Genomic DNA, 288,358 nt, shown 5'->3' with positions numbered 1-288,358 from the left:
AGCGCGTTGGTCGAGATGTTTGATTATGCAGCATTTGCTACCACGAGGAATCTGACTGATTTCCAACTTGGATGTATGAAAAATTGTGATTACATCAGGGTGCTGAGCAGTATGTTACCGACTGACAGCTGAAATGAGGAACTTTCAAAATAACACTTACCCGGAATATATGATGCATTCTGGGAACTCTATGCCACAATCAGTCAGGTGACTGCAAACGTCATAAATTCGTAGGATCGAACACTTTGGCGAAACTTCCTGCCCGTGATCAAGGCTGCAAGTGCCGAAACTAGTAGGGAAACAGGAACGTTGTGCTGAAATCCCGATTAAAGGCTTTCTAACTACGGAAGCGGGCCTCTTATGTGTGTCTCTTCACTGGGGTGGATTTGTCGGGCCTCTCCGTGCCCGTCTGATAGAGGCCGCCCTGCAGGGTCGGGGGCTCCCCATTCGGAGGTGTTTCTCGTTGATAGCTATATATATATATATATATTCGGAGATATGCTTCCATTCTCCAACATGTTTCAGCGAGTAGCCTTGTTCACGGACAGGAAGCTGAATCACAAAGTGCATCTGTGCCTCTATTCTGTTTTCATTGGCGTGATGAGTTGATGGGTTGCTCCGTGCCCATCTTAAGAGGCCGCCCTGAAGGGTTGGAGGCTCCTTACTCGGAGGTTTTTCCCTTGGATTTAATTAAAGGAGCATGACCCACTCGCTGCAGTTTGGACCTACAAAAGGTAACGCAATTCATGCAAATCACCTGACAGCGCTGGAAGGGTTTTGATGTAGGAAAACTCCTGCATTAATCGTTTTGGGGATGCGAGCCTTTGAAAGAGAATGAAACATTCCAGCATCATGGTTTTAAAAATGCAATCTCCGTGACTGTAACCTCATTTATTGACATTTCTGGCACAATGCAAAGACCAAAGTATTAACTGCCTTTATAACGCGAATTATCTCCGTGCATAACCAACATTCAGACATGTGTCCAAGATGCATTGTGGGAGCTGTATTTTTAAACAGTCACGTGATGTCAGACACCTTTAAAAATGCGCGCACAGATGCACTTTGTGATTCAGCTTCCTGTCCGTGAACAAGGCTACTCGCTGAAACATGTTGGAGAATGGAAGCTTACTTGTGCAGCATATCTCCGAATAAAGCTAATGTCCCCGGAAATGGGCCTCTATTCTGTTTTCATTGGCGTGATGAGTTGATGGGTTGCTCCGTGCCCATCTTAAGAGGCCGCCCTGAAGGGTTGGAGGCTCCTTACTCGGAGGTTTTTCCCTTGGATTTAATTAAAGGAGCATGACCCACTCGCTGCTGTTTGGACCTACAAAAGGTAACGCAATTCATGCAAATCACCTGACAGCGCTGGAAGGGTTTTGATGTAGGAAAACTCCTGCATTAATCGTTTTGGGGATGCGAGCCTTTGAAAGAGAATGAAACATTCCAGCATCATGCTTTTAAAAATGCAATCTCCGTGACTGTAACCCCATTTATTGACATTTCATGCACTGGCATAATGCAAAGAGCAAAGTATTAACTGCCTTTATAACGCGAATTATCTCCGTGCATAACCAACATTCAGACATGTGTCCAGGATGCATTGTGGGAGCTGTATTTTTAAACAGTCACGTGATGTCAGACACCTTTAAAAATGCGCGCACAGATGCACTTTGTGATTCAGCTTCCTGTCCGTGAACAAGGCTACTCGCTGAAACATGTTGGAGAATGGAAGCTTACTTGTGCAGCATATCTCCGAATAAAGCTAATGTCCCCGGAAATGGGCCTCTATTCTGTTTTCATTGGCGTGATGAGTTGATGGGTTACTCCATGCCCATCTTAAGAGGCCGCCCTGAAGGGTTGGAGGCTCCTTACTCGGAGGTTTTCCCTTGGATTTAATTAAAGGAGCATGACCCACTCGCTGCAGTTTGGACCTACAAAAGGTAACGCAATTCATGCAAATCACCTGACAGCGCTGGAAGGGTTTGGATGTAGGAAAACTCCTGCATTAATCGTTTTGGGGATGCGAGCCTTTGAAAGAGAATGAAACATTCCAGCATCATGCTTTTAAAAATGCAATCTCCGTGACTGTAACCCCATTTATTGACATTTCATGCACTGGCACAATGCAAAGAGCTCCTTACTCTGAGGAAATATGAATTTTGTGATCAGTTATGTCCCCTATCGTAGACCCCAACGGCTCCATGTGCATGCTATAAGTACATGTATGTTCCCTCCAGTTCCAGTTATGAAGACGCAAATACATGTGCGTCCACCGTCAACATGTCCTCTTTCAGATTCGCCATGAATGGGTCAGATATTCCATTCCTAAATATGAAAGGCCACCGACTTTATGTGGTTCACTTTCCACATTTTACAGATTCAGGCGAGTAGGCCCTGAATTCTGCCATCAAGCCTTTTCCTGCCTTCTGCCTCTGAAAGCTCCAGTCCGAGCCTGCATCTGTATCCATGAACTTTGTCCTACTCCCTGCGCGGCTAACGGTGCCTGATCCAGCCTGTTGCCTGCCAAAAACTGTATTTCACCTTCAAGATTATCTGCTCCGCTCCTCATCCGATGCATTCCTGTCTAGTAGTTTAGGTAAACATTCTTCCAGCTACCGTGCAAAGGGCCAGGCCTCACTGTCTTCATGCAAGTAATTCATAGCCCCTGTTACCATGGAAGATTCCTGCCCCCTCGCATCTCATGTAGACACTTAGACGCTTGTACACGCGCTAACAGTCAGTATAGAATAGATTCCATCATAGAGACCTTTCCTTTTGGATAATACAGTTCTTTAAACATAAGATATTAGATATGATTTGGGATTAGGTTGACATGACCCCTCAGACTTCTGTCTCCACATGTAGAGCTAAATGTCAAGTCCCCTTCACCCTCTAGTTGCACGTCAATCACACGTCATGCGGCTGCGCGCGCATCTCTGCCAAATATTTCTGCTGACATTGCAGGATTCTCTCATGGATCCACCCACTTGTGACATCATGTTTAATGACGTTTTTAGTTACGCCTATGTTTACGCCTTTTTTCATTACGTATGTGTATCATTATCTGTATTATCAGCTGTTACGCCTCTTGCATCTGTCTTAATGTAATACTTTTCATATAAATATCATTACTTGTCAATAATGTATTGCCTTCCCTTCCTGAACCTTCGTGGTGATGGAATTTGAAGCCTACAGTTCGAACTGTAATTCCTTTGTAGAGGAATAAAGCCTTTCAGAACCTCTAATACCACGGATTCTGCCTCTTATTTTTACTGAGTTATTCTTACTAGACTTTACCGCATAAAAAATAGTACCGGTAATGAAATATTTACCACAACTCGGAGGTTTTTCCCTTGGATATATATATATATATATACATATATATATTATCTACTGGCGGTCGCCAGTAGATAGTTATAGTTAGGATCGTGTTTCCATAGGAAATCCGCAACATTCTATTTGGAATAACTTTGGCGCCGATTGACGAATCCTCGCAAAATTTTTTAAATAAGTGGGGCTCTCTGCTCCGCTCCTTCCCTGAAAGTCTCGGGGATATTCGTCAAGCGGGGGCTGAGAAAAAGGGGGGGTCCCAAAACGCGAAATTTGGCAGAGAGGTAGTCCTCAGGTCAGGGATGTGCCTTTTGCAGGTCTGGTGTAAATCTGTTCAGTATTTCCTGAGAAAATAGCATTTAAATCAATATATATATCTGAGCCAGCTTACGGTACGCTTACCGTAAGCTTACCGTACGCGTACGGTGGCGTGCGCGAGCGCGATTCTGATTGGCTCTTAGATCTTAGTAAACATTCGAAACAGCCGAAACCAGGAAGCGGCGGCCGCCATTTTCTCTCTCGCACTAGGTTGTTAAATAAAACCAATAAACATGTAAAGGGGCTGTTTAGACAGCTCCCACACACATAGCCATGTTGAGGGAGTCCCCAAAGACCCCCCAAGGCCAAAAATGCAATTTTTATTTTTTCGCTAATTTCGCCGATTACGCTTACCGTACGCGTACGGTAAAAAATGTAAAAAAAAAAAACACTATCCACACTCTCCCCACCCCCTGTGCTTTTGGTTGCCGCAGGCCACCAAATGTGCAGGGCTTATTAAAAGTGTGAAAAACCACAATATTTTAAACAAAAATAATAAAAGAAAAAATTAACAACACTCTCTCCACCCCGTGTGCAAATGGTGCCCGAAGGGCACCATTTGTGCATGGCTTATAAAAATTACGAAAAATTAAAATATTACCTTTCAAAACGAAGTGCATCATATGTCCTCCATGTGCGCACGGTGCGCACCATCCACTGATAGCTTGATCACAACCGTGATCAAGCTATCAGTGGATGGTGAAACGCGTTGGTTTGTCTTAAGACTGGATATCTATTAAGACGAATAAAGAACTGGGATTGAAACTAAATAAACCGTGAGTGCGTGCTAATTGGTTTCCTACCAGGGAACCGTCGGAGGATGTTATGACGGCACAGCTCGGCCGCAGCATTGCACCGGATAGAGAAGCGCCAGGGGCCCCTTGAAACGGAGCGGAAGTGTGGAGAGATATATATATATATATATATATATTTATATATATATATATATATTCACTTAAAAAACCATAGGTTTCACACAGGTTATAGTTAGGTGGATATTTCACTCGTAAAAAAACAATGAAATTCCCCCCGTTATAGTTAGTTCAGATAACTATAACTCACGCGCCCACAATCCACTGCTCATGACGTCACATATTACATCACTCATGACATGGTCAGTGGCATCACTCATGACATCACTGATGACATCATCCTTGTGATAGAGTGGCGGTCGCGCGAGTTATAGTTATCTGAACTAACTATAACGGGGGAATTTCATTGGTTTTTTACGAGTGAAATATCCACCTAACTATAACCTGTGTGAAACCTATGGTTTTTTAAGTGAATTTGCAAGGATTTTTAAATGCTAATTCCTAACTATAACGTGTGTGAAACCTATGGTTTTTTAAGTGAATTTGTACGTTTTTTTAAATGCTAAGTTATGTATTTATGAATTTTTTTTTTTTCCAAGGTTTTTCACTGTGTGCGCACCGTGCGCACACAGTTCGCGCACCGTGCACGCGCTTTGGGCGCACGGTGCGCTGCCCGCACCGTGCGCGCACCCCGCGATTTGTTGCAAAAAAAATAAATAAAAAAAATTCCCCTTGGTGGTCCTTCTGTGACCCCCTGACAAAGGCTAGGGGGTCAGGAACTCTCTTCCCTGCCCCCTTTTCACGTTTTCCACCTTTTTCCCCCATTCCTTTTCAGTGCGAGAGACAAAATGGCGGCCGACACTTCCTGATTTTGACCGATTCGAATGTTTACAGACATCTAACAACCAATCAGAATTTCGCTCGCGCACTGCTCCGTGCGCGCACAGTGCGCGCACGGTGCGCGCGTATAGATATTTATATGCTTTTAAATGCTATTTTCTCAGGAAATACTGAACAGATTGACACCAGACCTGCAGAAGGCACTTCCCTGACCTGAGGACTCAAGTAATTCTGTTCAGCCGTTCGATGTAATATCTGACGTCATCAGCAGTGGATTGCGGTCGCATGAGTTATAGTTGCCTGAACTAACTATAACGGGGGAATTTCATTGGTTTTTTTCGAGTGAAATGTCCAGCTAACTATAACATGTGTGAAACCTATGGTTTTTTAAGTGAATTTGCAAGGTTTTTTAAATGCTAATTCCTAACTATAACGTGTGTGAAACCTATGCTTTTTTCAGTGAATTTGTATGGTTTTTTAAATGCTAAGTTATGTATTTATTATTTATTTATTTTTTATTTATTTTCACCGTGCGCACGCTGTGGGCGCACAGTGCGCTTCGCACACCGCGCGCCCACGTTACGCAGTTCGAATCGTGCACGCACGGTGCGCCCACTCCGCGATTTAAAAAAAAAATAATAATAAAATTTGGGGGCCCTTTGGGGTCCTCCTGTGACCCCCTGTCCAAGGCTAGGGGGTCAGGAACTGTCCACCCTTTTCGCGTTTGCCACCTTCCTTTTCCACTCTCGCACTGAAAACAAACAAAATGGCGGCCGACACTTCCTGATTTCGTCCGATTCGAACGTTGACTGACATGTAACAACCAATCAGAATTACGCTCGCGCACGTTAGCGTGCACGCACGGTGCGCGCCTATAGATATGTATATATTTTTAACTGCAATTTTCTCAGGAACTAATGAACAGATTGACTCCAGATATGCTAAAGGCACATCCCTGACCTAAGGACTACCTCTCTGCCAAATTTCAAGTAATTCTGTTCAGCCGTTTGGGCTGTACCTTGGACTAAAGGTCCCTATGGAAAATTGCATGGGAAAAACGCGTTTTGGGGCCCCCCCTTTTTTCTCAGCCCCCGCTTGACGAATCCCCCCGAGACTTTCAGGGTACAACCGGAGCGGAGCGCACCACCTATTTTGAAAATTTTGCGAGGATTTGTCAATCGGCGCCAAAGTTATTATAAATAGAATGTTGCGGATTTCCTATGGAAACACGGTCCTAACTATAACTATCTACTGGCGACCGCCAGTAGATAATATATATGTATATATATATATATATATATATATATATATATATGTGTTTTAAAGCGCGCACGTAAGCACTTTGCAAAGGACTTCCACCTGTGAGCAAGGCGTCTGAGCGCCGAAACGCGTAAGGGATAAGGAAGCAAGTCGTGCTGCTGTGTCCTTAATAAAGCCATGTCCCCGGAACTGGGCCTCTGAGTTGTGTTTATGGAGGTAAAGTGATGGGCTTCTCTGTGCCCATTGTTACAGAGGCCGACCTGCAGGGTTGGGGGCTCCTGTGTGCGGAGGATTGCTGTGTGGTACTATGAATCTGGAGCATGACCCACTTGCAGCAACATGCCTACAAAAGGAACGCTATTCAGCAAAACTGTTGGCCTGCGAGGAAGGGATTCAGCGCTGAGAAATCTCCGTGCTGATCGGTCCGGAGGGCAGGCTATGTCAAGGACAGTCACAAGATCTTACTTTGAGCACTCTGCCCGAAAGCGGACTCACCTGACTGTTTTCCATTGGGATTTCACAGCAACGATAGTGCTATGTGCAAGAAAAACAAGTAAGCACTATGCTAATTACAACGAGAACTTTTGCAACGTACTTTACATACTAAAGCACAATGCACTTTGGGAAATATAGTATTTTAACAGTCATGTGATTTATTTTGTGTTTTAAAGCGCGCACGTAAGCACTTTGCAAAGGACTTCCACCTGTGAGCAAGGCGTCTGAGCGCCGAAACGCGTAAGGGATAAGGAAACAAGTCGTGCTGCTGTGTCCTTAATAAAGCCTTGTCCCCGGAACTGGGCCTCTGAGTTGTGTTTATGGAGGTAAAGTGATGGGCTTCTCCGTGCCCATTGTTACAGAGGCCGCCCTGCAGGGTTGGGGGCTCCTGTGCGCGGAGGATCGCTGTGTGGTACTATGAATCTGGAGCATGACCCACTTGCAGCAACATGCCTACAAAAGGAACGCTATTCAGCAAAACTGTTGGCCTGCGAGGATGGGATTCAGCGCTGAGAAATCTCCGTGCTGATCGGTCCGGAGGGCAGGCTATGTCAAGGACAGTCACAAGATCTTACTTTGAGCACTCTGCGCGAAAGCGGACTCACCTGACTGTTTTCCATTGGGATTTCACAGCAACGATAGTGCTATGTGCAAGAAAAACAAGTAAGCACTATGCTAATTACAACGAGAACTTTCGCAACGTACTTTACATTCTAAAGCACAATGCACTTTGGGAAATGTAGTATTTTAACAGTCACGTGATTTATTTTGTGTTTTAAAGCGCGCACGTAAGCACTTTGCAAAGGACTTCCACCTGTGAGCAAGGCGTCTGAGCGCCGAAACGCGTAAGGGATAAGGAAACAAGCCATGCTGCTGTGTCCTTAATAAAGCCATGTCCCCGGAACTGGGCCTCTGAGTTGTGTTTATGGAGGTAAAGTGATGGGCTTCTCCGTGCCCATTGTTACAGAGGCCGCCCTGCAGGGTTGGGGGCTCCTGTGCGCGGAGGATCGCTGTGTGGTACTATGAATCTGGAGCATGACCCACTTGCAGCAACATGCCTACAAAAGGAACGCTATTCAGCAAAACTGTTGGCCTGCAAGGAAGGGATTCAGCGCTGAGAAATCTCCGTGCTGATCGGTCCGGAGGGCAGGCTATGTCAAGGACAGTCACAAGATCTTACTTTGAGCACTCTGCACGAAAGCGGACTCACCTGACTGTTTTCCATTGGGATTTCACAGCAACGATAGTGCTATGTGCAAGAAAAACAAGTAAGCACTATGCTAATTACAACGAGAACTTTCGCAACGTACTTTACATTCTAAAGCACAATGCACTTTGGGAAATGTAGTATTTTAACAGTCACGTGATTTATTTTGTGTTTTAAAGCGCGCACGTAAGCACTTTGCAAAGGACTTCCACCTGTGAGCAAGGCGTCTGAGCGCCGAAACGCGTAAGGGATAAGGAAACAAGTCGTGCTGCTGTGTCCTTAATAAAGCCTTGTCCCCGGAACTGGGCCTCTGAGTTGTGTTTATGGAGGTAAAGTGATGGGCTTCTCCGTGCCCATTGTTACAGAGGCCGCCCTGCAGGGTTGGGGGCTCCTGTGCGCGGAGGATCGCTGTGTGGTACTATGAATCTGGAGCATGACCCACTTGCAGCAACATGCCTACAAAAGGAACGCTATTCAGCAAAACTGTTGGCCTGCGAGGAAGGGATTCAGCGCTGAGAAATCTCCGTGCTGATCGGTCCGGAGGGCAGGCTATGTCAAGGACAGTCACAAGATCTTACTTTGAGCACTCTGCCCGAAAGCGGACTCACCTGACTGTTTTCCATTGGGATTTCACAGCAACGATAGTGCTATGTGCAAGAAAAACAAGTAAGCACTATGCTAATTACAACGAGAACTTTCGCAACGTACTTTACATACTAAAGCACAATGCACTTTGGGAAATGTAGTATTTTAACAGTCATGTGATTTATTTTGTGTTTTAAAGCGCGCACGTAAGCACTTTGCAAAGGACTTCCACCTGTGAGCAATGCGTCTGCTGTGTCCTTAATAAAGCCATGTCCCCGGAACTGGGCCTCTGAGTTGTGTTTATGGAGGTAAAGTGATGGGCTTTTCCGTGCCCATTGTTACAGAGGTCGCCCTGCAGGGTTGGGGGCTCCTGTGCGTGGAGGATCGCTGTGTGGTAATATATATATATATATGTTTCCCTTCTGGCATCCTCCTTGCGGATGTCAGTTACAGGAGCACACGGCTTCAAGTACCAACACAGCTTTCTAGGTGAGTCAAATTATTTTATTGCTCGTTGTACATATTCAAGGCATATTCTCTCACACAGTCCTCATTTCCCTTTTAGTAAGGACCGACGCGTTTGAGGCAGTTGCCTTCCACAGGAAGAGTTGCCCCTCGATGGGATGCACACGCAGGTAAGTTTGCACCACAGCGAGACACTAACAGGTCTGCTGTTGACTTACTGGGGCAGCTAAATGCGGAGCAGGAGGTGCTGGTAATGTGCAAGAGCACCTGCAGGAACATTGTGAACCTTTTTAAAGAAACTCTGTGAATGTGTTTGATGGCAGCGACCCACGTGGGTTTTACTGAACTATCATTCCCAGAATCCAGTGGCTCACCTGAGCATAATTATCATTGGGGATATACTGGCGGTTGCTGCGTGCCGTCATTTCACATGTGCTGCCACTGAGGAGGGCATTGGCCCAAAAAGAGTCTGGCAGGTGAAAATAAAGGATTTTGTTCATGACAGTTGCTTTTGTATTGGCAAGAGACCTTCCTGCATTTGTATCCCACCAAGGGGTAACTCACTCTTCCTGTTTTATAAACCAAAACAAAAGCAACTGTCATGAACAAAATACTTTATTTTCACCAGCCAGATGCGTTTCAAGCCAACACCTTCTTCAGATTGATTGGGGGCAAATCCCCTTATCCACCCCAGTGGGCAGAAACACTGTTGTGTCAAATTTTGGTTGGGTCTCCTCCACCACTTGATTTTTTTTATGCCGTTATTCCTCGTGTCTAGTGGTTGTTCTGCCATTGAGAATAAACAGCCCATTCACTGATTGGGGGGAAGAAAGACTAATAGTGTTAAGGGTGTGGTGGGAGCACAGACCCGTGCCTAAGGGACTGCACACTCTAAAAAAAATCCCTGGTGTATAGGTGAAGCACCAGGCGATCAGATCCCTCTGTAATCACCTAGTGCTCTAGAGGGAAAGGGAAGGATCGCTGGAAAGATACGTTTATCAGCTTTCCAAATATAACTACCTTAAGACGCAATTCCCTGAGAGTGTGGAGCATGGGATGCTTTCATCTCCCTCCATGCTTCCCGTCGAAACCAGGTAGCAGTTTCCTGGGTGCCAGTCCTGTCAATGACGCAACCGCGTCATTGACAGGACAGTCACATCCCCATGGGGTGTGTGACAAGGGGGCACTGGAGTAGCACAAAACAGATGCTGCTTCAGTGCCTGATGCTTGGATGTGCCCTGCAGATTCAGAGCGCCCAGTTGGGAGTGCTATGGGCCTGGAGATCAGATCAATACCACCCAACAGGTTAATGCTTGTACCTTACCAAAATTCTAGAGTTGCCATTATACAAAATTGCTAGGAATTAGATAGATTTCCATAATGAAGTACAATCATTATAGTTGCCAATTTTAAACATTTTAACTTGATTTTTCATTTCTTATTGGCTGATGGAATCATTTAATAATGTATATTATTATATAGTGGCTCTACTCTGTAAAGTTAGCTAAAATACATTGCTTGTCTTTGCCTAGACATAATTAATATATTGAGGGTGAACTGAATTACTCTTAAGCTCCAGAAGTATGAACCATGAATAAACACTGACATGTTAAATCATATCTGCAATGTAATACAATCCAACATTTGGAGATGCTCATCCGCCTCTTGCCAGAGGGAGTCTGAGAAATGTCATAACTCTCCGAGGATGTTTATAGCCCCACATTTAGGCAATATCGTAATAATGGTACAGAGACTGATTACATTAAGATGGAGACTATTCGATTTTTAAGCTGTATTTTTAACTTAGATATTACTGGACCATAACTCAAATATATAATTTTATCTGCATCAAGCGTAAAATTGTTCTAGCTAAAATCCACCTTCCTAGGACCGTGTATTTTATGCATCTGTTTGCCGAATTGTGAGTTTTCTTACTTTCCAGAGGGTATTCAGAGATAGAAGGAACCCTGTTTGCCTCATGTTGTAGTTCTCTAATTGCTGTTCCTGCCGCTGTGGTCATTATGACAATATAGTCTGCATGTGATGGAATTGTATTCACATGTCTATTGTGACATTCCGATTGTATCTTCTCATTATCTGTGAGTTATGCAGACGGCTACTGAAGGGTGTCTAGGATGTGCATTTCCACACAGCTTTGAGTGTTTATTCAGACGGATTTAGTAATACGAATTGTATTAATGTAGGGATTTTATTTATAAATCTTTTACATAGGCACATTGCATATTTACTATGCATTAAAAAGTCTAGCGATTAGATGTACCCCTTAGTGACTTATAAGGGAACTCATCAAAAGATTACCCACGGAGAGGGAGTTGCTTTTCCCCAATGGCAGCTAATGCCAAGAAGGCAAGAGTCATCTCAGGGGGAAAAGTTTGTGAGCATGCGTGTGAACCTAATGAAACTGCTTACAACAAAGTTAGGTACTGGAAAGGCAGACCCAAGATAAGGGTACATTTACGGTACACACTTGCATGTTATCAATGTCTTACATCATGCTCTTGCATGGACCGTGACAACGGTCGCAAGGCGGCCATGATATATCGCGAGACCAAAGTGAAACCACGGTCGGTGCCATTAGTACCGCCCACGTGACATTTCCACAGTGGAGTCGTAGGCGACAGCTTTATCGTCACAGCTACTTTCTTAATTTGTGTAAGACATTATTTATTGGATGATTTATGAACACATCAGTTTGCTAAAACACTGAGCATAAAAGGAGATTATCTTTTGATGACTGCATAAGTATACAGTTAGGCCCAGATTTACAAAGGTGTCACAAAATGAAGCGTTGCTGGACCTGCGTTGAGTGAGAGGGAGAGAGCATGAAAGTGCGTTATCTCACAGAAATGACATTATACCGTCCTCTCCCTATCACTGGTGCACAATCAGGCTGTCTCCAGACACATACATACCTTTGCACTCTAGTGCAAAGTTGTCTGAGTCATTTCTAATATAAGTTTTGTACTTGAAGAGTACCCTTCGAATACAAAATACTATACTTAGAGTTACTTTGAAACTTTTCCCAAATTGGATGTTTCCTTTTAAGGGCTGCACACACGCAAAGTTGAAAATGTAGGAGATATCAACTTTTCTCAATTTTAATGGCTACTTCAAAGTCGCGTTAGCTTTTGGGGCAAAACCCTTACTTCTGCTATTTGCAAATTTTGCATCAAAATCCGTGGGGGGTCACATGTAACACCCATGGAATACCCCTTGAGTAATAAAAAGTAGCGCTTTGTGCTGCTTTAAGTTACTTTGTGGCAACTTTCCAGAAATTAAATCCGCCCGAATAATGTATGCAGGTTTGCATCACTTTTGGGACACAAAACCATATGTAAACCCGGACCTTACAGACCATCCTGACAAGCCAGGATAGACAGGGGCAGATTTACAAGGATCGGACGCATCTGCATTGATGCGTCAGTTTCCTTGCGCCAGCGCCAAATGTCCTTGCGCCACCATGGATGCGCTGTATTTACAACACAGTGCTCCGTGGCCAAGGATTAACAGATGTGTCAGAAATACTGACGCACCTGTTGGCCCAAAAGTGATGAATTGCAGGAGTTACTCATGATAGTGAAGCTACTAATACTATATGTTGGAGTCGTAATGTTGAGTTATATGTAGTGCTTCTGGAACTTGGAAGCTGGAAGCAGTTCCGTAGTAGAGCAGAGGAAGGTGTATATGCTGCTCTCGGGAAAGACGGGATTGTAAGGAATTACGTGTGACAATTGAAGTTGCGCGTTCACATTGTCTGGGTTCGGAATCAGTGACATCGTCGTATGTTACTATTAGAATATATTCTGGTATATAAGGAGTGTGTATGATAGTGAAGGTTATCTATGAAACTCTGGTCTTAAGTCCCAGGGATCCGTAAGGATTGCCGTTAAAGCTTATCGCGGGAGGAATAATAGGTATTCTCTGAGCTTGTTTGAGGAACTGGGCAGAGGTAAGCTGCTTAGTTGTTGAGTTATAATTCTGTACAGAGACAGATTGTGCTGTTCTCGGGAAGCAGGATTCTGTGTGCATGTACTATATTTTTCTCGTGTGGATGTGCGTGAATGCATATACATTTATTGACTGTAAGACTCTTTGGATAAGTCCTAGAGGAAACAGTTATGCGATGTATGAAAGTTGTTGATTCTTGAGAAATAGACTCTCTTTTACTATTCTGTGGTTAGCGAAGCAGACAATGGAGATGTTTTTATGTTGTAACTAATAGATTTGTAGAAATTTTGACACACGAAGTCTACTGAGAGTTTTGTAAAGGAGGGGTAGACGAGTGACAGAGACAGGAGACAGAGACTGCAGCGACTGTTGACGTCAGAAGGTCCGCGCACTGATTGGATACTGAATCAGAATAGGGTTTGCGCTAGGATTGGTGCGTTAGTGTGAGTCGCGCAGGGATTGGAAGAGCTGATTAGTGACGTAGACGCTCCAGGATTGGTGCGTTAGTGTGATTCGCGCTGCTATTGGTTGAGAACCTCGTATTGTATATTTATAATACGGAAAGAGTAGAGAGTTTTAGTAAGCGCTAAAATGTATTACCAAGAAGAGAAAAAGAAAAAGACGTTTTTTGGAAAAGTTAAAAAGTGGTTTAGCAAGGATAAAGAAGTTAAAACGAGAGAGGGTGAGTTGTTACCTCCAGCAAAAACACCTGCATCCTTCATGGCTGCGAAATATGGATTACATACCTGTATATGGTTGCAGAATTGGGTTAGGTATACTAAAGAAGATGGTGTTCTAGCATTTCCAGAACATGGTTCATTTAATTTGGCCGTGTTGAGAAACTTACGGGAAAAGATGTTATGCTTAGACCCGAAGCCGAGACCTACGCAGTTCGAGGCTTTAGTGGAATGGGAAGAGGAAGTTCATGACCGAGAAAAGCAAAGATCTGGAGGGTATTACAGGTACATGTTTGGGAGGAGACATGATCGTGAAACACATCATGATCGAATGAAAAGATGGCGAGATGCTAGTATGACAGAGGGATTATATCCAATGAGAACAGTTGAAGCTTCTGCTCCTTCGACAGAAAGAGTTTCTGAGTCAGATATGAGAAAATATGGAGAGTATGAGGATGAGGTCTTAAATGACATGATTTACAAGAGACCACCTCCATATAGACCAGAACCAGATGAGAGTACACCAGTTGTTTCTCCGATAAGAGATACAGTTGAGAAAGAAAAAATGACACCTGAATCAAGAGGTAGTAGTTCTTTCAGGGAGAGAGAGAATCGAGGTAGTGAGGAAAATGCTAGAAAATTAGCAAAGACGACAACAGAACTGACTGAGAAAATTAGGGAGTTAACGAAGAATCTGGAAGCTGTTACGGTGCCTGTAACAATAGGTCCAGTTATGCCTGTGTTTGATAAACAGAGAGCAGGTAAAAAAGGACTGGTAATTCCATATATTGCAAATGAATCGACAAATTCAGTTGGTCCTTCAGGAGATTCAGATAAAAGAACAGGGAGAAGTGACCTGAGACAAACCAGACCTGATACATGTAGTGAACTATTGGATGTTAGTGAACCTAGTTGTTCAGGGATGCCAATTTTAGAACCGCAGAAAAAAGTGGTTCCAGTGAGAAAAACTGCTGAAATAACAGTTGATGATTTAAATGATTGGATGAAGGTTCTTCAGAAAAAGGACAAGGATTCACAAGTTATTGATGTGGTTAAGTTACGTATAGAATTAGAAGAACTTGTGACAGGAACAGTTCCAACAGAAATCCTGAAGAGTCATCATGATGGTGAATTAATGTTTATGTGCAAGAGCATAACATGGAGAGCAAGAAATACTCATGATAGACTAAGAGCAATAGCAAATGAGCAAGGAGTTGACATTGATAGAGTAAAATCTTTGCAGAAAACGTACAGGATGGACTTCACAGAAAAGGACATAGAAAATTTGAATACTTCTGGTAGAACAGGACAGATTAAAGAAATGGTGGCATTACTGCGAAGATGGGGTGATGTAGAAAAGTGGAAGGATAGGTGGTATAAGAAAAGAGAGGAATCTGAGGATAGAACAACTTATTCAGCATTTCCAGTGAGAGAAAAGGAGAAACCAGTGGAGAATTATCCCATGAGAGAAATACCTGGAGGAGGATATGTACATGTTCCATGGACCAGACAGGATATTTTATCATTTACGAATGATTTCCCTCGATTGAGAGAAAAGCCCGTCGAGTGGTATAGGCAGGTAGATAGGTTTGTGAAATTGTCAAAAGTGCTGTGGGTTGACCTGAATAGTCTGTTTGATATAATTGTTCCAGCAGACTTGTGGACTGAGTGTAAAATAGTTGTGAGTTGGCCTACTGAGGAATATCCAAGAGATTCAAGAACAGGGGCACCAGATCCAGAAGTGATGAGGAAGTATGATCAGGTGATGGTATACCTGAAGAGTAAAGTTCCTCCAAAAGAGACAGACTGGGTTAAAATAGATCGAACACAACATGAAGCAAAAGAATCAGTTCATGCTTTTTACGAAAGGCTGATACTGGCTTTTAAACAATTTAGTGGAGATGAACACCTGGGTGACAAAGATTTGAGTCACTTTGTATACAGATTTGTATATGGTCTTAGACCTGAAATTGGTGAGAGAATTCGTGAACACACAGTGGATTGGCAGAGTAAAAAAGTAGATGAGATCCTGAGACATGCAAAATACTTTAGTGATGAAATTGAAGCAAAACAAAGAAAGCTGAAAGAGAAAGCGATGTGGGCACAAGTGAAAGTTGCAGAAAGACAGGAAGCACAGTTGGTGGAACAGGCAAATAATCCAGGAAATAATGGAGGAAATAGACCGAGATTTGCAGGAAAAGGAAGGGGAAGTCTTGAGGAAGCCAAAAAGAAGTTCCCTTGTCACAACTGTGGCCAGCTGGGACATTGGAGATCTGAATGTCCTAATCCACCATTAAATGAGGGTAAATCCTTAAATCAACAGGTGCAGAATGATGGGAATAACCAGCAGCAACAACAGCAGAAAGTTGTGAAACAGCAGAGTCAAGAGCCAAAACCGCCCTTACCGCAGAATAGAGGGGTACAAAAGTACAATCAGGACTCAGGATTCTTCAATGATGAGCAGGTAAACAAACCGAGACGTACTAACAAAGTACAGCAGTACTTGTTAAAAAGTGAAGGGAGTGAGTCTGAGGGTGATTATTGACGGTGCCGAGGAGAGGAAGAAGAGTGCATACTTGGTGCAACTCTAGAAATAGACCAGGCAGGACCATTTGTGGATGGGAAAATAAATGAGGAGGGTGTTACTTTTTTGGTAGACACAGGTGCAACAAGATCAACTGTTAGGTCAACAGATGTTAGAAATCTTCCTCTCTCGGATGAAGCAATCCAAGTAGTTGGTGTAGCCAATACACAAATCAGAACACGTCTTACTGAACCAGTAAGAGTACAGATAGGGAAATTTTCAGATATGCACAGATTTATTGTCTGTGATACGAGTCCAGTGAACCTGTTAGGTAGGGACTTATTGTGTAAAATGAATTGCACAATTTTTTGTACACCAGATGGAATAGCTTTTGAGACACCAGATGATGATGTTTTGTACCGAATGACTCTAGAAAATAGAGAAAATGAATTAATTGGTGCATTTCCAGTATTCAATCCGGAGGATTTGCCTCAAGTGTTGAGAGACACAGTGAAAAGAGCAGTTTGGGATTTTACAGGAGAGGATGTGGGATTGATGAATAATGTAGATCCAGTGAAAATTGCAGTGAAAGAGGGAATTACATATCCTAACATTCCTCAGTACAAAATGACACCAGAAATAATTGAAGGGATAACCCCTATAATTGAGAAAATGATTCAGCAAGGAGTCCTAAGAGAACTACTGAGTAGTCCGTGTAATTCACCGATAATGGGACTGAAAAAGCCCAATGGCAAATTTAGGATCGTGCAGGACCTGAGAAAAGTTAATCAAATGGTGGTGGCATGTTGTCCCATTGTGCCAAATCCATCAGTGATTCTGTATCAAATTCCACATGATGCTGAGTGGTATACAGTGATTGATTTGTGTCATGCGTTCTTTTCAATTCCATTGCATCATGACAGCCAGCCGATTTTTGCATTTAGGTTTGGCCAGCGTATTTTAGCATGGTGTCGTATCCCACAGGGGTATACGGAGAGTCCTTCGATATTCAATCAGTTATTGAAGAAATCGTTGGAAAGTCTGATCATGCCTGAGAGCTCAGTGCTAGTACAATATATTGATGACCTACTTGTGGCATCAAAGACACGTGAAGCTTGTGAAGTGGATACCATAGCTTTACTGAATCATCTGGCAGATGGAGGGTTAAAGGTATCTCCAGCCAAATTGCAATTTTGCAAGAAAGAGGTTCATTATCTTGGACATAATATTGAAAAAGGTCTGAGAAAAGTGACTACTGACAGGATCAGAATAATCAGAGAAATGAAAGCTCCGAAAACCCAGAGAGAAGTGAGAATGTTCCTGGGTATGGTGGGATATTGTCGTCAGTGGATAATTAATTTTTCCCTGATAGCAAAGCCATTGATTAAATTGACGAAAAGTGAAATGACAGATCCGTTGGATCTGGATGCAGAACAATTGGCAGCATTTGAAGAGCTCAAAACTAAAATGTGTGAGGCCCCAGCTTTGGGTATGCCTGACTACGAAAAAGAATTTGAATTGTACTGCAGTGAGAGAAATGGATGTGCACTTTCAGTGTTAATCCAGAAACATGGGCAATTGAGAAGGCCTATTGCATACTTCTCATCGACACTTGACACTGTAGCCGTGGGGTTACCAGGTTGTCTGAAAGCTGTAGCTGCGACATGCAGAAGCCTGGAACAGAGTGAGGGGATCATAATGGGGTATCCTGTAAGGGTATTCGTACCTCACAATGTGGCAATTCTTTTAACAAGAAGCAGAACTCAGCATATGTCACATAGTCGGCTGACTAAGTACGAAAAAGTGATTCTGGGAGCATCAAATGTGACTCTTGAGAGATGTGTGAATGTGAATCCAGCGACACTCTTGCCGGATATTGAAAATGTGGGTATAAAGATGGAAGATGATCATGATTGTTTGGATGTGCTTGAGTACTGTACAAAACCGAGACCAGACATAAGGGATCTTCCCTTACCTGAGAATGACCATGTGTTGTTTGTGGATGGATCATGCCTGAGAAATGATAATGGTGTGTTATGTGCAGCATATGCAGTGTGCAAAGTTTCAGAGGTTATGGAAGCATCACCATTGAAAGGAGTGAAATCTGCGCAAGTTGCTGAATTAGTGGCATTGACAAAAGCTTGTGAGATTGGGAAAGATTTGAGAACAACTGTGTTGACTGATAGTCAATATGGATTTGGAGTGGTGCATGACTTTGGCCAACTGTGGCTACAAAGAGGTTTGTTGACATTGGGTGGAACTCCGATAAAGAATGCTGAGTTGATTGGAAAATTGCTTGAGGCGATACAGATGCCTAAAGAGTTAGCGGTTGTAAAATGTGCTGCACATGGTTCAGGGGATGATTTTATCACTGTTGGTAACAGGTATGCCAACGATGTGGCGCAGTATTGCGCCAAAACAAACCAATCGATTAACAGGGATAGGATGGAAGAAATGTCTTTCCTTTCTGTGATGTTTACTAATGTCCTAGAAACGTGGGATGAAGTAAAGCAGTTACAAGATGAGGCAGGAGAGGAAGAGAAACAAGATTGGGTTAAAGCAGGATGTGCTCCAAGGGAAACAGACCATGTTTGGGTCTACAGAGATGGCAGACCAGTAATGCCAAACTCAATTTTGTCGTCAATGGCAAGGATGTATCATGGCCAGGGACATCTGGGGAGGGACGCGATGGTAAGGTCCTTTAAACAAACCTGGTACAATGCAAAGTTTAGGACAATTGCGGAGAGTATCTGTCAAAGGTGTTTGATTTGTCAGCAATTTAACACAGGGAAAAAGACAGTGGTAAGTCTAGGGACAATTGGCAGAGAAGGAGGTCCTTTTACAAGAATGCAAATTGATTTCATTGAGATGCCCCAAGTGAACAGACTGAGGTATGTTCTAGTAGTAGTCTGTTTGTTTTCAAGGTGGGTGGAAGCTTACCCGACTAGAAGAAATGATGGATTAACAGTGGCAAAATTACTGTTGAGGGAATTGATTCCTAGGTACGGGTTTCCAGTTACAGTTGAGTCAGACAGAGGTAGACACTTTCAAAATGAACTCATTGGTTTGATTTGTGAAGCATTGAAAATACAGCAGAAGTTACATTGTGCATATCGACCAGAGGCTTCTGGTGTGGTTGAGCAGATCAATGGCACAATCAAGAATAGAATTGGAAAGATGTGTTTAGCCACTGGCATGAAATGGCCAGATGTGTTACCTCTTGTCCTGATGACAATGAGATCTACTCCAGATAGAACTACTGGTTTGAGCCCGCATGAAATAATCATGGGACGTGCTATGCGCCATGCATTCGTGCCTGTCAATAAGTTGGTGTCAATAACTGATGACATGATTTTGGATTACTGTAAAGGCCTGGCTGACGCAGTTCATTCTGTGTTTCACCAGATTGGAGAAGAAGCTACCACACTTGAGAAGAAGCAAGCCCATGATCTGAGTCCAGGTTACTGGGTGAGGATTAAGGTGCACAGAAGAAGAAATTGCTTGATTCCAAGGTGGGGAAGGCCGAGACAAGTTATTCTGACTACAACGACTGCAGTAAAGAGTGCTGGAGTAAAGCACTGGGTACATGCAAGTCATACTCTGAGAGTTCCAAGCCCGAGAGAGGGAACTGGTGAAGAGTATTATGAAGAGTCAGATTCCAGTGATGGTGAAGATCCTGAAGATACGGAATCAGTGAGAAAAGAGGCAGAGAAAGCTTCAAGAGATTCACTGCGAGTATCAGAGGGAAAATCAAATTCTGTTACGGAGCCTGAAGTTTCGAGTAGCAGTGGAGAAAAAAGAAAAGAAAAGAGAAATCACACAGAGACTACTCCTGAATCAGAAGAGGAGGAGATTGAAGAACCACTTGAGATTATTCTTGAAGAAACAGGGTCAGAAGAAGATAGAGAGGGACAGATTGCGGAAGATCCCCGAGGAGGTGTAGGGAACATTGATGAGGAGCTAGGTGAAGGGACAAGTAGACAGCAAGAAGATTGCGTGTCGGAGACCCGAGGAGGGACAGAAGTAGGGAAGTCTCAAACAGTGGTGAAAAAGTCTGTGGAGAAAAGAAAAGCTACTGGGAAACGGAAACAAGAGGCACTTGAAACAGATGATGAAGATGAACAAACAGAAGGCCGAGTTCTGAGAAAGAGAACTTTGATTGGAGAGAAGAGTGTTAAAGAATTGAGGCCGAAAAAGGTTGTGAAAGGAGATCGTTGGCCTAACAACCGAGTGAAAAGGGTGAGATACAGAGTAATAAGAGCAAATTCATCAAAAGCTGAACAAGTGAATGAAGTATCAAGCCAAACTTCGAGAGCTGAAGAAAAAGAATCAAAGAAATCAAAAGAACCAGTAGAAATAAGAAGAGTTAAAAGACCCAACCAAAAGTACAGATCACCGGAATGGTCTTATGTGACACTGTCTGAAGAAGGAAAAGAAGAAACAGTGACTCGAGATAATCCGGAAGTGGTCTTGAGAAAAGTGGTTGAGGAAGATACTGGTGAAATTCTGAAAGTACTTTTGACTGACATTGGAGAAGAGTCGAGTACTGAGGATTCCGACGTTGGAGATCTGATACAATTTGATGTTGAAGAAATTGAAGTGAAGAATGACAAGTATCCAAACTGAGTGAAAGAAGGATTCACTTGGATCAAGTGAACGAGGAGATCATTTGGATAAACTGAAAGCTGAAGAATTGTTGAAGAATTGAAGAAGTTCAAACAGTAGTGGAGTAGTAGAGGCTAAACTGAAATGGCTAACATAGAGGAAAATAGAAATAGATGTGCCTTTTTTAAGAGGTGGTGCAGAATGTGCTGCTGTTGTACTGGATTATTAATGCTTCTATGGGGTGTTTTAATTTTATTAGTAACTTTTAAGGTTGAATTTGGAATGGACACAGAAAACATGACTAATGTAGAGAAGAATTCACAAAAAGTAGTTCCAATTAGAAGTAGTAGTTACATACACAAAGATAGGTCAATTAACAATTTTTCTAGTAATGTTTTTTCTAAACTGTTATATGAATATGTGAAGACGATGGAAGTGAGGGATTGCTATGTCTGCATGCAGTTACCTGCATCCGTCTCAGAGGGTGTTACTTATCACCATTTGCCAGCTACATATGGTATTTCTTGTAGTATTTTAAGTAGTGTTTTTTATTTGTTAGGAAAAATAGATTATAAGATGTCTAACAGAGATAGTATTTTTGGGCACTTGCCAATGAACAAGGAGCTGAATCCAGCTAAAGAAGCTAACACTTTTGGTGAGATTTTTATTGAAGAAAAAGGACTAACATTAGATTACATTTTTAAGAATAATTTGACTTGCAGTCTGAAAGAAGAGGAGAGAGCTTTCCTGGATATGGTAGAGGAAAGGAGAGTGAACATGCATGAGAAAGGGGGAAAATATGAAGTGAGTGAGACAATTTGGGACATTGAGATGGGAAAAGAGTTGAGGAATGGGGCTAGTCCAACTTTGGCTCTAGATGCACCGCAAAAGGGTAAACTATGCATTACCAGAAGGAAATCCCAATATGATACATATTTTGTGGGAACTAGTGAGTGCCATGATACATACTTCATTGCGACAGGTTGGGGTTTCAGAGGTGGAGAAGATGCAATTTTTCCAGGAGTGTACTATGTTTGTGGGAACAAGGCTTATTACAAGTTGCCTGACCATTGGTATGGCACATGTTATGTGGGCCTGGTTTTTCCTAAAATTTTTCATACAGATAAAGTAAAAGATGTAGAAGATATTAATTTATTAACACGTTTTAAGAGAGAAACTTGGTCTGAAATTGTGGGTGATATTTTTGGGGTTTTGATTCCAGCAGTGGGAATTTCTTTGAATGCTTATGGAATTCGGAAACTGTCCACAGTGGTTGATCGCTTATCGACAAATACCGCAGGAGGGTTTCTTTTGGTGAATACGGAATTAAGTGCCGTACGTGCCATGTCAATGCAAAATCGACTTGCCCTTGATATTCTATTGGCCAAGGAGGGTGGAGTTTGTGGAATATTGAAAGTTCAACATTGTTGCACTTACATTCCTGACGAAAGTGAAGACCTGAAGGTCTATATCAAAAATATTACTGATTTACATGAAGAATTAGTACCACTTGAAACTGGGAGTTTATGGACTAAATTAGCTAATAAGATGATAGCTGTTAAGGATTTTATTGCAAAAATAGGTAGTACTATTATAGGTAGAATATTGTTTCCTTTGTCTTGTATAATTGTTGCTTTACTGATACTGAGATTGGTGTGTGTGTGTTGTAAAAACAGGAGAGGGAAAGAGAAATTGAAAAATGAAAAGAAAAACAAGAATTCGAAAATTTCAAAAAGAGAACCAGAAGAGATTGAACTAGAAGAATTGAGGGAGAGTGTTTATTTAGAGACAAAGAGAGATGATGAAAGAGTGACTGGTGTTTAATGTTGTCTAAAGGGAAGAGACATTTCTGATTTCCTAAAATGGGACTAAATTTTCACTAATTTTTTTTTGGGGTTTATTTGGTGATAAAATCACCAAAGGGGGGATTGCTGGAGCAGAGTTTTCTTTTAGAAAATTCTGGGGCTTTTGAAGCTCTGGCATGTCTATGCGTTTTATTAATTTATTAATAATTAACAATTAATTATTTGTCTTGTGCAAGTGTGTTTTACTAATCAACCCGTTTGTCCTAACACAAGAGAAAGTTACATGAGGGTTAGCTTATTTGTGCTGTTCTTGTATTTACAATAACGTGCAAGTTTTCATGTTTAAACGTTGCTGTGTGCTATTTATTTTGAGCACAAAACGCTGTCTGAATTAATGCTTTTTATGTCGCAAAGCTAGATAAATGCATACACATAAGGGTATTAGTGGGGTTTACACTGTTTAATCATTATGTTGTAGTAACGTTGTTTTTATTTCTTTTAATTGAGATGGTCTATTGTGGCCTATGGAGGCCTAATCCATGATGGCTAATTTTGAGAGCCTGGCCTCGAGTGAATATGTGAAAGACGTGACGAGAGAGACCCCTGCTGGAAAAAGGTCGAAGACAACTGACCATGGTCCTTCTATGAAATTTTCCATGAGGACGGCAGCAGCTTTGGGTGTACTCCAAGAAAAGTGAAAGTGTCCTTGGCAATCTCGAAAGACAAAGGAGCCTTAGAGGGAAACTCTGAACTGTGGCTCGATGGCCGAGGGGAAGCTGGATTAAATATGTTACATGTTTTATTTTCTTGGTTCCTGTTCCGTAGTTCACGTCTTGTGACTTTTCCTGAGCGGAGATTTCCAGATGTAGCAATGTTACATTTCTTCCTTCTCGTTCTGCTCAGTGATACAGTTTATTCAGCCAACTTTATGTGTGTTTCTATTGTATTTTTCACTATAAAAACTGTTAGTTTAGGGAGGGCTCTCCCCACTCTTTTGGCCATCTTCATGCGTTGCTGAGGTTCGATGCTGAGGACTCTGTCCTGAGAGACTTTACCGAGAGACTGGTCCTGACCCGTTCTGACACTTAGTTAGAATAGGTAACTATGAGAAATGATTTATTCTGATTGATTTTACTTTGACTAATTTAGATAAAGCAATATAACTTTTAAACATGGTGTTGAATATTCTTTCTTGTCAATTATTGAGTACATTTTGATTATTGTTGTATAGATTGTATAGAGTATGATTAAGGATAACCACTATAATTAGGTCCTATCGTCCTAGATATAGATGCAGGGTTTTCTTCCCACAGGTCTTATGCTGGTAGAGTATTTGAGCGTATGTTAGTGAAATGGGCCCTAGCGTATGATGAATGTATGTGCGTGTAACTGTGAAATTACTCTATCCGTGGTAGTGGGTTTATTTTAGGTACCCTGATCTCTATCAGAAGCAACTCCAGCAATGCACCGCAACAGATAGGTGAGTCTCATACAAAGAGCCCTGCGTCATTCCTTATGCCTGGTCTGAGCAGGCGTAGGGATTTTGAAGCAGTGAAGGCGTAGAGTGACACAGTGAAATGTTCTAAATTTCACTGCATCAGTTCTACATTGCTTTTTATGTGGGAACTCCCACCCTGAACACATCATACCTGACGCAGGTATAATATGACTCAGGGCTTTATAATGTGACACATCTCCTGAGATGCGTCACGTTGTAAATTGGCTGCATTGTTTGCACCGCCGTTGCATCAAAAAAAGTGATGTAATGGCGGTGCCTAGGAGGAGCAAGTGGCTTTTAAATCTGCCCCCCTGTTGGGACGAAGTGGGGTGGGTAACTTCTGTCAGAGCCAGAGTACTTTTTTTTTTTAAAATCGTGCGTCTCAAAATGGAGCATCTCAACGCATGTATGCAAGTCATCTATTGGACGTATGCACAGACAAGCACACCTTCAGCAAACAATATTAATCAAACACTGCAAAAGTGTTCCAACTAGCTAGTAAGAAGGATATCGAGGGGAGTGGGAACCAGGGCTGACCCAGGGCCGGACATTAGAATGTGTGAGCTGGGCCCTCGCCCAGGGCGCCGACCTTCAGAGGGGCGCTGGAGCTCCATGCAACAGTCTCCCTGTTTCAGAACATAGACAATTAAAGAGGACGAGTGGGTGGTGTGCGCCAAATCTTGTTTCGCCCTGGATAGTTCCAGAACACAGGCCCGCTCTGATAGAAATGGGGACTTAAAGCTGAAGTCACAACAGATCAGTGCTCTCGGAGCTCGTTCAATCTCAAGTACACAAATTGTTTGTTTTTAATATTTTCTTTGGAAATGGAACATGTCTTGTAGCATAAAACCCAGGATGCGGATTAATAAACTCATAAGCAGAATGCTATTATAGAGGAAAGCGGCTTTGCGTTTCTTCGTCGCGAGGAGCCAGCTCGAGGTAGCAGGTAGGTCTTTAATCACGGCCACAGTCCTGCGTGTTCTAGGCGGCGATTACGTAGTTGCGTAACCAACACCTGTATCTATCTTACTAACGAACGCACTCGGCTTCATGCGCTCGTAAAGCCGCGATTATACCGAGAATGAGAGGCCAGGCCTTGTATCTAGGGCTGTGGAGGACTCTGTCGACGGCGGAGGACAAAGTCATCTCGCCTCTGCTCGCGAGGTGCATTATCTTAAGTGTTGCGCTTATTCCTGGAAGAAATTAAGATGGAGATGAAAGATTTCGACGGTGTGGGTAGCAGAGCGGAAGCGCGGAGACCTCTTCATTATTCTTTTAGGATAATAAGATCCGACGTAGAAATCCCTCATGTGACAGCAGCTGTCACCTGAGCTCGCTGCCACCGCGGGTAAAATCCTGCCTGCCTTCACAGGGCCGTCAGGCAGGCTGCAATGTGGAAGTTTCCTACAAAAGGGCAAAAATACATCACACATTCCCGAGCCTTTCTTTGGTATACTGCAATGGGTAATATATCTGTGCACAATCTAGATTGTTCTAATTGGGCCGATTAGACACAGGCATCGAGGTTAGATGAGGGGCAACCATTATTTGCACCTGTTCTAGCACAATTTTCAATAAGGAGGCGATGCCATGTTGGGTTAGCTCCAGTTTTTGCCGAGGATCTAGCTACCGAATTTTATTTTATACATGGTGCTAACAGTCAGTGCAAAAAGCAAAAAGACTTTTAATGCATAGACAAAGACTGTTTTTTCTCTTTAAATTTACCGGTAACAGCCCTACTTACTAGTTGCCTAGTACTATTAGGGTGCAAGCTCCTCACACAAATCAATGTTACTGTGCAGTAACACCTTGCCGGTGAAACCTCCTCCAATGGGGAAATACCTCTGAAGACCTGGTTTGAATTACACTTAGGGGCATATTTATGAAAAAGGGTTGCAGTGCAGTGCTGCAAGTCACCTAGTTGCCCTGCATCACTGAGAAAGGGCAAGAATGCTTAGTATTTAAGGCATTATGGCCCATTCCTGACTTTCCCCCTGAGATGGTGCACAATGGTATGCCTAGCACCAAAACAGGCACCCTTGCACCATGGTGCCTATGTTTATGTGTTAGGCAGGCATTAATGCACACTTTACCACCTACACCAAGAAGGTGGTAAGTGTGAGCTGGGGGTATGTGCTGGGTGGGGTTGAAGGAATGGTGGTTGGGCTGGTTCAGGAGGGAAGGGGGTCATGGTGCCATGGGGGAGGCGAGGTCGATAAAAGATGCTTGGACAGGAACAGGTACAGAGGCATGGTTGCTATTGATGCCAAATTCTCATGTATTTTTAAAAATGTGGAATTTCTGGTTGGTAAAATTGGGTCGGTGTTCCCCACATGGGAAAACCAGAAGTGGGAACACCAGGCCAGTCGTGATCAGGTGGAACTGTATTCCACCTGGTGAAACCACTTTGTGTGACTCATAATAAGGGCCAACATGTTAATTCAGATCAGACACACTCCTGATGCCCAGTCTAAGTGTTATTTCCAATTTTGTGCACTTAAGTTTTTGTACGACTGCTAACACTTATGTGATTTTTAACCCCCTGTTAACACCTGTGTCTAAATGATCGTGTTAGGGTAGTTTGGTGCAGGAAGAAGGATGCATTGATGCAAAAAAGAGCAGTCAGTGATATAACAGGGCCAAAGACTGAAATGCAGGCCCTTCTGCAGATGATAAGTGGACCCTTAACAACATCCTTGAAAAAAGAGGGTTTGCAGGAAAGATGGGATAAGTGTAGTTTATACTAAGAGGAAGCTGTCGCAGCAATCAGCATCTCCCAGCATGCTCCCAACGGACTCCTTGAATGCCACACTCCGAAGCCCCTCCACAATTTCACAATGCAGGATGCTAGACTCCTCCCTTCCTACAAATACAGAAATACAACAATACAAATACTCTATAAAACATGATAAAATAAAATAAAAGAAAACATACCAACTTCACATAAAATCTTGAATGACTTAGCGTGGAGAAAACATATTCCCTCTGTACCTCAATGGACATGCCAAACAGTAAAAAAATGGAAAATTGCTGAAATATGCTTCAGTAAATTTTGTAGTCCTTCACTCAGTCAGATGCCCTCCGGAACCATCCTTGCCTGGCTTGCCAAAGAAACACATTGGTCTGCACATCATTTCCTGCACCCGCAGGCACATTGGTAATGCAATCAGCCAGCTAAACAACCTTTTTCATATTCCATACATTTCTGTCACTCAAGTGAAATGTGTGTGCATTCACCTTTTTCACTTGTAACAGGCCAGAGAATGTAGATATTCCCTACTTCCCTTTACGTCCACAAAGCACATGTACCCAATCACTAACCACCAAGCTTAGGGAATTTGAGCCATCCACGCCATCTAATCCAACAACACTCTCCTGCTTATTCCACCTCCACACTCCAGCTGATAAAAACATCCTCGCTTTTCTGCTCTTCATCAATTTTTAAGGTGATTTCCCAGTGGCGCTATTGGGTGCAGTATGATACACCCTTATCAACTTCCACACAGCTTCCTTCCATGAACCACCCTGACCCAAAGCCAGCTGCAATCCTTCCTTCAATGTTCTGTTCCACCAACATATTCCCTTGGGGATAATAGACCAATGAACGGACCAACTGAACACCCCATTTTCCCCGAAAATCTTTCATATTACAGGACACAAACTGCACACCATTATTGGTCACTATCACCTCCGGGACCGCTTTTCTGTCCACAGCTACTCCAGAAGCACAATCACCTCTTGCGTATTGACCTGATTGGTAAACTTCACTTCTGGCCACCTGGAATGGTAATCCACAGCCTTCAGAGCATAATCGGATCTAGCACCTAAAACTCCATAAGGTCCCGAAATGTCAAACCCAATTTTCTTCTTTGGAGCATCCATCTTATTCGTGACCACTGGTGGGTATGTCGCAGTCTCTTGTGACGTATCACTTCATGCACATGTCAAATAGTTCTGAATACTGTGTTCCACCTCACGGTCCATACAAGGCCATCAGTATTCAGGTCTCAACCTCCTATTTGTTGCACTCATTCCGGTATGTCGCTTGTGTGACAAACCCTCAACATGACTTCCAAGCTCCCCCAGCACCACCAACACCTAATTCTCCCACAGCATCCTATCAATCAATGATAGCTCATCACCCACTTACCGATATTCATTTGACTGAACAGAACCTTACCCTCTCTTCGGTCACCCATCTGTCACATATTTCAACATTTCCTGCAGCACAACATCCTTTACAAAGGCTTGCACCCACTCCTTGTGTGAAGGACAATCTCCTTCCATAGCACTCACTCCATCCACCATCCAATTTTTTTGACCAAATCTTGTTCATCCCAACAATTGACCAGCAACCTCAACAAATAGTCAGCTACCACATTTTTGTTGCCTTTCAGATATTCCACCTCATACGATTATTCCATCATCCTCATCATCCAATGTGTAATCCTGGTGGTAGCTCTGCTTGCCCATTTTTGTGGTAAAAGCATCCACTATGGGCGATGATTGGTACACAGTACAAACTCAGTTACCCACACAAACCTTTAAAAATGACAAATGTCCCCCAACACACCAGGGCCTCTCCTTCAATCATGGAATACGTCAATTCTGCCTCCCTCAATGGTCTGGATGCATAGGCTATTGTCATTTCTCTCTCTCCTTGGTACTGCATCAACACTGCCCACAACCTCACACCACTGGCATCAGTGAAAATTATACTGGTGTCACACATGTCAAAAGGTTTGAGTGAAGGGGCAGACGCTAGGTTCTCTTCTAACTGCACAAATTCTTGTTCACAAGCCTCACACCACACAAACCTGGAATCCTTTGTCATAAGCTTTCTCATATCCACTGTCCTGTCAACAAAATTTGGTATTAAACCTTAACTTAATTAGTCCTTGTCTTTAGGAGCCGAGGCAGCTTGTATGGCTTTTACTAACTTCAGTTTAGTTGACAAACCATTCGCATCCAACTAATGTCCCAGATAATCTACTTTGTCCTTCTCGATCTTACATTTGTCCAACTTAATCGTTAACCCACTATCACACAATTTTTACAATACACCATGCAAGCTTTAGTCCGTTATTTCCTTGTTTTCCCTGAATATCAGAATGTCATTCTGGAAAAATGTTATATTAGGTATTCGCTGAAACAGGTGGTACATTGCCCTTTGTAAAATCACAGACCCGGATGCAAATCCAAAGGGCATGCGCACAAAACTGTATGCCCCCTCTGGTGTGAATAAATGTATTTAGATGTCTTGACTCAGTATGCAATAGGATTTGATGTTACGTGGAAGTCTACAGTAGAAATCAACTTAGCTTGCTTGGCCAACATTATCATATCACCAATGTTGGACAAAGGATGCCTGTCCACTCATATCTCCACATTGAGATCCTGTAGATCCACACACATTCTCAGATCCCCATTGGCTTTCTTTGCCAGCACAACTGGAGCCAGCCCCTCTGACGCCTCTTTTTCCTCGATAATATTCTCCTCACACAATATGCGCAACTCCTTCCTCAAAGGATCTCTGATGACTAATGGCACAGGATGCACCTTAAGTACTTTGAATGTAGCATCATTCTTCAATCTTATTCTATACATGAACACTTTTAATAATCGCATTTGTCACTGAAAAGATCGGGAATTTTTTCTTTCCAACTGTGTGCGATACTCCATTGACACAGGGTCTCAAACTGGATTCTACCTTAATTACTTGATCCGTACGATTAGGATCCAATTTCATCAGCAACTCCCTCTGTTGCAGCCAACCCAATAAACATGATCCATCTTTTGAGATGTACACCTTCGACATGGAAGAGACACCCTGAAACACCAAAGTGCAGTTGAAGTACCCAACCACATCAATTGGTTTATTTCCGTATGCCATCAACCTGGTATCCAGTGGTTTCACATCTTTTCCAGAAAACTTGTTCATGTGTTGCTTTTCAATCAGCATGTAAAAAGCTCCTGGATCCACCATAATTTACACAGCCACGCCGTCCAAAGTCAAGGCACAAATCTGGTTATCTGACTGAACAACTGCTCCCACTTCACTCCCTAGCAACAGGATTTCTTCCGGCATTGTATTCGCATAATCTCCGCTCACGACTGCAATCATGTTTTTGGTTTGCGGTAAAAACTTCCAACTTTTCAATTGCATGTCCTGGCAAAATGTCTGCGTGACCTGCATTTCCGGCATGTGTGTCCCACAGCAGGATAATTAGGACTAGTTACAACATGTCCCTTCCAGATCCAACAACACTTGTAGCACACTACATATTTGTAAAAGGCTTCATCAGGTTTTGCTGGCATATCTGGTTTCTTAATACTCAAGTCTCTTCAGACCTCACAAGAAGCACTCATACTTGCCACCTTATTCACATCACCTGACGCCATTTCTTTCAGTCCTTCTTGCATGTTTTTAGCCCTCTTTGCAATTTCTATTGCTTTGCCTCACATCAGATCCTCAGTATTTAGCAAATTCTCTTGTGTTTTCTTGTCTCCAATTTTCTGAATCAACTGATCCTTCAACATATCATTCATTAAATTCCTGCAGTCACACGCTGAAGCTAGTTTGCACAAGTGGGCCATGACATTATCAAATGTCTTACCAGATCGCTGACCTCTCTTCAAGAACTTGTATCTCTGCACCACCTCATTTCTCTTTTTCCCTATATTGATGTCCAGTCTCTGCATAACACTTTCACATTCAATTAACTCATCATCCTCCTCTTCATCCAATTCAGGAGAATGGTTTAGCACTCAACGTCCTTCTGCCCCCCAAGAAAGGTTTAGGCCTAGCCCTTTTACGTGCTGCAGTAAATATGTCCCCTCCCACTGCCATCATGTAGGTTTTAAAGCCCTCTTTCCAGTCCTCCCATATGATTGTGGGCTCTCCTGGTGCATTTAGAAACGTTGTGGGGCCGATTAATCCCTCCACTGCAAAGACTCTTTACTACTTCTGATGTTTTATTATTTCTTAAATTGTTCTGCAGATTCAATGTTCGGCTGTAATGTTAGGTTTGTATTTTGATTAAGGCTTGTATTCTTTGCCAGATTACTGGATAGGCCAAACAAGATAAGTGCAGAACTACATAGATTTACATGACTGAGCAAGATCGGGTGTTGCCAGGCACAGATGTGTTGCAAGTGGCAGGTGCATTACATCCTACTGTGCTGGAGACTGCTAGAAGCTTGTAGTCAACAGATATTTTGCTAGGGGTGCTGTGACAGATTTGTGTGCATGACTTCTCCCCAGCATGAGTCCTTTTTTTGTATATAAAAAAACCTGTGACACCAGCAAAAGATAATAAAAAGAAAAACAATACCAACAATATCCAGCTAGTGACAATTCTTGGCTGCTGCTGGTCTTCTCATGCACTCAACCAGCATAGATGTGCCGCCACGATGCTGTCAATGCTTCCATCTTACGTGTAGTTTGGACCTCCATTTGTCGTCCCTACAACATCCTTGAAAGAAAGGAACAATGGTGTAAGTGTAGTTTATTTATACTAAGAGCAGTGGCGGCTCCTCCACTAAGATGGAGGAGTGTCGCCCCACTGCTACAAGGTAGTGAAAGAAAGAACAAATACAATGATCATAACTTGAGTTAATCATCATTGTATTTGTTCCTGCTGCGCAGCTTTGTGGGTTGGATGGGGCTGCTCTGCTCTCAGAGCAGGGAAGGAGTGGTTTGCCCACTCCAAATGCACAATGACTGTTTGGCTGGCCCTCTGGTACTGTTCAATGCAATGCCCCAGATAGGAGAGACTGAAACAAAGTGCGGGAGAGTGGGTGAGAAGGTATGTTTTTAAACTTTTTTTTACATCACACCCTGCCCCCATTCACCCGCCCTGCCTATCCCGATTCGTGCCAGCAGCTACTGACTAAGAGGAAGCTGTCGTAGCACTACGCTCCTCCCAGCCTGCTCCCAACAGACTCCTCGAATGCCACACTCCCAAGCCACTCCAACATTCCACGACGCACAATGCCACACCCTTCTAAAATTAGATTTGTGGTTTTCATGATTTTAATTTCGATCAAAAGCTGAATGCTTCTTTGACCCCAGAGAAAACAAAATGCTCTGTTGTGGTGATTTTTAATACGTTTCTAAACACATTATAATACCCAAAGAACATAAGATCCATCAGGCTACTAAAAAAAGATCTACCATTTTATCGCAAACATGAACAAATCATTTAAATATGACACAAAAAAATGGTTTCATGGCAGAACAAATATGCCCATGGTAATTGATGTTGAATGCATGAGCATTACATTAAGAGAGACTAGAATATGCATGTTACTTTGTGCAAAAGAATAAATGCATGCCTGATTTATTGTGCCTCACATGTGGGGTCTTTAAACTAGGTCAGGGGTCTTTAAACTAGGGGGCGGGCCCCCTGAGGGGGGCCTCAAGAGATGTCAGGGCGTGCGCCAGGCTCTGGACAGAAGAGGCATTATACTGATAGCAGTGCTATGTTTTCAGTGGAAATACATGAGCAGCAGTAAGCCACTCTGTAATGGGCCATCACTAAAAAAAATCTCACTTCTGTCCTGTCTGTGAGAAGGTGTTAAAAGGGAAGGGACTCCAAATATTCTTTAAGACCCCCACCCCCATTATAAATATTCACCCCGTGGATTATTTTACAGGGTAGCGAGGCCTGCCTGACCAGAATAGTATGTTTGGCAATAATGTTTTGATTGCATTTTGAAAATGGTAACAGAACTTTCCTTCAATTTTTAAACACAAATAGACATATTTAAACATTGCTGGTTTAATGGAATACTGGGAAAGATTTTGAGGGGTCCCAATGATTATTTTTTCCATTAGGGGTCGCAGCATTGAATAGTTTGAAGACCACTGCCTTAGGTAAAGAATATGGCTCCTTTGCTCCCCGTTGTTTTTTCTCTGTTGCGTTACCACTTACCCGTTTCGTTCTCTCTTCTTCCCAGGCTTTTATCCCCATTGTCAGTTTTCTAGGTCCTCATGCGACTTCTTCTTATATCAGCCTCTGAAACTCTCTTTCTCCTAACTCTTTCCCACCATTTTATTCCCCATAGTACTCTTCCTCTGCCAAGTCTCTTGCTCTCTCTCTCATCTTGCCCTGTTTTTACTCTTCTGAAATGTCTTACTCCTTCCCATGTCATTTTGTCCTCTCCTTTGTGTCTCCCCTGTCTCTTGCTGGCAGGACTTTCACATGGGAAGGTCATTCAGGGCTCTTTTGCCAGGCCTGTCCATTTTGTAACCCTGGGCCAGATTTACAGAGAGCTTGCATTTCTCTTGCATCAAGCAAGGTGGCATAACACAATGCAAGCCCTCAACTGGGTTTTCTAGGTCACACAAAGCCACCTTACATGACTCTATGTGGTTTAGTAAAACCATGGTAACGAAAGGTAATGCATTTCGCTACCTTGCATTACCTTGCAGCAAGAAGGCATTCCATGGGTGCAGTGTGGGTGTTCCCACACATCCAACCATGGAAATTGATGCATTCCCAAATTTACAAAGAGTTGTAAACCTGAGAATGGTATGTGTCTCAGACCCAGGCGTAACAAGGAGATATATCTTTATTTATCCTCGTTACTTCCTTTTCTATGTGTGATGTAGTTCACATCACACATAGAAACATTAAAATACCTTCAAGGATTATTTTTGTGCAGGAAGGTGTTCCTTTCTACACAAAACAATCCTGCTGGTAATGCAGGCAACCTTACACATTTGGGTAAGAGTGCCTGCATTGGCACTAGGTAGCACACAGTGCTCCAATGGCAGAAATGCAGCATATCTTGCCTTGCTGCGCTACATTGCATGAAATATTAGTAATCTGTCCCTAGATCTCTTGTTATATCATGTGTTTGTGCATTAAAAGAAATGGGCCCATCTGTTCCTACTTGATGCCTCTAAATGCAGCACCATCACTAAATGGCGCAGAATACTGTTCCCATAGTATCTATTTTTAATTCCGAGCTTCTCCTTCAATCAGACACCAACGAGGGTTGCAAACATTTTGCCCACCTGTCCCACAATCACTTCTGGCATGCCTGCTGACTTGTTATGCTCTGCCCTGTATTTTCCTATTATTTGATTGTCTGCCCATGCTCTGCCACACTTCTTTCCCATGTGCTGTCTTTTCTCTAGATGTCTTTCAACTCTCCTCTCTTCTCCATGACTGTTGTTCTTCCCTCAATTCTGTCTTTCTATTTTTGTTTTTCTTTTTTCCGTGTCTCTCTCTCGTCTTCACTTGCAGCACGGCCAGTTAAAGCTAAGGAGGGAATAGTCACCGGAAGATCATAGACAATGGCTCAGCATCTTGAGCAACCTTAAGCATCATCAGAATCCTGTGTCACTTGCATCAGGACCACTCCATTGATTCCTATGGTGGCTCACCCATAGACCCAGGAATTGCACTGGAGACTACATTCCTTATGAGGTAACTGCTCTGTTGGACTTTATTGGTCTCTGTGACTGGCTCTCTGCCAGAACTTGTCTCAACAAGAGTGCCCTTATAGCCGTTTTCAAGTTACATGTTGTGACTACCCCTAAACTGGGAGTCAAAGCAGATTGCAATGATTTACTGAGAGGAATAAAAAAACTTTATTTATTGGTATTAAAAAAAATCTATCTTAGGAACTCTCTGGTGGATGTTTGTCATTGTAGTATCTATTTGAAGATAAAAACACAACCTATTTTGATAAACTGGTTTTGGATCTTTATTGGTTTGTGTTTTGTTCTAATTCAACTGTTTTTGGTACTTCTTAATGCTTTGCACTTGTTTCTTTGACAAAGCCTGACTGCTCTGAGCCTCAGCTACCTAGGACTGAGCTAAGGATTTACAAATCATTCAAATTGGACCTGATGCAGAGTTTCAGCTTTATACATGGTGAAGTCACACACCAAATAATAAACCTCTTTCCTCACAACCAGAAAAAGCGGTCCTGACAGCATACTGTGTTTTGTGAATTTATAGTGTGACCAGACACTTTCTCTATGCATTTTATATACAGACTCATCTTTTGTAAAAGCCTGGTGATAAGTGAAGCCCAGAACCATGCTTCCTAAGTGTCCATCCTCTTCATCCAAATTGTCTCTTGGGTTTTGCATAGACCCAAGGAAAACAGAAGAACATGGGCAGCTCTCTGCCTTTGCCAGCCATCACCATCCTAGGCAGCCTCAGGTCTCGGCGGTGCTGTGCAGTTAGAGAATTCTAACCCATCCTCACATGGCTCAAAAAACGCCTGTCTGCATGGTGGTCCACTGAGAGCAGACAGCACAGCTTTTACTATGGATGGGAAGGGAATGCACAGAGGGAGGTAGAACAGATGGAGAAAGGACATATATATGTTTATTTGGGCAAGGGAGAGATCAACACATTTTGGAGAGTGAGGTTTGAGGGTAGAACACTAATTGAATTTCTTAACATTTTGGTGGAGTTATGTCTTAACCACGCATGGCTTGTCATGCATGTGTCTTTACCCCACAAGCCTTTACTACAAATGTCTTTACCATGCATGCATTTACCACAAGAATGGTATGTATAGGTAAGTAGCTTTAGAAACTTTAAAAAGATAAAATGATGCATTGTATATACATACACCCTGCCCCCCAAAAGCCTGGGGTCAATTTCTTTTTTTAAATTGCTGCCTCAAATGTTTGGTGGATCACTTTTTGACCCCACCGGGGGAGTAGCCCAAGGCCCAGGGTTGAAGCAATCTATTTATTTTGGGGAGGAAGCACGATCCCCCTCCCCAAGCCTCCATCGGCCCTGGAGACCCACCATCTGGGGCCATCTAGCCTACCTCTTACCACCAGTAAGCCCCACACAGTGGGACTGCTGAGAGGTCAACACAGGCCAAGCCCCCTTTCCCCACCACTCTGCAAACACACCCCCTGGCGCACTGCTGCTCTGGGGATAACGTCCACTTCAGTCCTGAGATCTTCAGGACACAAGGGGACCTCATCACCCCACCACCAGTGCACTAAGAGGCGCGTTTGCAGAGAGGTGTAAAAAGGGGTGTGGTCTCGGACCACCTCTCAGCAATCCCACTGTGTGGGGCTTACTGGAGGTTCCTGGTGGCCTAGTTGGCCCCTAAGGCCCCTTAGGATTGAAGAGAACTTAATCCCCCAATTCAGAATGCGCCAGGAGGAGTGTTTGCTATGTGGTGCAGGAGGGGGCAGGGCCTATGGCAAGATGCCATCTTTTCTTTTTAAAGATTAATTTTAGAAGGGGGGCTGTGTGGCCCCCATTCTTTTAGTATTTTTTGGGCCCTGGGGACCCCATCCCCCAGGGCCTGAACTTAATTTGTTTTTAAAAAAGTACACAGCTCCCTCTGCCCAAAAGCAATGCCGGCTCCTGCTGGAGGCGGGGAGCCGGCAGGGGCTGTGGGGCTCTTGAGACTCCCCCAGCTGTCCCCAATGACCTAGCCATGCCCCGGGGGATGGGGTCCCCAGGGCAATATAGGCCCAGGTAGGGGGGCCTTGCAGGCCCCCTACCTATTTATATTATTTTTTTTTTTTAAAGGATAAGGCCTATCCTCGGGGGATGGGGTCCCCCAGGCCGAAAACAGCCTCGTGAGTGGGGACGTGTGCCTCCCTCCCTTTTCATTTATTTTAAATACATAGATGCTAAGGGAATGAGGGCACACAGCCACGTTTCCGAAATGTAAAAAAAATTGCTCTGCAACTTGCAGGAGGCCCTGCCTCCTTTCTCCATTACTCTGCAAACGCACCTCTTGCGCACTCTTGTTGGGTGGTGAAGTCCCCTTCTGAAGGTCCTTGGGAGCCAATTAGCCCACCTGGTACATCCAGTAAGCCCCACAAAGTGAGATTGTTGAGAGGTGGTAAAAACCCACGCCCCTTTCCCCACCATTCTGCAAACATGTCTGTCTGCACACTACTTGTGGGGCGATGTGGTCCCTTTGCATCCTGAGGGTCTCAGGACTAAAGTGGACTTCATCCCCCAAGAAGCAATGCGCCAGGAGGCACATTTGCAGAGTGGTGGAGAAAGGAGGCATGGCCTCTGACCACCTCTCAGCAATCCACCTGTGTGGGGCTAGTTGGCCCCCAGGGACACTCAAAAGGCAAGGGGACTTCATCCCCCAACCAAGAGCATGGCAGGAGGCATGTTTGCAGAGTTGTGGAGAAAGGGGGCATGGCCTGCAACCACCTTTCAGCAATCCCACTGTGTGGGGCTTACTGGAGGTAACAGGTAGGATAGTTGGCCCCTAAGGACACCCAGCTGCAAAGGGGACTTAATCACCCACCAAGAGCAGACCAGAAAGCGTGTTTACAGAGTGGTGTACAAAGGGGGCATGGCCTGGTATTAGAACTCAGCACTCCTGCTGTGTGGGACATACTGGAGTTTATAGGAGGGGTAGTTGGACCCAAGGATGTCCTTGTAGGCCAACTACCCCTCCTGTTACCTCCAGTAAGTCCCACAAAGTGGGATTGCTAAGAAGTTTTCGGAAGCCATGCCCCTTTTGTCCACCAATCTGCAAATGCACTACTGGTTGAGGGATGAAGTCCACTTTACTCCAGAGGGACCTTGGGGGCCAAAAAGCCCTCCTGGTACCTTGTGTAAGTCCTACGTATTGGAATTCCTGAGAGCTGGTCAGATGCCCAGACCCCTTTATCCACCACTCTGTAAACATGACGGCTAGTTAAAAAAAAACTTAAAATTCATTGAAAAACACAGGTTTCAGGGACGTTATAGTTAGAAATTATTATTTAAAAAACCTTAGAAATTCACTGAAAAAATCAAAGGTTACAAGAAGGTTACAGTTAGGCTGACATTTCACTCCTACAAAACCAGAGAAATTCAGCCATTATAGTTAGCAGAGCTAACTATAATTCGCGCTCTCACAATGCACTGCTTATAAACTCACATATTACATCACTCATGACATTGTCAGTGACATCACTCCTGACATTACTGAATAGAAAACTGTTGGATTTTTTGCCAATAGCCTTTCACCCTTTTTTGTTTACTTTTTTGAGACTCGAGGATTCAGACTACGTCCCGATGACCCCAAGTTGCTGCACTGTGTTACATAACAGAAAGAGAGCAGGAAAGCACCATTTGTACAGAGATATGGCCCTATCCTGCTCTCTCCCTAGAGCTGGTGCACAATTTGGCTGCCTTACACTACACACCAAATGTTTGCATCATAGTGCAGGGTGTGTGTGTGTCTGTGAGAGAGAGAGAGAAAGTCTAGAACAGGGTTTGTACTGGAAGGGTACAGTTTCAGCACTAAATACTATGCCTAGATAAACTTTAAAACTTTTCCCACCTCGGGTGTGTGCTGTGTAGTGCATCACACATGCAAAGGGTAGGCGAAATAAAAGCATTTCTCCTTTTAACACCAGCTTCAAAGTGGCATTATTGATTGTTGTAAAATCCTGTTTGTTATTGTTAGTAGATAAGGTTTTGTGTCAAACACCATGGGTGGTTGCATGTTAGCCCCCATGTTTCTCCTATGTACTAACCCCTTGATGCAGAGTAACTGCAGTTACTTTTTGGCAACTTTCCACAGCAATACAAACTTTGCATTTGAAAGTAAATGTTAAAAATTAATTTCACACTAGTTTGCTTCACTTCTATGACACTTGGGATGGCACATGATGGCCCACCACACTCGACCCCTCACCCAACCCAACCCCACCAGTAGGGGTGGGCGACAATTTCCGTTCCGCTTGCGGAAATTGCGACATTTCGACATTTTCGCGTTCCGCACGGAACGCGAAAATGTCGAAACTTCCGCGATCCGCGGCCAGAACGGACATATGCAGGTGCAGGACAGGATTCATTCTGGCATGATGCTCCTGTCACAAAAATTAAACCTCAACAGGAAGCATTTACAGATATAAATAAAGCAGGGGACTTAGTTGGAGCTCAAATATAGTAACGCATTAATCAGCACAAAACATTCGGGAGCTAGGTCGAGGCTGGGCAGGTGTGCTTTTTTCCCCACATCTACCGTCAAAAATTAGCTGTGATCCTTGATGGAGCTCTGTGCATCCACGACTTTCTCGAGCGCAATCCCCGTGTAGCTCCTGATGCCAGGAGGTTCTGTCTCCTCATCTGCTGCTCTGATCGGTCTCTGGCCCTTTATAAACAAGAGGCATGTGAACTGCGATGGACAGCTGACTCGAGGGACCCCGGGGCCCGTCGGCGTGGTGGCAACGTTAGAGACACACATGGTCACCGTAGACAACTCTTCTGGCCCTTTACGCAGCTGTAGTGTGGGAAAAGCACTAAACATTTACCCAACGAGGTAGCACTTACTGATTAGCCAGTAGAAAGTACTCCAGTTGAGTAGAGATATTGCACAAAATGGTTGCATCTTCTTGGGTAAATATGCAGGGTAGGATTCATTCTGGCACGATGCTCCTGTCACAAAAATTAAACCTCAACCGGTCCTAGGAAGCTTGTCTCCGGTCCAGGGAAGGCATGGCTTGGCAGTTCGGGCTGGACTGTTCCCATGAGGCACAGGGTCAGACTGATTTGCATATGGCCATGTCTGAACTGGGGTGGCAGAGTAGGCTAAAGAACGGTGATGGATCAAACCCAGATCTGTTGACTGGGTGTGAGTGTTTGATTGGTTCTGATGCTCCGTCCATCACCACCCCCTTTTGTACCGCTTTGTTCGCCATAAGTTGGCAGGGTATGCTCAGACGTGAGTCCCTTGCTCACTTTGCCACTGGATTCAAGCAAGCCTGGCTGAAGACGGCTGTAATGCCAGAAACCGGTCCTAGGAAGCTTGTTTCCGGTCCAGGCAAGGCATGGCTTGGCAGTTCAGGCTGGACTGTTCCCATGAGGCACAGGGTCAGACTGATTTGCATTTGGCCATGTCTGAACTGGGGTGGCAGAGTGGGCTAAAGAACGGTGATGGATTAAACCCAGATCTGTTGACTGGGTGTGAGTGTTTGATTGGTTCTGATGCTCCGTCCATCACCACCCCCTTTTGTACCGCTTTGTTCGCCATAAGTTGGCAGGGTATGCTCCGACGTGAGTCCATTGCTCACTTTGCCACTGGATTCAAGCAAGCCTGGCTGAAGACGCCTGTAATGCCAGAAACCGGTCCTAGGAAGCTTGTTTCCAGTCCAGGGAAGGCATGGCTTGGCAGTTCGGGCTGGACTGTTCCCATGAGGCACAGGGTCAGACTGATTTGCATTTGGCCATGTCTGAACTGGGGTGGCAGAGTGGGCTAAAGAACGGTGATGGATTAAACCCAGATCTGTTGACTGGGTGTGAGTGTTTGATTGGTTCTGATGCTCCGTCCATCACCACCCCCTTTTGTACCGCTTTGTTCGCCATAAGTTGGCAGGGTATGCTCCGACGTGAGTCCATTGCTCACTTTGCCACTGGATTCAAGCAAGCCTGGCTGAAGACGGCTGAAATGCCAGAAACCGGTCCTAGGAAGCTTGTTTCCGGTCCAGGGAAGGCATGGCTTGGCAGTTCGGGCTGGACTGTTCCCATGAGGCACAGGGTCAGACTGATTTGCATATGGCCATGTCTGAACTGGGGTGGCAGAGTGGGCTAAAGAACGGTGATGGATCAAACCCAGATCTGTTGACTGGATGTGAGTGTTTGATTGGTTCTGATGCTCCGTCCATCACCACCCCCTTTTGTACCATTTTCTACATAGGGTCACGAAATGTTATATGTGCCCTGCCACTGCAAAGCGCCAAATGTGTCTGTGTCCAGCGCTTTGCACCAGGAACGATATTATCATAAAGTCACATACATGATTTGCTGATATGATGAAGTATTGCTGTTCTGACTGTTGCAGATTCCGAAGCACTGAAATTCATTATTGTTCATCAATTGTTTTTGTGAAACGCGAACAAAGTCAGAGGGTATCGCAGCGCTTTAAGTATGAATAATTTCTACATTTTATTAGTTTTATTCATATTACTACTTTAATTAGGATATTTTTTTATTAGTTTACCTTCAGTCCTGGTACTAAAATCTGCGGATCTTTAGTCAATATGTATGGACAATTTTCATGTTAATGTACCCTTTAGACCCATATTTTCCTTTCCAAACATTTTTCACATAGACTCTCCCAGTAGATGGTATGGCTCTATTGTTATGTTCATTTGCTTAGTGATATGTATGGCCACTACTAAAATATTTTTCAGGGCTGTGTTTTGTTAAGCACTGCAACCTTGTGGAAGATGAGAGCCCATATGTGAATAGTCTGCTCGGTTTAGGAGTACCGCCCGCTCAAGCAGTGGATCGAATGAAAGAACATAGATGAATCAGCGCATTAAACAACAACAAGGCCACTGAGTGCATAACAGTGAGAGCAAAAAATATAACCACTTAGCAAAGAATGAGGGTAAAAATACCAAATAATGAAGAGTTCCAGTACATGAACAATAAGGCTGTGGGACATGTTCTACGTGTTCTGAATTCAATGTTCTGTTCTTATGAGATTTCTACTGAAGGAGAAAATAAATTAATTTGATGCCTGTCCATAGCATTCGGATCAGCCGCAGCATAAAACTGGCAATGGCATCACTCACAGCTGGGACAATACCACTAATAGCCTTTATTTAATGTGACTGAACACAGAGTAGCCGCAAAGAGTGCACTCAGACTGCAGGACAGGACTATCCAAATCTAAAACCAAGAGCACTCCTGTAGATAAAGTACAGAACGAGGACACAATTAGTGGGAACGTCTTCTAACATCCTACCTTGAGCTAGAGCCAGATGGCTGCTTGTACATCTAAAGAACAGGGATGCTCTTGCCAGGCTGTGTGTCTGCACACCTCACTTGCTAGTGTTCTCTAAATGTCAAATCGATCTTCCAGTTTTATTTTAATATGCTCTGTTCATTTACTAATAATGCCCATGGTTGAGGGCCATATATATTAAATATAGCTTTGTATTATATTGTTTGACGAAACATTGCAACAGCTACATTGACCTATCCACTACATAGCTTGGTAAGCATAGGTGAGTAGATGTGGAGTTAACAACAGTAAATATATACTCATCATGATGATGCCTGGTAACAGATGCAGTGGATGTGAGAAGTTTGAAAATTGATATTATAAACCTTAATATAGTGTCATAAAACTATCCCAGCACCACTGTCTCAAAGCAATATAATATACAATATACATCTAGATGGTGTCAGTTTCAAAGCACAATACAGTACATGTGCACATACCAGATGTATGGAACTTTTTCACAATTAACGCATTTTGTTTCTGCACATGACGTATTGTACCTGACGTATTGTACCTGAACTCTGCATGGTCAAGGAGCCATTTCCATCGTGAGTCTGATGCAGAGTGGCTACATAGTCGAGAGGCCCGGAGCCACCTGAAGTCTGGGGGATGACGATAAATTAGTTATGTTCTTGAGTTTGGTAGGATGCAAATCCCATCAGCAGGTTATAGAGAATGACATGCAGAGATGTTGTGCTGTATGTAATAATAACAAGGTGATAGATGGAATGCTTGAATTAATCTCAGCCACTGATTAATCCATGCAAGACAGTTGAGATTTCAGAGGTTCTTTGTACCCAACTAGATGATGGAGAACTGGAGTGACAGAAAACACAGTTCTGGTGGCATACCATCATATTTTATAGTGGCAGCAGAGGAGGTTAAGGCCACCAAAAGTTGCATAGCAAAGTTGTCTGTAAGGGCATAATATTTCTGACAGATCTAAAACTTCAAATGTTCATCAATTATATAAAGGGCATTGATTAAAAGAACATTTGTGATCAACTATGGACTCATGCCTACGCCCATTTTCCTGGTAACGGTACTATCATTTTGCAAAGTTGAGCTATCTGCAGGCCAGGCTGATGCCAAAGACTGGTGGCCTCATCTTGAATTTAGTGGACGTCCTGTTAAACTATCAGGGGCTATGGTCGTCTCACCCCTAGCAGAGGACTCACTGACAGTTTAAGAGCACACTATCAGCCCAGGGGAGATCCCCAGGTTTTCTGTGGAGCCAATGCTGCAGCAACTCCATTGAGAGCAATGATTTCATGCTGAACAGGCGCCACATTTCTTATGGTATATGTTATGTTATGTCATGTTATGTGTACTTGTGTCGCACACAACCCCCCTGTGAGGCTATCATTGCACTTAAGCAGGAGCTGTATGGGGGGGTGAAGAGTCAGTTTCTTTTGTATTCAAGAACTGAGGCGGAGGCTGTGATGTGCAGGTGGTTCCAGGTTTAAGGAGTAAGGTAGGAAAAGGCGCATCCTCTGAATCTGAATAAGCATGTGTGTGTGGGCCAGTAGAAGCCTGGCTGAGTGGAGGTGTCTGGTAGGTTTGTGGAAGTTTATGTGGTTGTTGAGGTACATGGGATCAATATTGTGTAAGGCTTTGTATGTGTGCATGAGGAGATTGTAGAATGCTCATTAGTGGATTGTGAGCCAGTGGAGCTCTTTAAGATGTTGGGTGATGTGAGTGCTGGGTCGGAGACTGAGATTGAGCATGACTGCTGAGTGTTGTATGGTCTGGAGTCTTCTGGTCAATTGAGTTTAGATTCCAGCATAGAGTGTGATGCTGTAGTCTAGTTGGCTGGTGATGAGGGCTTGTGTGACATTTCTGCAACTTGATGGGGAGCCCTTTGTAGATCTTCTTGAGCATCTTGAGAGTGTGGAAACAGGAGATTCATTTGGCAAGTTGTGGTGATTTTATTGTCGATTACTATTGCGAGGTTCTTTGCAGGAGTGGTGTGGGCCCGAGTTTGGCAAAGAATTTTTCATAAAGTATTTTGATATGTAAGAACAAACTTCCAAACAAGGATTCACCTTCATCTCCAGGCTCTGACTGCATCCCAGTCAATAACTACCTAGGAGTGCCATCCCCCTAGAATAATATTGTGGATATGTATTCACTATATACACCTTATCATTCAGTATTTGATTTCAATATAGAGTCTGTGTTTGACAGTTTCCAGAGAATGTTTTTCAGTGTATACCATTTGTGGCTCAATAAACAATGTAATCTTCTAAGAGTACAATGTATTCATTTCACTACACAGCCCCTCCTTCTGGGATTCTAAGATGTGCAGAAATTACTGTACATGGTAATAACTACATACCCACAAATGTGCCTTGGACATATTTTGACAGGAAGAAATTAGGAAAATGTCTGGATAAAATGGTCCCAAAAATGTGAAACTTGAAGTAATCAGTAGTTAAAACACTGATTCTATGTTATGCCTAATACTGACCATTGTAATCAATCCTAATAATAATAAAATTAATAATACCCTATACTACACCGGCTGAATTATTTTAATTACCACACCAGGCAAATACTACAGCCACTTACCAAGCCCAAAGTGCGCAGCGTGCATTATGTGCTTACCAGACTCCTACAGGAAAGCACACTGTGTTTCATGAATACCATATTACATTTAATTGAAGTGTTTGGGATGAGATTTGAACAGATTTGTTCTCTGTGGTTATGGATTGCGCAGAAGACCAACTACTTCACATAAATTGTCGGCAAGCTGTCATTACACTGATGCCGAGGACCTACATTCTTGGAAACCCTGCAAACTAAAGGCCTCATATGTGCTGATAATAAAATCTGCCCTAAATCTTCAATCATTTAATGACTAGCTTCTGTTCTGCAGTACACAATGGCCTTCCAAGTATTTTCTGCAGATAACGTTCTCAGGAGATCTGTTCACTGTTTCAATTTATTTGACTCTAAAAGGGGATATCAGTTCCCTGGATCAGAGATGATCTGCCAAACAGCTGATTATGTTCACCTGACGTTTACGCACAAGCCACACCCACTGCTTTGTGCTAGCATAGGCTGAGAAAATCAGCATGTGTTTGAAAATTGTCTGATTCCAACATTAGGGGGGCATATTTACAAGTCCCTAGGGCCACCAGAGTGTCATTATTTTATGCTCTGATGACGCTGTGTGCTGGCCCATATTTATAAGACCAAGCATAGCCATTTTACGTGGCTTTACACGGCCTTGTAAAGAAAGCCCTCTTTCACCCACTATTCTGCATTAAGGGGGAGTGTCATGGGTGTTGCTTTAGGTGTCCTTACAAGTATTGGTAAATCTGAGGCAGCGCCAAAAACTAACACCTTTCAAAGGGAGACATTAAAGTGGTGCAACAAGAAGAAATACTTTTATTTCTCCACTTTTGTTTATCTTTCTATGTGTACTGCGTTCTGTAGCACACATAGAAGGAGCGAAACGCCATTAAGGATGGTTTTTGTGCAGGAAGGTGTCCCTTTCTGCTCAAACCCAATCATCCCTGCAACGCAGGCACTCTTGCATAATGGTGCAAGAGTTACTGCATTGGCGCACTGCTGCTGTTTTAGCGCTGGCACAGGTGAAAGCACAGAGGTGTGCCGTATTCCTGTGAATACGGTGCATCCCTGCATTTTTTAAATGACGCAGCTCGGCACAGCAAAGTTGCGTGCGGAACTGCCTGGCACCATTTTATTGTAAAGCTCCCACTGGAATGGCAAAAAAAATGCTAATAGTGCATTTTCCTCCAGTTTGGGGGTTGCATGATGATGCTGTTTTCTGCGCTGTACCAGTGCAGAAGGGATCGGTGTGCTTCTTTTAGGATTCTTGAGCATGCACATTAGCTCAAAATATCTCTGAGTTAATGCACATTTTTCCCACAGTTGAAACACAAAAAGGCAATTACAGAGTATTGCATTATTTACTCCCATCATTTGTGGCATGCTGAACGTGTCTCAAACTGCCTGTGACTTGCGCCCACAGTTTAACCCTGTTTTGGGCAGAAACAGGGTGTTGCATTTAAAATGGGGTTGTGTAATCTATAAGGATCAGGGCCTAAGGGTCTTTTGCTTTGGGCTTAAGTATACCTATCCATCGTCATTATGAAACTTCAAGTCACCTGCAGGACACTGACCACTTGGGAAATCCGGCCTTTCCTTTGCCAGAGATACACATTGTTGCAGATATACATTATTGTAGAACATGTTATCTAGTCAGCCAATGAGTCGCTCGTGAACGCATTTGTGAGTTGGGGCTATGTTTGTGACAAATAGCGCATTAAATGGACAGAGCGCTGAAACCTTTCAACCACTCACCCCCAGTCAAGAGATCTGTGTTTAATCTATTGTGCTTTTGCTTATTATGCCACCTCAGTTTGGACCAAGCCATATGCAAATCAGTCTGGATCCTGCTCCTCATGGGAACAGTCCAGCAAGAACATCATTTTTTGTGTGCAAATAATGCATTAAGGCAGCATGAAATTTCTGCATTGAGTGGTCTAAAAATACCAAGTTCAGTTATTTCTTATTTTTTCATCAAGAAATTATTAAGGTTTACAATTAACTAAATCAACTAAAGAAAACATATCTCAATACTTAACTGCAAAATTATTTAAAATCAGTTCGAAACGCAACAAGATACATGCAATACATATGCATGTCTGGGATTCTTGAAGATACGTACAAGGTTTTGGTCATCAGGGCTAGCGAAACGGACAGTAGCTGTGACTTCATGACTAGACTTTCCATGCCTTTACAATCAAACTTAATATGAACGAGTGATGCTACCATCTTTCCACAAAAAACACATACCCATTACTACTAATGTAATGTAAAAGATGACAAATGTCCAATCATACGCATCAAATGACCCATACAGTGCAAAGTGCATTATAGGTCATGGGATGGTTTGCTGGTTGTCTCTACAGAATAACTTGTGGGAACTGCCAAGAATATCCTCCCCAGAGATTCTACAAATCTGCATAACATAACATAACATAATATAGCATAGCATAACATAACATAACATAACCGTATTTAATCCAACCAAGTGGGATAGTAAGAGATTAATAGGATGTGTGGAACACTGGTATGCCATATTATCAGCACTCACAGATCAATTCAATAATGTCCCTACTAAAAATACCTATTTTGGATGTAATTTTTTCTCCGAATTACAGCCTTAGAAGAAACTTGGACAATGTCAGACATCTCGATTCTTAGCATCAAGACAATTTAGACCACAATTCTGAAAGTACAAGCGGCACTAAGTGAGTAATAGATAAAACTAAAGGTGGAGTTACTTTGCTCATCACCTGCTAGCATGGCAATCAATTATTTTCACCTTTAATTCTATTTATTAATAATTACTTCACCTGACGACGGCAACATGAAAAAAACTAAAGCAATCACACTTACAAGATCCTTAACAGTTATAGGAAAATCAAAAATATCTTTGCTACTTGAATTAAGCTTAATGCCAGCTGAGGACTCAAACATGAGCACAGTTCCATCTATGAGATAAAAGAGAACACCCATCCCCCTTTTTTTTTCTGAGGGAAAAACGGATAGGCATTGGAGATTTCCCAAAGAAGTTTGCTTCCAACCAGTCAATCCACTATACAAGGATGCTTGGTAACACTTAATCACTTATCAACACGCCCTTTATAACATAAGAAATATTGAGGGCCAGATTTTCAAAGTTTCTGTTGCATTACCTGGAGAAAGAACTGTGCTATATCCAGCCGTGGCCACTGCAGGTTAGAGCGGTGGGCGGAGGGGGGGGGGGAGATTTTTCATACGACGGTGAGGGAAAAAGTATTATTTATTTAATTTTCAATTGTAGTCGTATGTTGAAATCCATCCCCCACCGACCTAACGCTCTTACCTACACGGGCTGCAGCTGGCTGTATCGTCATAGAAAGGGCACAGCTCTGCTCATTGCATGTGCTGGCACACTTTGTGCTGCCCAAGGCCTATGCAGACTCCCTTGCACTACAGTGCAAGTGGTCTGTATTATGGTCAGGATAGGTATTGTGCAAAATATCCTGTGAGGCTATTTGCTCATTGTATGCATGTACAGTAGGATTTCTTACGCTAGCTAAACATAGCAAGCATTAGCATAGCCAATAGGTCTCGCCTTGGAACCTTATAAGTGTTAAGTTATCCAGCACAATATCCTTGGTGCAACAACATCAAGTATTGCATGGCTAAACACTTATAAGGTCCCAAAGGCGAGACCTATTGGCTATGCTAATGCTGGTCTCGGTTTGAAACTGGGGTTGCTGTAGGCTTATCTACTAAAGCTCATTGAAGGATCGATCATCTGTTAGTTGGATTTCAGGATTAGCTGATTGCCTACTAGGTACTGTAGTGAGGAGTTGGAGTGGTGGCCACAGAGTTTCTGTGCCTAGATTGCATGCAAACCTCTTTAGCTGTTATAGATATTTCAGAGAGACTATCACAGTCGTTAGCATGGTGTCAAGTAAAGGAGGTCCCACATTCTCGGTCTGAGGTGGACCCAAATGAATACATGTTTTTGTTTATAAATAACACAAACCATCTCGGTTTGCAGAACCTTATCTTAAATGTAGCTCCCATTCACCAATATTGAACATCTTCGTACATGGTGTCAAGTTTGATTCTCACATACACTACACACACTACATACACTATATACACTACACACAGACACACTACACACACACATTACTTACAGCTAGCAATAATGCTCCAGGTGTGGGATCTCCCACTCAGCAGCAGATTCCCTGTTTGCGGTGGGGTTGTAGGGGCCCTGTTGTCCCCACTATGGTGAAGACTGGTTTACATTTTAAGTGTCCCAACAGCTCACCCCCAGACGCAGGGAATAAACTACCAATCACAGCACATATGGAGCTAACATTCTAAAATGATTCCTACTGAAGTGACTTCATCAATCACAAGGTATCTTGGATTTAACTGGCAGGACTTACATTGTAGCACCTCAACACGGATCTTCGTATGTTTGAGGAAGCGGCACACGTCATCCAAGTGGGGTATGTTGTGCTCGCTGTACCCGCAGTGCCTCTCCAGCAGGGTCAGCACCTCCGTGTGCTCTCTGCAGTCGTGCGTCGGGTACAGGCTCTTCAGCATGCTGTAACCTTCTCTCCTGCGCCCACCAGAAAGACAAGTTCAAGGTCACATAGACATGCAGAGGCTCCATTGCTGCTCTCAGCTCAAGGGGGGCAGCTTTAAGTAAAGCCACCTAGCATTGGGCTGAGCAAGAAGTACTTCAGAGAAGTGCAGGGGTGCTGGGACTATGAGGGGATGAGGTGGGATGAGGTTAGTGAATATGTCACTGTGCTTCAGTGATATACATATTGTAGGCTTAGTATTAAGAACGAACATGGATAGTGCAGATCAGTGGTCCTTTTGAAGGGAGAACACTCCAGGATGTGGTAGCAAATATATCAGTCGATGATAGGACTGCCACGTCATGATCCCACTTTCAGCACTGCACAGACGAATAATGCCTTGGCTTCTTTCCAGAATTGCGCTATCAACAACGTATACATGAACACAGAAAATCTACGAGTTAATGTATGAACAGCCACCAGCGCAGGTCACAAACACAGAGGAATGGCGGCTCTGTGCTGGAGCTCTGTTGTCCGTACTCATGCTCTACTTAGAAACAAGCGCGCTCGCCTCGCGCAAGTAGGGGGTTGGGGGCAGTGTGGCCAAGAGCAGGCAGCGTTTCCCTTGCGGGAGCGAGCGCGATAATTGCTACCATATGGCGCCGCTCGCTCCCACAAGGGAATCGCCAGACGTGCACGCGTTGCCTTTGGAAGCAATGCAACGCGTGCACGTTTTTGCCTGCAAAGCTGTGCCGATGACTAAAGGTCTCTTTCCTATGCAGCTCATGCGCGCTGGGTAGGCGAGACCTAAAAACGACACCATCCTCTGTCCGAAGAAGCAGCCAGGCCACTAATTGAAGACACACTAGGCATCCGTTGTTGGGCCATCAGTAACCGGTTTTATTCAAGCCCTGATTCCCAGGACAGTTAGCAGCTACACAAACTTGAGAACGAAGCATCAACTACCCAACAAGCAAGAAGAGTCCACAACCGTGGCAATGTTGGGAAGGTAACCTGAGACTAGCACCTTCCAACTCCCCTGAAGCACCTTTTGCACTGTTTGGGCCAGCAATCAAGTCTGCACTGGCCCCCCATGCAAAATCACTGACTTTTAAAAGACAATGTTGGTCTTTTAATTGCTATTAAGTAACCACCAAATGCTTTTACACGGTCTTGTGCAAGTTATGTGCACGCACCTCTAGATTTTCTTAAGTGTTCCTACAATTTTAGATGATGCTTTTTGTATTGCAATGGTTTTTAGTAACTATGGAAATGAAATAATTGATTACATTATCAAATATATTATTATACTTATTATCTTTGTATTCGTGCTACAGTATGGAGCACACATGCTAAGTAAACACAAGGTGAAAAAAAATTGCTCCTCATTATTATTTAATCTTTAAGAAGGTGCAAATCCATGTCTACAAGTATTGGTAAATGTGAGTTTGCGTCAAAGTGATTTATAAAAACGTGCATGGTACATGGTTTAGGTAGCATGTACAGAGCACGTATTTTTCATGGTAGACTTTCTTTGTTTCCAGTGCACATCATGATTCCTGTGCCACCTTATTTTCCTCACAGCGGTTCAGACTCCAAAGCTCTGGCCCTATTGGTTGAAGTTTATGATGGCAGTTGTACTTAGGTGAGCCGGAGGTGGAATCCGAAGCCTTGTATATGAAGGATGCTTTGTACAAACTCCACCTGTGGTCTTTTGCATTCATACAACAAACATTGCAATCATTAACCTTGCAGTCAATATTAGGATACCATGGTCTCCATAACCAGGCAGAATGAGAGTTAAGGTCTCATTAAATTACAAACGTAATGTTTGCTCGTAAGGTCTGTCAAACGTTACTTTGGAATTGTTGATTGGTTTGTTATTGTCACACATCCAGCCTCAGAGATTTGATTTTGGAACATTGTTGTGATGGTCATTGTCATCGTACTGTGGTATGGGCTCTCAGGAAACACACTGAAGCAGCAGTAAGTGGGAGTTGTAGGCATGCATTTGGAGAGCGTTATCACCCAGGTTCAGCGTTTGAGTGAGAGTGCAAGGGACAGTATTACTTCACAAACCCTTTAGAATAATGCAATAAAACAGCACGGGGGGATTCTTGTGATGGTGTTTTGCAATTCATCTTGCTTACAATAGCATTACTGTGTACTACCGACCAGCAGTTACAGTGGATGGACATTTGGATGAGTGTAGATGTGGCACCAGAATCACTGATTTTACATGCATTTTTTATATGATCAAAGTGTGTTTCCTCCATTGAGAAGGTGATAGTCTTACTCCAGCATCTGGATTGTTCATGCAAATGCTAATTGTGCTGTTTGGCTAAATCTCTGTTCCTTTTTTACAGAAGTGGCAGCAACATTTAAAAGTAATGTGTTACAAGGAACTTGTGTTCATGCTATTCTTGTGTGATGTGAAATGTATTGCTGTATATTTCTCTTGACCTAATAAAGCTGGCTGAGACATCAGCGTTCTGTGCTTCATTTCTGTTTACCACTCTGAGATGCTGAATGGCTGAGTGTGAGCGAACAGGGGTGACAGGGGGTTGTGTTATTTGCGCCACAGAGTGAGTGTTACTCACAGTCACAGGAGCTGCTGGGCTCCAGCTCCAGTTTTAGGGCCTTTTTTATGGCCAAGTCGCGCAGTGCAGTGCAACAAGGAACCTTGCTGCGCTGCGTGACAGGGAAAGGGCGTATTTAGGTCAATACGGAGCATTCCTGTCCTTTCCCTAGTGCACTTTTGGCAGTCTATCGGCAATGTAGGCACTCTTCCACCATGGTGTTCAAAGAGGATTTTTATTTGTGTAGAAAGAGACACCTTCCTGTACAAAAAACAATCCTGGGAGGCATATTCCTCTTTCTATGTGTGCTGCGGAATTCAGCACACATAGAAAAAGGAAGAGACAAGGAGAAATAGAGATATTTCTCCTTGTTACGCCTCCCCTGAGAAGTTGTGAGATTTTGGTGAATGCTCTGGTTAACAAGTTGTTGTAAATCTGGGAATGCGTCAAAACCCATGGGAATTACAAGGAAACCCACACGCAATGCCCATGGAACGTCTTCCCAGGACAGAGTATTGCAATGCAGCAATTTGTATTGCGTTGCATTACTCCAGATTTTTGGAGCCACATAAAGTGGCTTTGTGTGGGTTCTAAGGTTTGTGTGGGTCTTAAGGTTTGTTTCGCTCTTGCACCATGTTGTGTGCTACTGGAGTGATAGAAACTGGGTTATAAATATGGGCGTTAGTTTTTCCTCCACTGTTTTGTCAGAAAGCCTTTTAATCATAGTGCGAATCATTTTTTGGTCTTCTGGGCAGGACATGCACATCTCATTTCATAGGTGTTTTTTCCATGTGGCTGCACCAGCATGCCCAAAGACAGGACCATCCATGTTCATTGGTGACCTTGCCGTGCCCAGTGGCAGATCCCATGTCTCTCAAAGCTTAGGTAACCTAAGCCTCACTCAATACTCTGCTCATAATCTCTTAAAGGTTTGACCTAAAGGTGGGTGCGCCTTAAACTCTCATAGCCTACTCTTCTTAGGCCCAGCCTTGTGGATACATTGCAGACACTCTTTCACTACAACAGGCTATAGCCCCTTACTTGAACTCTGAACTTTCGAAAAAATTACCTGCTTTGTTACTTAATAAATGCCTGCTCCCTGCGCAAACACAGCCTTAATAGCCATTATTTTATAACCTAACATAAAGCTGATGTGGACTTCCTCACAGAGACATGTTTTAAAGACCACTTGGTGACAGACATCAAGCAAGCCATTCAATATGACGTTAGTATATGATTCCAAAACAGACAAAATTGCCGAAGTGGCATGCTTCCTATTATCTATCACCCTCAGTACTCCTGCACCACCTTCAATTTAGAAGATGTCTCCAGCGCTGAGGCCTCATAGTTTAAAATAATGGTTATCCCACAATGTTCCTTTTTCAGGGCACTTATTTATTGACCCTTCGGTACCCAACTTCATTGTCCGAAACTCCTATTTTAAAATTGTCTAATTTTCAAAATTGTCTGATCATTCCAAAACAGACAAAATCGCCGAAGTGGCATGCTTGCTATCATCTATCACCCTGCACCACCTTCAATTTAGAAGACGTCTCTAGCGCTAAGGACCTATAGTTTAAAATATTGGTTAGCCCACAAAGTTTCTTCATTGTCCGAAGCTCCTATTTTAAAATTGTCTGATTTCTAGGGGCCATATTCACAGAACTAACTTAAGGCAAAATCCTAAACTTACTACCATTTGGTACTGCTTTTGGTATTCACAGAATGCACTTACTACTTTTGGTATTCGCAGAATGGATTTACGACTACTAACTTTACGTCCGCACTCGGGCCGGAAGTTCCGGCCCGGAGGCGGGGCTTCTTGCCCGGAGGCGGGGCTTCCGGGCCGGAGGCGGAGCTTCCAGCCCTGAGGTGGAGATTTTGGCCATGGCTAAATCTCCACCACTGGGCCGGAATTTCTGGCCCGAGTGCGGACGTAAAGTTAGTAGTCGTAAATCCATTCTGTGAATACCAAAAGTAGTAAGTGCATTCTGTGAATACCAAAAGTAGTAAGTGCATTCTGTGAATACCATAAGTAGTAAGTTTAGGATTTTGTCTTAAGTTAATTCTGTGAATCGGGCCCTAGGTGTTTCAACATACATGCTTATTTCCTAGCTGACACCTCCTATTCAGCACTTCGGTAGTGCTTGGAGGACCTCATCCTAACTCAGAAGGTATTCATTCCAACCCACAGAGCGGATTACGGTAGAGACTTAATGTTCACAAGTAGAGCAACCCTTATTACAGAAATGGCCACCCTTTTATATGATCAAATCACCTAGGTATTACATTTGTTTTCCTCACAACCCTGCCAGTCTTACTCTTACTCAAAAAAGACAGAATACCTGGATACAAATCAAAATAGACTAGCTGACCACAGCACTGAATGGTAATCTCTTCATCCTCCTCTTTTTTCTTATTTCTGCGTCTATTAGTGAGGAAGTAGTCAAATTCAATGCTTTAATTACTTCAGCTAATGACACTCTAGTTGACTACAGCTCTGAACATTAATCTCTTAATGCTCCTCTTATTTCCCTATTTCTGAGTTTATTATGGAGGAGGTAGCCAAATTCAATGCTTCAATTTCTTCAGATATTGACACTCTAGCTGACTGCTAACTGTGGTCAGCAAGAGTGTCAAGTCCCTTAATCCTCCCCTTATTTCCTTATTTCTAAATATATTACTAAGAAAGTAGCCAAATTCAGAGTCTAATATTAAGGAAGTAGCCAAATAAAATGCTTGATTTCCTTCAGGTGTTGACACTCTAACTCTGCTAAGGAAATTGAGCTCAGCACACAAATCCCTTTCATTGCCATGTTATACTCACACCCTCAGTGGAGAAAAATAGAAAAGCAAAATACTTGAAAGAAGCTGGAGAAAAAGATATTTTCTTGAGGCAAAACCGTATTATTTGGCAACTAAATCAAATACTCATTAAGCTCACACAAGCTCAAATCAGGGCTACACAATTCATATGCCTTCGAATTCGACCCCAACCTTTCTCTGCTCTTTCTCTGCTGAAAATCACCCATCATACATGCCCACATATGCTCAATTCCATCACATCTCTTGCAAAGAAGTCCTCAAGGCTCTGTCTGCCTGTCATTCAGAATCATTGGACAACCCTAGTCGCCCTTACATTTAAAAAAAGCTATTGATATCATGGCTCCCTATCACTGTCAAGCTTCACTTATCCTGCTTGACGTCTCTTTGGCCTTAGATATGGTCTCCCACCCAATGTTGATCCAATGTCTGCAATCACTGAGATGCTAAGACCTAGCCATAAGGTGGCTTGCTTCTTTTCTTTCAAAGAGATCCCAATCAATTCTGTTCTCTACTTTTCAATCTGCCTCCCATCCAACATATTGCAGAGTACAGCAGGGATCTGCTATTAGCCTCATGTTATTCAATCTATATATTTTGCCCTTCTGGTACACCTAGTAAGATGTTTTGACTTCTCCATATTAACAAGTGCTGACAACACTCTGTTAATTGTCAACATTGGAGACAACATTGCCACAACTCAATCTAAATTAAAACACTGTCTCTCGGTGGTTACTGCATGGATGCAGAATTGCTGCCTCAAGCTTAATTACAACAAGACCAAACTACTGATTTCTGGTAAAATCCGATAAGCTAATGATTCTCTCTAGTGGCTCTCAGAACTTTGCCATAAACCCAATCCCAGTCAGGTTATGAGTCAACATTGATCAGGGTCTGTCTTTTAAGTCCAAGATAGCCTTGGTCACAGGCTCCTATGTTGTATTGTTAAAATCCCTCTACAAATTGCTGGATTTCCTCCCTCTTTCCACACTGAAAACCATTGTTCATTCCCTCATTACAGCAGATCTAGATTACGGGACCTGCCAATGTTTGGGTCTTCCCAAATACCCTGCTTCATGTTTGTAAGCTGTTCTGAATGCAACTTCAAGAACATTTCTGAAATGATCTAGACCTGCACTAGTGTCCCTTTATCTTAAATCCTTACATTGCGTTTGAGCACGAAATCAAAGCAAATGCAACGTACTCTGTATAGGATTCAGAGCATTAGCTAAAACTGGCCATAAGTTCCTCCAAAACATGGTTCAACCCTATAAGCCTAGGAAAATGCTCAGATAAGAGACAGCACATCTTCTTAAACTTTCCAGGATCTACATCTCCAGACTGAGTGATAGAACATTTCTCTAGCTGGTTGTTAAGCTCTGGAACTCCCACCCGACTGAAACTTGTGGATCCTACTCTGATCAGCTCTTTTTCAAACAATTAAAAACTTGTCTGTTGACTCAGCATTAACTTTCTTCTCACCCTGTGGTTCGAAAGTGCTGGGACTCCCTGTACAGAGTAACTGACTGCACTTAACAAGTCGCTCACTCATTCATTCATTAGTTCATTTGTCTCTAGATTTAAGGATATGATTTCCTTTGCTTTTCTGAACTGAAGGCAAAAATGAGAAAGTGGGTAGTCCTGTGCCCACATTACTTACAAGGTGCACTGTTGCTGTTTTTGATGCAGTGCAATTTTGTGCATTGGGTGCAGACTGGGGAAGTGTGCCCTCTTACAGTAAATGTGCTGCCCCCAGCGCCCCATCAAACTCGAGCTTCCACTGGGTGCAAGAAATTAGTGAAAGTCGTACGAGTCATTTGAAGCCACAGGTTTGCCTTTCATTTTCCAGGTGACATCCCAGCCTGCATTTAAAACAGGGGCAGAGATCCCCCTATGGATTCGTGCAATGTTGCAGCACCCACCTGAAAGGGTGTGTCTCAGGAATCCCTGGCATCCCATTTACCTCATTTTTGCTCTGTGCCCACCATGTAATACGACACAGGCAGTGTGCTTCCTCACTGTGCATGCATCTGTGCCACCCAATGTAATATCAAAGTGCCCCGAATGCCCACAAGGCTGGCACACAAGCCCTGCAAGCCCCATGGCACTTCGTGTAATATATCCATTGGTTGGCTCTCTATGGCATTGGATATTTGTAAAAGACAACAACTGCCCATTTTACCATGAGACCCTTGGGTCAGTACCAACAAGAAAAACAATGGTTCTCATTGGACTCATTTAAAATTGGAAATTGCATTAGGTAGTTAACTAGTTCCTACAAAGAATGCTTACGCCATCCAATAGATCATATAAGCAGAAACATTCCACATTTGAACCTGTGCTTGGCAATTTTTGACTTCCACCTACCTACACTTATCAGGATGGGAGTATTAACTGACATAGCCTGAACATCCCAAAAACACAGGGTTGGAATGAGGTACAAGCAGACAAAACAGTTTTACAAGGACAGGGTGTGGACTCCCTCAATAAAATGTAATTGAGACAAGGTGTTGGAAACCACTGAAACTGTTTTGCCTGGGGGTTTTCAGATCCCACAAATAGAGGATATATTCTCTCCTACAATAGGAACCACTGGACAATCAGATGTCCCTAGAATGCCAGCCCAAAAATTAGTTGTGGGTCCCTCAATATTGATGCCTCTGGATTGGGTGTGAAAATGGTGGCAACTTCTGCTGCAGGAAGGATGGAAGGGATGTAGACAGCCGACGGTGGGATGTCTTCTAATAAGGCATCAACAGCGTTGTTGCTGCAATCTTTTAAAAAGGGGCATAACCTTTTATGGTGACTGTGGGCCTGATTTATGGTTTTGCAGATGGTGTAATCTCCGTTGGCATGGTGGAGAGCTTAATGTCTGCCAGTCTGAGACTACTCCACCTGTCAAATTTAGAAATAATGGCCAAGCTGGTGGTCATTTCTAAAGCACTGGCAGGAACAGCAATCACATCGATTTCTGTCATTGTTTTTTTAAGTTGGGTGCATGGCTCCGTCAGCAAGATGGAGCCTTACATCAAACTGTTTTCTTTTTTATTTTCCAAAAGAAAATCCAGAAGCAGGATTTCCTTTTTAAAAAGAAAATGCTCTCCATGCCATGGGAGTTATCATTTAGCAGATTTCACTGCCCATTATCACCAGAGTTTTACTGCTGGTGGCAGTCAGCGAAAAGCGATCTCTAATTCCACCCATCTAAATTAGGTTGTCGGAATAAGAGGTCTGCCTCTGACAGCCTTTACTCCGTATGGTCGTCTGAGGGGTTTAATAATGGGACAATTGGAGTCGTGTCTGCTCTGATTAAACCTATGGTCTGCCTTCCTCTAACTTGGGAAGAAAGGCCAAAGTCTTGGCAGTTTGGACACTCCATCGCCATTGAGAGGGAGTACCCATGTCACCAGGATTTAAATCAGGACCTCTATTCTACTTTTTCAATCAGTACTAATGAGTACTACTGAGAGGAAGAAAGGGTATTGGGTAGCAGACATATTTCAGTTCTTAACCCCTTCGCCGCGGGGGTAATTCCCCCACGGCACGGGGGGGGCACGGCGCCACGGTGCTCGTGACGAGCCCAGCTCGTCATGAGGCACAGTGGAGCTGTGCTCATGACGAGCTGGGCTTGTCATGACTCCGCCCACTGATTGATTCTCCCGCACAGGCGGGGAAACAATTGCGCGTGGGAGTGCAGTGGCCGTTTTGACAAGCCCAGCTCGTCATGAGCATAGCTCCACTGTGCCTCATGACGAGCTGGGCTCATCATAAGCATGGAAGGGGTTAAACCGTTAAGTCACAGGTATATTCTGTCATGGCTACTACATTTTGAAGCCATCTGCCTGCACTTATGCACCTTTGCAAACAGCTCTTGCCCTTCAGACAAGGCTAAAAACCAATCTTTATTCTTTTTAGACTAGGGCCTACTCGTACCTGTTCTCTCTGCGCCAGAGCACCTTTTAGGTGACAGAGAGCCCTAGAAAAGACATTTACATTGCATTACAATAGTTTCTCATGCATGAGTTGGTATAGATAAGGTACTCTGCAATTACATTTTTAAACAATGTTCACAAGCATTAGTCTGTACGAACAGCAATCCGAATATGTGACAGACCCTTTGATAATATGACAGATCCCTGTCACATATTACCATTTGAGAAGACATGCTGCTTAAAAGGAAGCATAATTGCACCGCAGCATTGGAAAGACCTCATCTCCCAATTAATGCACCACTGGTATTTTCAAATCCAAATCCCACCACAGTCCTTAAACAAATCTCACAATGCACAGAATTACCCGTCACTCTATGTTGTTTTTGCGCTGCTTTGAGCTGTTCAAAAAACAACACAGGGACGGAAGGAATCTGATGAGTTTATCATGCCACCAATGGCCAATTATAAGGAACACCACTCAAAAGGGGAGTAATAGAAAGGTTGAATATTTCTTGGCATTAGTTCTGAAGAAAATATGCTTTCTTTTCTTTCACATAACAGAAGAATGCACTCTATACAACTAAAGATACATGCCTATATTGCAAACTGCTTAACTATAGTGCAGTCATAACAGTGTAGCAGCCAGTGCTTAATTTGTAGAAGAATAAGTGCCGGGGCTCTCGTCGGAGGCCACTTTAGCGTGTACCACACATTGCCCCTGCTATGCTGCCAATGACAGTACAAACACAGCTACTAACCATCACACTCTTCAAGCGTGACAATTCATACTATTCCAGGCCCCTAAAGCTATAAGTATGGCTTGGGAAGCAGGTATTAAATGTAAATGTATTTGTAAATGTAAATGTAAACTAAACTAACAATGTAAATGTAAACTGAACTAATAAGTAGCTGTTGCAATCATACCCGAATTAGCCTGTCCGGTCATGTGACAGACTAACATAAACCCCGGTGATGGCAATTAGGTACCCGTACCGAGCACCGGAAACCACAGGTTCAAATTAAGCACGGAGTACAAGCCTTTTCAAGTTAAACTAAGGTCAGATACCCCTCACAGAGTCAGTTGCCACAGACGAGGATTTCCATTTGAAGACTCCTGTCCCTAATATCAAGCTTTCCAACATGCCCCAACCACCGTCCTACATGTGGGAAAGCGTCTGGTACATGCTGTTCACACAACCTTTGTCACACTGTCCAAATACACCTGCACATGGAAACAGACAAGGAAACACATCATGGCACAGTGATGTTGGAAAAACTCTGAGATACCTGAAAGAGGCTGATGGTTAATAAATGTCCTCTTATAAAACCGAGCAATAAACAACTAATGTTTATTTCTAAATCGAAGTTGCCATCTTGAAAATATCCAACCACCATTAATAAGCAGATGTCAAAACCCTATACTGAAAATCTTATAGTATTGTTTACAACTTATATGTCGGTTGACAAGTAAATCAGTGAAGACCTCCACAGGCCCACTCTGCTCCAACGCAGCATGACGGTCAGAGCTGCTAACTTTGGAGCTGGGGAGCCAGGTTCGATTCTGGGCGTTGGCTTAGCATGAGGTGATTCCGGACAAATAAATCCTTTAATCTCCCCGTGCCTACCAAAAACGAACAAACAAATAAAAATGAATGTGTCCTTGTGTAATGTAACTGGTGCTCATGTAAAGCTCTCCAACAGCTACGGGTCGAGTTCGCGCTATTTAGATCTGCAGAAAAAAAGACATCTTAGTAGCACCAAGAACCCAGGTCAAACAGGATTACTTTAGAAGCCATCCCAGAGTAATTGGATGATCATCCAACTACGATAGAAGTCATTTTCACATTTTCAGACATCATCAAGCTCTTGAAGTCATCAGCAGAGTTCGGAAACTTAAGCTTGATGATTCAAGGATGACTTGAACTTGAGTATCTGATGACTTTACAAGGTGTGACTATTACTGATGACTTCAGGAGGATTTAAAAATGAGTATCTGATGACTTCAAAAGGTGTGACTATTCCTGATAATTTAAGGAGGATTTCAAAATGAGTAGCAGATGACTTCACAAGGTGTGACTATTCCTGATGGGAGGCGGGGCGTCCGTGCGGCCTGAGCATCGGTTGTGATATCGGCGGCGCATGCTCACCGGGCCTGTTCCCTCTGGTGTTAGGATGGTGTCGTGCCGGTGAGCTGCGACCTATTGCGCCGCGAGGGAGGCCTTGGACCGCAACTTCTTCATCTGCGGCCCGCGGCTGTCAGCGGCCGTGCCGCAGGCACTCCAGGGCCCAGACGGGTGAACACTGTGCGGGCGCCCGAGCGGCCGGTAAGAGCGGCGCTGCGGACTTACAGCTGTGTCTGCATCTGCTAAAGGGGGAGGTGATGTGGTGTGAGTGCAGCAAGGAGTGAGCCACATCAGCCTCAGGATCTGTCCTCATTAAAGAGAGCGGTATTGTGGTGATACAGCGGCAAGAAGGGAGCCCAGCGCCGACTGAGAGGGAGGGGAGTACCCAGGCTAAATACTGCCTTGCGGGGAAGACGTCCTGTGGCTCCGTGCAGGAGGACAGCATGGGGCCAGGACTGCCACATGGCTGAGCTGTGAAGGCCCTTGAAACCCACGACCAAGGGCAACTGCAGTCTGTTTCTGCCTTGTGACCTGCGCCATATTTACTGAGGGGCTCTCTGGCTGGACCCACTGTTCTAAATCCCTGTAGATGCCTGTATGTACCACAGGAGAACGCTGACTCCTGCCAAGAAGCTCCTGGGGGTGGACCCCCTTTTCGTACCTCTGGAGAGACCTTGGCGCGCAATAAAATCTACCCTGGTGCTGGGGTGTTCGGGACGTATGCTACCAGTTACTTGCAATCCTGCTGTTTATGGGCTGTGTCGCGCAGCGGAACTGAGTCTGGTGCTTCCATGACTACTACCACATAAAATACTACCTACCCACCGTAGGTAGGTGGGACACGGTGGGACTTGCACACATTATGGCGGGGGGTCGTGGCTCGAAGGCAGCGCTCCAGACCAAATTGTCAACATATGCATGGGAGGGAGGCCCCGGAGTGAGCCCCAAAGGAACCCAACATACATCCGATAAACCTGAGCCTAGTGGGAAGCACAAGAAGCCAACTCTGCAGGATACTCTTGAAGCCATTACCAGTGTTCAAACGTCCTTGGAGTCGCACATTGGCACAGTATCCACTGAGGTGTCTCTAATCATAGAGGATATGCGCTCAATGAACACACGCTTAAAGGATGTTTAAATCAAGGTGACCTCCCTGGTGGAAGACACGTCAACGCTACAGAAGCGCAGTTGGATGACTATGAAGGGCGCTCCAGGTGCAACAACGTCCGCATAATTGGGGTGCCCGAACGTGCGGAGGGGCCATCAGTGGACCTCTTCGTGGAGGATTTGATCACTACCTACCTTAAGCCACGGGAACTTTCCAACTTCTTCTCCGTGGAACAAGCGCACCGGGTGCCCGGCGGCCGTCCAAGGCCTGGGGCCTTCTCGCCAGGATTTTCAATTTCCGCGACAGGGATGTTATCCTGCAATGTGCCCGCTCCGCCCATGGAATTCCAGAATAGCCGCATCACCTTTTTCCCGGACTTCACTCTCAAGGTGCAGCAACAACGACGAAGCTTCTTGGAAGTGAAAAAAGTGCTTCGCGACAAGGACTTGAAATATGCTATGATGTTCCTGGCCAAGTTGAGGGTGGAGTCGGAGGGGAAGACCTGGTTCTTCACCACCCCGGAGGAGACTTGGGACTGGCTTCAGGGCTGGCGTACAGCGGGCCGCCGCAACATTCACGCTCAGGGTGGGAGGATGGACAGAGACACCGAGCCTCTGGTGGTGGCTCGCCCATGCAGGACTTGACCGAAACGGCGGGGGGTGCCAAAATAACTGGACTGTATGTTTTTTTATTTTTTTATTTTCTCTTTTGCAGTTGGAATGGTTCACACATACGACGGGCTGTGGGGAAAGTGCTGTATTAGCCACCTGCATCAGACTTTGTTGTCTCAGGTTGGACTGTCATAGGGGGCGTGGTTGGGCTGCTGTCCCCGAATTTGGCCCATTTTTTCGTTAACTGAAAGGGTGTCTTTGGGTTTGTTTTAGGCCCTGGCTGATGCTCCTTGTATGCATATACTTTACTATTCATGTTGATGTTGGTACAGTAAAATGTCTTTACAAAAATGCTCGGGGTGGCTGCACGAACCCGTGAGTTTTTGAAGGGTGGGTGATAGGCACTCTGCTAGTTTGGGGGGCGGGAGGTGTTGCTTCTGCCGAGCAGGGTTGGGGGTTTGGGGGTTGAACGTGGGGTCTGTAGGGTGGGTGGGGGGATTGTAATTGTGTTTTGATTTCGGAATTGTTATTGTATAAGTTGGTCATTTTTGTGTTCCTTTTGTTTTGACATGTCACTTTCGATTGGTTTAGTGAGCAGGACTCGACTGACGAGATGCTTGTAGTGTTCTCATTGGCAACAGTACTCAAGAAGGCAGGGACGTCCTTCCCCTTCTCCCCCTTGATGTGCCCCTCAGCGGGGTACCTTGTATTTACGACATCGGGCGATGGGTACCACGCATAGACAGAAACTTAACCTGTTATCTCTAATTCTTGAAGCGACATTCACCTGATATCATCCTTTTGGAGACCCATTTGTTAGGTAATGGTTGTAAGGCCCTGTCTCGGTGGGGATTCCAGCTGGCTGCCCATTCTGCCTTTGGTTCTGGCTTTTGAGGGGTGGGCATCTTGGTTCGCAGGTCCTTCCCATTGATTGTTAACAACGTCCACACGGACCCCCTGGGCAGGTTCGTAGCAGTGTCCGGGGTGTGGGAGGGGGCTGCCCTTAATCTGGTATCTGTGTATATCCCGCCAGGCCTACACACACAGACCTTTATAGATCTTGGTGATCTTCTCCTGAATCTACCGGACGGGAGATTGTTGATTGGGGGAGATTTTAATTCCATTGTTTCCGATTCCCTTGATCGCTGGCCCCGAAAACACCTGCCGACATCCCGTAAACGCATACATGGCTTTTTGGGGGCCATGGGCCTGGTGGATGTCTGGAGATATAAACAAAGTAGGTCGCACACTGCTCGTCATACCAGCAAATAGCCCCATAGAACTCTGGATAATGTAGTAGCAACGGTGAGTACGCCTATGCCACGAGTATGTCACTATAATGCCATCCCTGGACACGTGTTTCAGGGTAATTGCCTCTTGTCAGCAGGGAGCAGGTAGGTATGTGGGGTGCCAAGTAGACTGCCAAAATATTAAAGGTAAAATACCTCTCACGGCGCGCAGGTGCGGAACCAAGGCTCGTCAGCCCAAATCGCGCGAGGGAGCTTAAATACATAAACAAAGTAGGTCGCACACTGCTCGTCATACCAGCAAATAGCCCCATAGAACTCTGGATAATGTAGTAGCAACGGTGAGTACGCCTATGCCACGAGTATGTCACTAAAATGCCATCCCTGGACACGTGTTTTGAGGTAATTGCCTCTCGTCAGCAGGGAGCAGGTAGATATGTGGGGTGCCAAGTAGACTGCCAAAATATTAAAGGTAAAATACCTCTCACGGCGCGCAGGTGCGGAACCAAGGCTCGTCAGCCCAAATCGCTCGAGGGAGCTTAAATACATAAACAAAGTAGGTCGCACACTGCTCGTCATACCAGCAAATAGCCCCATAGAACTCTGGATAATGTAGTAGCAACGGTGAGTACGCCTATGCCACGAGTATGTCACTATAATGCCATCCCTGGACACGTGTTTCGAGGTAATTGCCTCTCGTCAGCAGGGAGCAGGTAGGTATGTGGGGTGCCAAGTAGACTGCCAAAATATTAAAGGTAAAATACCTCTCCCGGCGCGCAGGTGCGGAACCAAGGCTCATCAGCCCAAATCACTCGAGGGAGCTTAAATACATAAACAAAGTAGGTCGTACACTGCTCGTCATACCAGCAAATAGCCCCATAGAACTCTGGATAATGTAGTAGCAATGGTGAGTACGCCTATGCCACGAGTATGTCACTATAATGCCATGCCTGGACACGTGTTTCGAGGTAATTGCCTCTCGTCAGCAGGGAGCAGGTAGGTATGTGGGGTGCCAAGTAGACTGCCAAAATATTAAAGGTAAAATACCTCTCACGGCGCGCAGGTGCGGAACCAAGGCTCGTCAGCCCAAATCGCTCGAGGGAGCTTAAATACATAAACAAAGTAGGTCGCACACTGCTCGTCATACCAGCAAATAGCCCCATAGAACTCTGGATAATGTAGTAGCAACGGTGAGTACGCCTATGCCACAAGTATGTCACTATAATGCCATCCCTGGACACGTGTTTCGAGGTAATTGCCTCTCGTCAGCAGGGAGCAGGTAGGTATGTGGGGTGCCAAGTAGACTGCCAAAATATTAAAGGTAAAATACCTCTCACGGCGCGCAGGTGCGGAACCAAGGCTCGTCAGCCCAAATCGCTCAAAGGAGCTTAAATACATAAACAAAGTAGGTCGCACACTGCTCGTCATACTAGCAAATAGCCCCATAGAACTCTGGATAATGTAGTAGCAACGGTGAGTACGCCTATGCCACGAGTATGTCACTATAATGCCATCCCTGGACACGTGTTTCGAGGTAATTGCCTCTCGTCAGCAGGGAGCAGGTAGGTATGTGGGGTGCCAAGTAGACTGCCAAAATATTAAAGGTAAAATACCTCTCACGGCGCGCAGGTGCGGAACCAAGGCTCGTCAGCCCAAATCGCTCGAGGGAGCTTAAATACATAAACAAAGTAGGTCGCACACTGCTCGTCATACCAGCAAATAGCCCCATAGAACTCTGGATAATGTAGTAGCAACGGTGAGTACGCCTATGCCACGAGTATGTCACTATAATGCCATCCCTGGACACGTGTTTCAAGGTAATTGCCTCTCGTCAGCAGGGAGCAGGTAGGTATGTGGGGTGCCAAGTAGACTGCCAAAATATTAAAGGTAAAATACCTCTCACTTGCGCGCAGGTGTAGAACCAAGGCTCGTCAGCCCAAATCGCTCGAGGGAGCTTAAATACATAAACAAGGTAGGTCACACACTGCTCGTCATACCAGCAAATAGCCCCATAGAACTCTGGATAATGTAGTAGCAACGGTGAGTACGCCTATGCCACGAGTATGTCACTATAATGCCATCCCTGGACACGTGTTTCGAGGTAATTGCCTCTCGTCAGCAGGGAGCAGGTAGGTATGTGGGGTGCCAAGAAGACTGCCAAGATATTAAAGGTAAAATACCTCTCACGGCGCGCAGGTGCGGAACCAAGGCTCGTCAGCCCAAATCGCTCGAGGGAGCTTAAATGCATAAACAAAGTAGGTCGCACACTGCTTGTCATACCAGCAAATAGCCCCATAGAACTCTGGATAATGTAGTAGCAACGGTGAGTACGCCTATGCCACGAGTATGTCACTATATTGCCATCCCTGGACACGTGTTTCGAGGTAATTGCCTCTCGTCAGCAGGGAGCAGGTGGGTATGTGGGGTGCCAAGTAGACTGCCAAAATATTAAAGGTAAAATACCTCTCACGGCGCGCAGGTGCGGAACCAAGGCTCGTCAGCCCAAATCGCTCGAGGGAGCTTAAATACATAAACAAAGTAGGTCGCACACTGCTCGTCATACCAGCAAATAGCCCCATAGAACTCTGGATAATGTAGTAGCAACGGTGAGTACGCCTATGCCACGAGAATGTCACTATAATGCCATCCCTGGACACGTGTTTCGAGGTAATTGCCTCTCGTCAGCAGGGAGCAGGTAGGTATGTGGGGTGCCAAGTAGACTGCCAAAATATTAAAGGTAAAATACCTCTCACGGCGCGCAGGTGCGGAACCAAGGCTCGTCAGCCCAAATCGCTCGAGGGAGCTTAAATACATAAACAAAGTAGGTCGCACACTGCTCGTCATACCAGCAAGTAGCCCCATAGAACTCTGGATAATGTAGTAGCAACGGTGAGTACGCCTATGCCACGAGTATGTCACTATAATGCCATCCCTGGACACGTGTTTCGAGGTAATTGCCTCTCGTCAGCAGGGAGCAGGTAGGTATGTGGGGTGCCAAGTAGACTGCCAAAATATTAAAGGTAAAATACCTCTCACGGCGCGCAGGTGCGGAACCAAGGCTCGTCAGCCCAAATCGCTCGAGGGAGCTTAAATACATAAACAAAGTAGGTCGCACACTGCTCGTCATACCAGCAAATAGCCCCATAGAACTCTGGATAATGTAGTAGCAACGGTGAGTACGCCTATGCCACGAGTATGTCACTATAATGCCATCCCTGGACACGTGTTTCGAGGTAATTGCCTCTCGTCAGCAGGGAGCAGGTGGGTATGTGGGGTGCCAAGTAGACTGCCAAAATATTAAAGGTAAAATACCTCTCACGGCGCGCAGGTGCGGAACCAAGGCTCGTCAGCCCAAATCGCTCGAGGGAGCTTAAATACATAAACAAAGTAGGTCGCACACTGCTCGTCATACCAGCAAATAGCCCCATAGAACTCTGGATAATGTAGTAGCAACGGTGAGTACGCCTATGCCACGAGTATGTCACTATAATGCCATCCCTGGACACGTGTTTCGAGGTAATTGCCTCTCGTCAGCAGGGAGCAGGTAGGTATGTGGGGTGCCAAGTAGACTGCCAAAATATTAAAGGTAAAATACCTCTCACGGCGCGCAGGTGCGGAACCAAGGCTCGTCAGCCCAAATCGCTCGAGGGAGCTTAAATACATAAACAAAGTAGGTCGCACACTGCTCGTCATACCAGCAAATAGCTCCATAGAACTCTGGATAATATAGTAGCAACGGTGAGTACGCCTATGCCACGAATATGTCACTATAGTGCGACCTACTCTGTTTTTGGATGTCTGGAGATACTTACATCCCAGTGAGCTCCAGTACACCCATCTCTCGGGGCCCCATCGCAGCATGTCACGAATAGATTATGTACTCACACTCATGAACCAGATCCTTAATGTCAAAGAGATTCAGCACTTGGCTAGGGGGATTTCGGATCATTCACCTGTGCTGTGCAGGGTGGAAGTGGAGGAACCCATGGCCGGCCGCGTGGCACCGCTTAACCCCTGGTATCTCACTATTCCCTCAGTTAAGGATAAAGTATTGGGCGAAACCAACATCTATTATCAGTTGAATCAGGATTCAGTCAGTTTGTCCGTTTCCCTTTGGGAAGCTTATAAAACTGTAATTCGGGGGCTAGTGTTGGGACAGATTGCTGGACAACGCAAGGAAAAAGCCGCAAGCATGGTGCGATTAGAGGGGGAGGTCTTGGAACGCGCAGTTCGTACACAGGACTCGGAGGAATTGCGTCCCAGGCTCCATACTAAGATGAAAGAATTTTCTGATGCGGCCACTGACCTGGCCAAGGCACAATACAGGGCGACTCTCAGCAGAATTTATGATGTTGGCGATAAGGCAGGCAAACTGCTGGCATGGTTGGATCGTAGAGAGGAGACGAGGCGAGTGGTGGTGGAAAGTGGCACCGACCAGCACTCCCGCATTACCGCACCGCAAGACATTGCGGATGCGTTTGGGCAACACTACCGCTCCCTATATACTTCTAGTACGATCTATTCAGATGAGGATGCTTTATCTCTACTCCGCGATATAGACATGCCAACACTTACTGCAGAGGACAGCTCCGATCTGGAGTGTGACCTAACTATGACCGAAGTGGAGAAGGCCATCCATGACTTACGGGGTGAAGAAAGCATTGGGTCCCAACAGGATCCCCTTAGAATTATTTAAGCTGACGGCAAATGTAAATGCCCCTTATCTTACTGTCATGTACCAGGAGAGTAAAGAGATTGGAATCCTTCCTGAAGGCCATAGACTGGCCACCATCATTGTCATCCAAAAAGTGGGCAAACCTGCAGATCAGTGTTCTTCGTATAGGCCTATTTCGTTGCTCAATTGCGATGCAAAAATCCTTGTGAAAGTCCACGCTACCCGTCTGTTGCAGGTTCTTCCCACGCTGATCCACCCGGATCAGTCCGGGTTTATGCCGGCAAGAAATACATCTCTTAATCTCCGCCGACTACATGGAGTACTATGCAGGGCGGACACTATTAGAGAGGATGCCGTGGTGGTGTTCCTAGATGCCGCATCGGCGTTCGATATCATAGAATGGCCCTACATGTTTGCGGTGCTCCGTAAATTAGGCTTTGGCTCGGAATTTATTAACTGGGTGAGCCTTTTGTATTGCCAACCGCCAGCGCAGGAGGTCATCAACAATCGCAAGTTCCCTGTTTTTCCCTTGGGAGGGGGCACTAGGCAGGGATGTCCCCTGTCACCGCTCCTCTTCGCTTTGGCCTTGGAGCCCCTGGCGGCATGGATTCGGTGGGACCCAGCCATAAGGGGCCTGAGATGGACTCATGGCTGGGAGGACCGCATATTTTTGTACGCGGACGATATCCTGCTTTACCTTGCCTCCCCGGAAAAATCGCTCAACGTGGTGATGGACATATTTCACATCTTTGGTAGATTCGCAAGTTACGGATCAACTGCTCCAAATCTGTGCTCTACGCCCTCAATAGGCAGAAGCCCCGACTTCCCCGGGGTGTCAATTGACGGAGGCCGTGGCAGGGTTCAAATATCTGGGAATCTGGGTATCAAAAGACTTGTCTCAATTTTATGAGACTAAACTCTGGCCTCCGTTATCGTGCCTCAAATCAGATGTCCAGCACTGGAAGTCACTTCCACTAACTCTCCTGGGGCGTGTGGCATTATTTAAAATGATGTCCCTCCCCCGACTTTTATATGCGCTACAGAACACGCCAATACCGGTAGCAACATTGTACTTCAAGGATATAGAGTCTTTGGTGTGGGAATTACTATGGGAGGCTAAGCTCCCCGCATTGCTACGCAGAAACTCATGTTGGGCGGTGTATAGTAAGTCAACATTATCTGCCTGGTCCGACAAAACATGCTGTGCTTTGTGGAAAGAAGCTACCAGGAGTCTGGGTTGGGAGGGCAAACTCACCAGGGCCACACCGCTATGGCACAGTGACCGGCTGGGTCGACTGTCACGGTCCCAGGGATTCAACAAATGGGAAAGCATTGGCATCTCCAGAATTGGGGACCTATGGAAATCGGGCGAGGTCATACCAAGGATATGAAATGGCTAATTCCAAACAGTTTTGGTATCTCTAAATCAGGCATGCATTATTTGCAGTTCTCCCAAAAGGGGCTGACATCCCTGAGTCCTCTCCGCTGGAGGACAGGATTTTGGATGGCGATTTACCAGAGAAGGCTATATCCCTTATATATAGAAAACTCATTAACAACATGCCGGATCCCCTGATACGCCTCAGAGGTAAATGGGACCAGGATGTGGCTGGGTTGGATGACAAGGAGTGGCGGGTTGCAGCGGCATCTCCGCGGGAAGTCGCCATCTCTTCCAGATTCCGTTTGGTCTGTTGGAAATGGCCCTTTTTGCAGGGTCATCCCTAAGCTTTTTGCCTTCCTCCTGGATTTTTCCCCACCTGTTTTTGTTGGCTTTATGACTCTGGGCACTTTACCACTGCTGATCAGTGCTAAAGTGCATATGCTCTCCCTTTGTAAATATGACTATGTGAATTGGTATATCCCTGATTGGCTTATTTGGTTTACCTGTTAGTCCTTAGTAGCGTGGCCTGACTGTGCCCAGGGCTGGTAATCCAAATGCTGCTGGTGGGCCTGCAGCGCTGGTTTGCGCCACCCACATAAGCAGCTTGTAAAGTGTGTCTCAGACCTGCCACTGCAGTGTCTGCGTGCAGTCCTGAACTGCCATCTTGGCTGTGAAGTGCACCCACTTCCCAGCCCCTGAACCTTCCCTTGGCATCCTTTAAGCCACCCTTATGATAGGGTGCATTGTATGTGTAAGGTAGGACATGCTCTGATGTGTGTAGCATGTCCTAGTAGTGAATTACACCCAATTTCGTTTTTCACTACTGTAAGGCTACCTGTTCTCCATATACCAGAATGGGAGGTCTGGGCTATTACATCCTATAGTCCTAACTGACCCACAGAACATGGTAGAAAAACGAATTTAGTATGCCTGAGCTCAGAATATTAAAATACATCTTTTAGTGAAGGTTATTTTTATATTCTGTGTTTGAAACTAACACTTTTAGAGTATAGGTATTTTCTTGTCTAAGCCTTCCAGTGTGCTCTGCTATTATGTGTATTGGCTGTCTGGTTTTGGATGGACAGGGCAGGCTGAGTCAGACCTGGGCTGAATAGAGAGATCTGCCTTGGAGTGAGGGGAGGGGTAGCTCCTGCACTTGAATAGGGCTGTGCCTGGCAAGATGAGTGCTGGCTCCACCTCCCACTGTGCGTCTGAAGGCAGACCCCCTCTTTCTGAAAGGAAGGATGCAGCCTGGTAAACAAAGGGCTCCAGGACTGGGCAGAACTGGTTCTGGCTGGGTTCAGACACTTGCGGCTCCTAAGAACAAAGACTTTGGGGGTATAAATATTTGTGCCCCAACCCCTACAATTTGTATTGCTCCTGGACAACAAGAAGAACCTCTGTCCGTGTAACTACAGGAATCTGCAGGAGAAGGACTGTCCTTGGGCTTGTGTGTTGTTTCTTGGACTGGCCTGCAGTGGTTACTACTGGACTTGGAAGAAGAGGAAAAGGACTTTGAAGGAACTTCTATTTTGTGGCTATAGCAATCACCCAAGGACTAGAAGAGAGCTAGCCTCCTGCAGGAGTCTCAGGAACATCAGACTCCACCACCAGCCTCCTGTTTCCTCCCAGCGAGGATTTCTATCTGCAGGTGAGGCTCCTGTGAGTTCCAGGGCCTCTAGTTCTACTGCTGAGAAAATAGTGCTGGAAATCGTTGCTAACCCCCGTTAGCGGGTCACTGCAGCTGGTGAGCATGAGAAAAATTGTCACTCTGCTGTCGCCGAGCGCTCGCTAACCCCGAAGATTATCGCATCACCCGTCAGCGGGCCTGAAAACGCCTGCTATCCTGAAGATTGTCGCATCACCTGTCTGCGGGCCTGAAAACGCCCGCTATCCCGAAGATTGTCGCATTGCTTGTTAGCGGGCCCCAAAGCGCTCGCTAACCCCAAATCATCGCATCAAGCTCATCGCAGCGCGGACGCCTAGCGTTCGCCATTTTCCCCGCATCGCATCAGGATCGTCACTCCCTCGCGGAATGCCATTTTCTTCCATCGCAGCACGATCGCACATGCAACAGGCTCGGTGCATCATCCTCCCTTAGCGGCAAGGATTTTATCACATCACCGGCTTAGCGTGGAGAAGTTGGTCGCTTTGTCCTGCCCGCAACCCAGCGCATCATCCTCCCTTGCGGTAAGGATTCAACGCATCGCTGGTTAGCGTGAGGAAATTTATCGCTACAACTCCTTAGCGACATTTTTGTTGCTTTGCTACAGAATCCAGATACCTTGTGAGTAAAAGGGTCGCAGAGACCACTGCATTGAACTGAACATCATTTTGTGCACCTTGAACTATTTTTGCAGCATTTTTAAAGTAACCCTATTTTTCTAGTATTGTGGATTTTTACTGTTATTGGTCTTGTGATTAAGGGGCCGATTCACAGAACTAACTTAAGACAAAATCCTAAACTTACTACTTTTGGTATTCACAGAAGTTAGGATTTTGTCTTATGTTAGTTCTATGAATCTGGCCCATAGTCTAAATAAATATACCTATTTTTTATAACTACTTGAGTGGTGTCCATTTGTAGTGTCGCTCATTGTATTACTGTGTATGGTCATAAATGCTTCACACACTGCCTCTGAGATAAGCCTAGCTGCTCGTGCTACGTTACCACAGGGTTGAGCAGGGGTTGTCAAAGGGTGTAGTCTGCCTACTCTAACTTAGGAAGAAGGGTCCCTACTTGGACAGTGGCCAGCCATTGCCAACTAGAGACCCCCATTTCTAACATGGTCCAACTCAAAATCCTTCACAGAACATATTTGTCTGGACCCTCACTGGTCCATATGGGCTATGCCCAAGACACTAATTGTGTCCGGCACTGTGGGCAAGAGGGCACCTTTATTCACACACTGTGGGAATGTGCTACAATACAGAAATACTGGGAAAGGGTGGTACGTATGATGGAGGAGGCGTTAGGACAGCGGATACCATGTAACATCAAATTGATTTTGTTGAACGTCTGGGACCCCACGGACCTCAGAGCTAAGGAGAGAATTTGGGTGGCTCTGGGCTTCATAGTGGCTAAGCGCAATTTTGCACGTCTATGGAGGGCCCTGAACCCACCCAAAATTGGCGACTGGGCTAAGGACATGGAGGGTGTATGGTGACGGAGGTGCCTATTTATGTTTCTAGGGGGTGCCCGACGAAATGGTCACAAATATGGGGGTCATGATACACTTTTCGCGGGGATATATGTGAGCCATCCGGGGGCGGGGAGGAGGATGCTACTGTAATGTTATAATATGTGATTTATGACATTTGGAATGTATTGTGCCATGAGCTATTGCTGTTGTATTAATGTGCCCTACAGACCCTTTGAGCATTACGGTGCCTTATTTGTTTACATGCCTTTTTTCAATAAAAAGATTTATAACGAAAAAAAAAAAAAACAATGATTTGCTGATTACCCCAAGAATATACCTACTATTTTGGTTTCATTTTTGGTCAGAAAGGTCCAACCTGCTGAGTGATTTCAGAATTATTTGCTGATTACTACTCAGTGAACACTATTTAGGTATTAAACGAGTGTTTGTTAAATGCAAATTAGCATACAGTGTGCTTCACAAGACTATGAAAAAAAAGTCACAGCTAAATATGTTGATTCTTTTTATTTTACATCAGTTTTATTTATAATAATCCGTATTAACAAGTATATTGTAATAAAATGGTCAAAACATGTTCATTTTGATTCCACTTGATCAATTGTAGGTAGGGCCAATGGAATTAAGCAGCAATGGAGTATGAAATAATAGGGCATTATTGTCTAAACCTGGGTAAAACAAAGTATGAATTCAAAAAATGCAAATTATTCAGCACGTTTTGTGAAATTGCGAAATTTAGCTACTTGACATTTTAAAAAGGGGTTACAGGCTCTGCGATACTTCAAAGTAATAAAAAAAGAGCAGCTTTGCAGAATTCTGCAGCAGTGAGAAACCATTCATACTATGGCGACTTTTGGTGGGTGGCTGTGGTCTCCAACAGAGACCCTACCTGAAACATGTTTGCTAATAAGATTCTGAGTCTAACATTAAGCACCATCTCCTTCTACTGAGCTAAGTCACATGGTCCTACACCCAGATAGACTTCACCTCAGTCTCCACCTTTTCACTGTCAACTGTCCTACCTTGGAAAACCAAAGGTTGGAACACCCTGAGGCTGGAAAAAATTCCAAGTTACAAATTTCAGGTTAAACGGCTAAAGTTTTGCCATGGTGAACCTGGGAAGCGTCAGCATCTTCACACAGGGTGAAGTTTCCTGCCTTTGTGGGTGGAAGGGTGAATATTCACCTGCCTCTATTTTCATCACATAGAGAGATGGATACAAAGTGCATCCCAGTGCATTAAATAACATTACACCTACTCACTCACCAATTACAAAGCCCTTTACTAATCAAAAGTCAGACCGATTGACTTTCTCACTGCTTGCAATTAATACTGCATTGTCTAAATCATATGTATGTACATGTATATAAGGGAGTGTAACATTTGCGTATTTTTTTTACGATTAATTACACAAAATTATGGCAAAATTGTGTCAATTACTTGAAATGCAACTCCATAATTTTGTACTATGTTGTGCTGTTTTTGGTGCAAGAATGCATTTACACAAATGCACCGTGAGCAACAGCTACTCACGTTCTGTTGTCCACATCCATTTGCAGTCAGTTTTTACCACAAATTGCACGTTCAAGGGTGCATAATGTCATGTAGCAGGAGTAAAATGCAACAAATTACGTAAATTATTGCAACCTAATTTTTACTTTGCCCAGGCTTAGTGTATATATTTGGTATTTGTATAACGCAAACCTGGGCAAAAGAATGAAAGGTAAAAATATTGTCAAAAGATTGCATGGGAGGGAAAGAGAGTTTCTGGCAGTACAAGGCTTTTGTAATTTGTAGAAGACAACATGCCATTATTTAGAGGAAAACAGCAGCCTTTACTGTGCACCTGACCCGTATGAAAATATTCTGACCGTGTTGGCCTGGTATCCTGTTCTAAGTCAGCTCAGTCAGCCCAATGCTTGTCGTAGGGAATTGCAAGTCACTAGTTAGAATTTCTGCACGGTGACTGATTCTTTCATCCTCGTCAGCAAAAACAGGACAAAAATCAGAACCTCGGTTTAATCAACAAGGACAGGTTGAAATAATGGGGAGAGACAATCCAGGTTGCTGTGTGTACTCTATGAGTTGGTCACTCATAATATTAATTGCTTCCGAATGATGTATTCAGTAAAACGTCTAACACCAACAGCAAATCTCATTCTGGAACCATGAACCTACATGGAAGGACAGGGCCCTCAAAACTCCTGTGAAAGCCACAGCGCACAAGGTTCAAAATCTTGAACCCCACTCTCCAGGGCTTCTAGGAACTGTTTGAGGCCACTGAACATGAAGAGTAGTAACCACCCAAATCCAAACAGAACCCAATCTTCATAAAGATGATGTTGATCTTATTTGAAGCACAGTACAGCCAAGCACGGTGGAGCACCTCCTATTGTAACCCCAACCTTTTGACACTTTGATCTCTTCGGTCAGCATTTATTATTATTCCATCTCTACTTGTACGAAAAAGTAGTAAATACTTTTACAAGCAAAAGAGAGAGGTGTACAAGGATATTCTGTTTTGACCAGCTGGATGACGACTAATTTTCAGAGATGTATATCTCACAACACCCAAATCCATAACTTTTTTCTACCCTCCACTTGTAGTACCCACAATTTTTTGTGTTTCCTTTATCTGCTCACTTGAAATTATTTGTTTACTTTATAGGTCAGGTATGTGGCACATGCTGAAAGGAGATGACTACAAATCCTTTACCGGCAGCAGTCTGCATTGATAAGGTGAAACATCCTACAAAATATCAACATCATCAAAAATATTCAATGGATCATTTGCAATACAAAGGGTGAGTTGCTTTATTTTTTCCTCCTTTGGTATATTATATCTGTTCCAATCTGAAAGTATTGTGGATATATTTTATACATATCTTTCTTTTTATGGATTTTAAAACACAATTTATGTCACTGTTAGGAGAGCTATGCCTAGATGTCAGATTACTGCCCACAGACTACCACTTTTTATTTTTACACTATGTCTAAAATAGAATCATGGCGTGTATGTTAATACTAAGTATGGCCATGAGCAGGAGATGGCCCACACCACTCAAAGCATTACCTTGCACTTGAGCAGCATTTGCAATCTGTAGATAAGCTGCCTTGTTTTACAACTTGGGTGTAGGATCCTTTTGGGGACCAGAAATTTGTTGGCAGAGCAGCCACTTAACTAATTGAACACATTCTCTTAAGACTTTATCCTGTCTAACAATTGGGTCAATGTGGGGCTCAGCTAGAAAGGTGTTCTATTCTTTTTTGATGAGCAGGAGATCAAAAAGTGAAATAGTACGCTTTGCAGATTGAGTATATTTGGCTACACCCTCTCAACTAGGAGATTGATCTTCTGAAAATGCTTCTTTCTCTATCACAGTTCAGAAATTGACATTTTCTTTCTCCACCTCCAACATGGCCAATAACTTAATATCACCGGGGCTCCCGTGACCACTCACCATAAGCACACTGTCGGAAGATTATGGTCTTGTTCTATTTTGAAGGCAGCACCCTCTTTGATAAAAGATCCTAATCTATTGTTTTGTTATCTTTCAGAGTTTATGAAATCTGTGTACAAGGCCAAAGGGTGGCCAACCATGAACATCAAAAAGATGCAGTGAGAACTTGCCATAAAGATCTGCCTTGTCAGAAGAGAACTGAAGAAACCAGCAAATCTAGAAGCAAACAACGAAGTGCCAGTTTTTGTTAACCATTTCTTGTCTACTTTTACTATTCTATTTATGGTAGCCTGAGCCCTTTTGGGATCAGATATGTGTTTAAGCTCAATAAAATTGCATTTAGAAGTCATTTTGGATCAATTTTATTTCAACCTGTGTTTTGTTTGAGCTTTTCCCACGGATCAAAATATTAGAAAAAAGTCACACAAATGAAGGCAATCTCTACTGAATATGAGGGAGTACCACAAATTAAAAGCCATATTTTGAATACAAAAGGGGGAGATTTGGAAAATCTCCACGCAGCGCATCACCCCCCCTTTCCAGGCTGCGCTGTGCGACAGGTAGGACGTAGGAGAGGGACATATTTTCAAAGATATGGCTCTCTCCACCCCTTGCGCTGGTGCTGATTTCAGCTGCAGTGCGCCATGCACACACCTTAGTGCTGTAGCGCTAGGGTGTATGCATGGGTATACCATAGGATTTGTACAGGAAGGGTACTCTTCCTGTACAAAATACTATGCTAGTCACAATGCAAAGCTTTTCCCACTTTGCATACGAGCTGCACAGTGCAGCACGCATGCAAAGTCGGAAAAGTATGGAGAAATTAAAGCATTTGTCCTTCCTTGCGCATAGTTTAAATGGGCGCAGTTTCATCACGCTAAACCCAATCTACTGCTTTTAGTAAATTGGGTTTAGCATGAGATGAGGAAATGCCCATGCACCACTCATGGTACACACCCATAGTGCAAAGCAATGCGAAGCATCGAAATGCACTGCTTTGCATTACTTTTCACTTCTTTCCAGTGCTAAACAAGTAGAGCTGGAAAGTTAATTAGGAAAAAAAGATTTTCCATCACTTTTATGACACAAGCACAGTGCAAAATCTTAGTAAATCTCCCCCAAAGTGTGTTGTTTTCTTGCTAATTCCTACTTCCGAGTGTTTAGATTTTAGCTTACTAGTTACTTAGAATTCAATGGACTGCATGAACAAGGTACATCTATTACATTCTAGTACAATTCCCTGTTTTACAGGATGGTACATAGGTCATGCATCTCAGAGTACTTGTTTAGCAACAGATTAATTGATCTAAAGTACTTGGTGGGCCCTGGATTTGAGAGGATGTGGCCATAGAATGTTCTCATGTCATAGAATCTTCAATGAGTATTAAAGCCCTCACTAAATATTAAATCATTCATTAGTTGCCAGCAGCCATCAAAATGTTTCCTTGAATTATCCAGGAGCAATTCACGCTCCCCCTGCAGTTTTCAAGAAGTCATCCTATAGTAAGCCAGACTCACTTGTTAATATCAAGGTACAAAGCATTGCAGAAGTCTAACCAGGAACTAATGAGTGCCAAAGACACTTGTTTACGTGCCCGAAAGGGGATATAAGGAAACACTTTCCTTAAGGACTTCATGATCCAGAAAGGTTGAAACCGTCCGGTTGACCTGCAGGTCTAGCAATAAGTTTTATCGACCAGTACTCCAAGTTTCCTAGCAGAGTCAGTTGAAGTGGGTAAAGCCCACAGCCCATCTGGCCACCACAAGTGGGTCCCAATTGATGGTTGACTACCAAAGATCAAGACCTCCGTCTTGTCTCCATTAATTCTTATGCAGTTCTTGTTCATCCATGTGGCAATAGCCTGCGTACAATTTTTGAAATTGGTAGTGATTGCCTCTGTGACCTCAGAGACAGACACAATTAGTTGTGTATCATCAGCATAGTACAATGCTCAGAGCCGAAAGACCTTATGAGTTTTGGCAGCGGGGAGACATACAAGTTCAATAATTTAGGCTCAGAAAAGAGCCCTGAGGAGCTCCACATGGCCATGCTATGGAGTCGAGCAAAACTGGGTCCACCTTATGAGACCTATCATGCAGAAAAGATGCCAAGAGCGTCAGCACTAGGTTTGTGACCCGCAGTTCTGCAGTCGCTCAACAGGCAGGGTCGGGTAGATGGTGTCAAAGGCTGAGGATGAGTCCATAAAAAGATCAAAGCCGCAGCCTGCCCTAATACAGATTTTACATAGGTGGTGCAAATCTTGATGCAAAATTGCAGTAGCGCAATCTTTGTAATCAACCCTTTAATTCTTCAAATGTGATGTTAAATCAGCAGGTTAGCTGAAGTCAGCACGGGATTAGCTTCTACTCCACCTTGGATGGCCATTTGACAAACTGCAGACTTTCGGCCAATGCTCGAATTTCTAATGCTGTGCGTCACAGTGCTGGAGCCATTCACATTCTGGGGCCTATTGGAGTGTGCAAAGTGTGCAAAGAGACCCACTTAATCATGCAGAGATCAATATCTTAATTCTGATCAAGGCCATCTCCACAAACGGAAGACAGAGAACATTATACAATGCTGACAGTTAAAGACATTAATTATTATTTGCCCTCTGCAAATCGAATTTATTCGGTTTACGCATTCTGAGGAGAGCCAAACTAAACAAGTTAACCTTTACCAGGAAAATTGATGAACATTTACAGCATCTCTAAATAGAGCCTCATTAACACTTCATAAGACACCTTCATTCATTAAACAATTAATGCACGGTTACTGTAAAATATTACTACTGTTGCTGCTATCGCTTTGTTTTAGTGGTAGTAATAATAATCCAACTCAATAATAAAGCCCTAAATCGTGTTGTTCCCTAGAAGATTTATTTGTGTGTACTTTTATCTTGTTCCCATGATTCACCAAATAATTAATCTAGGATTGGCAAAATCGTTGATGCCATTCATCAAATGCATGTTTTCTGAAGCAACAGTATAAGACTTGTTGTATTGCTTGATCAATGTCAATATTTGTCTGCAACAAGGAGTTTTGGATCTCGTATTGTGTATTCATGTCATTAGGTACACGTGTTTCCTTGTCAAAGTGTCCAGTAAGACAATTCCCCTTATTCCAAGTTGTGCTGAGTAGAGAGGAGTATTTACCACACCTGATAAATAACATTACCCTGGGCTGAGTTAATTACCATGGTTGGAAAACAGCTCCTATTCTGAGCTTTCAACCTCAATCAGTGGAATCGGTATTTAACACACCTAACTCTCCATGGGGTATATTATCAAGCCAGGAGATAAAATTATTGCCGCTTTAGCGGCAGAAAACTGCAGCTAAAACGGCGATAATGAGCTTGATAATATGCTCTATGGAATTCCAATTGAAGCCCATGTTAGACGTCCTTCACATCTAACATCGGCATCCATTGGAATTCCATAGAGCATATTATCAAGCCCATTATCGCCGTTTTAGTGGCAGTTTTCGGCCGCCAAAGCGGCGATAACCCCTAAGTTTTACCTTTTCTCAAGCCTTTCTTTCCTCCTTATAAATTTCACCAGGTTTGACCTGCGATGAGCTATCATCGGAAAACTTTGAGAGTGTGATAATTGTCATGTCATTTGTGATCTGTGGATTTGAATTTGGCCATGAACTTGTAATTTGGCTCTAAAGCTAACAAAAAAAGTAGCCTTTATGATCCAGGCCTAAGTTGCTATTCTGTATGTAAGGACTTAACCACGCTATTAAGCAAATATGCAATTACAACTAAACGTGTTATCCAGTTGCTGTGGAGATGGCAGGGGGAAAGAGCATTTTAGAATACTAAGGTGGGAACACATTCATTAATACAGACCAGCCGCCTAAAATTAATACAGAGGCAATTGATGGGGAAAAGTGGGCAAAACAGTAAATGTACTTCATCAGGACGGAGGCCCAACATCATAGTGTTGTCCATCGGTTTCCCTTCATGAGTTTTAAATTCTACATTAAAGGTATTCCTCAACATCAGGGTTGTAACGATTATATTAGATCAGTGCTACCCGGCACCCTCGCTTACAGACCCCCTGGGCCCCACGCTCCTTTCACCACCGCCATCGCCGACCTCCTCGCACACCACGCCATTGCCTCCATAGACTAAGCTCTTAGTGGAGAACTGAACTTCCACCTTGACAACTGCAGTGACCTCGACTCCACTGCCCTCTTGAACAACCTTGCCTACCTCAGACTGATGCAGCTCATCGCCACCCCACCCACAAGGCCGGACACATTCTCAACCCCATCTTCGCAGGAGGGACAAACCTCCAATTTAGCCACACCTCGCAGCCCCTCTGGACAGACAACCACTGCATACACCCTTTGATGTCTCGGACTGGCTGGAGGAATCAGGCTAACTGACAGGGCCTAGGCCGCTCACGGACAAGATGTGGCCTTGACAAGAGAAACCGCCACCGCAACAGGGAAATGGGCCTTGGTCACACACTGCCACCATCAGCGGCCACAGATCTTGAGCAAAGACTGATGTAAAAAACGAGAAGCGATACATATGTGGCTGCTGCAATCAGAGCTACATCAAAGAACTCTGACCACAAAATGAGGTCCGTCCATTAACTGAGCACAGTTGGGTCGACACCTGCCAGATCCGAAGACCTAGAATTCCTGCATTCACCAGATGTCAAACCGCAGACAGCAGATGACATAATCTGAACATTTAATAGTAGTCTGAGTAGTCCATGCAAAGGTTAAACTGTCTTGTCCTAACAAGTCGCCCTGGCGGGTACACATAAAGCATACGGGAGGGCCAGAGCACACATTACCAAACATAATGCCCACATAAGACGCAGCATACTCAATAACCAAGCTGGGCTCACCCCTACATTAGCAAACTGGAAGGGATCACCTGGTACCTTAACAGAAAATCGAGGGGAGGTCAAATCCACATAGGCTCATCCATCGCACTCCCATAATTAGGTGCAAATCAGCATAGGTGTTGCCAAGGTTGGGCACCCTAGTTTGGACGAACGTCGACCACAAGTTTGCCCTCATATTGTTATGAAGAATGCAGTTCAACCCCCTATTTTGATTAGAAGTTCGACGCTCCAAGGAGCTTTCAATGACCCTTCGACGCTCCGCAATGCACTTGCCTGTGCTAACACTAGAGAAATCACCACTTAGTTATGGCATAATCACATGGAATGTGAGGGGGATGCATAAGCCTACGTGCCGATACTCCATATTCTCCACCAGCATAGCCATTTTGAAGGAAACACACCTTACCCAAACAGTGGAGGGGGTAGGTATTTTGCACTAACTATTCCTAGCAAGCGCAAGGGGCATTATTATAGATAAAAGCCAAGGTCTCCTATGTGAAGGACCAGGCGATATTGGATCCAGAGGCTAGATACGTGTTTTGTGAAGGGTAGACTAAACAGCCTAACACTGCTCATAGGCTCTGTATACGCACCTAACATAGATCAAATTCCTTAGTAAACTGACTGGGGTGCTGGCCAGGTGGAGTGGAATACCATTGCTTATAGGGGGGAATTTTAACTTGGTGCTAAACGTGGACCTAGACAGGTCATTCACACCCCTACCGAGAACCACAGCAGCATCCAACGCACAGGCACTGAACGAGTGACTAGCCCACTTATCATTGACCTACATTTGGCGTGCCCTCAAACCCACCATGCGTATCTATATGTTCTACTCAGCCGTACACAGGTTATTTGTAAGATTGGATCGCAAGGTATGGTCGCACATCCTCTCCTCAATTCCCACATGGCGGCGACAAGCGGCGGCAGTAGAAGACCAAGCATTCTGTTCCGCTGTAGGCATTGCAATCCTGGAATAGTTTGAGGCAAACGAGGGCACCATAGGCTACACACTCCTGGAAAGAGGCGTTTTCAAAGTAACCACAAGGGAGCACTGCCTGGGGGCCACCTGCAACATGCGTAAGCAACTCACTGACACACTTAACAGAGTAGAGAGGCAGCTACTGCGACATAAGGCAAATGAGGCGACAGGCATAGGGGACACACAGCCCCTAGAAGAGCTACGTGCAGAACACTCTGATCAGCTAGACAGACTTTACTGTCATAACTACGTGGCGCACTCTGCGTGTACACACGCCACATCAGACAGAGCAGGTCAGATGCTGGTATGGCTCCTTCGCCAGGAGCAAATTCGTCAGCCTATAGGTGCATTAAGAACAGAGACAGAGCACATGCTATACACACAGCATGAAATACACGCAGCTATGACACACCATTACCCTACACTTTACCAATCCCTGGGGCAGAGTAATGAAAAAAATCTAATTACCTTTCTAGAGGCTGTACACTTGCCAGAGGCAATGCTGTAACATAGAGAGATACTTAATGAACCAATTTCGCCCGAGGAGATCCGGGACGCAACATCAGCAATAGCCATAGGGAAAACTCCCTGGCCAGATGGATTCCCGGTGGAATACTACAAGGCATGTTCCGCATCACTAACACCATGCCTACATACACTCGACAAAGATCCCTCAGACCTGGAATCCTACAGGCCACTAGCCCTACTTAATGTAGATTGCAAGATATTAGCAAATATTCCAGCTGACAGGCTTGCACAGCTGGTCTCAACTCTAGTCCATGCGGACCAAAACGGATTTGTGCCCTCTCTAAGCACCTCCTTAAATCTACGCCGCTTCTTCGGAGTCGCAACTGACTCGGCATCTCGATGGCCACACTCAGGTTGCCTTATACTGGACCTCGAAAAAGGATTTGTAGGTGCCCCTTCCTGCACAAAAACAATCTCCTCACGACACAGGCATCCTTGCACCATGGGGCAAGGGTCCCTGTGCCAGTGCATGGCAGCAGTGTGTGTGCCAGCGCAGGAGGAAGCACAGAGATTAAAAACATATTGTTGTAAATATGTTGCATCCCTGTGCTTCAAAACTAACGCAGCACGGTGCAGCAAAATGACTTACGGCACCTCGCTGCATTCGTTTCTTGTAAATCTGCCCCTACGTGTCTATCCTTACATTTTCTACCGCATAGCCATCATCAAATCTGTGATATACTTTGTATGTTTCTATGGTTGATGAAAAACTGGAAAATGTTTTAAAATAAATTTAAAAAAAAACAAAAATACTGAAAAAAACATACCGGTGTAGTCACAAATATTACATTATATCACCTAAGGGAGAGGTATATTGTTGTGTTTGTGGCTATTGGTCTAATCTTTCACTGGGCACGTTCTCATTTAGTGCACTATACTGCATAGCTTTGGGTAACATGCACTCAGTCTAATATGGTATCCTCCAAGAGTGCTGCCAATGTCTCTGCCATCGCTCCCCAGGAAAGTAGATAATCTGCTACCCTTTCATCCTGTCTCGTTGGTCACATATGTGCCTCCTTAATTCCCACCCACTCCAGTGAGTCATGTCTCCAAGCCCACATCTCATCTGCTTAGCTTCTTCTTTGCATTTTTCATGAGTAAACCTAGCAGAAACTGTTTGAGTTCTCAAGGGACTTCCTATCCCATAATGGATTTGATGTGGGCCAGTACCTCCACCTAGTAGACTATATAAACCAAACAATGCCACACGACATGAGAAAAGTCAGCTTCTGGACAACCACATCTAGCCCTCGTGGGAGTTCTGTCGGGGTAAATAGCGGCAGTCTCGTAGGAAAGAGGTCAACTATATAGACGTAGTTTTATTGTATTTTGAAACATGTGTATATAGAAATCACACACACAGCATCATGAATTTTACTTCACTCTTTAGGCTTAAAAAGCTCATCGCAAGCTTGTTGGCAGTTCTCTTTATATCGGGTGGCGCTAACTGCCTATCCGCTTGCAAAGACCGATACAAGTGTGTTATTTGCTTAACACACCCAGCTGGAGAAAGCATTGTAGCCATGGTCTGCATGGGCTCTGGGGCCTCGGGCAACAATGGCCACAACTGCTTAGCAGTGGCAGCTATTTTTGCATGCTTCAAAAGTTGTCCAAGTCCAAGTCCAAATGACTCAAAGGCATCCTGTATAGTTATAAAGTGGTCACCCGGGAATAGGTCGGACAGAATAATGCATCTACCCTATCTCCATCTATCTGTCAACATTGTCTGGGCTATTTGGATGAACGGACACACTATCCATAGATCTAGGTCTGGGACATACGGTATTTGCTGTAGTGCCCACTGCACTGTCCTCTCCCAGAGTCAACATAATAGCTGGCTCACATGGGATAGCATATCAGGGATGGTTCTGCCCCTCATCAGCATTGCGCCCAACAGGTGGCCATTGTGTGTGCCAGCAAGGCGTGAACTCTTCCAATTATTCTTGTCATCTAACCAGTGGATTGTATATTGGAGGTTGGCTGCAAAATAATAGAGCCCCAGGTCTCGTACATCCATACCTCCACTATCCCTTTTTCTTTGTAGAGTGGCCAACCCAATTCTACACCATTTACCTGCCCACAGAAGCTGCACCAGAAGACAATGCACATTTTTTAAAAACTAGGTGGGGGATCTCATACATGGCTCTCGACAGAGCATGCAAACATCTCGGCAGTACGGCCATTTTAATAAAGGCTATCTTACCCAATAGGGACAACTTCAGTGAGTTCCAGAACTCTATTGATGGGCAGAGATTATGGATTACCCGACCCAAAATCTAATCATAGATCACTTGCACCCCACTGGTGACATAAATACCAAGATATCTGATATTATCCGTCTTGCACAGTATATCTGTCAACAGCAGTTGATCCAAAGGTAATTCCCCCAGCAACCCTATCGGGAACAGGGCAGACTTGGTATTATTAATTTGAAGGTCTGAGTAGTCACCAAATTCTAGCACCATGTTTAGCAAGATTGGGGCTGATTTGTCAGTTTGACATATGTAAATCATTGCTTCATCTGTATAAAGCAGATTATGTGCTCCATGTGCCCACTCATTTGCCCAAGCCCCATAGTGTTTGCAGGAGATGGACTCCAGGGCTCCATTGTAAGGGCAAAAATCAGGGGCGACAATGGGGACCCCTACCATGTGCCTCATTGTAGGAAAATCTCACACATATTGGCCAGTCCACACTCTCGTGACTGGGTGCTTATACAATAGATTAACCCTCTTTATATAGTTGTGACCCAACCCTTCGGTATCTAATACCTGTCAGACATGGTCCCAGCTGACTGAGTCAAATGCTTGCTCTATATATAGAAAAGCAAGCACACAGAGGTCGTTGGCATGGAGGACACGTGTCAGATGATGAATATTGCACAAGGTGTTAAGTCGGGGATAAAACCCAATTGATCCATATGACTTAGATGTGGTAGCTGAGGCCCTAATCGCACAGCCAGTGTGTGACTAAGGATTCTATGGTGTATGTTCAGCATAGATAGCGTATGGTAAGAGCACGCCTTCATGATGTGTTTTCCAGGTTTTGAAATCAGGTGCCTCCCTCGTAGTGTCTGGGAGTATCCCTTTCTCCAGCGTCTCCATATATACTGGTGGAAGTTTATCTATCAGAGTTCCAGAGAAAGCCTCACAAAACTCTGCCGGTAGGCCATCCCCCACAGGTGTCTTGGCAGTTTTCAGTGATTCAACTACTCCCAATAATTTTAGTTTGATCAACGAAGCTCCAAGAGTCTCACAGTCTTACAATGTGAGTCATGTCAGCTGTATTCCAGTTGAATAGTCAGGAAGTGAGTGCAGGGCTGTACTGTGTGGTGTCCTGTACACATCCTTTCAATGGTCTGCGAATACCATATTTATTGCATGTTGTGTAGTGACAGTGCGGCTGTATGACCTTTCAGCACCAGTATAGGCCGGACTGAGGTCTCTGACTGTATTAGTCGAGTCAGTAAGCGCCCCACCCTATCCCCTTCTATGTATATTCTCTGGTGACTAGTAAGTCGCACATGCTTGTCCAATTGATCCCGCAGAGAGCATACACGTTGTTGCTGGCCATCCCACTCAGCCAGGGCCCCCGAAATTTCGGACAGTGCCCGCTCAGAGAAGCCTGCGCTCTCTCACCCTGTGTCAGTTCCCTCTCCACTGTTTGGCATATACCTACTGTCGTCACCATACACGCACCCGAGAGGACCACCTTAATTGCATCCCACTCTTTGGCCCTGATGCCCGCACTTTCCCAGTTAGTGTTAAAATATTGGTCTTTGGCATCCATTACGGTACTAGGGAAAACTGTGTCTCTCAGTGCCTTCACCCAAAGTCACCACACTGGTATTCTGGGCAGTATGCAGAGCAGCAATTATGTAAGCAACAGGGATCAGTGGTCAGGGATGTAGTGAGCCAAATATGTTGTATCTATTACACGCTGTAGTGCTGTAGCCAATGTTACATGAGGTTTAGTGACTCGGGGGGGTGGGGGGGTAATCTATCTCTCTCACCAATACCATGCTAAAGGATGAGCCATCATCCATATTAGTAAGCCAGGGCAGAGTTCGCGAACGGCAAAAAAACCTTTGCCGCGCTATGCTGAGCTTTTCAAGCGGCAGAGTGAATTAGATAAATGTCATTTTTGGTGATTTTCAGCGCCGGGTATTTGCCCGCACTGTGCAATCATCGCAAACGGCGCCATGCACAGCACAAGCGGGCAAGCGGCGCTGCTTCCTTTCTGCAGCTCAAGTTGATTTTTTCCTCGAGCTTTCTCATAGCAAACAGACAGTTTCTCAATGCGAGCAGTCGCGAGCATAGGCAACCACTCACAATGAGAAATCCAACCGCCCGCGTTGAGAAATCGCATGGTGTTGACGATCACAAATGAGGAAAAATCTTGCAGGGAGGTGGATTTGCCTTGCTCACGCTCGCCAACTTGATGTTGACAAGCAGGAGCGTGAAAAAAACTCAGTTCCACCAGTTTTTCGGAACTCCGTGAGCTCCGCGTAATGCAGAGTGTGGAAAACTCAGCGAGCTGAGAAGATTTTACCACCCAGGGTAACATATTAGGCCAATAAACATTTATTAAGCACTATTCGTGACTGTTTAATGTACGTGCCAGAATGATGAATCACTGATCTGTGTCTACCTGCATACGCAACTTTAGGAACGGTACCCCCGGGGCAACCTATATCGAAGTTGCTTGTGCGTATCCAGAGTAGGACGTGACATTTACCTGCCCCCGCCACCTTCTCTTCAAATATTTGATACAATCCTCCCAGGCATGTGTCTCTCGAAGAAAGGCCACAGCCCCCTACATCTCCTGAGGTATGCGTATGCCCTATTCCTTTTTGTTTGTTTATTTATTCCTCTCATATTACACATGAGGAATTTGTATTTGGTCCAGCATTAATCTGTGCTTGCAGCACTAACAAGTAGTGGAAGCTCCCCATCTAATCAAGGTTACTGATTGCAACATTCCCCACCGGACTCTCCCTTAGGCAGAACTTACAGAACCCCCTGGATCAACCCCTAGCCAATGGGGTCCTGAATCCCACTCCAATCTCCCACCCCTCGTATTCCCAACAAAGCTCCTATAACAACCTTAGGTGAAGGTAGCAAGACCTCTATGAATCACAAGATCTGGGGAGGTTCCCAGACATCCAGAGGATGTAGGGCTCTTGGCTTCTCTAAAATAATCTTTAAACAGTATTTTGTTCACATAGGCCCAGTGTTACCAGTAGTAATAGGAAAGAAGCCCTAGCAAGCAAAGGGTTTTGTGTCTCCACGCCCCCATGTGAGAAACAAAAACATGAAAAACAGCTGCATTCTGCAACACACATAGGAAGAGGTATATGCCTCACAGGATGCCCAAGGTGCCCTTTCCTGCACAAAAACAATCCTGCATGCAACACAGGCACCCTTCCAATATTCCGCCTCTGTGTAAATGATCATGAAGGGTACCTCATGTGGGACTGCTTGCCCTCCCTATGATGATTTATAGAGCGGTGCCTTACCTGCAAAAGTTGTTGGCTCTGCAAGGTCTGCAATGAAAGTAAAAAAAACAGCTGATAAGCTAGTTCAGAACCTTGAGACGCTGTTGCACTTTGTGAAGATGCAGGGCTGGAATGGAGAGGTCCCGGCATACTGTGTAGTCACTACGTGAAATAGGCTTCCCTATCCCAGAACTACTTTCACTACTTACATAACCATTGTATTTTTTACTCAGAGTTACTGCAAACAACATTTTGTCAGTAAGGAGGTTCGAAAGTGGAAACAAAGGGGCAGATTTACAAGCCCCTTGCGCCTCTTTGCGCCGCCATTGCGTCACTTTTTTTGACTCAGCGGCGGCGGAAACAATGCGCCCTATTACAACGTGACGCATCTAGGGAGATGCATCACGTTGTAAAGCCCTGCATCACATTATACCTGTGTCAGGTATAATGTATGCAGGGGGGGCGTTCCTACGCAGGAAAGCCTAGTAAAAGTGACGCAGTGAAATCTACAAGATTTCAATGGGTCACTTTTAGGACGCCACTGCGTCAAAACCTTACGCCTGCTTGAAGCAGGCGTAAGGAGTGACGCAGTGTAGTGGGAATAGGCCACAAAATGCATTGCTGGAGTTGCGTCGTGCTTGTGACACGACTCCAGCAATGCGTGACTTTTGCCCCAACAGATGCATCAGAATTTCTGACACATCTGTCAATCCTTCCGCCATGGTGCGCCGTATTGTAAATACGGCGCATCCATGAAATGCAAGCATTTTTTAGGGTGGCGCAAGGAAAGTGACGCATCCTTATAGATGCGTCACTTTCTTGTAAATCTGCCCCATAATGTATGCACACACGCAGGAATAACAGGTACAAATATTCATGCAACACACTTCACAGTCATAAAACACCCAGACAGCCCTGGGTTGCCTGTCGAATGGATGGCGGCCTCAATTTATTTTTAAAAGTATGGGTTCTTATTTTCTTTCACACACCTTCTCTCGAAGTGGAGGTCGTCTGCTTGGACAGTTTCCTTTTGTGTCAGGTTAAATTAGACGCTTAAAAGACAGTAAAAGAGAATGTCGGATTCTGCTTGAGACGCGTGCTTAGCATCAGAAGGGCGATGCTTTCTTTTTTTCAACAAAATTGAATTTCAGTTTTTCACATTGATTCACGATCTTGAGACGTTTGCATTGAAAGCCTGAGCTCTGTTCTGGGGCAGATAAAAATAATTCGAACATAAATTTACTATTGTTGCATCCTATTGTGTCTCTACAATATGATTTAGTTATGATGAATCATTATTTTATGCAGCTCCCGAAATGGCCTTCTTGAGAAATTCTTCATCTGAAAACAGTTCCAGTGAAAGAATGTTAAATGCCTATTTTCCTCTCTTTTTCTCTCTGTTCATCTCTCTCCAGACTGTCCAATTTCCATTTGCACTGCATCCTTACCTCTACTGGCAGTAAAATGTTCTGGAATCTGTTTTGACTCTCTGCTAGTTTCACTGATTTCTCTACTTTAACACTCTGTCCTCAGATTTTCCCCTGTATCTCTGCTTTTTAGATTGATTAGTCTCCAGGCTTACTCTTTGACTGCTACTAGCGTCGGGGCGCTTCAGCTGGAGCAGCTGCAGCGCTTTATAAAATGTCATTAATTCATTCATTGGCCCCACCTTTGCTTTTGCTGGTCCCCGATTCCCTTTTATCTATCTGTTCCGTACACCTGACAATTCACGTAGCTCACTGAGCACCTCTGCTCAGTGGCTCGTGTCTGTCCTCTTCCCATCCTATGTGCCCTGTACCCTGTCTCTCAAGCAGTTTCCCTGATCATCTTCCAGTTGACAATCTACATGTTTCTCTGCACACCTCAGTGAGTCTGTCTCCTCATGCTCCAGTTGGCACTCTAGCTGTCTCTCTGTGCAGCTCAGTAACTCTTAATCCCTTTTTCCAGATGTCACTAAACAGGAAACGGCCTTTACTACGAGGGCAGAGCCACACGTGCCGTTTCCCCGCAAGCTCAACCATGCATGCCTTAGCCATGCATATGCCTTAACCATGCATATGCGTGGTTAAGGCAGTGGGGGTCTAGATGCTGGAAACGGAAAGGATCAGGAAAGGACGCAGTGAAGTGAGTGGGACTGGGGCTGGGTTTTGGGGTATGGGGGTCGTTTTTAAGGGTTTGGTTGTTTTTATGTCTAGAGTAGTTTTTAGGGCACATGGGGGTCAGGTAGTTTTTAGGGCTCAGGTGGTTGAGGTCATTTTTAGGGCTCGGGAGGTCAGGCAGTGTTTAGGGCTGGGGGGGTCAAGGTAGCCATTAGGGCCCAGGGGGTTTGCGGTAGTGTTTAGGGCTCGGGGGTCTAGGTAGTGTTTAGGGCTCGGGGAGGTTGGGGTAGTGTTTAGGGCTCAAGGGTAGTCGGGGTAGTGTTTAGGGCTCAAGGAGATCGAGGTAGCGTTTCGGGCTCAGGGGCAGGGTACTTTTTAGGGCTCAGGGGATGAGATACTTTTCAGGGCTCTGGGGGGCAGGGTAGTTTTTAGGGCTCATGGCAGGGGGTTTTGGGGTGTGATCTTTACCACACATCCTTTTACCAGTCATGTCTTTACCACAAAATTGCATGGTAAAGGTGTATGTGGTAAAGGCTTGCGTGATAAAAGAATGCGGTGCTCAGACACATTCATTGTTGGGGCGCATAGTTGAAGCACACGTGCTTTAGCCATGCATGCCTGTGTCATACAACTGTCACTCTACATGTCTCTCTGTGCACCTCAGTAACTCTCCATTCTCATGTTTCAGTTGTCACTCTGAATGTCTCTTTACAAACCTGAGTTAGTCTCCCTGCTCATGATCCAGTTGTAGATGTACCTGTCTCTCTGTGTACCTCAGTAACTCTTCCTCCCCTTTTTCCAGATGTCACTCTACATGTCTCTCTGCACCTCAGTAGCTCATGTTCCAGTTGTCACGCTGCATGACTCTGTCACTTATCACTTTGGATCCCCTCCCACTCTCTCAACTCTCTCTACCTCATCCATCTATCTTTACCTCGGTGCCCCTTCTCCACCTAACCTTTCTGTATCTCTCCTCCATCTACTTCACTTCTCACCCAAACTCATCTCTATATTTACCTCATCTCTGCACCTCTCCATGTCTTTACTATGGCTATCCCTCTCTGCCTCAGGAGCCCCTCGCCTCTATATCTAATTTCCCTATCTACTTCACATCTTCCTCTCTAATACCCCACTCCATACTTCACAGCTGTCTCACCTACTGTCTAACCTCTCAATGTATCTCACCATTAGTTCCCTACCTCTCTACCACCTCTTTCTCCTATTCTGCCTCTACTCCTTTTCCTTCACCTCTCTAAATAACTTACTCCTCTCTAACTTCCTCTATATCTCAGTCTCTATCTCTTTTTCTCCATCATCAACTCCTCTGCCTCTCTTTTTCTTTTTTTAACACACAGAAACACATCTTTCACTCTGGACCTCCTTCTCCATTTCAACAGGAACCCCTCCACCTCAGCAATATTTCTTAGTTTCTTCCTGATAGATCTGCCTACTTTGCCATCTCTTCCTCTTTTTACTGCACAACTATTTACCTCTGTATAAACCTCACCTCTCTCTCTGTATTACAAGTGTGTCTCAACTTTCTCTTCTTGCTCTATGCCTCATTTTTCTTTATACCCGTCGCCCCATCCATACATTTTCTTTTCCACACTTCTTTCTTTACCAGACTCGTTTTTCTAAACCTCTTTTCATTTTACTCTCTTTTTATCTTGCATCTCTTTATTTTTACTTGTCCCTCTGTGTATGTGCCACCGTACCCATTGGAGTACACCTCTCTATTGTTCCTTCTCTCTATCTCTTTCTCTACCTCCCTAATACACTCTAAAACCATATCTATTTCTCTCTTTCTCTACCTATATCTTCTTTCTGCCTCTCCTTATCTTTCCTTCTGATTTCCTCATGTTTCCCTATTTATTTGACTTGTTTCCTTACCTACCTCACATAACTTTCTAAATCATCTCGATCTCTACCCCCTTCTCAATCTACTTCATGCTCCCACTATACTGTTCTCTTTATGGCATTGTCATCTCTTGCATACTGCCCGTCCCATTTCTCTTACTAAGGAACATCTCAATTATCTGTCTAACTAGAGAAGTAAACACATAAAGCCTGATTATGAGTTTGGCAGTGAAGGAGCGGAAAACCATGCCTGCTGGCTGCTCCCCCACTGCCAAGCCCGTGTTAGGGCTGCCTTCCAGATTATTAGTGTTTCTTGTGTCTGGTGAGCTTTTTTGGTGGTCCCACTGTGCTGCTTCTGAAAATGGACATCGCAATGGGAACGCCCCAAAAAGTTCCTGCATGGCATGGACTGTAAAGTCTCTGCTTTGCAGGCACTGGGGTGCGCGGACAACATGTGCCCCCTCTGCTTGCACCCAATAGCCCTAAGGCAACAGGGGACCATGTAGGCCCCCCCTTGTTTCCTCTCTGCCAGGAGGAAACACCATGAAAACCGTGGCAGAGAGGAAACTCGTAATATGCTGGGCGGGACTGCAGCGGTCCCGCTAAGCATATTGCTGCATCTACACTGGCGCACCACCACCATGCAATGGTGGTTCCCTGGCGGCTTCTACACTACAGTGGTGGTCCAACCGCCCTAGTTTTAAAAGGGCTGTCAGAGCGCTGGTGCGGCTATGGATGGACAGCCACCACAGCGCCTCGGCGAATCTGGGGGTCCTCGGACACCCAGACTCGTATTCTGGGCCTTAGTAAAGAAGAGAAGAGGGACCAAGCAGGGGAGGAGAAATTAGGAAAAAGTTATTAGAATTTACCCAATGTGACTGTGAGAATCCTCTGGGAAGCACTTTCATTGTTGCAGCAAGAACACTAGTGATTACAAATATTTGGGAACTAAAGCTACAATTAAAAGTGCTTTGCACATATGTCTTACTTTAATACTATGCACTAGTCCACTAAGCATATAGACAACCACCCCTAGCATGTTGCTACAATGGAGGTAACATGCTGATTAAAAACTGAATATCACATTAAAGTTGTGTTGTTGCAAGTAAAACAATTATTGGCAAAGCCAGTAGGTCCCATCTTTAAGAGAATGCCTAGCTGTTGGCTTTCCCAAATGTTGTGTATTATTGTTAAAAGAAGGAAATAAAATATAAAATTACTGAAGGAAAAGCCAACACATACCTTTGGTATTGTAAAACATTACATTGAGTTTAAGGTGTTCAATCTTTATGAACAGCATTGCTTATTTTTCAAATATTTGTCAATCAGGATACTCTGAATAGAAAATAAAAATAATAAAACATGTCAGAATGAAAAAGGAAACATTTGCCAGGACCTAATTACTTTCCACAGGACTCAGCAATGTTCTCCTCAGCAGTACTCCAGGGAGCAGAGTTATGGGCCTCCAGGAGCGGAGTCATGCTAAGTACAACTTCTGCCTCAGATGCCAGCTGTGTAATTGCATCAGATGGCCCTTTCCTCAGCACCATAAAAGCATTCGTGTGACAAAGATAGTGCTTTCAGGAAATATGTGGAATGCAGGAAACAAAATAAAACACCCTTAACGCCTTCTCTTCAACCATACCCCTGCAAACATATTTCTGTTTCTAGGCTTTTATAGACAAGTTGGGAGGTATGGGAAGCAAAACAGCACAGGGGTGGGGAGGTACGTGCTCAAGGGTGAAGCAGCACAGAGGGAGAAAGCTTCACATGTACTCTCATATAGTGTTAAATGAAAAAGAATAAAGTAGTTACCTAAACTGTTGGAAGTATACAAGTCAGACAATCAAAAGGAGCACAAAGAGGTTACGCCCCAGAGAATGGACAAACACAAGAAGAGGAATACAATCCATCGAATAAGAAGTAAGCAAATAAGAGTGACAGCAAAAATGTAACCAATGGTAAGCAACAGTTGGACTGCAAACTAGGAGTGGGTGGAAACTATGGAGAATACATAAAAACTCCAGAAGATTCCACCGAGTTCTAACAACTGGCTAAAAATATACACGTTGTTCGGCTCGCACTACAATTCAGTACCAGGAGTGTGAGCAGGGCTGAAAATGGCACCATGTGGTGCGCAAGAGTACGCAGCCATTTGAGTTGACTTTGGACATCACACCCGTGCATGTGCATTTCTTGCAAGAAATGTGCATTTGCGGGTGCGCACGCATGCACAGTTTTCACAAGGATTACCGATAGGGCGAGGAAGAGGAGGACTGCAGCCGGACGCCGCAGTACAGAGGTAAGTTTTTTTAAATGTATTTTTAATTAATGTTTACTTACTTGTTAATAGTGGGGGTGGGGGCGGGGGCTGGCCAACTCTGCTCCGGAGTGTGCGGTGATTTGCCTTCTCCGCGTTATCCACAGAACGCGGAGAAGGCAAATCTCCGCACACTCCACTGGTGGAGTGGAGGTCTCCGCCCAGGGTTAAAAAAAAGGGTTTTATCAATGCTTGTTCAAGCTTTTGTTTGATAATTTTGGCAGCTTTTTCGTGTTTCCATTTCTGAAGGTTTAGCATATGATTTAGTATTGTTTGGTATTGAAGAACTTGGATGAGCCGAAAAGGTGTAATAAATACCAAAATTTCCCCAAAAAGGTGGCCCTATAGCATATCTTGCCTAGTGCCCCACAATTCTGTACGATATCAGTGAACTAGTCCATACTTCATCACATGCCATTCACAATAAAGGCCATATACTGGGAGTAATTGGAGACCTCAATACTTTAACGTAATACTCCTAGTGTTCATATACATACACCTCATTCACTCCTTTATCCATGACAGCACAACTACCATTCCAACGCTTTAGACTGCATGCTGATTTATAACATCTAGAAAAATATGTATTAAACCTAAAACCTTTGACAAGCACAAGTTCAGCTGCATAACAATCGCCATATTTATTAAAAGTTCATGCAATACAGGGCAGCAAGGAAAATTGCTGGGCTGCTCTGCATTGCATGAACAGCAGAGAGCTGCACAGAAGCACAATAAGATGTGGCTGCCTAGCAGCGATGCATGCACTTTTATGCCATGCTGCAAGGGTTCCTGCATTGCATACAGGATTGGTTTTGTGCTCAAAGGGACACCTTCCTGCACAAAATAATCCTAGGAGGCAATTTCTCATCATGCATAGAAAAAGGAAGCAGCAAGAAGAATTTAGCATATTTCTTCTTGTTACGCCTCTCTGTGTAGGCACACCATCTTGAAATAATCCCAGGTTTACTATCATTAGTAAATCTGGGATTGTGTCAAAATCTATAGATGGAGGCATGGGAACACCTATGCTCCACCCATGGAAAGCCTACAACAATGAAATGCAATGCAATGCAGCACAAGCTGCTGTGTTGCATTACATTACTTTACAGAGGTACACAAAGCGGCACAAACAGCCCTTGAATGGCTTTGCAAACCTCATTTCGGGATAACACAATGAAGTCCATAATGAATCTGGACCCACATATTTTAGTAAGTGGGGCTCATGGACACTAACTGAAGCATGATACTCGATTCGATTTGTTAATCTTTATTTTGTCTAAACAGAAAAAACACATAAGATAACCTATTGAAATACTAGAATCAATGATCAATAAAAATAGACATCACATTAGAACAGAAACAATCACCAAAGCGTATACATTTAAGATCACATATCACTTTAAAAGTGTTCAGTAGGCAAAAAATTTACACATTAATAACAGCCTCAGTTTAAAAGCCCTAGATATAAATTGGCAACGCCAAAGCATGTATAACGATCCAGATGCATCTGTGAATAGATTAATGCAGGACTAACTTGTCTAAAGTTCAAATTCTTAAGTAATGAGCTAAAAAAACATTTCTGCAGTTTTTCCTCAAAAGTGAAAAATATAACACAGTGCGCAAGTGTCTTTAGGCGGAACCAGATCAAGTGACAGATGCCATAAGCAATGACATTTGAACGTAGCTATATAAGAAGAGAGTGAATCAGATTCAGGCTAAATATGGTTAGCAAGAATCGATGACTCTTTTGTGTCAGCAGAGTCAGTTAAGATAAGGTTCTCTAGAGGGCACATTTTATAAAAGAGTCAAAAGTCAAACTGACAATTTATGCAATTCCATTTCTCTCTAAGGACTGTTCTGCAGTTTAACAAGGTCTTGTTAGTCAATGACAAGTTGGATTTACCTATGGAGTCTGGTTTAAGAAACAAGTAGATAAGTCCATATGTCTGAAAGAAAGACCTAATACAGCTAAGGCAGGGAAATTTAGCTGCCAAATCCAGCCTAAAACTGTCCTTAATTATTGCCTGACTAACCCAGGTATCTCACTTATACCAGACTGAAAGCCAGAATAAGAAAGGTTGTTATTTAGTAAGGTTGGAGATACAAACCAACCCAACTCCTCGTGAACAACAAAGGAAAATAAACTCTGGAGTAAAGTAAGAGGCATCTGTGAAACCTACTTTCATCAGTTTTCAAAGAGTAATTGCTAACATCTCTCCAAATGGCATCTCTATAAGCAGCTATTTCTGCACATTTTGTGTGGTAAATCTTAATCAAACTTTCAATGAGTTAGTTGTCAAGTCTAGGTGCAAAATCCCCAAACAACTGAGATAGATCTCTTGAAGGGTTGCCTTTTATTGTAGAAAAGACTGAACCTGTTATTAGATGAGTCAAACATGATCCCAAGACAGAACATAGAGTGGACCTTACTAATAAGTCACTCCTTTACTCTAAAAGCATGCAATATTGTGGACCTAGTTCCCACAACCAAATCATGTGACTTACCAAAAGTAGTACTTAGATCAAGGCTGTCCATAAAGTCCACAAATGACAGTTGTTTCAGGCCATTGGCAGTCTTGGAGAGTAATACTGCATCATTGATATACAGCATGTCCAGATTTGGGCGTAGACCTATATTTAACATGTCTTGATCCTCTGAGATCAAAACATTTTCTAACTGATTTATATGTAAAGTAAAAAGAAAATGCCCAAGATGCACCCCTGGCAGACCCCCAATTTTAGCATGAAGGAACTGGTGCATTATCCCCCTGACCCAAATCTAATTCTGGCCTAAAAGTTCAGATGAAGGTCATGTAAATCGTTTTTGAGCTATTACCCTAATGAGAGCATAATGTCTCTAAGTTTTCAAAGACTTACTCACATGATACTCAACTGAGGCCCTAACTATGACTGGCCCTTAACAATGATAATGTTTGCATTCCATGGAATTACAGTTACCTGGAGTCCCTGTAATTTTAGGCTGAGCTAAACAAAGATGATTACCAGATATTAGGGGATAACATGCAGGGCTCAGACTTACTAGCATGCAGGAATCAGAATTCCTCTGCTGAATCCTGCATGTCTTTCCAAGTTTTGCTTGCCTGCAGCAGGTAACATCTATGGTGGAAGACACAGAGCTGCATTGTTTCCACAAAACGTTTGATTCCAATTGGACAAAAAAGTCTTTTTAGGTGCTCCACTGGAATTTTTGAGCCACTTGTAATGAGAGCTTCTGAGTATTGGAAGAGATCAATTGCTTGAATACAAGTCTAATGACACAAAAACACTGAAAATGGAATCAATGTCAAAGATGACACAAATGTCACCTATAGTCGTATTTACAAGTCCATGTTAACTATTTTATTGATCATTTTATTCATTAACCAGGATGAAAGATGGTATTAATAAAATAAATGTCATATTTGTTGAGTTCTATATGAGATTCATTTTCTTAAAGTGTATATGTGTCTGAAACCATGTTCTTATTTCTGGATTCAAAAATGGGCTTGAGGAGTTGACAGCATAGAGAGGATGGCTCTCTCTTTTTTGTTTCCTCCTGGTTCACCCAATACCCAAACAGACAGGTGGCACTTATTACAAAAGCCAACAAGTGCTAAGGGCTATTCACACGTGCAGTTTGAGGTGCATCCATGTCTGTGTTGCAGGATGGTAGTTAACGCTTACCATACTTTCGGATAACCCTAATATGTTGTTCAATTCCATACTCCTGTTGCAGTTTATCCAGTGGTGGGGGAATCTAAAATCAACAGCAGATGTCCATCAATCACTTAATGATATCACCGCTTAAGCCTAAAAAGTAGCTGACTAGAATTGGGGTAGAAATACCCAGAGACCATTATTGATCATTTTGGCCAGTTTCTTCACATCACGTTCTTGTTATTTTGAGTTTTCTTTCTGGAATGGAGAAAAACTTCTCAGATCCAGAAATTCTGGGCCTTTTATCATGCCTTTTTCCCTTTCAGAGTAGTTGGCCTTAAGGTGGTCTTGTTGCCTTCCCCCTCCATTTTTGCTGTTCTTGTTTATGCTGGCCCCAGGACTCTGTCTAATGATAACCAGTGCTAACATTTGTGTGCTTACTCTTTAAAACATGGCAACGTTTGCTTATCCCCAATTGGCATATTCAATTTACTTATAAGTTCCTAGTAAGATTGTACTGTATGTACCCAGGGCCTGTAAATTAAATGCCACTATTGGGCCTGCAGCGCTCATTTTGCCACCAATTTGAGAAGCCCTTTTAAACATGTCTCGAGCTGCTGTTTCAGCCTGTGTGCTTAGTTTTAAACAGCTATTTTGACCTGGCAAAATAAACCTTTTGCCAGGGCCAAACCTTCCATATTTATACATTTAACTCACCCCTAGGGTAGGCCCTGGACAGAACAGAGTTCAGGATGCAGTGTATTAAAATGTTTGACGTACTTTTAAGCTTTACATGTCGTGCATTTAATAAACTGTATCTTCCAAATGAGAAGAGGAAACCGGGTCTTGTTTGGTATCTTTGGAACTGTAATGAAAAATCCTCTCTTATGGTAAAGTCAGATTTGAAACTACAATTTTGAGAATTACACTTTTAGAAAGTTGGCATTTCCTATGAGTTAGCAATATGGTGCCTGTAGCCTTTCTCTGGGTCACATGACTGGATGCAGCTGACAGTTGGGCTTTGTATTCCTCCTAGACATCCACACACAATAGAGAGTTTAGGTGTGTCTGGATGGGCCAGCACCGGCAGAATGGGAGGGAACAGCTGTGCACAGCCCTACATACACCTGAATAGGATGTGTCCTGCATCCACACAAAGGGTATGCATAACCCTATGCAGTTATTCTTGAGCCAAGGCAGGGGAGGCAGGAAGCCAGAGTACTTCAAAGGGAATCCTCTAGAAGAGTCTCCCATTTCAAAGGAAGACTCAGGTATAAATATTGGATCTCGGAAACCAACTCTTCAGTACACTTCTGGACCTGTGTATACTCTGCCAGGAAAGAGGACTGTGGTGCTGCTGAAAGGACCACCACTTTATGGGACTGCTGCTCTTAAGGACTGCTGCTCTGCTGTGCTGACCTGCTGCCTCTTGTCTGGCTAAGGACTGGACCAGCATCTGTTGAACCAAGGACCCCAGAGTGACTCCAACGGCTACTTGGTTGGCCTCCTGACTAGATCCTTGGGTACAGAAGGTTCCAACAACCTAGAACCCCACACCTGGACTCTGCCAGTTGTGAACCCTACACTGCCAAGTGGTGCGTCCCCAGGCCTGGGCTCTTGGAAGTGGACCTGCGGGAGCTCTGCCAGCCCATCTGTGGACCCAGCAGAATTGATGCATCTCCTTTGGTGTATTTCGCAGTCTCAAGCAGAACTGATGCATCGTCTCTGCTGCGAGGGTTCTCCCAGTGCAAGGGCTCAGCATCAACCTTGCAGCCAGCATCAGAACCACCACTAGGCGAAGCTTCACCAACGCAGGCCTTCTCATCAACAGCAGCCTTGAAGACGACACAGGTTCCTGCAATGTAGCCTCACAGCTCCTCAGAATCAATGCATCACCTCAACTGCACAGCGCATCCTCGAGGCCGAACGTCTCATCACAAGCTCTCGTCCACGGGATTCTCAACAAAGATGCAGGACTTTGCATTTCAGTTTCTCAGCTCCTTGGAACCGGAGCATCGCCTTGGCTGTCATCATTGGTGCAGGACCTAGCAACACTCTGCAACCAACATTTAAGTACTCTTCTTCTGCAGGCCTAACTTGGTTCCTGTATCCAGCCCACGCTCCATTGTGGTCAGCCTAAACTTGTGACTTTGGTCCAGTCTGGCTTGGTCATATATCCACAGATGGTGCTCTTTGATGCTGTTTTCACTCAAATCTGTAAAATTGCATATCTCTGATTCTACTGATTGGATTTTTGCCATTTTGGTCTTTTTCTGTCATTTAAAGACTAATCTAGTATTAAATCTTGCATGGGATCCTTCTGTGGTGTGCTTTCACTGAGTTACAGTTAGAAGTGTTGCACAAATACTCTACATATTGCCTCTAAGTGAAGCCTGACTGCTCTGTGGCAAGCAGCCATGGGGTTGAGCATAGGTCAATGTGGGGGTTGCCTGTAGATTCACCCTGGAAAGGATTTTAGTTTCAGCTTAGTAGAGGTTTGCCCCCCTCAACCAGTAACCCAATTTCTTAAACTCCCATTCTGCTTGAGGGTTCGGGTATGAACCATGCTGTGCTGCTCCCTGCAGCCCACAACACCAGCAGCAAAAACATAAGGTCCTGCATCTCTAGGCCTGAAATCATTGGGTCTGGAGTTTGTTAACCCTATAAATGCTGGCCTATGACATTTGTAAAGGCAGGTGTTGTAATCATCACTCAGATTCAAATTGTATCTCTCGTAATGAGGGCGTAACTCCACAAAAGTGTGATTTTACCTTTGTGGATAAGGCCTAAAAGTCTAGCCTAATTCTTTCCCTTGTTTTTACAACTCCCAAATGTCCTTAATTTGGTAACAGTGACCACCTCTTTTACAATGACACAGACATTACTGACTTACTCCCTTTGAACAGTACAAATACTTATAAAGAATGTGGCTATGGCAATTGTCTGCAAGTAAGAGTCAGTATATTGGTTTAAGATGCGCAGAAACTAACAATCAGGAGAGAAAATTCGGGAGTCCAATTGTGGTGCTCACTTGCTTACAGCACACAGTCTCCCAGAGTGATTTTTTTCTGTACTTTATAAACAGTTGGAGACGATTTCCCAATAACACCTAAGCCCACATTTGAAATTCAATGGATTCCTTAATAAGAAGAATATCTAACTAGTCGTTTATCTGTTCAGAGTGGTGTATATACATCATGGTGTGGACAATTGGATTAAACAAGCAGCCGACACGTGTTTCATCCACAGGACTTCTTCAAGGCTGCAAGATCATATACAGTATTTTAGGAGAGCTGAACAAAATCTATATTATAGCAGTCCCAGTGATTGTAGTGACATGTGGAGGAGAGGAAGGAAAATGGCAATTGGAAGTTAACTGGAGCTGTAATGCTGGGGGGGTCGTGGGACCATGTGGTGTGTTCTACCCCAATCTGGAAAGTCAAAAACTAACCGTGGAGGGCAAAAGGACAATGGTACAGCAGATAAAATGTAAACTGTGCATTGCTGCTAGTCAAAAAAAGAAGTAAAAAAATTAAGTTTAAAAATGAAGAAAGGTGCGATGGAGTGGGTGTACTGAAGGAGATACAACCCATTAAGGTGGCATGCTGGAAAAAGGTAATAATTCTGATAACTCTACCTATAGTCTGTTTCTCTACACTAGCCAGATGTAGCTAGTAATAGACGAAGTCTCAAAACAATAGTACGGTAGGTGCAGCAGAACCATATCTGATGGAAGTAATTTAAAAAAACGAACCAAAAAGGGGATTCTCAGACCCAAGGCCCCAGGACGGGCCCCATAATGCTGTAAAAAAAACTCTAAGTGAGTTGCGTGACCACAAATGGGGCACCTGCATTATCATTCAGTATCACTGATGGCTGCTTGTGAGGTATAACCCGCATGAATTTATTAGAAGACAAAAAGCCAACATTTGTGCGGGTTCCAGATTTTACAGAATTGCTGCAACCAATAGTGTCCCAGTTTCCACTAACGCAAACAGTCATAGGAATATGTAGGCTTACCGCGTATAGAGATAGCATTCTTGTGATCCTATTGCCCCAATGAATTTGAAGGTACAGCCGGACCAAGATACATCAATGCTGAAAACCTAACAGGCTCTACCATGAAGAAAGTAACAATCAAATAAAGCAAAAGTAAAACCAAAATATTCATATTGGTAACAGGCTAGAAGTGGCTTACTGTTTCGACAAAGTCTCCTTACGCATGGTTCTCCAAGAACAAGTGTGAAACACCCGAACAGAATTACAAGTGCCGCAGTCATGTGACCATGGTCACATGCAAGTGAAAGTAGATCAAAAAGGGTCTGAAAAAGTGATATTACAGTGGGTGTCATATTGGAACATGAGCAAACAAGTGAGAAAAAAGAAGGAATGAGAAGTGTTATAAATGTATCTCTACAGCATGCATCTCGGGGAAACTAGGTAATGTTGCTGCATACATGTATCAGCGTGTGAAAAATATATCATACATTATTACATCATATTCCATGTTTGGAGAGTAGTCCTTACTTTTCACCTTATTTCTCCTTAATTCCACAGTTTGACTTAAATTCATCTTCTACCATCCTTCTTTCGTCTCATCCATCATTTTACTCTTTGCTACACATCCGTCAAAATACTATTCTTGACAAGTTTCTCTTTCCACACTGTCTCAGTTTTATTCCATTCAAATTTGCACATTCCATTACACAACCCTCCCCCATCATCTTTTTTAGATTCGTCTCCTTCCACAATTCCTAGTCTAGACGAGAGATCCCCAACCTTAATCTGAAACCCAGCTATACTCATCACCAAAGGAATTCTCCTGCTGAATTACTACCTGTTTCCTTATCCTGGCAGACATGGCATCCTTTCCCTTATTCATAAAAATCTCTCATTGTTTTGTGATCGGTTTGACTTTCTGAATTAAAATTTATTTGAATTACGTTTAATTAACTCAATACATCACATTTAATAAATATGAATAAATAATAAAAATAAATATATAGTTTTTAATTTTGGTCAGGATTTTTTAAATTTAAATTTTAAGAGAAATGCTAGTTTAAAATATTTAAATGATTAAAATATTTAATCTCAAATTAAGTTACTAGAGCTGTAGCATTTTTAATACATTTGTAAATAATATATAATTAATTTACATTAATATTTAACATAAACATATGTTTATTTTTTTCAAATTTAATTACCCTTTTCCATTTTCCCTTTATTTTACCATCAGAAGATCTCGGCCCTGATGGCAGAATGCTTTGTGTCTCTTTCTTAATGCAGTGTTTTGCAGCAGACAACAAATAGGTTCTGAGTAACACAACTTATCTGGCTTCTACATTAAGGCTCCATCCACGTGGTCCAGGTAGTGGAAAGGAATAAAGTATACTTGCTCACTAGAAGCAGATTTTTGTTGCCAGGCAGTTGTGCGTAATGGCATAAACAGATATCAAGAGTGAGCTAAGAAAGCACAGATGGGTATCTATAAGCAGTAATCCTGACACTGTACACTAACTAGCTCATTTACACATTGTAGTACATATCTCATTTTATTGCATTTGGGTACTAACTTCAGACCTCATTCTCAACCCTAAAACCTTAACAGTCTTTCTGCTCCTGTACAGATTAAAGCATCCCATGCCAATAACAAGCTTGAGGACATTTGATTCTTTGGGGGTTATTTTTACGTATGGGTCTGGAGAGTGTGGCTAACTCCCAATACCATCCTAGGTTCAATGATGAACGGTTGCTCTTTTTGGGCTTAGGTAGGTTGCAAGATGGAAAACCAACCAGACCCAGACAAGTTTGAAAAACAGACATCGGGGGAGCCCAGGGTGGTGTGCTTGGCATACATCCCAAACCATTTTCTTACCCACAATGCCCTGCAAACCTCAGAATTCTGACTACAAACATTTCTGTGAGGAAAATTCCTGTAGTCTGTGTGGAGACACAAATTTCCTACCACACAGCATTCCTCCAGGTCTACCAATAAAAATGGTACCTCACGTTTGTGGGAGGTCCAAGAGACCTTGATTCAAGAGTCCTTAAAGTGGCACATGGAGAGATCGGCAATAGGGGTAGCTGCGAGATTTGGGTACATGCTTGGCGGCCACCCGTGGAAACCCAGGCATTTTTTAAACCTAGACGACCAGGGCATTCCAGGGTGGTGTGCCTTGGATGAATACCACAGGTTTTCTTACAGACAATGCTCTACAAACCTGAAAGATTGCCTGACATCATGCATTGAAAAATGCCACACCTGTTGTTAAAAATGTGATTTTTTTATTCAGCTCTTCCTGTTCCTGAAAACTGGAAAGATGGTGACTTTAGCACAGCAAATCACTAATTCATGCCATGTGTAGGTGAAAAAACGGACACTTTTATCTGGAGCCCTTTTTTACTATTTTTTTTTTTAAAACAACCTCCAACTTTAGCTATATTTTGCCTATTTTCTCGGTCCCCTCCGGGAATCCACAAACCCTGGGTATATTTAAAATTTCCAGGATATTGGAAAAGAAGTATGCAAATTTGGCACGGATACCTTATATGGAAAAAAAGAAACTTACGCAATCCTAAGCACAATCTACTCCAAATAGCCAAAAAAGGGGTGAGGACAGGGAGGGAGGGTGGAGGAGGCCCAGCAATTAAGATGTTAAAGGAAGTGATCATTGGGCAATTGTGTCAAATTTAAGTTTTTGTGAAACACCCCCTCCAGAGAAAGTACTTTCACTTTTAGAAAGCTACCCCAGATGACTTACGACTCAGTTGGATCCATCTTCCTTCATACCAAGCATCCTACTCTATCGATATGGTCCCTAGGTTACATGAAGGTAAAATCCCCTGGTTACCTGCTCAGATGGAGAAGGTGTTAACCTGCACACAAATTAATGGAAATCAGCATCTATCAGGGGTGAAGTGAGAATCAAGGAAAATTCTAAAGTAATATGTAGAAGGTACAAAAATGGTACAAGCAAGGTTCACCCAGCTTTACTAAAGAAGCAGTCAATTGATTAAAAAACGATTACAAACAGCATTTTATTGTAAAGAACATTGATTTTTTTCTTACAATCATTGGGGTCAAATGAAACAGCATAATAAAGTGAAGACAATTTAGTTTTTTTTTTTTTTTAAATAAATGGGGTCAAGTGATTGAAGTAATACAGTTAGATGACCAAAACAAATTTTGGAAATTAGAAAACAATGTCACCAATTGCTGCCCAGGAGAATTACCTCGTATGATTCTAAGATACCTTGACAACCTAGCTCAGTAGCCTGTATGATCCACCTGACTTGCATGTTGTCCCTCTCCCACTTTGCTACACTGCTGATCATATCAATTGATTTTCATTGAAAACCATTTAAACTATGATTTCAGCTCTGAAGTTATTTAGAGCTGCAGGTCTAAATAATACCCCGGGTGTATTTATTCGGTTCAATAGCGCCTCTTAAGTATGAATCATTAGTGATCCATTTCAATACATAGCCAAAACAGGTTTACTGCCAGATTCGTAGAGGGTTCTATGGTAAAACCCATTCTAAAAAAGGTTATGGAATCCTATCAAAACATTATATATTAATTTATTTACTGGATACTTCTGTGAACGTTTTCTCAAAAAATGAATTGAACCATGTAGAAGCATGTGTTTTGGATAATAGTCTACTGCCAATTGCAAAATGCATGTTTCGGGAAGGCCATTCAACCAGCAAGCGTTGTTTTTCCCTGTGAGCAATTTGACAAACTTTTTGGAATTTAATTGGAGGCTGTTTTTTGTTTTATTTACTCCCGCACAGTCTTTGAAACTGTTGAAAGAGGGTACCTCTGGGAGGAATTGAGTGTCTGGAATACACTTGCCAGCCTTTTATCTTTATTATGGGCATTGCAAACACTCAATTGGGCCCAGATGGAATTTGATCATTTAGGATGCCACTCTAAGAAAACCAAAGTGTTGACTGGTCTGTGTTAAGACTTTGTCCTGGCACCATCCCTTTATAAGTTATAAGATCCACACAAAACATTAGCCGGAATACATACACTCAAAAGACGCAAAAAAAGGTATTGAATAGGTTCCTTGAAGAACAGTAAAAACCAAGACAGCATAAAAACAAATACTAAGTGTACGGTATAATTAATACAGATTTAAAAATACACTTTAAAAAGTTACAAATTCTGCAACAAAATGTTTCATTATGAGGTATGTAAAGTGACTGTAGTGCGTCTGAAGCAGAGAGTACAGATAACTGTAGACATATAGCTCACAGCCATTTTCGGCGCTATAATAAAAGTTCTGGGCAAACATAGAGAGCATGGTTCGGATCATGGAGACCATTTTGACATAGATTACACTCAGCCAGTATTCCATACCATTTAGCAGAAGTGTCTCAACCCATGCAGCAAATTCCAAGTAAATTAAGGTTGCGCTTTGTTTACTAAAAAGGAGTCTATTCTGAAATCCCCTTGTTTTGAGGCACGCCACACTGTCCAAACGAAAGCTAAAGGTCCATGTAGCTTGTTCTAAACTAGCTTTTATTTGCTGCGTTGTTAGGGCGCGAACCAATTTGGAATCTAGTTGAAGCATATCAACAGTATAAGCAAAGTTTCTACAAATGATTGACTTATCCTTGATGTCAACCCAAATTTCTTACTTTATACAGGACCTTAATGTATCATCATCACTTCTTGCTAGACAGGCAACCCAGCGTACCACCCCTGCCAGACCCAGAACAAAAGCACTTCTGAAACTCTTTTCCAATCTTAAGGCCACCACTGGGGTCGCTGAGTTAATAGAAGATACATTTCTGAGGACTGGTCCTTCCTTCATATTTAGAAAGCCCCATTTAGTTACTTAGATCTGCTCCAGCCATAGAGCAGAGAGGCCAGGATTTTGGCTCGATAGACCTCTAAAAGATGCAAGAAGTGTCTTCTCCCAGTTCCCCTATAAAGAGCACCCAAGCCTTTAGCTTGAGACTGGGCTTTACTCGTGTGTTTTTAAACATGGGCCTTTTCACTAAGGTTTCCACACATTATCTTTCCCGAAAAGGTATACGATTTCACAATTTCTAGCTTTGTGCACTCAGAAGCCATGTAAAATTTCTATATTTGGGTTTCTTCCTCCCATGAAAACCAAAGATTTTGCTTTTATAAATCTTAATCTTTAAGTAGAGGGCATCTGCAAACTGTTGCAATGCTTGCCGGTGACTGTTTAACTCTTTTGGGGTGAGATCCATAATTATTATGTTGTCAGTATATAATAGAAAAATATTGATCTTCTGCCGATTATCGGAGAGATTCCCTCGCCCTGATTCAGGGGGCCAGGAAGGTCATATATATATATGCAGGCCAATCCCTCAAGCTTAGGGATAGTCTCTCCTCAGTCTCTCTGGTTCCACTCCTCAGCAAAGGTTTCTTCTTGTTTCCCGAAGTGATCTAAAGTTCTGGGGTCTGGGTCCCCCATTTTATACACAGTTTCTCTTTGTTCTCTGAAGGCAGAGAGGCCTTTGCCTAGTCCAAACCTGTTCTGGTCAGTCCTGGAGCACTTTGTTGACATGACTCCTTCTTTCCTTTCAGAGAGCAGGGCAGAGACATCAGACGCACCACAGGAGGTGGTGCCAGCATTGTGGAGGGAAGGCACAGCCCTATTCAGGTCCAGGGCCGGACTGGGAACTGAAAGCAGCCCTGGCAAATTTTGCCAGACCAGCCCCCGCCAGGTGCGTAGCGACCGAGCCCGACCACTAGTAGGGGAGTTTGGGGGTTCTACCCCCAAGAAAATTTTGGAAAAAGACAGACCAAAATGGAGAATTTTACAGCGTATTTTTCATTACATATTCAATTGTATCAACTTTCAAAGCACAGTAAATAGTAGATGATGACCTTAAAGAGCACCAGGTTACCCACCCAGTCATATGTACCCATAGACATTAGTGAATCATAGAGAAAAAAGTAAAAGTGAGACCTGCCCCCACATGGTGTGTAGCGAGCAAGCATAGTGAGCAACCACTACTAGGGGGAGTTTGGGGGGTTGCCCCCCCTAGAAAAATTTGGAGACAGAAAGGCCAAAACAAAGCATTTTTCAGCACATTTTTCATTACATATTAGATTGTATTAATTTTTAAAGCATAGTAAATGATTACCTTATGCAATTTCAATCACTCCCTGCCAGGGTGTGAATGGTGACCCTGCACTGCACTCCACCATCACTAGCAGCAATCAGGCCTGAGGAGGGCCCGTTTTCTTGGCATTAGAGCCCATGGTTCTGCCCCTAAACCTCTGGAAGGAGTGCTGCAATGAACAATACCACGTGCACAAGCGTGGTGTCTTTCTCTGTCAGGTGCTTGAGAGCGAAAGCTGACTCTATGTCCTCCGGTGTTTGCCTCACTGTCACCGACGAGATGCGAGCCTCTGATGCTGTAAGAGCTACCAGGCTGCTGTTAGTGACAACAGGGCATCGTTCAAAATTATTTTAATAATGCTGGAGTTGAAGGGGCGCACGCTGTAAGTGTCCTGACCTGGAATAGCATTCGCCACTCTTTCATTCTCCCAGCAGGGGCTTCCAATTGCACCGCTTACCTAGGCCCAGATGCTGGTGCTATAGTTTACAGCGTAATTCACATTATTAACTAAATCACTGTCTTCCCATAATTGTCTTTTATGGTGGACATGTCAAATGTATCTAGAAATAATTGGCAATGAGGCAGAGAGGATTGTGGTCACTCTCCAGTCTCCCCTTGCTACATATGTCCCTAAGAAGTGTCCAAAGTCTCAGATCTAATAGATTATAGTCTGTGTGACTACAGTGAAACAGATTGTTATAGGATTTGGCCCCTGTCCTGTCAGATATGGACCTACCATTGACTTTTCTAAGCCCCAGCTCCAATGAGAGACCTTACGTTGTAAGGCAGTCTCTGTCCATTTGTTTATAGGTGGTAGTTCTAGAATTGGAATACCCCACATCTTGTCCTCCTCTCTGGCTAATTTGATATCCTCTGTGTCTAGGGGCTCAAAGGTTGTATTAAAGTCCCTGCTATTATCAGATAGGAATGATGGTCTTCAAGGCATATGAGGGTTTTAGTTGCTAAACCCCCGACCCCTCTAGCATAGACATCATACATAATAGTGGTATTCTCAAACTCTAGATAAATGGCCATGATATCGGGACTGTCGATGTGAAAATCATACAATTTGCAAACTGTGCCGGGCCTAATCCACATTGAAAAATCCCTCCTGAAGGTCAACCAGCATGGCCGCGTGATGCAGGAGTTGAAAAGTTTAAATAGCCATGTTTAAAAAGTGATTCCAGGTACCAAGTTTCCTGGAACAAACAAATATCATACACATCAATGAAACTGATCCAGTCCGGGAGTGCGACCTTTGATCCAAGCCCAGCCCCATTCCAAGAAATTATAGACATCATGGATTTAGTCTAAATGCTGCTGAAGGAAGAAGAGAGGCTTAAAGAGGCCCAACAGTCTGCAATGTCAGATAGACCCAAAAAGTCACCTGAAAACCGGTTGTCATGTGAGACGCTCAAAACATTTTAAGAAGGAGAGTCACCATGCTTCACACAAACAGGGGAATAAAAGAGCCAGTCGAGAGGAGAGACTGGTGGTTGTCAGTCTATATCCTCTATAGGATATCCATCTCATACATGAGACGGGGGCACATAAATCAACTTGATGTCTGTGTTCAGGGCGCCTATATTTAAAATGAATTTTTGTGTCACATAAGTGAGAGGTTCGAACATCAAAGGCCACTAGATTGCCAACTAAGTCCCTCTTCCCAAGGGTTAGCTCAATGCTATCATACATAGTACCACTTTATGACTGCCTTTTAGCCCCCAAAATATCCTCCTGTATAAGTGAGCGAAAACACCTCACTTTGCGGATCCAGTGAATGATTTTATTAATTAATGCATCCGCACCTTCTTTATACATGGGATGCACGAGTTTGGGGACATTTGTAAAAAATATAGAGAAACTGGCACTAGGGGCTGAAGGTCCTTCCTGGACTGGCAAATGCGATTTTGCGTTGGAGCTGGGGGGGTGCCTTACCAGTTTGGGCTCCCCATAAGGCTGCTTGTTGTGAATGCTGGAAGGCTGAGAGGAGCTAGAGAGTCGAACAAACCCACTCTCATTTATGTGTTCTAATCCTCCGTGTGTGGAAATGTGAGAAACTGCGCAGTTCCTAATCTCGTTGGGTTTAGTATACCGCGCAAGAGCTGGCTGTTCGAAGGTTGTTTAGTGCATGTGTTTTTATCAGTGAGAGAGACTCTCAAATAGTGGATTAAGTGTGATAGAAAGACGTGACACCACAAGTTCAGCTATCTGCCAGTTACTGTGGACAGCCCATCAATGGAATCTTCAGAGGTCGCTGTGACCTGCACATTAAAAAACGGTCTGAAGGCAACGCCCCAACTAATGAAAAGAAGGACAGGAAAGCTGGGGTGTGAGCTGGCTTCTCATGTTGGTTGAGAAATTCTGGTAAAGCTCCTCAGCAGCCAAACTCAGTCATCAACAACAAAGTAATATTGTCATAAGGCACTTCAAAATAATCCGATGTGGTGTTCCCACTCTCCAAGTTATAGGCCAGCACAGACAGTGACAGCACAAGTCAGGGGACGAGGTGCTGGAACAGTCATTGGGAGAAGAGGCCTGGAAGACAAACAATCTTGGTACAAGTTGTAAGTCTGTGAAGGCAACCATTCATCATAAATCCCCAACATTCTGCAGAAGCATGAAAATACACCACCTAGGTAAAACAACTTGTATATATTTCAACAAGTCACTTCAAGAGGCACCTCTTAGAATTGGCATGGACATGTCATGGGTTTTCTACTGGCACGCCGGGGACACTTGCTTAGCTTCGCATGTAAGATCGCCATCGTTTACATGCTGGTCTTCCACAGGCATGGTGCTACCACTGTAAACGGCGATAGAGCAGTCAGCCGAAGTTGGGCTTCCGGTCAGACTCCATGTATGACATGGTTACCTCTACCTGCTGGAAGACCCCATGAAGAGTCCGCCACCCCATTCATCTGCTTCCTGTCTCTGCGCTAACCGAGCACGGAAAAGAGAAGGGGGCAGATGAGAAGGCTTCTGCTGTAGGGCAGATTTGGAAACTCCTGCTGTTTTTGGCAGAAGTCGATTATTTATTTATTCCGTCAATAAAGAACATAAAACTACATAGGAAGCATATAAAGTACACATAAAGTAAGAGCATAAAATAGGAATGACATCAAATCAGATCAATCATGATGCAACATGCATAGCAGCAAATTTGAAGTATAACTCAAAGTGGTGATGTCTATATGCACTTGGGGGGGGCCACAAAAACCCAGGTAAAAGGGTCTACTATGTTAACAGGAATATTTGGGGCCACCTTGGCATCCATAAATGTATTTAAATCCTAGAGGTAATCCTCCAACCTGTGATCATAAAGATACAGAAGTCACATTACTATTAGGTTTTTTTGTCAATATTTTTCACTAAGCAACTGCACCCTGGTAGCAGAATTCCTGATTAATGAGTGTCATTTACTTTGCATTTTTCTTAAAATCCTGCTTAGAATTTTTCCCATAATTTTCACAGCAGCACTTGGCGTTCACATAACGTTCCCCATGTTACTTTACAAACTGCAAGGAAAACGAATGGATCGGATATTGCACATGACTTGTGCAGCCAAGGGGCATAGCAAGGGTACAGTATTCATGTGGATCTTCACCCAGGTCTATAGTGAATATAGGATTTTTATGTGTGAAAATCATGATTATTTTGTATGCTTGAGGTCACTTATTGAGTAATTGGTAGCAGAGACCCGGTATTTTATGACTGTAATACTGTGTCTAACCATTAAAAAGCTCTGAGACCTAATGCAAGGCATGCGTCGTCTAAAGTATGTATTATTTGACAAAACAAAGAAATACAATCACATATGTCTCCCATATATTTAATTTCCTTCTGGAACTTTGGGCCCCTGCACTTATTTTATTCCAAATTAAGCACTGGAAATATGCAATGAATATGTATTCTTTGTGCATCTTTTCTTGTGTATGCCTTTTTATCCTAATTCTATTTTATCATTCTGAGTCCGGGCATACTAAACTCGAATTTCTACCATGTTCCCTGAGTCAGTTAGGATTATAAGATGTAATAATCAAACTGCCCATTCTGGCCTATGGGGAAACGATAGCCTTGCAATTGTGAAAAACGAAATTGGCTGTAATTCACTATTAGGACATGCCACACACACCAGGGCATGTCCTACCTTATACTTACAATGCACCCTGCCCTTGGGCCTACCATAGGGGTGACTAATATGCAGAAAAGGGAAGGTTTAGGGACTGGCAAGTGGATGCACTTGCCCAGTCAGCATGGCCGTATCAGACTGCACACAGGCTCTGCAATGGCAAGCCTTAGACACACTTTAACAGGCTGCTTCTGTGGGTGGCACAACCAGTGCTGCAAGCCCACTAGCAGCATTTGGATTACCAGCCTTGGGCACTCCTGGTACACTGTACTAGGGTCTGACAGGTAAACCAAACCAGCCAATCATAGAATCACTAATCCATATATAAATTTACAACAGGGAGCACTTGCACTGTTGCACTGGATAGCAGTGGCACAGTGCCCAAAGCATCTAATACCAGCAAAAACATATGAGGTAACAGGAAAAAATGGAAGGGAGACCCACGCCAAGGTGCCAGGTCTAACAATCTTATGCTGAGAAAACTGGACCGTGTTCTTTTTCTAGTGACTACTGTTGCCCTTTGGTGATGTAAAGCCCGGTACCCTACCTCAAGTAGAATAGTATGTAGTATTATTAATGCAGGAAACTACCCTGCAACAATTGCATTTATGTTGGTGCACAAGAGAGCTTTTAGTAGTTGTGAATAGTTGTGAGGGTTGCATTTTATAGGCCTGTGTGTGGTTCATTGAATTCACCTGGGTGTATGCTATAATTTGGAAATCCTTTTTAAAGGGGGTCTATATTGCTGCGTCACATTTTGTTGGGTTATCAACTTCTATTTGTTGTGTTTCCACATTGTAAAATGGTATGTGCTTTTTCCATGACTGAAATCATTAGATCCAAAAGCGTTTTAGTTATTCCAGCCTTTTCAGCTGTTAGCCACACAGCATTTGAAGACATAAAATTCGGTTGTACCATTTTATCTTACCACATGCACTAACTTTACATGCAGAAAAAACACAGTAATAGTTATACCATTGGCGTGTGACTCAGAATGAGTGATTTTCTTGTGTAGTTTGTATATTAACTCTTTCTATGAAAGTCTGAGGAACCTTACTATTTAAAACTTTGTGTAGGACTTGCTGGTGGACTTCATGCCAAACACGTGAACGTGCCATTTTTCAAAGACACCGCTAAACAAGAGAGACATCAGCTTGAGCAGTGTTCTTTTAATAAACTGTCTCAGATTTTGTTTTAAAATTCATTTGCCATGTTAGAATTTTCAAGTTAATTCCTCCTCATGTAACTTTCCCGCTCTGAAATGAACAGGCCTGTTTGAGGGAATCTTAATTGTGCATAAGTTTATGTTGACAGATATTCTATTTGCAAACTGCTCAACTTCTTATAACAATGTGTTAAGCTTGGCATCTGCACACTTAACAATTGACACGTACACAATTCGCTGACTAAAAAGTAAAAAAGATATGTTAGCTCTCTCTGCTGAGAATGCATCCATTAGTTTTCCTTCAATAGTTAGTGGTTGAGACTTTTGAGATGGTGTATGCTTACCCGGCACGTACCAATTTGAAGTCTACTTCCTCTCTTGAGTAGTCTTGGTCAGAGAAGAATCAGACTGGTCTCCCCAGATGTGTTTCAAGCACATTCTCTCCGAAAATCCTTACCTAGGTCCTGGAAGGTGGAGCCTTTTTCATAGTCAATGGGGTTCAGTAGCTGAATCCAAAGTAAAAGTTAATTATCAACATATACATTTATTCTAGAAAACTTTGATGACATGAACCTGTTAGACCCAGCCGTTTCTGTCTGGCTAGGATGCATCAAAGCCAGTCGGAATCCCACATCCTAGATAGGATGAGTACGCTACATGTTTCCTGTAACCTGTGCTCACCCTTGGGTAGCTTGGCACAGAGCAGTCAGGCTTATACTCAGGGTCAATGTGTAAAGTATTGGCACAGCACCACCCTCGCACAACACTATGTACGCTACCAAAAACTCCACACCGTATGTATAAAACACTAGTCTTTGTATTACACTCACATATCAAAATCAACACAATATATACAATGAAATCAAAATGATCTGCATATTGAATATATACGTCACAGTTATATGCAATTGTCAAACTTTCTCATTAGCACAAGAACGGCATAATCATATATGCTCTATTCAGAGGAAATCAACAAACACGATTTTTCCAATATCGCATACCTCAACAGTTACAATGGTCAAGAAATGATGGGTCTTTGACTATGCTTCGTGATACAGCCCTTCTAGTCACTCAACTACCCTAACCAATGACACACATTGCCTCTGCTGACGACACGTTGATTAGAATGTCGGATCCACTCAAAGCGGAGAAAAACAGTTACTTAATTTCATCCATCCGCATTAGACCTCCAGGAGCCACCCATAGACAAATGTTGTGACCCAGGAACATGGTGTGCTTCCAAATCTGGAGAAATGCTCCCCGTCAGGTGGAGGTGAGAGCTGCCCTAGAACCTGACAGCCATCTGTAGGTTCCCACAAGGCACAATGAAACCCCTCGGGCCCCATCAAAATGTTCTCCACAATATAGTGCATTGTGGCGTGGGCCCAGGGAGCAAGCGACCTCGGACATTTGCAGCGATATCATGCACTATCTCCTCCTGATCTGGAGGTCGAAAACAGTCTCATCCCCCACCTCAGGTCCTCCAATACCCCTCAGACTTCACATGCACTGGAGTGCAAGATAGCACAGGTCCCTTGGTTGCAAGCATGGGTCTCTTGGACTCTTCAGGCTTCCCCCGCAGCTTTTCAAACTCCTCACTTCCTGGCACCTGAGATGGGCTGCTGATCTTTACAAGGACACTCCTCTGCCCAGTTTGATGAATGTGTATGTCAGGAATGTCTGTTTCCACTGCACCTCTACACAGTCCTTACAAGCTTTTGGCAATGGGGAGACCGTTTTTTTCCCTGGGATCTAGTAGACAGGAAGCCAGCCAACTGACCCTTGGAGAGTGCTTAGGGACCCAACCTATGATAGTTGGCACAAGCTGCAGGCCAGCAACATCCCGGAAAAATCCAACAAGTGATAGTCACCATACTGGAGCACTACAAGCTCCAGGACACCACAAGTATGCAGATAATCCAGTTGTAGTCCCTCCTGCCCTAATGATTCCACTTGTTGATGTCCTAGATTGAACCAGCGTAGTATGGTCCCAAATTCAAAAGAGTCTCTACCTTTTGAGGCCAAAGCCCCATTAGTTGTAACCATGTGGTACTGTAAATTTCGGAACCATGTTGGTAGGGTGGTCCTACCATGCCGATTTTGGTATCAGCGGACCGCAAATGACTAATGCGGTATGTATGAGTGTTTTTGTCACGTTTCCCCGATGTACTCACCATGTATGCAATACTAAATATTAAAACCTCGGGTTCCATTTTAAAACGGTAACCATTTTGTGGTTGCCCTCACATAGGCTGCGCACTGAGGCCATGCCTAGGCCTAAAGGACACGCAATCTTTCTGTGACTTCTTTGCGACCTGTGCAAACTGACTCCGCTGCTCGAGGTCAGTCCTGCCCGACCGGTTCCTTTTACTGCGGCCAAATGGGATTAGCATCAGGGCCCGACACATCATAAAGTCGTGCATCCCACACAAACCCTGACTAATCTCTTTCACACCTGACTCTGTTTCCTACTTTATGGCTTGTTTTACGAGGAGGAGGTGTCCGTTTTATTGGGGTCTGCTGATATCTGATGAGGGTTCTGAGCCTCGCGGGGTAAATAATTATAGGCTGACCGAGCTGAAATGTGGGATTATCATCATGACTTTGCTCTTTCTTTGAAGCGAAGATATGTGAACGACCACTTGTAAAATAGGGGCGGTGTTGCCCAGAGCGTAATATTCTGTATATAAGAAAAGACTGTTTTTTGGTTGGGAGCAGTCTCCTGAGAACATACACCGTGCTGTACTTCTCGGATACCTGTGATTGGTCTGCAGCCAATAAATACGATCTTTGACTTCATCTAGAAGACTCTGTGTTTCTGTAGTCTGAAACAGGAAGAACTCGAAGTCTTCGGGTGTGTCCCCTGGCACCACTGGGTTGGTTCTGAAAAACCCAGTACTTCAACCATGATGGCCTTTGAAGATGTAATAATTTCAAAAGGCCACTTTTGAAATGCACAGGACCTCTCTAAATTATGTCCTTTCTGCTATCCTAACCTGGGAGTTTAGATTACTATCTTTAGTGTGGCCAAGACCATGCCCCTTTGAATGCAGGTGCCAATTCCACCCCACTTAACCATCCCAGAGAGGCCCCTCAGAGTCAGAGATCTGCACTATCCTTTGAACCCCTAGTTTATGGCCTTCTATTGAGAATACACAGATGTAACTGTCCCACGAGCACCCAGAAGTGGAGTAGAGACATACTGACAGGCACACAGAACTCTGAGTATCGAAATGTCCACATTCCCAAAGTGGCATTTCCACACAGGTAATGTTGAATACACTCGCACTACTGAAGAGGATTTGCCATTATTAACTCATCGATACCAAACACTATAGTGTTACTTTTCTGCCCATAGGGAATGCAGCTCAATACATTCCCCCATGCTAATCCAATGCGAGAAGCTGGCCCCATCGTGCCAAACACACCAACCAGCGCCACTCACGACCCTTTAATGTAACGCACATGCACACATGCCCTACCTCTTCCCAACACTGCACCTTGCAGCCAGTGAGAACGTCGATATAGTAAGAGACATGCAGAACCCTGGTACATAGCTTTTAAAATGCCAAGCCAAGTAACAGTAACCCATGCAAACAGGCCCCACCAGGGCAAACCTGTGGCACAATCGATGAGCTACCTCAGCGGATGGCACAGCCAGTGCTGCAGGCCCTTTCGAGTTACATGACCTGGGTATATGTCATACCGCTAGATGAAGGACTTACAGCTAACTCAAATCAGCCAATCATGTATACACCACTTATTAGTATGTATATGACAAGCTCAGCTCTTTGGCACTGAATGACAGGGTTTCTCTTCCGCTGACCTGTGGTGGGGTCACCAGTGCCTGTGCACCCATCTACCTTGTGCTCACCGCCCTGCTGCTGACTCTCGTCCCCCGCCGCCGCCAGCTTCAACTGCAGCCGCCGAGTGGGGCCGAAAACTACAACTCCCAGCAACCTGTGAGGCTGAGAGCAGCTGATACCGTTATCGCGCCAGGAGGCGCTCAAAAGGACGGCTCCTTCTCGGCAAAGCGGGTTTCTCTTACGCTGACCTGTGGTGGGGTTATCAGTGCCTGTGCACCCATCTACCTTGTGCTCACCGCCCTGCTGCTGACTCTCGTCCCCCGCCGCCGCCAGCTTGAACTGCGGCCGCCGAGTGGGGCCAAAAACTATAACTCCCAGCTACCTGTGAGGCTGAGAGCAGCTGATACCGTTTATCGCGCCAGGAGGCGCTCAAAAGGACGGCACCTCCTCCGCGACGCGGGACGCGCGCGGGCGGCATCGGGCTAAGCCCGGGACAAGGGCGGGACCGTCTGTGGCCGTCCGAGGCCGGAAGAGGCCGGGCTGGGCCATCCCATTTGGCTCGCGTGTCAAGCTGGTCATCTGTCCTCAGCCACAAAAAGACTTCTGAGAATGTTAAGATAAGTCAGGGAGGGGCGTGTAGATTAAATACTGTCAGCCGTGTCAAATATCACATTTGGGGGCACAACAATTTGCTTTGTTTTGATATACCTCACTTTTGCTATCTCCTGTGTGTTACCAGCGTAGGGCATTTTCTCACTGTAGTGGGCAAGTTAATATATTGTGGACTTTTTCTTCCGGGTTAGTTTCAAGCGTCATTTTGAGAACAGGTAGCGCGAAGAACTATACGCACGGCAGTATACGTCCATTGCCCCAGTGGTGACATGGGGAAAACCAGAAAAACCCCAATTAGACCGGGGACGGGAGTTTGGGGCACATTAGATGCATTCATTACACGTGCCGAATCCCTGTTGACACATGAGATACAGTTAACGGAGCGTAGATTGTCCCTTGATTCCCTACTGGCACACAAACGCTCTTCGTTGGGGACAATAGCGGAATGTGTCACGCCTGGAGTGAGTAAACCGGCAGGTCAGGGACCTCACTCGCAGAGTAATACTCAGGGCTCTACATTAGTACAAGTTCACACAAATAGGCGAAGAGATGGGGATGATGAGCTACCGACACTGGTGGGGTCCGCGGTAGATAAAGTGGTTAGCGGACCTGGGGGTGTTCAGGAGGGTGCCCAAGAACTGGATGCTATCACTCCCGGGGGCGAGAGGGATCTTAACGCTTTATTGGAGAAGGAAAGGGTAGTAGTTACCCGATCAAAAAAAGTTTTACTAGTGCCAGACCCCTCTCCAGAAAGTGTCACCACTGAGAGTTTAAAGTCCACAACCAGGCCACAAAGTAAGGGGACAAGTAAAACTAAAAATGACACAAAAGCAAAAAAAGGTGGCTCCAGAAAAGACCCTATAATAGTTGAGGATGAAAGTAATAGGCCACCTTGTTTACAATGTAATTCCGGCTCCTCCGTAAACAGAACGGATTGGTCGCAGGAGCTATTGAAAACACTCAAATCCAAATTGGAAGCCCTTCTTCTTAAACACTTGGCCCCCTTGGTGGAAGACATAAAGAAAATTGAGGAAAAAGTCAGTAGGTTGTTTGAGATGGAAAAAGGTGTTCACCCAGTCCCCCAACAAATTACGAATTCCGATGGGCTAGAGATTGTACCTTGCCCGGGACGAGCAGGGACGAAGCAGAGGGTTGATCCCAATGCGAGTAATGATAGTGATACACCCCCTATTCTGGCGCCTGTGAGTCTCCAACAAGAGGCTAGTACAAAAGGCCAGATAGTAGCCACCGGTTTCCAGAATGCCCAGGTGCAGAGTTCCCCGGGTCTGCAGACGTTAGATTTGCCCCCTGCATGTTGTCCCTACACAATAGTTTTAGCAGGGGTCCCTGCCCAAAATGGGGAAAGAGAAGAATCTACAGGTTCCTTGATAAATAAGGTCAGCCACTGGCTGCACAATAACGCGAAGGAATCCAAGCATTGGAGAACGCACATTCTCATGGCAAGGAGGGTAGCTTGGATTGGTCCCTCAAAGAAGAAGTTTACTGGAGACTGTGTTATTGTCAATTTTAGACACCCAGAGCTGGTAAAAGAATTGTTGGGTTACAGTTATGTGGCTTTTGACAGTGGGACGACTATAAAAATGCTCCCCCTGAACTTTTTCTATAGGGACCAGGCAAAAGCGTTGCGCCAAGGGCCACGAAGTAGAGGGGAAGTTCCGTTAATAAGATCATACAGACTGGAGTCAGTCTCAAATAGGTTCACCCCATTGTCTGATGCGGCAGTGATGGATGAACTAGATTGACAGACTCCAGTTGAAAACTTGGAAAATTCATCCCCTTCAGCCAATATCATGCTTGGGGAGAATGTTGGTATCACAGGAAATATCCTTTCATCCGAAATCCCCCATAATGAGGTTGTAACTACCCACCTAGCCAATAGTCCAGTAGCAGATCAGAGTAGCTCAGCAGAAGTGGGATCTCAAATTCAGTATACCCCAATAAGGAATGTGACCACCCCGGGGGTCGGGGAACTTAGAGTGGTATCGTGGAACATTGCTGGAATCTCGTCCAAATTAAGAAACAAGGAATGGTTGGAGTACAGCAAAAAGTTTCACATTATTTGTTTACAAGAAACTTGGGAGTCAGATAGTAGTGCCCCGCATCTAGATGGGTACAAAATGTTTTTCGTGCCCGCCCAAAAATCCACGATGGGAAGAGCGAAAGGGGGACTAATAACGTATGCATCTCTGGCGCTACAAGGGACATGGGAAGGCATGGGCTGGAACTCGGAATACATTCAGGGTCTTAGTTACAGCAAAAAGGGGATAAAATTTGTATTGATAAATTTTTATAATGCGGGCCAATCAATGCAGAGGCTGGTTGATCTGAAGGACAGACTGGCTGACTGTATTCTAGGGGAAAGCACCCCCCAAATGTGATTTTGGTGGGCGATTTTAATTGTCACCCATGCCCATATTTGAAATGGGGCGGGGGAACATGGAACTCTTGCCCATCTACTAGTGATTGGCACCTTGAACACACACAGGAAGGTAGCGAATTAAGTAAGATTATGGGCACATACAATCTTGTCCCTACAATGGACTTGATCAAGCCCAGGATCTCGAATATCATTAATCCCTCTTTTAAAGGCAGGGGAAAAGAAACTATCATTGATTTTATTTTTATTTCTTATGGGTTTAAAAGTAGGATCATAGATTTTAATATAGAAATTAGTACTTTTAGTGATCACAACCCACTGGTGTTGTCATTGCTGGACGCGGATCCTTCTGTGCAGTTAAGGCCCCGGATGACAAGGGGAAATTTGGAAGCAATTGACCAGGGTAGGCGAATACGTTGGTCTAATACTGATGGGGAAGCATTCTATAAAAAACTTCTCGCATACCCAGAAAGCGGGATATGGTTGTGCCTAAATCAAGAAATTAGAGGCAAAGAACTGATAAGTGCATTTGAAAGCATGGCAAGGGATATTGACAGGTTATTGAGGATTAAATCACAAGCACTGCCCAACCTCACACCTAAATGGTTTGATAAAGCATGCTCCAGAGCCCAAAAAGAATTAAAACGGGCACTCAAAAAGGTACCGAAGGACAGGAGCATGATAGTGGAATGTAGGGCTCATTATAAAATGGCCATAAAAAAGAGGAAAAAAACTATCCACTATGAAGCTTGGGCGAATTTAAGGGAGGCAGCCGAAATGAGAGATATGTCACGGTTTTGGAGGGTGATTAATGATCCCAGTTTCCAGCCCCCGAATAGCGAGAAGGTCTCCTGCAATATCTTGCCAGAAGCTTGGGTCTCCCATTTCAAAAAGTTGTATAACCAGGGCAGTACCATGGCTCAATACATCTCTGATGTAGGCATGTTACCAAGTTCATGGGTCCAGTTTACAGTGGGCGAAATTAAAGACGGAATTCAAGCCCTGACAAGGAACAAGGCCCCCGGCCCAGACGGGATTCCCCCCGATTTATTTTTATCCCAGGTTGACCTGTGGGCTCCCATACTTACTAGAGTTTTTAATACAGCAGTGGAAAGGGGAATGCCCAGGTCCTGGTCAACTGCTACCATCGTCCCCCTCTTCAAAAAGGGTAATAAAAGTGATCCCCAATGTTACCGCCCGATTTCACTAATTGATGTGTCAGCAAAGGTCTTAGGGAAGGTAATTCTAAACCGTTTGATGGACTGGGCTGAGGAAAATAAGATTATTACAGATACTCAGTACGGTTTTAGAACGGGTCGCTCTACATCAGATCAATGTCTCAATCTATATAATCTGGTGGCTAAGTATACCCTTGCCGAGGATGGGACAGTTTATCTTGCTTTTATGGACCTAACTGCAGCTTTTGATCGGGTCAACCGGGAAAAATTATGGGAGATTTTAGAGCTGCTTGGGGTGGACCCCAGTTTGATTTTTATTTTAAAAACTCTACATAGGGATACAACAGCTCAGATTAGATACAGCAATGAGGGGAACCTAACTGTAGGGGTGGGCGGAATTCGCGTAATTGCATTACGCAAATCTCCGCGAAACGGCAAAAAATCTCCGCGAACACGCAGAAATTCCGCGAACACGCGGAATTGCTTGTTCGCGATGCTTTTTTCCTGTTCGCAATTGCTGTTTGCGTGCTCGAGGACAAATATCTCGCGAACATGCATTTTGAGAACGCGAACAAGCAAAAATTTCGCGAAATCGCGGAAAGCGGACTTTTGAGCAATTTCGCAATCTCCGCGGAACGCGAAATTACGCAAATTACGCAAATTCCGCCAGCGGAACGGAATTTGCCGCCCAGGCCTACCTAACTGATCATTTTGCTTGCACTGGGGGGGTGAGACAGGGTTGTATTTTGGCGCCCTTTTTATTCACGTTATACATAAATGGTTTGGACAAAGCCCTGGGAAAATTGGGGGTTGATTGCCCTAGAGTGGCCAATAGAAGTATACCTGTTCTGTTATATGCGGACGACGCAGTACTCCTCGCACGAACAGGGAGGGGTCTGCAGGCCCTCATTGACGGTTTTTGTGGGTTTATGGCACACTTAGACTTATCTCCCAACTTAACAAAATCCTATATTATGGAAGCTGGAAAAAGACCAACGAGGAATCATTTTTGATAAACACCTCAAATTCACGCCATTAGTCACAGAAAAGTGCAAACAGCACACAAATATAATGGGTTCAATCATGTCCCATGCCACGAGGTTAGGCCACTGGTCCCCGAACGAAGTATTGAATTTATACAATTCAATCTGTTGTTCCAAAATCATGTATGGGAGTGAGGTCTGGGGTACTAGAAACACCTCCATGATACAACTGGAGGAAAATAAGTTTCTTAGAAGGATCTTGCAAGTACCACAAAGCATCCCGGCCTAAATTATACATGAAGAGTTAGGGCACCCTTACATCTCTGACAGAATAAGCCTTAAACCAATAATGTGTTGGATTAAAATTTGGACTAATCCAGATGCTAGCTTTAGCAGAGAAATAATCACAGATTGTATTAGAAGGGATAAAAGTCACAAAATACCATGGCTCAAATTCGTGAAGGACAAGTTGAAGTGGCTGGGCTATGTTAGATGTTTTGATGAACCCACATCCATGACGTCCCAATCGAAAACACTCATAAAAGCAGAATACTTGAGGCGGGTAGCCTGCTCTAGAGAAGATTGTGAAATATTGAAAGGGTCAGTGCGAGCATACATACTCACGAAATCTGTTGCAGGCATAGAACCTTACTTGGCGCAGATTTATAATAAAAATGACAGATTTTTAATGACCAGATTTAGACTGGACCTTTTACACCACATTTTAGCTGTTCCCGAGGGATTCACAAAAGATATTGGTTCAAAGAGTCCCTGTGGCTGCGATCTGGGATCTCCACAGGATACCCTCCATTTTGTATTCTTTTGTCCCCTGTATGAATTCCCGCGGGCTGTTTTTTTAAAACCCATCCTAAAAGCGAATAAATTCACCCACAGCAGGGTAGCTCTTTTATACTTAAAACTTTCCGCGGAACCTCTTACACTGTTTTGCACTGTGAACTTTTTAAGACTTGCTGCAAAATTGAGGAAATCGAGACGCGAGACATAAGTTATCTCGTTGTCCGTGTATTGGAGGTGGGGTTTCGCTTCATGTTATTTGATACGTACGGGGCATATAATAGTAGTACTAGCCAAAGAAGTATGTAAATGACGAATTGGATGGTTTAGCGCATTGGGGATGTTATATGGTATTTTTAATGATAAAATTCTTTTATAATATGTGTTTTAAGCAGTCTATGATCGTATATTTTATTCTGAACGATGGTTTTTTGCACTTTATAGTTGCTTGCACCCTGCACTTTAATAAGTAACAATTGATGAACTTATAGCCTGCCAGTTGTTTTTGTGTAACTCAGTCACTGAGGCCCTGGACAGGCCATTCAGAATCGACCTATTTTGTCTTGTTCCCACTTTTGTTAATGAGTTTTAATATGTGAATTTGTTTGCAATATTATTTTGTAACATGTGTAATTGTTTTTGTTCTTTTCTTGGATGTTTTTATATCCGAATAAAGATATTTTGATGATGATGATGATGATGACAGTGTCAAACGAGCTCAAAGTCCTAAGGCTAGCACCTAGATCAATGAGAAACTGGGAAGGAGAAAAGAAAAAAGTAGAGGGAAAGCACCCTAGAAAGGGCCATTTCCAACAGGTCCCTATTGCTGTTTTCGTTTTATTTAATTAAGAGGTATTCTATTCTTGGGTTCAGTTCCCACCTGCAAATCGAGTGACTAAATTGTTCCACATATGCATTATAGCTCAACCACCGGAAGAATACATTCCATACAAAGACATTGAAGTCCCATTAACTTAACAGCAACTTAAAAACTGGTTTAAAGGCACATCCGTCATGAGACTTGGTCAACTCAAAATAGAAGGAGCAACCAGGCTGTGTTTAGCGACATACACTCCACATCCTGAGATAGATACTCTACTAGTGGATGAAGTACCTAAAATAAACAAAGACATAGTCAGGCTTTACAGATACATTGTGCAGATCGTCATGGGAACATTAACATTCCAACCTGCGAGAAATGCTCCAGCTGGTCCACATCAGACCACACCTACCAATAACCCCACAGACACTGAAATCAGTAATAGGGACAATTCCTTCTAAACTGGAGCAAATTCCATTCTGGATAGCACAAAAAATTGCACAGCTGGAAGCAGTATTTCCCCATACGGGTCCACAGGAAAAACATAGAATGCTATCAATTTGCTTGCCAATAGGGATGGGTCCCTTGATGGAGGATTGTACCACTTGGGGAACAATCTTTTCTACCCTCTACGTCAGAATACACAGTACTTCTTCCTTAGCAGACATTCCAGAAGTGTTGAAACAAAGACAGAATGAGTACGGGGCAGGACCTGCCCTACACTTGGGAATTAAATTCTTGTGTGATTTTGCCCAAGTCTCGGAAATAATGCTGAATAACATAAAAGGAGAGGCAGCAGCAGCCTAAGGGAAATAGCAACTAGAAATAGGGAGCGAGACTTACCAAAGATTATCGAAGAAACCATGGTAGAGATAATCTGGGAACTAAGTCAGGGTTGCCAAAAATGGCTGGCAATCCCAACAAGGACAACTCGAAGCAAGCACCCACTTCTTCTAAAAAGAAATGGGAATAAAAAAATTCTAAAAATAACAATTGAGAAAAGAATTCATGATCTAGGGGTGGGTCTCCCCAATGGGAGTCCTCTGAAAAGATGTACAACCGTAGGAATCGTAATAACATTAGGAAACCTGATAGGTATCAGGACACTGATACACGTTACTTTTGTTCCTTCCTGGGTTAATCGAAAAACTTGGAGAAGGACGCACTTCAGATTATATTATCAAACAGGAAGATCAACCTAAGACAAAACCTTAATTTAAAAAGAAGAAAGTAGCTGCCTTAGATAGCTTAGATATCTTGAATGGATTCTTCTGTCAGAATATAGCTCCAGAAAGCAGATATTTGAAAGCATTTTCTGCGCTCTGCGCTCAGCACTCAGCAAATTTGTTGCTGTTTGCCTCAAGGGTATAAGAACAACCCGGGGTTTTTCTCAGCAAGAGTGTCAGAATTACTACATGTGACAAGGAGGCTGTGTTCTATGTTGATGACATCTATCTGATGAACGATGACTTACTTGAACACTAGAGCAGGGTGACCAACATAATTGTGGGATTCGCAAATTTGGGCTACATATTCTATTTAAAAAAATCAAAAATTGCATATCTCAATGTCCTAGTTTTGGGATATGAACTGTCAAGGGAAGGCAAGAGCCAGGCAGGCAACTTTTTAGAAAAATGCGCTCTGCTCCAAACTCCTTAGATTCTGAAAGGTTTGCAATCCATTTTAGGATTTCTAAATTTTGGAAGAACATACATTCTAGATTACGCAGAGAGAGTAAACCCCTTCTATGACTTTATCAGACATGATTTCACACCACATCAGTTGACACAGCAACACACAGATAGCTCCAAGTGCATACAATTCACATTTATACGCAAATGCGGATATGCGATTTGCAGCAACTGAAAAAATATTGACCACAGTACAGGCTGCTGTAGTGGGGGAAAGAGCAGTAGCACAGGGGAAACGCATAATTGCCGTAACCCCGGTCCTAACTTTAGAAGCTGTTACCATAGCAAGCATTCCAAATGCAAAAGCAATGCATCCACGATGGATACAATGGGCTAATTCTCTCACTGTAACAGATGTAGGGTACACATATACGATTCTAAACTAAAAACACACGCGTTCCTGCAGTTCGAACAAGAATACCCTCTCTCGAAATAAATCTTGCCTCTAGAGAAATATGATTACATAATTTATACTGATGAATCTGCTCAGCATACCATAGGAAGTAAACAACAGTACAGCACTGCATGTGCTATAGTAAAGGGTCGGATGCGGGATGGTAAATTTCATCCCAGCAATACAACTACGCAATCTCTAGGAGATTGTACAACGCAGCTGAAAGCCCTGATATTGGCACCTCAGTGCACAGATCACGAATTCTGCACACTGATAGTGTGCGAGTCGTTTTACTGTGTGCAGTCTTACAATGAATATCTTCATTACTGGGGCCAGAATGGGTCTAGAGAATCCATGGGTTGCACAATTAAACGTAAATTGTTATGGGAACAAGTGGCAAAGCTGAAAGCATGCCTGGCACAGACTCAAGTTATTTACACAGTGAGTGATCAACGTGTTGGTGTACATATTGAAGGGAATTCACTGGCTGATGAAGTGTGACAGTGCCAACTGCTGCCATTGCTGCAATCACTTGTTCTAGCACGAGGATAGACAGAGACATACTGATTGCTGTCAATGCCTCAAAGAACTGCTCTGCTGTTCCGAAGGGCTTTCCACTCAAATATTCCTATTTATTTATATAGTGCAAACAAGATCCCAAAGGATATCAGAGCGCTTCACAATATGATGGGAGGAAGAACATAAATGCAATATCAACATCTGGTAGATAGAGAGAATAAAAAATAAAAAGACTGGATTGGTCACAGAGTGTGGGACAATTGCGCCCAGGAGGGTAATACAATAAGCAGGAGTACACGAGGGGGGGGTTACAGTTTGCATTAAAGAAGAGCCTACAAATGTGATGCGCAAAACACACCGAATGCTCAAATTCCAGGAGTGGTAGATAGAGTTACACCAAACACTGATCGCAGATTAGGTTTAATTCTAACAGCACACAAGGGTCTGGACTCTGCACACGCAGTAATCACTGCTACAGATTTGTTACTGAAGCGGCGATTCTGGTGGCCAAGTTTGTCTACACAAACAAAGGCTTATATCTTAAAGTGAGATATCTGTCAGTAGATGAAAGGTTCCACCATAGCACAGCCACCACAAACACCGTTACTTATTTCAGACAGACCTCTCGCATGTGTTTACTTGGATCACTGCGGCCCCTTAAATTCAGATTGGGCTTACAAGTACGTCTTGGTGGCAGTGGATTCTTGCTCTACATTTCTATGGGTTTGGCCTAAGCGATCGGCTGACACTCAAACTGTTATAAAGGATTTGCGAGTCTTCATCAGGACATACGCAATTGGCAATTTACATTCCGGCCTTGCGTTTAGCTCTTGGGCTTACAAGGAAGCCATAGAAAGTATGGGTGTGGCCTTGCGGTACTCCTCCCCCTACCATCCAGAGGGAAATTCGTGGTAGGGAGGAAAAACTGGGACCTAAAGCAGTCCTTAACAGCAAGGGTATTAGGGGTCCAAAGGGCACTGAATAAAATGCCAAGAAAATCCTTGGGAGGACGAACTCCCTATGAGATACTGTTTGGGACAAGAATGTGGTACCTGACCTCGATTATGCCAGCACAGTGGTGGATGTAAAACCTTTTGAATTGAATGAACATTTGGCTGTTTTACAGGAACTCAATTTGGAAATGAACTGTCTAGGTCTCAGAGGTTAGGGACCTGGTCAGAGAAACTTTTGGGGATAAGAAGACGTTTGGGCCATCCTACAGAACACCTGTACCTTTCCTGGCCGTTCAAGGAACAAAAACAGTACTTCTTCTGCCTCTTGCGGGCCGAACAGAAAGATTATTAGTCTCCATTGATCTGATCAAACCACACTATGTGGCTGATTCACAACAGCAGGCCACATGGAGTCCTGAGTCGCCGCAGATCTCTACTCGCTATTATACAGGAAGTTCAGATGGAAAGACTAATAATGTTTCAAGACTCCTCTCTGCAAGATGCAGAAGTAGCAAATGACGGAGTACAAATCATGTGTTGAAACAGAACAACATCCAAATGAAAATAAAACGCAAATTGCAATTCACCCCAATAATGTACTTTACATCAACGTGCCTTCACAAGAAGCACCTACCAGTTCTACAAACACTGATGAGCTCCCAAAGATAGATCAAACTGGTTCTGGCTACTTAGGTGACTTTTCCTCAGATCCAAGTGAACCTGAGCAAACGCCACCCATATCTAAAAAAGAACAATTTCAACAATTCTATCTCTGGCTGAAAAAGATTTACTTTGTGTCCCCTTAGTTGCATCTTTGGTTTGCATGAGGGATCCTGTTCCTGTTAATTTGGATTGCTGTAGTAAGGGCCTTTTTCCTTCTACTGAATGGACATTACCTCCCACAATATTCTGCAGTCCAGCCTGTGAACTTGGTCTTATAACCACATATGTCGTCACACCGTGAACAAAGAGACTTTTACCTAGTAAACATTTCAGCATTTCCAGTACCAGATGGTATAGTTTGGGATAGGATTTCCTATGATGTATTTGGTCCTACTGAAAATTTGGAAATTCCACATGTGCTCAAAATTTCAATGAATGATTGCATTACCCAGAGTACACTCTCTGATGATTGTGCCATTGAGACTGTAAATACTAGGCTTTCAGATTTAAAACAATCTGCTGAATTTTATTACTGGGAATAGTATGAAGATTCACCTGACTAGGACAGTTTATTTTGTTACCAGCATTATGGTAATCGCTTTTTGCATAGAACAAGTGAACCACACACAGTAAACACATACCATTAATGGGAACATTGCCCGACACCACCAAAAAGTAGTTCTGCCACATTTGCACTGAAATTTGCATACTTTTCAGGGTTCAATACATCAGACTCAATGTCATACTACTATAAGTTATTTCTTTTTAATTAATTTTTTTAATATTTTTATTTTTATTATTTTTCAAAACAAATAAGGCACAAAAACAATTCATATCAGCAATCATCAGACATGTGAGTACGCAATATACAGTACCTTTAGCTGAGGTGTGTATCCAGCACCTCATGTTTTCATTCGACTGCTCTTTGTATAACAAGGTAAAGGCACATATTTAGCAATGTAAGCATCAGTCCCCAAGTTAAGTACAGAAACACACCGGTTAATACTACAGTTATGTGGAAGCTCCAGTAGCATCACAAGTGAATAGTAAGCCGGGAAACCCATCATGGTGAACGCATTAGAACAATAAGGTACATAGCAAGTAATAAACTCGGCCTCAGTGTCCAACAGGTACCAGGATGCTACAGGCAGAAACAAACAAGAAGACTCCTACTGCGCCACTTCCTCTGGCATGGTGGACGGGGAGGCTGTTGAACGGGCAAGAAGGTAACCCTGTAGGGGAGTCCATATATTTCTTGGCTGCGAGGCCCTTGGCAGTGTCTCAGTAAACCAAGTTAATTGGTCCTGGCAAAAGATCAAATCATCAAGCCACTCCTTGAATTTTGATGCCCTTCCCTGCCCCCATCTGCAAGCCACTCTGCGCTTAGTTAACAACAATGCAAGGGCAAGAAACTTGCGACATGTCTTGGGAATAAGTTTAGTGTAACCTAACAGTGCTGTTAAGGGTGTGCGTTCCAAAGTAATAGAACCCATCTGGTCTGATGCATCAAAGACTTTGGTCCAATACTCACTCACTCGTGGGCAATCCCAGGCCAGTTGTAAAAAGTCAACCCCGGGGCTGCCACATCTCGCACAACTGTCTGTAGCACTCAAATTAAACCAGAACATCTTAGCAGGGGTATAAGATAGACGTTATAGGAATTTGTAGTGTGTAATATGTAGCCTAGCACATGCAGTTATCTGTTCCGTTTGGAGGCAGCAGTATGTCCATTGATCATCTGTTATATCAAACCCTAATTCCAAGTTTCACTTAGCTCTAGACGAGCAGGGAGGTTCCACCCTTTGCATGCGTATAGCATGATAAAGCATAGAAACCAAATGTCCCGGCAAGGTAGCGCAAAGCAGCATTTGTAAGAGAGCAAAGGTAGGAGGTTCTTGAGGAAACTCTGGGGTGATGGATTTCTTGTTAGGTCCAAAACAAACACGTAAGAAACGCTTCTTATATGCCATCTACAATGAACTGTGGAAAGTCTCCCAACAGGATGCTGCTGAGAGATTACGTGAAATTGACAGGATTAACCTAGAAAAGGCCCTGGCTGTGGTAGACAATGGTATGACCCCACTTTCTTCACGTATTTGTTCACCGATGCTCCAATCACTGCGTTAAGGCCACGTGCCATGGCTATATATTAAAAGCACAAACCTGTTCTCGACTTACAATATGACCGACAGACAGTTGACCATGACACACAGAGATGCAACATAGACCATGCTGCTCATTGAAAAATTAGAGAAGCTACCTTTCACTTTAGCAAAGTCACCATAAACAGAATGGTTAATTCATGGCTATATCACACTGCTAATCACAACATTTCAGTTCCAATACTGCCTTAGATACATCCAAACAGACAGGTATGAAGCGATAGGTGAAGGGTATATACAGGAAACCTGGGAGTTACCATATAGATATAGGTGCAGAAATAAGGACACCAAAGTTTTCTTAAGTGGTACTAACTGGGGGAAGGCTTTAAGTGGGTCTTTAGTGTGCAAAGAAGTGTTGCTTCATGGAACGTGTAATGAAGCAAAAGCAAACTTATCTTGCTACTTCAAAGGCTCTCCAACTGCCAGGATTCATCCGGTTTTTGAATTACTTTAGAATGGAAGTTATTAGCGCTGAACGATCAAGGCTATTGTGGAATGGTGCCAGGCATCGCATATCTAGTCACAGTACACTTCAGGGTTGTTTGCTGTAAGCAAATATTGTTTCTCCCGGCTCGCACAGTTAGGGGGGCACCTCTGTGGCCTTCATTGAATGTTTCCAGTATACGGTTTGATTTGCTGAGCAAACTGAAAGCCATGTTGTTTCAACAAAAATGAGGTCTTCAGCAGAGATACAGGCCCTGTTCTGTACGAACTTCCCAATCTATTTCAGAGAAATGGTTCATCGTATCTTTAACATGTCTGATACGAGTGGGATCGTATACTTGGATCAGGTCTCTTAAGCACCTTTCAGACCATCTTCGGAGTAATTCCAGTCTTCATGCACTCCATAGTTGAAAGCATTTTTGGAGGGCTTCCTTTGGTCCTGCTTTCGGTAGCTGGCATCCTGATTTGAATACTCCTGCTTTGCAATAGATGTCACAATCTCTCAAGAAATTAAGAGAACACTGCTGCAATGAGGTGTAGTGAGCTCAATGTGTTCTACCTGACTACACCTCGTCTGCGAGAGCTGAGTGAGCATTGGTTCCTGTCTTTCAGACCAGTCTGGCTAGACTGTGTCCTGCCTGTGTTCCGTTGCCTCTTCTGCAGATCTGGCTGTGAGTTGGACCTGTGTCTGACACTTCCCCATCGGTTGCGCTGCCGGACATAGAAGCGCTGTTGGTGCCTTTGCAGGCCCACACTTGCAGTAGTCCACAGTGTATTCCCATGTTGATGACGGCATTTCTAGAGCCTCCAAGGGATGCTTCGGCCCCTGTTGGAGGGGATATAGGCTCTTCTCCAGAAGCACAGTCATCGGTATCAGGCGTGCAAGCATCTAACTCTTCACCGGCGGCTGAAGTGGGAACCAGAGATGACCATCTTTGCTCATTGGATATGATACTGGAAATTCTTGAGGGTCTACCACCTGCGGATACGATGTTCAGGGATGTTGAGTCTTCAGTGCAGAATTCATAAAACAATTTGGCCTCTCCTGCGCTGGGAACTATATGGCATCTTTTTAAAAATTTACCAAAGTGAGGGTTGAGTGTGACTTTGTTTTATTTTTTCTCTCTTCTCAGCTCTAACTGAGCTTCATGTCTTTCAAGGTGCTCAGTGCAATATTGACAATACATACGAGTATAGAGGACCTTTTGAATGCTTCTTTAGGGAAAAATGACTTTGTGTTATGGACATTTTTTCAGGCTTTTAAAAATGCTTTTTAGTATGTTTTATTACAAGTTATTTTTATTGCCTTTTTAATAATGTTAGCTTTATCATTACCTAGCTGACCTTGTTGACCTTCTGATGAGGAGTGGGTGTCATGACTTTTAGGATAGTCCCATCGATGTATACCCCATTTTTATATACATTGTCCCATCCACATGACAATAATGATTCTAAACAGGTTACCTTTTACCTAGTAGCTTACCCCGTCTCCTCGACACCAGGATCTAAGTATTCGATCATAATCCCTAAACCTGATGTACATAAACATGTCCCCAGGCACCGCAGATTTATTCTGTATAAGAGTGACCACTTTATCATCCTTGGCCAACAGTCAGCTGTACATGATCACACTTGTTTAGAAAGGCATCGGTGATTGTTTTCAAAACCATCATGATTGTTTTAAAAACATACTGATTCTAGCAAAAACCCTGCAGTGACTACTTTAGGATAAAAGACCCTCACTACCCCCTACAAATTTGAAGAGAATTCCTTCCAGACTGAGATAGGGGTCCTGCATGCCGAATCGCCAACATGCAGCAGTCTGACATCAGTTGCGGGTTGTCATCCTCGATGCAGAGATGGGATCCTTTGTTCTACACCATCAGGTGAGGGGCCTGTTCTTCCCTGGGGAGTTCTTGGCTACAGATACACATATCTATATGCTTATGCACCTACATATCCAGGTTAGGCTAGGTACATTTAGGCAAATTACTTAGGGTGTGCATTTTAGGAATATGAAAGTACTACTGTTTTTATCAGAGCTGCTTATGTTCATCTTATTAGCCCTATGGTAGAAATGCATCTACTATTTACTATATTGGTACTAGCAATCTCTTTTGTATGCTTCTGTCTCCTGATTGTCGCACCACATATGTTTTACACCATATTGTCTCTGGACCAATAAATAATGATTGAAACATCCTAATCGCCAACATCTATATTTTCTGAGAGAAAGCAAGCAAGAGCGTCTGAGCGAAACGTACTGTACTGTTTTCCAAGATCCTTGAGGAATCAAGGTTGTCATGTTCAGTGGTTGCCAGAAACTACCTACACCACTGTAAGATACAGGGGGTGGCAGTGGCACTGTAGAGCTAGCTGGTCTAATGGCTGACATATCCAGTGGGGGTGTCCGGAAGCGATTGGGACACTAAACCCTCAGTTTAGGTCATCCAAAACACACAGGCCCTGGAGGACTCCTAGGAATTCCATGACAGTAGTACAGTTTGTACATAGCATGATGGCTCACCTTAGATGATCATGAACAATATTGTTCTGTAAATATGAAAGCTTAAGATGGAAGCCCTGTACAGTGAGAGTGCTTCCAGGGAGGAAGCCACCAACTCATGCATCAGCTCCTTGCATTAGGAATGTGAGACTTGGCATCTTTTGGTGTGTTTCCCCTGAGTTTTTGCTTTCTGGCCTCCCGGTTTTTGCTGGTGTAGAGTTTCTGCACACATTTCTCGCTGCTAATCAGTGGTAAAGTGCAAGTGCTCCTGTGGTAAATTGTGTTATGGAATGGTGTTTCCATGATTGGATATTTGATTTACTTGTTAGTCCCTAGTAAAGTGCACTGAGTGTGCCAGGGCCTGTGAATCAATTGCTACTAGAGGGCCTGCAGCACTGATTGTGCCACCCACGTGAGAAGCCCTGAAAAGGTAACTCAGACCCGCCATTGCGGAGTCTGCGCGCAGTTTGTAACTGCCATGTCGACTTGGCCAGTGCACACACTTGCCAGTCCCTCACCTTCCCTTTTCTTTCATGTCAGCCACCCCTAAGGTGGTCCCAAGGTACCCCTGTGGGCCGGGTGCAGTGTATGTGAAAGGTAGGACATGCCCTGGTGTGTGTGGCATGTCCTGATAGTGAATTACGGCCAATTTAGTTTTTCGCTATTGCAAGGCTACCTGTTCCCCATAGGAAAGAATGGGGAGTTTGTTTATAACATCTCATAAACATAACTGGCCCGGGGAATTAGGTAGGAAAATAAAGTTTAGTATGCCTGAACTCAGATGCATCTTTTAGTGAAGGTGATTTTCACATTCTGTGTTTGAAAATACCACTTTTAGAAAGTAGGTATTTTCTTGCTCAGTCATCCCATGTGCCTCTGCTGGAATGTGGATTGCCTGTTTGGGTTTTGGATGACAGAAGGCTGGGGAGCAGTAGTGGCTCCAGATAGTCTAGATAGGTCAGGGAAGGGCTGAATAGACCTAGGCTGCATTTGGGGAAGGGGGAGGAGATTTCCTTGCACCTCAAAGGGCCTGGTCTGCCTCTGACGATGCCGCCTCCTCCTCCTGCCAGGAAGTCACACCAGAGAAGACAGAACTGGTTCTAGCTGGGCACAGACACTCTCTGCCTAAGAGATCAAAGGATTTTGGGATATAAATATTGGAGCCCAGACCCTGAATGTCAGAACTCTTTGGGACCAAGAAGACTGCCAAGAAGAAGGAGGAGGAACTACCACTTTGCTGTGTTGGCCTGCAGTGGCTGCTTCTGCCTTGGGCAGTGAAAGGACTGGAGTGAACTTTCTGCAATCTACTTTGTGAGTTTATCCAAGGGCTTGACATAGAGCTTACACCCTGTTCAAGAAATCCCAGGAACAGCAAAGACTACAAGCTCTACTGCCCTCAGCAATGGGGACTGTGTGTTTTGTGCTGCAACAGAAGAAAAGCAACCCGACGACGTCTACGACACCGCTGCCGACTCCATGTCCTGAATGCACCGTAGAGGGCACTGCCACAACGCCGCACCGTGACCCTTGTCTCACCGACGACGCCTGCCACCGAGCCGCTGCTCACACCATGACCTGTGGGCAATGCAATCCGCACCGCCTCACTTCACGACGACGCCTTGATATCCCCGACGACACCGCTCCACACCAAAATCGACTCCGCTGCTTGCACCGTGGTCCGAGGGCACCGCTCGTAATGTTACATGAAGCAGCGCTCTCATCCCGCACCACAGCCTTGGCCTACTGATGCCGGCACTATCGACTACAGTTCGGCAGCCGACAACAGCGCTTCAGCCACGACAACGCCGCTGCTTGCACTGTGATGAGCACCGCCTTCACCTCGCACCACGACCCTGGTCTCACTGACAACACCATCTGATGCCGCCACCTAGCCGCTGCTCGAACCGCGAGCTGAGGGCATCACACACCGCACCTCTGCCCTTCGCACCGCAGCACTCACCGCCTGCTGACACCAGTACTCCTGACTCCAACAGAGAGGATATTGATCTGCAACGCGTGTGACTTCTAGGGCCCTGACGACTCCTGCACCGACCTCCGGAACTGACGCCTGTGGACGCCATGCTTTCGGAAGCTCAACGAGAGGTCGCCGAAGCCCTGCATTTCTAAAAGGTACTGTTTGCGGGTCTTCCCAACACCGTAGCTGGCCCGCAACACCGTGGACAACCAGAACTGTTTGGATCTGTTTGCTCACAATGCCGTGATAGCCCTGGACGGAGCTATCAACATCAACTGTTTTTCAAGAATATTTTGATAACCGAAGATTTTTAAGTACTGTATTGTGGATTTTTAATTGTTTCTGGTCTTGTCTTAAGTATATAAAAATATTGGATATGTTTTTTAAACTGGTATGGTGTCCTTTTGTAGTGCTTACACTGTATTACTGTGGGTTATGTGCAAATGCTTTACACACTGCCTCTACGATAAGCCTGACTGCTTGTGCCAAGCTACCAAGGGGGTGAGCAGGGGTTATTTTAGGATTGTAACTCCCTTATCCTGACTAGAGTGGTAGTTTCTGCCTGGCTTAGGCACATGCCATAGCCTACCAAAATCCCACTTCTAATTAGGAAAAACATGCTGAGCCAAGAAACATGGACACCTTGCCAGAAGCTTTAGAAACTGTTCCAATCTTATTAATTGGAATTTCAAACTTTTCTGATGCAGGTGAACTGATTGGCAGTGCACTGCTGTTCATCTATTAGGGATTGTAAATATTGTCTGAAACCTCCTATCAACATCAGATCTAACTAGGCCCAGTTGGCATGCTTTCTGAGTGGTGGAGCTGCAAGCTGTCTTGCTCCTGGGTGTTGACAGCAATACCAATGGCTCTGCGGCTAGAGATTGAAAAGTATTCCAAGAAGCCTGTTCTAGCTTACACCATGGCTCAGAGGAGAACTGCCTGATTTTTTTTTTTACTTTTGTAGTGATTAACCTTCTGGGCAAGCAATTTCCACTGCACCGAAAATATAGAAAAATCTCTGTAACTTTATGTGACCATCTTGCAAATCCTGGTGCACACTAGACTTATCCCAATGCGGTGAGTGTTTTGGACCCATCACTAGCCCTGTTATTTGGGGGTGGTAGAAGCACCTTTAAATCATATTTCGAGGTCCCTGGACCCTGTCTTGCTGTGAAAAGGATCAGTAGGCAGTGGTTTGTCTGCCAGTTGGATCCAGCACTCAAGAAAGGATCTGCAAGGACCAGGGGCTTTGAGTGCTGCATGTGTCTTTTTGACCTCATATCAATTTGCTTCTGAGGATCAGAGCCCTTTTACAATCTCTTTATTCGTGGAATAAATTCAACAGGGACTCAGAACCATACATTTAGTTTTACTAACACCTTAGGGGTAAGAAATATAAGACTTTTAAATAGCTAAATAAATAGATTTTCCATTTCCTCAGAGACAAGAGGACAGATCTAGACTGCCTTATCAAAATGCTGTGCTAAAACTTCAAACACAAAAATTGGGAAACCAGATATAAAACGTTTAGAACTTTATCAAGATTCTCTTTAATTACATCAAATGTCATTTAACTGTTGTGTTTTAGAAAGTGACTGTGAACGTCACAGGCGGCCAAAAGTGGTAGCAGGTAAATCAGTATTTTTATGCCCTCTTAAAGGACACCATTACATTATAAATTCTAATGGGATAGAATTGCTATCCATATATTTGTGAGCAATAGTTTACGTAGTGGTCCAGAACAGTCCAATATAAACCCTAACCCTAAAGTAAAGAAGAAGATTTCTCTGGGCACCAACTCAGACGTGAATACTGGGAACCGAAATTTCATTATTTTCTATGACATATAATTATGAGCCTAACATTAGTGAAATTTGGTTGTGACCAGTATTATGATCATGGAAAGCCCTCAATGTCCAAAGAAAAGGGCAATATCCACAAGATACAGTTAATTCCTGTCCTTTCTGCCAGATCCGGGCCCCAAATTGCAGCCGAGTGCCAAAGCAGGCACCCGTGCACCACGATGCAAGGGTGTCTGTGTTGTTGGCATGATTGGTTTTGTGCAGGAAGGAACCCCTTCCTGCACATAAACATGAAAGGAGGCATTTTCCTCATTCTATGTGTACTGCAGAATGGAGCACATGTGGAAAGAGGACAAAATGAAGAGAAATGTAAGCATTTTCTTTGTTACACCTGCGTTGGGAAGGCATTCGTTGTGGAGCTGACCCAGATTTACGCTATGTTGTAAATCTGGGGCAGTGACAAAAACCATGGGTGTTGTGGGGGAAGATCCACCAGCAACACCCATGGAAAACCCCTTCCACGCAGAGTAAGGCATTGTCTTACTCAATATTTACAAGGCCATGGAATGCCACTCAGGGAAGCTTTCCGTGGTGTTGAAAATATGGACCGGCACACTGTGCCTCTGGAGAGCCACAATAGATACGCTCTGGCAGAGTTAAAGTGCTGCAGGGGCATTTTAAATATGCCCACAGGTTTTATTATTTTTGGTTGAATGATCAGAAGTTAGATGCTCCTCCTACCAAATAACATTTATCAGTCATTTTCCTTAAATTTTGTGGACACCTGACTACGATCAGCACACAGTGATTTAGAGTCATTCAAGAAACACACAGATAATTTGGAGCCTATCATGAATGTTCAGTGCCTGTAAACCCTTATTTGTGTTTGTGTGATTTCTATTTTACTTCTAATATATATATAAGCAGCAACCCAGCCTGGATATTCTACCTTCATTGTGTCTCTGATGAGTAGGGGCCAGATGTACTAAGCTTTCATGCGGACGTCATTTATGACCACAAAGTAGCATTTTGTTATTTTGGTGACACGTTACCGCAGCTCAATTTGGATTTGTAACACAATACTGATTAAGTATGTGGAAGGGTGTGTTTAGGGTGTCCCTTCCAAATACTGAATCAGAATGGTATGTATTAATGTTTTGCAACCGAATTCCAGTAGCAAAACTTTAATATTTTACAAAGTACAAACATGTACCCCTTGCATCTAAGAAGGGGTCTTCTTGGGACTCCTTCTCCTTTGTAAATGTAAAAAAAATGTTTAAGAGGAGACAGTGGTCCAATGGACCACTGCATCTCCACAAAAAACACTAAAATAAGCAAATAAACGTTTCCTCTTAAATGCAGTTCCTTTTCCTTTAAGGGAAATTGGCTGTTTAAAAAAAAAAGATTGCTTTATTAAAAAGCAATTACAGACATGTTGGTCTACTGACCCCCGTAGGGCACCATTCCTGTGATGACTATGATTCATAGTGGCTCACAATTTGCGAATTACCTCATTAATATTCAAGTGGTAGGTGGAACTCTGAACCACTATCAATCAATCAATCAATCGGGGTTTGTATTGTGCAGCTACTCACCCATGAGGGTCTCAAGGTGCTGAGGGGGGGGGGCAAATGGGGGGCTGCTGATTCGTCTGGGCACCGGGGTTCAGTCGGAGAGTCAGGTCTTGAGATCCTTCCTCAATTGGGTTAGCAACGGGATTGCCTGAGGTGGAGAGGCAGGGTGTTCCAGGTTTTAGCGGTGAGGTATGAGAAGGATCTTCCTCCTTTTCTAGTCTTATGGATCAGTGGGACAGTATGTATTGGTAGTTTAGGAACCGACCTATGAGTACATAGGTCGGTTTGCAAATTAAAACCCTGGTCGCAAAAATACTGGTCGCAAATTTCAAACAGTATTTTCTGACCAGTTGTGCGTGCATCAGGCCCTATGTCATTAAGTTAACACTGATAACTAACTCCCTTGACATTGTACTTGCCTTGTCTGAAGGGCAATGGCGCTTTGAAGCCTAGATTTACATTGCAAATGAAGTATTTAGTCAAATTTAAGGATATCAAAGTGATTAGTACAGCCAGGAAGTTGTACAGGGGTGCTATTGGTAAGGCGAAGAAAGAGTGGGAGAATCAGTTCTGGTGTGATCTAAAACTGGCAAGTGCTGGAAGGGACTCGAAGGGTTTTTGGGATTTAATCAGAACCAGGGATAAACCCATGGATTCCCTTCTAACATGCAATATCCCTGAGGCGTCATGGTTTGACCATTTTTCCAACCTTTATACTGTGGCCACGGGAGTTGGGGTAGATCCAGCTGAAACTTTTTCGGTTGACTTTTTCGGGCTGAGCGAGGACCTCCTGTTTACAGGGAAGGAAGTGGAGGATGCGATTTCGTGTCTTATCCCAAATAAAGCTGCGGGGCCGGATGGGCTGCTGGGGGATTTGATCCGCATTAATACCTTGGAATGGGGAAAGCTTATTGCATCATTACTTAATGCAAGTTTTTATGATGCACCTCTCCCAGACTCCTGGATGGGCGCTGAGGTCGTCCCGATTTTCAAAAAAGGGAGTCGGGACGACCCAGCTAATTATCGCCCTATAAGCCTACTGGTTTCATCGCAAAAGGTGGCAGGAAAAGTGGTTTTAGGGAGGATGCTGCAGTGGGTAGAGGAGAATAGGATACTTTCTGATTTTCAGGCGGGCTTCAGGTCAGGCACTGGGACCATTGAGCAGTCATTTTGTCTGCTGTTGTTACACTGGAAGGTGGTCGTGCTGGGCAAAGGCAGTCTGTATCTCGCCTTCATAGATTTACGGACCGCCTTTGACCTAGTCCCCCGAAGCCGCCTATGGAGGGTGTTGTCAGATTTAGGTATGCCACCATACCTATTGTCTTTGATAATCAAGTTCCATGCAGAAAATTTTGCACAGGTTCGGTGGGGTAAACAGGGCCAAAAGACCGCCCGAATAACTGTAAATAGAGGTGTCCGTCAGGGCTGTGTCCTAGCCCCCACTCTGTTTTCATTGTACGTCAATGGAGTGGTGGAGCATCTCTTACAAAATCCTTCAGATGCTCCATCCCTGGCGGGCAGGAGAATACCCACTCTATTATTTGCTGACGACACCCTCTTGATTTCCAAGATCCCAGTTGGTTTGCAGAGCCTCCTTGATAGGTTTCAAACTTTTTGTAACTTGAGGGGTTTAGAAATTAATACGGGAAAGACCAAATATTTGGTCTTGAATCCCCCGAAGAAAATGGGTAGGCCACCTTTACTAAACTCAGTGTCCCTAGAAAGGGTCAAGGAGTTTGACTATTTAGGAATCCGCCTCTCTGACACCATGAGGTGGAATTGTCATCTCCATAAAATGTTGTTAAGTCATAAAAGGGTGGCGGGGGCACTGCTTAAAGAACAACGGTCCTCCACCCTCAAACCGATTGCCCCAGTACTTGACATCTACAAGGCAAGAGGGGTGAGTGCGGCGCTTTACGGAGCAGAGCTTTGGGGGGCGCAGAATGTGGATCAGCTGACCCGTTCAGAAAACAAGTTTTTGAAGGATTTAATGGGCCTCCCTCATAGTACCCCCACCCTTCCCTTAATCCTTGACATGGGCTGCCGTCCTATTAAAGACCAGGCAAGGTTGCGCCCGCTACTCCTCTGGGGCCGCATATGGAGAGTTCCGGAGCTTGTTAGTTATGCGGAGGGGCTAAATGAGGTTTTATCAATGCCTGGCTGGTACAAAATAGGATGGTTGAGGGATGTTAAGCAATTGCTGGGCGAGTTGGGTCTTGGAGAGGCCTGGCAGTCCAGGACCGCAACATCCAAGTTTGTCCTGAAAAAACTGTACTGGAAATGGGTAATGGATTCCAGAAACTCTAATCCCAATGTATGTAGATGTACTGCTGAATTCCTACTAGTAAAGGAGGTGGCACTACTTGAGCCTTACCTCGATATCATCTCAAAACCTAGAGCTAGGGCTTTATATTTTAAATTTAGGATAGGTGTGCTGCCCGTGTGTGAGTTGACCGCTGGATGGAAGGTACCAGCACAGACTACTCCTTTTTGCCCTTTCTGTGAGACTAGGATTGAGTCTGTTCCCCATCTTTTATTTGAATGCCCTGCATATAAAGCTCCTCGCCTCAGGTGGCTGAAAACCCTATGTAAAGGGCTAGGCACAAGACAATGTAGTGAGCCCCTCCGCATTTTAAAATTCGACACACGCCCTTTACTCGTCTGTGGTATGGCGAAGTTTTTAAACTGGGCATGGTCGATCAGATCAAAAAGGCTTTTCTATGTTGTTTAATTATGGTTTTAGAATTGGAATTTTTATGTAATTTATCTATGCCATTCGTATTTTAAATTTGTATAACTGTTTTCTTATGAATTGGTTTTTTAAAATGATGTATTGTATTGTATTGCTTTTAAAGATATGTTTTATATCGAAATAAAGCCAGCTTTGACTGACTGACTGACTGACTGTATTTAGTATTCAGGTCAGTAGGTAAAAAAATATAGTTTCACAATGGTAACATCAAGGTAGTACCACAAATCCATTGATTTATGAAAACGCATGATACATTATATATGTTTATGGAGGACCAGTTTTAATGAGTCACTGGAAGTGGTATATCCTTATGTGGTGAGTCTGAGGAAATCAAATGTTTTTTATTAAATTACACGTAATAGAGATTATTAGAGTATGGAAGTCATTTACTTTAACGTATGTCCCTTTTCCACATTACTCATTCAACTTCATCTACATGGCATCGGAAACTAAGGGGGATATGTACAATTAAGTTGCGGAGAGAGGCGTTAGCCTTCCTGGCTTAACACCTCTCTCTACTACTTCTGAAACGCAAGGCTGCACCATATTTACAAAAATGTGGTGCAGCCTTGCGTTTCCCCCCTGCGATGGTGCTAAGTTTAACATCTTAGCGCCAACGCAGGCACCCTTGCACCAGAGTGCAAGGGTGTCTGCGTGCAGGGGAGGATTGTTTATGTGTAAGAAGGTGTCCCTTCCTGCACATAAACAATCCCAAAATGCAATTCTGTCACTTTCATGTGTGCTGCTTTATGCAGCACACATGAAAGTAAAAACCAAAGGAAATGATGGACGGAGTGTTGAACATTGCAAGCACTCACCACCAGTCAACTGATCTGGGTTTAATCCATCACCGTTCTTTAGCCCACTCTGCCACCCCAGTTCAGACATGGCCATATGCAAATCAGTCTGACCCTGTGCCTCATGGGAACAGTCCAGCCCGAACTGCCAAGCCATGTCTTCCCTGGACCGGAAACAAGCTTCCTAGGACCGGTTTCTGGCATTTCAGCCGTCTTCAGCCAGGCTTGCTTGAATCCAGTGGCAAAGTGAGCAAGGGACTCACGTCTGAGCATACCCTGCCAAATTATGGCGAACAACGCAATAACCAAAGGAAATGATGGACGGAGTGTTGAACATTGCAAGCACTCACCCTCAGTCAACTGATCTGGGTTTAATCCATCACCGTTCTTTAGCCCACTCTGCCACCCCAGTTCAGACATGGCCATATGCAAATCAGTCTGACCCTGTGCCTCATGGGAACAGTCCAGCCCGAACTGCCAAGCCATGTCTTCCCTGGACCGGAAACAAGCTTCCTAGGACCGGTTTCTGGCATTTCAGCCGTCTTCAGCCAGGCTTGCTTGAATCCAGTGGCAAAGTGAGCAAGGGACTCACGTCTGAGCATACCCTGCCAACTTATGGCGAACAAAGCAAAAACCAAAGGAAATGATGGACGGAGTGTTGAACATTGCAAGCACTCACCCCCAGTCAACTGATATGGGTTTAATCCATCACCGTTCTTTAGCCCACTCTGCCACTCCAGTTCAGACATGGCCATATGCAAATCAGTCTGACCCTGTGCCTCATGGGAACAGTCCAGCCCGAACTGCCAAGCCATGTCTTCCCTGGACCGGAAACAAGCTTCCTTTGACCAGTTTCTGGCATTTCAGCCATCTTCAGCCAGGCTTGCTTGAATCCAGTGGCAAAGTGAGCAAGGGACTCACGTCTGAGCATACCCTGCCAACTTATGGCGAACAAAGCAAAAACCAAAGGAAATGATGGACGGAGTGTTGAACATTGCAATCACTCACCCCCAGTCAACTGATCTGGGTTTAATCCATCACCGTTCTTTAGCCCACTCTGCCACCCCAGTTCAGACATGGCCATATGCAAATCAGTCTGACCCTGTGCCTCATGGGAACAGTCCAGCCCGAACTGCCAAGCCATGCATTCCCTGGACCGGAAACAAGCTTCCTAGGACCAGTTTCTGGCATTTCAGCCGTCTTCAGCAAGGCTTGCTTGAATCCAGTGGCAAAGTGAGCAAGGGACTCACGTCTGAGCATACCCTGCCAACGCCAACTTATGGCGAACAAAGCAAAAACCAAAGGAAATGATGGACGGAGTGTTGAACATTGCAAGCACTCACCCTCAGTCAACTGATCTGGGTTTAATCCATCACCGTTCTTTAGCCCACTCTGCCACCCCAGTTCAGACATGGCCATATGCAAATCAGTCTGACCCTGGTTCAACACTCCGTCCATCATTTCCTTTGGTTTTTGCTTTGTTCGCCACAAGTTGGCAGGGTATGCTCAGACGTGAGTCCCTTGCTCACTTTGCCACTGGATTCAAGCAAGCCTGGCTGAAAACGGCTGAAATGCCAGAAACCGGTCCTAGGAAGCTTGTTTCCGGTCCAGGGAAGACATGGCTTGGCAGTTCGGGCTGGACTGTTCCCATGAGGCACAGGGTCAGACTGATTTGCATATGGCCATGTCTGAACTGGGGTGGCAGAGTGGGCTAAAGAACAGTGATGGATTAAACCCAGATCAGTTGACTGGGGGTGAGTGCTTGCAATGTTCAACACGCCGTCCATCTTTTCCTTTGGTTTTTGCTTTGTTCGCCACAAGTTGGCAGGGTATGCTCAGACGTGAGTCCCTTGTTCACTTTGCCACTGGATTCAAGCAAGCCTAGCTGAAAATGGCTGAAATGCCAGAAACCGGTCCTAGGAAGCTTGTTTCCGGTCCAGGGAAGACATGGCTTGGCAGTTCGGGCTGGACTGTTCCCATGAGGCACAGGGTCAGACTGATTTGCTTATGGCAATGTCTGAACTGGGGTGGCAGAGTGGGCTAAAGAACAGTGATGGATTAAACTCAGATCAGTTGACTGGGGGTGAGTGCTTGGAATGTTCAACACTCCGTCCATCATTTCCTTTGGTTTTTGCTTTGTTCGCCATAAGTTTGCAGGGTATGCTCAGACGTGAGTCCCTTGCTCATTTTCCCACTGGATTCAAGCAAGCCTGACTGAAAACGGCTGAAATGCCAGAAACCAGTCCTAGGAAGCTTGTTTCCAGTCCAGGGAAGACATGGCTTGGCAGTTCGGGCTGGACTGTTCCCATGAGGCACAGGGTCAGACTGATTTGCATATGGCCATGTCTGAACTGGGGTGGCAGAGTGGGCTAAAGAACAGTGATGGATTAAACCCAGATCAGTTGACTGGGGGTGAGTGCTTGCAATGTTCAACACTCCGTCCATCATTTCCTTTGGTTTTTACTTTGTTTGCCATAAGTTGGCAGGGTATGCTCAGACGTGAGTCCCTTGCTCACTTTGCCACTGGATTCAAGCAAGCCTGGCTGAAAACGGCTGAAATGCCAGAAACCGGTCCTAGGAAGCTTGTTTCTGGTCCAGGGAAGACATGGCTTGGCAGTTCGGGCTGGACTGTTCCCATGAGGCACAGGGTCAGACTGATTTGCATATGGCCATGTCTGAACTGGGGTGGCAGAGTGGGCTAAAGAACAGTGATGGATTAAACCCAGATAAGTTGACTGGGGGTGAGTGCTTGCAATGTTCAACACTCCGTCCATCATTTCCTTTGGTTTTTGCTTTGTTCGCCATAAGTTGGCAGGGTATGCTCAGACGTGAGTCCCTTGCTCACTTTGCCACTGGATTCAAGCAAGCCTGGCTGAAAACGGCTGAAATGCCAGAAACCGGTCCTAGGAAGCTTGTTTCCGGTCCAGGGAAGACATGGCTTGGCAGTTCGGGCTGGACTGTTCCCATGAGGCACAGGGTCAGACTGATTTGCATATGGCCATGTCTGAACTGGGGTGGCAGAGTGGGCTAAAGAACAGTGATGGATTAAACCCAGATCAGTTGACTGGGGGTGAGTGCTTGCAATGTTCAACACTCCGTCCATCATTTCCTTTGGTTTTTGCTTTGTTCGCCATAAGTTGGCAGGATATGCTCAGACGTGAGTCCCTTGCTCACTTTGCCACTGGATTCAAGCAAGCCTGGCTGAAAACGGCTGAAATGCCAGAAACCGGTCCTAGGAAGCTTGTTTCCGGTCCAGGGAAGACATGGCTTGGCAGTTCGGGCTGGACTGTTCCCATGAGGCACAGGGTCAGACTGATTTGCATATGGCCATGTCTGAACTGGGGTGGCAGAGTGGGCTAAAGAACAGTGATGGATTAAACCCAGGTCAGTTGACTGGGGGTGAGTGCTTGCAATGTTCAACACTCCGTCCATCATTTCCTTTGGTTTTTGCTTTGTTCGCCATAAGTTGGCAGGGTATGCTCAGACGTGAGTCCCTTGCTCACTTTGCCACTGGATTCAAGCAAGCCTTGCTGAAAACGGCTGAAATGCCAGAAACCGGTCCTAGGAAGCTTGTTTCCGGTCCAGGGAAGACATGGCTTGGCAGTTCGGGCTGGACTGTTCCCATGAGGCACAGGGTCAGACTGATTTGCATATGGCCATGTCTGAACTGGGGTGGCAGAGTGGGCTAAAGAACAGTGATGGATTAAACCCAGATCAGTTGACTGGGGGTGAGTGCTTGCAATGTTCAACACTCCGTCCATCATTTCCTTTGGTTTTTGCTTTGTTCGCCATAAGTTGGCAGGGTATGCTCAGACGTGAGTCCCTTGCTCACTTTGCCACTGGATTCAAGCAAGCCTGGCTGAAAACGGCTGAAATGCCAGAAACCGGTCCTAGGAAGCTTGTTTCCGGTCCAGGGAAGACATGGCTTGGCAGTTCGGGCTGGACTGTTCCCATGAGGCACAGGGTCAGACTGATTTGCATATGGCCATGTCTGAACTGGGGTGGCAGAGTGGGCTAAAGAACAGTGATGGATTAAACCCAGATCAGTTGACTGGGGGTGAGTGCTTGCAATGTTCAACACTCCGTCCATCATTTCCTTTGGTTTTTGCTTTGTTCGCCATAAGTTGGCAGGGTATGCTCAGACGTGAGTCCCTTGCTCACTTTGCCACTGGATTCAAGCAAGCCTGGCTGAAAACGGCTGAAATGCCAGAAACCGGTTCTAGGAAGCTTGTTTCCGGTCCAGGGAAGACATGGCTTGGCAGTTCGGGCTGGACTGTTCCCATGAGGCACAGGGTCAGACTGATTTGCATGTGGCCATGTCTGAATTGGGGTGGCAGAGTGGGCTAAAGAACAGTGATGGATTAAACCCAGATCAGTTGACTGGGGGTGAGTACTTGCAATGTTCAACACTTCGTCCATCATTTCCTTTGGTTTTTGCTTTGTTCGCCATAAGTTGGCAGGGTATGCTCAGACGTGAGTCCCTTGCTCACTTTGCCACTGGATTCAAGCAAGCCTGGCTGAAAACGGCTGAAATGCCAGAAACCGGTCCTAGGAAGCTTGTTTCCGGTCCAGAGAAGACATGGCTTGGCAGTTCGGGCTGGACTGTTCCCATGAGGCACAGGGTCAGACTGATTTGCATATGGCCATGTCTGAACTGGGGTGGCAGAGTGGGCTAAAGAACAGTGATGGATTAAACCCAGATCAGTTGACTGGGGGTGAGTGCTTGCAATGTTCAACACTCCGTCCATCATTTCCTTTGGTTTTTGCACATATGAAAGTGACATAATTGCATTTTTTTAAAGGTTTGTTTATGTACAGGAAGGGACACCTTCCTGTACATAAACAAACCATGGCATTTTGCTTTTTCCATGCGTGTTGCAGAAGGCAGCACACATGGAAAAAGCAAAAACGAGGTGAAATAATGCATTTCTCCTCGTTTTTGCCAACTTAAGGCCAGGGTTTTCCTGGTCTTAACTTTGGCGCTGCCTCCTATGTACGCCACCCTTGTATATAGGAGGCAGCACGACAAAAATGGGTGTTGCGGTGGAACGCCCACCACAACACCCACTGCACACCCCTTTCATGCTAACCATAGCGTGAAAGGGTGCCTTATGTACAAGGCAGTGTTATGCCACGTTAAATTGCTTAACACTGCCTTGTATCTAAGGCAAGGCCCCTATCAGCACGGGAACGTCACAAAAAGTGACGTTCCCGTGGTGATAAGGGCTTGTACATATGCCCCTAAATGCCTTCACTTTCTATATGGACTGAATACTAATGAGGTTTTAGATTTTGTTTCAGAAAGTGATTGTAGAAGTAATGGTAATAGCGATAATTCCACAAAAATAGAAGTATTTCTTTTATTTATGCTCATAAGGGTGGACTCACTAGTTCCTTTTTCTGGCAACCTGTTATTTTGTCAATGTGCCTTTTGGATATTATCTTTCAGCTGTTTACAGAAACTCAAACTGACACAGTGACTGACAGGGTGCGTCTCTTTTTATTTCTGTGCTAATATCAGCGGCAGCTCCTCCGCTATGGCGGAGTAGCTTCACACCCACCTGCCAGCTGCCAAAAAATAAGATGATAATAAACCTGTGTTTATTATTGTTTTATTTTCCCTGTAGTGTTGTCTAGGGGGCGTGGTCATGTGGATGTTATGTTATGTTAAAACCATTTATAAAGTGCGCAGCTGCCCCAACGAAGGGGCGTCCCAGCGCTGACAGCAGTATCCAGGCGAGAGACGGTTAAGTCATGGGAAAGAGAAAGGTTTAGATAGCCTTACGGAAGGATATCAGACACTCTAAGCTGCGGATCTTCAAAGGGAGGGAATTCCACAGCTTGGCGGCAAGGAGGCGGAAAGACTTACCTCCAGCTTTAGATCGCTTGACTCTGGGGACAGAAGCCAGGATCAATTCGGAAGAACGCAACGTGCGGCAAGGGATGTAAGGGGTGATCAGGCCCGACAGGATCTCAGGTGTAGAGAGCTTTAAAATTTTAAAGGTGAGGCAAAGGGTCTTGAATTCGACCCTTTTTGAAATAGGGAGCCAATGGAGGCGCCGAACAGCCCCAGCTCCACAGCATGATCTGGATAGTCCAAGTATGGCACGTGCCGCTGTATTCTGGACGCGCTGTAGACGGTTTAATTCCACCTTATTGGCACCCAGCAGCAAGGAGTTCGCATATTCAAGTCTGGAGAGGATAGTAGCCTGGACTATAAGTTGGCGCGAGGTCATGTCGAAGAACCGAAGAATGGGCCTTAAGACACGTAACAGACCGAAGCAAGTGCCAGCGATTTTTTTGGTGTGCTCTTGAAAACCCAGGGTAGAATCGAACAGAAGCCCGAGGTTCTTTACCACCAGCTTGGGGGAGGGGGCAGGACCCAGGGAGGGGGGCCACCACTGAGTGTTCCAAAGCCCCTTGTCCTTACCCACCAGTAGCACCTCAGATTTACTGGCATTGAGCTGGAGACAGTTCTCCGTTAACCAGCCCGCAACCGCCACGAGGCCCGTCCGGAATTGGGTGGCGTCGTTAGCATAGTCATCCGAGAGAGCCACCATCAACTGGGTGTCATCTGCGTACGAGACCATGGAGAGACCATAGTCGCGAGCGACTGCTGCCAGGGGCTGAACATAAAGGTTGAACAGAGCCGGACTTAAAGCCGAGCCTTGCGGAACCCCCTGCTCGATGGGCTGAATGGAGGAAGCGAAAGGGGGGGCATAAACCTGAAATGATCTGTCTGACAGGAAGGAGCGGAACCATTCAAGGGCAAGATTTGTTACTCCAACTTCTTCTAGCCGACGCAGTAGGATCTGATGAGAGACCGTGTCAAACGCGGCACTCAGGTCGGGCAATACGAGTGCAGCTGTTTGACCTTCACCTAGGATGGAACGCAGATGTTCACTCACCGCTAAGAGTGCTGTTTCGGTGCTGTGGCCAGCGCGGAATCCATTCTGAGACCGGTCTAAGATCATATTGTTATTTAAAAAGTCAGAGAGAACTTTATTGACGTGTGCCTCCGCCACTTTAGCAACCCATGGCAAGAGAGAAATCGGGCGGAAGTTTTCTGGCTTAGTGGGGTCCAAAAGTGGTTTCTTTAACAATGGAAGCACCTTGGCTTGCTTCCAAGGTATGGGAACCGATGCCTTGCTAAATGAGGAATTAATAGTCAAAAGTAAGGGTGTAAGAAGAACGGATAGACAGTTTCTGAATTGAGCCGGTCTCATGGGGTCAAGAGGGGATCCCGATTTGACTTTGGTGCTCAGAGCAAGGAACCCCTTCTGTGAGATGGAAGGAATGACCTCCAGAGTAGCATGAGTGATAGGTATCGAAGGGCACTCTGAAACCCTGGGACAGTTGGGAAAAGTTTTGTATATGGTTTCAACTTTTTTAACGAAGTAGGTGGCAAGATCCTCGCATTGTTTTCTGGAGGTGATGATAGAGGTGGGCGGATCTTTCCTCTTTTTCAGGTCGCTAAGAATCTTAAAAATACATTTCGTAGGGTTATTGCTAGATGCTATCTGATTAGTGATGAAGGCGGCTCGAGCTAATTGTATAGCTTTGCGGTAACTTTTGATGGCATCCTGATACTGTTTCTTCGCTGCGGGACAGTAATTCTTCCTCCAGGCTCGTTCGCGCTGTTTATAGACAGTCCGCATAGCGGCAAGGGAATCCATGTACCAGGAATTAGAGCCGGAATCACGGCCCTTAGACCATTTAGCAGGAATAAGAGAGTCTAATGCCGCATATATCCACTCACAGATAGCGTTATAGGCTTGTTCTGGGTCGGTATCAAGGGTAAGAGGACAGGAAGTCAAAAGGGCCAGCAAATCATCCAGCTTAAGTTTGTGCCAACTGCGTTTGAGAGTGGCCCTGGACGAGGCTCTGGGCGTGGCCCCCACCTGTGGGAGAAAAATGGTTATGAGGTAATTGTCTGACCAGCAAACCGGGCTGGGGGGTTTAACCTGGAGGGAGGGAATATTGGAAAAAACAGGATCAAGTAGGTGTCCAGCCATGTCAGTGGGACCCAGTACCAGTTGTCTTAATTGACAAGCTTCAAGATCAGCAATCAAGGAGCTGATATCCGAGTCAGATGAATGGTCAAAGTGAATATTTAAGTCGCCAATAAGGCTGAAGTTGGCTGTTCCTGTAGCCAATGCATGGACAGCTTCCAAAATTGCTACTTTGACATCTGCTGAGGGGCCAGGGGGGGCGATAGACCAAGAGGCCTGAGAAAGAGAAGTTAGCATTGAGTGAGATGGTAAAACGAGCGCACTCGCAGCCTGCTATGTCCACCCTAACGAAGGTGCAATGAGGGGGAGATTTAAAAATTACTGCCAGACCCCCGCCTCTGGTTTCTCTATTGATGGTTAGAATGTTGAATCCCAAGGGGAGTGCGAGGCCAGGTTCGATAACTGAGTCCGCATTAAGCCAAGTTTCGGTGATAAAAAAGACATCCGGGGATTCATTCTCAATGAGATCATATAACTCGTTATAGTGCTTGACTAAGGAGCGCGCATTCAGGTAGAGAATTTTGAAGGGAGTCTTGATAGGGTTCGAGGATGAGGGGAGCGGTAAGGAGTGAGAGTTGAACTTACACCTATTACAACAAAAGGGTCCCTCCATCAGTAAGCTAGGATGTGGGTAGCATGGGTGAATACCATGTCCAATGGATATCAGTGACTCCCTGGTATAACTGAGCAACCCGGGGGTAAAGCCGACAGCATGACTGGCGGCTGGCGGCGACCAGGCGCGGACGGGCGCAGACGGGCTTGCCTTAGGCGCGCCTTCGGCGCGGCGCGCCCGCTGCGCGCCCGAGTTAGCGTCTGTTTAAATGCTGGCATGGAAAAAAGGCTGGTGCGAGGCACAGAGTTCCCCCAAGATGGCGTCCCCCCGGCTTCCGCTAATGAAGCTGGGGTGCCGATCCGGTGTCGCAGCCTGGCCCAAGCACCCTGAATGAGTAACAGAGGTAAGCGAATGAAGCGTTTTCCACAGCGCGGCGATTTTAAAATAAACTAAAAACATTAGTACCAAACAGTGCAAACGGGCAAAGCGCACATAGCAATTTAAAATGACAACGTAAGTAGGAAGCGCAAACACTACCTCCTGGCTCAAGCCTCAGGAGACAACTGTGGAGCACCCGAGTTAGCGTCTGTTTAAATGCTGGCATGAAAAAAAGGCTGGTGCGAGGCACAGAGTTCCCCCAAGATGGCGTCCCCCCGGCTTCCGCTAATGAAGCTGGGGTGCCAATCCGGTGTCGCAGCCTGGCCCAAGCACCCTGAATGAGTAACAGAGGTAAGCGAATGAAGCGTTTTCCACAGCGCGGCGATTTTCAAATAAACTAAAAACATTAGTACCAAACAGTGCAAACAAGCAAAGCGCACATAGCAATTTAAAATGACAGCGTAAGTAGGAAGCGCAAACACTACCTCCCGGCTCAAGCCTCAGGAGACAACTGACAGGCAGGATGACAGGCAGAAGAGGAGTGATAGGTGCTCTGGTTGTCAGTGTGCATGATGGTTTAGTCAGCCTGAATCCCTTTCCAACCCCTGCTGCTTTGCTGGGTTGAAGAGAGCAGGCCCAAGCCCCCAGTCTACATTGGAGCTCAAATCCACGGTGCTCAGGACAATCCTGATGCTGCTTTCATACAGTGTCTGGATTGGCCCAGGGGATTCTGGGAGCCTGTGCCTGCAGTGCACGGTGGCTGAGCAAGAGAGGAGCACCAGAGTGTCGAACAGGTAAGGTATTTCTCTCTCTCCGCCCCGCCACTTTGCCCAGACATCAGCCGCTCCTGGCTAATATTCTTTTTTGTTTTTTTAAATCCAGATAATGCGGGTCTCCTATGCTGCAGATGATCCTCTGCCCTGTTTTTAACTTAGGCCATCATCATGAGTTGGCTGGTAGTATGGCAATATTTGCCACAGCTAATAAGTGATAATACATTTTCTATGTTATTTATTGGTGGTTATAAATAGCACTTATAATAGGTTTTTACCAATGAATTGGGTATAACATGAGGATCCGCCTGGTCTGGTAGTAACAAAGAATTTTATATGTGAAAATATCAGCAGGTTTCAATTGCATAAATGTATCTGGGTAGGCAGTATCCATCTCACCCAGTATGGTTGGGTGTGATAAAAATCGCAAAACTCCTTTTTCAAAAATTGCACAGGAACCGCACATATCAGTAAATATTGGCCAACTTGCATTGTCTACTCTAGACATTTTTTCTTTGGCAGGAAAGCACATAGTCACACAAGGTTTTATTATATAGAACAAACTAAGGGTCAGGTCTCCTCCTGTTGCTTTTCTTTGCCTGGAAGGCTAGAATTTAAGTTATGTGAGCGAAATAAAGTCGACTTTGTTTTAAAAAATATGGCTGGGCTGTCCTTATTGGTCTGCACGTAGAATGCCCTCTCAAGGAGAGAAATGATATTGTTGATTGATTTATTAATTAATTAATAAATCTAATATTTTATTGTCTCTTTTCTGATGCTACTTCTCTAATCGCAGCTGGTTAAAGAATCACTGGTTATGTGCCATAAAGGACTTCTGACTCAGCTCCAGAGGGGTTTTATCTTTGTCTTGTCTTGTCCTCATGGATTGTTTGCTAAATATTGCACTGGAGGGTAGGTCTGTCTCTGAAGTGGCTTTGTTAGTCTATACGCAAAGGTTTTTTGCCTTTCTGTACTACCACGGGACGGGGAGGACCCAAGTTGGAGCAACAGATTCCACTCAACAAACAGTGACTGCCTAACACGACCTCTAGATGGCTGTTTTCGTGTTTGCTGACAAGGACTGACCCATGTCACTACTTCTCAAGGAATGTCTTTCCATCTGTACTTGTTCTAAAACTGGGGTGCATTCAGTCCCGTCAAAAATTGTAATAGAGATGCTTTTCTAAATCCTTGTACAAAATAAATTGAAGACTTTTTGTATAAATACATCTCTGATGTTTTCCTGTGATACAGTGGACCTCTGTCCTATCGGTTCTAACTTATCAAGGTCACACGTTTATAACTTAAATTTCAGGAGTGCCGGGGTATATTTTGCTGTATAAGACCTCTATATGTAATTCCATCATTAAATCAAAGTGAGGCTGTTGTTTTCAGTAGTAGAAGACACAGGTTCAAGGTATTTTAGAGTCTTCCAGGAAACCCACTTTTACCTCTTTGATCTACAAGGTCAGTTGCTTTCTTTGCAAGTTTTCAAATTGATACCTTCAGAGAAAAGCCTTTGAACATGACCATAACATGAAGAGGAATATTTGAGCCAGGAAGACAAAGAAAAGAGCTCAATAAATTGCTACAAACCATAAAAGTATCCTGCTCCTGTAAGTGGCCTAGATGTATTCACAAGTGGCATTCACCTCGTCAATCTAATCAACACTGTATTATCAGTTAACCTATGTGGCTGCTCTCAACCCACCCCTTAATCTTAAAACTAACCATTGACTTCAAACTTTTTTTATATGGTTAAATTATGCTTCCCCTATCTCAAGTGACATCACTTCACTGTCTGACATTAACGCCAACCCAAATTGTGTTTGCGTGACTTTTCCTTCTTAGTGTGATTAGATTCTTTTTTTATTTGAAATGTAATTCTGTGGACATTGATTATTATTTCACTTCTCTGTGCTACTGATATATGGCACCTTGGGCCATATTATCAAGGAACGGCGATAACGTTATCGCCGCTTTAGCGGCAGGAAACTGCCGCTAAAGCGGCGATAATGCGCTTGATAATATGCCCTTGTGAATTCCCATAGAAGCCCAGGTTCACACCAGAACTAAAGCGGCGATAACGTTATCGCCATTGTTTGATAATATGGCCCCTTGTTTTTAGTCCTAAAAAATTGATGTTTTATCAGTCGGCTATAAATCATAGAGCAAGAGTGGTTTTGCTCAGTTTTGTTACAAGTGCTGTACATTTCAATTGCTGTTGTCTTTTATTAAACGGTATTTTGTCCCATTTCAATATAATTTTCGCACAAGGCCGCATGTATTTCATATTCAATAAGAATCTGAAACAGAATTGAGAGAAAGAGTGCCTTTTATGTGTCTTTGTTTCCACTTTGTACCAGACTAAGATTCTCATCATCAGGGTCCTGGAAACTTGACCTGATACTTCCCACCTTGGAGTTACGGAAACATGGGGTACTGTAACTCTGGGTAAAGTCCAGCCAACTACAAGTTGGATGCTGAGGGTAATACCAGGTTTAATTACCTATCAAGTCCTAATTTTTCCTGAATAACTTTTATAGCAAGAACTCAGCTGCTTTCAGCCGAAATTAAGGAGAGGTCTGAACTTCTGGGTTCTTGTGGACCTGCAAAACAGACTTGCAAGAGGGGTTTATTTTCAAATGTCTTCAACTACTATAAGTTTGGATAAGAAGGTCAGGTCTATCAGTGAACGATCATAAGCAATGGCACTCTATTGATGCTGTGACTTACTATCTTCATCTAAATTGATAAAAGTATTACTACAGTCCCACAATTTCTTATTTGACCCTGCACTAGCCATATTATCTCATTTGAAACAGTGATGGCTTACATAGGGCTGGGAGGGCTGGGACCCTGACATATTTCCAGGATATTTAATTAAAGCAGAATTACGTACATCTAATCTGAATTAAATGAAATACATAATCAGAAGTAAAGTAGGAAAAGCAGACGTGAACACGACTGTCCTGACCCTACATTGGACACAACTTGCTTCGTCTACACACAATATTCGACCATACCCTTCCCACTGAGTGGTATGCTTCCAGTGTGCAAATGCGCTTTGGCACCTTGTCAGGGGTATAATTAGGCCTGGGCGGGAAATTCCGTCCCGTTCGCGGAATTTGGGTAATTTCGCGTTCTGCGGAGAACGCGAAATTACCCAAAATTCCGCTTTCCGCGAGTTCGCGAAATTTTTGCTTGTTCGCGTTCTCAAAATGCGTGTTCGCGAGATATTTCTCCCCGAGCACGCAAACAGCGATTGTGAACAGGAAAAAAGCATCGCGAACAAGCAATTCCGCGTGTTTGCGGAATTTCTGGGTGTTCGCGGAGATTTTTACCGTTTCGCGGAGATTTGCGTACCGCGATTACGCAAATTCCGCCCACCCCTAGGTATAATGCGTTATATGGCTGCACCCAATACACAATACCATAGAATCGGCTGTCATTGCCCTGTGGCACAGTGATGTTATTTAAATATGTATCTTACAACAACCAGGGTCACCCAGCCTATGGGTGCAGAATAAATAGTGCTTCAGAGAAAAGGAATGCACAAGCCATCCTTAGCAAGGCCAGCAAGCACTGCAGCTAGGAGCATGCTGACATTGCAATGGATAAAAGCGAGGCAAAGCCCTCCTTTTGCCCCTCAAACATTCACTGAAGTGTCACCAGTCCTACGGTGCGGATGATTATTCCGCCAGAATGACAATGTATCCATTCTTTAGTCACATTGTGTTAGAAAGTATAGCTGGCAGCAAATACATGGCATGAGCTAATTAAAGAAACTGTGAATTCAAATAGTTCACTCAGCTGTGACCTAAACATAGCAGAGAAAGGCAAAGCACCCGACAGCACTGCTTGTGTCAGCAACAAAGCAGCCTTCAACCTCTCCACAGAGATGCCTTTTCGCCTCTCCGATAGATAAAAGCGGAGTCGGCTTCACAAATTGGTGCCTGGGCAGCGAGAGCATCTTTGTTGGTCCCCTCATACTGAAATTTCGAATTATACGTGGAAGAAAGGAAAGTGTGGCATGCTACCCGGTTATGAGAACTGGGACATCATGATGTCTTGCAGCACTCAAAGGACTGATTCATTCAGAATTTCCTGTGATGTATTCTTGGAGTATTCGTGGGTTACTACTGAGTTTGGTGAAGCAGTAAAGTAATGCAGAATTACAGTAACGCTCCCAGAAATTATTCAAAAATACCTCAATTATATCTTTTGAAAATTGCACAAAATGGCTTACCTTTAATGTTAATTCTGATTTGAGATACTGGGGTGTGAATCCAGAATATTGAATGCAGAATATCGTAGGTCACTAACATAGACAGGATACTGAAAGACAAATATTGACAATAAAATATATATATATTTTTTCTTTGGCTAACTCTACATTTATGTACCTTGACGATACATGTAGATGGATGAATGAATGGTGGATGGATAGATAGATAGATAGATAGATAGATAGATAGATAGATAGATAGATAGATAGATAGATAGATAGATAGATAGATAGATAGATAGATAGATAGATAGATAGATAGATAGATAGATAGACGCAAAGTCAATCTGCCGTTTTTTTGCATTAATTGCCTGGTGGATGGAAAAGGGTCACTAATATGGTGGCGGTGCCTAGAAGGCACCGTCCGCCATATTAGGATGTGTCCTGGAAGAGGCCTTTCCATGGCGGCGATGCCGACATGGAAAGGCTGGCGGAGATTGCGTTTAGGGGCCCGTTGTGGGATCCCCTTGTTTGGGGGGTGTTGCTGCACTGGGGGTACCAATGGTACCACCCTACATTTCCATGCACCAAGTGGCAGGCACTGCGTGGTGCCTGCCACGTGGTGCAGGGAAATGTGGTGTAAGCACCTTTAACATTGCAGACAGAGCTGCAGCCAGCAGCACCGCCCACAATGTTAAAGGCCCAGTATGGCGGGCGCATCCTAATCGCAGTGGTGGGACCGCCGCATGTCTGGCGGGGGTCCCAATCACCGCTACGGTAAACACCCCCATAGTTGTTAAAAATATCGATTTTTTAAATAGTATTCTGTATTTTAGTATGTAATTTAAATGTATGTGAATTATGTTTTTTAATATGTGTTCAATTTTTTGTAATTAACAATTCTATTTGAATTAAATTTTGTGTTTTTTAGTTCTGTAGCGGATGTGGGTTTATAGGGGAATAGGGTGGGAAGTAATTTAATTATACAATAATGATAGCCCATAACCTTTCTTATGTGGCATCATTTCTTCACCGTGTCCGACGGGGACTCTAACCCCTACATGACATTGCGGCAGGAGCCGCTTTCGCCTTTTGGAAGCACTAGGAGGTGCTTAAAAGCGGAACAGGGCCGCAGTGCGCAAAACCTTTATTCTGTGGCAGCATTTCTTCACTACGTCAGTGGGGGACTCTAACCCCCACACGCCATTGCAGCAGGAGCCGCTTATGCCTATTAGAAGCGCCAGGAGGTGCTTGAAAGCGGGACAGGGATCCCGCAGCACGGGAGTCCATAACCTTTCTTCTGTGACAGCATTTTTTCACTGCGTCAGCCGGGGACTCTAACCCCCACAAGCCATCGCAACAGGAGCAGCTTTCACCTATTGGAAGCGCCAGGAGGTGTTTAAAAGCAGGATAACCTTTCTTCTGTGGCAACATTTCTTCACCGCGTCATTCGGGGATGCTAGTCCCCACACACCATTGTGACAGGAGCCACTGTCACCTATTGGAAGCGCTAGGAGGCGCTTAAAAGCAGGACAGGGCTCCCACAGTGCGGGCCTCACACAGATGTGCCCGGGAAAAGCCCGGGCCAAGGGCAGGCCCGTCTGCGCCCGACATCGCATGGAGGAGGCTGGGCCATCCCCCTCACACCGTTCCCATACAGAGATGGTAAAACGGAAGGCAAAACCAAATGAATCAGGTGGCGAAATCATCAATACACTAGACTCTTCTTTTAAGAGCAGAGGATGTCCTCTCAAAAGAGACTGAGATTGCGAAGCAGCACCACTCGCTTGAAGAGGTAAGATCCTGCCCAGGCGTATCTGGAGCTGGACCTGGCCCTTTACTAACTGATCCAATCCCCGTAGTACCTGCTGGCACCAGATCTTCTTCTGATATTGTTCTAGAACCCCAATCTCAAACTCAAGACAGCCCACCGACTGAACCTCCGGGCAAAAAGAGGAGGGGGAGGGTGAAGAAGACCATTGAGCAAAAAACTGTGAGACCCTTTAAAACTAGTGACCGAGACCCAGAGTTCCTTCCTCCGTCCAGTTTGAGGGTTGCACAGTAATTGTCAGACGATCTATGTGGGAAGTTAGAATGATCTTTCTCTTTGCTTTAGCAACCCCTTTTAACAAGATTGAGAAAAATAGAGGAATCTGTGTCTTCGTTGTGTAATAGTCTTCCCATCGCTGTTGTGGGCAGGGGAAAGTGGGACAGGCTCAAACAACTAGTTCTGACCATTGTTATTCTTCACTGCCCAGTGCATTTAACTTGGCCATTTCCAATGATTTGTCTGCAGATCCTGTACCAATACTAGGTCATCAAAGCCATCCACTGAAAGTACACAACCTACTAAGAAATATGACGTTCTTCCAAGTTGGCTGGAACAGAGGTGCCTCAAAAACAATTCAGAATAGGAGAAATACATATAGACCAGAATCGGCTCTATATAAATATGCAATGTCCAGCCGGACACTTGAATTTAATAATCAAAGTAATGAATGATTAGACATACAGACAGATATTGAGTGGGACACAGTCCTGCGTCCTTCAACAAACAACACAATTATGGACAATCACACTTAGAAGACATTTTTCAGGCTAAAGAGAGAAGCTTATCGGCGATAAAGAATGAAAGGGCAAGCTTTCAAGACGGTAAACAATCATGCACAAGTTTTTAACACATGTGTTTAACATGCATGTTTGTACAACAAGTCGACGACGTTACGATCTATTCAAGCAATACATAGCTCATCATCAGGACTAATTAAATGACAAGCCTGAGAGTGCACTTCCTGAAAAAAATGAAAAGGGCAAGAGTTGAGGCAGAAAGGAGAATTAGAATCAGGACATAGAAACAAAGTATACTTAATAATGTCAGTTGTAATAATGCAAGTAGTATCAGAAGCGAATTCCCAAACAGGAATAGCTAATGCAGGCGAAAAAGGTCCAAAATCCACATGATATGACAAAAAATATTTTTTTTTTTTAAAAGAATTAGTAAATGCAAGACATTCAGAGTGAAACATGGCAAGGTGCATTTAGCCGAGTAATGAAAGTGAGAAGGGTAGACCGACAGCATAATGTGTAGTAACACATGGACGTGAGAACCCGGAGTAATTGATGTCTATTAGAAGGTGAAAATTCAGTGCGCGATAGGCGGCGTGAAGAAGAATTAGCTCAATCAATGCTAACCCAATGTTTAAGGGGGCTGTAAGCGTAACTCACCCTAGTGGGTAACTACTGGTTGCCAATGAAAAAAGGGTACGTGGAAATCAACGTGCAAATGGATTGACATAATACTGACCACGCGTATAGACGGGCATGTGCGTTGCTTCCAACCAGGGAACGGGAGGTAACCGGGTAGGGTTGCTTCAAGGGAGTCCAGCGACAATATGGGGGATCCAAGGATTATGCGTACGCTGGGGCTTAGGAGGGAGGAAACGGAGGGTTAAGGGATTGGCGAGTGAGCCGTGGCGGTTAAGCAAAGGTAATTGCCAGTGACTCACCTAGAATCCGTGAATGTTGCCACAATTCAGAGAATTGCGTGGCGGAAACTGGAGCCGTTAACAAGGTACTGGGTATCCGAGTTGAGGTAAGGCAACTTGTCGATCCAAGGTTATGCCTACGGGGGGAAGGTAGTAAGGGAATTGAACAACCAGGGAGGAATTAGGACGGAGGATGAAAAATAAGAGACGGGGCAGAGCCTTACCAGAGATCCAGTGTATAGCACGATGGCTTGGTGAAAGTGGGAAACAACGAGCAAGTAGTTGAAGCAACAGAATAGAGACACGAGATGGATTTTGAACGCTGCGTGTTACAAGGCGTGCAGTGTGTTAATACGTCAGCAAGCGTATGGGAATGCATGGCGGCCGTGTTAGGTCAGTGTGGGTGAACCAAAAGTAAAGGTAGGTGAAGGGTAAAAAAGGCAACAGTGAATACACAATTAAACAAGGAATAATACAATGGCAATGAAGAATTTAAACTTGAGGACTTAATTCAAACAAATAATTATTACTTGGCAGATATTGTAATGACAAGTAAATTGACACAGTTCTCAAATAAGGGCCATCCAATCCTCATTTCTGTTGAGACCATTGCGTATTGTGTCCAAACGAATAATGAGCTTCAACTCCTCTTTGTTGAGGATTTGTGCCAAGTCACCGCCTCTTGGTGGCAGCTTGATGGTTCTTAAAACTGTCCACTTGATCTTGCTGTCCTGGTGGCAGGCAAGGTTAAAGTGTTCAACCAATGGTGCATTTGTGACATTACAACGGATCCTACTGCGATGTTGTCCGATTCTTGTTTTGATTTTCTGAGTAGTCTGGCCAATGTAGTTCTTGTTGAATCTACATCTGGATTAATATGGAACAGAGGTGCCTTTCGCAGTTTTCCCATCTTTCAAACATGTGTCCTCTTCTGGCCCCCCCCCCCCCCCCCCATCCACCTAGCGCTGGGTAACTTTGATTTGCTGGGGACTGATGTTGTTAATTCTCAATCTCTGGCAAATAACGAATAACGCTTCTTCATGCGGGTCTGGCCCAGGTGTTCATCATAGGGGGTATACTATTAATCAACTGGTCATAAGAGTCAAATCAGGGGTAACTTTAGATCTTCTACCAGCAGCTTGTCCCTTTGTTATAGTACTAGCACATGCTCCAGAATTAAAACTGGATCAGCAAGAAACAACAGAAAGATAATACATAAAGCCCTGCATTGGCTTTTTAAACACAGAGGGGACTGATTTAATTTGCATCAACATCTTATTATGGCCAGGAGAGTAAACTGGATAGGAATGGGCCCAAAAACTATAGCAGGGGATTGCATTATTATTAACTTCAACAACCAGTACATGGTAGGTGACCTTTTAAATACTAACAACACCCCCTCCCTTTATTCTGAAATCTCTGCACTCCTGTTGGGTTTCTTTTACAAACCTTGTAGACCATTTCAACCTGCACACCATAAAGTAAACAACTGCCATCTTTCCTGCCATCCATCTAGTCTATACCTTCCCCAACCCACTCCACTCCTACCTCTTAGGAATAGATTCACTTTATTGGAGGATACGGTAGAATGCAATTGATTTGGTGATCGATGATTAACATCCCGTAACAATCTTTATATAGTAGCTCCTAATGGGTCAGCTGCGACTCCTATCCCCCATTTAAATCTTCAATCAAACCCAAACGCAGGACTAGATAGCTCAACTCTATCTCAGAGTCTAGTTTGTATGGATAACACTTCGGATTCAGCTGCAGTTATTTCCTGGAATATTTGCAGGTTACAATCAAAAAAAGTTTAACTCTGACTGGCTATCCTTGCTAATGGGCCATGATATCCTGTGCCTCCAAAAGACTTGGGAAATTGATCAGGTTTACTTAAACGGGTATCGCTCATGTCACACACCCGCTATGCCTTCAACTGCTGGTCGTCCAAAGGGAGGTTTATTAACAATACTCTCTAATACTCTTCCCTTAAAGTTTAAAACCTTTCTAAATACATCAACATATTATCATATTATCCTTCTTGAGCTTCATAAAGATAGATCTTGGTGTCTTATACATTTTTACAATAATAATTTTGGTGGCAATCAAGCAGTGATCTTTGATCCTCTGGAAAAATACATTGCTAAGTTGGAGAAAGCACATCATAAACCTTGTGACATAATCTGGTCAGGTGATTTTAAGGCTCACCCTTGCAATAAGGTTAACTTGCCAGCTTGCGGGCTAATAGACGAAGATGTGGATCCCCTTCCCCATTTTAGCCATAATGAATATGGCAACGCCCTTAGCAGTTTATTGTTAGTAAATAAGCTTGTAATGTTAAATACTGTTGATACCGCAGCTGGACAGGTAAACTTCACATTTTCTACTCGCTCCCACTTCTCAAACCCTTCCCAAACCTAAGGAAGCTTTTTGCTCAATTCATGATGAACTTTCAAACTTTCAGTGATCACACCGCAATCACGTTTCTTATTCCATCCTTAGAAAAAAAGGAACCCTGTGTTAATTTACCTGTCAAACCAGTGATTGCAAGGGAAAATGGGATTGTTTTGAAATGGGAAAAAGTCAATACTCTGAAGTTTGTTGTGAATTTAGGGGTCTATTAGGATGGCGGGCGGTGGCACCACTGAGGTGCCTGCAGTGGCGGAAAATGCCTTTTTTCGCACAACATACATGGCTAGAAATGTGAGTACAAGCACAACATGAACACACACACACATACAATGAACAAACATCCTACTGGATACAAAGCCTGCCAAGTCACACAGACATACCCCACACTGACACACCGCCACATACACAGACCACATGCCACCAACAATGGAGCACAACATATAGGAAAGCCAAAGTGAGGTGCACACAAATGGAAGGCCAAGGAGATAACCAACAAGCATGTGTACATCACATGCAAGACAAGGAACAGAGAACAACACCCTCACCCCCATCAAAGCACACATGGCTGGCACAGTAAGTGAAGTCAAACCACAGTCCCCTCAGTGCAACAACTCAGGGAGACAGCAAGGCAACCCATGTATAGGCACAGGGATGAGAGGAAGGCCCTGAAGTCAAACTGTGAACAGCCACACATATGTACACAACTACTTCACAGGAGTATGCCAGCAGCACAACACACAGGGCAAATGGACACACTCCAAGACTGTCAAACACAAGTAGGAATCTTCACACATACCCCCCTCACACCTGCAGCACAAAACCCCAGTGTCAGACACACAGAAGGGTGTCAATAATGTTCAGTCAATGCACAGACAAACAATCACACTCCCTGGGGGTATCCACAAACATCACACACACACAGGGATGCAAGAACCAATGTCTGCACAAAAACAACAGCCAAACACATGATTCAACAGAAACACACACAGAACCAAAACAAGACCACACATGACCTGTGCAGCAAAACTGTGGAAAGGCAATGGGAGCACAGACAGAACAGGAGTGCACAACCTCATTAGCCAGGAACAATGCACAGACAACATACCACAACACAGACAAGAAGTGCACCATCACAGAATCACATAGCAAACCCAGCAGGACATCAGGGGATGCACACCAGGCCAGGACAAGGCAACATACACCCACAGCACTGCATGCATGACAAGCAGTGTGTGCACACAAAACATAACAGTCCCACACAGCCATGAGTGACACACCATGAACACCCACAACAACAATCCAAACAGCACACTGACAACATCACACTCAGGAAGTCAAGCGGTACCCCAGCATACATACATACACCTAACACAACACCCACAGATGCACAAGTCTGGGACACAAAAGTGGAAACAACTTGACCAGAGGACTGGGCAGCACAAACAGTTGAACTGCACATGATCAACCATGACTGTTGAACAGTACAAGAACAACACAGATAACCAATTGGGGAAATGTCCTGAGTGGCACATTGCTCCTGGCCCAAGATCTGCACCACAAAGCACGGTGTCACAAATGAAGTGACGGGGAGGCACACACACAGGCAACCTAAGGGGACAGCTGACATCAAAGTGATGTGGTGGGCACTTCAGTAGTGGACATGGCAGGCATGTACCATACACAAATAGAGGGAGTGCAGACTCACAATGTCAAGGCATCTGAAGCACAGATAGGGGATGGTATGACACTGCACACCACATGCCACACTGGAGGAAATAAAGCACCATGTCACAGCAATGCATGAGAACATCACACCCACAATGTCAGTGTGGTTGAGCAGGTATGCACAGTGAGTACAAACAGTATCAAGACACAGCTGTTCAACAAAACACAACCCTGACTTGCGTGTCACACACTCTGCATACTCACAATTGGCAAAAGCAACAAGTAGGAGTCAACCAGAACTGCAAGGACACAACACACTGCACAGTGCACAACATACAACTCATACATGTGCACATAATCACAATCACAGGCCTGGACAATCACACAAACAGGCACTCTACTCCTGGGTGACACATGAGTGTAGTTGACATTGCATGGGCACACACAACTCAACACTCACAACAAACTCACCCCCTTCACACTGCTCACTTCTTGACCACCCAATGGCACACATTGAAAGTAACCCAAGTGACTAGGATGACTGCCCATCACAACATGACCATACACCTACACTGCTGGGCACGCAGAAAGTACGAACACACATACATGATGACACTGGCCAGCCTGCCTGCAATCCTGAGGAAAGAATCCCACACTGTGCTGACATTGCCCCCAAACCTGACATGCGTACAATATGGCCAACATGAACAAACAATGAAAATGATAACCGCGTACCATCTAAAAACAACATCATTGCACCCACAAGTATCACAGTCAGGAAGAACTGAATCCCTGTCACCCCAGTACAATATTTAACAAGTCAAACAAGCCATTGTCAACGTTGAAGTGGCACACAGGGCATGTGGCACAGTAAACCATATACACATAGGAAAAACTTTATTCAGTAAGGACACTGACAAAACAGACAACAGGACCAACTGTCTTTATTCACAATAGGCACCAACATTAGAGAAGAGCAAGGCACAAAATGTAGAGCTTGTCCATGAGAAGCTGCACAGGCAAAGGGGCAAACAGCAAGGCCAGTGGCCAGTCCGAGGTGTAGATGAGGTGCATGAGAAGCTGCACAGGGAATAGTTCCACACAGCAAGGAGCAACAAGGCCAGCGGCCAAAATGAAGTGCAGAGTGAGTACATGAGAAGCTGCACAGGCGGGGCACACAGCAGTGAACGACAAGGTCAGTGGGCAGGACAAAGTGCAGCCTGAGTCCATAAGAAGCTGCACAGGCAGGGGCCACACAGCAGTGAACGACAAGGCCAGTGGTCAAAACGAAGTGCAGAGTGAGTCCATGAGAAGCTGCACAGACAGGGGGCACACAGCAGTGAATGACAAGGCCCGTGGGCAGGACACAGTGCAGCCTGAGTCCATGAGAAGCTGCACAGGGAGGGGGCACACAGCAGTGAACGACAAGGCCAGTGGGCAGGAAAATGTGCAGAGTGAGTCCATGAGAAGCTGCACAGGGAATGTGTGCAACTGTACCCTGCCATGGTCAGAAACACAGTCTGGGGTGTCACGATGGGCAGTACAGGCCCCGCTGAGGGAGAGACAGGTGTGTGAGGGTGACTAACATTCAAACTTGGCTGTCAGTCGGACTGGAAGCTGGCTGTGTGCCGGGCACAGTTGGAGCACTTGACTGGGGAAAGAGAGGCCCAGCTGAGGTAGAGCTATCAGTGGCTTGGCAAGCCACAGGGCTGCTTTGACCAGGTGCTGTAGTGGCACGTGGAGGTGGAGTCATGCAGACATGAGACACAGTGTGTGTGGGAGATTGTGGAGAGGTGCCTTTCCACATCTTGGGGATTCTAAATGGCTTGCCTGACTTGGGATCAATGGGAAGTGGTGTGGACACAACAGGCACACTCAACACCAAGGCTGCATCAGGTGCAGACGCTGGCCCTCCCTCTGGGGATGTGCTGGATCCAGCGGTATGCTTCGCATGGCCTTGTCTTTGCCCCTCCATCCCCTGTCTACCAGGTGTTCCCCCTACAGTGCCCTCTTTTCCCTGCTTCACTGGGCTTGGAATGGGGGTCGAGGTAGTGGGTGAATCTGCGTTGGGGCCCTTCTTATGTGTACCCTTGGCAGGCACCACCTTCTCAGTGGGCATGGAAATTGTCTGCTTGTCTTTGCGAGATGGTTTTGGGACAGGAGAGTCCTTGGCTGGGGGTGCCTCTGAGGCATGTGACCCTGAGGTCTGCTTCTTAGCTTTTTGGCCCCTGGTGTCGCCTGACGGGCTTTTGTCTTTGCGCTCTGGGGTGGCTTTGGTTTTCTGTGGCGATGGTGTCTGCGCCCTGGACCGCTTGGGCTGCTGCTGCTGCTGTGTGCTACGTGTGCTGTATCGTGACCTTGAGGTCTGTGGAGCATGGTCCCTATCGTCAGACGTGTCCACTGGCATGGGGGTGGACAAAGGGACAGGAGCTGGACTACGAGATTGTTCCAGTTGAAGGGCTGCCGTCACTGCAGAGGACAAATGCTGGACATTCCAGTGCAGCCCACCCATGTCTGAATGTATGCCCTCCATGAAAGCAACCACCTAAGCCAATTTTTTGTCATGGTCTATGAATGCATTGAGGAGAGCTGTCTGGCCTACACACAGCTGGCGCAAAAGGTCCACAGACTCAGCACTGATGGCAGCAGGGGGGACAGGGGCAGGGGCAGTGGTGCCCGGGGTGACGGACACTCTTCCCCTCTTACTGGTGCGAACACGGGCAACACCAGAGGAAGTGGCTGGGAGGGTGGGCACTGTTCACTGTGTGGTGGAAGGTGATGCAGAGTCCCCGTTCCCTGTGCCCGCCAACATGTATGCATCACCGCTGGCATCAGATGATGTTGAACTTTGCGTCTCTGGCTGTGATTCCTCCAGCAGACTCCTTCCCCCCCCCCGAGTGGCTGATCACATCTGTGTCACTGGGCTCCTGTGCAGAGATGTAGGGTCAGTTCAGTGGCAGCAACAGAGCAAGCATATGCAAGTAAAGCAACATTGAAGAGGAAGAAATCTACATGTTGCACACCACCCTGTGCAATAACATTGTGCTAACACACTTTTGTTACTCAAACGGTGCGTGTAAACAAGAAAACCAGGCATAAGTGAGCCATGTAATGACCACACATCACAGTATCCTGCATGTGGCTCCGTTCAAACAGTAACACAAATAGCTTAGACCTGAAGCCCACGACCCAGAATGCTATTGAAATGCCCAGTAATCGAATTCCTTTAGGAAGTACAGGTAGGATAAATGCATGACAGCCACACCCAGCAGAGAGGCCACTTACAAGCCACTGTATCACACTAACAACATCACATAGCCCAGCGCTGGCACAGGCTGTGTACACATGCAGCCACACACAGCCACTAGTCACCCTTCCCAGAATACTCGCCCCTACTTTGCTGCTGATGCTCCTTCAATCGTGCATCCAGCTCAGGCTGTGTCACGGCCAAGATGCGGCACATTAGTGGTGTCATGCTGCGCCGTGCCAACCTGCCAGTGCAAGGGAGCAGCCCCAGTGTCATCTCCACAACGTTCTTTGCCAGCTGTGAGATATCGTCCCACCTCTTGTGGCAGTGGGTGCGCCGTCAGTTTGAGACACCCAGAGCCCGCACCTTGCTCGCAATGGCCCTCCACACCGCCTTACGCTGGTGTACTTTGAGCTGCAGGCATGGGAGACAAGAGGGGGAAAACATCAGTGACACAGCGTCATGTAACAAAATCACTTAGGACAGTAGCATGAAACACATTCATCCCAAATCCGCAGATATGTCTTGCAGAGACAGGAATGCATCTCACATGGTACATCTGCTTGTGAGAAGCACACGTCGTAAATGTATGCAGGTGTGAGGGAGAAAACAGTACCTGCACATCTCATATGCAAGCAGGATGCCAGCACAGAAAGCCATGCGTAGTCTGCCTACATCTACTGTCCATTTCTAGGTAGAGCAAGACATACATCACATATCAACATGTGTATGGGGGAGACTCACTGTGTCCAACACTTCGCAGGCCTCAACGACCTTGCCCTGTGAATAGCTCACTGTGTCATGGATGTCACATTGAGGGACATGATCTCACAAACCCAAACCCTTCACACAGGGCCTGTCGTGTGCAATCTACAGGGCTGACATGGCTTGTTGATGGAGAGTCCTGCAAAAAACACACATGAAACACTCTGTACATTCAGAGATGTGTCCTTGTCAGATTGGGTGGTGACTGTGCATACCAGGTGGGCTCACACTGAGATGGACAACAGGGATCCACACAGCCATTCATACAAGTAATCACTGTCCTGACTCCAGCATCACCAACTTGCTGCGTCACTGTGTGGCTGACAAGACAACACATGTCCCTCCAATCTTGATGTGCAGGCAGGGAAACGTGTGGAGTAGGGTACACCCCCTTCACACTAGGAAACAGCATGTTAGGCAGTGCATGACACAACCCCACACTCTCAGGCACATACTGCATCAGACTGACTACATGTGTACCCCCTTGCACTCTCACCCCCACTGTTGAAGAGTTACCACAACATTTGGGGCACCATATAGCGTTGGGTACTGTGTGAGCACCTCATCCACCAGGAACTCCAGTTTCTCGCTTGTTTAGGGACTGGCACGGATGTTCTCAGTCCTTGCCATCACTGTGGACATGAGACAGCAGCAGCGGCAGTGGGTGAGGGGTCTCAGGCAGCAGTCCCTGGAGGCAGCAGCAGGTGCGGGCTCTCAGGCAGCAGTCCCTGGAGGCAGCAGCAGGTGAGGGGTCTCAGGCAGCAGTCCCTGGAGGCAGCAGCAGTTGAGGGCCCGCCAGGCAGCAGTCCCTGGAGGCAGCAACAGGTGAGGGGTTTCAAGCAGCGGGCTCTGTGAGCAGTGGAAATGTGGGGCTCTCTCCCACACATATATAGTCCCCTGGTGTCGTTTCAGTGGTTCTAAGCTGCTGCAATTGGTTTTCCAGGTCAGCCTTTTTCAAATGCAATTAATGACCGGCTCCGTGGTGGCGGATCACACCTACCGCGATTGTCAAAATTGCATCATGCTACCGCAATTGTGGATCCCATTGGCTGTAAGGGCATGGTCCATGGTGGTGACACACCGCAGGGGCCTGGCGGGCGCTACCTCGGTGGTGCATCTTTCAATTGCATCCAATGACTGGCTCCACGGTGGCGGATCATGCCTACCATGATTTTCAAACTTGCATCATGCTACCACGATTGTGGATCCCATTGGCAGTAAGGGCATCATCCATGGTGATGACACACCGCAGGGGCCAGGCAGTAGCTACCGCAAGTTGATTGCCATACAGTGACATTGGTGACCGGGATTTGGGTGGCAGAGCATGCCAATCACCATTTCACCATGTGTAGATGCCTATCACTACCGCGATTGTGTCCCGGTCATTGGCAGTGACACACCACAGGGACCAGGCGGTAGCTACCACGAGTTGGGTACCATACAGTGACATGAGTGACTGGGATTTGGGTGGAGGAGCATGCCAACCGCCATTTCACCATGTATTGATGCCTATCACTACCGCGATTGTGGCCCAGGCATTGGCGGTGACACACCGCAGGGGCCAGGCAGTAGCTACCACGAGTTGGGTGCCATACAGTGACATGGGTGACCGGTATTTGGATGGTGGAGCATGCCAACCACCGTTTAACCATGTGTAGATGCCTAGCACTACTGCGATTGTGTCCCAGGCATTGGCGGTGACACACCGCAGGGGCCACGCAGTAGCGACTGTGAGTTGGGTGCCATACAGTGACATGGGTGACCAGGATTTGGTGGTGGAGCATGCCAACCGCCATTTCACCATGTGTAGATACCTATCACTACCGCAATTGTGTCCCAGGCATTGGCGGTGACACACCACAGGGACCAGGTGGTAGCTACCGTGAGTTGGATGCCATACAGTGACATGGGTGACTGGGATTTGGGTGGCGGATGACTGTGACAGCACCAATGGACACATCATGCTGTGTCAATGGCCATCTGGCAGTCATCCACAGTGCACAGTGGCCACATGGTTGATGGCACGTCATTGTGCACACATTGCCAATGTGCCATGTACCCCACTGCTGACTACACATGCCATGTTTGTGTATGTGATTTCTTATATTGGCAATTACTCCCTCACATGTCATTTGTGATATCGATGGGCCTGTACACAGGACAGTGTTGTTATGGACTCCCCAATGTGTACACTTGTCAATGTGTAAAATGGCAGGGAAAATCACTGCGATGTTTTTCAAGATGAAGATTGTCCATATGTGCCTGTTCGCTTATGTTTGACCATGCACACACTCATCATGTACGCTCAGCCTGTGATCATTGTGTTGTTGATGTGTGCCAGTTTCGACTAATGCCTAAAGGTATGTCAGGTGCAGCAGCTAGGTGTGAGACAGTGGTGTTGCATTTTTACACAAATACTGGATGATATACTCCCAGGCGTGCCCATGGTGAATGTGGCCATATCCCTATGTGCATTCTCATATAGCGAGGATGATTTGGAGGTACTTGCTGTGTGTTAGTTGAGAGGTGTACAATTAGTGCAGCTGAAGGAGTACCTACATGTCAGCTGGTCGGTTACACAATTTTGATGACAGTCATTGTTGGCGTTGTGTCCGCCAAAACGTGAGATGGTGTGGCCATCTCATGATATATTGCATTGACATGTCCACTTTCATCTCAACTAGCAGGAGACCAAATCTGCATCATCAGACATGGAGAATGAGGAGATCATCTGGAAATTCTCTCTGGATAGAGCCACCCTACAGACCCTGTGTGCTCAGTTGGAGCCCCACCTGCAGCCTCGCCGAACATATCCAAAAGCTTTCACCCCCACGTCTAAGATGATGGCGGCCCTGCATTTGTTTGCCACTGGATCATTCCAGCACACGGTGTCCAGTGCAGGTGGGATGTCACAACCTATGTTCAGCATGGTGCTGCGTGATGTTCTGTCCGCTATGATGATCTACAAGGACACACATATCCATTCCCCCAGGGGTCAGGAATTGGCTGCTGTGAAGGGAGACTTTTATGCCCTTGGTCACATCCCCCATGTTGTTGGTGCCATTGATTGCACCCATGTTGGGCTTGTACCACCACAGGCACGTGAGCACATCTACAGGGATCGGAAACATTTCCACTCCATCAATGTGCAGGTGGTGTGCCAGGCAGATATGATCATCTCGCACATGTGTGCCAAATTTCCAGGCACGGCCCATGACTCATACATCCTGCAGAACAGCATTGTACCCCAGCTGCTGGCTAATCTGCTTCCCGAGCGTGCATTTATTGTGGGTGAGTATGCCTTGTCAAATAGCGTTCTGTGTGTGTGACATGCTGTCCTCTGACCCAGCAACATTGCAATGTGTATCTGTGTGTGTCACACATAGGTGACTCTACATATCCCAACCGTCCTTGGTTGCTGAGCCCACAGCAGAATCCCAGGACACCAGCTGATGTCCGCTACAACGATGCCCATAGGAGGACACGTCGTGTAGTGGATCGTACCTTTGGTCTGCTGAAGTCAAGTTTCCGCTGCTTGGACAAGACCGGAGGTGTACTAATGTGTATGCCCGGGAAGGTGTGTCAGATTGTAGTGGCATACTGCATGATCCACAACCTAGCCATTCACAAGGAGATCCCCCGATCCAGGATGATGATGAGCAGCAAAGGCCCCCGCCTGCAAACCAACCAGTGTCCAGTGATGAGGACAGTGGAGAGGAGGAAGGTGTTGACCTGCGTCAACAGCTCATCACCCGCTACTTCACTTGAAGGTGAGTGACAATGTACAACGGATCCATTGTCTGATGATGTTGCTGTTGTTGTGAAGGTGTATGTGGGCTTTGTGACTGCAGCTGGTTGTTGACTCAGTGGTGGCTGACAATGTTTCTGGAACAGGGTAGTTTTGTACATCGACAGGATGTGTATGTTGGCACTTGTTGCCCATTGTGATGTGTGCATGTTGGATTATCTTGATGGTAGGTGTTGTGTGATGTCTGTAATGGAACACCCAGACTAATGAATGTTGTTCTGTTGTGTTTTCCTAGGTGCCTTCAACCTCTCCTTGCCTACATACATTCCATACTCCTGGTACATTGTAATCACGTTGAAGACTGTACATCCTGGAATAAAGACGGAAAAGACACAACAACATGTGTGTAAGGATTTTTTTATTTACAATGGTGACATGTGAGGGGGAGAACATTTACACTGAGGTGATTAGTGGAGCAGTGAGTTGACAGTTGTGGTAAATGAGATAATCGAGTACTCACAACATTGATGTGGTGACCCAGTCCAACAGACAGATGCCATTCACAAGGCAGTGTGGGGAAGGACAGTCCAAAAAGTCAATGCAGGGGTGAAGAGGGGTGCCATCATGGCTGGCTCCGTGACTGGTGTTTGGCAGGTGCTTTGCCTTCAGTTACTCCCAGGGTTTTCTTAGGACGGCCCCTTCGTCACTTGGCAGGGGGGGCCCTGCTGTAGGGCCAGTGGGGTCTGAGGACTCACTCCCCTCTGTGGCCGCAGGGGAGGATGTTGAACTGTCATCCTGCAGCCCACCAGAGGGAGGTGGAGGTGGAGGTGTTGGTTGTGGCGCAAGCCTGTCCCTCAGTACCGCCACTTGCTGGCCCAAGAGGTCCACAATTTGTCCCATGCGGGTGTCGATGGACCTCATCAGCAGGATGAGCTCACGGAACACTTCTTCCAACTGGCCCGTTTGTCCCTAGGCACGTTCATATGCCCCAAGGACTCTGTTAATGTGGTCCAGGGATCGGGTACCAGCCTCTTGGTATCTGTGAGTGACCCTGACCCTCCCACCTTCCCTGCTGCCAAAGACCTGTTGCCTCACCACTGTAGGCACCCGCATCCTCTCCCCACCCTCCTCAGTTGGTGGGGTGGGGTGGTCATCTTCTGGGACAGGGGGAGTGTTGCAGGCAGCACTGGTGGTTGAGATGTTGGTGGTGGTGATGGTGGTGGTGGAGGACGCACAGGTCGTAACAGCAGGGGTCTGCAGAGACGTTGGTATTGCAGCAGGTGTGGTGGGGGGACGATGAGGTCCTGGGACCTGTTACGCCCTGGCACACCAGATGGGCCAGCTTCAAGCTCATCGTCCAGAGAATCCCTGGAGTCAACATCCAAGAGTCCATGTACCGGGGGGGAGACTGGCTCTGCAGGTTGCTGGTGTTGTCCTCTGCAGTGAGTTCTTGGTCACCTGTGGGTCAGATGGGAGATGGTCATTGTAGTACACCCCGAAAGCTTTGTGTTAGCTGTATATCATTCACTGTTTGTACAACACACAGTTGACTAATCATAAAAAAAATCTATGTGCACTACTGTGCCTCCTGACATGATGCTGTGGTACATGCATTACTTGTCCATGGTGTGAGTTGTCAATACCTACCATGCGCAATGTGCATAATTTGTGAGTACAGGGACATGTTGCCATCTAGGGACCAGCGCAACCAAAAATTTCTGTGAGGACTATTTTAGGCATACTCTGCCCTGTCAGATGTTACATCTGGGAATGAACTGGACATTGTCATCTCCTGCATACCTTTGTTTTGTCATGTGCATATCTGGATTTGTACCAAGAACCATGCTTTCTTGTTTCTCATTTGGTCCTTGCTGCTCTGGCCCCATGGCACGTACACATGGAATTCAGTGCTGTGCATGATTGTGCCTAGACTTTCTTCTACATGTGCATTGGTGTGTCACACTTTGGTTGCTGTAACAGTTTCATTTGCTTAGCTGTGTGCACACTGTGAGTGGCAATAGGATCTCTGTGTGTGTGTGTGTGCCATGTGAGGGCTGGTGTTGTTATGTGGCACCATGCTTTTTGAGGAGAATGGCTGTGTACGCATACTGGCTAATTACCTGTTATGTTTTCACATTTTTCTTTGACTTGAAACATCTGTGTGTGTGTGTGTGTGTGTGTGGTGAGGCTTGCATCCTGCTCAGGGGTGTGACAAGCAAGCATGGTATGTCTACCTACCTGTTAGTTTGTTTGTAGTGATACGATGGCTGACACATGCATCTGTGTGGGAGGCGATGCTCCATCTTGATGATCTGGCGAACGAGGAGGCCTGGGGTGAATTGTTGTGCAGGCATCCCACCCCCAAACAGACCTTGGAGGGAAAATGTCTGCCTACCTGTTAGTTTGATTGTAGCGAGCCAATGGCTTGGAACTGCTTCTGGGTGTGGAGTGCTCCATCCTGCTTGGGTTGCAACAGGGCTGCCTGGTGGGAGTTGTTGAGCAGCCCCCCCCCCCCCAGATCTCCCTGTGAAGATGGCTACCTACCTGTTGGATGACGGTCAACAATGCAATGGCTGCAACATGTTTTTGGGTGGGGGTGGTGCTCCATTGTGCTCAGGTGTGGGACAGGGTGCATGGTGGGATTAGTAGTGCAGGACTCCCACACCCAAACAGTACTACCTTGGTAACTGGCTAACTACCTGTTGGTTTGTTTGTAGTGATAGCATGGCTGCCACATGCATCTGGGTGGGAGGGAGTGCTCCATCTTGATGAGCTGGGTGACAAGGGTGCATGGTGTGAGTTGTTCAGTAGGCTTCCCACTCCCAAACAGCCCTCCCAGGGATGAGGTCTACCTACCTGTTAGGTGAGTGTGAACCATTCAATGCCTGGCAAATGTGTCTGGGTGAGGGTGAGTGCTCCATCCTGCTCAGGTGTGTGCCTGGGGGCCTGGTGGTAGTATTACTGCAGTCTTCCCACCCACATACACCCCTCCCTGTGAAGATGGCTACCTACCTGATAGTTTATTTGTAGTGGGCCAATGGCTTCCAAATGCTTCTGGGTTGTGTGGAGTGCTACATCCTACTCTGGGGTGGGACAGGGGGCATGGTGGGAGTTGTGGTGCAGGCCTTCCAACCCCATACAGCATCCATGGCAAGATGGCTATCAGCCTGTTAGTTTGTTTGTAGTGGGACAATGGCTTCTAACTGCTTCTGGGTGTGGAGTGCTCCATCCTGCTCAGGTGTGTGCCTGGGGGCCTGGTGGTAGTATTACTGCAATCTTCCCACCCACATACACCCCTCCCTGTGAAGATGGCTACCTACCTGTTAGTTTGTTTGTAGTGAGACAATGGCTTTAAAAAGCTTATGGGTAAGGGGCAGTGCCCCAACCATCTCAGGGGTGGGTCAGGGGGCCTGGTGTCAGTTGTTGTGCAGGCCTCCCACCCCCAAACAGCTCTCCAAGGGATGTGGTCTAACTACCTGTTAGTTTGTTTGTAGTGGGATAATGGCTTCCAAATGCTTCTGGGTGGGGGTGAGTGCTCCATCCTGCTCAGGTGTGTGCATGGGGGCCTGGTGGGAATATTACTGCAGTCTTCCCACCCACATACACCCCTCCCTGTGAAGATGGCTACCTACCTGTTTGTTTGTAGTGAGACAATGGCTTCCAACTGCTTCTGGGTGGGATGAGTGCTCCATCCTGCTCAGGGGTGGGACAGGGGGCATGGTGGGAGTTGTAGTGCAGTCTTCCCACCCACAAACACCCCTCCCTGTTAAGATGGCTACCTACCTGTTAGTTAGTTTAGTACTGGGACAATGGCTTCACAATGCTTCTGGGTGGTGTGGAATGCTACATCCTGCTATGGGGTGGGACAAGGGGCATGGTGGGAGTTGTAGTGCAGACCTCCCACCCCCAAATAGCCTCCATGGCAAGATGGCTAACTACCTGTTAGTTTGATTGTAGTGGGACAATGGCTTCCAACTGCTTCTGGGTGTGGAGTGCTCCATCCTGCCTAGGTGTGTGCCTGGGGGCCTGGTGGTAGTATTACTGCAGTCTTCCCAGCCACATACACCCCTCCCTGTGAATATGGCTACCTACCTGTTAAGTTGTTTGTAGTGAGACAATGGCTTCATAAAGCTTCTGGGTGGGGGGCAGTACTCCAACCTTCTCAAGGGTGGGTCAGGGGGCCGGGTGTGAGTTGTCCTGTAGGCCTCCCACCCCCAAACAGCCCTTCCAGGGAAGACGTCTACCTACCTGTTAGGTGAGTGTAAACCATTCAATGGCTGGCAAATGCCTCTGGGTGTGGGTGAGTGCTCCATCCTTCTCAGGGGTGGGTCAGGGGGCCTGGTGTGGGTTGTTGTGCAGGCCTCCCACCCCCAAACAGCCCTCCCAGGGATGTGGTCTACCTACCTGTTAGGTTGTTTGTAGTGGGACAATGGCTTCCAGATGCTTCTGGATGGAGTGGAGTGCTCCATCCTGCTCAGGGGTGGGACAGGGGGATGGTGGGAGCTGTAGTGCAGGCCTCCTGCCCCCAAAAAGCCTCCATGGCAAGATGGCTACCTACCTGTTAGTTTGTTTGTGGTGAGCCAATGGCTTCCAACTGCTTCTGGGTGTGAAGTCCTCCATCTTGCTGAGCTGTGGGACAAGGGGGCCTGGTGGGAGTTGTTGTGCTGGCTGCCTATGCGCATGCCCCCATAGTAATGTTGCTAGCTACGTTTGGGGTTGATGGGAGTGAGTGAATGTTTGATCTGTGGGACATGTGTTGGGTAGTGTGTGGTGCATATGAGTGTTCTTGGGCCTAGGTGGTGTAGCTTTGTAGTTGTGCAAGACAGTACAAAGCAGTGTGGTGGTAGTCATTTGTTTGTACTTACCAGCCTCCACTCCCACGGCTACTCCTGGGAGACTCTCTGGGTGCAGTGTGGCAAGCACCTTCTCCTCTCATGCATTGAATGGTTTTGGTGGGATGGGAGGGCCACCGCCAGTCCTCTGAGCCAGCTCATGGTTCTTGCTCCTCTTCTGTTTGACAACCCTCTTCAGGTCATGCCACCGCTTCATGATTTAATTTTTTGAGCGCGGGGTGTTCCCTACTGCATTGACCTTATCGACTATCCTTGCCCACATTTGTGCTTTTGTGGCTAATGGTGTCTGTTGCACCAGGCTACCAAACAGTTGTGGTTCCACTTTGGCTATCACATCTACCATAACCTTAAACTCACTCTCTGTGAATTTTGGCATTTTATGTGTTTCCATGGTGTGTGATGTGCAAAGGGGTTATGGGTGCAGGTGTGGAACTGGTGGTGGTGCTGTGTGTGGTGTGAGTAGTGATGGTGTGTTGCTTTGTCTATCCTTTGTTGTCAGGGTTAGTGGCCTTCAGTCTTGGAATGTTGCAAAGGATTGTGGCCAGGGAAGGGGCTGGTTTTATACTCAGCTATGTGGGTGTGTCCAAATGGGGTATTGCTGTCAGGTGTATTGTGTGGGTTGCCCTGAGATTTGTATTTTTGTATTTGCCATGTGGTTGTGTCATTAGGGTTTGTTCTGTGTTTTTGGGTGCATGGCTAGTTTGCTGTGAGCACTTTGTGGCCTTGTTGTGGGTTTTTTCTGTTGTCCGCCTAATTTGTCATGGAGTGTCCACAGCGGTGGCTGTGCTGCATCTCTTCAGCCAGCTCTCCCAGGCTTCACTGTTTGCGACCGCAGCGGTCGGAAACTGCGGAACGTACCGCAGGGGCATCGGGGTTATCCTAATTTAACGTGCGGTGTCTCCACTGTCCTGGTGGCGGTTTGATTGTTTTCTGCCGCAAATGCGACTGCCGCGGACGGGTTTTGGCCATCTCCGCCCGTTACCGGCGGTTTTTCTTGGCCTCGTTCCGCCACGGTTGGTGTTTTTGGGCGGTTGTTCCTAATTTGGACGCTGGTTTTTCCACGGTGCCGGCGGGTGGTTGATTTCTGATTCCATGGCGGTCGTGGTGGCCATCCTAATAGGCCCCTTAGTCTCCAAACGAGCATCAGAGATAATGATCTGCTAAGATGCAATGATTGATAATGGCACAACTTCAGCCTTTGAGCGAATTTTATTAGAAATTAAAAAATTACTTACTGCGCTCAATTTTCAATGGGCATCATAAGGGTCCCACCTGGTTTGATGATGAATATGTGAAAACACTCAAAAAGCTTCATATGGTTTTGCAGTTAACAGCTAGAGATCAAATCTTGATGAAGTCCTTATGCCAGTTACATAAAAAAGCACGGCTAACAAGGTTAAAGTTTTTAAAGGAGGCGTGGTGGGAGAGATTACAAATGGAGGCTGTATTAAATAGCTCACAGGACATTTGGTCATTGATCAATTCTCCCTTTCTGAGAGGCGAAAGGGTAATGATGACAACTACTCATGTGGACGTGGATTACCCATTTTGAAGCAATGTTTTGTAGCATGCAGGAGGTAACTGACCAACCTCCGTTTCTAGTTTTACCCATATTAGGAGATAGTGTACTCTCTACTCTGGAAGAAACAAGACACGCCCTTAACCAGTGGAAAAGAGCGAAGGTACCTGGACCTGATGGCGTCCCAATCGATTTCCTTTTAGATAATCAAGATCTTTGGGCGCCACTTCTTACAAATGCTTTTAATAAAATTGTCCGAACAGGTGCGCTGTCTTCATGTAAGACGACTGTAATTCTACTTATTGGCAGTATCAAAAAATTACAGGCCCATATCCTTATTAGATTCAACCGCTAAACTAATGGGCCGGTTACTTTTAAACAGGCTTGAGGAATGGGCCTAGGAAAAGAACATAATAATCCCATGCCAATACAGCTTCAGAAAAGGAAAGGGCACAGTGGATCAGTGTCTGAATTTAAATTTAATAATAGCCAAATACACGTCTGCCAAGAATGGTCACTTATACCTTGCCTTCATGGATCTGTCTGCAGCTTTTGATTGTGTGGCACAGCCTAAGCTGTGGCAGATCATGGAGGCAATGAAAATTGAGATCCCGATTATTAATGTATTCCGTGACCTGTATGCCGGAGCTACAGCTTGTGTTTGATTTGGCAAGGAAGGAGAGTGCATGAGACATTTTTAAATTTCTAGGGGCGTGAGGCAGGGGTGCGTCCTTGCGCCCTTTTTATTTGCTTTATATACTAATGCTGTAGAATCTGCATTGCTAGGATCTACCACAGACGTTCCTGTTATTAATTCTCTTTCAGTCCCGAAACGCCTCTATGCTGATGATGCAGTGATTCTTGCACGTACAGGCAACACGCTATGTTGGCTCGTAGAGGAGTACGCAAAATCTATGAAAAATCTGGATCTGAAAATTAACTATTCTAAGTCCTAAGGGGCAGATTTATGACGTCTGGCGCATCTCTGCTAATCAGCAGAGATGCGCCAGAAGAGTTGCGATGCATCTGCCCACCCGTGCGCCACCATTGATGTGCCGCATTTACAATGCGGCGCACCGTGGCACTCGGATGGGCAGATGCGTGACGCATCTCCTGTCGGAAAGGCGGCGCATTGCTGGAGTTGCGTCGCAAGCGCGACGCAGCTCCAGCAAGGCACGGGGTGCCCTATCCCTTACAGGCTGCGTCAATCCTTACGCCTGCTTCAAGCAGGCACAGGGTTTTGACGCAGCATCGCCTTAAAAGTGACTGAGTGAAATCTTGTAGATTTCACTCAGCCACTTTTAGGAGGCGTTCCTGCGGCGGAACGCCCCCCCCCCCCTGCTCCAGAACGCCTACATGTGGCGCAGGGCTTTACAACGTGACGCATCTGCCAGATGCGTCACGTTGTAAATACCCTGCAGCATGGTGCAGGATTTGCGCCGCCGCTGCGTCACAAAAGTGACGCAACGGCGGCGTAAATGAGGCGCAAGGGGCTCATAAACCGGCCCTCTTGTTCTTGTGCCAGGCCCAAAGCAGCATAAACAGCCAGGAATGCCTGTTGAAGGGGTAAAGCTGGATGTTGTAGACTCTTTTAACTATTTAGGGATCGTGTTTGATCAAGATAATAATTGGAGAAATATAATTTCTAATAGGGGATTATTGATTGAAAAAAATATTGGGGCCCTTTTCAAATTTGTGAAAAAACTCGGGACCAAACCAATTGAAGTGATAAAAAAGGTTTACGAGGCGAAACACAATCCGCCGCCTCTTATGGCGCAGCTGTTGGGGTATCACTGATGCCTCTAAACTGCAGTGCATAAAAGATGCCTTTTTTAAAAATCTGGTCTCCCTTCCCCAGTCGTCCTCTAATTATAACTGCCACATGGAGTTGAGAGTTCTTTATATTAGTGATAAGATTTGTATTGCACCAATTATGATGTGGCATTCAATCTGGCGTAAAGAAACCCTCTGCTTAACTAGATATATTGTAAACGACGTCCTGAAATTAGATGGTGCAAGTAAAATAAGATGATTAAGTTATGTCCAATCTAATGTTCAGGAGGCTGGGTTGCATTATCTCTATGAGGATCCGAAGATGTGCTGGTCAATATCCAAGAAGGAGTTGAACACTCACTTATTGGTCCATCTACAGACGAAGAGACACAATACAAACTTTAAATGTCCTACAGTCAAGTTATATTATGCTACCCCAAGTATAAGTGTAACTATTGTGAATTCCACTTATCTATCCTTCATTACGAATCTACAACATAGATACATTTTAATGCGATTTTGTTTAAATTATATCCCCCTCTTGGTAGGCCTCCCGCCCAAAACATACGTGATTACTGCACTCCCATCTTGCCCTTGCGATAAGCGATCTACTCGGAAAGATCTTCACTTTATATACTTTTTGGAATGTTATAGTGATGAAAGGAAAAGATTTATTGTCCCCCTTATTCATAAAATGAATTTTAAACAATGTAGTGTAGCCTTATATCATCTTCAGTTGCTGTCTGATCCCTTTACATGTTCTCTTTGGCCTCGTTCTTTTTATCTGCTCTGAGCAAAAGGAGATCAAACTGTCATTTTGATATTTAACATGAAATTTAAGATGTTGGACAGTGCAATATTTGTGTGTATACTATGAACTAATGTTTTCCCTTTAGCTTATGATCATTAATTATGTTTTAATCTATGTTACTCTAAATTTGTATAATAGTTTTCTATCTATCGTTGTTCATGTGCTGGTAAAATACTTTTTATGCCGATGTTGTGCCCGACAAATAAGGTCATTTCTGACTGACTGACTGATAATTTTTTATTTATGAATATTTATTTAAATGAGATTTTGTAGTGTTAATTGTGGGAAGTTATTGATCATTAATTAATTATTAATGGGTTGTTTATTAATTTTAATTAATTAATTGGTACTTATTTATGAATAATTGTGTAATTTTTTAGGTGGGGCTGTGGGGTTTATAGGGGTAAAGGGTGGGAAGTAATTTATTTTAATTAATTAATAATATGTTTTTAATTAACATTAATTAATTAATTGAAAATTAAATATGGAAATTGTGTGATAAATTGTAGGTGTGAGTTGTGAGGTTTATAGGAGTAAAGTGTTAGAAGAAATGTATGTGTAATTAATAACTAGTTGATCCTTAATATCAATTAATTAATTGATATTTAATTAGAGTAATTGTTTAGTTTTTGTGTGTGGGTTTTACTTTTATATAGGTAATGTGTGGGGAGTAAATTAATTGTACTTACTTTATAATTTGTTGTTAAATACTATTAGTCTTTTAATTGAAAAAAAGTTTTAATTGTGTAATTTTTTTTTTTACAGTGCAATGTTAGGTGTGGGTTTTTTGGATTATAGGGGTACATTGTGGGAAAATAATTAATTTTTAAGAGTTTTAATTAGTTTTTTTAACTAATAATATGTCTTTAATTGTGTTAATTATGGAAGTATATATTTTTTTAAATTTAGATGTGGGTTGTGAATTGTGTGGTGTTATAGGGTAGGAAATAAAAAAAACTAAATGTATGCAATAATTATTGTTTTTGTCCCTAAATATTTTCTAATTAAACATATTTATTTGTTTGAAATGTATTTTTTAGTTTATTTAATATAATATTTGTAGGTATCTGTCATATGTTTTTAACATTATAATATGTTTTTATTTATAAAAAATGTAATATTGAATATATTTGTATTTCAATTTCTAACATATGTATATCTTTTTTTCTATTTATTTTGTTTTTTTAAATATTTTGTTGTTAATATTTTGTTTGTTTTTGATTTTGAACAGACTGGAGTGGCACTATCAATTTTTACCCCTCCACAATCCAACACTTTCCCTACTTTTTGCAATGATTGGAGTGGTAATGGTACATTTTATCCAGCCACTATCCAATACTTTCCCTACTGTTGCACTCACTGGAGTGGCAATAGTCATTTTTACCCCTCCGCCATCCAACACTTTCCCTACTGTTGTACTCACTGTAGTGGGAATAGTAAATTTTGTCCCTTCACCATCCAACACTTTACCTATTGTTGCACTCACTGGAGTGGGCATAGTAATTTTTACCCCTCTGCTATCCAATACTTTCCCTACTGTTGTATTCACTGGAGTGGGAATAGTAAATGTTATCCCTCCACTACCCAACACTTTCCCTACTGTTGCACTTGCTGGTGTGGGAATAGTCATTTTTACCCCTCCGCTATCCAACATTTTCCCTATGGTTACACTCATGGGAGTGGGAATAATACATTTTATCACTCCGCTATCCAACACTTTCCCTACTGTTGCACTCACTTGAGTGTGAATGGTAATTTTTACACCTCTGCTATCCAACACATTCCCTACAGTTGCACTCCTTGGAGTGCGAATAGTAATTTTTACCCCTCCGCTATCCAACACTTTCCCCTCTGTTGCACTGACTGGAGTGGGAATAGTTAATTTTTAAAACTCCACTATCCAACACTTTCCCTACAGTTGCACTCATTGGTGGGGCAATATACATTTTTACCCCTCTGCTATCCAACACTTTCCCTACTGTTGCACTGACTGTAGTGGGAAATTTAAGTTAAAAGATTTTCTAATAGTTTAATGTTTTAATTTATAATAGAATTTTTTTTATTAGATTTTATGTTATTGGTATATATATAATTATAATTATAAAATAAAGTAAAATTAATAGTTTATTAATTGTTTTAAAGTAAATGTATATATATATATATATATATATATATATATATACATATTAAATATTATGCATGTGTTTTTAACTTTTTTAAATTAGGTTTATTTGTTATATTTGTTAAAATGTATATTAAATCGAATTTATTTCATACAAATTAATTTTAATATTTAATATATTTAGGGCAAAACGGAGCGCGGGACTGACCACCGATGCTGCGGCGGTCCTGCCATGCAAATTAGCGGGCGCACTATGGGCCTTTTGCATTGAGGCTGGCTGCAGACCCGCTCGCAATGTAAAAGGACTGTGCACAGCATTGCAATGCACAAAAAGGCAGGCACCACGTGGTGCCTGCCACGTAGTGCACTGCAATGAGGGGGGTACCATAGATACCCCCCATGTGCACCCCCCACTCCCCCAACACACTGGGGGCCCGCAAAGGGTCCCAATGTCAAAAACCGCATACCTTTCCATGGCGGCAATGGCAATTCTCCGCCTACATCATAATATGGATGGCGGTGTCTTGCAGACACCGCCACCATATTCTGTCCCTTTTCCGCCTGGTCGAGATTTTGACCAGCGGAAAAGCGGCAGACGGTCTTTTTGTCCACCGCAGTGCCCCCCACCATACTAATATGGCCAGGGGGATAATCTGGGACATATGGCGGGCGGATCGCCCGCAATCATAATGGGGCCTTTAAAATGTATTATTTTATTTTATATATGAAAAAAAGGTATTTTGTACTATATTTTTGACATCAATAATTGTTTTCGATATTTTTGTACTTACCTATATTTTTACCTCAATATTCTTTTAATCTATGGTATTGTAGTCGATATTTTGGCAGTGAACCGTGGCCAACCTGACATTTTGCAAGGCCAATAGCCGTGTGAGGCGAGAGGTCGACCAAGGCACCCAAAGGCATCCAACATCCCCCGCAGGCTGCCAACCCCATGTCGTGCACAGTTCTTGGCTTGTCTGGGGTAGGGTTTGCCTTCAGGCCCCGGGGACACCATCGCCGTGGCCATAGCTTATTTAAACATGGAGGGGGATGCACGGCAGACCCTCCCCGAGCCTTGTCAGGCCCCGGGGGCCTAATCTCCTGGTCCTCTCTTTATTATAGGTTGTTGCCCTAGTGCCCACTCGGGTCACAAGGAACCAACACATTGGGAGCTGCGAAGGGAGCCCCAGGACCCCTGTGGCCCCAGCCAGCTCCCCACATGGTGCGGGAGCCGACATTGCTCCCGCATGGAGGGAGCAGCTATACATGCTTGCTCTCTCCTGGTGGGAGCAAAATGTGTTCTATTTCCTTGCCTGCAGAAGTGCGGGCAGGGAAACAGAACAGAAGTGTGCTCCCAGCTGGTCAGAGCATGTTTAAATCTCCCACCGGGAGTAAACAGACTTGCATTTATCTTCACGTTTGGCAGGAGATTTAACAATGCTCGCGCCAGATGGGAGCAAACACATGTTTCCCTGTCAACACTTGTGCAGGCAGGAAACTACTTGGGACCAGGATTGGGCCCACCAGCATTGGCTTCTTCTAGCACCAAGGAGATGGAAAATGAAAAATCAGTGATGAATAAGTTTGAGACTGTAATAGATAGGTGCCTACTTGGGTGATTACATTTGCTATCAACACTTTTCTGGGATGCATTACATTACGAAGATGGATAGAATTGCAGGTATAAAGAAAACATGTATTCGAATATAAAATATGGGAGGCAAGTCATTTGGAATCTGTATTCCCACTAGTGGCCAAGTCAAAAGTATAACATTGAAGAATTAAGAAAATATGTATATGTATACGTACATAGTCGCATATGATGAAATTTGGAGATAAAAAGGAATGCTCAGAATCAAGCAAGATTATTGGAATGTCTTGACGATATGTTTGATTTTAATTTTTTTGTATTCTACTGTCTATGAAGCATGATTTTCTTATTTGCCTCTCTTCACTTTCAATGACACCATGGGGCATATTTACAAAAACTGGCGCATCCCTGCATATCAGCAGGGATGCGCCAGTTATTGTGCGCCACAGCTCCGCCACCATGGATGCGGCGCATTTACAATGCGGCGCACCATGGGGCAAAAACGGCACAGATGCGTGACGCATCTGTGCCGTAAAAGTGGCGCATTGCTGGAGTTGCGTCGCAAGCGCGACGCAGCTCCAGCAATGCTCTGGGGGGCCCTATCTTGTGAATGCTGCGTCAATCCTTACGCCTGCTTCAGGCAGGCGCAGGGTTTTGATGCAGCATGGGCCTAAAAGTGACTGAGTGAAATCTTGTAGATTTCACTCAGCCACTTTTAGGAGACGTTCCTGCGATGGAACGCCCCCCCCTGCACAGGAACGCCTACTTCTGGCGCAGGGCTTTACAACGTGACGCATATCCCAGATGCGTCACGTTTTAAGTACCCCACACCATGGCACAGGATTTGCGCCGCCGCTGCGTCACAAAAGTGATGCAACAGCGGCGTAAATGAGGCGCAAAGGGCTTGTAAATCTGCCCCCATGTATTTAAAGTATTTTTTCTATGCCTATTGCATTGACCGTGAACAAGACAATCATGTTGAAACACGTTGGTTTGCTTTCTCTGCACGAAGAATAAAAAAGTATTTTGTTGAATTTGTAATTGCCTCTCTGAGTGCTATTTGCAGAGAGTGTATGGATTGGAGTTATTATTTACAGGCTCCTGACCCATTGAATGCGCCTCTGCTTCATTAGGGCTAGAGACAGATGGCAATAGAGAAGTTGTAGCTGAAAAGAAAATTATATATATGTGTGTGTTTGTGCATTTATTTATCTATATATAGATCTCTATAAGCATATGCATATATATATATATATTCACTTAAAAAACCATAGGTTTCACACATGTTATAGTTAGCTGGGCATTTCCCTCGTAAAAAAACAATGAAATTCCCCCGTTATAGTTAGTGCAGGCAACTATAACTCACGCGACCGCAATCCGCTGCTGATGACGTCAGATATTACATCACTGTATTTAGACACTTATTTACCCATGTCTTCTTCCATTCATCTTTAGCTATACATATATTAAATTTTTTTTTTTACAGAAAGACTCATATGTCATCAGTGATGTAATATCTGACGTCATCAGCAGCGGATTGCGGTCGCGTGAGTTATAGTTGCCTGCACTAACTATAACGGGGGAATTTCATTGTTTTTTTATGAGGGAAATGCCCAGCTAACTATAACATGTGTGAAACCTATGGTTTTTTTAGTGAATTTGCAAGGTTTTTTAAATGCTAATTCCTAACTATAACGTGTGTGAAACCTATGGTTTTTTCAGTGAATTTGTACGGTTTTTAAAATGCTAAGTTATGTATTTTTTAATATATTTTTTTAAACAAAACTTTTTCACGGTGCGCGCACCGTGCGCGCGCATTGAGCACGCGGTGCGCTTCGCGCACTGTGCGCCCACTTTACGCAGTTCGTGCCGTGCGCGCACGGTGCGCTTCACGCACCGTGAGCGCACAGTGGGCACGCGGTGCGCTTCGCACACCTCGCGCACACTTTACACACTTCGTGCCGTGCACGCACGGATCGCTTCGCGCACCGTGCGTGCGCGGTGGGCATGGAGCGCTTCGCCCCCAAGGGCCAAATACATTTTTTTTTTCTAAAAATCGCGGAGTGCGCGCACGCTGCGCAAACTTCACAGAATTTTTTCCGTTTGGGTGGTGCGCGCAGGGTGCACGCACTCGCCGATTTTTCGAAAAAAAAATAATTAATTTTTTGCTCTTGGGGGTCCTTCTGGGACCCCCTGACCACGGCTAGGGGGTCAGGAACTGTCCACCCTGCCCCCTTTTCACGTTCTCCACATTTGTTTTTCACCCCCTCAGAGTGCGAGAGACAAAATGGCGGCTGACACTTCCTGGTTTCAACCGATTCGAATGTTTACTAAGATCTAACAACCAATCAGAATTGCGCTCGCGCACGGCAAGGTGCGCGCACCCAGCGCGCACGCTGCGCGCGTACAGATATATATATTGATTTAAATGCTATGTTCTCTGGAAATACTGAGCAGATTTACACCAAACTGCAAAAGGCACTTCATGCACCTTATGGCTACCTCTCTGCCAAATTTCACGTAATTCTGTTCAGCCGTTCGGGCTGTAGCTGCGACTAAAGTCCCTATGGAAAAATCCATGGGGAAAACGCGTTTTGGGACCCCCCCTTTTTCTCGGCCCCCGCTTGACGAATCACCCCGAGACTTTCAGGGAAGGAGCAGAGCGGCGCGCCCCATTAGTTTTAAAAACTTCGCGAGGATTCGTCAATCGGCGCCAAAGTTATTCAAAATAGAATTTTTAGATTTCCTATGGAAACTCGGTCCTAACTATAACTATCTACTGGCGACCGCCAGTAGATAACATATGTATGTATATATATATTTACAGAAAAAACCATAGGTTTCAGGGGTGTTATAGTTAGCTGGACTTTTCACTTGTACTAAACCATTGAAATTCCCCCGTTATAGTTAGTTCAGCTAACTATAACTCGCGCGCCCGCAATGCACTGCTGATGACGTCACATATTACATCACTCATGACATGGTCAGTGACATCACTCATGACATCACTGATGACATCTCAAATGACATCACTGATGACATCACTGATGACATCATCCAGTGAATGTGTGTTTTTCTGAAAATTAAATATGTTTTATATATGTATATCTCAAGGTCGATGGAAGAAAAAATGGGTATATAAGTGTCTAAATGGATGATTTGTTTTTGAAAAATTGATTGTGTAACTGACTGATTAAGTGTATCATAGTGAATACATGGCTTAGTGAGTAATGTTTAAATATGTAAATATCTGTATCAGTCTCTCACTTTGTGTTTAAGTGGCTGCATGGGTTGGTGATTAGCTACATGGGTGTCTATATAGGTTATTAGTTGGTTTTTTGAGTATCAGTCAGAGTGTCTGCATGGTTCGGTGGGGGGTATTATGTAGTGCATAGGTGCATGAATGAGTGACTCACTGTTTGTATGTGTTGAAGACAGCATGTGTGCAGGACTGTATGGGTGGATGAGTGTGTGTATGGGTGTGTTAGTGAGTGAATGACTGTCTCAAAAATGTCTTTATGAGTAACTACATATGTTTTAAACTAGTATATGTGACTATTGGTGTATATAAGTGAGTATATGTGAGAGTGAGAGATTGAAAGAGTTCCTGTATGAATAAGTATGTGTTTCTATAAGTGATTGTTTAAAAGACTAAGTATGTGTAAGTTTCCGTAGAAGTAAGTGTGGTGGTGTGTGTATAACTGTATATGCAAGTAAATGTATGTTTGATTCTTTATTAGCATGAGTGACTATGTGTGTGAGTAACTCTATGGATGAGTGGCATTGTGTAACAGGATGTATAGGTGTATGGGTACATATGATGAGTGAGTACATGTATGAGTGACTGTATAGGACTGTTGGTGAATGAGTGGATGTGTATGTGGATCTTAGAATTACTGAAGAGGTTGTTGTAACTGGTATTGGTATGTCCATTGTTTTGAAAATGTTAGTCTCTATTTTTGAATGCGTGTATCAAAGGTTATATTAGGGTGAGAGGAGGTCTGCCACTCTATCACAAGGATGATGTCATCAGTGATGTCATCAGTGATGTCATTTGAGATGTCATGAGTGATGTCATGAGTGATGTCACTGACCATGTCATGTGTGATGTAATATGTGACGTCATCAGCAGTGCATTGCGGGCGCGCGAGTTATAGTTAGCTGAACTAACTATAACGGGGGAATTTCAATGGTTTTGTACAAGTGAAGAGTCCAGCTAACTATAACACCCCTGAAACCTATGGTTTTTTCTGTGAATTTCAAAGGTTTTTTAAATGCTAATTTCTAACTATGCCTACAGAGATAGGACATGTGAAGAAAGAAGAAAAAATGCACAAAGAGAAAAAAAAGAAATGCAGAAAGAAGCAACAGAAGTCCTCAAAGACGAAGAAAAGTGCAGGAAGAAGGATACCGTGCAGAAAGAACAAAAAGAAAAGCAGAAAGAAGCCTTGTTGCAAAATCATCCTGTACCCTCAACTTTTTCAGACGGATACTGGTGGTAACTGAGTCTGACAACCAGTCCTAGAGCCAGTGCTATGTTAAAAAGACACTTAGAATACAGTGAAAACACCTACATACACAAGGGAACATTATGCATTGGAGTCCCCCTGTGATTAGCATGACCTCCTTTGTAAGCCCCTAGTATATAATAGGGCAGGGGGATTAAAACTACCTCTTACAACAGGCCACAGGGCGTTTTTGCACACGTTAACTCAGGCCCCGTCCCCTCCCTTCACCACTGTGTAAACACGCCCTGTGTCCGTTTTTAGTTGGGATATTAAGTTCATTTGAATCCTGAGGGTACCTAGGGTCCAACTAGCCCACTAGGTACCTCCAGTAAGTGCCACAGAGCTGCGTTGCAGAGAGGTGTAAAAAGTGGAAGGGCCTGGACCACCTCTCTGCAATGCAGCTCAGTGGCGCTTACTGGAAGCACTTGGTGGGCTAGTTAGCCCCCAGGGGCCCTCAGTATTGAAGGGAAATTATATCCTCAATTTAAAACGTGCCATAGTGCGTGTTGGCACACGTCACCTCAGGCCCCGTCCCCTCCCTTCACCACTGTGTAAACGTGCCCTGTGGCTGTTCTAAGTTGAGAGATTAAGCCCCCTTGAATCCTAAGGGTCCCTAGGGTCAAACTAGACCACTAGGTACCTCCAGTAAGCGCCACAGAGCTGCGTTGCAGAGAGGTGTAAAAAGGGGCTTGGCCTCAGAACACCTGTCTGCAGCGCAGCTCCCTGGCGCATACTGGAGATGCCTGTTGGGCTAGTTGGCCCTCAGGGACCCTCAGTATTGAAGAGGAATTAATTCCCCAACTTACAATTCGCCAGGGGGCGCGTTTGCAGAGTGCTGCAAGGAGGGGGCGTGGCCTCCGGCACGATGCCAGTCTTTTATTTATTTTAATTTTTTAAGAAGGGGGGCTGTGTGGTTCCCCTTCTTATTCTAATTTATTGGCCCTGATGACCCCATCCCCCAGGGCCTGTCTCCTAATTATATTTTTTTGACCCCAATCCCCAGGGCCGGCCACTGTTTTTTATTATTTTTAAAAAATATATATTTATAGACACACCTAGGACATGCTGGACAAACCGTACGTACCTATCACCATGACGATTTGCATGATATTCATTAAAAGGCGACTATGCATACAATGAATCCACGTGGAATGTATTTACACCACTAGTGAAGCTCTGACATGTCTGATGCCCTACCGTGCCTAATCCCGGTAGACACCCTTGTCGTTTATTTATACAAACATGGGTAGCTATTGACGGGCACATTTAATACACATGCACACCAAGCCATTCAAAGGGTATTCGACAAAAATTCGACCAAAACTATGCAAGAAACCCCCCTCACGGTTAATAAAACACACATCCACTGCCGGATGTGTAATACTTTTTATTTTACTCTCTGGAAAGGGGACGAATATCACTTGAGAGTCACAGCGCGCTCCTGGCAGAGCCCAATGCTGTGTTACACCCACCATTGCCTGCTGAGTGCCACACACCTCTGTGTTGTATTCCACTAGCTAGTGCATATGCTATGACACTCTCTAGCCCATGTGCACTGTAACACCACCCCGTGAATATGTCATGCCACACTTGTCTTCGCACGGGTTATATTGCCCCATCTAACGTGCCTTCCTCGATGCCTATGTTATAACGCACAGTGCTATGCCATACATATTACAATCTGGGATCCATATCTTTGTCACAGTGCATATGCAACGTTACACTCCCCAGCACATATTTTATATTACAACTTTAGAGACTAGTTAGGTTACACAACACTGCCCTGTGCATATTACACTCCAAGGCGCATATCGCATAGTACGCGCTAGTGCCTGTGCTATCTCGCGCTCTCCAATGAATCTGTAATTGCGCACAATGTATTGCATATTATATTTCACGCCCGGTTCATCTTATATCACACTTTTTGGTGCATAGTTTATACCATACACTATATCTAGTTTTCATTTTCAATCATGCTCTCAGGACTATGTTCTATATAACACTGTGTTCACCTACCCTTTTCACGGGCATTACATTTTGCAATAGGGGGTGGAGGGTCAGGGGGTGTTTCTTCCAAGTGAGCCCGGAGTCACAGTCACAAACGTCCTCTTCTTCCTGAATAAAAGTGAGATTATGCTGCATACTTGTTCATATTTTAAGTAATTCGCACAGACACACGTTTTAAAAACAATAAAGTTCCTAATACCCGCCTTCTCTGAACAGTTAGCTTGCTGCCCCATCCCCCTCCTCCCTATCCTCTGTTGTGTGAATCCATGGACTAGCCTCCTCCCTCCTGCCATGCATGGTCTGATGTGCTGCCACTGCCCTCAATTTAGTATGATGTACCAGTCCACTCCTCCTGCCCTCCATTGCCCAATTATATGCCCCATCATTGACCTCCTGCTTAAACTCTGTGCTTAGCTTGCTGCCCCTATTCTCCTTCCCCCTGCCCTCCGATGTCTTTGTACATGCCCCTGCTCCATCCTTTTTGCCCACCATGTTCCATGGACCTGCCACTCCTATTTACTCTGAGTGTTCTGTTGAGCTGCCACTCCCCTCCCACCTGCCTAGCATTGTCAGATGACTGTAACCTGTCCCTGCCACCTCCACCCTGCCTGTCCACATGCCATGCCCCTATCTTCTTCCTCCTGTCCTACATGGTCCATTGTACTGCCACACCCTTCTGCCCTCCCTGGTCTGTTGTGCTGCAACTGCTCCTCCTGCCTGCCCCGTGCGGCCTGTTGTGAGGCCCCTTCCCCTGAACTTTCTTGTCTGTGCACAGGTCCTGACCCTCCCTTCTATCCTCCATCGTCCTTTGTGCATGCCCCTGCACCCTCCTTCTTGCCCATCATAGCCATTGTGCTGCCACTAACCCTCCCACTTGCCATGCATGGTCTTCTGTGCTGCCATGGCCCCTCCCACCTTCCCTGTGTGTTCAGTTAGCTGCCCCTGACCCCCTCCCACCTTCCCTCCATGGTCTGTGTGTATGCCATCACAGTCTCAGTGTTGCTCTTCATGGTGTGTCTTGCTTCTAGTGCCCATCCTGCCTGACCTCCATGGCTATCTTGCTGCTCCTGCCCTGCCCCCTTGCCCCCAGCCCTCTGTTTACATGTGCAGACCCCTACTCCCTCCCTCCTGGCTTGTCTGTTCCATTGAAATGCCCCAGATCCGTCCCTCCTGCCCTTTATGGTCTGTTATGCTGCAGCTTTCTCTCCTGTCTGTCCATTATGGTCTGCTAGCTACCATTGCCTCTTGCCCCTCTGTTGTCCATGTGCATGGTCTTGTCCCTCCCTCTTGCTTTCTATGGATTGTTGTGCTGCACTCCCGTCCCGCATGCCCTGTGTGGTGTATTGTGTTGCTGCAAACCCTGATGCTTGCCCTGCAGGGTCAGTTTGGTGCACCTCTCCATGTCCCTTCTGTCCTCTGTTATCCAAGTCCATGTCCCTACCCCATTTCCTTCCATGATCCAATGTACCATACTTGTGAACATTTTGAACTTGGTAAGAGGGAGATTTTGAAAAAAAATTGGGGAATTGATTTTCCCCTTTGAGTTACATTGAAAAAAAGGAGATTGTAGACAGGAGACAGATCAAATAAAGCCCATTTGAGCTTAAAAACATTGGACGTTTCCTGGCTGAATCGGGTCTGTTGGCATGTATGGTTGTACTACGATTGCCTCTTCCTTCTGCCCACAATGGTCTATTACATTGCCACAGCCTCTCTTGCAAGTCCTGTGTTGTTGGTTTGTTGCCCCTGCCCCCTTTCCACTGCCCTCCATAGTCTGTTGTGCTGCCACGGCCCTTCCTGCCTGCTCAGTGTGGTTACATTGTTGCCTTTGCACCCTCCTACCTGCCTTCAATTTTCAGAGTCCGTGCCCCTGGCCTCTGCCTCTCAACAGTATCCTAATGAACAACTAGATTGCTAACATTCTATATTTATTATAAAAGCGTGGAACGCCTGACGTCATCTTGATGTAATCAAAACTGTAATACCTAGAGCATTTCCTTTAGAAATTACATATATGAGAGGGTCTTATTGGCATCAAAATTATGGTTAGTGCTCTAAAAGACTAAAATAAGGACATATTTTCTGAGTTTTCAAATAGCGACAAAGCACTTTTAAATTATTTGTTATCTTTATGTTTTTTTATCCAGTTGACCACTTGATTAAATGTTGCACTTAGGGGAGAGGATGTGGTGTTGCTTCCAGAACTGCAGACTTTGCAACTGGGGAACCAGGTTGGAGTTTCTGCTTCAGCTCGACATTCTGTGATTCTGGTCAAATCACTTAGTCTCCCCATGTCTACAACCAAAATGAATTTGTTCTTGTGTGATGTAACCAATGCTCATGTAAAGCACTCCAATACCTGACAAGTCTGCACTACATAACACTGCAAAAACACAAAATAATAAGTGTTTTGCACACTTTTGTCATTGGGCTATATTTGGGCTACATCTGGGTGATTTTGGGCTACATTTGGGTTCTTTTGTCTACGGTGGCCATCTTGGGAGATTTATTTGTTATGAAGTTTCCTAATTTACTCATGTACTGCAGTCTCCTCAGTAGGAAATGCTTTCAGTTTTTTACTTTGATTCCATCATGAAGGTATTCAGATATGTCACACATTTGCCATAAATTCTGAATGTTAGCACTCTAGTTGCTAATTAGATCACTGTAGTAAAACTACTGTTCACCATGGAAGTCTGCTCCTGGTATTAAAAGTGCATGTTTCAGTCTGCATGTCAGAATTTTTTAATGAAATAGAAGAGGATTTGAGAAGTCACTCAAAATGTGCCCTCATTTTCTTTCTTCAGCATTAATCATCATTTCCATGGCAAAACGAACCCCCTCATTGTGTTCCTTTTTAAAGTAAATGTTTTAAGTGTTACCAGTTTATTCCAATCAAGATGGCTTCAGGTGTGCCATACTTTTGTCATAATGAAGACAGTAAGCGCTCTAGTTGTTTTTAAGAACACTCTGCGACATTCTGTCATTGGGCTATACTTGGGCTACATCTGGGTAATTTTGGGCAATATTTGGGCTCTTTTGTCTCCGGTGGCCATCTTGGGAGATTTATTTGTTATGAAGTTTCCTCATTTCCTCATTTACTGCAGTCTCCTCAGTAGGAAATACTTTCAGTTTTTTACTTTGATTCCATCAAGAAGGCATTCAGATGTATCACACATTTGCCATAAATTCAGAATGTTAGCACTCTTTTTGCTCATTAGATCACTGTAGTAAAGCTACTGCTCACCAGGGAAAACTGCTGCTGGTATTGAAAGTGCATGTTTCAGTCTGCATGTCAGAATTTGTTAATGAAATAGAAGAGGATTTGAGAAGTCACTCAAAATGTGCCCTAATTTTTCTTTCTGCAGCACTAATCATACTTTTTATGGAAAAATGAACCCCTTCATTTTGTTCCTGTTTAAATTAAATGATTTAAGAGTTACCACTTTAATCCAAGCAAGATGGCTTCAGGTGTGCCATATGTTTATCATAAGTAGGACTGTTAGCGCTCTAGTTGTTCTTTGGAACACTCTGGGAAGCTGCAGTAGAACACAAAGGAATCAACTGACAGTCTCTGCCCTTGTTGGATGTACATGTTTTACTGAGAATGTCAGACTTCATTCTCACATGACTGAGAAAGATAATGTGAATTTACAGAAAATAAGCTCTCAGTATAGCTTATAGATCACCTTCCAAACCTCTGTGGGAGAAGCATGAGAAAATATTTTTCTCTCAATCATGATATCCCAGCAGAAGGCTTTTTCACATGGTGAAATCACCTTAGAACATACCACAATTCCTAAAATGAGTATGGTACCATCAACAAATGATTTATAATGTAACTAAAGTCTTAAAACCTTCTATTAACTGCAATGCTTTTTAATGAGGTGCTATCATGTATATTGGTCCCAAGATGGCTGCCAACACTTCTTGGATGAAGTGCTGACAGCCAATCAGATCTCAGGATGAGATGTGTGGTTAGGCTCCGCCCACATATATATATGATTTTACTTTTGATTCTCTCAGGAACTACAGAACAGATTGACACCAGACCTGCAAAAGGCACTTCCCTGACCTGAGGACCTCCTCTCTGCCAAATTTCAAGTAATTCTGTTCAGCCGTTCGGGCTGTACCTTGGACTAAAGGTCCCTATGGAAAATTGCATGGGGAAAACGTGTTTTGGGACCCCCCTTTTTTCTAAGCCCCCGCTTGACGAATCCCCCCAAGACTTTCAGGGTAGGAGCGGAGCGCCCCACGTATTTTGAATATTTTAAGTTATTCCAAATAGAATGTTGCGGATTTCCTATGGAAAAACGGTCCTAACTATAACTATCTACTGGCGACCGCCAGTAGATAATATGAATGTATATATACATACATCTATATACATATATGCATTTGTGGTGCTATGAAAAAAGCAAAAGAATAAATATATCTGCAAAGTAATCTTGGAGTGCTGTTGTGGTCCGTACCTGTGTTGTGGATACCCCTCTTGGCAGTAGGGGTAACAGGACTGTTTCATTGCATTTGATTGCATCTGGACATTGGCTGATTCTGGACTGCGGACACTCTCTCACACTAGTGGCGTGGCTGCGTTCGGCAATTCAACGCAGAAGCGTTTTTCGAATTGACTCGGAAGGAGTACTTTGGCCACGCCCCTTGTTGCCTTTGATTCATCATCGTTGGATCTCCTAGTTGCCGGTGTGCAGTTTCACGGATTTGCTGGAGTCGAAGGGTGCCCAGATCCTGATCGGACGTCTGGTATGGAGCCTTATTTACAGACTTTGGTTCATAATGGGTTGAGAGATATTAAGCCTCCATTTCATTACTTTTCGCATTTATTGACGTATTGTTACCACTCAATATGCAGCGGAGGCGCTAATTTTAAATTTGACTGTAGCAAGCTTGGAACCAGCTAGCGAGTCCGGTAACATCATAAACAAAGACGTCAAAATCTTGTTGAGAACTTTAGAAAAGCAGCAAAGAAACAAATTAACCAAGTGGTGGGACAAAAAAGAGTCTAGAGAAATACCGGGACGCCGGGAGAGTGCCTCGTGGGTTGCAGGTTCTAATAGCACTGACTTTTGAAAACCCCAACCCTGACATGTTGAGCGAGTGGGCTACGAATAATCTCCAGGCTTCCATGAATATTGTGTTCATTCTTATTAAATATGCCAAAATTGATAGAAACAGCATTCTAAAGGAAATTGAGCTAACCATTGCTGCCCTAGATCAGTCCGAGCAAAAAGATTGGGTGATTAAAGGCAGAGCGGATTTTGAATCATGGTTGAAAAAGCACGAGGATACTATTAAAACGCGCAAGATTAAAAAATTTGCCCGGGATCGGGATGACTACACGTCGGGCAGGGTTTTCAACTTTGCCCGCAAATTTGAGAATGTGAAGAGACGTGGTTTAACGAATAAAGTGCTGACGGTTCAACCATCCACATCAACTATTTCAGTTGCTGAAAATGATTAATCTGATCTCAATTCTTTAACCTCTAACAGTGACTCTGATGACAGTAGAGCAGGTACCTCTGCAGCAATATCTGGGGTAGCAACTAACTATTCCCCAGCGGAGGAACTCAATTTTTTAACAATGGACAGGCGTCAGACACTACGCCTCCAAAATCCTCAGAATCAATCAGAGGTAGCAGGACCAAATGCCGGAGAGAGCGGCGCAGGTAGCATGCCAGGCACTTCAAACAGGGGGACCAGAGGAAGGAATTGGAGGCGGTAGTGGAAGAACAAGACAACACCATAGTTAATCTCTCCGAAACAGTACTCACCAAAGCAGGACAACAACTTTTGACATTAGTATTGACCTTCTGCCCAGAAACTTTTCCTACAAACAGACACAAATTGATATTTTTAAATTCATTCGTAAATTTTAATTAAGGAAATTTTCCAGCTCACTAAATTTAAACCGAGAGATATTGAATCTGAAGTGTTGCAATCTCTTGCTGACATTGAATCTGACGATCTTACTGGTGAACATGGTCGTGTGGAGGGTATTCATATTGGTGCAGCTGCGTCCAGTTCATTTTGTCCTCCTTCTTCCTTCTATCCCCTCATGCCCAAAGACTCCATTGATTTTTTCAGTGACATGGTTATTGACAAATTGAAAGATCTGAACAGTTCTGTCAACTCTAAACACAATCGTCGAAATTACTGGTCCAGATGTTATTGGTCACTTATGAAAAAGTTTCAGAACAACAATGAGATAATAGTTAGTAGTGCTGATAAGGGTGGCAACATTGTCTTGTGGCCAAGGATAGAATATCTTGCTGAAGCTCAATGCCACCTATCAGACTCCAACTGTTATTGCAAAGTCTCACGTCAACAATTGAACATTGTCAAGAAAGTTGTATTTAAACATCTCCATCAATGGAAAAGACTAGGCCTTTTGTCCAAGAATGAGTTTCTTTTTTTAAAGAATGATCACCCAACTACTCCTATTATGTACTTCATTCCGAAGGTGCATAAGGACATATCCCCTGTGTCTGGTAGACCTATTATTTCAGCAAGGAACAATGTTTTGGAGGCTATGTCTAAATACGTGGATTTTTTCTTACAAGAGCACATGACGCATCTGCCATCATTCATTCAGGATACAGGAGACTTCCTGAGAAAAATTAAAGAAGTCGAATGGCAGTCCAGTTATTTGTTAATTTCCATGGACATCGCCTCTTTGTCACTAGTATTCACCATACTAATGGACTTTTGGCTGTTCAATATTTTTAAAATGACCGAGCTTTGTGCTTACATGATCACAATATCATGCTTCTTGCTATGATTGAATTGTGTTTAAACAATAACTTGTTCCTCTTCAACAAAGTTTTATATCAACAATTGAGGGGTGTGGCCATGGGGGCGTGCTTCTCTCCCATATATGCTTGTTTGTTGGTTGGCTGGTGGGAGGAGCACGTCCTCAGGTCACAACACAAAGCAATTTGGGATACCCTTATCAGGTATTACTGTTGATACATTGATGATGTGTTTTTGGTATGGGATGGTTCCCGGGAACAAGCATTGCATTTTGTTAGATCCAGCAATAAGAACAGGCTTAATTTGTATTTTACAGCATCCATCAGTGACCACAGGGTTGATTTCCTAGATGTGGAAGTGTTTGTTAGTAACAATTGCATACAAACAAAGTTACATAGAAAGAGTACCGCAGGGAATTCCACCCTACATGCTACTAGTCAGCATCCGCGTCATTTGATACGCAGCATACCTTATGGTGAATTCCTTCGCATAAGGCGGAGATGTAGTCTCAAACCTGATCTGTTTAAGTGTCAGCTTGATGCCTTTAATCGCTTTCTTAGGCGTGGCTATACATATAATGATTTACAGGTGGCTTTGGATAAAGCCAACAGTCAGACCTGTGACATGTGTTTGGTACCAAAGAATGTATTGACTCTGGACTCCGTCACCCAATCCACTATTGATGACAACAGTACTGACAATCCACCTATTAGACTTATCACAACTTACAGCAAACAACAACAACAAATCCCCAGGATTATAAATGCCCAATGGCCTATCGTCCTGATGGATTTGACATTAAGACCTCTGTTGCCACCAGCCCCGAACATAACATTCAGACGAGCGCCCTCTATGAGGGACGCATTTGTTAAATCCAGCCCGGAATTAACCCCAAAAACTACTTGGCTGTCCAAAACTGGCTTTTTCAAATGCACCACATGCAGAGCCTGTAAATTTGGTGTTAACCGTACCGAATACATGACAGCTTTCAGCAATATTCCAGTCCTAATCAAGGAGCACTATACTTGTTGGACTAAATTCGCAGTGTACATGTTAGAATGAACCTGCCATCTGAAGTATATTGGCAGCACCAAATTGGCCGTGTACAACAGGATCCAGCAGCATTTACGTGACATCATCAACTCGGATTCCAATTATCCCGTGGCACTACATTCCAACAAAATAGATTACCTTAAATATTCAGTTCTTGGGGCAGTTCCTATAACCATGCACGGTGGCCACAGAGAGAGAAAGTTGCAACAGCTTGAGTCTTTTTTTATCATGACCCTCGATACCAAGATGCTGAATGGCCTTGATACAAGTGAAGACCTACACAATTTTTTATAACTTTTTAAAGTAATTTTAGTTTTGGTAGGTCTCCTCTGTAGCAACTAACATATGGTTCTGCACTGTTGTCCTACAGACCGAGCTGTCTCTTCCTCTAGTTAGACATCTGCTGTATTTATTTGGAACTATTATCCTTTTATATTTTATATCATGGTTTATTTTCAGTTATTTAGTACTGCTGCTTCTCGTATCTTCTAAATTAGTCTTTTTTCTATCTTTGAGTGAATGGTTTTTAGTCACTTACATTTCAGCTCAGGCATTATATTATCTTGCACTTGCACTTTCAGGACAACCTGTTGGTTGTAAGTGTCCTCACTCTTTATTTTGTGTATACTTGTAGGTTTCTGGGTTAGCTTTTTGCATTTGCACATTTTGCACACAGTCTGGTTACACATTGCACAAATCAATTGGTTCATTTGATTTTTCTTAGGAATAAAATATACTGATCAATTCATGATATGTTATCCATTTTATATTTTTGTGATACTACAATACTTGAAGTAGGGCAATCATTTTGGATACCATTACTTGCATTAGGTGCACTTGCACTTTATTCACTTTGTGATATATTACACAATGTAAATAATTCATATTTTACAAGGGAGGAGAATGTTTTCGTGTACTTGCAGGTTTTATACCATTCCCCCATAATTTTTATCAAGTATCTGTGGTTTTAGATGATTTTATGGATGCAATCTTATGAAAAGATTTACTGCTGTTTTTTATACTATGCATCTTATTTATTGATCTCATGAATTATTGTTCAAATTGTACTCCAAATATTCATTTGTTTTAATTAATGGCCATTTATTGTCTTCTATTTTCCCCTATTGTCACCTGACCAATCATATGTTTTTTTTTATTGGATGTGCACTGTATATCTATTGTGATTGGTCACCAGAGCGTCAGGTGAGCAAGATCGCTATCAGCAATCGATACGAGTCTGGGCGGACACTGGTCCGATTCACTATGTGGTGGTGCTATGAAAAAAACAAAAGAATAAATATATCTGCGAATTAATCTTGGAGTGCCGTTGTGGTCCGTACCTGTGTTGTGGATACCCCTCTTGGCAGTAGGGGTAACAGGACTGTTTCATTGCATATATATACATCTTTTTTGGACATTAACAATCTGTGGCATGTGGAATCAAAGGCACTTGGGAGTACGCTTACTTTGATCAGTGTGCAGTAAGCAGTCACTTGCAAAGTACTTTACATCTATATGTGCACTGCATTCCTGAACTGGCGTGATTCTTCTCCCTTGATGCATGTTGGGTAATGTAGGATTGGACTACAATGCAAGGTAGTAGTCTTCCTTTAAATTTGACCTCATGGCAACACAACCCAAATCACCAATGAATAAGGCCACAGGGCGGAAACGCGTCTGGTAAATTGATTTTAAACTGTCACCCTGCGTCAAATAAAAGAGCTCTGTTTCCTCTGATGTCGAGCCTTGGCATTTGTTTTTTGCTGTGATGTCAGATGCAGGACACTCCGTTCCTACACCGCCGAGGCCGCCCTGCCAGGGTCGGTGGCCCCTTAGCACGGAGATGGTTTGGTGATACTTATATATATATATTACCTACTGGTGGTCGCCAGTAGGTAGTTATAGTTACAACCTAGTTTTTTGCATTTTTTGAATTGCTAATAACTTTGCCGTCGTTTGACGAATCTTTGCGAAATTCTTTAAAAAAAAGTCTATCCAGGTCAGCTCCTATCCTGAAAGTTTGGGGGTGATTCGTCAAGGGGGGGCTGAGAAAAAAGGGGGGTCCCAAAACGCGTTTTCCCCATCTTAATCTCCATAGGAAATTTTGCCACGAGCTACAACCCCAACTGCTGAACGGAATTACCCCAAATTTGGCAGAAAGGTAGAGCTTGGTTCAGAAAGCGACCTTTTTTTAAATGGTGTAAATCCGTTCAGTAGTTTTTGAGAAATTAAAAAAAAATCAATTTCCCATAGGATTCTTTGTGCAAGGCTACAGCTGAAACTACTGAACGGAATTAAACCAAATTTGGCACCAAGGTAGTGCGTGGGTCAGAAAGTGACCTTTTTAAAAAATTATGTAAATCCGTTCAGTAGTTGCTGAGAGATTAGAAAAATAAAAGTTTTGATATCTGGGTGGATCCTAAGTCCCGTGCACGAGCTTCCCTGTGATTGGCTGCCAACACTCCAAACCAGGAAGTGTTGGCAGCCATCTTGTGGCTCGGTAGAAGCAAGTCGCTAGAAAACAGAGAAACAAAGGTAGAAAACAAGATAAGGGGGCAGGGTAGAAATAGCCTGACCCCCTAGGCCTGCTCAGGGAGTCCCAGAAGGACCCCGAGGGCCCAACATTTCAAAAAAATAAAAAATAAAAAATCAGAGCAATTCGCGCTGTGGTCGCGGGTTCCCACATTTTATTTTAAGGAGACCCCGGGGTGGGCTAGGTCCCGGGGGCATTTCTTAAAAAATTATAGCAGGGGCTCGCTGGGCCTTTGGGGGCCCGCTTGGGTCCCCGCAGTCTCAGGGCTTCACTCATGTTGGGAGGGGGGCTGCGCAGCCCCCCTCCTGGAGCCCTCCATCTGCCTATAACTTTGGCATCGTTTGACGATTCTTTTTTTTTTTTTCATCTTTTTATTAAGCAGTACCAGAATATAGAAAGAATAAAATAATACAAAACATTGAATACAAAAATACATTAGTACAATAGAAATTAATAACAAAAGGAAAATTTAAAGAAACTGGAAATCAAAACAGTTGGACGATAATCTTAGAATATTTACAGGCAGATCAATTCATTTGAAAACTATCCCCAATAATATTGAACCGTAAGCTAATTTATTATTGTCCAATTATGACTGCCTTACATTTCTAGTCCAGGCAGCGATAGGTGACCAGATCTTAAGACCCCGGATTCTTGACTGTCTACCCTTGGTTGAATAGAATGCTTTTTCTTGATTGTAAACTCCCAGAAACCTGGTGAGCCACATTTGAAAGGTCGGGGAATCCATGTCTTTCCATCTAGCTGCTAGTAAAATTCTATATACCGCAGTCCCTACAAAGAGACATGATTCCTCCTCAAATCTTAGCCCCAACGTACTATCGTAGCCAAGAATTAGCAGTGTAGATGATTCAGCTATTCTATGCCCAAATACTTCCTCCCAGAACTTTGACAGCTCATTCTTAAGTGAGGTTACTTTATCACAGTCATAGAACATATGAGTCAGGGTAGCCGGCCCTAGTCCACATCTGGGACAATAATCATCTATTCTTTTCCCCCATATAAACAACTTATCAGGGGTAAAGTATAAATTAAAAACAGTCTTATATAATTGGGCTTTTAAGCTTGGGGATAGAAGTATTTTCGATGTTAAAAAAGAATCATGTCAATGTCAATGTTGGGGTTAGTAAGCTTCAGCGCCCAAGATGATTCTGTTTGTTCCAAATCGTCTGGAGTTTTATCAAGAAGCATGTTGTATAAATTCCCAATTCTTGTCGATTTCCTCGCTATAGCATCCAGAAAAGGAATTTTTTCAAATGTAATCTTAGGGGTCTTTAAACTAAGAATATTTTTAATCTGAATAAATTTAAAGTAGTGGCTGTTAGGAATTTCAAAAGCACTCTGTAACGCCGAAAACTGGAAATCTGATTTTCCCCCAGAAAAATCATCGATTGTTCTTACACCCATAATTTCCCACTTTTTGGCCATATCATCATTAACCTGTATGGGCAGTAGTGATGAGTGCCACAAGGGAGTGTAACTGTTAAACTTCAGGATTTTCATAAGCCTAGAAACCTTCTTCCATATTTTCCATGCGGTGGTAATTACCTTAAATTTAACCTTTTTATAATAACTCGGTTCTACTTGTTTCAGAGGAAGTCCTTGGGCTTTCTTTCCAATAGAAAGTTCAAAAATGGTGGGTATTTCTAGAACGGGTCTAGTTCCATTTGCAGTCCCAATATTAAGCAAAGGGGCTATTTGATGAAGATGGGCCGCCCAATAGTACAATGTAATATTAGGAATTGTTAGGCCACCCCTGCTATGTGGTAGGGCTAAATACTTCAAAGATCTCCTGATTTTCCCATATTGACAAACGAAGTTTGAAAATAGGGATTCTACTGTTTTCAAGATGTTGTCTTCCACCGCCAGTGGTATAGCCCGAAATAAATACAGTACTTTCGGGAGCACATTCATTTTTAAAAAGTTGCCCCTACCAATAATAGATAGGTGTAAGCTATTAACCCTCTTTAGGTCTGTCCCTATGTTTTTAATCAGAGGTTCATAGTTATATTTATTGATATCCTCTATTATTGAGCAAAGATGAACCCCCAAATAGGTAGCCTTGTCTGTTTTTCTAGGGTCAATATATTCAATGTTATCAGTGCATAAGATAACAGTTTTCTCTTTATTAAGTGCATAGCCTGAGTACCGACCAAACTGTTTGGCTATTATATCTATTTCTAAAATTGCCTCAGCTGGATTTGGTGTTAATACTGCCACATCATCAGCATAAGCGAGGACTTTAGTCTCATAAGCCCCAGTAATAATTGGTTTAATTTTCAGGCTCTGCAACAAATTAATAATCAAGGGGTTTATATATAGGGCGAATAAAATCGGAGAGCAGGGACACCCCTGTCCTGTTCCCCTGGATATGTTAATAGTGTGTGATTCTTTACCCATTAGTTGCAATCTAGCTCTCAGTTGTAGATACATAGCTCTAATTGATTTAATAGGCTGGGGCCCAAAATTATTTATCTCAAGTATCCCCCATAAAAACTAAGCCTGGGCAAAGCACTACGCTACGCTCGCGTAGTTTGCGAAGTTCGCGCTACTTCGCACTACGCAAACTGCACGTAGCACAGTGCGCACACGCGTAGCGTAGTTTTGCGTAGTGCTGCGGTCATTTTTTGCTTGCTCGCGGTCCTCAACGTCAAGTTGGCGACCGCGAGCAAGCAAAATGACATCCCGGCGAGAATTTTTCCTTGTTCGCGATCAGCAACATCAAGTTGGCGATCGCGAGCATGGAAAATAAACCTCCCGGCGAGATTCCCAACGCGAGGAGGTCAGGTTTCTCATTGCGAGTGGTCGCGTATGCTCGCGACCGCTCAATGTGAGAAACTACCAGTTCGAGTAAAAATCTACTCGAGCAGCAGAAAACTACAGCTCGCACTGTGCAAGATGCCATTTTCAATGATTGCACAGTGCCGGTTGCTTGTCCGCACTGTGCAATCATTGAAAACGACATCTGGCACAGTGCGAACAAGGTACTACGCAGTTCGCGAAGTGCTACGCGTAGCTCGCGTAGTGCAAACTGCACTTTGCGTAGCTTCGCGAAGTGCTACTTCGCAAACTACGCCCAGGGTTAATAAAAACTCCCAGGACACCCGATCAAAAGCTTTCTCGGCTTCAAGGAGGATCATAGACATCTGACCCCCCGTCTCAGACATAATATCAAAAAGTGAGATGACTCTGCGGGTATGGTCAATAGTACCTTTGCCGGGGATAAAGCCATGTTGCCAAGGGAAGACCAGATGTTCGATGACCCTCCCGAGCCGGTTAGCCAAAGTTTTGAGTCTGAATTGATCAGGGAGATTGGTCGGTATGAAGATGGATTCTCGATAGATTTGCATTTTTTAGGAAATATAATTATATCAGTCTCTTTCCAGGATTCGGGGGGAACTCCACTTGATTGTACTCCATTAAACAGATCCAATAGAAGGGGTAATATTAAAATCCCTAGTATTGTATAAATCTCCGTAGGGATTTTATCAGGACCTGCAGCTTTACCTGAGGCCAAATCAGAGAGGGCTAATTGGACTTCTGTAATACTAAATTCTCTTTCTAGTTCTTCTCTAGTTGGGTCATCCAGACGTCTTCCATGTTCAAGGTTTGTAGACAGTTTTTTAATTGCATCCCTAACTTGCGCAATGTTTTTCGGAATATCATCTTGATACAACTTTTGGTAGTATCGTTGAAATCCCTCAATAATATCGTCCGGACTGGTATATTCATGACCGTCTAGTTTGATAGAGGATATTACATTGTGGGATATCTTCTGCCGAGTGCATAAGGCCAATAGCTTACCTACCCTTTGTCAAGGTTTTATTCCAAACTCCCAGGATCGGTGTGTTGCTCAAATGGGTCCACCTCTCAATCGCTCCACTCTCTGATGCTATAACAGCACAGAGGGTAAGAATGATTAAGCGAAGGAAGGAAAGGATGGGGACAGCGGGGAGGGAGACCTACAAGTGGAAAAACAAAACAAGATTTACCAACCATTCTATCTTCCTAATTTTGAAACTAGTACCCCCTAATCACCCTTTACAATGTAGTGTATACCTGTAAAGGAAAATACTTCTGGCTGTCTTGAAAGCAGACTTAAGCTGTGATAATCACGTATGCCACCTCCTATGCATTTGACGTAATCAAGACAAAGACACACACGGTCAATATCTGAACACTGCACTGTCACGAATACACACTCGCCCCTACACACACACACTCACACATGTATGGCTTTGTACCTACCACTATCCGTGTAACAAAGGCATCACAGTGGCGGTTGAGCTCTCTCACACCATACCCCTGCTAGGAGAGAAAGCAAGAGCACCAAGGCATATACGATATAGGTAGACACATAACAAAGAAAATAACTTTTATGCAATCAGGGCATTATCTTCATGCCCAGTATAACTTTTGGTGGATAACGTAGTTTTGTGACATAACACTCCCTGCAAATATTCCAAAGCGGTATGCACGCTGTGCACTCGTGTTTCCAAAGCACACCTGCAGGACTCTCAAGAGATTTACAGTTCGGCTCTCATGTACTCAGCTAAGGTTGAGGAACTTCCGTTCCCATCCGGCACCATAACCCAATTTAACAACGCGTGTTCCAATCACCTGACACTCCAACAGAGGCACAATAAAGTCTTGCACGTTTCCCCCCATTGGATAGTGGTGACACCGTCACCCTTACCGCCCTTCTCTCAGCAACTTCAGAATTTAGGCGTTCTAGCGCGTAGGCGCAGGTCCTCGTCTCAATCGTCCTTCGGCAACACTGAATTCGCAACGCTGTCGACTGCCTCCGCCCCTCCTAAATGGCTTCCGGGTAGGCGAGTCATCAGTCTGCGTCCGCACCTACCCGGAAGCGATGCTTGGGACATGTAGTTTTTTGACTGCGCGAAACCCTATCTCCACTTCGCTCTGCAGGCGCGTCAGCCCTAGACGAGGAAAGCGTGACATCCTTTCTCCATTTTCATAAGAGCTATTCAGATGCGACTGAAATATTTCAGCAGATCTCTGGATTAGCCAGCTGTTAAATTCTGTTTTTAAAACCAATATCCGGTGGAGAATATGGACCCCATCTTCACCCTGCATTATTGTTAAAGCATGCTCTTCCTCAGCTCTGGCCAAATCACTTAGCAGTTGTTGATTTTTAGATTCCTGTTGTTTTTTTGCTCTGGCTGTGTAACTAATAGTTTCCCCTCTAAGAGTGGCCTTGAAAAATCCCAAACAGCCCCTCTAGCTGCGCTATAACGATTCATATCAAAATAGTTTTGTGTCCATTCCCTAATAAATTTTATATAATCTTCGTTAACAAGGAGCTTTCTGTCAAACGTCCATTTAGTACGAAGTTAATTAGATCTATGACTAAAATTAAGGGATTATGGTCCGAAATTATTTTAGGGAGTTTCATCATTTCCGGTCTTTTCATGGTATATGTGTCTCCTGCATGCAGATTATGTCCATTGATTTTAACTTAATTATTTCAGCAAAGTGGGCCCTTTTAGCCCTATCATTCAGGCCCGCCACATTCCAGGAGCAGATTGTTTTCCTCCCAATTAAGATCTTCTAAACAGTTCCAAGAATCCCTTTATCAGCATCCAAAAGCCCTTGTTAATCTTCCAAGTGTATCTTAGTTCTTGTCTTTTTTTGTCTTTCACTTTTCTTTCCTACCTGTTTCACTGTTTCAGTAATATTTCTGGAGTTGCCTTTTATACTTTTTTTGTATTTCAAACCCCCCCTTCCCACCATCTCCCCCTCCCTCCCATCCCCAAGACACACCCATCACCCCTACTTAGGCGTACAGACTCCAACTAGAGTCTGTTGATGATGAACGTGCGACACATGACCAAAGCTGAGCTAAAATTTCATCCGAGGACCTTTTTACATATTTTTTCCCCCCCCTTCTTCTTCCTCCCCCCTCTTCCCTCCTTTTTCCCTCTTCTCCTTCCTTTCAGCCTCCCCCCATCATCTTACCCTCTTTCCTTTCCCTTCCCTTTTTTTTCTTTTCTTTTTTTTTCCCCCCAGCTTGTGTCAACCAAATAAATATATAAAAAAAAGAAAAAACAAGGAGGGAGAAGTTGGAATCAAAACATATAGTTCCCTTTAAACGGTTGAAAAGGAGGACCCAATATATAACACAAATTAGCATATCTCAATGTATCCAAGAAGGGGTAGATCTAATCTAGCCAGATAACCCATCTAAATACTCTTTGGCTTTTATCTCCGACAGAAAAAATTGGGTTGTCTCCCCCAAATCACTTTAAGCTGAGCAGGGTTATTAAGATTATTAAGATAGGCCTGGGCTTTCTTATCCTGAAATGGCTTGATTAATTGGCGCAGCCTCCACTGTCTCTCGACGGTGGAGTGGCAAAAATCTGGACGTACAAAGTAGGAAATCTCATTTCTAACTCTCTTTGACTCCAGTCTAGCCTTTTCAAAAACTGCCTGGCTGAGTAAGAAATTGCCAAAATAGACCAAGATGGCACGAGGAAAAGCCCCTGCTTTTGCCGGATGTTTTATATTGAAAGGAACGCGGTGAGCGCGTTGAATTACTAAGGCCCAATTCGACCCAGTAAGTTCTGGCATAGAGTCGCGAAAGAGTTCCACCACATAAGAGCGAACATCCTCACCCTCCCCTCCCTTGGGAACCCCAAGCACTCGTATATTGCTCCTCCGCTGGCGGTTCTCAAATTCCTCTAGTTTCCATTTGACATCCGCCAGCTGCGCCTCATGAGAGTCTACTCGTACTTGATTTGAAGCCAATTCCGACTCATTAGAAACAATTCTAGACTCCAAGTCAGTGAGCCAATCTCCAAATGCGCTACATGTTTTAGTTAGTTTGCGAACAACCCCTTGCACCTTACGCATGCCTTGGGTCCATCTTGGCACGTCTCTTCGCAGTGCATTGAGATGGCCTGAAGTATGGTATTTAAAATTAGGGCAATTGAGGTTGAATGCTCCGGGTGTTCTGATTGTATAGCGTTTGAGGTATTCGGGCGATCGGTAAGTTGGGTTGTGGGGGTATAATCCCAAGCCAAATCCTTTACTCCATGTCTCTTCTTTTTTTTCTTTAGAGTAGTCTTTGTTTTTGAGCCAGGATCATCCCCCTGATCACTGCAACTCTCATCTGTGGTAGATAAGATATCTTCAGACCAGTCACCCCTATCCGAAAAGGAGAAGAAATCGCTAGGGTCTTTTTCCGGTTCATAAATTTGACAATTCTTTACAAAATTTTCCAAAAGATTCTCTTTTTTGATCAGCTCCTATCTTGAAAGTTTAGGGGTGATTGGTCAAGGGAGGGCTGAGAAAAAAGGGGTTTGTCAAAACGTATTTTCTCAATGCATTTTCCTTAGGAAACTTTAGACAAGGCTACAGGTCAAACTGCTGAACGGAATTACGCCAAATTTGGCAGGGAGAAAGGTCTTGGTCCAGAAAGCGCAGTTTTGTAGAAATGGTGTAATTCCGTTTAGTAGTTTTTGAGATATCAAAGGAAAAATATATATATATATATATCTGGTCGGTGCCTAACTCCTGAGCACGAGCTTGCCTTTGATTGGCTGCTTACACTTCAAAGTAGTAAGTGTCCTCTGATTGGCTGCTAACAGTTCAAACCAGGAACTGCTAGCAGCCATCTTGTGCCTCGCATCGAGTGAAAATATAAAAGAAAGGTTCCGGGGGCAATTTAATATAGCGGAACTCTGTGTAATGATGATTTGAACGCAGTGAAGGTTTAAGATTTATTAAAAATAAAGGAGAAACAGGTGAGCGCCAGGCAGCATGACTTCCACTCCAGCACGACTTCCACTCCAGGACACCATTAGGAAGATAACCCTTTCACGCTCCCTGTGCCCAACATCACCACTTCGCAGCTATGCCTTTAGAAGTCAGTCTGTCGGCTCGCAGCTGTCTACCTTTGTGAGCTAGTACGCTGCTGTGCCTCTACCTCTGTGAGCTACTATGCTGCTGTTCCTTTGGGAGTGGACGGCTCGTAGTTCTGCCTCTATGAGTCGAGCGGACGGGCCGCAATTGTCCCTCTGCGAGCCTGGGTACGAACTGTTCATAAGTCACACTATATGAGCATTGAAAAGCCATTTTGTGATTCAGTCGGTCAGCTGGCATCTGTCCAAGGCATTTCTGAAAATATACCGGAGATTTTTCTGTGAGCGATACCCCTTTCACGCTGCGTCTCCCCACATTAGCAGGTAACGCACCCTCTTCCCACATCACCAGCATACCCCCAACAACCGTCTTGGGCCCGAAAGTGTCCATCTATGAACGTTTAATAAAAAGATACATGTGAGGTTGGAGAAATAAGAATCTTAGTCATGTATAGATTTACATATAAAACATTTTATTAAAACAAAACAACAACAAATAAAAACCGTTGCGTGTCATCGCTGGTCCATTTGTGATTCACAGCCTGCAAGACAAAAAGAAAGATAAGATGGTGCATCATGCGTCCAGCAAAGGAGATAGAGAGAGAGAGAAAGAGTGAGTGAGAGGAAGAGAGAGAGAGAGAGAGAGGAAGAGAGAAAGAGTGAGAGAGAGGAAGACAGAAAAAGAGAGAGAAAGAGAGAACAAGTGAGATACGAGGAAGAGAGAAAGAGAGTATCAGTGTGAGAAAGAGGAAGAGAGAGAGAAAGAGTGAGAGAGGAAGAGAGAAAGAGTGAGAGAGAGGAAGCCAGACAAAGAGAGAAAGAGTGAGACAGAGAGGAAGACAACAAGAGAAACAGTGTGAGAGAGAGGAAGAGAGAGAGATAAAGAGAGAAACAGTGTGAGAGAGAGGAAGAGAGAGAGATAAAGAGAGGGAGAGGAAGAGAGAAAGTGAGAGAGGGAGAGAGAGAAAGAGTGAGAGAGAGGAAGAGAGAATGAAAGAATGAGAGAGAGAAGAAGAGACAGTGAGAAAGTGTGAGAGAGAGAAAGGAAGAGATGGAGAGGGAGTGTTGACACTGGAGAAAATCTTCGCAGCTCACCTTTGTGCCACCGGTGTGTGTCCAACCACGTGCAGGGAGATAGTGCAGTCCTCAAGCGATCGGAAAGATAGTATAGAATTAGTAATCGCAGCGTACATACAAATGCACATGCGTAATTCTCTGTTTCGCTAATGCGCAATGAGGCTGGTGCACCCCATCCACTCTCACTGCTCAGAGGTGTCTGTGCACTCTTGTGCACCCAGACTGCTGCACACTATCCACTCCCACTGCCCAGAGGTGACTGCCCGCAGCTGCGGAAAGAAGTCTCTCTGCTCACCTTCCGCCACCAGTGTGTGTGTAAGAGGGTCTACCACGTGCCGAAGCAACGTTGCCATGCGTTCAGGATGGCCACGCATCATTGCAGATTTTTCGCGCGTTCAGCTTTAGTGGTGGTCGGCCTGTTAGATAAAAAGCAAGATAAGATTGTGCGTCATGAGTCCAACAAAGGAGAGAGGAAGAGAGAGAGAAAGAATGAAAGAGTGAGCAGAAGACAGAGAGAGAGAAAAAGAAAGAAAGTGAGAAGACAGAGAGAAAGAGTGAGAAGGACGAAGAGAGAGAGAAACAGTGAGAGAGAAGAAGAGAGAGAGAAAGAGTGTGAGAAAGAGGAATGGAGAAACAGAGGAAGAGTGAGAGAGAGAGAAACAGAGAGCGAGGAAGAGAGAGAGAAAGAGACAAACAGTGTAAGAGGAAGAGGGAGATAGAAAGAGTGTGAGGGAGAGAAAGGAAGAGATGAGGAGGGGCACTGAGTGCACACACTGTGTACAAAACCGTCATAGCTTACCTTTACGCCACCGCTCTGTCTCCAACCACGTGCCACGACCTAGTGGAACTCTCAAGCTCCCACATCTGAAAGATAGTACAGAATTAGTAATGGTAGAGCAGGGTTGGATTAGGATTCAAAATCAGCCCGGGCACGCTAAAAAAAAAAAGTGGCCCGCATTTGCATATTGCCTTTCCTCAAAACACTGCTTTGGCAACATTTTATTTAAAAAAAGGGGGGGTGGGGGAGATATAAAAAAATGCATGGATTCGTTTACACTGGTGACTTAAAAACAAGTCAGGCCACTTCTGCTCAGGCCCCCTGCCCTGCTAGGTATGCATACATTAATGAGCGGCCCTGCGAGAGAAAGAAAGTGACACTTCTGCCTGTTGCTAAACGTGAGTTAATGATGCCCATCTGCCTCCAGAAAGGCCATTCAGAGACCCACTAGGCCGCTGGCTGTATCCAAACAACAGCGACACTGCCCAAATCTGCCACCCAGACAGCTCCAAAAAGCAGCCCACAGTTGGAACTCGGCACCGGCTCCTCGGGCATTACATCAGTGCCCGCGTTACCAATCCGATGCTGTGGCAGAGTATATACGAGTGCGTACGCCTAAATCACTCTGCCGTCTTTCTGCATTCAGGCTGCTGTACCCCATCCACTCCCACCGCCCAGAGGTATCTGCCCAATGCCTCACTGCTCACCTTTTCATGGTCACGGCACCCTCCAAATCATGCAGCTCTGTTCTGCTAGCTAATAGGTCTCACATTTGTTACTGAGTCTTGATATCGCCATGGCAGAGGACATACTAGTGCACCTATCATCATCGCAGGTTGTACACCCGCTCAGTGCTTGCGGTGCTACTAACTCAGTGAGAAGTGAGGCCAAGCATGTGATGGTAGGCCCTCGCTGTTGGGCTCAGGCCTACACTGCGGTGCAGCAGAGCACACAAAACATCAAGTGTCCGGACCACCGGGACGGGCCATTACCTTGGCAGTGTGACTCTGCCAGCCGCAGTGCATGCATTGCGAGCAACTCTAAAATGGCATGAGGCATGTGCGCCCGGTCTTTTTTGTTAGTAGGGTCACGTGTCCTGTGACGCCTGTGTTGGATGGGTGTGGTGTGGGTGTATACCAGCCGTGAGGGAGTGGCTGTAGCTTCAGTGTTGCCAGATTGGGCTAGATCACGCGTAATTGGGCTATATTTTGCCGGTTGTGTGGTAACATTTTGGTTTGTGCTAGTTGCCAGATTATAAATATATATACAGCGCTCCAGCAAAGTAGTATGTTAAAGCACTTTATTAGACACATATTTACTTGGCATCCTGCTGCAACATCAATTTCAATGCATTCACCGCATGCTTGACGCTGTCCCTGCCCTCATTCCCTAAAGTAGCAATATTGGGCTACTTTTGGCTACTTTTTGGCTGGCTTTGGGCTATAGAAAGCTTAAAAAATCTGACAACACTGGATGCGGGTGTCCGTGTTGGAGTGCTATCGTCACCCTAGTTGCAAAAGCCAAAGTGTCACTCTGTGAGCCAAGTCCAACAATATGGCCAACATGGAAGTTACGGGGAATTACTGAGCCTATATACATCCATACTTCCACACAAAAAAGATGGTGGACATGAGACTTCTGCGTGCATATGAATGTTTATTGCACATTCAGTGAAGTGTTGCGCTGTAGCAATACAGGGCCATGGAAAGTTGAAGTTTCAGTTTTTGGCACATGGAGGGCAGCCAATTAGTAAAAAACTTGTTGTCGGAATTAGGCTGCGCCAACATATGTACTTATACAATCACTTTGACGATCCTCACGCACTTATAAATTCACTATACACTCTGCTTGCAGTACTCTAATGATGCCGTCTCTACGTATGTACTTGTCGAATGACAGAGACAAAGTTACACTCTAAAGTTTTCCCCACTGTCAAAGGTAAGATGGTTGCATATGCTGTCCAGAGTAGGGGTGGGCAGAATTTGTGAAATCCACTTTCGCAAATTATCACGAAAATGTAAAAGCGCGAGCAAGAACCAAATTATTGCTAAGCTGCGGAATGCGGAAATTTTGACATTTTCCCGCTTTCCGCGGAACGCGAAAATGTCAAATTATCGCAATTTCCGCGAACAGAACGAAATTTTAGCCCAGGCCTAGTCCAGAGCACTATGTAATGTGGTAGGGCCTAGGGCAGCATGTTGCATACATAATGAACACACGGACACAGATAGATAGTGGAACTGGGTACGGGCACGTGCGCTCAACTCCTTTTTATTATCAGGGTCACATGTCCAGTGATGTCTGTGGTGGATGCTTTTGGGGTGATTGTAAGCCAACCCTCCGTGAATGGTTGGTGCTGGCAACAAGTACAACAGTAATCATTGAATCAGACACAGAGATTCAATCATAAAGGGTCAATGATTTGTGCTGCACTAAGGTACGGGTACCAGATATGAAATCATACAGAAAAGATTCTATCGTAAAGGGTTCATGACTTGTGATACACTGAGGTAGGTCAGCAGGTGTGAAATTATACACAACATATTGTATCGGAAAGGGTGCATGAGTTGTGCTGCACTGAGATAGGGGCACCAGAAGCATTTAGCATCTGCGCAGCCAGCGATGATGCGTGGTGCGGGCGAGCCACAGAATTGCAACTCAATGTGAATTGTGAGCCCTGCTATGGCTGGTGTACATCGAAGGCAGTAGTCAGCACAGACATCGAGAAATGTTTTTAGTCACTTCCTCTTGACAAAGTTCAAGGACATAGAGTACAATTCTGTCTAATAAATAAATCATGTTTCAATTTAAATTGTGAGCTCTGCTGACCGCAGTGTAGGTGTATGGAACAAAAGATGAAACATTTATGGAATAGACTGAAGAAATCTTGGTTTTTCTCAGTACAGCTGTAAAGTACGGTATTCTCAAGCTAGAATCTGAACTAGTCGTTCATCATGTTGTCTACCTTTTCAAGTAGGGAAGAGCTGTGGAAAACAAGGAGCTTCCAAACTTGTTTCTCACACACTCATGGGAGTTCGTTTTGCTTTTTTCATCTGGAACAATTCAATAGTATGTCCTGTCAGTTCTTTTGAATGTAGAGGATGTATAGTATAATGTTCATAAGTTTCTTCTGTTCTTGAATTGTCCACTTGAAATATGTGTTTCATCTTCTAAAGTAATTTCTTCTCCTTCTACATTTACAATTTTATAGTAAATATTGTTTTGCACCAGATATAATGTAGCCTTTTGCACTTTTGTGACATGTACTAACTCTTGCCATATTTTTCGACTCTTTTTGGGTACACCATTAACAAGAATGACTACAGGTTTAGTATCATCTCTTTCTACACTAACAGTTTCAACAGTTTTCTTGAAATCTAAAGGTAAATACACAACTCTTCCTTTTAAACCTCTATAGATCTGTTGAAGGCAGCTTACCTGTTTTAGGCTGCATACGAATTATAGCCTGAAAAGGGTGCACAGATTGTATAAGGATGGCCTTATATGTATTTAAATCTGTAAGTTTAAATATGTAAGTTTAGGAGGAATAGCAACTAATTCTAAGTCATTATGGACAGCTCTAGCTGGCATTTTGTTTTGTTCTAATTTATTGTAACAATATTTACAAATAGATTGTACAGTACGTAACTTAAAGCGAGCTTCCACAAACAGATGAGCAGGAAATTCTCTGACTATCTTGAGAACTATCTCTAGCTATATCAGCTGCAATAGTACTTTCTTGATTAATTTCTTCGTTCAACATTTGGAGATAATTTGGAATAATTGTACACTCAATGCTATCTTTACATGCATTGAAAGAATCTTCATAGCAGTCACAATCTCCAAGTAATTCCATTTCAGTCCGCCAAGGTTTGAAGAGTTGTAGAAGAGCTAAATGGAAAAACTCTCTTTTATCTGGAGTATCACAACTTAGTTTCCTGTGATTAATCAGATTTCCTTTGGTGTGCTTTAAAAAACATCCTTCAGATCCAATTACAGCGTATTTTCCTTCATTTATATTTTCTGTAACATTTTTTTAAAAACTATAATGTTTCAGTATTTCATATAGATATATCTTTTCCAGGTGTGGACTTCTATTTGAATACTATGTATCCAACATATTTGTTTTCAGAATATCTGTTTCCAGAAAATCTGTACTTTACGGTTCATTCAGTGCCAGCCAAGTATTCAATTTCTTGTACAGATTTCAAAACACGATTTCGTGTTGCAGCAAAACCTAGACTTATGCAAATGATTCCTCTTGACTTTGAATATAAAGTTGCAGATGTCAATCGATCTGAACACTCATACGATCTAATTTCTCGATGTGAAAGCATCTTCAAGCTGAAGCTTACAATTTCTTGCTAAGTGTCTTCTGCTGTGAAATTTCTTCCCACATTTCTTTCACTTCTGTCTTCTCAGACTTGGTAATATATGAGATGACATAGTGAGAAACAGCAATTAAGTTATCTGCAACATATTGTATGTCCATATTTGCATTCCACATCTTCAAAATCACCGGATTGTAATCATCTTCTGTTCTTTTTATATTATGAGTATTTTTGGGTGATTTTCGAGTGATAGTATGCCTCACTGCTGAAATAAAACTGTTCAGTCTTCATTGTGATGACTTATGGTGCACTGAGTTAGTAGTACCTTTGGCGCTCAGTGTGTACGTACCCTGAGATGATGTGTGGTCCAGGGCGCCACACTCGGACCAATGTCTTTTGTCTATTGAATTCTACCTCAATAAGGCCACGTGGCCATGACTTATGGTGCACTGAGTTAGTAGTACCTTTGGCGCTCAGCGTGTACGTACCTTGCGATGATGCATGGTCCAGGAGGGCCGCACTCGGACCAATGTCTTTTGTATATTGAATTCTGCCTCAATAAGGCCATGTGGCGATGACTTTTGGTGCACTGAGTTAGTAGTACCTTTGGCGCTGAGCGTGTGCTTACCCTGCGATGATGCATGGTCCGGGGGTGACGCACTCGGAGCAATGTCTTTTGTCTATTGAATTCTGCCTCAATAAGGCCATGTGGCGATGACTTATGGTGCACTGAGTTAGTAGTACCTTTGGCACTGAGCATGTACGTACCTTGTGATGATGCGTGGTCCAGGGGGGCAGCACTCGGACCAATGTCTTTTGTCTATTGAATTCTGCCTTAATAAGGCCACGTGGCGATGACTTATGGTGCACTGAGTTAGTAGTAACTTTGGCGCTCAGCGTGTACGTATCCTGCAATGATACATGGTCCGGGGGGGCCGCACTCAAACCAATGTCTTTCGAATTCTGCCTTAATAAGGCCGCGTGGCGATGACTTGTGGTGCACTGAGTTAGTGGCACCTGAAGCACTCAGCGTGTGTGCACCCTGCAATGATGCGTGGTCCAAGAGGGCCGCACTGGGAGCAATGTATCTTGGGTACTGGACTGCATCATCTGCAATCGCTACTCCATCTGGATTGTGATGCCTGCTGTCTGCAGTTTAGATCGATGGCAGTAGTCTGTTCAGACATAAGTCTGCGGTGCTGTGCCGCTGGATTCGCAGGGGGCCTGTGTCGAGGAGACCCGCGGTCATGGCGGCAGCCATGTGGCAGGGTGAGGCCTGCCGCTCCGGCAGACTCGTTGGTCTTCACAGTTCACAAGTGAACCACGCCCAGAGCCCCAGCTTATTTATTCATACTCCTACACTGGACTGGCGTACGTTGGACCAGCCCACTGCGCTTCCGCTTCCAGAGGAGGACAACACAGCTACATGTCCGATATCTTCCCCACTGCCTGAGGTAACATGGTTGCGTCTATTGTGCACAACACTACAAGCACCAGCAGTATATGTACAGATGGAGAGGTTTATGATCTGTATAGTGAGGTCTGTCCAGTATATCACCGCTACACTTGGTATTGTGTGCATTATTATTATTGATGGATGAGTTGCGTCCTTAAATCCAAAAAGGAACCTGGAGCTTTTGATGAGGTCCTGCACAATGCTCTAAAGGAATACAAAAAATGGCAGAATGTGCAGTTCCTAACAAAGGGGGGAAGGAAGCAGGTCTCTTATTGAATGCCCTCACACACCCAGCAAGGTGTCATGCTTCATCATTGGGCTGTGCTCCTCGTCGGACCAGCGCTGCAATGCCCGACGGGGTCCGGTGAAGGGGCTCTTTGCCGGAGATCTTTTAAGAGACAGTCTTTAGGTGCATAAGGGTGAGTGGCCGGTGTAGTGAATGAGTGTGAGGGGTGGTTTAAAATAGGTATAGCACTGCCCTGAGGGAATTATTTTATTCACAGGGTGCTACCCTAATTAAAATGTGTGAGCCCTGTATGGAGTAACAATGATCCACAGGGTCTAGTATGTGTGTGGTCAACATGTTTCTTGCCTGCTGCCCCTAGCGGGTCACTCGGCAATTCTTCAGGACCAATGTCTACAGGAGTGAGTGCTCAAGAACTCTAACACTACTTCAAAGCCAGTGCGCGAAACTTTCAATATCACCAGCATTGTTAATAGAAGGTCCGGGGGGGACACCTGCATTCTAGAGACCCCCACAGGTGGGGTCGTAGGTAGACGGGGTTGCCATGTGAGCACCGCGTTGCTCACTATGGAGGGGGGCACACAACTAGCGATGCTCCTACCCTAGCTCAGGCTCCAGTGAAGTGATGTCACTGACCATGTCGTGAATGATGTAATATGTGACGTCATCAGCAGTGCATTGCGGGGGCGCGAGTTATAGTTAGCTCAACTAATTATAACGGCAGAATTTCCATGCTTTTGTATGAGTGAAATGTCCATCTAACTATAACGTCCCTGAAACCTATGGTTTTTTTCAGTGAATTTCAAAGGTTTTTTAAATGCTAATTTGTAACTATAACATCCCTGAAACTTATGGTTTATTCAGTGAATTTCAAAGGTTTTTTTAAATGCTAATTTGTAGCTATAAAGTACCTGAAAGCTATGGTTTTTTAAGTGAATATGTATATATATATATATATATATATATATATATATATATATATATATATATATATATATATATATATATATATATATATACATATTCACTTAAAAAACCATAGGTTTCACACATGTTATAGTTAGGTGGATATTTCACTCGTAAAAAACCAATGAAATTCCCCCGTTATAGTTAGTTCAGATAACTATAACTCGCGCGCCCGCAATCCACTGCTCATGACGTCACATATTACATCACTCATGACATGGTCAGTGGCATCACTCATGACATCACTGATGACATCATCCTTGTGATAGAGTGGCGGTCGCGCGAGTTATAGTTATCTGAACTAACTATAACAAGTCTTCCGGGAACAGCGGCACCGAGAATTTCAGGACTTACACTTCACGGGACCCATAGAGGGTTGATTAGGGGACCTGGCCACACAGCACCCATATGGGGAGAATGAATCCGCACTGCAAGTCCCAGAAGACCTTGGGACAGTGCTAATACAAGCTTACCGATTGGCCAATCAGCTGGCGAATAAGGGATAAAAGGTGCGGTTTTGAAAAACGCTGTGTATCCGGTGAACCAGCCTAGAAAAAGGAATCTTCCGAAACGCGTCGGCTACAGCCTGTGACTTGAAGGACCTGCGTGGATTTCCTGCTGTTGGAGTGCATGCTAAACTTGTGGGAACACTTTGAGCATCATATTTCACGTGGCCTCCCAGCCGCGGAGCGTGCACCACTGCAGAATTAGCGGGCCGAGGCTTGGCATCCCGCCAAGTCTTCCGGGAACAGCGGCACCGAGAATTTCAGGACTTACACTTCACGGGACCCATAGAGGGTTGATTGGGGGACCTGGCCACACAGCACCCATATGGGGAGAATGAATCCGCACTTCAAGTCCCAGAAGACCTTGGGACAGTGCTTATACAAGCTTACCGATTGGCCAATCAGCTGGCGAATAAGGGATAAAAGGTGCGGTTTTGAAAAACGCTGTGTATCCGGTGAACCAGCCTAGAAAAAGGAATCTTCCGAAACGCGTCGGCTACAGCCTGTGACTTGAAGGACCTGCGTGGATTTCCTGCTGTTGGAGTGCATGCTAAACTTGTGGGAACACTTTGAGCATCATATTTCACGTGGCCTCCCAGCCGCGGAGCGTGCACCACTGCAGAATTAGCGGGCCGAGGCTTGGCATCCCGCCAAGTCTTCCGGGAACAGCGGCACCGAGAATTTCAGGACTTACACTTCACGGGACCCATAGAGGGTTGATTAGGGGACCGGGCCACACAGCACCCATATGGGGAGAATGAATCCGCACTTCAAGTCCCAGAAGACCTTGGGACAGTGCTTATACAAGCTTACCGATTGGCCAATCAGCTGGCGAATAAGGGATAAAAGGTGCGGTTTTGAAAAACGCTGTGTATCCGGTGAACCAGCCTAGAAAAAGGAATCTTCCGAAACGCGTCGGCTACAGCCTGTGACTTGAAGGACCTGCGTGGATTTCCTGCTGTTGGAGTGCATGCTAAACTTGTGGGAACACTTTGAGCATCATATTTCACGTGGCCTCCCAGCCGCGGAGCGTACACCACTGCAGAATTAGCGGGCCGAGGCTTGGCATCCCGCCAAGTCTTCCGGGAACAGCGGCACCGAGAATTTCAGGACTTACACTTCACGGGACCCATAGAGGGTTGATTAGGGGACCTGGCCACACAGCACCCATATGGGGAGAATGAATCCGCACTTCAAGTCCCAGAAGACCTTGGGACAGTGCTTATACAAGCTTACCGATTGGCCAATCAGCTGGCGAATAAGGGATAAAAGGTGCGGTTTTGAAAAACGCTGTGTATCCGGTGAACCAGCCTAGAAAAAGGAATCTTCCGAAACGCGTCGGCTACAGCCTGTGACTTGAAGGACCTGCGTGGATTTCCTGCTGTTGGAGTGCATGCTAAACTTGTGGGAACACTTTGAGCATCATATATATATATATATATATATATATATATATATATATATATATATATATATATATATATATATATATATATATAAATATATTTATATATACATTACCTACTGGCGGTCGCCAGTAGGTAGTTATAGTTAGGACCCTCTTACCATAGGAAATCCGCAACATTCTATTTTGAATAACTTTGGCGCCGGTCGACGAATCCTCGCCAAATTTTCAAAATAGGTGGGGCGTTGCGCTCCTACCCTGAAAGTCTCGGGGGGATTCGTCAAGCGGGGGCTGAGATAAAAAGGGGGGTCCCAAAACGCGTTTTTCCCATGCATTTTTCCATAGGACCTTTAGACACAGCTACAGCCCGAACGGCTGAACAGAGTTAAATGAAATTTGGCAGAGAGGTAGTCCTCAGGTCAAGGAAGTGCCTTTTGTAGGTTTGGTGTAAATCTGTTCAGTAGATTCTGAGAAAATAGCCTTTAAATCAATATATATATCTGAGCCAGCTTACGGTGCGCTTACCGTACGCGTACGGTGACGTGCGCGAGCGCGATTCTGATTGGCCGTTAGATCTGAGTAAACATTCGAATCGGTCGAAACCAGGAAGCGGCGCCCGCCATTTTCTCTCTCGCACTCTGACAGGGGATTGCAAAACAAAGGGCAAAAACATGTAAAGGGGCTGTTTTGACATCCCTCAAGCACCTAGCCATGTTGAGGGAGTCCCCAAAGATCCCCCAAGGCAAAAAAAGCAATTTTAATTTTTTCGAAAATTTCGCCGATTACGCTTACCGTACGCGGTAAATAATATTAAAAAAAAAAAAAAGTATCCATACTCCCCCCACCCCATGTGCAAATGGTGCCCGAAGTGCACCATTTGTGCATGGCATATAACTCCCAAGAAAAACTAATATATTATCTGTCACAACGATGCTCATCATATGTCCTCCATGTGCGCACGGTGCGCGAAGCGCATCGTGCGTTCATGGCCCATCTAGCGTAACGTGGGCACGCGGTGCGCGAAGCGCACTGCTTGCTCACTGTGCGCGCACGGTGCGCGAAGCGCACCGTGCGTGCACGGAACGAACTGCGTTAAGTGGGCGCGCACGCCACGAATGGCGTAAAGTAACTTAGCATTTAAAAAACCGTACAAATTCACTGAATAAACCATAGGTTTCACACACGTTATAGTTAGGAATTAGCATTTAAAAAACCTTGCAAATTCACTGAGAAAACCATAGGTTTCACACATGTTATAGTTAGCTGGACATTTTACTGATAAAAAACCAATGAAATTCCACGTTATAGTTAGTGCAGGCAACTATAACTCACGCAACCGCAATCCTCTGCTGATGCTAATACTGTATTTAGACACTTATTTGCCCATGTCTTCTTCCATTATATTTTAGCTATACATATATTACAAATATTTTTTTTTCATAAAGACACATATGTCATCAGCAGAGGATTGCGGTTGCGTGAGTTATAGTTGCCTGCACTAACTATAACGTGGAATTTCATTGGTTTTTTATCAGTAAAATGTCCAGCTAACTATAACATGTGTGAAACCTATGGTTTTTTCAGTGAATATATATATATATATATATATTTCAAGGTACATAGATGTGGAGTTACGAATAGTAAATCTATACTCTCCTCTATGCACCTACAGTTTGATATTTTTTGCCTCAGTATATTGTGGAGAATATTAGTATACCACAGTATTCTTGTACTCAGTATTCCCAGGTAAAGTCAATACTGGCAGGAGACTGGTTAAAAAACAAGTAGTGGATTTGTGGAATAAAACTAGTCTTTGTGTGATATTTTCTACTCAAACCAATCAGGCAGAACTTTGCGTCAGGTGAAATGGCAAAAAATTTGCAAATTATGCATAATCAAAAATTCACCAATTATGAGAGAGTAGATGCAGCTGTTGGTTAAGAAGCACTGCTGCAGGAGTAAATATTAAATATTCACTAAGGGTGGGCATTAAACACCATTCCTATGATGGAGTTCCCAAAATTTGCCAATCTGCGCTTCACTTTGAGCATGAAATTTGGCTAAAAGTTAAACTCTGCCACGTGGCAGAGTTTACCAGCTCATACTCGACCTTGGTATGTAAATGAAACCCAGAAGCTCTCAATAATGCTTTATTTGTAGCCAGTTTATGCAGTTCACAGAAGACAACACGTACCAAGTTGCACAAGGGTTGTAATGAAAGGCAGATAATGCACATGCTCCCACAACCTGCCCTTTCATGCTTTTTAAGCTCCGTGTTGGATCAGTTGCCTCTCTCGCCTCTGATCCATTATAGAGTTCAGCTGTAAATGAATGCATGGACCAATAGGGGTGGGGGAGAGGCTGTCATGCTTCTAGCTATCAAGGAGGTCTCTGCAGTCTGGCAGCTGGCGCATGGCAGCTGATGACCATTAAGGAGTAATATCATGTCAAACATCCACCTTCTCATTTTTGTAATCGCTCATCCTCAGATTCATTTCAATGGATTTTTAGTCAATATCAGTAAAAGTGTAATTTCACTAAAACAAATTATATGGCAGTGGTTACTGCATCACCTGACTGGCTAAAGGTGCCACGTTGTTATGTTATGTTATGTTAGCTGGTGTTTTATTGAGCGCTCAGCTACTCAAGCAGAGTGTCCTGGCGCTATCAGACCCATAACGGCAGAGCCCCGGCGAAATAGAGGAGAATTATTGGCCGAACAGCCACGTTTTTAGCTCCTTTCTGAACGACAGTAAGCTCTCACTCTTTCTTAAGGACAGTGGGAGGGCATTCCAGGCCCGGGGCGTAAGATATTTAAAAGACCGCCCACCGGTCCGAGCTCGCCTACTTGCCGGGACCGTGGTCAGAGACAATGACGCTGAACGCAATGCTCTGGAAGGCAGGTGAAAACCAATTCTCTTCCTCAAATAGAGGGCACCAGTGCCATGGAGTGCCTTAAATGCCATGGTGAGAGCCTTAAACTCAATGCGTTTCTGAATTGGCAGCCAGTGAAGAGACTCCAGCAGTCCCACAGCATGGGATTGATGGCCGAGGCCAAAGATTGCCCGTGCGGCCGAGTTCTGCACTACCTGCAAGCGTGAAAGAAGGTACTTCGGGAGACCCAGGTAGAGGATGTTAGCGTAGTCCAGCCTTGATCCTACCATAGCTTGCACCGTGGTTTTCCTATGGGCAATAGATAGGAAAGGGAGGAATTTCCTTAGCATTTTCAGTATCCCAAAACACTGACCGACCAGGCTCAGAATCTGTGGCTTAAGAGTAAGACAATTGTCCATCCTAACACCAAGATTCCTAGCCACCGAGGCCACAGCGGAAGGAGGAAACATATCCGCCGGCCACCAGGACTTCCAACAGGGATTCGGAGGACAGCCGAAGAAAAGAACCTCAGATTTGTCCGAGTTGCATTTCAACTGATTAAGTTGAAACCAGGCAAAAACCGCACCCAGACAGCTTTTAATGCGATCCCCGTTAAAGTCCATGTTTTTTCCGCATGTGAAGAGAAGCTGAGTGTCATCAGCATATGAGACAATCTGGGCGCCAAATGACTCAGACAGCGCCACCAGAGGGGACATATATATGTTGAAAAGAGTGCGGCTTAATATCGACCCTTGGGGTACTCCCACCTCCAGATGCGGCACTGCCGCCGAGTACGGGGGAGCCCAGACTGTCTGTTGCCGGTTGGAGAGAAAGGACTTAAACCATCTGAACACCGTTCCCCCGACGCCAATCTCCAAGAGTCAACCAATAGGCGGTTGTGTGGAACGGTGTCAAACGCCGCCGAAAGATCAAGCAACACCAGCAGTACCTTCCCTCCGGTGTCCTGGACCTCTTTAATGGCCTCCGCCACCTCCAGCAGTGCCGTTTCCATGCTCATATTCACACGGAAACCGGATTGAGTATAATGCAGAACACCGTGTGACTCAACAAAGTCTGAGAGAATGGACTGTACATGCTTTTCCGCCACCTTAGCCAGGACCGGGAGCAGAGAGATAGACCGGTAATTAGCATGGATGGCGGGGTCCAGAGAGGGTTTCTTCAAAAGAGGAAGAACCAGCGCCTGTTTCCAGGCAAGCAGCACTATCCCTGTCTCCAATGAACGATTTAAAATCGGATTAACAATGGGCTTGATGACATATGCCACTTTGGCTAGAAACTTAGCGGGACAGGGGTCCAGCGGAGAGCCAGATTTCATTTTAGAAAGAAGTTCCAGTGAGACTTGAGGCTCAATAGGAGGAAAGCTCGACAAACTGGGCAGTCCCGAGTCAGACACAAAGGAATGGGGTTCTGGATTAGACACTCCCCCTATCACAACAGATGGAAAAGTTGCCTGGATGCTTTTGATCTTGTTAGCAAAGAAGCCTGCCAGTTGCGTAAATCAAGGTTCCGGAAAAGAGCACTTCGGAGTGAAGGAGGCTGGCGATGTGAATTCCTTCACAATCAGGAAGATTTATTTGCTGGTGTTAGTGGCCTCCTCAATCCTTCGAGCAAAGTAGGCTTTCTTAGCCAGATAAATTTCCTTGTGATAGGCCTTAGTGCAGCACCTATAGGCCTCCCTCAATGGTTCCAGATAGTTTGATCGCCATGCTCTTTTGGCCTTCTTACAGAGCCGTCGATTGGTATTGAGCGCTGGCGTGAACCATGGGGCAGACGCTCGCGTAGAGTTCTTAGGAGTCCGCCTAGGCGGTGCCAATTCCCCCAAACACTGCGTGAGCTACGTTTGAAAGCGGACTAAGTCCTCCTCTATGTCACCCGTCGACAAACAGGGGTGAGTTAACAGATATTGTTCAATCATATCCGGTGTTACTCGATGGAGGGCACGGGACAACCGGGGCTGACACCCATTGTCTTTAATAGTCAGGGTGGTTTTATACTGGATATTAAAGGTCACTAGTAGGTGGTCAGACCACAACACGGGAAGGGGGAGCCACTGTAATAGGCATAGTGGAGAAAATTTGGTCCAATATATGCCCCTTGTTGTGAGTAGGAGACACCACATAGGGTGACCAGCCCAGTGGAGTAGTGATGTCTAAGACTTTGATGGTATCCGCAGCATCCGCTGCATCAAAATGAATGTTAAAATCGCCCAGGAGAATGAAGTGTTTAAACTGTACACTCATTGCCGAAATCACCGAGTCCAGCCCCTCGTGAAATGATCCAATAGGACCTGGGGGTCTGTAAACCAGCAGACCCGTGCAAGATTGGGCGGGTGAAAGTGTCAGACAAAATCCCAATGCTTCTGACCCAGGAATGTCTTCCGTAGGTACAATAGAGCTCTCATAGCATCTATCTATCACCAGAGCCACTCCCCCTCCTTTACCTATGCACCGGTCTTTCCTCAGCATAAAGTAGTTAGAGGGCAGGGCATTAGCTACATCTGGACTTGAGGCTTCGCCAAGCCAGGTTTCCGTCAGGAAAAGGCAGGCGGGATTAGATTCTGATAGGTAGTTAAACAGATCCAGAGCATGTTTGCTCGCAGACCGAGTGTTTAGAAGGGCGCAGCTGAAAAAGCGTTCTGATGGTCCCCGCCCCACCGTCGGGATGACATGGTGCCCTGGCTCCACGGGGCCCCTCTCAGCCCATACTTCCTTCAATCCCACAGATACTATGATTATCTGACAAGACTAGCACCTTTTGGATTTCATTATTATCTTTTTCCTATTTGACTGGGGAATTTTCATTTGTTTCGTATGTGCAACTATCATATATAAATCATGTATCCTGATTTCTACCACTCATATGCCTAGACCAGTGCTTAATATGATCTTAAATACATGGTCCGTTTTTTGATATTTTATGCAGTTTAAAATGTTGGATCTTTAAACATAACAACTTAGAAATAGCATATTATCGCTATATTTTGTGTTTATTATTTGATAGGTCCCATGGAAATCGTACATGAATAAACTCACGCCCTGAAGAAGGTGTTACCCCAGGAAAGGGGGTGTCACACCGAAACGCGCGTCAGAATAACCCTTTGTTTTCTTCTTTCTTCTTTTTTCCCCTTTTGGATACCCTCGATTGTAAATCTCTATCTACAACTTACTAATTTGTGTGTTTCACGCTAAAAAAGACACGTCTACAATGTTGGGCCTCTGAATTGTTCACTTTCCAGAATTTAGGATGTATGTGTTATATGTTGTTATGGTGTGAATGGATTTAAGTATGAATGAGAATGCTTGAATAATTTATATCTTAGATTTTCCATGGGCATTATTGTTCATAGGACCATCATGTCCTTTGTTTGTTGAATTGTCTCTGTGATTTATGATTTGTGCATTTAAAAAGCAAGTTTCTTTCAATTAATTTGAAAATAAAAAAATTATAAATATTATATTTTGATTTGTAGCACAATTTATATGCATGGTCTAGATAGAGTGCTTTTTTCTCTAAAAACTGACTTAGATGCATTAGTTAAAAATTTATAGGTACAGCAGACTCTCTCTTGTGGGCGGGTGAAAGTGTCAGACAAAATCCCAATGCTTCTGACCCAGGAATGTCTTCCGTAGGTACGATAGAGCTCTCATAGCATCTATCTATCACCAGAGCCACTCCCCCTCCTTTACCTATGCACCGGTCTTTCCTCAGCATAAAGTAGTTAGAGGGCAGGGCATTAGCTACATCTGGACTTGAGGCTTCGCCAAGCCAGGTTTCCGTCAGGAAAAGGCAGGCGGGATTAGATTCTGATAGGTAGTTAAACAGATCCAGAGCATGTTTGCTCGCAGACCGAGTGTTTAGAAGGGCGCAGCTGAAAAAGCGTTCCGATGGTCCCCGCCCCACCGTCGGGATGACATGGTGCCCTGGCTCCACGGGGCCCCTCTCAGCCCATACTTCCTTCAATGACCACCCACAGCCAGTGCAATGGAAATTTCCCTTAAAACAGTGGTCATGGACAATGCAGCCTCTATGAATAGACTGTCTTAAGCCCAGGAGACGTGCTGCAGAGTAGCCTTGGGTTCCTCCCTGGTGCTGCGTCCTAAGGTCACCCACCCGTCCGCACCTGTCTGCCTCCGGGACGCTGAGGGGCGCAGACGGGCTTTCCTTAGGCGCTCCTTTGGCGCGGGTTAGGCACATCCACTGCTCGCGTCCGCTGCGCGGAGCCATCCCCGTCTAAATTTATACTTCCCGCCCGTGAGGCAGCAAGTCTACTCCGCAAACTAGCAAGCCTGCCTCACCCAAGATGGCCGCCGTACTTGTGCGCAGCCTCCCCGTCTGTCCCTCAGCTCCTAATCGGCTGAGAGGGGGGCGCCCAGAAGAGCACGGCAAGAGGGTGGCAGGGGAAGAGTGGCGCGGCCACCAGGGTTGCAGGTAGGTGCGCAACTGCCCCCAAATAGGTAAGGAACCGAGTCCCCCACACGATGAAATAAAAGAGTACAGAGAGAGATCTCCCGGCTTTTCGCCTCAGGAGAGAAGAGCAGTGAACAATTAAAACAGTGGCAAGAGTCAAAGACACAGTGCAATGCAATTTAAAACAGCACACAAGAAAAGTGCAAAGACAATTTATTAAAAAGCTCAGTATGTATAGCTCACTCCGTCAGGCATCCGCCACAGGAGTCTCGTTAAGACAGGTCTGACCAGAGCCCAGAATGGAAGCTAAATTTATACTTCCCGCCCATGAGGCAGCAAGCCTAGTCCGCAAACTAGCAAGCCTGCCTCACCCAAGATGGCCGCCGTACTTGTGCGCAGCCTTCCCGTCTGTCCCTCAGCTCCTAATCGGCTGAGAGGGGGGCGCCCAGAAGAGCACGGCAAAAGGGTGGCAGGGGAAGAGCGGCACGGCCACCAGGGTTGCAGGTAGGTGCGCAACCGCCCCCAAATAGGTAAGGAACCGAGTCCCCCACACGATGAAATAAAAGAGTACGGGGCCGATTCACAGAACTAACTTAAGACAAAATCCTAAACTTACTACTTTTGGCATTCACAGAAGTTAGGATTTTGTCTTAAGTTTGTCTTAAGACAAACTTAAGACAGACTTAAGACAGACTTAAGACAGACTTAAGACAAACTTAAGACAAACTTAAGACAAACTTAGGACAGACTTAAGACAGACTTAAGACAAACTTAAGACAAAATCCTAACTTAAGTCTGTCTTAAGTCTGTCTTAAGTTTGTCTTAAGACAAACTTAAGACAAAATCCTAACTTCTGTGAATAGCAAAAGTAGTAAGTTTAGGATTTTGTCTTAAGTTAGTTCTGTGAATTGGGCCCTACAGATAGAGATCTCCCGGCTTTTCGCCTCAGGAGAGAAGAGCAGTGAACAATTAAAACAGTGGCAAGAGTCAAAGACACAGTGCAATGCAATTTAAAACAGCGCGCAAGAAAAGTGCAAAGACAATTTATTAAAAAGCTCAGTATGTATAGCTCACTCCGTCAGGCATCCGCCACGGGAGTCTCGTTAAGACAGGTCACGTCAGGTCACGTATGACAGAGGATCAATTAACTGCTATGCTGATTTCTTTTGCAACGTCAGCGGATGTTGCGTTTATTGGCACACAAGAAGTGCTCCAATATTAGATAAAGGAGGATGAGCTCTTTCATATGAGCTGAGCATATACATGAGGTACTACAGTATATTTCAGCAGCAACCTACTAGTGCCCTTGAATGCATTTGGTCTGATTCAAATGCAATTCCTGCTCACGCTGAGGGTAAGGATAATTATTGAGCTTGTGTAACATGCATTTCTGCAACCTTGAGAAACGACCATGTAGTTCTCATTGTATTTTTGTTGACCCTAAGCTTGTGTGACCGACTGTTCTGAGCAAGAAACCAAGATGGAACACCACCTTGCAGCACCCATAACCTTAGCGCACTTCTCTCCCCAGTTACCACTTCGGTTTCTGCTGGGTCAAAGGAGTGGGTGGCTTTGTAAATGTTTAACCCAAGTGTTTTGAGGTAGATTTGACCATCAAAGCGATTGGGTGACGGGATGGGCGGAACTACACATAATCTCCTTGAGTTCCTATGTATGTAATTTTGTGGAATTCAATGGAGTACAACTCTGTGAGTTCTGCTGAGCCCTAATAATTACTAGTAAAAATGACCTGTTAAGAAGTGGTGAGGTTGTGAAATAAATGAAAATGATTGTTCTGCTGCAGTTCAGCAGAGTAACAGGGGGATGTGAAACCCTCTGTGTTGAAAGAATGAATCCTGGAAATATAGCATATATAGCATAAAGATTATGTTTATTGCAGCAGCACAGCATCCACAAACTGATCGTCTGAACAGCTACCAACAACTGATCCTTAGAGATTCTGCATTCTAAAAGTGAAAACAGCTACAGTTCAGAATGCAGTCAAACTTAAACAAGAGTAAAACATATATCTAATATATGCCTAACACTAACAACATAAAAATACAACCCATCTTTCTCCCTGAAGACAAAATTCCCCCCCCCCCCAAAAAAACACCGGTGATAAAACAAAATTTCTTATGAAATCTTTATAACTCATGGGAGCACATCTCATCCAACGTGTACCCTAAATCCTAGAAGAAACCAATTCATCCATCATCTCTTCCCTGTTCAACCCTGAATCAATGATATTCGCATCTCTCTGGACACAATCATCAATTCTTTGAACATTCTACTCTTTCGGGTCACACTGACCATTGCTTTGTGAATTGTCAATTTTAACAAAATATCCCTCACATTCCTGTTCCATATATGTTTTTTCCCACAGCATGCTCTGCTACTCTACCCTTCTACTTTGCAACATGCCTTGCCATATGGTTACTACAAATCAAGTAGGACTGTGTATCTGGACAAAATAAACATCAGACTATGGGGGCTGAGTCCACTCATATCATCAGAGTTTGTTCACCGAATTACTAGCTGTCTCACAGTGCATCCTCTAAACCCCTAACCTTATAGGATACCAGATGGTATCTGGACCATCAGAACATGACCACTCAAGTCAAGTCAAGTCAAGTCAAGGAAAGCTTTATTCGATTGTTAATATACCAATCATAAAAGCACATACAATAAAAACAAATAATAATTTCATTATTAACTTAACAGATTTCGGTATAATTACACATTAAAAATTGATCCAGCACCATCAGGGGAGCTAGTGCCCACAATTTACACCTCAAATACCATACTTTTCCTCAGCTGGATTGCCTTTTTTTAAAACTTGGCCATCCTCCATGCAGTGTGTTCATCTAAAGCTGCAGCCAACTAAAAGCTGGGCGACATTGCCTTATGCCCAGATATTTTAAAAATGGAAGTAAATAGACTTTCCTCAACTCTACGTAGAATTTACAGAATAGGAGTAGGTGGATCGTAGACTGTTCAGAGTGGTTGTCACACGGGCAGGGTATCAGAGTTCGTGACCAGTCATTCATAGTTGGTATTGACAGTAATCTATCTACGACTCCCAATCTAAATCTTGTTAAAAGCATCCTATCAAATATTCCTGGGACATATAACAAGTAGGGCTCCATTCCCATACATGTAAGCAATAATTGATGCTACCTAACGCTAGGTTTTAGCACTTCTTCTGCCAGTCGTATTGAACTCAATAATTGAAGACTCTCTAACTTTAGGGTCTTTCTCGATACTGACAGCATAGTAACGGGGTCCACAAAGAATTCCGGATGCCCTAGGTCTTTCATAAAATTACATATATATTTAATCCAAGGGATCTTGGCAGCCCCATCCAAGCTCATGCTATCATTTAAAATCTCTCTATTCAACTTGGTCTGCTCCTTAGTCCAAATCCTATGCCATAAAAGCACTGGTTCCAATTTGATGAGGTCTGAAATAAAAGGGAGACCCAGCTCCTCATGGCATGTGTAGGAGGGCATGGATGGGGAGGCTGACAGAATATAACGCAAAAAAGAATTCTCCACATTGTAGTGGGTAGTTATTAACAAAACCCCTAACACCTGCCCTATACATTGTAGCTGTGATACACTTTGCTTTGTATATTTGCAAAAGCTCCAGTGGCGGCTTCCTCTCTAGTTTCTTGGCAAAGGAGACTAGGGCTGTCGTCGTTCTAGTAAACGCGAGTCTTTTCGCATTTAACCTCTGAGACCAGTTGTCTTTTTGATTTACTAGAATGCTGAGATAACTAAAATTCTTGGTGGTGGCTAACTTGTTTCCATCCAGAAAAATTTCCCTCACACTCTGGATCCCTTTACCACACCTCATGATAAATATCTTAGAGACATTAATGCTTAACCCTAAGTCCTTCATAAAATCATTAAATGTATCCAAGGCTTTTTGCAAGCCATTTTGTGTGCGCGCCATTAGAACCGCGTCGTCCGCGTAAAGAAGGGCTGGGATTGGTCGCCCACTAGCTTGAGGGAAATCTTGACCCTGATTAAGCAGTACTTTGCCAAGGCCATTTGTATACAAATTAAAAAGGAAAGGGGCCAGGACACAACCCTGCCTGATCCCTCTTCTGATGGGGAATGATCTAGTGCGTTCCCCACCCTGTCCATAACGGACACTGGCAGAAGCTCCTCTATATAAACACTGCAGAAAGATTAGAAAATTTAGATCCACCCCCATATCTGCTAGGATCACCCACAGTCTCCCATGCCTTACAGAATCAAAGGCTGCGGTAAGGTCCACGAACGCTAGGTACAAACAACCTTTTTTTACTCGTATATATTTACCTATACAAATAGATAAATTAAGGCTTTGCTCTATGGTGCCTAACCCTTCTCGGAAGCCATACTGCAAGTCAGAAATGATCTGTTTTTCTTCTACCCAATCTTGCAGTTGTTCCAGGATCACATGTCCTACCACCTTAATCATTGAATCAAGTAGGGAGATCGGCCTGTAACACCCCGGGTCATGGCAATACCCCTTCTTGAAAATTGCAACGGTGATAGATTCCACCCGGGTCTTTGGTATTGATGTCTTAATACTAGCGTTTATAACTTGGGTTATTATAGGACCCCAGAGTGAAATATTGACTTTGAATAAATCAACTGGCACTCCATCTGGTCCTGGAGCCTTACCCCCTAGGCTACGAGAAAGGGCTCTGTGCACTTCATCCAGGGTAACTTGTAGCTCTCCCTTATTAATCTGAACTGGGGGTGTTACAGGCGGTTGAAAAACTGGGTTGTCTTGTTCATTGTACACCTTAGAAAAGTGATTGACCCAGACCTCCTCAGGTATTGCGATCTCGATATATGGACCGTCTCCCTCTTGTAGAAAGGGAGCCCTTATTGCCCTCCAAAATGCTGCACTATCTTTTTGTTGGGCCACTGCGAGGAGTGTTTCCCATGTTTCCTGCCGCAGGATGCATTTTCTATCCAAAATTGCCTGCTTATACTCCACCCTAGCATGTCTGACCCTGTTGGGGATCTGGGTTGCCTATGCAACTCATACTTCAAGTTTGAATGCGCTTGGGAGCACTTTTTATCAAACCACCCATAGTCTTTACGCTTGTTGCGATGATTGGCAGTTAATAATCTTCTAACCTCATTACCTATAGCTAGAAAGGAATGGACAATGCTATCGGAGGAATATATCTCACACAAACAGTTATCAAAATCCAGTTTGCAGTTCTTAATTAATTTCGTAATCATCACATCGGGATCAAACTTTAGACCATCGTATGGTGTAGCCATTCTTACTGCTCAATTCAAGGTCACTTAATACTGGATAATTTTGTTTGACCTTCCCTGTTCTACGGGGAGGCAGCGTAACCTCAAGACGTAGCGGAAAGTGGTCACTCATAGCGTTGTCCCCAACACTAAAAGAAGATACCCTTGCTGCAAATGAGGAAGAGGCTAGGATAAAATCAATTGTGGATCCCAGACCACGGCCATTAAAAGTACTAGATATGGGTATAGGTAGAATTACCAAGTCATTCACAAAACCCAGGTCATTAGAAAACAGGAGCTCATTAAACAAGTCGCCCGACAAAGTGTGACGAAAATGTGTGTTACGCCCCCCAGCATCATTCTCAAGTCCACATAATCTAATATCCACATGGTACAATTAAAATCCCCCAACAAAATTATCATACAGTCTTTGATGCCCACATTACGGATAACAGTTAATGTCCTGGTTAAAGTCATAATTACAATACCCAGTTCCCCAGATGGAGCGTTATTATAAAAATTTACCAGGACCATGCAATGAGTTGGGCTCAAAGAAAGCTCCAGTATATGATAATAATGTTTCCCCGCACAAAGGGCTATACTTTCTATCTCCAGCATGTTGGAAATGTACGTGCAGAGTCCACCCTTGGGTCTACCATCTAAACCTTTAACTGCCCTGGTATCAAATGTCTTAAAACCGTTGATATGGATGGGGACTAGGCACCATGTTTCCTGTAAAACCAATATGTCGACTCCTGCCATGACCTCACACCAGGCAGGATCTTGAATCATAAAACGTAGCCGTGCAATATTCTATGAGGTAATCCTCCAAGTGGAATCTACGGGAAGAGGCAAGGGGCTTATAGGCGACACAGCTAAGTGGATATTCAGGTCAATACAACTTGGCGGTCATGGGCTGATACAATCGGTTGTTTGATCTATACAAGTGGAATCTACGGGGAGAGGCAAGAGGCTTATAGACAACACAGCTAAGGGCATGTTCAGGTCAGTGTAACTTGGCACCCATGGGCTGATACAATTGGCTGTTTGATCTATACACTGAGCCAATAAAGCTCGATCATCATTTTTACCTGCAGAGTCAAGATCTATCTGGGTATGAGTTGTACTTTTCACCATGTTAATACTTCCTGTGGTTAGAGCCTGATCTACACACCCCTCTTCGCTACCCAGTTGCAAACTGCCACCCAAGTCTGAGTGCTGGGGGAGGTAAATCAGTCAGTCAATATCTTCCAGATTGTTAAGGGGTTAGAAGTAATTATAAGTTGGTACAGTTTAGTTACGTTGAGATTGCCCACAACCAGAACCCTCCCCAAAGGGGTTCTGTGGTAATCTGGGGGGTTGGTAAAAAAAAGAAACAAAGGAACCACACTTATCCCCTTGCTTCTAATCGGCCAGTTTCCCACCCTATCTAAGATCAAACAAACTAGGGATGGAGCTCTAAAGGACAACACCACACAATCGCCTGTCAGCAATCCCCGCCTCGCAAGTCATAGTTTGCCCTGTGCGATTTGTCAACATCCATATGGTGGATGCATTAATCATATTGCAGTACTCTTATAAAAGTGCTTTAATCAATGTTTATATGTATTTTGGTTTTTTTTTCTGTTGCATGTGCCAATGCTTTTTGTTTTCATTTGAAGCCTTGCCAATGCTTGTTTGGGCTTCATCCTGTTTTTCACGTCTCACTGCTTCGACCATACTCTTCCACTACTAGGACAGGACCTCCACCACCCCCAGTTAAAGTTCATGTGGAATGGGAATTTGAGGTGGCCAAAATTTTGGATGCTAAGAGAATTAGAGGAGTGTTGCATTATATATTAGCATGGAAAGGGTACAGTGCTGAAGACAATTCATGGGAACCGGCCTCCTTTGTTCATGCTCCTCGGTTGGTGCGACGATTCCACCAACAAAACCCCTCTAAGTCAGAACCACTACCAGGGCTTTTGAGAGTGAGGACAGTCAGCAAACCCTGCCACGCAAGTCATAGTTTGCCCTGTGTGATTTGTCAACATCCATATGGTGGATGCATTAATCATATTGCAGTGCCCTTATAAAAGTGCTTTACTCAATGTTTATATTTATTTTGGTTGTTTGTTTTCTGTTGCATGTGCCAATGCTTTTTGTTTTCATTTGAAGCCTTGCCAATGCTTGTTTGGGCTTCAAGGATCAGAGGACACATTTATTTAAATTAGAACTGCTCTTGGCAGTTGACACGTGAGCACACGCCCAAGGTCTGGGCTATAAATAGCTCTGAGCTCTTCCACTCCTTGCTTGGCTTTTTGTTCCGGTTCTGAAAGGGGAATCCCAGCTCTTCATCATCTGAAAAGGATTTCCCCTGCAGAGCTTTGCCAGCTGATCACCTCTCCATCTTCCAGCTCAGACTGACTTCAAAGGACTTTCCAGGAAGTTGGGACTACGCCGGCAGCTCTTTCCGCTTGGGTGAACAGTGTTCTGAAAATCTTTTAACTTGCTTTTGAAGGCTTATGAAAAGCATTTGGACTCTAATTGTGTGAACATTATACTGAAACACTTTAACTTGATTTTGGAGGCTTATGGAAAGCATTTGGGCTCTAATTGTTTGTTGATTTTGACATTGCCTAATTGTGCTGCTACACTTTGGGCTTATGTTTAGTGCTGGTAATTCTTGTTACAATAGGGCAAATCATTTCTTTCTGTCATTAGAGAAGCTTGTCACATGCATTTTAGCAGCATGTATGCAAGTGTGTGTATTGTTTAATGCTTGATTCATATATATTTTTTGAGTGATCACGGACACATTTGCTGATTTATAACAGGCGCTTGAGGCTATTTTAGAAGCGCTTCATTTTGATTTTGAAGGACAACACGAAAAGACTGGTTCATATTAAGGTGAGATTATTGCAAATTACAATACATTAACATTGCTAACTGAATTTTCATGATCTAGAAAAACGAAGTCTTATGTAAATTCTGCTTTATGTTTATAGAAAAGAAACCCTATTTCATATTCGCATATTTTTAAGAGACAACTTGTTCGAAGCGTCAGAATACCAAGAAAGGTAATTTTGAGTGGTAGAATTTTAATGTGCAGTATTGCAGTTACCTTTAGGGATTTAGGGCATCCTGCGCTTACATGATTTTTGTGTATTTTAGGAACGCATGAGTGTTTGGCCGTGTTAACCTTACAGAACCTGGCAGGTCCAGACGGCATCCTTATTTTTTGGTGAACACGCAAGGCGTAGTAGTCTCCCGTTCTTCTTGTCTCTTCCCATATTCCCCTTCCCTCTTTGGACAGCTGCCAGGGCTTCTGTTTTAGTCAGTAGCACTGAGAGGTGTTCAAAGGGAGTTGAGGAACAAGTATCGTTCCTGCAGACAGACCTGGATTTCAGGTGAGTGGCTGGACTCACATCTTACATCGCCGGGCAAAGATTTGTTAGACGGTCTGACCCATCCAATACGCCGAGCCATCTTAAATTCGGTAAAAAGCTTGGTGTTCAGTCCTATCTTCCCGCTTAAGAAAGGCAAGGCTTTGTTTCTCAAAGTGGACCAGTGCTCAGTCTCTCCTGTAGGCAAGGGGGGAACATTTGCCAACACTACAGTGTACAGAGTAGCTTGCTGCGGAAGGTGTAGTACCTTGGGGCCACATAAACTGTCCCCTACAGCTTTTTGGGTACCCACCCTTGATTGGCTATGACCCCCCAGCTCCCTCGTATGGGCCTCTTGGGCTGCTGTGACCCATCTAGGTTCGGGTCGAACGTTATCATTACTAACCCTGGGCGAGACACTACGCTTCGCCCACGTAGTGTACGTAGCGCTGCCTGCTTCGCAGTTTTCGAAGTAGGCGAAGCAGGCTAGCGCTACGCACACCCAGGGCGAAGCGTAGCTGCCTGCCGCCGCCACCCGCCTCCCGCCTGCCCTCCTTTTAAATCAAACCTGCATTTTAAAATAAATACCAAGTAAAGAAACTTTCCTGGAGCGCCGCGTCTCCGGGGCTCCCTCTTCATTATTTCCGACATCTTCTAACAAATGCGCATGCGTGGACGCCCGCGCATGCGCATTTCTTTTGAGAAATGCGCATGCGCGGGCGTCCGCGCATGCGCATTTGTTAGAAGATGTCGGAAATAATGAAGAGGGAGCCCCGGAGACGCGGCGCTCCAGGTAAGTTTCTTTACTTGGTATTTATTTTAAAATGCAGGTTTGATTTAAAAGGAGGGCAGGCGGGAGGCGGGAGGGCAGGCGGGAGGCGGGTGGCGCGTAGTGGGGCTACGCGAAGCACGTAGTGTGCGTAGATTTGGGCACACTACGCGCTGCTTCACGTAGCCCCACTACGCCCACTACGCCCACCCTTAATCATTACCCCGAGGTCCACCCTGCTTAAGTTGAAATCCCTTCTGTTGAGTTGTTGATGTGTGGACTGCTTCTACACTTCGAGTATTATGGTGCGCTTCGTTACCTGCTGAGGCTTCGGGAAACTGTTCTTTTCAAGGCAACAGATCACTAGACGGGGCATTAACCTGAGGGTAATTTGAGCCTCCAATCATATTGGCAAGGGAGGGATTAGAACTCCACGTGGGACCATATTCGCTCTCTACTGGTGGAGAGGTTAGGTGGCCTTCCAGACTAATTAACCTCCCCTCTATATTAGTCAGCATAGTGTGGAGGAGCGGTAGTAATTTTGAGACTATTTCCTCCATCTTTATCCAGCACACTCCTTGATCAACGGATATGTGGTCGCTACTACCTGCACTAGCATTTGTGAGGGGTACGGAGTCCTTGTTTATCTCACTCACACTCCTCATGGCTACACGGCCGTGTGCTTTGTGCTTATTAACACACTGCTTCTTTCTCTTCTTTACAGGAGGAGCAACGCTCTTTGCATGCGTATTTCTCACCCTTTAGTAGTGACATTAGGTCTATTTGGTACAGAAAATAACTCCTGAACCTCACGTAGGTTACAGATTTCTATTTCAGGTTCATGGGGTTGGATGAATTTAGTACCTCAGAATTTGTCACTTGGGGTGCATTTATCTCGTGTGTAAGCAGTGGCAAATGGGACGAAGCTGTTAAGGACTCAAGGGAGAGGCTTTGTTCAGTTAGCGCAATTTTGTGTATTAATGCAGACTCTGCCCGCAACAAAAAAGCATCTAGCGTTCCCACCACCCCTTCCCTGTTAACGACTTGCATTTGCTCATTGCAAAGCCCACTACGTAGCAACGAGTCAGTTAAAACAACTAGGACCCTACACCACAGTCCTATATCACCATATCACCATATGACCGGGACAATCGTAAAGGGTTACAGAAGAACAATATGTCAATAACCATGGCCCGGCCCGGGCTCTTTCGATCTCTGATGGGCACCCTTGGCACTGCGGGGGCCAGGCATGCTCTTGTAGCGTGTGGGGGTGCTGTGCGCACCCTCCTGGGAGAGCAAAGGATTTTGGTGTCAGTGGTCCCGTAACAGTCCCGCAACAGTGGCAAAGGGATCCAGTCAGGCTCTACCGTTGGTTCCAGCGCTGGCTCTCCTGCATCCCCGAGTGGCAGATTTTTACCGCCAACCCTCTGCCTCGCTGCCTCACTGCCTCATTGCCTGCCCTGCTACTGCTTAAGGTGCCGGGCGCATGCCCGCTCTTGACTTGTGCCCTTCCTCGGCCGTTAGCAGTGTAAGGCAAGATGGCAATGATAGCTGTAGAGGCGGCGGAGGCAGTAACTCGCAGGGTGTCTCCGCTCGTGATCCTTTATTTGCGCCTCCCAGCTGGGGATCAGAAGCTCTGCCGGTGAGCCTGTCAGGAGGGATCGCCCCCTGCAGGGGACTGCAGCACGTCGTTAGGAGCAAAAGGCTTCCCCAGGGTCCGAGAGGTCAAGGCAGGCCCAGGATGAAATGTGCCCCACTCTCCTCACCTCAAGGGTTCCTGCAGGCGGGCACAGCAGACTAAGCTCCACGGGGCCGGCGCCAGCAGTCATTCAGGCAGGGGAGCTTCAGACAAGTGCAGAGGTTCGAGGACTGCCTCTGGTGCAGGAGCACACAGTCCGGGGCCGGGCCGTGCCGACTCCTCCCAGGCTCCTCCGTGTACCGCTGCAGGTGGGGGAAAATTCAGGCCGCCGGGAAAACACACTTCTATCCCAGGCCTCAGTCTCTGACAGCAGTCCAGTGCGGGTAACCCAGGGCCCCTCCACCAATGTCGGGTGAAGTACTGGGCAATTTTTAAGACCCAGCGGTGCCAGGGGACAACACCTGAGACCTTCGGGGTTCACCTGTTTTGGCGTACTAAACAAACAGAGACACGGGAATCATCCTCTGGCGTCGAAAGATCTTTTTAATGACTGCAGTCAGGAACAGAAGTCACAGAAGTATCATACGAGATAGATTCTAGGGAGACTGCTCGATTTGTACAAAGCAGGTCGCTCCTTAAATACTGAATATTATGCCTCGGGCAAACATTCCTACAAGTTTACAATTATTCCCGTTTCTGTATTCCAAACAATAAGATCACACAACATCACATTCCCATCTCCAGGTGTCCGGCCTTCAATCACACAATTCTGACATCCTTCTATTGAAAGGCCGGACCGCCCCATAATAAAATTGGTCACCTCCTCATCATAAAAGGCTAGAGGGAAATACAGGGACAGATGCAGAAAATAGGAGAGTCAGATAAGACATATTCGTAGGCAAAAAAAAAGAAGCTATTGTATCAGGGTCAGTAATCTTGCTCAAGCAGGACAAGACAGAAAACCGGTGTGGCAGGGTCAGCTTCGGGCGGCAGAGTCAGCTTCCGCCAAGTCATGCGGAATTCAGCAGAACGTGCACTAGGGAATACGTGTCCTCGTGAGGTTACCCAAACAGGGTCATCGCTCAGACATCGCCCATTCACTGACTATGTGAGAGCAATGATACAAAATGGACATCGTGCACAAAATGAAACCCGTAGGTTTGAACACGAAAACCAGCAATATATGACAAATCCTTCAGTGCAGCGTTGTGAAAACACTCACCCATACTAAACTCATCATTTGTGATTCACTAATACCAAAATCGTCACGGTACCATTAGTTCCAAAACACGGGTTCAGTTTTCACGGAACCTCAGACCCTCCTTTTGCCCTTACATAGGCAAGCACTAATCGATATCTGAGTCGATACCTATTTTCATCAAATCACTGAGGTGTTGCTGAAGCATCATCCTTTCCATCAGTACCTCTCTAGTAACAGGCGGCCTTCTTATACATGTCGTAGTACAAAGACCACATAAGGCAGGACCACACTGGACACAGAGACAGCACGAAAACAGGAGAACTAAAACAACCCCAATGACCATCAGAATCTTCCATCCCCACGCAGATAATAGATTCCAAACCCATCCAGTTAGCGACCACTCTCCTTCATTCACATGTATAGAATCAGAGATCTTATGCAATTTGGAAATGGCCTCATAAACTGTCAGAGCATTATCCGGAATGAAAACACAGCAACTCAATCGGATCACTTTACATACTCCACATCGATCTGCAAGTACAACGTCTAGAACCATACGATTCTGCAACGTCATAAGGCGATCCGCCTGAAGCTCAGTTGTCAAGTTACCAAGGGCACCAGCCGTTACATTAACAGTGGATTCAACTACACGAGTCAGTTGTCCCAGGTTCCTACTATTGACCATAGGTCCCCAAAATGGCAGGAAACCCATGAAGAAGTCTCCCGCTTCCTGACCAGCAGTATCCTCCTGACTAACAACACCTCTCACAACTCTAGTCTTGTGATAATCAGAGGCAGCAGTAAATGTTGGCGGTAGTAAGTTAGCAACATAACATGTTTCTGAAAAAATCAGGGGGCAACCATGTGTATGCTCGATCATAACAGACAAAGTATGTACCCTTGGCAGCCAAAAACGCAGGGGAAGACTGTGATGGGAATACGTAAGTTTCAGTACAGTCACTCTTCCCTAGCTGAGCTCTCGGATTCTGACCATTGCCTTGCAAACAAAAACGACCTAAGTGGGGTACGACCCAAATCGGAGACGAACTCTTGCGCTGTTTCTCGCCCAGACTAATGCTATACCCAGTCGCATTCCAACCCACATAAGCTCGCAACTCATCCTTGGGAATGGATGAATATGCATCGATATCTCTACTCATATCGGCAACTCCTCTTACCAAGGCCTTATTGTTGGAGCTAAATTTTGTGGAGCGAGGTGGTCGCGGGGAATAGGTCTCAAGGGCAAAAAGGAACATAGTCTGGAATGCCCACGATGACCCATTATAGCTAAAAGGCAGAACTCAATACGGGATACCCTTATCAGTGGTATGCGGCATCAAACCACACACCCAGCAATTAGTCGTATTCATCACTAGTTGGTGTTGGTGCAGGAGTTGAATAAACAAATTGTTTACAAACTCAGAACGTCTAGCTTGTTCGTGCTCAGGCAAAGGGTGGAAGGAATGTGAAGAAGCAGTAGTAACGGAAAAAGAAACGTGAGGAGGCACCGTAGACATAGTAGGTACAAAAATTAAAACAGTTCCACCCACCAAGGTTATCAAGAAAATTAAAAACATTAGGACACACTGGATCAGGAAACATTTGTTGCGCAATATTTCATGCAATTTCGCTTTACGCTCAATCACAGTATTAACACCTCGCAGCTCAGGAAGCTCCATCCTCTACTCGAGCTGTCCGCGGCGGTTGGTTTGTACCTGTTCAGAAATGCGTCCGTTAGCCTTGGGAGTTCCCAAAAACCAACCGGGGAAACCGACCTAGTGTCTGGTAACCTGCAAATCAAAACTAGGCACACGTCACGGCCCTACGGCGAACCCGGATGGCCGGTTCAAGAACACACATACAGCAAACTTCCTGGCTGAGGAGAATACAATTGTCCAAAAACTAGTTGTCAGGGCAGAGGAGGCAAAGGAAAACAAAAAAAGGGGTATTCACTTTATTAGTCCTTGGAATGGGAGCGTAAAGAGTAACGATGTCTTCCAGGTTGTGTCTGCTCTTCGAACAAAGGACCAGATGACAAAACAGTGTTCAATTGTTCAGGTGAATGTTTGAATGGAGTAATGTTCGGATCCAGGGGCAAAGGCACAGTTCCAGGTGGAGCAGCAGTGTTCTTCAGTTTGGCTGACTCAAGACTTTTGAATCGTGCATCGCTGAACGGGACAAGCCTAGGAACACACTCTGTCTCAGAACTGCCAATTCCCTGTCTAATCCACTTGTCATACGTAAAGGTAGCGGTACACGCTTCGTATGGGCAGCGTGCACCCAATGCTTTCTTCCAGCCAATCGAACAGCAGTCCGTGTTGACAACAGGACCTGGAACGGTCCAATATATCTTGGCTCCAAGTTTCTGGATTTCCCAAAGTTCTTTACGACAACGAAATCGCCAGGCTGTAACTTGTGTCCTGGTCCCTCTGTTGGTTTTGGCAGAGCCTCAAAAACCTGTTGATGAATGGCACTTAGTAAAGTCAAGTCATAAAGGTAATCGATCAACATGGGATATTCGAGCTGGGTAAATTCCTTAGGTCTAGGGACTCCCCAAACGTTTGCAGTACGACCAAACACAATTTCATACGGGCTAAGCCCTACTCGAGAGTGAACAGTCGCCCTAGTGGACAGAAGAGCCAAAGGCAATGCATCTGGCCGTGACAATCCAGTAGTTGTTTGGATCTTAGCTAACTTCAATTTCAGAGTCCCGTTATAACCCTCAACAAGACCTGCGGACTGTGGATGATTAGCACTATGGAACTTCTGCATAATCACCAAACCCATACACACACTCTTCATAACCTTTCCCACAAACTCACTTCCATTATCCGACCATACAATCCGTGGCATGCCGAACCTAGGGAAGAACTCTTTGAGAAGGACTTTGGCTGTAGACAGGGCTGTATTATCTTTCAAGGGGTAGGCTTCGATCCATCGTGAAAATGCACAAACTACAACAAGGACATACTTAAGGTTGTTACACCTTTCCATATGAATGAAATCTAATTGAATAATCTCAAAGGGACGAGTCGCGGGAGCAAAATGACCAGCTGGAGTTGGAGTTCCCTTGCCAGGATTATGCATCAGGCACACCATGCAATTCTTAACCACCCTCTCCGCACACTTAGAAATCCCATCATTCTTCCATACTGGGGCCAACAATTTGCAAATTCCCTTCGCACTTATGTGTGCCATTCCATGTGCCATTGTAACTACTGCAAGCACATACGCATCGGGTAACATCCATCTCTGATGTTCAGACAGATCAATCCAACGACCAGTCGAATCCAATTTACCCATATTTTCTTTCCACACATTCTTCTCACTCTCAGTAGCCTCCTTCTGAATTGACTTCACACTCTCAATCGTATTTTCACACATTCCAGCATCCGTAACCCATCTTGCAGAACTTGCAACATACATTCGACTCATCATGTTCTTTGCCGTCTCTTTCGCAACCTCATCTTCAAACGCATTACCACGATCAACATCATCCGTAACCTTCCGATGCGCACTACACTTCACAATCGCAACTTGCTTTGGCAAAGTAAGTGATTCCAGAAGCTCATTCACCAATTGTCCATGCTGTATTTTTGTCCCGTGGGACGTCAAAAATCCTCTCTCTTTCCATAATCGTCCAAAACTGTGTGCAACACCAAACGCATACTGACTGTCGATGAACACATTCACTCTCTTTCCCTCCGCCAAGACACATGCTCTCGTCAACGCAATCAACTCTGCAGCTTGTGCAGAATTCTGACTTACTCTCGCAGTCTCAACAATAGTAATCAATGTCGTCACAGCATACGCAGCAGTCACATCACCATTCGGCAACTTAAAGCACGAACCATCCACATACAAAGTACCATCCGGATCTGACAACGGGGTATCTTTCAAATCGATCCGACCCTTCGTTTCTTCTTCAGTTCGCAAACAACAATCATGTGGTTCTGAATCACTCGACTCTACAGTAGTCGGGAACAATGTGGCTGGATTCAACACACTACATCTTTTAATCTGGATATGGCTTGCCAAGAGTGTCAGCTCATAGCCTGACAAGCTCGCACTCGTAAGATGTTGAGTTTTCGTCCGGTTCAATAGAGTATCTACTGCATGTGGAACCATTACCACTAACATATTATCCATGACCAGACCAGCAGACTGTTGAATAGACACAGCAGCTGCCGCTGTCGCTCTAAGACAACTTGGCAATGCTCTTGCTACTGGATCTAAAGTCGAAGAAAAATACACACACAGGCGCTGTTTATCACCAAATTGTACTCAACGCACAACCCTCTCTTTCATGAACGTATAGTGTAAACGGCTTACTGTAGTCGGGAGTACCCAACACAGGAGCTGAACACAACGCATCGCGTAACTCAGAAAAACTCTTCTGACAGTCATCAGGCCAAGGCAGAGGATTCGAAACATCTTTGCACGTGAGAGCTAACAGAGGCTTTGCTAACAAGGAAAAATTTGGGATCCATTGTCTGCAGTATGATGTGATACCTAAAAAGGCACGTACTTCTCTTTGAGTGCTTGGCACAGTCATTTGAGCAATTGCTCTAATTCGTTCCGGGGTCAACCTTCTTCCCTCCTTTGACAAGAGATGACCTAAGTATGTTACTTCTTGGCAACAATATTGTAACTTAGAAGGTGACACCTTATGATGTAAATCAGACAAATGCTGTAGCAAGGAAATCATAGCCGCTTTGCAAGTTGCCTTGTCATCAGCAGCTACTAAAAGATCATCTACGTACTGGATCAGAGCAGCACCAACAGGTAACACAAAGGTATCAAGCTGGCTTTTCAAAGCCTGACTATATATCGAAGGACTCTCACAATAACCTTGGGGTGCACGCTTGAATATAAAGCTACGACCACCCAAGGAGAAACCAAAAATGTCCATACTCTCTTCTGCTATCGGGATGCTAAAGAAGGCATTCTTCAAGTCAATCACCGAGAACCAGGCAGCTGAAGCAGGAATCAATGTCAATAAAGCTGTAATGTCGGGAACCACAGGAAACTGTGGAACCACAATCTTGTTCACTTCTCTAAGATCAATTACAAACCGATACACAGGAGGTTGGGAAGAATCGGTACGTTTCAAAATCGGCAAAACAGGACTATTACACACGTTACCTCGTGTTTCTTCAATCACACCCTTCTGGATCAAATCATGGATGATCGCTAAAAGTGCTCGTTCACCATCGCTCGAAATTCAATATTGCGGAATTTGCAGTAATCTGACATTCGGTCTAAGCTGAACAACATATGGAGGAATTTCCAAAAGACCCACATCATTAGGACCCGTAGCCCAAAGAGATTCATGGAGCGAACGCAATTCTGGTGGAAGTCTATCTGTCGACACATACATAGGAGAGATCACTTTCCTACCCAATGTAAGTTGTACTCCCGAAGGGGAACAATGCAACGTCGCATACAATCGTTTCAACAGGTCCAAACCCAACAAGTTCTCACCACAGCCAGTAGTCAAAATCAACGGTGCTTCTAACTCACATGGTCCAATTGAAAGGGACAAAGGACTACAGACTGGATTATGAACAGGGGCGCCAGAAAATCCTACTGAGACATTCGTTAAGCCAGACAGAGGTGCACCAGGGAGTTTAGAATGTATGATTAAACTTTTTGCCGCACCAGTATCCAACAGAAAAGGCTCAACCACACTTGATATAGCTACTGAAATGTAAGGCCCACTCTGATCGACTGGAATTGACACAACTCCCTCTCTCTGTCCATGGCTATCCTAGCAATCATTATATGCAGCACTCTCGCCCTCGACATAGTAATCATCTACATGGTACTGTGGAGATCTACCAGATTGCACCTTCGATTGATCAAAACAATTAAGAGAACTCTGTGACGGAAGAGAACGCTCATTCTGAGAAAACGCAACACCACGTCCTCTACCTCTAGAGACTTGTTGAAAACCACCACGACCTCTCTGAACTGGCACACCATTCAGACGTTGTCGCAAAACAGGGCACTCGTTCTTATAATGACCCTCTTCCTTGCAGTATGCACATTGATTCAATCCTAACAAGGGCCGAGAAGCGAAATACTCCGATCTCAGTGGTACTTTCGGGAACTGTGTCTGTTGCTGATATTGCGAACGTTGCTGCGAATCGTTCTGATTCGAGCGAGGCGGATACGCCTGCTGCAACAACACCTTAGTCTTCAAGTCCTTCGTTTTCTTTTCTACTTGTTCCTTTTCTTCCTTATCTCTGTTCTCGTAATATTGGGCTGTAGATAGAATCTGAGCCGTTGAAGAAACAGCCCAAGCACTTTCTGAGTCTTTCAATTTGTTGCACAAGTCAGGCAACAAGTTAAACACGAATTTATCGACAAATAGTCTCTGGCCTCCCTCCGAACTCATGTCTTGACCACTGTGGTCCACAAAAGTCTCTTCAAATCGCGTGAAAAAGTCGGACACACTTTTATCCTTCTTCTGCTCACAAGCCGACAATTTATCCCAGTTAACTCTCAACGCTGGCATCAAAGTCTTCATCAAATTAACTATCCTATTCGGTAACTCCGCTACTAGGGGCTCAGGCTTTGCACCTCCTACTTGGAGAGCATCCGCAGCTAAAATAGCCGTCCAGGTACCACCTAACTCGTTCGGATGATCCTCATGGCGGATCTTTGCCCATATCGGTTGTGGCACTACATTGCCAAACAACATCTCAATATCTGCAATGTTCATAATACAAGCGTCCACTGTCTGGGACAATTCCTTATAGTAACCAGCAGGATTCTTACGCGGGTCTGGCAAAGTCTGTTTTAATGCTAACACGTCAGACCTTTTCCACGGGACATGTATCCAAACTCTCTGAAAATGTGCTGGAGTGGCCTGAATTCCTCTCCCTGCATCAGCCTGTACCGCATCACGCCATACTGGCGGGACCTCTCTCATAGGATACTGTCCTAACGTCTTCGTTGCCGAAGAATCACTCGCAAACAAAGCTCTAGAGTGCAGTACAGACCGATAGGCAAGAAGCCGTTCCAACGCATGTCTAGCTTCAGAACCCACTATCATACCTTTCGCAAATTGACTCTGGAGTTCGAGCATTTCAGTAGGGGCTGAGTCTAATTCGTCGTTATCCCATTTATCTCGCAACAACTTACACATCTCCTCAAACACATACCTCTGAGTCGGTTCATTCCATTGAGAAAACGTATCGTAAACTATACGAGAACTATACCTATCGGGTTTCAAAATCCACCTATGAGCCATCGAATCTAATACGGCTCATTCCCCAGGGCCAGGGAGCTGGCTACATCTCTGCGTGGAATCAGAAACGACGGGCGCAATTAGCGACCCAAAAAGAGGAGTCAGAAAACTAGGGACGGTGTCCGTTACTCGCCGATGAACGGAAGGTGAAATAGACATAAGAGCAGGAGAGACAGCGTTCAATGAAAGCAAAGGAGCAAAAGGAGTACCAGAAACAGGAGTAAGAGACGTAGTAAGGTGAGGTGTAGTAGTTAAAGACGAAAGAGGCAACCCAGGAAGAGGGGGTGCCGGAGGAACATAACCCAACTGAGGAACAGGGGCAGGGACAGGAGCAGGAACAGGTGATGGAGGAGGAACTACCAAAGGCTGACCAGCAGCCGGTTGTACAGCAGGGGGAACCAAAAGAGCTGTAGGACTTTGTACATAAGGAGGTGGCGACTTCAATAAATAAGACATCAGAGGATCCTTTTCGGGGTCCTCTATCGGCTTATCGGGACATGATGGCAAAACAGGGTAGCACTTATCAATTGCCATGCTATGTTGTCTAGTGGAAATCTAGATCGCTTTCTCTTCTTCATCTTCCTTAAACTGCCTAGCAGCTTGCATAATCGTGACGCCTTTTTCTCGTTTATCCTTTTTAGCCTGTTTGATTTCTTTCTGCTTGGCCTCTTTGCGCCATAGACGAAAGGAGTCAAACATCGCCGGCCGGGCTTTCTTCTTAAATAATTTCACTTCCAAATTATCCAAAATCGAAGTTTCAAAGCTACCATGTTGTGGCCATCTGAGAACACCATCTTTCCTCGTATAGTGTACCCATTCCGCATTATACGTGATAGGACCCACACCATGCTTCGAATAGAGCTCGTAAGTCGGAGTTCCAACCGGAGGTATCGGACAAGAGTCCTCCAATCAGGAATCCTTGTTGCAACATCCAAGACAAGACAAGAAACCAAGACAACGGGTAGGCATCTTCGCTCACTAACCGAGTTTCAAACTTCAAGGGGCTATCTCTACCGATACACTTGTGTATGTACGAGACCCTCGGTTTTTGGGAACTGCAGCTACCAAATAATCCTAAGGACCAAACTAAACCAAATGCAATGGAACCATGCGAACCAAAACTAAGGACCAAAGAACTCAAGTTACCAATCAAAACTAAGGAACAAACCTGAGGACTGGGAGCGACCCACTTATACTTAACTGAAAGATCAATGACGTCACCAGGAAGACCCGTCTATCGTCTCGCCGTACTAAGGACTACGCCAGGCTCCAAAACAGGTCGACAGACAGGGCGCCAGTCCTTAGCAGCCGTCTGGAAGTGGGAACCTTCGCGGGGAAAGCCCTTCGGACCACTTATGCGACATACATGGATTGATGAAGTGGGGTGCACCTCCCTCGGAAATTTCACACGAAGCTCCTCACAATCTTCAGGCTAGGACCGGGACCGCTCGATGTCGCCACGCTTGGGCGCCAACTGAAGGACTGGGCAATTTTTAAGACCCAGCAGTGCCAGGGGACAACACCTGAGACCTTCGGGGTTCACCTGTTTTGGCGTACTAAACAAACAGAGACACGGGAATCATCCTCTGGCGTCGAAAGATCTTTTTAATGACTGCAGTCAGGAACAGAAGTCACAGAAGTATCATACGAGATAGATTCTACGGAGACTGCTCGATTTGTACAAAGCAGGTCGCTCCTTAAATACTGAATATTATGCCTCGGGCAAACATTCCTACAAGTTTACAATTATTCCCGTTTCTGTATTCCAAACAATAAGATCACACAACATCACATTCCCATCTCCAGGTGTCCGGCCTTCAATCACACAATTCTGACATCCTTCTATTGAAAGGCCGGACCGCCCCATAATAAAATTGGTCACCTCCTCATCATAAAAGGCTAGAGGGAAATACAGGGACAGATGCAGAAAATAGGAGAGTCAGATAAGACATATTCGTAGGCAAAAAAAAGAAGCGTGGTCTATTGTATCAGGGTCAGTAATCTTGCTCAAGCAGGACAAGACAGAAAACCGGTGTGGCAGGGTCAGCTTCGGGTGGCAGAGTCAGCTTCCGCCAAGTCATGCGGAATTCAGCAGAACGTGCACTAGGGAATACGTGTCCTCGTGAGGTTACCCAAACAGGGTCATCGCTCGGACATCGCCCATTCACTGACTATGTGAGGGCAATGATACAAAATGGACGTCGTGCACAAAATGAAACACGTAGGTTTGAACACGAAAACCAGCAATATCTGACAAATCCTTCAGTGCAGCGTTGCGAAAACACTCGCCCATACTAAACTCATCATTTGTGATTCACTAATACCAAAATCGTCACAGTACCATTAGTTCCAAAACACGGGTTCAGTTTTCACGGAACCTCACGGGAGCCCTGCCTCTGGGCTATCGATATACTGGCTACGCCAGGAGGGGGGTCCCGCGAGTCCCGCAAGTCCCGCAGCAGATTCCGGACCACTCTAATTCCCCAAGAAAATTGTGGAAACAGATCTACCCTTTCATTGTCACTCAGGCATGTCTAAAGGGAGACAAAATAAATATATGAATGAGCTTTTCAAACATTTATTGAAGCGATTGTATTCTTATGCAAAAAACATGAGCTGCAATTATTAGCAGAAGGAAACAAAACATTGTAACCAGCATTACAAGAATGGTGAAAAAGATAAACAGTTCAACCACCATGACATTACAGTGATTACATGAATATATGTGAATATATCATACTGATGCTAGTACCTAAAGCTACCTACACTATCGAGAGCATAGTGGGAGTACCCTCTTCCAGATCCCTTGGGACAACCCAACTCTCCATAACTGTGGGTGATGTAACAGGAAGCTAGTCTGGTGTGAAAGAGGCCCCCATCTTTTGCAGCATAGAGATTAGAGTCAGCAGGGCTGTATCTCAGTCATAGCAAGCATTTCAGGATAATCAGTAGAAGAGCTTCTCTGGTGAACTTAGCTCAGAGGTCGTTTATCTAATGAAAGCCCTGTTCCGCTCACACTGTATCAGAGGTGCAATGCTGATGTGATTGTTTGTCTTTCTGATAAAGAGCTGTCTCCATCAAGACAACCAAAGTAAGGGCAACATACTCAGTGTTCCCTGGCTTTTGTCATTATAAAATGCTTATTAAGAAATGTGCTGCAAGCAGAATACTTTCTAGGTATGTTATATTGTACGTGCAAAGCATGCAAAAAGGCACCCTTTAAAAAGTTAAACATGTAATCCACATTGGACGCTTTTGTGCATGGGCCCTGTTGAACCTCACAACAGCCTGACATTCAACAACTTGTCATCTTTCACAATCCCACTATTGGTATGAACTTTAACAACCTTTATTGCTTTACCATATATTGGCATGCCTTTCATCAATACTCCAGGTAAGTGCATTGTCACCCAAACTCCCACAACAAATACAGGTTTCTTAACCTTCCATTTCAAATCGTATCACTTCTATAACCTTTCTTGCTTTTCCTCAACCCTACTGGCCACCTGATTCATGCCCATATCTCTTACTCCCTTATCTCACTTCTTCTTAAACCAGCATGGACACAAATTAAAGACAGGATCTCTTCTCTTCATCAGTATGTGGTGTTATAAGATAAATCCAAAACTTCTTCCTCAAAACATTTTTCCACATGTACCCACATTTACGTGCCTCTACGACCCAGTGGTTTTCATTTGTGACTAAATCTCTCCACCTGTCTATTTCCTTGAGGTTCATACAAAGCCGTAGTAACATGTTGCATAATGCTGTGTTTAAGAAAATCTTCAAGTTTTTTTAACCTCAATTGAACACAGTTATCCGTCTATAAAGCCTTCGGGTAGCCTTATCTTGCAAATATTTCTTTTGGAAACTCTATAATCACATCCGTGGTGGCTTGCACTACAAATTTATCTTCAGACTCCTTTGAGTGGTAACCAACCAACACCAATGCAAACCGCACATGCTGTAGTAACGAGAGAAATGGTCAGGAAACATCAAACCCCACTTTCTGCATTGGAAACTCTAAATCATGCCACAGGCTTCAAAGGTGTGGGAGCAACCTTAAGCGTCCACTCTCCACTGCACACAAGTCACACTTACCACCTTATCAGCTATTCTACCCAGCCCAGGACACAAAAAACATACCTGGATGTTCTTCATGAGCTAATCATAAAATGACATCCTACATTGCCATGGGAGGAATGCATATGTCTTCCTTAAGCAGCAATCCTCCCTCATCTTCTAACTCATCAGACATCTTTCAAAATAGTAACATTTCAGAAGGCACTTTCTCCTTCCTAGGCCACCCTCTATAACACTTGTTGTGACTGCTTGCCAAAACTCATCCTTGGCTTTACTTCTAGTATTCCTCCAAACTTGCCCAACACCACATCTTTAATAGTGGCAATCCTATTCACTTGCACTCTTATTTATTTATTTGTAGAGCGCATTGTGACCAGACTGGTATCTTGGCGCTAATTAGCAGCAACTGTCTACAGGGGAGAAGAGAAACCAAGAGCTTTCCGGCATCATAAGTATTCATTATTTAGGGAAAATCATGAGCATTCATTATTTTGGTAACAGCCAGGTCTTTAAGGCTTTCTTAAATTTCAGCACATCTGGCAAGGCTCTTAGATAAGACAGCAACCTGCTCCAAAGCTGTGTAGCTTTCACTGTGAAGGTGCAAACCCCTTATAGAACATTCTAGAACTTATTTTCCTGGATAAGATTAGCAGTTGCTGACCGAAGAACCCTCCTTGGGGTGTATCTTCTTAGTCTATGCTGCAGAGGTATCAGGCTCTTCTTCTGTAGGCCTTTGAACATAGTACACATAGATTTGAGTAGAATCCTTTGCTCCACTGGTAGCCAAGTAAGTTCCCTAAGAGCATTGGAAGATGAAGATCTCCGTGCTCTATTCAGCATCAGATTGGCTGCAGCCACCTGGACTCTGCATAACCTCTTGATCAAGTAGTTAGGGGTTCCTAGGAGAAGAGCATTATAGTAGTCCAGTTTACAGAGGATTATACTTCGTGCTATTAAGTCTTTAGCATGAGCAGGTAATGGCTAAAAAGATTTGAAAGTAGTGGAATCTAGATCGTATTCTTCGGCAGCACAGAAATTCTTTCCTATTCCCTCTGTTATCATCTTCACTGTCAGTAATATATATGACAGATGGGATAATAAATCACATGTGACATTATTCTCCCCAGGTACATATTCCACCTTAAAATGATTTTCTTTAAGCTTTCAAGTAAGTCTCGCAATGTGAGAAGTGGGATTTCAACCGTCACCTGGTGACAAATTATTCACAAGCCACTTATGATCAGTTTGAAACAAAATAACTTCCCCACACTTAGTTCTGAAAATGTTCAGTAACCCCTACACAACCCAACAACTCTTTCTCAATCACTGCATACCTCCTCTCGGCATTATTAAGAGCCCTGATGCAAATGCCACATTTCAGTCTTCCTTCCCACATCTTTGACAAAGTAGTTATACAGTCGGTGGTCAGCAATAGGCAAATGGCCCTCTAAGGTCTACCAAAAGAACAAATCAGTTATGGCAGTTAATCTGCCATGGTGCATAAAGTAGGGAAAAACCAACAGATCCCCACATGTGTGGCTAGCAGACCACTTATGCTATATATATATAAATCCTCTGCACACGTTCAAACGTAAATACATAAAGTTACATAAAATATCACAATGATGCTTGTCTTTATATTTTCAGTTGCCTGCTGATTTGCACAGCGAACACGCCACGGCCTGGAGAGCTGAAGGGTTCTACCTAATACTGCCGGATGGGGCAGCTCTTCTAAAAGAAACTCCCTTACATTTGGAAGCATATTTAGCTTTCCGGACAAGAGACTAATTAGTCTACCTCTCTAGGAGCAGAACTTATAGGAACCCCTTCCGGGTTGGAATTATCACCGGAACTAAGTGTCTACTTGAAACTGACCTCAGCCCTGTAGAAGTGGCGGGGTAAACCCCTGTAACAGCAACGAAACACTTGTTGGATAAGAAGGCTTAAAGATATTGAATTAAAGACATCTGAAAATATAAAGAGAAGCATCATTGTGATATGTTATGCAACTTTATGTATTTACTTTTGAACGTGTGCAGAGGATTTGTATACATCTTTGACAAAGTATTCCTCCCAGACGATATAAAAGTGTATCAACTTTGAAAACACATTCTTTACCCATGCAAAAATGATTCAATGTAGGCACTTCCACAATATCCAATTTTTATTTCTTGACACACATGTTGCTGACTATGGGACCACCTAAAGTTGGCATTTTTTCTGTGGCAACTATTGGCAAAGGTTCAATTTTGGTTACAATAGAATCCTCCAGAGACGTCTTAATCACTACCCCATCCTCAGGAAAAAAAGGCCTAAGTACTCTACAGAGTGATAAAACAATTTACACTTTGATCCTTTCAAAGTTAGCCCATGTTTTCTAACCTCATATGCTTCATGAATGTGTTCCAAATGTTCTTGTTCATTCTTCAAAAAAATATAAGGGTATCATTCTGGAAGCATTTTATAAACTGATCAATATCCTTATAAATGTGGGTCATTGCCCTTTGGAACACCAACGCCACAGAGGCCAATCCAAATGGCATTTTCTTGAATTGAAACAACTCTGTGGCGTAAAAAAGCAGTTGAACGTTTTGATTCTTCAGTCAACTCAATCTGGTGATATGCATCTTAGATATAACTAGGAAACCAAATCCAGGACCCTCTAACATAAATATTACTTCATCAATATTAGGCAGGGGATGTGAATCCACAATGCAATTAGCATTCAATGCCCTAAGGTCTACGTTCAGTCTCAATTTTTTTTCAAGCCTTGTGTGCCAAAACTATGGGTGGGGACACCCTCAGAAGATTTTGATCTTTTCAATAATGTCCTCATCAACCATTTCATCCAGCATCTCATTCTACTCTTGACACATCTTTCTCAACCACATACAACTTAATCTGAGCCGGTCTTCCCTTGAACTTCAACATCACACTCTCATAGACCACAATATCAATGGTAGACCAACAAAATCTTCAGCCATAATGCCAACTCTACAACTATTTTAATCTACCCAGGTCCAATATATTACTGAAAGTCTCTAAGAAATACTCCTTGGTTGTTTTAGTCCATGTAGAACCAGAATCAGCCAAAAGAACCAACTCAATATTTAGAATTTTGCCAACACACTTAGGTGGCCTTTTAACTTACTGCTCCTCTTCATAAGTGGCAACATTTTTAAAAGGCAAAACTATCCCCTTACTGTATCCTTCTGTTTTCCCACAATCACATATAATTTTGAAATTTTTACCTTCACTTAGACAAAACACTTTCTTTCTTGGAGTTGTGGCATTCATCTTGAGGTCTTTACACGCCCAGGCAAAATGTCCAAAGCGGCCACACTTTTTACATTCTTTCCCAATAGCGGAGCACTGGGCAAAGGAAGCAATGTTGTTGGCACTCGCACATCTATAGCACAAAATTAGTTCTCTACCCTCTCATATTAGAGCTAGTGTTATATGAATGAGCACTACTCACACAACACACCTCAGAACCATTAACCAAACACACTTCATCTACACCACATGTATTTTTATTTCGTCAGTCATGAGGCCAAAATTGCATGTCATAGAAACGGCTTGCAAGACTGAGAAATTCATAAAAGTGTTCCCTGTCCAATTGAGTTCAATGCTATACTAGTGGTTGGTTTAAATCTGTATAGATCATCAACATACACATCAGTGTTTCCCTGTCCATCCTGCTTTACAACTTGTGGTAAAGTGAAAAGTCCTGAAAACCGCTTGATCCACTGATTCCAAACAATGTAGCAAAAAAACATTATTTCCTTTCTGCACTTGTACGACAATGACCTTCATGTAGATAATGAATTCCTACTTCCACCTCATCCAGGAAATGGGGGTTTGCCTTTACTTTGTAAGAATTTAATTGGAGAGTCACACTGCATCTTGTTTTTACCAGTATACATTCCTCCTCAAAGAATTCAGAAGCAATGTTACACTATAATATTGTTAGTAAGACAGATACACCCACCAGAATAGCCAAGTTTACTAAAACTGTACAAACCAGTAGATTCCGCAATACTTGTGAGAATGATGATAATTATCCCTGCCAACCCATCAGCAAAGCAAGGAAAAGTAACATGAAAAATATCAAACCAGGTAACAGCTTCCCGATCCGATTCACGAATGTGGCAGGACAGCGAAGACTGAAAACCAATGAAGCCGACGTCGAAAGGTTTTACCGGTAGCGTCCCACTAACAATGTGCATATCATTGCCACCAATCTGTGTTTGCATTGTAACAACATAGAAGATATGATGGTGTCCAATAGCAACCAGCAGGGCACTCAGTCAATTGGTGCTCACGTAAATCAACCAATCCTGGGGCGCCTATCATACCCACACATCGGTAACCATGGATTATGAGAAAGAGAGCATGCTCAGGAAATGGTGCTTCCGTTGATTTCAAGATCTCAAATTTCAAAAATTGTGGTAAGAATCAAAGTATAGTCTCATTGAAATATATTGCTTTACAGTAGATAACCAGCACTTAAAAATGCAGGTTGACCTGTATGCAGGAATATTACATGAATATTGCCATATTCCTGAATCTGAAGCTCAGCAGCTTCAGAAGGATTTGAAGACCAAAGAGGGTCCTCCAGAACTTGTACTGCCCCTGTGCTGAAAGTTAAATGACAGGTACTCTCCTGAAATTTGTCGCCAATGTTAAAAGCATGAATCCAAGAAATATAGCATGAGGATAATGTTTATTACAGCAGCACAGCATCCACAGCTACCAACAACTGATCCTTAGAGATTCAACAATCTGACAATGAATACAGCTACAGTGTAGAACACAGTCAACTATAAACAATAGTAAATCCTTTATCTAATACATGCCTAACAATAAGAACATAAATATACTACACTCTGGCAAATGAAAAATGAACGAAAATGGGATGCGATTGCCCACATTTTGTTGGATTTGAATGTTTGCTATGACTGGGCAAGTAGGAAGATAGTCCACCTTCAACAAAGAACAAATAACATGAATAGAACACATCATTCAATATATCTGTAACTTGTAGCAAAATTAAAGCTTGGACAAAACTTCAGATGCAAAACAAGATGGGAATAAAATGCCAAATTAATTACAAATAGAGCAGTCTACTCGATCATCAATTTTCTGTCAAAAGAAAATTCATCAGTCGTTTTGTGTTTTTAATCTTCCTATACATTTATAGTATATAACTTAAAGGCACCGATGATGTATGTAAATGCTCTCTTAGACTGATAGATTTCTGTTCTGTTGGATCCATGTGTGCTACCGTATTGTGACGTCCCTATTGTTTTGTTTGAAATTATGCTCAGAAACAATGATTTCATTGTAAAACAATAGGTGCTGGACCCAAGGTTTTGCCCAGAAGCCCACAATAGGAGCAAAGAATATCAGGGGTGCTGCATAGTCTTGATTCCACCTCATGCCTCTTTCTTCCATCGCCATACTCTTCTGGCCTCTTTCTCTCACTCTCTGCTTTCTCCAATTCCCACTTTTTTCTATCTTTAACTTATTCTTTCTTTCCCCCTTTTTCTCTCTGTTGCTCTGGGTGAACTCCTGAGGATTAAAAATAGGTACCATTCCACAAACATTATTGCCTGTGGGGCCCACATCCAAACACCGGCTCAAATTAAGCATGTCTATGAGAAGCTCAAGGGTCCCTTGTGTATGGTAGCATGCGCTCTTCAGTTCTTTCTGTCAGAAATAGAGATACATTCTCCCTCAGCATTAGTGAGAGGGGATAAGGGCAATTTTCCTCTTGGTTAAAGCTCAGAGCATGTTAGACAAAATCTGGTAGTTATTTATCAAAGTCCCTAGTCCATCCATACCTCAGTCCCTTCTTCTCATCTTGGTAATTTATTATGGGCAGCAAGGCCAAGATGTAAATGCATAATGGCAATCAGCAAATGATATCTGGTCTCTCCTAAGCAGCCCACAATCATCCTGGGACACATTTGCTATCATCCCTAATGGACTGCCTCCCACTAACCTGCTGGTGAATGTCTAAGAATTTCCTAAAACTCAGTAGTAAAGCATATAGCTCCTGCTAAATTAACACTTGGCATTAGCTCGAACCTAGTTCTGTGGCCAGTTAAGGGCTAAGGATTTCCTAAAACTCAGGACATTGAAAAAAGAGCTCTTGCTGACTAAGCATTCAGCTATTAGTTTGATAGCCAGAGGCCAGAGGGATAGACCTCCTTAGTCAGTGATAATGGGAACTTAACCACTGCCTATCAAACCCGCACATAAATTTGGCATTTGAATTGGAAATAATCTATCTTGAGCCACATGGGGGACTTGAGTCTTCCATTCCTGCTTGTTTCATAGTAATACTCTAAAATGGATCCCCCTCTCCAAATGTTATCATACATCATCTACATTGTGATCATACATTGACTACATATTAAAACAGACTTCTTTTTAATGCCAATGTTGTTACCCACAAGGCAGTCTGTTCCTAAGTTTCTGATCTAAAGGCAATAATGTTCAGAAAGCATCAACCAGGGAGAGAAACACTCAAACTACTATCCTCCCAACTTACATTAATCTATATCCTGAATTCATACTGCTAATTTTGGTGACCAGGTTATTACAGCAGCAGACACAATAACATGGGTCTCTCCCCCTATAGTTCTGCATCAACCATCCTATCTATTGGGTTTTAGGAAACCGCTGGAGACGTGAATACTCAAACAAACATTTTCTAGCTGTCAAGCCATATAGCTGGCTACTCTTTTCTGCAATTGTAAATATATTTCAAAATCTGTATTTTTTCTTTTTTGGTTCTACCAGTGATGTGTTTTGTTCTGTACCAAGAAACCTAGAACTGTGAGCATTTTACACATGAAAATGTAATACAACATAACAAAATGCCCCAAAGGTTTGGGGTAAAGACGAGTACCCTTTGTCAATCAGGACTGGATAAAGGGATACGCTGTAAACAAAGGGCCCATTTTCCTGTTCCTAAGTAGCACATGGAGAGTAATTGCACCACATATCAATAGGGATGTACTACTGCCTCCAAGAGATCTGATTATTGACGGTACATTTACTCAACGATGATCTGTACTCAGAGCCTCAGAGGAAGATACACAATGCTGTGTAGACAAGATGCCATGTCAAAGCATTTACCTGATCATGCTGTCATCCAAGGTGACCTCTTCTGTTTTGTGTGCTGCTAGAACTGCTTCTGATCTCTAGAATCTGTTTGCAAATGTTACTTCTATCTTCTGTTCTAAGACACTACCCCAAGAGAACAACCTTCCCCAACACTGCTCGCTCCACATTGAAGTTTAACAACAGCAGTCGAGTTCATCCAGTACCTTTGTTGTTGTAAGCTGCCCTGCCTTGCAGACCTCACAAAAGGGTAATGCCCTTTAGAGTGGAGAAACTGAAAGTATGGTCCGGAAGCCACATTCGACCCTCCTGACCTTCACATGTGGCTCCCTGGTTAACAGCAGCTCTGGGCTGCTGTTTACTTGTCTCTGCACCAGCAAAAGAAAGATGCTAAATAAATGGGTAAACATTCATTTAATTGTTAATTTGTGTTAAAGAAAGGAAGTAACTAGGGAGTCCCACACTGCTCAACTTTAAGAACATCTTTTTTAAAGTCATCATGCAGCAAAAGTGTAAAAATGTCATAGTCTCTTCCAAATTCAAAAAGTGTATGTAATTAACCTGTAAAACCTTTTAACCTTAGTTTATCAGATTATATCAGTCCATTGCCAAGTATTATTTAAACGTCATGGTTTTCAAACGTGAATTTATAAACATGAATTCTTCCCTCTACCCTGACAATAATGCCAATGGTGAACTAAATAGGCAAATCAGTTGTTAGGTGCACACTTCGGGTGACCTGGGTTCCTATTATGAATGAACAACATTATAGTTTATTAAATCAAACACAGGAGAAGGTTTTTTACAATGCACATCTTGAGCCATTTATTTTGAGGTACTCTTATTTGTGATAATGAAGAAAAAGGTGAGAAAGTGAAATAAAACAATTTCCTTAAGTCACACAATTTAATAAAGTGGGGAAGCTGGGATTAATCCCAAGATTTCTGGTTTCACATTATGCAATTATGCTTCACTTCACGTACACCCACCTGGACGCCAACTCCCCCTGCCCAACCTCCACCCCGCTGGCATCTATGCGGCCCTCTGGTCACATCACAGACCAAACTTATGGCTGCTTGGAAAATGTTTGTGAGTACCCATGATTTAGAGCCTGCCATTTACTGGAACTGACAAGTGGCCAGGAAAGTCTGCATGTACATGTATTCCAATTTGTAGTGGAGACGGAGTTCTATGTGCACACATTGCTATGTTAGCATAAGCGCTTTAGATGTAAAACGCCATCTTGCCACTTTGCTGCTTTTGCACACGACTCTGCGGGTAGCTGTTATTGCAAGAAAAACTGCCTGCTTGCTTTTTCTTCACATGAGAACGGTCTGTTGTTCACATCCTAGATGTGCACCGCGACCTTAGTCTGAACACTGTGTGCAGAAACCGTTTGTCTGCTTATGTTAGCCAAAGTACTGCACCTTAGGACACGTAGTTAAAAATAAACATTTTAAACTTTACCGTGTCTCTGATTACTCTTGTTGTGGACTGATATGAGAATAATAACGAAAAGGTGTTTCTGATTGCCACCATTCCTGAGAGTACTCTAAGTCGCTTATTCTGGGTTGTCTAATCATTGGTAGCTTCGAGATGATACGGAGAACGAATGAGACACTCATGCTGGTTGGATAGGGATTCTGGGTACTGAGGTGAGTTTTTGGTACACCGCAATTCACTGAGGTCCTAGTTTCCTGTGCATAGTTCTGTGCATGAGCAGAATCCCTGCAACAAATTCATCCAGAATTGGTGGTCAGCCAAATGTCATCAAAACTAATTCTTATGTCCTGTATTGCAAAGTACACAATCTGATGCCCCTGCAGCCCTATGGCACCAACCAAGAAGCACAAAACCTATCTCGCTCCAATGCTTAGTATTTTTACATACCGAAGCCGATACTCCTGCGGGGGAAACAGCCTTTACAATGAGATGTTTACCACGTTGTGTCTTTACCATGCATTTCCGTCATACAACCCCTCTGCAGCCCAAAGGCATCAAACAAGAGGCACAGTCCCAGCTTCCCACCACAGCCTTGTATTCATACGTGCATAATCTGATGAACTCCAGAAGTGTCACTCAAGAGGAACGGATACAACCTTTCTCCAGTGCCTCCTAATCTCTTATACAAAAACTGATACATCTGCAGCCCAACACCATCAATCAATATGCACATATCCAGCTTCACTACTGTTCGTTTTATTCTTACAAACAACATCTAATACCCCAGCAGGCCAACACATCAAAGAAAAGGCACTGGTCCACCTCCCTTCAATGCATTGCATTCTTGAATACACATTTAAATGTCCCTGTAGTCCAAATGTTCCACCCACGCGGCGCAGATCCAACCTCACCCAAGAGCCACAGTTCTTGCCTACAGTTCAATAGTGTCAAAAAGGAGCACAGACACAACCTTTCTTCTGTGACTTGTATTCATACATACACAATCCGATGCCTTTGCAGCCTAACAGCATCAAACAAATGGCACAGATCCAGTACACTGCAGTGTCTTGTATTCTTCCAAACACAATCTGATGCCTCTGCAGCCCAAATAGATGGCAAACAAGAGGCACAAGTGTAACATCACCCCAGAGCCTTGTATTCTTACATACAGAGTCTGATGTGCCTACAGCTAAACAGCCTCAAACAGGAGCAACATTACAACCTTTCTAGCACCAATGCTGGCTGCCTCACGCCATGGTGCAAGAGTGCCTGTTTTGGCAGGAACGGACACCTTCCTGCACAAAACCAATCCTGACAGGCATATTCCTCTTTCTAATTGTGCTGCAGAAAGCAGCACACATAGAAAGAGGAAGAAACTAGGATAAGATAATTCTCATTATGCTTCTCCCTGGAAGGGTATCTTTTTTAACATTCCCAGGTCTATCAGTTCTGGTAAGTCTGGGAATGCGTCAAAAACCATGGGAGTTGCATAGAAACACCGATTCAATGCCCATGGGTTCGCTTCCCTGGGGCTGAGTAAGGCAATGTGGTGATTTGTGCTGCATTGCCTTACTCCAGATTCATGGAGGCACTTTGGGCCATGCAAAGTGGTGCTGCGTAGCTTCATAAATCTTTCTTAAGGTTTGCATTGTGCATGTACTACATTGCGTGTTGCAAACATGATGTAAACCTATTTGTAAATAGGCCCCCAAATATTCTCCGAGGTAAAAATAATTTACCTGAGTTTAGAGATAACCCTAATTCATAAAGGAAATACCAAGGGGCATATTAACATGGGCTTTATCTCCGCTTTTTTGGCTTTAAAAGCCAAAGAAGCGGAGATAAAAATATCGCCCTATCAACAACAGGGTGCTAACATGCAAAATCGCATGTTAGCACCCTTTTTCACTACGCTTCCCTTTGCATCTCTAATGAGATGCAAAGTGAGCATTTCAGAGCAAATTAATAGGAGAAATGTCGCTAAGCGACATTTCTCCTATTGTCAAGCTTCACGCTAACCCTGTTAGAGACAAAAAAAGCAGCGCTAACCACGGTTAACGCTGCTTTTTTACGTCTGCTAATTTTCAGACTTAGCCATGTAATCCAATGGGAGGTGGATTACATGGCTAAGTCCACCATGGGCTATCAACAAAGATATCCCTATCCTTGTAGTTTTATCGCTGCATTACCAGCGATAACCTCCCAAAATGCCGCTATCACTGGATTTTTTATCGCCTAGGCGGTTAGCGTTGTTAATAACGCGATAACCAGGCGATATTATCCAGCGATAGCGGGTGTTAAAAAAATGAACGCAAAGCGCCCTTAGCGTTAAATTTCCCTGTTCCTTGTTAATATGCCCCCAAGTTTGTGCAATGCATTGTGCAGTCTTAGTTATGGAAACAGCAATGATTTGCTTCTTCAAACTATTTTCTTCCTGCTCAATCAAGTATTTTTTTCTACGTGCTTTCAAAGAACACAAACTTATTCGGAGCGCATCTTGATGGTAAAAACTACATCAGCTGTTTAACATTCGTACACCCTCAGGTTTCTGAAATAGGAAGAAGCTCTTGATTACATCTGCATAAATGAAAATAGCTGGCAGAGTAATCTGCTCCCATGTTGGATGAGCTGTTAACACCAAGGTACACAATTGTAAGTCAGCAGAGAACAGTTGGCAAGCCAAGTAGTCTATTTTTACAGACCTCATGCCATGTTCCAACAGTCAGCAGAGAACAGTTGGCAAGCCAAGTGGTCTATTTTTACGGACCTCCTGCCATCTTCCAACAATCAGCGAAATTACCATGGAGTCTCTTTTCTCTTCTTACTAATCACTGTAAACTATATAATGGGCATATTTATGAATTCAGAATCAACGCTGCATTGCAGCTGCGTTGCGTCAGAAAAACTTGCTCTGTGTTGCAGCACTTCCATATTTATGGCACGGTGCACCATATCACAAGTACCAAAGGTATGGTAAAAACCCGACAAATCGGTAAGAAGTATGACGTAAAGTGTTGCAATGCAACTGCTACCCACATGACGCAAAGCTGATTTTCATGTCGGAAAGCACCTTTACAAGCAGCAAAACAACTTTGCATCATGCAGGAGTGTGTTGTGTTGTGGGAAGCTTAAAACAATTACGCATTTGAATGCGAAGAATGTCTGAACATCAATAACAGGAAGAAATGAAGAGAGTACCATCAACAAGCAGTGAGGGCAAGAACCTCAACCCCAGTTAAGATGACCAGACAGCAGTCCAGGGGAAAAGGAAGAAGAAGATCAATTTTATTGAGGAGAACCAAATATCAATATCTGAGGTGACAAAGAATGAACACCTTCTCTTTGTCACCTCCAAAGTGTCATTAGGGAAGAAGGAATTCATTTGGAAATCCATAGAGAAACAGTTCAGGAACATTAGGGGTGCCATGGGGACCGAAGGAGGACCTGATGTACAGGAGGAATTGGATCCATTGAAGGAGCAGGCGGCATCACTCATCCCAATATAGTTGGTGGCAGGAGTTCCCAGATAGGACAGTGCTGTGGTCAAGGACCAGGAAGAACTCATCCATCACATAACTGTGAATGAATTGCCCAGTCACTATTTTTCATGTCCAACCCTTCCATGTTTGCATGATTCATGTGTGATGTGTTACCCTAGTCCAGAGTGTCCATTGAATCTTGGGACTTGTAGAGTATTCTACAACATGATTGACCAGGACTACAAGTCCCACATTACAAAGCAAAAAAACTGAACTGAAGCAGCACATCATTTATGGACATAGGGAACTTTGCAGATATGTCAGTGCCCATGCAGGCCCCCATGCACCATGAAGCAAGTGTGCTTGTCTTGGGTCTAGACAGCCACAAATGTAATGTAAAGAACTATGGTTCTACAGAGGGTTAACTACTCATCGGATGGGTATCTAGGTGCTGAGTATGTGCAGGCACTCTCAGTAGGATCACATGAAGAGCCAGGTGTACAGTCACTAGCACTAAATCATACCACACGCAGCTGTCCTGATGTGTTGGGTGAAGATTTTACAGGTGTTGTGAGGTACATTATGAGTCATTACTCTCACAAACAGGTAGGCATGTTGGTCAATTGCAATAGGTAACACATTTTGGTGGTTTTGGTGTCTCCTGAGAGTCAATATATGATCTGGGTGCCATCAGTGTGTGAGATCAAGTAGAGCTGCTGGGTCTGAATGATGATTGTCAGATGACAAGCCACATACAAGTACAAGTGAGTGGGGTTGAGTGAAGAGATTTGTGGGATTCTGCAGATGAGCATCTTGGGTTCTGAGGAAATGGAGTGAGCTTGATCTGCTGCATATTTCCAAGTGTGACAGTGGCTAGCCCCTTCGGAGATGGTTTTCAGTGTCTGCTGTTGTGGACTCTGAAGATAACTGTGTGTACTGTAGAAAACTAATGAATTCCACAAAAGTAACTAAAGTATGGTATATGCATGCCCATAATCTTTCCTGCACTGTAGCAAGGTTGCTTGCTGTGTAGAGTTGTGTGGATGTATGTCAAATATGACCCCTAGGCCATAATATTGCACAAATTGCATGCAAGACGGTGCAGCATGGATGATTGGTGTGTTTTACTGTGTGAAATCCAGAGTGGAGATTATTTGTAAAATATAACAAAATAAAATTACTTGCTCAGTGCTGTGGTGCTAACTAATGGCTAGAGGGAATGCAGGCACCCTGTTGACATAGTGCAATGGTCTCACCAGTTGTGTCAAGAAGCTAACATCCTATCAGTGTAGACCAGAAAAGCAATCGAATATGTAAAATGGGCAAACTTACCAGTACTCAGCCTTTCACTCAGGGCAGGCCAACAAGATACCTATCTGCACTGTGTAGCGTGTTAGTACACAAACAGGCACCCTTGTTCATACAGAGATTATGTGAATAATGTAAAGTTATTGCCATGAAAAGGCAACAATAGTGTAACCTGTGCATCATTTACTTGTAGTTGCATTAGTTCCACCTATCCATGTGTACTTGAAAGTGAATTAAAATCACTCTGACTGTCACCAAAATACCTTATGTCTACAGCCCTCATACGCCATGCTAGCTTGAATCCAGTGGCAAAGTGAGCAAGGGACCCACGTCTGGGCACACAAGGAGATGATGGACGGAGCACTGAAACTTTTCCGTGTGTTTGCTTTGTTTGCCCTAAGTTGGCAGGGTATGCCCAGACGTGGGTCCCTTGCTCGCTTTGCTTCTAGCTTCAAGCTAGCCCGGCTGATATGGGGTGTTACCCCAAAACCGTTCCCAGGATGCTTGTTTCCGGCCCAGGTAAGACATGGCTTGGCAGTTCGGGCTGGACTCTTTCCATGAGGCACAAGGTCAAGACTGATTTGCATATAGCTTTGTCTGAACTAGGGTGGTAGCCAGAGCCTCACCACTCCTGCTGGGAGCACCACATCGTTGAGGACTCGGAGTCCCAGAAGCCCCTGTGCCTCTGGCTGCCAGCTGCCGATGCTGCGCATAAAAGTGCGCAGGAGTCCTGTGGCACTGTAGCCGCAGCCTCACCACTACCGCTGGGAGCACCGCAACACTGGGGACTCAGTGTCCCAGCAGCCCCTGTGCCTCCAGATGCCGACGCTTTGCATAAAAGCTTGGCAGGAGTCCCGCAGCGCTGTAGCCGCAGCCTCACCACTACCCCTGAGAGCACCAAATCGTTAGGGACTCAGAGTCCCAGCAGCCCCTGCGCCTCCAGATACCAGACGTGATGCAGTGTAAAAAAGCACGCCAGGAGTCCTGCGGCACTGTAGCCGCTGCCTCACCACTCCCGCTGGGCACACCACATCATTGGGGACTCAGAGTCCCAGCAGCCCCTGTGTCTCCAGACGCCAGCCGCTGATGCTGCTCATAAAAGTGCGCCAGGAGTACCGTGGCATGGGATGCGCACAGGGACATGCCCAGAAAGCCTGGGCTAAGGGCGGGCCCGTCCATGCCCGTCGGAGCCCATAGGAGGCTGTGCTGGCCCCCCCCTCTCTAACTCACTAAACCACAGCTCTAACGTTCATGACCTGGAACTGGCCCTGAAGATAGAAAAAGGAAGTCAACTACCACCTGACGTGAGTCAATTAATACTCTAGGGGCCTCATGTAGGAAGCCAAATACCGGTCGGGAACGGTCGAAATTCGGTAAATATCCTGTTACCGACCGGTATTTAGGCATTTGCTATGTAGGGGGCTGATTTCTGGATTCGGTATTTACCGAATCGGAAATTAAGAAATCGGTAAAATACCGATTCGGTAAATACCGAATCCAGAAATCAGATGTAGGGAGCACTCTAAAGAGTGAAAATTAGTATTAGAAATTCGTTATTTAGCACCAAATATAGGTTGGTGATAAATAACGAATACCTTGCAAAAAGCAATATTTTGCAGATTTAAGAGTGCCATGTGGCAGACATACATGCCCTTAGGGCATGTATGTGCGCCACATGTGCACACATGCAAGATTCAGGGGTGCAACAGGGTGTCAATGTGCCACCCTGCCACCCTTGAATATGCTCCCCCCATTACCGAATCGGTATTTACCGAATCGGTAATGAGGCATACCTTCCCATTGATTCCTATGGGCCTCCAGGCCTATAGGAATCAATGAGAAGGTATGCCTCATTACCGAATCGGTAAATACCAATTCATAATTACCGAATTTTTCCGATTTGGTAAACTTTACCGAATCATTACCTACATCACATTTACCGATTCATAAATACCGAATCGGTAAAATTCGGTATTTATGAATCGGTAAATGTGAGGCTACCTACATATGGCCCTAGATGTCTTCCTCATAAGAGCCTCTGATTCTCTGAATAAAGAGATTCAGACTGTGGACTGCAGGCTATCAATGGGCGCGCCAGTAGCACCGGACCGCCCAGTGAAATGTATTATCACAGAGTCCCCAACCGCACATGTAGATGACATACCTACCTCTTCCCTATCACCCAAGCCAGTTGTAACTTGCTGGAAACGTGTTAACTGTCGACCCGAAGCAAGTGCCCACTCGCTGTTTGCCCATACCGAACCGCCTCCAAAGAGGAAAAAAGGGGGTGGAAAACCAGCCGTTAAGACAACCTCTGTTTTACCCTCAAGAAGCTAACACTGCCCCCCCCCCTTATCCAATGGACGCTCTGCTGTTAAAATCTGAATATTCTCCTATTTGCCTACTCCAACCGCTATCGTACAGACTTTCTAGAATGGAGGCAACCCTGGTGTCCTTAAATCTTACCACAACAGGCATAAGTCGTGCGATCCGGGCAAGGACTACAGAGATGCCCCTGCCCCCTGAGCCCACTCCAACACTTCAGTGCTCTTCTATCTCGCAGAGTGGCACAAGACCTGACGTTGAAGAACTTCTCAACCAGAGGGTCTTAGTGATGGGGAAGTGGTAACCGGCCCGACCTACAACCTTGCAAGCCACCCATCCCCTCCATTATTCCTCCCATTATTCTTTAAACCTGCAGAGGCTACCTAGCCCCCTCTTACCATCAACTGTGGCACACTCTAGTAACGACAATATTGAACTGATAAATTGGATCAATGAACTTTCCGATTCGAGATTGGACCTTTCCCCCGCCGGCTGTCCCTATGTAATAGTCTTGGCCAAGGTCCCCAAACTAGTGGCTACACAGAAAGAGACCACAGACCAGCTTATCACCAAGGCATGTCATTGGATTAATAAACACAGGGGTTCGGGGGAGCTCCTTCCCAGCATTTTAATGGCAAGAAGGGTGGCTTGGGAATTCCAAGAAATCTATTCAGGGGGATTGCGTGGTAGCTAACTTTAACTCGCATCATTTGGTGCAGCAACTCCTTGGGCACCTACCTAACACAGCTACTCTGCACAGTCAATTTTCTGCACTGCCACTTATTTTTTTTTATAGACCTGTTAGCTCTTTCAGTAGGGCCCAAGTTCCCCCGATCCCACTGACTGAAAACTATCATGAGCACCCCTTACCTTTCCCAAGGCCGCCCCATAATTCCCTTCCCCACTAATGATCACTTCAGCGCTTTAGCAGACCTGGATGGGTGCGACTGACAGGCGAGGGGGCATTATCAACCAAGCACAAAATTATAGGAAACCTGGGCCCAATCCTTCTAAACCTTTGACGGCTATCCCTAATAACACACTCACCCCTAGAGACCATGTGAAATTAGTCTCCTGGAATATTACTGGAGTAAGGTCCAAAATGTCCAACATAGCAAATGTCACCAAATATGATCTGATTTGCATCCAGGAAACATGGGAAATGGGACCAATTGAATTAGACGGTTACCATTCTTTCCATACACCTGCCTGTCCTTCTGTCTCGGGCCACGCTAGGGAGCGGATTTTAACATTGTTAAAAAATACCTTAAAACTATCAGTCTTATCATTTTTTAATGATTCTCCTTATTATCATTTTCTTTATCTAAAAGGTCTGAATTGTGACATAATTTTCTTAATCAAGTACTACAACAATAACTTTAACAGTATTAGGAAGCAGGTTGCAGATATGCTGGAAAGAAATGTTAAACCTTCTTTAACACCCTTAAGCAGCCTTTAAAAATCCTTTGGGTGGGCGACTTTAACGCACACAGCTGTGTGATCTTAAATAAAGCAGTGTGCAGTATACCTAATGATATGGGTGACCCGATTCCCCACTATGAGCACGATCCTTATGGTGATGCCCTAAACAGATTGCTCATTATTAATGACCTGGTAATCATTAATTCCATTGACCCTATATCCAGCTCCTTACAACATACTTTTGGACAGACCAGCCAAGGTTCGACCCTAGACTACTTACTGATCTCTTCACCCCTTAAAAAGCTTTTCTCTAACATTGTAATCATGCCATACAGATTCTGTGACCATCACACCATTACTGGAGACTTGAAATGGGGGGGGGGGGGATGTTACTGTTGTGGCGCAGCCAAGGCACTCCAGCAACCCTGAGATAGCAAGGAAAAATTGGATTATTTTAAAATGGGAGATGGTAGACAAAGCGAAAACTGCTACAGCCGTGGTCAGCAAAGGACTCAACAACATTATGACCTGTCTGGCAGTGAATCCGGATCCAATACTTGTAAAAGTGGCCTTTGACAGAATTCTATCAGAGGCCGAACAGGCCTCTGATAGAACAACCATCAACTCCCAACGCCCAAAATGGCTTGACCAGTCATGCACAAAAGCTCTATCAACCTTGCACCAGGCTCTCAGATCTACTCCTAGGGATGCGGAACTAGTTAAGATTCTGTGGCTCCGTTACACTGAGGCAAGGAAGTGGAGAATCAATACTATTAAGGAAGAAGCTTGGGAGAAACTCCACCAAGCAGGTCTCTCAAAAAACATGAGGGATTTCTGGAGAGTTATAAATGTTCCATTTCTTAAACCTCCTGAAAACCCGAGTACAGCCTATCATGTGGATGAGGATTCTTGGATCTTACATTTCTCCTCAATCTTTAATATCCCTGCTGAGGAACTGGCCAGCCAGCTGATACTGAGTAGCTCTCCCACTAAATCCCAGTTATGTTTTAACCTACACGATATTAGACTGGCACTTTCACAGTCTTCTACCAATAGAGCCCCCGGTCCGGATGGGACACCGGCAGATCTTTTTATGGGGACCGGTGTTGACCAATGTCGTTAACATAATAGCCACGGTGGGTCCACCAGACTCGCGGAAGAGGTCAATTATCATCCCTATCCATAAGAAAGGAGATAAATCCCAGCCTAAAATCTCCAGGCAAATCTCTTTACTAATCAGTACCACCAAACTGATGGGCCGTGTTTTACTTAATAGGCTAGAGGAATGGGCCAGACACAATAACGTCCTTAACCCGGCTCAATACGGGTTTAAAAAGGGGAGTGGTACTCAGGACCAATGCCTCAATCTAAGCTTATTAATGGCCCAGTATTCCCATGCAAAGCAGGGGAAATTATACTTGGCATTCATGAATCTTTCAGCAGCATTTGACTGTGTAGCACACCACCACCTTTAGAGAATGATGGCAGAAATGGGCATGACTAGGGGATAACCACTCTTATAAGACAGCTTTATTCATCAGCCTCGGCAATTGTGCGCTATGGAAACCAGGTTGAGTGCGCTAGGTCATTTCCAATCATGAGGGAAGACCGCCAGGGCTGTGTTTTTGCCCCATTCCTCTTTTCCATCTATACAAATGGGTGGAACCACCCCTGCTGAATTCGGACACCACATGGATTAATAAGGAGCGCACCCCAATTCTGCTATTCCACGATGATGCTGTATTAATTGCAGCACTGGGCGAGCCTTACAACAACTGCTGGAGATCTATGTAAATTATATGGGTAGTCCAGATTTTTGTTTAAATGAGGCAAAATCTCTCGTTTTAATAATAGGACGTAGAGAAAGGAGGATTCCACACTTCTACATAGCAGGACAAGAAATAGCCCATACAGACACCTTCTCCTAAGTTGGAATAACTTTTGGGAGACAACTATCCTGGACCAAAATGATCACTATTAGGGGCTTAGCTATGGTAAAAAGCATGATTGCACTTAATTCCTTTACAATGAAGCTGGGTGCAAAGCCCATTGAAATAATCAAAAAGGTCTATTCTGCCAATTCAATATCAGTGGCAACTTATGGGGTGGGGATATGGGGTTTTACTAATTCACACACCCGTTAGACTATCAAGAACTCCTTTTGGTAAAAACTGACTGGCCTCCTAGCAAGCTGCTCTAACTTTCTATGCCATGCCGAGCTGGACGTCCCTTATATTGAGGACATAATTAGGCTGGCACCAATACTCTTATGGCATTTGATCTGTTGACGAGCATCAGTGAACCTTACTCAGAATTTAATAGAAGATTGTCTCCATCTGGAACATGTTCAAAAGATTTAGTGGTTATCATATATTAATAACAGCCTCACCTCACTTGTTTATATCACTTATATATCTCTCCATCAAAGTGTACCACAGTCTCAAAAAAATAAATCAAAACATTATTCCATCACAAAAGAGTACTCAAGAGACTTAATTTGAATTGTTCAAAAGTGTTTGTAAAAATGTACCTTGAGGGCCCAATTAATCAGGAATGTGCACCTCTATATCTATTTTATGTGATTAATCCATGTCACCGATTTACAGGTTTCGATTGAACCTTATCCCTTGAATGTTTCACCATCCAGCAGGTATATATTCTATCTCTGATCTACCCTTTTGCCCTTTCGATGGCTATTCTTCCCAATCTAATATACACATTTTCTTTATCTGCAAATTCTGTAAGGCTCTCCGCAATAGATTTATCCAACTGCTTATGCGTAAACATCATTTTAACCAATGTACTTGCCTGATCAACTAGTATATTATTCTGTGGCTTAATTTTTTCTCTGCTCATGGAAGACAAGGCGGTTGGGTAATCCTGATTCATGAATTGTGTATTTAAACTCTGTTTTTCAAATGTATGTTTCATATGTCTAATTTCCATCACTGTCAGCATTAGCACTATGATAACTATACCTTTTTAATCTGCATTTTACATTGTGTACCTTGTACTTTTAAAATGTTATTTATTAAGTATCTAGTAAAGTGATTTGGCTGACTGACTAGTTGACCGAAGTGAGCTGCATGATGTGTTACACTTAGCAAGTAGTCAATGGCAATGATGATGGAAGTTCTCCAGGCAGGTATGACTACATTCATAATTAGTAACCAGCCAACAACAATGACCCCCTTGCACCATTGTGCGTGCGGTAATGCCAGGCACCAGTGTGTGTCCCAGCACAGCCAGGGTTCTGGAATCTTTAGTGACAAAACTATCCAACCTATACCTGCCCTATAACTTTCACACAGAGTGCTACAGTAGGACACTACCTGTGTTGTGCTGTGTCTAAAATAACTAAATCAGGCCCACTTACAGTGTCAAATGAATGGAAAAGGGTCAATACGTGACTCAAATGTGAGGTCGACTAACAGTTGTCCATAGGTATCCGACAAAGCAACAAATACCTTCAAAGACAGTAAGTCATTTGCTACCTCATGTACGCAACTCAACTTACACAATGGTACCAACTCTTACATATGAAATGAGACGAACCAGTGAAAGTAGAAAAAACTTTAATGTTTCAAAACTATTAAAACTACCTACAGCTACCTAGCCTACACTAACTAATCTTAACACTAGCCTAAACTATCTTAACTTATCTTAAACTATCTTAAGTACTATACACACATAGGTTACACATATGAGGAACACATATTACTATCAACACATTCAATCACTTTGGATTTTGGTTTTTGGATTTATTTTCTGGCTTTTTCTTTATGCCGAAAGACCTCCTTTATCCAACATGGGTTTCATCTACCCAGACTCCGAAAACATGGATTCCTGTCTTGGAGCCACACTCCCTACAGGAACAATATAGCACTCGGACACACAGACAAAGAGAGATTTTACCAATCTCCTCAAACATAAATATTAATTCTAATATCACAGACTATCTGGGAACTTCGATTTGGGACTATGCCCGGGCATATCTCATATAAACTCAAATACACTGGAAGGTGAATAACTTTACTTGTTGACAACAGTGCCTTTTTTAAAGGTTCAATATTTGATCAAAGCCGGCGAGAAGAAGACCGGACTACAGAACCATTTGGAACACAATAGCCTTGATAAAGTCATTGGTATACCTCCATGAGATGATGAAACACGTGTTGGGTAAAGGAGGTCTTTTGGCAAGAAAAGCCATAAAATAAATCCAAAAACCAAGACAAGAACTGTTCAATGTTTACTGTTCTGTACTAAAAGTGAGTGGATATGTTGATATGTAATGTGTGTGCCTCATATGTGTAACCTAAGATAGTCAGTTTTAGGATTAGCAAATAGGGAAGTATGGTGTACCTTCCCATCAATTGAGAGCACCACGGACCCTAATGCTGTTCATTTAAATACTACATGGGATAAGTATATGATCGCTTCATACCTTGCAAACACCCGTTTGTTGGAATAAATACTATAAACACATGACACTTTAAACATCAACCCCCTCCCCACTTAATACACATAGCTCGGTACAATACAAACAGCATCTACATCTGGAACGTACACTACCTATACATGCAATCCTACAAAACCTTTTTTTTGTTTTAATTATAGGTTTTTTAAAGACACAAACATAAACCCCCATACACTTAAAAATCTAACATTATAAAAACAGACTTAAAAACTACTACCTACTAAATTATTTATCAACTAACACTTAACTACACTATGCTAAAGGCTAACTAACACTATGCTAACTAACTATAATGAATTCAACTACAAATAAAATGGGGAAAGTCAATGGCAAGAGGGAGAGAGTTTCAAATTTGGCCAGCAATCTGTTCCATGGCCTCATGGATAGTGAGCAAGATTTCCCTATGCTGGCCTGCTCCCTTTCAATGCCAGCCATTCTCTGGTTCGGCCTCCTCATTTGTCCTATAATGCAAGACTGATGTCCCTGCACTGCTGGGCATTCTTGGCTGTGGCTGTATAGTAGAGGGCCCGCTGTGGCCTGTGTGATGGTAGGTGGAACGTGTGACACACATAAGTGTCCTGCTGTGGCCTGTGTAGTGGTATGTGGCTGCTGTCTGGAACCCTAAGATCCGGCTTGTACAGCTGATGTCTTGCTTTGGGACCTGATTCCACTCCAGGTTCCACTGGCCTTTGCCTGTTGATAGATGGCACCATCCTCATATAGGGCTTTGCTATCCTCCTTATGTGCCTAAATCTGTCGTATCTGTGCTCAAATGTACAAGCCATGTCCAATGTCAAGTTACCTAGGTAGTAAATGTAAATAAATATTACATTAGGTTAGAAATGTGTATGATGTTTCACAAATTTGTCTGACATTGTCAATTTTGTTTTAGTTAAATTGTTTTTATTTGGCATTTTTCCAGTACAGTACAACATGTGAATTCACAATAAGCAGCGCATAATGTTCATGTTTCCAAAGGAGCATGCTCATACATTACGACATGTTACAACATTATCAAAAAAAAAGGCAGATGCCTGTCTGCTAATGACAGTTGGGACCACCGAAGTAACAACAGCATAAGTAATGAATGGTATCGCAAAATACACTAGGAGGATCAATTGTATGATGGAAATGCCAGAGAATTCGATTGTGAACATTTGTTTAAAAAAAAAAAACTCACAAAAAAGTGGGAAAAATAATTAAGAACAAGAAGAGATAAAGAAGGCCTGTACTCGCTTAGGAGATTGATTAAAATGCCAGTTAAGAGATTGGTGATCCAAAGGACACTAAAGGGATTACATTTGGCGTTATCAAACACCAAGAGGGAATCAGGTACCAACACATATAAATGGTGTAATGAGAGAAAGTAAGGGATGGTGAGTAATTGATGTAACCCCATGGAGCTTCCCCGGGAGTGTACCCCATGTTTCAGATATGGTAAGTTTATGGAGAACTTCAACTCTTCTCTACGTAGTAGTGTGCCCTCTGCCTAGGAGTCGGACCATGACAACATGGAAAGAAACCACACCAAAGTGGCCGGGGAGTATGTCACTTTCTATTTGCGGGTGATTAGTCATTTTAGAAACAGAAGGTCTAGGTCAGTGAATTGTGGCTGCAGCCCTGTATTTCTTGGTATGATGGTAGAGTCCCACAATGCACACCTCCCAAATATAGATCATAAACATTCCTGTGCAGAGGGTCAGGTGTGTAGTGACATCTCTCCAGTAATCAGTTAATGCGTGGCAAGACCAAAGCATGGGTAATTGGTCAGCATCGCTGGCCAGTCAGCGGGGTCAAACAGCAAGAGTGCGATGGTAGTAACTGTTTATTTTACTGGGAGTTATGTAGGTGCAATGTAAAATATAGGGTTATTTGGAACACTAAAGAAGGGAACCTTAAGATAGTCTGTCATTCGATGTCAGTGCAAACACGTCCAGGGTCTATATCCCAATCTCTACGCAGTGTGGTGAGAGGGATTGCTGTGTGCATGCATAAGGCAGTGGACAAAAATCAGACCTGATGATTACCTGTTCCCAAAACATGCAGGCATTTAATGGCAAGATTTTGCAGGGATTCCAGTTGTATCTTTCCCCAAGACTGGCTTAGTACACCAATAAAAGTAGCATGTAATAAAAAATGTCCTGGAGGAAGTTCAGAGGCAGTTAATAAGTCCTCTGTGATGAGGAGGCTTCCATCACGATATAAGTTGTATGTGTAAGCCAACTGCATGCCAATGGCGCCAGTTCTCAACGGGAAGTAAAAACGCCTCCCCGCAGCATACCAAGGAGAGGTAATGCTGAAGGATAGGAGCTGGTCTGTCAGGTGATAACCAGGGCCCTACGAAAGCATCTATAGGCAACCAGGAGAAGAAGCGCACTCGATAGTGAATCCCTGGCAAGGGGGTGGAAAGTAGTAAGTCGACGCTACAAGTCCCAAGGAGGGAAGAATTTCACTGAATCTGCTAAGTTGCCTCCCACAAACCAGCAAGACACCCACTGAAGTTGGGAGGTCAAGTAATAATGTTCAAGGTTGGGAACATTAAGTCTGCTACTGTCTGTTGAAAGATAAAGTTTGTACAGTGCTATTTAGCGATGCGAGTTATACCAAATAAGATCACCTATCATACGTTCCAAAGAACAAAAATATGGCTGGTGTATAAAAAGAAGATTGGCAAAATAGCACAAAAATATGGACAGGACCACCATCTTCATTAGAGCCACCCTTCCCACCACCACAGCAGCAGAGTCTGCCAAGAAGATATCTGTGCATGCAACGTGGTGACAGCATGGACCAGATTACCTTCCAGAAGTTCTTCAGGTGTGTGGTTATTACTTATCCCCAAGTAACGGCATGTGGCAGATTGCCATATATGTTGAATGTTATGTACACTATACAGCAGGTTAGGGGTATCGATGTTGAAAGGGAAAAGGCACAAATTGGGCCAACTAACCCTGAGACAGGAAATGGTGGCAAAATCAGTCAGTGAGCTTGCAATAGTGGGAGATATAGCCTGAACACTTTTAAAATAGACCAGCATATCATCTGCATAAAGGGCGACAGAGTGTAGATCGTCTCTCAAGGAGATACCCCATCGCTTGTCCTGGGCACGCATGAGATGTGCCAAAGTCTCCAGTGCTAACTAAACAATAGGGGAGACAGCAGGCATCCCTTGTGGGCACATCTCTGCACTGCGATGGGATCGAAATATGGCAACCTATTTGTACTCCCGTGGGATAAAGTGTATACAAATTTAGTAAGTCTGAGGAAATGAGGAACTAGTCTGTATATTATAAGTACTTAAAATAAAAAAGGCCATTCAAGAAAAAAAAATCCTTGTCCAGGTCTAGGACTAAGCATCCCAAATGGAGTTACTGATGTGGGGCAGATACAAGAGAAGAACATTTAAGAAGGTTTTCCTGGCACATACAAAACCATTTTGATCCAAATTAACCACTTGTGGAACCAAAGCTGCCAGACGATCTTCCAGAATCTTTACTAGAATTAAATCAGTATTTAGCATTGCTAATGGTCGGTAGGATTCCAGCTCAAGTGCATCTCTGCCCAGTTTGGGCAGTGAAATAAGCAGGGCATCACAGATCATGGGTGGCAGTGAAACCACAGTGAGCGCAGTGTCATACAGCGTTTTCAGACGGAGCACCAGTAGATGCATAAACTTTATAGAATTTGGATGGCAACCCATCAGGCCCTGGGGTTTTGCTGTTGAAGATTGTATGAATCGCCACCTGTATCTCAAAGATGGCTAGCTCCCCACTGAGTTCCTCCCTGCATTCCTGTGAGATCTGGGGCAGGTCCATGTCAGTCCAGAAGTCATCAATGTCTCCCAGGGGTACTGTAGTTGCAGATTAATATAACAGGGTTGAAGGCGTGGAAAAGCAGATTGTATGTCCCACTGTTTGTGAAGTAACTGCATGCCTTCCAAACAAAAAGAAAGGATAGGCCATCTGTCCACTTCTTGTTGCATCAGGCATGCCAATTGTATTCCCGGGTGGTATACCATATACCCAGGGCCAGTAAATTAAATGCTACTAGTGGGTCTGCAGCACTGATTGTGCCACCCACTGAAGTAGCTGTCAAATCTGTATCAGGCCTGCCACTGCAGGGCCTGTCTGGACAGTGCACTGTGACCTTGCCTTGGCATTTTAACTACTTGTCAAGATTTGAACTCCACTTTTATTACACACAGGTCACCCCTAATTGAGGCACTAGATAGCTCTAGTGGCAGGGTGCTGTGTAAGTGAAAGGGAGGACATGTCCCTTTATGTGTGGCATGTCCTGGTAGTGACAAACAGTATATTTCGTTGTTCATTACTGTGAGGCTAACTCCTCTCATAGGCTAGAACTAGGAATTCCCTTATAAACTTTTAAGTGGCAATTCCTGATTAGAAAGGAGTGGTGCTGCCAAGTTTGGGATTAGTGGTGAAAAATCTGACTTACTGGTGTAGGTGAATTTTACATTACAACTTTAGAAATGGCACTTTTACAAAGTGGGCATTTTTCTGTGCTTATGACTCTTTGTGCTTTGCAGCCTGACTCCAATAAACATCTGAGCTAGGTGAAAGCTATACTTGTTGCAACTGTACAGACAGCCACTTAACAGGAAGGGCTGGGTGTGACAAGGGGCCATCTGCATTCATCTTCATACTGATAGTCTTCTTGGGCTGGGAGAGGTGGTACACACTTACATTTGTATAGGTTGTGTCCTGCCTTTACGCAACGGGCTCATTTACCCCCTACTGATCGTCTGGAGTCAGAGATGGGTTGAAAGGGATTGTTGCACACTTCCTTTGAAGTCACCCCTTCATCAAAAACATTTTTGAGTATAAGTAATGAGGCTCTGACCCAATGTTTTTGGACAGTGCATCGGACTTTTAACCAGATGCTGCTGGCTCTACAATCTGCACATTGCAGGAGGACTACTGTGCTGCCAGTAGGAACCGCCATTGGGACTACTTACTTTGTTGTGCTGGCCTGACTGCCTGCGTGGCTGCTCGAGAGAGTGCTGCTCTGCAACTGGACTTGTGTGCTGGCCTGCCTGCCTGCTACCCTCTGTATGCCCCAAGTGTTCTCCCAGGCATGTTGACTTCCCCCCTGTTTGGAAATCTCAGAGCCATAAAAGATTTCAACTGTGTATTACAGTCATTGGACTCTGTCTGGCCTTTCAGCCAGGAGCCATTGTTTCCAAGCCCTGTGTGTTCTACACACTCCATTTAGCCAGCGCGTTGTTAGAAATGGGTTTTCTGGCTGGTTAGGGTATGCATGCACCTAGACCAGGCAAAATCCACCACTCTAGTGAGGATAAGGGGATTACACATCTAAAATAAACCCTGCTCACCCCTTTGGTAGCTTGGCACGAGCAGTCGGGCTAATCTCTGAGGCAGTGTGTAAAGCATTTGCACATAACCAGCAGTACTACAGTGAAAAACCTACAAGAGGACACCACACCGGTCTTAGAAAAATATCCAATATGATAAAAATCCAACATACAGTAATCCACAATACCAATTAAGCAAAAATAGACTGTATATACAGTTCCTTGAAGTTGACGGCTCCATCCTGGGCAATCACAATGTTGTGAGTAGATAAATCCAACAGTTCTGGCAGACCGTGGCGTTGCGGGCCAGCTACGGTGTCGGGGAGACCCATAAAATAGTACCTTTAGAGCTGCAGGGAGTCGGACATTGAGTTGAGCTCTAGAGGAGCAGCGTCGCCAGGCTTCGGTTCCTAGAGTCAGTGCAGGAGTTCTCACGCCCATGAAGACACACGCAGGTCCAACTCCGTGAGTTTGAAGTCAACTTGGAACATCATTGTCAGTGAGATCATTGCAGCAGTGCGAAGCAGGATGGTGCTCCGTGTTCTCCACGAGCCGTGCCCACAGGTCAAATGCAGGCAGCGGAGTCGGTGGCGGTGTCATGGCATCGTCTGAGATACCAATGTGGTGGAGTAAAGTGCAGTGCCTACAGGTCACAGTGCAAGCAGAGGCTCGTGGCAGCGTCGGACAGCATCATTGGTGAGACCAGGGTTGCGGTGCACAGTGCGGCGGTGCCACAGAGGAAAAAGGTAACCAGATGCTGTCAATAATGCTGCTGCCAGCTCTGTGACCTGAAGGCACTGCAGGGGGCGCCACTTCGCAATGATTGTACTGGCACGCATATGCCCTGTTTGGGACAAGGGGGATCATTTGACATTGAAAACCATAAAACCCGTATAGTAGAAGCGAAGATATTCCTGAGCTCTGCATGCTATTCAGAATGTAATCAACGTAATAAGGTTCCCTATAATACAGCATAATATGAAATAGGAGAGTAGGTGCACTGTATCTATGTGTGCCCTGTATTTGTATGGGATTTACCCTAAAACTTTGCATTACGGGCTAAGTACTTACAAATATGTTTACCTTACATTGTCCAGGATAACGAATACTATCTGAGTAATGCCATTGGATGCACAGTATTTATGATTCATTTCGTTTTGGTCTTGTTTTATCCAACATGTGCCTGAAGCACAAAACAATTACAGTGAATTCAATCAAAACCTAATTTAATGGTAGAAAAGACTGATTTATTGACAACACAATTATAATTTTAAAATGTAGCAGACAAGCTCTTTACAGCAAACATAGTTCAGTAGTAAACAATGTGAAGAGCATGTGAATGGTGCATATATAGTAACACAACAGACAATGTGAATTGGACCTGTCAATACATGGCATCAGAATGTAACCACACACACAAAAATACCCAGATATGACCAGCACAGCCAACATGTATTTTGTCTTTGAATAAGACTTCCTCAGTGCTGTGAAAACAAAAAGATATAAGGCTATACAAACAAGTCGCAAAAATTAATGACAAGTCAATTTATTGTATACAATATAAATTTCCTTTCTTTCAAAGCAACAGCAAAAAAGTCTGACGTGTGAATCCACACATGAAACAAACCACAGAGACTGTTAAACACATTGTCCACCAAACCGACGCTGATTGTGTATGAAAAAGACCAAACCACCAAAAGTGTGCAAAAAGAGTAAAAGATAAGAAAACCACCTGAGTGAATATTCAATAAACTAACAGTGGTTATAATAATAGGAAATGTCAACATAGAAAGACATTTATGCCTTAATCCCAAAGTGAGAAAAGAAGACAAGACTTTGCTTATCTTCACCCCTCTCTTCATTCTGCTGTTGGACTGGCAATGGTGCTGCTGGTCTGGGTGGCATCTCACCTGGAGGTGCAACCACCAAGGGTCTCTAGCAGGATCATAGACCAAAGTCACTGCTTCTGGATTGGTCACCCTTTTGGTGTGCGAAGCATGAATTCAAATTCCAGCACATTTAACAGCAGTGTGTGTAGTCAGGATCACCAGTAATAGCACTCAAAATTGGGAAGGGCCAATTGATGACCAATGTAAACCTAAAGCACATACTATAAAGGCCTCCTATTTTTGGCTTTTCTCTATAACATAAGTGTATTCTTGGGCTAATCTAGAATAAACAATAGTAGAATAGTCATTCTTTTTATAGCTTATGAAGGCACAACAAGGAGAATTTCCTCTAAGGTCAGCTGTGTATTTATTAGTATGGTTCTTGGTTTAAGCTCTGACTCAAGAGTCAAATAAAACCATATTAATACTATGGTGATCATTATTACTGTTATTACAAAAGCCAATTCCATGATACACTTACAATTATTTCCAATGCACCACATTTCTCTATGAGTCAAACAAAAGCTTAGTTCGGTAGTTTCAGTGAATGGCTTCTTTGATTCAGTTAGTGTTCTTTTTTTCGCCTGTTCAGATTTCTAAATAGGCACAGATTAAGCCTACTCCGTGTTCTTCCAAATAGTTATCCCTAACTCTTCTGTAGCTTTTTCTTGGGCCTAGGTTAGTCTTCTGTAAAACAATACCTACACTAATAAATGTATCAGGTAGAGTTCAAAGTCTTTTCTCACTAGCTTTCTGACTTCTTTTATTTCAAAAGTTTCTACCAGTATCCTTTGGGCTTTCAGAATGGCTCGAATAGTTCAGGGTTCCATTTGCAAAAGTCTTCTAGTGTAACATTCAGAGCAGTGTTCCTATAATAGTACCATTCAGGTACAGAGTATCTGCGACAAGGTATTCATGCTCTTTTGGCTTACCATATTACTTATTGATTTGGATCCAGACCACCTTCGTTGGCTGTTTCGTCTTCTTCAGGTATGAGCCCTGGAATCTGAGCTATTGAAATACTCATTCTTGGATTCTTATTTCCATAACTCTTTGACCATTCTAAGTGTCTATTTATTCACCTTACTCCGGTGCTTGTTCCTTCATCTGGGTCATTTTTGTCTCCTTGCACCACTTCTTGAGTACTTTCAACTTGGAATTTGATCTCTACTTTAATTTCCAGAGATCTCAAAGCCACTCTGTGTTACTTTAGGCAGTTGCACTTATCTTTTTGTTTGCTGATCTTCACCCCTTTCTTCTTGTGGGTGGACTGGAAATGGTGCTCTGCTGGTCTGGGTGGCCCCTCTTCTGGCAGTGCAACCACCAAAGCATGTCTTTCACTTCTTCTAGATTGCTCACTCTTTTAGTGTGTGAGGCATGAATCCAATTTGCAATTCCAGCACAATTAACAGCAGTGTTTGTAGTTAATATCACTTGGAAGGGGCTTTCAATCTGGGTTCAAGACAAGTCTTCCGGACGTGCTTCTTAATGACGACCCAATCTCTGGGACTAAAGTCGTGGAACATTTCTTGGTGGAAGTCTGATGTGGCCACTGATGCGTGTGACAGACAGAACAATGTACAATGAACAATGTCAGCCAAATATTTGCAGTACTTGAAGATTATGTTGTCTGTAGTATTCACAAGGGCATTTACAGGTATAGCTGGTAATATCTTTGTCCTGCCCATCAGGATTTCATGTGGTTATAGACCTGTTTTTTTCTGTCTGGGGTACTTTGAATGCTCATTAACACCAAAGGTAAAGTATATGGCCACTTTAGGGATGTCGAAGCACACACTTTCGCCAATTTGGACTTAATTGTACTGTTCATTCATTTCACAATACTGGTCTGTAATCTTTTCTCAATCTGTTAGGCTGTACAAATCATGGTCATCACTTTATTGTTTAAGTTCGTTCCTCTATCCAACTCAAGAGAAATTGAAATGCCGTACCTAGGGATCAGTACCCGTAACAACAACTTGGCTACAGTCAGACAGTCGTTTCTTTTCGCTCGGTAGGCTTCCACACATCTCGAGAAAATACAAAAATCACCAGGATATGTCTCAACCTATTATGTACAGGCATTTAAAAAAAATCCATTTGCATCTTGTTGAAAGGACCACCTGATCTCCCTATGTGTGTCAAAGTGACGTGTTCTTTTACCTGCATTTAGTTGCTGACATATTACACACCTGTGACAGATCTCTTCATCAAACATTTTAAACCTAGGGTTGCACCAACTCTGTCTAAATAATCTCACTGTGGCATATCTCCCCAAATGTGGTCTTCCGTCAGCAGACATCCAAATGTCCTTGGCATCCTTCTTAAATCCTCCTCTTACCCATCCATTCTGATTTGCCTCTGACGTATTTTCCTGTGCTCGTTTCAGTTCATCCAATGTGTCAGTGACTTTCATCAACATGGCAGAAGAACTCTCTTAGTCAGATTCATATGTGAAAGCTCCATTAAAAGCATGAACCAACAGTGCACAATACCTTGCTACTGAGTCAGCGTATTGGTTGCCCATGGCAACATATCAGCTTCAAGTTTGGTGACCAGGACAATGACCTACAGCAGTTTCTTCTGGCAAATGCAATGCCTCCAGTAAGTTTTTGACATGTATTTCATGATGTATTGTCGTTCATATGGAAATAAGACAAGAAGTAATCTTTTTCTATAGCAGCCACTTCTGATCCTGATCCCATACTTACAGGACCCTCTACCCGGTGGTAACCTCATTACCCTTTGGTTTCCCTGAAACCAAGGTGGTGGGGTACCAACCTTTGCATGTTTACCTACAAATGGAGGATTTTGAAATTCTTTCTGAGCTAGCTTAGTCTTTGCAAATATGAACTTCTCTTTAATACTTTTCTACTTCATATCCAATTCATCGCTACAACATTTTGCTTATCGCTGGGTCTTGTCAGAAGATTTATTTTGCCAACGAATCAGACTTTGTGTTAAATGTGCACAGATCTCAGGCTTCAGTCCTAAAACAGACTGGGGTATAAAAATCCCCATGTCCTTTTCCTCAGGATACTCACATCCACTGTGCTGCTGAAACACCTTCAATAATCTCTCATACCACTTATTAACTGTCTCTATCGGCTCTTCTGTGGTTCTTTTAATCTCGAGCCAATCTATCTTTTAGAAGGAACTCTGCCTTTCAAAAAGGTAGCAACCGCTTTTTATGTTTTCATTACTACAGGCAATGGTGCATTCCTCCCTTTCTCTCCAGATGGTTCCTCTTTTGACCATTGCACCGCTGTCTTACATTCAACCCATTAATCAGCAGGCACCACAATGCCAAAGAATGTATGTAAATGAGTCCACAATACTTTAGAAATTTTTATGAATCTCTCTACTTGTGTATACCATGACATCGGCTTGTCTCTCAATTTTGGAAAATTGGTAAATTGTTTGTAAATGCTGCCAAATCACCTCTGCTCCAAGGAACATATACATACATTCGTCTTGCTATTTCTATAAGTGAACATACTGTCACTTAATTCTCATGGTATTAATCCTCCCCTTCTACACTAGCTGCTTCTTTATTTTTTTCTCATGTTTCTTTGCCCATCTAACTTCCAATTTTTCTGTATCCTTCCACCTCGAATGCATTTAATCAATTCCGCAATATACAAGCCCTTTCCTGTAATTCTCATGTGTTCTATGGCTAGATCATCTAGCTCTATACTGTAACCTCAGTGTAAATTAATGTTATTGATGAGATCTACCTTGTATTTCTTGGCTGTTTCTGTCAAGCAAGCTGCTCTTCGTGTAACCTCCTTACACAGGTAAATTAATTATTTTCTGTGGTACTTATTTAAATTTTACGATTCCAAACATCCCCATACTATCTATTCCATTTCTACTCTTAAATTTGGTATATATAAAGGGCTCTCCTTGTCTGTCTCTAGTTCCTCTGCTGATTCTACAGCTTCAGTTTTCTTCTCTCCTATAGCTTCCTCAAGACACACTGGTATGTACCCTTCACTAGTAGCCATAGGAGTTGTAAAGACTAGTGTTCCTCCTCTATTAAACCAAAGCTTGCAACGTTTGTGGGGGCTTCCACAAAACTATCCGTGAATTGTGGGAAGTCAGAACAAATCCAGACATTGCCGCTGGCTGTATTTCTGATCTAACATCTGCTGAGACAGGAGCACTTGCAACTACTCAAGATGCAATTGGGGTGTAAACAACAGGTACTGGGGCTGTGGTAGGCACAGATGCTGCAGCTGTCCTAGTGGGGACTGCAGTGGATGATCGATTCATAATTTGTGGTATAATCTGCAAGACTTGTAAGGGCCATTCAATTGGTTTTAACCTTCGATCCACAGGGGCAGTAGCCACTGTTTGACAAGTACTGGTACCCAAATCTATTTGCTCAGCAAGGGTAGTATGCAAAATCAGTATCTGACTCATCACCTTCTTTCTTGATGACAGACTTAATCTTTTCTCTATAAGCAGCTTCTGAAGTAAGTTTTGGATATAACCTAGATCCCTTAATAATAGCTTTCCTCCATCTATGCTGTTCTTCATCCCACTGAGCATTTGCATAATTCTGCACTGCTCGCCCAGTTCTCCTCTGGTATCTTTCTTTCTCCTTTTCCATTATGACCTTCTCACAAACATGAAATGCCTTATATTGAATAGGTCGAGATGGTGGCTTAATTTCATACAATTTCCCTTCAAATGACCCAGTATTCTGTTGTTAAATGTCTCATATCCAGGAAAACTCAATGCACCCTCATTGTCAATAGTCCTACTCCATGTGTTCAAACCATTTTTAGCAGTCATAATGTATGGCAGAGGTGCCTCCTCTCCCTTACGTACTGGAATAGTAACATCTCTTCTCGCCAATTTCTTGAAATTATTAAAACATTTCATGTTGACAATTTGTTTATGAAATTCAATTAAAGGAATGTTATGATTCTATTCCACATACATCAATTTTTAGTCACCCAATAAAATTTCTGCTATTATTTTTCATGAAGCCTATTATAAAATCCAAAGACAGTATTAACTGTTAAAGATCCAATCCCAGCAAGACACTGTGATGTTACCAACTAATCCCAGTACAGAATTACACCAACTAACCAATCCCAGCATTAAAGATGATGAAGGACAATCTCACTCCTCACAAAGCTCGCCCTTCGTTACAATTTTCCTCTACATTCACACAACTCTGTTAAATAGCTCCTTAAATGACTTCTTGTTTTCTCTGCTAGATGAATTGAAGTATTACAACAAAATTTTCCACAATCGCAAGTGAGTTCTTGACCAGCGGGATATCAGCCAAATCGATTAAGTTTCCCCATTTGTGCAATTAGGTTCTACTAACGTCAATCAATTATAGTGAATCCCAAACAAATTTTGGACAAGTTTAAACGGTATATGATCCCGTGATCTTTCAACCACAATGAGCCTGATATCTTCAATCTCTTTTTCTTTAACCTCTTTTCTATACTTTTACCATTCACTCACACACTCCCAAAAAAATCTAAATAAAACCTACTCACAACCAAAACATTTGCCCTATTAATACTCACACCTTCTAAACCGCATTTGCCTTCAAGTACTGCCTAGTTGAATCTTCCAGTTCTGTACATTGGAATCAGGACTTTTAAGTAAGGTATGGGATTTATTTTATCGCTCTATTCAGGGCGTAAACCTTCAATCTGCTACCAGATTTGATATCGCCCAAAATTTGAGAGGGTCAATTGATGACCAGTGCAAACCCAAAGTACTTACAACAAAGACCTCCTATTTTTGGCGTTCCTCCATCTTCAGGCTAATGGATCTTTGCTGTCATAAATTGCATTTCGAGTATAATCATCAACTTTGAGTAACTTAATGTTCAACCAATGATGAAAGTTTTAAAGTTGTATTTGTCATTAAGAGATTTGTTTTTGTCATTTTTATTCAGATAAGTCAATTTAAAGAAATATCGAGAAAATGTTTCATTTGCATCAGCATAATAAAGACAGAGTGTTCAATAAAAGAAATTGTCCCTATCTTAGTCTAAGAACCCTAACCTAAATAAGAAACCCATAGAGAGGTTTTGGGAAAAAAAGCAAGATTCTGTAGCTTTAGTTGGTCAAAGAAAGAACTCCTCATAAAGAGCTGTTTCAGTTCATTAAATCAAGAAAAATGAATTGCAGCGGTAGTTATGATCAACTGTAAGAGAAAGTCTTCCCGCAAAAGAGATTAGGGTAAAAGGAAATCACCGTTAGCAGAAGCACACATCAATCCGGGCAAGAATAAGAGAAAATAATGCATAAAGCATTGAGGGTAAGATGGCATGGAAAGGAAGAATGGCGTATCCTCTCAAACTAAGAGCACGTAAATATCAAACATAAAACTTTTGCAACATTGAGCACAGTTCGTCTAATGAAAACGGGTCTTCTGATGGTCTGTCGTCTCTCCCCCCATTTCCCACTATATACAGCCACATCAGTGAGCAGTTATCTAAAAGTTTCTAATATATCTTGCGCTAGATACATGAGGGAAGGTTTCTCATTTGAACATTTGCAGGCCTATTCGGTTGCCTGTTGTCAGTATCCCATTGTGTGAACAAAGGGCTAGTATAAAGCAGTGAACCATTTCTATCAGTAAGTATGGATGAGACCCTAGCAAAACAATATCTTCGATAAGCTCAACATTGCTAATACTATTCATTAAACCCTTCGATGCTCATGACGGAACGGTTCCGTCATGAGCATCGGTTGAGCTGTGCTCATGACGGAACCGCTCCGTCATGAGCACAGCCCCTGGGGGAAGCGCTGGCGCTCCCCCCCTGGGGCATCGATCGTGCCCCCACATAGTGGGGGTTGGCAGCGGAAGAGTTTCCGCTGCCACCCCCGAGCCCCCCCACGCTTCCTGGTGACGTCAGCGCGCACAGCGCGCGCCGGCGTCATCAGGAAGCGTTGGACGCGCTGGAATTCATTTCTTCCAGCGCGTCCAACGGGAAGGGTAAGTGTTTTGGTGCTGTGTTGCGGGGGGGGGGGGAATTTCAGGGCCTTGAGGCATCGGGGGAGAGGAAAGAGTATTTCCTCTCCCCTGATGTCTCAATGCTGGGCATTCCTGTCCCACGATCGCGCACAGCGTCGCGATCGTGGGACAGGAATGCCCCCACTAGACCCCAGGGATGATGTTTTTGGCCATTTTGGAAGCGACCCCTTGGGCAAGGGTCGCTTCCCTGGGAGTGAATATATGAAAGACTTTTCTGCCCCCCCCTGGGGGCAGATCGGTCCACTTTCGGTCCGTTTCTGCCCCCAGGGGGGGCAGAAAAGCCCACTAGACACCAGGGAATTTTACCATATCGTTATGGGAAGCGACCCCTTGGGCAAGGGTCGCTTCCCTGGGGGAGAATTTCAGAACAGACTTTTCTGCCCCCCCTGGGGGCAGATCGGTCCACTTTCGGTCCGTTTCTGCCCCCGGGGGGGCAGAAAAGCCCACTAGACACCAGGGAATTTTGTTATATCGTTATGGGAAGCGACCCCTTGGGCAAGGGTCGCTTCCCTGGGGGAGAATTTCAGCACAGGCAGTCAAGTCACCCCATCCTGGATTCCCCTGGGTGTCTAGTTTTCAAAAATGTATAGGTTTGCTAGGTTTCCCTAAGTGCCGGCAGGGCTACGGTTCAAAAACTACAGCTAGTCACTTTGCCAAAAAAGGGTCATTTTTCACTGCAAAATTGAGGTGTGACCACGTTGCGTTTTGCGCCGTTTCCTGTCGCGGGCACTAGGCCGACCCGCACAAGTGAGGTACCATTTTTCTCGTAGGACTTTGGGGAACGCGGGGTGGGTGGAAATTTGTGGATCCACGCAGATTCCAGAACTTTCCATCCTAGAAATATGGGGAAAATGTGTTTTTTTTGTCATTTTTTTAGGTTTGCAAGGGATTCTGGGTAACAGACCATGGTGGGAGGCAGTCAAGTCACCCCATCCTGGATTCCCCTGGGTGTCTAGTTTTCAAAAATGTATAGGTTTGCTAGGTTTCCCTAAGTGCCGGCAGGGCTAGGGTTCAAAAACTACAGCTAGTCACTTTGCCAAAAAAGGGTCATTTTTCACTGCAAAATTGAGGTGTGACCACGTTGCGTTTTGCGCCGTTTCCTGTTGCGGGCACTAGGCCGACCCGCACAAGTGAGGTACCATTTTTCTCGTAGGACTTTGGGGAACGCGGGGTGGGTGGAAATGTGTGGATCCACACAGATTCCAGAACTTTCCATCCCAGAAATGTGGGGAAAATGTGTTTTTTTTGTCATTTTTTTAGGTTTGCAAGGGATTCTGGGTAACATACCATGGTGGGAGGCAGTCAAGTCACCCCATCCTGGATTCCCCTGGGTGTCTACTTTTCAAAAATGTATAGGTTTGCTAGGTTTCCCTAAGTGCCGGCAGGGCTAGGGTTCAAAAACTACAGCTAGTCACTTTGCCAAAAAAGGTTCATTTTTCACTGCAAAATTGAGGTGTGACCACGTTGCGTTTTGCGCCGCTTCCTGTCGCGGGCACTAGGCCGACCCGCACAAGTGAGGTACCATTTTTCTCGTAGGTCTTTGGGGAACGCGGGGTGGGTGGAAATTTGTGGATCCACCCAGATTCCAGAACTGTCCATCCCAGAAATGTGGGGAAAATGTGTTTTTTTGTCATTTTTTTACGTTTGCAAGGGATTCTGGGTAACAGTCCATAGTGGGAGGCAGTCAAGTCACCCCATCCTGGATTCCCCTGGGTGTCTACTTTTCAAAAATGTATAGGTTTGCTAAGATTCCCTAGGTGCCGGCAGGGCT

The sequence above is a fragment of the Triturus cristatus genome, chromosome 9, assembly GCF_964204655.1.
Source record: "Triturus cristatus chromosome 9, aTriCri1.1, whole genome shotgun sequence".
In the NCBI taxonomy this organism is placed as follows: Eukaryota; Metazoa; Chordata; class Amphibia; order Caudata; family Salamandridae; genus Triturus; species Triturus cristatus.
Note: the sequence above shows the minus strand (reverse complement) of the source record.